The 215,134-nt window shown below is 40.0% G+C and overlaps 1 protein-coding gene across 1 annotated transcript; it reads right to left on the reverse strand.

Annotated features, from left to right (window-relative positions):
* Positions 1–114,355: 114,355 nt before the first annotated feature.
* Positions 114,356–211,800, reverse strand: JPH1 (junctophilin 1). The gene is made up of 6 exons (XM_090283748.1): positions 211,238–211,800; positions 204,712–205,471; positions 142,862–142,980; positions 123,193–123,839; positions 116,694–116,789; positions 114,356–116,090 (listed from the first exon to the last, which is right to left on the reverse strand). The coding sequence occupies exons 1-5, from the start codon at positions 211,614–211,616 to the stop codon at positions 116,709–116,711; spliced, it is 1,986 nt and encodes a 661-aa protein (XP_090139874.1). The 5' UTR covers positions 211,617–211,800; the 3' UTR covers positions 114,356–116,090; positions 116,694–116,708.
* Positions 211,801–215,134: the final 3,334 nt, after the last annotated feature.

A 215,134-nucleotide genomic window follows, 5' to 3' on the forward strand; every position in this document is an offset into this window, starting at 1 on the left:
AATATATGCAACATAACCCACAAACAAGTCTCTGTATCTGCAAGACTCTCTTTTTTTAAAAAGTTTTATCAATTATTCTTTTACAGTAGCCCCAATTTCTTTTCCCTCTGCTCCCCTCAACCCAATGACCCCCTCCTCCAGTTGTCCACCTCTCCACCTTAGTCCATGCCCATTGGTTATGCATAGAGTTCTTCTCAACATCTTCCTGTCTACTCCACTCCCTCCTCCTATGCTTCTTAATTCCTGCATCATCTCTCTCACTTTCCCCTCTTCCCCCTCCCTGCTGACCTCCCCCTATATGTTCCCTATACCTATAATTCTTTTTCCACTCTCATTGCCTACTTAGTTTGCCTTTGTTTCAATTCTCTAGCTTCTGTTGTTGGTTGTTGTGATACAGTTTTCATTTTAATGTTCATAGTTTTGATCCTCCTTCTTCTAAACAAGCCCCTTTAACATCTCATATAACGGTGGTTTGTATCTAATGAACTCCTTCAGTTTTACTTTGTCTTGGAAGCACTTTCTCTGACCTTCTATTCTGAACGACAACTTCACTGGATAGAGTAATCGTGGCTGTAGGGTTTTGCTTTTCAGTACTTTGAATATTTCTTGCCAGTCCCTTCTTGCCTGCAGGATCTCCTTTGAGAAATCAGCTGATAGTCTAATTGGGACCCCTTTGTACACAATTTTCTTCTTCTCTCTTGCTGCTTTTAAGATTCTCTCTTTACCTTTAATTTTTGAAATTTTGATTGTAATGTGTCTTGTTGTGGTTCTCCCTGGGTCCAGTTTATTTGGAACTCTCTGTGCTTCCTGGACCTGTAAGTCTATTTCTTTCCCCAAGTTAGGGAAGTTCTGCTTCATTATTTTTTCACAGGATTTTTCAATTTCTTGTGCTTTTTCTTCACCTTCTGGCAATCCTATAATTCGGATGTTCGCTCTCTTATAGTTGTCCCAGAGGTTTCTGAGTTTCTCCTCATTTTCTTCACTTTTTGTTTCCTCTTTCTTCATTGGTTGACTTTTTATTCCGTCCCTATGTTCCAATTTGTGATTTGATCCCTGATTTTCCTCCCCTCACCACTTGTTTCATATATGTTTTCATTTATTTCAGCAGGACTAGCCTTCATTCCTTCCTGTCTTGATTAAGTCCCACTGTTATTTCTGTAAGCTGTCTTATAACTATAGCTCTGAACTGAGACTCATAAAGGTTATCTATCTGTTCATCCATTTATTCATGTATTTGCTTTCTGGTCAGCTGTGTGATTGGAATCTCTGTCATTAACCCTGCCAATCTGGCAGTTTTTGCTTCCTGGGCAGGGCTGTCATACCTCCTATGTATTGGGGGTGGAGCCCCATGCAGTCATCACTACTGGGCAACCCTTCTCACCACACTGTAGTGCTTTGCGTGGGGGCGGGGGTCCAAGATAGAATCCTGTTGTTCTCTCTCTGATGAGAGACCGGGAGCCTCCTCCTCCATCCCCAAGCCCTCTGAGCCTCACAGTCCAAGTCAATGGGGGTTTGCCTTCCCTGGCATTGGAATCGCAAGCTGACAGGTTTAGTCTGCTTCTAGGGGTGCTCCCAGGCGCTTCTTGCCTCTCCTTAAATACAGGTGTCTGGCTTACTGCAGTTCTGCCGCCTGTCCCTGCAGCTGCTGCCACTGGCATTGCTTGACCTCTCCACCTCCTCTTCGCCCCTCCTACCTGTCCAGATGAGCAGCATTAGTTTATAACTTCATATGTTGGACTTCCATGTGCCTTTATTTTCTGGAACTTTGGTTATTTCTGGTTTCATGGTAGTTGTAATCCTTCTTAGTTGTAGAGGGAGATGGAGTGTGTCAGTCTAGGCCTCCATCTTGGCCAGAAGTCTGCAAGACTCTCTTATTGGAAAGACATCAGTTACAAGGCATTTAATATTCTTCTTGCCTGTAAATTAAGCATCTTTGATGATGTCACAATCCTAGTTTAACTTTCAAATGAAAACAAACTTTAAATGAAAAGAACCTTTAAAGACAGTGAGCTACAGTACTTTATAGTCTACCACTGAGCATTGTGGTTTTCCTTGAATTGCGATTTTTCTCCTTAAGATTACCCTCCTTGTCATTAAAGGGACCGCATCAAGTCCAGTTTTAATTTATCCTGTTTGTTTGCATAAACACAATAAGAGCAGCAAATGATCACATATAATCTTTACATCTGCCTTGCTGGAACTTACACAAGGAACCTTTAGGGTAACTTTCAGTCTGCCCTTCAGGGCACAGAAGCTGAGCCACATACCTGCCACTCAGCCTTGCCTGTAAACACCTGTCTTTTCCAAGTCCTTCAGGTTTTCCATTGTGCCTTAAGGTCTCTTCTAGCCATCTTTCAGGAAAGCAACCTTCATTCCATCCCTGGAAAGATTGCCATGGACCGCACATCCAACCTAGGTACCAGGCCTTTTTTGTCATGGGCTTTTTAAATTACCTTTTAAGGTCAACCTTAGTTCCTCAGGACTTTCTGGTGACAACCAGAGCCCAAGCATGTCTCCTTTAGGCATGACATTCCAGTCTAAATCTTGGTCAATAAAACCTCTATTAACAACTAGTCTTAGTTTTATACAAAGAACCTTATGTCATTGCTTACTTCTTCAGAATGCCAAATTCTGGAGGAATCAGGTAGGGAGAAAAATATACAATGTGAAGAAAAATCCTTGTCCTTCTAATATTTACTAAAATGCATTTCCATACTTTACATTTTCTTTTGTTCACAGTCCACCTGTGAGTTTTTTTTTTTTTTTTTTGCGGGGTGGAGTTTGCTGGCTGATTTATTTATTTATTGTGCTTTCATTTTTTTCCCCACACTAAAAATTTTTGTTTGTTTGTTTTCCTATTACAGTTGTCCAAACTTTCTCCCTATTGCTTCCCTTCTCCCACAGTCAGTCCCACCCAGTTGTCCATGTCAATGGGTCATTTATACATGTTCTTTGACTCAACCCTTCCCCTTCTTATCCACTTCTCTCCAACCCTCCTCCCACCTTGTCACTGTTAGTTTACTCCCTGTTTACATACCTCTGGTTCAATTTTACTTGTTTGTTTGTGTTGTTCATTAGTCTCCTGTAATAGGTGATAGCATATAGTATTTTTCTTTCATTGCCTGGCTTACTTTGCTAAGCATAATTCTCTCTAGTTCCATCCATGTTGTTGCAAATGGTAGATGATACCTCTTTCTTTCTGCTACATAGAACTCCACTGTGTAGATGTACCACAGTTTTTTGATCCACTCATCTACATATGGGCACTTATGTTGTTTCCAGCACTTGGTTATTGTAAACAGTGCTGCTATGAGCATAGGGGTGAAGAGGGTCTTTTGAATATGTGTTTCAGGATTCTTTGGCTGTAATCCTAGCAGTGGAATTGTGGTTCAAAAGGCAGTTCCATTTTTAGTTTTTTGAGTAAGTTCCATACTCTTTTTCATAGTGGCTGCACCAGTCTGCATTCCCACCAGCATTGTACCAGGGGTCCCTTTTCTACACATCCTGGCCAGCACATGTTGTTTGTTGATTTGTTGATGATGGCCATTCAGACTGGTGTGAGGTGGTATCTCATTGTGGTTTTTATTTGCATCTCTCTGATGGCTAGTGATGTTGAGCATTCTTTCATATGTCTATGGACCCTCTCTATGTCCTCTTTGGAGAACTGTTTGTTCAAGTTTTTTGCCCATTTTCGAATTGGGTTGTCTGTCTTCTTGGTGTTGTGTTGTATAAGTTCTTTGGATATTTTGGAGATCAATTCCTTGTCTGAGGTATCATTGGGAAATACATTTTCCCATATGACTGGTTCCCTTTTCATCTTACTGATGTTTTCTTTCTTTTTTTAAAAAATTTAATTTTATTTTATTTTTCTCTTTATTTTTTTTTAATTTTATTTTTTGGTTTTTCAATTACAGTTGTCCCATTTGTCCCCCATTGTTCCCCCCCTTGCGACAACATGGATGGAACTAGAGAGAATTATGCTTAGTGAAATAAGCCAGGCAAAGAAAGCAAAATACCATATGATATCACCTAATACAGGAAACTAAAGAGCAACACAAACAAACGAACTAAATAGGCAAAGACTAGAATAGTAGTCAGTAGGGGGGAAGGGAGAGGGAGAGAAGGGGGATAAGTAAGGGAAGGGTCTAGTCAAGGAACGTGCTTTGCTGAGCAGAAACTCTTTAGTTTGAGGTAGTCCCATTGTTTATTCTTTCCTTTATTTCCCTTGCCTTAGGAGATAATATCAGTGAAAATGTTGCTACGTGGGATATCTGAATTATTCCTTTCTATATTTTCCTCTGGAACTGTGCCATGGCTTACATTTAAGTCTTTGATCCATCTTGAGTTTATTCTGGTGTATGGTGTAAGTTGGTGGTCTAGTTTCATTTTTTTTGCATGTCCCTGTTCAGTTCTCCCAACACCATTTGTTTAAAATGCTCTTTTGACTCCATTTTATGTTCCTTCCCTCTTTGTCTAATATTAGTTGACCATATACCCTGGGGTTTACTTCTGGGCTCTCTATTCTGTTCCATTGATCTATATGTCTGTTCTTATGCCAGTACCAGACTTTTTTGATTACCGTGGCCTTGTAGTATAGTTTGGTATCAGGTATTGTGATACTTCCTGCTATGTTCTTCTGTCTCAAGATTACTGGGGCTATTCGGGGTCTCTTTTGGTTCCATATAAATTTTTGAAGTATTTGTTCTAGGTCTGTGAAATATGTCATTGGTATTTCAATAGGGATTGCATTGATCTATAAGTTGCTTTGGGTAGTATGGACATTTTAATGATGTTGATTCTTCCCATTCATGAATATGGTATATGGTTCCATTTATTTATATCTTCCTTAATTTCTTTCTTCAGCGTTATGTAGTTTTCTGAGTACAGGTCTTTTACCTTCTTGGTTAAGTTTATTTCTAGGTACTTTATTTTCCTTGTTGCTATAGTGAATGGAATTTTCCCCCTAGTTTCTAGCTCTGATATTTTATTGTTGGTGTACAGAAATGCCTTAGATTTCTGAATATTGACTTTGTACTCTGCAATTTTGTCAAATTCACTTATTAGGTCGAGTAGTTTTTGTGGAGTCTATATATAGGGTTTTCTATGTAAACTATCATGTCGTCTGCAGATAATGACAGTTTTACTTCCTCTTTTTCAAATTAGATGCCTTTGATTTCTATTTCTTGTCTGATTGCTATGCATAGAACTTCCAAGTCTGTGTTGAATAGGAATGGAGAGAGTGGACATCCTTGTCTTATTCCTGACCTCAGAGGGAATGCTTTCAGTTTTTGCCCATTGAGTATGATGTTGACTTCAGGTTTCTCGTATATGGCCTTTATTATGTTGAGGTATGCTCCCTCTATTCTGATTTTCTTGAGAGTTTTTATTATAAATGGGTGTTGAACTTTATAAAATGCTTTTTCTGCATCTATTGATATGATCATGTGGTTTTTATCTTTCATTTTGTTTATGTGGTGTATTATGTTTACAGTAGTCTCTCTCTGTATCTCAGTTCACTCATCGTGGCCTGACTGTATAGGAGAATTTTTTAAAATATTATATTTAATTATTTATCATGGATTTTTCACTATATCGTGGGATTTTGTGGTACTGTATATGTATGTTGTTAAAGTTATGTCTTGGTTTTATTGATCTTTTGAATTGTTTGTTTAGTCTGTATGTCATTTAATTCTGCACTGATCTTGGTGGTTTCCTTCCTTCTACTCACTCTGGGCTTTGTTTTTTTTTTGTTCCTCTAGTTCTTGTAGCTTTGGGGTTATATTTTTCATTAGAAATTCTTTTATCCTTTTTAGGTAGCCCTGTATTCCTATGAACTTCCCTCTCAGGGTTGCTTTTGCTGTATCCCATAGGTTTTGGGTTGTTGTGTGTTCATTACCATTTGTTTCCAAAAACTTTTTGATTTCTTCCTGATGTCATTGTTAACCCATCCATTGTTTAATAGCATGTTATCCATTCTCCATGAGTTTGAATGTTTTTGAGTTTTTTCCTTGAGGTTGATTTCCAGTTTTAAGCCATTGTGATCTGAGAAGATGCTTGATATAATTTCAATTTTGCTGAATTTGTTGAGTCTTGTTTTGTGTCCTACCATGTGGTCTATCTTTGAAAATGTCCCATGTGCACTTGAAAAGAATATATTTTGCTTCTTTGGGATGAAAAGTTCTATGTATATCAGTTAAGTCCATTACATCTAGAATGTTGTTCAATGCCTCAATATCTTTGGTGTTTTTTTGCTTCGAAGATCTGTCCATTGTTGCCAATGGAGTGTTAAAGTCCCCTACTATCAGTGTGTTGCTGTCTATATCCTTCCTGAAGTCTTTCAAAGTTTTTCATACATATTTGGGTGCTCCTATGTTGGTGCATAAATGTTTCAAGGGTTATATCTTCTTGATGGTTTTTACCCTTCTTTGTCTCTTTTTATGGCTTTTGCTGTGAAATCTGTTTTGTCTGATATTAGTATTGCTACCCCAGCTTTTTTTGATGTCCGTTTGCTTGGAATATTTTTCCCATCCCTTTACTTTCAGTCTGTGTAGATCTTTTGTTCTAAGGTGGAGCTCTTGTAGACAGCATGTATGTAGGTCATGCTTTCTAATCCATTCAGCTACCCTATGTCTTTTGATTGGTGCATTTAATCCATTTACATTTAAGGTTTTTATCGATAGGTTCTTATTCATTGTCATTTTTGCTCTTTGTACTTGTGTTCCTCTCTGTCCCTCTCTGTTTCTTTATCCTCTTAAAGCATTCCCTTTAGCATCTCTTGCAATGCTGGTTTGGTGGAGATGTATTCTTTTAGCCTCCTTTTGTCTTGGAAGCTCCTTATTTCACCTTCCATTTTGAATGAGAGCCTTGCTGGTTAGAGTATTCTTGGTTGTAGGTCTTTGTTTTTCATTGCTTGGAATATTTTTTGCCATTCCCTTCTGGCATGTAGTGTTTCTATAGAGAAGTCTGATGATAGCCTTATTGGAGCTCTCTTGTACATTATTAGCTGTTTCTCTCTTGCTGCTTTTCGGATTCTCTCTTTGTCTTTGAATGTTGCCATTTTAATTATGATGTGTCTTGAAGTGGGTCTGTTGGGGTTCATCTTCATTGGGACCCTCTGTTCTTCCTGGACTTGCGTGACTTTTTTTCTCTCATCAAGTTAGGGAAGTTTCCTGTCATTAGTTTTTCTAACAGGTTTTCTATCTCTTTCTCCTCTTATTCTCCTTCTGGTATTCTTATGATATGGGTATTATTATGATTCATTTTGTCCAGCAGCTCTCTTAAAACCTCTTCATTCTTCTTCAGTCTTTTTTCATTTTGTTGAATTGTCTGGGAATTTTTTTCTACATTGTCCTCCAGCTTGCTGATCCAATCTTCTGCTTCCTCTAGCCTGCTTTTGATTCTTTCTATTGTGTTCTTCAATTCAGAAATTGTATTCTTCATTTCCTCCTGGCTCTTATTGATAGCTTCTATATCCTTTTTAATTCTAGTGTAATTCTCAGTAAGTTCCTTGTAGTTTCCCTGGAGTTCTTTGTAGTTTTCTTTGAGCTTGCTGAGCTCATTTAGTTTCCCTATAATCCATGTTTTTAATTCCATGTCTGATAGTTTGCTTTTCTCTATTTCATTTAACACTCTCTCTGAGGATTCCTCCTTTTCTTTTGATGGGGGATTGTTTCTCTGTCTTCTCATTTTTGTGACTCCTCTTGTTTGTTTCTTCTTCTTAGATTGATGTGCACTTCCTGAATCTGCCCCTGGTGGTGTCAGGTTTTGTCCCAGTCTGGGCCTAGGCAGCCTGTTAGAGACTACCAGAGATCTACTGCCTTTGTCTGTCTGCTTTAGTTGTTAATCCATTGAATCTGTGGTCAGCCATCAGGCTTAAGTACCAAGGGTAGGGCAGATTAATTCTTGCAGGTGAGGCTATTTCTTCCCCTCAGGCTGACGCCACTGGAGGGGAGTGGTCTGTTTGCAGTATGGGGAATGTGTCAGCACTGGGACCTGGTCAGTTGCTCTCATTTCTCTCCTCAAAGCCACCACCCCAAACTCTCCTTAAGCGTTTCTAGTCCTCTCTGCCCTCCCTCTGGTTGGGGCCCAGGGTAACTGGGTACCAATATATTTTTGTATGTAATCCCTTTAAGAACTCTTTGTCTCTAGCTGTTTCTTTCAGGCCAGCAAAAAAACAAACAAACAAACAAACAAAAAAAAAACCCAAAACCAACCAACCAAACAAACAAAAAACCCAACTCTGATGCTTTTTACTTTTTAAAGCTGGATGCTATCTTACTTTCTGCTCTGTTGCTGTAGGCTGGGAAGTCCTACTGGGGGTTTAGACGCTATCCTTCTCAGAGTATACGTCCAGCTGCTGAGCTGTTTCTCAGTCCTTTCAGCTGCCACCTGCGGGAGCCCAGCCAGCCCTTTCACATCTCCACACTTCCTACTAGTCACGTGATGAAACAACCTTTTCTGTATGTCTGTGGTTATGAAGCTACTCTCTAGCTAGTGTTCAATTGGTTATTCCAGATCATTTCTCCACAATTAAGTGTAATTGCAGATTGGTCCTGGGATGAGGTTAGTGTAGTTTCCACTTATTCCTCTGCCATCTTGGATTTCCTAAGACACATTTAGATTGAAATTTTTAATCTCAGCTCCAAAATTAATTATCAAAGTATTCACGTGTTGAAGACTTTTGGACCTTGGGCTGATCTTTTTTTTATCATCAATGCTTTTAACAATCTATGGATTGTATGTTTTTGCAACCACTTTTGTCATCAGTGGATGTGACATACTGATGATCATTTCACAGGATATGAAAGAACATATTTCAACTGTTTGCAAGCTTTTTTTCTTAGGACTCTTTTACACTCTTGAAAATTGTTGAGGTCCCCGAGGAGCTTTTGCTTATATTCATATGCTTTACATCTATACATATTTACTATATTACTGATAAAAAATCTAAGAAAATTTAAACATTTATTTATTAATTCATTTAAAAATAAGACAAATAAACCTATTATGTATTAGTATATGCAACATAATTTTTATGAAAATACATGCTTTTTTCAAACCAAAAACAATTTAGTGAGAATAGTGGCATTGTTGCAGTTTTTGCACATCTTTTGGATGTCTGGCTTAATAGCAGTGACCTAGACTCTTATCCACTCTGCATCTAATCTGTTGCAATGTCACAAGTCATGTAGCCTTTGGGACACTTTGTTGTATGCTTGTGAGAGAATGAGAATAAAAAGGCAAATAATAGTTTACCATTCTTACAAAATAGTTTTAGTTTTTGACTCACAGGGACATCCAGGGGTCCCTGAAAAACAGTTTGAGAACCTTTCCTTTACCATATTCCAGCTTCACCACTCCACATTGGGTGGGTGAATCACTTAACATTTTTGTGCCTAAATTTCCTCATCTTTAAAATGGACTGAGAAATGGTACTTACTTTCCTCAGTTGATGTGAAGAGCAAGTAATAATTCATGTGCTGCACTTACAGTTGTGCCTGGTACAGCAAAAGCTCCATAGTCATTACTATAATTTTTAAATAGACACCAACTTCGATTATGACTGTTTCTGATCTGTGAGAGAGTATTGTTCACATACAGGGTTTAATTCTATATTAGTTACTTCCTTGGTCAGGAATGCATCCCCCCACTTACAATATTGTTATGGAAAATTCAGGCATAGGGTGAAAAGCATTTAAAACTCACACACAGGTGTTTTCTATTTTGAAGATGATTTTTATCCAACTATATTTTAACCTCAATTAACATTTAGTTTCCATATCGATAATTTCTTTGTGATCAGTACTGGGAAAAATTTGTTTTTCCACTCCCCAATATGAACCATGTCATCCAAGACAGTTCTCCAAACACAGATCTTATCTGCTATTTTCTCTCAGCATTGATCTGAATTCCTATGAAGTCCTTGAAGAAAACCGCCTTTGGCTACTGTAATAATACCTTAGGGGTCATTGACCTTCATGCTTCTTTCATTTATAACTATTTTGCATAATTATCACAAAAGTAGTGTGAATTAACACTGCCAAGCAAGAACATTATCATGGAATCATGAAATATTGACTTCTTTTTCATGTTCAAATAGTAATGATTCTTTCTTAATTCAGGATGCATTCCTATTTTGTTGTTGTACTCTACCCCATCAGTTAAGATGGAAAAGCTTTGCTTTATTTAAGCAACAGATGTGCTATGCATGCAAAGTTGGGCAGTCTTGAAATAATGATCTTACATGTAAAGGAACTTCAAATGACAATAATATTAGGTTAATCCAAGAAGCATTAACAGTCTTCTTCTCATGCACCCTGAAAAGGGAAACATTTATGTAACTAATTAATTTTCCATAGTAAATAATCCACTGACATTTGTAAGAAGCATTCCTATTGGAGTCTGGACTAAATATTATGTTGCATGTTAAACTATAAATAGGGTGAATCATGGTGCCAGAACCAGCTCTAAAATGCTATGGAAGATAAGTGAGCTCTGTCTGGGTGAAATGGATGTTACAGGCCCTCTATACACAAGTGTCCATTGCCAGGTTCAGGTTCCATAGTGTTGCCATGGAAACTTGATGATTCATCTCTCTTTCCAGCCTGACCCTACATGGTTGTTTAAAGAGGGAGTGCATGTTTCTCTTGAGAGAAAAAGCTATAGGAAACAAAAGAAAAAAAATTGTAACCAACTCAGAGAGGTGGATTCTATCTAGCTTTAAGTGAATAGAGTAAACAGGGTTTTCTACATAATTGAATTTTACAGCTACTTGAAGCCAGATGATTGGAAGAATCTAGATCAGGAAATCATATCATGCTCTAGATCATCTTAGCCTGGAAGGTCTGTGTGTTTAGTGATTTTCTTCAAAACTGTACATTAGATGTAGCCAGAATGAAGCCCAGAGTTGAAAAGTAAATGATGGAACAGTCTTTACATGGATGAGATTTCTTGAGACTACAGATTTGGGTGAAGCACATACCAGGGGCTCAATTTCAGGCCCAATTAAGAGGTGATGAGGAAAGGAATAGAAAGGAGGACCAATGTTTTTAGAGCTCACTCAGGCAAAGCCAAAGGAAGTAGCTGCCTTTCTGGGATATATGAGGGGCCCGTAGATTCTCACTTGTTCTATTCCTGAAATTGCTACCACTAGAGTCACACATTCAGATGAAGCTTGTCTCTGAAAGATCCCATTCTTTGTGTGACCACATATGCACACATTCAACTCACTAATTCAATGTTTCCTATAACCTATATTCTAGAAATGTAAAGATGCTATAAACAGAAAGAAAAAAGTTATATTCCCTGCCTCAGTTCATAGTCTAGTGGAGTAGTAGAAAAAGAGTTACGAGAACAAATAATGATCTTAGTCAGCCTGGGCTCTTAGGAAAAAGTACCATAGATTGACTGGCTTAAATAATAGACATTTATTTTTTAGTTTTGGAGGCTAGAAATCCCAAATTAGGTGCCAACAGATTTGATTCCCTGTGAGGTCTGTCTTCCTGGCTTCTTGCAGATGGCTGTCTTCTTACTATGTCCTCATGTGGGGTGGTTAGGGGGAAGAAGAGAGAGAGAGGGCACAGGAGCTCACTCCCTCTGGTGTCTCTTCCTCTTATAAGGACACTAATCCCATCATGGGTGTGAAAAAATATCGGACGTTCAGTTCAAGACATAACTAAGAGAGCAATGTTGATGTTTGCTAAAAGCCAGGGTGCTATAGTGGTGCATGTTCCCCCAAAATTCATATGTGAATTAGGTAGACTCTTCATGAATGGGGTTTGTGTTCCTATAAAAGAGGCTCTGGAGAGCTCCTTTTCCCTTCTGCCATGTGAGGAACAGCGAGCAGGTGATGATTATGAACCAGGAAGAAGGTCTTCACCAGAAGGTGACTATGCCATGATCTAGGACTTCCAGCCTCCAGAACTGTGAGAAATAAGTTTATATGTTTATAAGCTGCACAGTCTGTGGCATTTTGGTATAGCAGCTGGAACAGATTAAGACAGGTCACACCAGTTGCAATGGCCTCTTTTGCCCCTTGAGCCTGGTAGGTTCTCTGTGTGCCAAAGCTCTTCCCCATGAGCTGGCCCACAAAACACCCCAGATCTTTTGCAATCTGGCCTCTATTCCTCTCAAAGAGATGGGAGGGAGTTTGCATTTACTATTAATGACCTCCATCAAATAGGCTCACAAGAAAGCATATGAAATGTGACAACAAAATCATGATAAATGGTCTTCTCTCTCCTAGAAAAGTAGCTCCAAAACTTTGCTAGGGTTAATATGGCCCTGGGATGTGGCCACCTGGACTGTTGCTTTCCTCCTGTTGTCTCTTCCTATGATTTTAGGCTGGCTGAGTGTGGTCAGCTACAGGGCCCTGTTGCAGGCAGGATGCCCTTGTCATTCCTGTACTGGGGAGTATGTGTCATCTGCATGGCTATGATTAACTTCCTATGTTAGGGGGTGAAGGGGCAGGGCAGGGCTGGAATTCACACACACAGTGAACATTGGTCTCCAATCAGAAAATGAGTCATTACATCTCTGAAGCTGCTTTGGGATGTGGCATCTCTCTGAGATTGTTCAACATGCTGGCTATTTAAGAATTCCATTCATCTTGTCTAAGTACATCTGCTTGGGGAGGGAGGGACCCTGGGTGGTAGACACAGACTTTCAAGGAGGAAAATTCAGGGTACCAAGGGCCTCATCCTAGCAAGGCCAGGGCCCTAACAATAGAAGCAGTGGCTGGGAAGGCTACTTAGTGTCCTGTTCTGGGCTTGACCCTTGCCTAGCACTGTTCTTCTCATCACTGCCATGCTATCACTCCAGGCCCCTACCAGGCTGCTCCAACCAGCAAGGAGGTGGCAATGGAAGCAGCATTTTCTGGGGAGCCATGATCCACTAACCTCTTCCTTTGGGATGGATGTGATGGAAGTACCTCTTGCCTCTAGAGGATTCCATCTCTCTTAGAATAAAATCCAGATTTCTTGTCACAGCCTCTTGGGTCCTGCACATTGTAGTCCCTGCTGACTTTCCTTCCATTACTCCCTGCATTGCTTCATTCCTGCCATTCTTGCCGGCTTCTTTGCTAATCCTGAAATGGGACAGGTGAGATCCTGCCTATGGGTCATTTGCAAGCCTTGCTCCTTCAAATGTTCCATTCAAGTATCTGCTCAAATGTCTTATCATAGACTCCCTTACCTAACATTTCAGATATCTCATGTAACAATATTTTCAATGATATATCTCCTAGGGCAAGGAATATAAAGGAAAGAATAAACAAATGGGACTACATCAAATGAAAAAGCTTCTGCACAGCTGAAGAAAGCAGCAAAATAAAAAGGGAGCCAACAGTATGGGAAAACATTTTTCCAATGATACCTAGGACAAGGGTTTGATCTCCAAAATGTAAAAAGAACTCATATGACTCAACACCAAGAAGACAAACAAACCAATTTAAAAATGAGTAAAGGACCTGAACAGACACTTCTCCAAGGAGGACATGCAGAGGTCCCATAGACATATGAAAAGATGCTCAACATCACTAGCCATCAGAGAGATGCAAATAAAAACCACAATGAGATACCATCTCACACCATTTACAAATGGCCATCATTTACAAATCAACAAACAAGTGCTGGCAAGGATGTGGAGAAAAGGGAACCCTAGTGCTTTGCTGGTGAGAATGCAGACTGTGGAAAACAGTATGGAATTTCCTAAAAAAAACTGAGAATGGAACTGCCTTTTGATCCAGTGACCCCACTACTGGGATTATATCCTAAGAATCCCAAAACACCAATTCAAGAGAATCTTATGCACTCCAATGTTCATAGCAGCATTATTTATAATAGCCAAGTGCTGGAAACAGCTTAAGTGCCCATCAGTAAAGGAGTGGATCATGAAACTGTGGTACATTAATACAATGGAATACTATGCAGTAGAAAGAAAGAAGGAATTCCTACCCTTTGCAACAGCATGGATGGAACTGGAGAGTATCATGCTCAGTGAAATAAGCTAAGCAGCAAAAGACAAATACCACATGATCTCACCTATAACTGGAACTTAATGAATAAACCAAACAAATGAGCAAAATAGAACAAGAAACATGAAAATAAGAAACAAACTGACAGCGACCAGAAGGGAGAGGGTAAGGAGGATAATGGGGGAAAGAAGGGAAAGGGTGTAGTTAAGGAATAGGTATAAATGACTCATGGACATGGATATGGACAACAGGGTGGGGATTGACTATGGGAACAGGGGGTAAGCGAGGAAGGGGAGAGTAACAGGGGAAATTGGGACAATTATAATTGAACTACAATAAAATAAAATAATATGTATTAAAAAAAAAAGAATTGAAAAAAAACACCCCCTTCTCTCCTCACCTGTCACTCTACCTTCTCCCTGGCTTTATTTCTTTTCCTAACCCTTCCTACATCTGACATGTGTTGTATCTTTGAGATGCTAGTCTAAGTGTCTGTCTCCCATCACGCAAATGTAAAGCAGCGACTTTGTGTCACCAGAGCCTAGAACAGTGTGTGGCATATGATAGAGACAGCCAAAAATATTTTGGAGTGTTTGTTGGATAGAGAGAACAGTTTTTTCAAAATACTGTACCTTCACTGTCTGTCTCTGTGTTTACTCTCTATTCCCTAGGCAACTGACAGCAATGAAGTACCACCTGTGGCTGAATAATGACTTCTTATATTCATTCAGTTCTTTTCAGCCCTATTTGACTTTCTGAGGCAATTTATGCTACGAACAGAGTATTATGGACTTTGGAGCCAGTGAGGTTTGGCTATTACCCCAACTTCACCACTTAATAGCTATGTAATCCTGGGCCACATTTCCATTTGAGTTAAGTTAGGATACAAATGCCTTGCTCATGGGGATTTTCCAGGCACATGGAGTGAAGGAACATATGTGAGAATCCCGGTGCAGTGCCAGGCACACAATCAGAGCTCAGTAAATGTTAGTTCCATCACTTTCTTCCCTTCTACTTGGCACTTTTGTGACTCCCTTATTCTCATCTATTGTCACTTGTTTGTGTCCCTTGCACACTTGTCTTAATCTTTCTCCCCACCCCCAAACTACTGTTGTTTTCTGAGGCTGGTCTTAGTCTTATTCTCTTTTTCTGGTCCTCTGTGCTCCCTGGGTTGTCTTATCCACACCTCTGACCCCACTACCATCTATACATCCATGATCCTCAAATCCCCAGACCCCTCCCAGTCCTCTCCCTTGGGCTCCAAACTCTTATTTGCCACTGCCTACTGGCCTCTCCACCCAGATGTCCTGCTGGCATCTTCAACTCAGCTCAACTCATTAACTCCTCTACTCCTCCAACCTCCCTTCCTCCATCTAAGAGAATGGTACCTTCTTTTTAGCTGCTTACTGGAAATTTGTGTCAATTCGCATTTTTTCTTTTCTATCTCCTATATTATCAAGCCTAATAATTTCTAATTTCTAAATATCCTTTAAACACTTTCACTCTATCTGGTACTCCCTGAATTAAAACTCTAATCATTTCTCACCTCCTTTGGCTCCCATTGTTTTTAACAAGATTTCCTCTCCAGTGTACTCTCTTTTCTAAATAATCCTCTAGTGTGGACTTTCTGAAATGGAAATGTGATCACATCACTTTTGCTTAAAAATAAAATCATTAGCCCTAGCTGGTGTGGCTTAGCTGGTTGGAGTGTCATTCCATAACCAAAAGGTTGCAGGTGTGATGACCAGTCAGGGCACATACTTAGGTTGCGGGTTTGATCTCTGGTCTGGGCATGTATGGGAAGCAACAAATTGATGCTTTCCTCCTCCAGCAATGTTTCTCTATCTCCCTCCCTCTCTCTCTAAAAGAAAAGGAAAAATGTCCTTGGATGAAAAAAAGTTAAAACAATACAAAAAACAAAATCATTTCTTTAGCATGACAAGATTACTATTCATGAATTGGCCCCTCTCAGCTACACTTGCATCTGCCTCTACCTGCTGTGTTACTAACCACCCCGCCCTCCTGCCCCCTGCCTTTGCCCAAGCTCTTTCTTTTCCCCTCATCTATTTGCCCATTAATCTACTCTGCTCAGCATTGCCCAGTTTAAACATCACCGCTTAGAAGCTTTGTTGATCTTTCTAAACTGGGAAAATGCCTGTCTGTGGAGTCCCTCCGCACTTCACATACCCTGTTGTGAGACTTACCACACTCCACTGCACCCCACTGATTTTCCTATTTCTTATGCAATTCTTACAGACTGGAATGTCGCTGAGGCATTCACCGCTAGCTCCCCAGCATTTATCTGCACGCTTGACCCTAAGTAAACAATGGCTGGGTTAGCAGAGTACACTGGCTGTGGCCCAGCTCAGAATTTAGAGCATTGCAGCTGTTGATAAATCCAGCTCTGTCTTACTTCTTGATCGTTGTTTCCTTGTTACTAGTTGCATATGAACTATTCGTAGATGAGCTTTAGGTTTCAGTTTTTGTTATTGTTTTTTAGAATTAGCTCAGTTTGCTCCTGAGCCAGATTTGAAGGAATTCATTGGACTAGTATATCTGTAAGTTTCTCTCAAACTCTGATATGCCACAATTACTGTGGGAATAGGAACTAGGCAACCCAATGTCATGTCCCTGCCCTGTCACCAAGCAGCTGGCACATGTCACTTAGCCTCTTTGACTTTCAATTTTATCTTCTGTAGAATGGAAGATTATTCTTCTAAATATTTGTGAGGATTAACTTAAAGTACACAAAAGCATCAAATGCAAGGCAATATATTTAGGGTGTCATGCTAAGTATTTCTACACTTTATACCATCTTGAAATAAAGAGGTACAAATGTCACATGGCTACCTAGTCCTGCTATTTTGAATCACAGGGGGCCATATAAAAAATTATGGCTGAAGTTGTGAAGAAGTAATGCAGAGTTCTTAAATAATTCAGAGCATTTAGAACACAGCAGAAGACTTTGTCAGAGAAGTAGTCTAAGAATCCCTGTTTTGAAACCTGGGCAGGCCAAAATTGAATTTGCTGGGGTGGAGCTGTGAGAACTGGGATGTCTGTCTTTCTGAGTCTCTCTGAATGAGAATTCATTCAGTCAACACTGGATGAGTTCAAAACATTGCCCCAGAACATTCTGCTGAAGTCCTCTTATGAGGCCATTGACAATCACAGATGAAGATGTCACTATTGCAATTTAGAAATTTAGGAGGCCCCAGAGAATCAGCCCAACATAAAACCCTAGAGGCTGTCTCTTTCAACGGCAGCAGAAATGAACTGGGAGGCAGGAGACCAGAGCAGGGAGTGAGCCTGTCTGTGGACAGACCAGTTGGTTTGAAAAGACTTAATGAGCAACTAGAACATGTCAGGTCCACTGTCAAATTGAAAGAATGCAAAGATGAGTAACAAGTGGCTTGTGCTTGTAGTGGAAGAGGTTGGAGGTAATTGGCATCACCAGGATATGTAAAAAAGGACTGTTTTAAACAGATGTGATTGTGCCAAGGAGATTGTCCCAAAGCTGAACACCTTTCAGCACTACAGAGACAAGGGGCCCAGGCTGCCCTGGGATAGGGTATGTGAGGAAACCTGGCCTGGTCTGTACTGCATGCAGCCCCTTCCAGTAACTGTATGAGTGACAGGACACCTATTCTCTCATTTCTACATCATGGGGGCCTGACTTCCTTCTAGAGGTTTGAGCTTCAAGTAGCCTGAGAGTTATTCCTCATACACGCAGTTCCATTTCATAGGCACGAACGGCCCTCCCACTTCAGAATTACTCTCCCAGAAGCTTACGCTATGTGAACTCTCAGTATTACAGATTCATTCCTTCAGACAATCCATGAATGATTATTTGAAATGTGAACAGTTTTGCAAATCCTAATACTAGCTAAAACCTACTGATCTTTCCTCTATGAGACTCTGGTTTAAGTGCTTTACAACTATTAACTCATTTAATTCTCATGACAACCTGATAAGTTATTAATATCTCCATGAGGAAATGGAAGCACAGAGCTATTAAGTAACTTGTCCAAAGCAGGTCACAAAAGTAGACAGTGGTAGAGGCAAGATTTGAATCCAGGCAGACTGGCTCCAAATTCATGTTATTAATCACTATGCTATTATAGAAGGAACAGCATTGAGTTTTATTAGCAATTTGTTCCTTAATTTAAATTATAGTAGCTAATATTTAATGAGCATTTATGGTGATCCAGGTACCATACTGATTTTTATTATCTTATTTATCATTAATATAGCCCAATACTATCTACCATTATTAATACCATTTTACAAATGAGGCAAGTAAAGACTTAACTTGAGGTCAGATAAGCAGGAAATATCAAATAAGGACATGAAATTAGGCACTTAAATTTCAAAACCCATGTGTCTGGTAGTACATTAGACTATGATGTACAATTGGGTGACAGCAGACACCTATGGACTGAGTGGGCCCTGTGGGGAAGTTTTCTCAGAGAGACAGTGGGCCACGTGGCACATCTGGGGAAAAAGGGACATAGGAAAGGGTAGATATAACCCCTGCCACCACTCAGTTGTATTGGGGGCTGACTATGCCCTCTGTCTAGCTCAGAATTTGAATGAGTAGGTTTATCTACTAAAGCTTTACTTAATAGGTCAAACATTCTCTCATTGAACTGTAACATTGAAAAGGTTAAGAATCTTCTACCCCAACATTCACTGAATGCCATACATCAGTTTCATGTTAGATACCAACTATCTCTATTTGCTCATTCTCATTCACAGGCACTCCTGGCTTATCAAGATGACCATTCCTTTGCTAGAGTTCTCTCTTACTGCCAAATTATTGAGCTGCAATCTGTCCCCTATAACTTCTGTTTCTACTCCCTTGAAGCTACCAATTGGGCTCCTCGCTTCCTGTGTCCATCTCCTCACCTCATCTCACACCAAGTTCACCCCACTCTGAGGGCTCCTGACATACCTACCAACTTGCTTTTAGGCAACCAGGAAAGCCATGCTCTCTGCTGCCACAGGACCTTTGCTCATGCTGTTTCCTTTGCCTGGAAGGCTCTCTTTTCTTTTCTGATCCATTTTGTTAATTTTGACTTTCTTTCACTTCAACTCAGTCGTTTGCTCAGGAAGGTCTTCCCTATCCCTCTAGGTTAATTCCCAAGCATTTCCTGCAGGAGATGTCAGTGGGCAGTTCTTTCAAGAAGGTTGCAGATTGAGGCTTTAGGTAAAGACCAGCCACAGAAGCTGGGTATGAGCTCACCAACTAAACAAGGAAAAGGCATCTTAGAGGGTGAGGAACCAACAGTGGGTTCTACAATCAGAACTCCTGGTTCATAAAACTTGCCCAAGTAAAAGTTTAGTGTTTACATGTGTGGCTATTTGATTGAAATCTGCTTCTTCTATTGGTAATCTTTTCTCATTCTTAACAATTTCCATAGTGCCAAGCACAGGGTTTTTGGATAGTTGTTATTCAGTAGGTACTAGCTGAATAAATACATGGATTAACAAGGGAATGAATGAAGCCCAATTCCTGATTTCAGTGATAACTGTCCCTTCTACTTTCATATATCCTTGCCTACTTATAAGCTTTGGACACTTCCAGTTCCTTTCTGGCTCCTTGAATTACATTTTCCATCCTAAGACTCCTAAACCTTTGGTATTAACAAGCCAGTATGTATAGACACATTTTGCGAGTGCTCCTTCTAAAAGATGGGGTCAACCTGCCTTTATATTAATAACAACTCAAAATTGTCAAGAGTCTCAAGGACAGAGAAAAATTAGCAGATGTCATTTAGATCAAGGTTTCCTGTGTTTTATCAGTGTCCCATTCTTGGTCTCAGGGAAAAGAGTGGTGAATTACAATTTTTGATTCTCTAGGAAAGTTGCATGGCAAACTCCCATTGACTTTTTGCTTTTTCTCACTACCATACCCATACTATTTAGACTGCTGAGAATGTTTATTAAGTCTGGCTAATATATTGGTTAATTTAATTAGTCAGAACCCACCTTTTGCCTATATAGATCATTGAAAGGTCTTCACTCATTCGTCCCCCTTTCCTTTTTTTTTTTTTACTTTATAATACTCTTTATTTTTGTAAATTTGGTAGTAGTGTCCCTTTATCGTTTCTTTTTTTTAAAGTATATATATATTTTAATATGCTTTATTGATTATACTGTTACACTTGTCCCAATTTCTTTTCCCTTTGTTACCCTCTACCCAGTGACCCCCCTCCCTCCAGTTGTCCCCCACTTTAGTACATGCCCATTGGTTGTGCATAGAGTTCTTCTCAACATCTTCCTGTCTACTCCACTCCCTCCTACTGTGCTTCTTAATTCCTGTACCATGTCCCTCCCTTTCCCCCCTTCCCCCTTCACACTGACCTCCCCGCAAAATGTTCCCCATACATAAAATTCTTTTCCCATTCTCATTGTCTACTTAGTTTGCCTTTGTTTTTATTCCCTAGCTTTTGTTGTTGGATGTTGTGATACAGCTTTCATTTTTTTAAATATTCTTCTTCTTTTTTTAATAAATAAATGATTAATTATTTAATAATAAAAAATAACAATCCCTCCCTCTCAAATATTAAGACCCTTTATAATCTTATAAAGGACAATGGGCGAAGGTCTCAAGCTCCTCTAGCTCCTTCAAGCTGGACATGGTTGTCGTCTTACCTACCCTTGGGTCCAGAAATCCCTAATAGGAGTGGGGGTGTGGAGGGAAGGGTGGCCTTCCCACATAGGGAAGGATCGTGCAGACTCCAGGTCAGTTAGCTGTCCCTGGACAATGGCGTGCTTGGTTTAACAGGCTGGCATCCTTGTTGTATTCTGGGGGTAACAGATTTGGCAAAAGGGTTAAAAGACATCATTCAATCCATAACTACTAGATGACAAAAGGAAGGGATTAATTTTTCAATGTCCCACATTAGGGAAAGAAAAAGGGCTTCTTTGGAGGAAGGTGTCTCAGGCACATCTTACTTGTCCAAAATCCTTTTGCCCATTATACTTAGTTTGGGCTGAGGGAAATATTTTAGGTTTCCCCCCTCTAAGACCTCTTGGCCCTTTTGGTCCAAGCCATTAGGATAGAAAAGAGAAACCAGTTTTAAAGTGAAGCACACAGACCACCCCATTCTTCACCAACCCAGCCGCTTAGTTCAGCCAAACCGTTGAGTCTCAGGAGGCAGCACTGCAGAGAGGATTAAGTGAGGCCTATACATACAGACACTCACTCAGGTAATGAGATCATAGGCTTATGCCCTCTGAAAACAAAACACATGTTAATTTCTGTAACATAACCCACAAACAAGTCTCTAAATCTGCAAGACTGTCTTATTGGAAAGACATCCAGTTGCAAAGCATTTGACATTCTTCTTGCCTGTAAATTAAATATCTTTGATGATACCACAGACATGGTTTAACTTTCAAGTGAAAATATATTTTAAAAGAAAAGAAACTTTTAAGATGGTTAGCTGCACTACTTTATAGTCTACCACTGATCATTGTGATTTTCTTTGAATAATGATTTTTCTCCCTAAGATTACCCTCCTTGTAATTAAAGGGACTGCATTAAGTCCATTTTTAATTTATCCTGTTCATTTGCATAAACACAACAAGAACAGTAAAAGATCACTTATGATCTTTAGTTCTGTGTTGCTGGAACTTATGCAAGGAACATTTAGGGTGACCTTTAGTCTGCCCTGCAGGGCACAGAAGCCGAGCCACATACCTGGCATTCAGCCTTGCTTGTATACACCTGTTTTTTCCAAGTCCTTCTGGTTTTCCATTGTGCCTTAAGGTCCCATCTAGCCATCTTTCAGGAAAAAAACCTTCATTCCTTTCCTGGAAAGATTGCTGTGGACCACACAACCAACCACGGTACCAGGCTTTTTATCTCATTGGCTTTTATTACCTTCGAAAGTCAATCCCAGTTCCTCAGGGCTTTTTGGTAACAACCAGAGTTCAAGAATGTCTCCTTTAGGCATGACATTCCAGTCAAAACCTTGGTCAAAAAAAAAATACCCTCTATTAAGAACTGGTCTTATTAGTTTTATGCAAAGAAACTTAGGTCATTACTTACTTCTTTAGAATGCCAAACTCTCAAGAAATCAGATAGGGAGAAAAATATACAATGTGAAGGAAAATTCTTGTCCTTCTAATATTCACTGAACTGGCATTTCCATTCTTCAGTTTTTCATTTTTTCCCCCCACTAAAAAACTTTTTGTTTTTTTTTCCATTACAGTTGTCCCACTTTTTTCCCCCTCTTGCTTCCCTGCACCCTGTCCCTCCCTTCCCCCACATTCAATCCCCACTCAGTTGTCCACGTCCGAGGGTCATTTATACATGTTCTTTGACTAGACCCTTCCCCCTCTCACCCCCTTCTCTCCCTCCCCCCTCCCCCCTTGTTACTGTTAGTCTACTCCTTGTTTATATACCTCTGGTTCAATTTTTCTCATTTATTTGTGTTGTTCATTAGTTTCCTGTAATAGGTGACAGCATAAGGTATTTTTCTTTCGTTGCCTGGCTTATTTCGCTAAGCAAAATTCTCTCTAGTTCCATCCATGTTGTTGCAAATGGTAGAAGGTCCTTCTTTCTTCTGCTACATAGTACTCCATTGTGTAAATGTACCACAGTTTTTTGGTCCACTCATCTGCAGAGGGGCACTTAGGTTGTTTCCAGCACTTGGCTATTGTAAATAGTACTGCTATGAACATTGAGGTGCATAGGTTCTTTTGATTTGGTGTTTCAGGATTTTTCGGATACAATCCTAGCAATGGAATTGTTGGTTCAAAAGGCAGTTTGATTTTTAGTTTTTTGAGGAAATTCCAAACTGTTTTCCATAGTGGCTGCACCAGTCTGCGTTCCCACCAGCAATGTATCAGGGCTCCCATTTTCCCGCATCCTCTTTAGCACAAGTTGTTTGTTGATTTGTTGATGATGGCCATTCTGAATGGTGTGAGGTGGTATCTCATTGTGATTTTTATTTGCATCTCTCTGATGGCTAGTGATGTTGAGCAATGTTTCATATGTCTATGGACCCGCTGTATGTCCTTTTTGGAGAACTGTTTGTTCAGGTCCTTTGACCATTTTTTAATTGTGTTGTCTGTCTTCTTGGTGTTGAGTCATATGAGTTCTTTATATATTTTGGAGATCCATTCCTTGTCTGAGATATCATTGGCAAATATATTTTCTTATATGGTTGGTTCCCTTTTCACCTTGCTGATGTTTTCTTTAGCTGAGCAGAAACTTTTTAGTTTGATGTAGTCCCATTGTTTATTCTTTCCTTTATTTCCCTTGCCTTAGGAGATATATCAATGAAAATGTTGCTACGTGGGATATCTGAAATTACCCTGCCTATGTTTTCCTCTAGGACTTTTATGGTGTCACGGCTTACATTTAAGTCTTTGATCCATTTTGAGTTTATTCTGGTGTATGCTGTAAGTTGGTGGTCTAGTTTCATTTTTTTTGCATGTCCCTGTCCAGTTCTCCCAACACCATTTGTTGAAGAGGCTCTTTTCACTCCATTTGATGTTCCTTCCCCCTTTGTCAAATATTAGTTGACAATATAGATCTGGGTTTATTTCTAGGTTCTCTATTCTGTTCCATTGATCTATATGTCTGTTCTTATGCCAGTACCAGACTTTTTTGATTACCGTGGCCTTTTAGTATAGTTTGATATCAGGTATTGTGATTCCTCCTACTGTGTTCTTCTTCCTCAAGATTGCTGTGGCTATTCGAGCTCTTTTTTGGTTCCATATAAATTTTTGAAGTATTTGTTCTAGGTCTGTGAAAAAATGTCATTGGTATTTTAATAGGGATTGCACTGAATTTATAAATTGCTTTGGGTAGTATGGACATTTTAATGATGTTGATTCTTCCCATCTATGAGCATGGTATATGCTTCCATTTATTTATATTTTCCTTAATTTCTTTCTTCATCGTTATGTAGTTTTCTAAGTATAGGTCTTTAACTCCTTGGTTAAGTTTATTCCTAGTACTTTATTTTTCTTGTTGCTATGGTAAATGGGATTTTTCTTTCAGTTTCTATCTCTGAGATTTTATTGTTGGTGTACAGAAATGCGTTCAATTTCTGAATATTGACTTTGTACCCTGCAATTTTGCCAAATTCACTTATTAGTTCGAGTAGTTTTTTGTGGAGTCTATAGAGTTTTCTATGTACACTATCATGTCATCTGCAAATAATGAAAGTTTTACTTCCACTTTTCCAATTTGGATGCCTTTTATTTTTCTTTCTTGTCTGATGGCTGAGACTAGAACTTCCAAGACTATGTTGAGTAGGAGTGGAGAGAGTAGACATCCTTGTCTAGTTCCTGACCTCAGGGGGAATGCTCTCAGTTTTTGCCCAATGAGTATGATGTTGGCTTCAGGTTTCTCATATATGGCCTTTATTATGTTGAGGTATGCTCCCTCTATTCCCATTTTGTTGAGAGTTTTCATCATAAATGGCTGTTGTACTCTATCAAATGCTTTTTCTGCATTTATTGATATGATCATGTGGTTTTTGTCTTTCATTTTGTTTATGTGGTGTATTACATTTATTGATTTGCGAATATTAAACCATCCTTGCATCCCTGGGATGAATCCCACTTGATCGTGGTGTATGATCTTTCTAATGTGTTGCTGGACCCGGTTTGCCAATATTTTGTTGAGGATTTTAGCATCTATGCTCATCAGCAATATTGGCCTGCAGTTTACTTTCTTTGTTTTGTCTTGACCTGGTTTTTGAATTAGGGTAATACTGGCTTCATAGAACGAGTTTGGGAGTCTTCCCTCTTCTTGGATCTTTTGGAATAGTCTGAGGAGGGTAGGAGTTAGTTCTTTCCTAAATGTTTTGTAGAATTCACGTGTGAAGCTATGTGGTCCAGGGCTTTTGTATGCCGGGAGTTTTTTTTATTACTGCTTCAATTTAACTAGTTGTTATTGGTCTATTCTGGCTTTCTGCTTCTCCTTGATTCAGTTTTGGAAGACTATATGTTTCCAGGAATTTGTTCATTTCCTCTAGGTTGTCAGATTTCTTGCCATACAGTTGTTCATAATAATTTCTTACAATTCTTTGTATTTCTGTGGTATCAGTTGTGATTTCTCCTCTTTCGTTTTTGATTTTATTTATTTGGGTCCTCTCTCTTTTTTTCTTGATGAGGCTGGTTAAAGACTTGTCAATTTTGTTGATCTTTTCAAAGAACCAGCTCCTACTTATGTTGATCTTTTGAATTGTTAGTTTAGTCTCTATGTCATTTAATTGTGCTCTGATATTGATGATTGCCTTCCTTCTACTTGATCTGGGCTTTGCTTGTTGTTCTTCCTCTAGTTCTTGTAGCTGTAGGGTTAAATTTTTTATTGGAGATTCTTCTAGCTTTTTAAGATAGGCCTGTATTGCTATGAACTTTCCTCTCAAGGCTGCTTTTGCTGTATCCCATAGGTTTTGGGTTGTTGTGTGTTCATTATCATTTGTTTCCAGAAACTTCTTGATTTCTTCCTTGATGTCATTGTTAACCCATTAATTATTTAATAGCATGTTATTCATTCTCCATGAGTTTGAATGTTTTTGAGTTTTTTCCTTGAGGTTGATTTCCAGTTTTAAGCCATTGTGATCTGAGAAGATGCTTGATATAATTTCAATTTTCTTGAATTTGTTGAGGCTTGTTTTGTGTCCTACCATGTGGTCTATCTTTGAAAATGTTCCATGTGCACTTGAGAAGAATGTATATTTTGCTTCTTTGGGATGGAAAGTACTATATATATCGACTAAGTCCATTTGATCTAGAGTGTTGTTCAGTGCCTCAATATCTTTGGTGTTTCTTTGCTTCAAAGATCTGTCCATTGTTGACAATGGGGCGTGAAAGTCCTCTACTATGAGTGTGTGGCTTTCTATATCTTTCTTGGAGTCTTTCAAATTTTTCCTTACATATTTGGGTGCTCCTAAATTGGGTGCATATATATTTATAAGGGTTATATCTTCTTGATGGATTTTTCCCTTCAGTATTATGTAACGTCCTTCTTTGTCTCCTTCTATGGCCTTTGCTGTGAAATCTGTTTTGTCTGACATAAGTATTGCTACCCCAGCTTTTGTTTTCATGTCCATTTGTTTGAAATACTTTTTCCCATCCCTTCACTTTCAGTCTGTGTAGATCTTTTGTTCTAAGGTGGGTCTCTTGTAGACAGCATATATGTTGGTCATTCTTTCTAATCCATTCAGCTACCCTATGTCTTTTGATTGGAGCATTTAATCCATTTAAATTTAAGGTTATTACTGATAAGTACTTATTCATTGTCATTTTCCCCCTTTGTACTCGTGTTCCTCTCTGTCTCTCTCTGTTTCTTCATCTTCTTAAAGTAGATCCTTTAGCATCTCTTGCAATGCTGATTTGGTGGAGATGTATTCTTTTAGCCTTCTTTTGTCTTGGAATCTCCTTATTTCACCTTCCATTTTGAATGAGAGCCTTGCTGATTAGAGTATTCTTGGTTGTAGGTCTTTGTTTTCCATTGCTTGGAATATTTTTTTGCCATTCCCTTCTGGCTTGTAGTGTTTCTGCTAAGAAATCTGATGATAGCATTATTGGAGCTCCCTTGTGTTACTAGTTGTTTCTCTCTTGCTTCTTTTAGGATTTTCTCTTTGTCTTTGAATGTTGCCATTTTAATTATGATGTGTCTTGAAGTGGGCCTGTTGGGGTTCATATTCATTGGGACGCTCTATTCTTCCTGGACTTGCGTGACTCTTTCTCTCCTCATGTTAGGGAAGTTTTCTGTCATTAGTTTTTCAAAGAGGGTTTCTATCCCTTGCTCTTCTTATTCTCCTTCTGGAATTCCTATGATACGAATATTATTATGTTTCATGTTGTCCAGCTCTCTCTTAGATCCTCTTCATTCTTGTTCAGTCTTTTTTCATTTTGTTGCACTGTCTGGGAGTTTTTGTCTACATTGTCTTCCAGCTTGCTGATCTAATCTTCTGCTTCCTCTAGCCTGCTTTTAATTTTTTCTACTGTGTTCTTCAATTCAGAGATCGTATTCTGCATTTCCTCCTGGCTCTTATTGATAGCTTCTATGTCCTTTTTCATGCTAGTGCAATTCTCAGTAAGTTCCTTGTAGTTTTTCTGGAGTTCCTTGTAGTTTCCCTCGAGTTCTTTGTAGTTTCCACTGAGCTCATTCAACTTCTCGGTAATCCATGTTTTGAATTCCATATCTGATCGTTTGCTCCCCTCTATTTCATTTAGCACTCTTTCTGGGGATTCTACCTTTCCTTTCAGTCGGGGGTTGTTTCTCTGTCTCCCCATTTTTGTGACTCCTATTGTTTGTTGGTACTTCTTAGTGTGATCTGCACTTCCTGGATCTGCCCCTGGTGGTGTCAGATCGTGTACCAGTCTGGGCCTAGGCAGCCTGTTGCAGACTTCCAGGGATCTACTGCCTTTGTCTGTCTTTTTTAGTTGTTAATCTATTCAATATGTGATTAGCCATCAGGCTTAAGGACCGTGGGTGTGGCAGCCTAATTCCTGTAGGCTGGGCTTTGCTTCCCCTCTGGCTGATGCCAGTTGGGGGGGTGGATGTTCTGCCTGCAACACTGGGTATGAGTCAGCACTGGGACTCGGTTGGCTGCTCCCCCAGCTCTCCCCTCAAAGCCACCACACCAAACTCTCCCCAAGCATTTCCAGTCCTCTCTGCCTTCCCTCTGCTTGAGCGCAGTGTAAGTGGGGGCCAAAATATTTTTGTATGTGATCCACTTTAGAGCTCTTTTTCTTTTGCTGTTTCTCTCCAGCTAGCAAGAAACCCTGTGGCTTTTCACTTTTCACAGCTGGATACTATTTTACTTTCCATTCTGTTGCTGTAGGCTGGGAAGCCCAGCTGGGGGTTTAGACCCTGCCCTACTCAGGGGGAACCTCCAGCTGCTGAGCTGTTTCTCAGTCCCTTCAGCTGCCACCCATGGGAACCCAGTTAGCCCTTCCGCATCTTCGCACTTCATACCGGTCACGTTGTGATGTAGCGACCTTTTCTGTCTCTTCATGGTTATAAGACTTCTCTCCAGCTAGTGTTTGGTTGGTTATTCCAGATTATTTCTCCAAAATTAAGTTGTAAATCCAAACTGGTCCTGGGAGGAGGTTAGTGTAACTTCCACTTACTCGTCTGCCATCTTGGATCCCCCCATCTTTCATTTTAATGTTCATAGTTTTGATTCTTTCTCCTCAATATGTCCTTTTAACATCCCATATAACTGTGGTTTGGATCTGATGAATTCCTTGAGTTTTACTTTGTCCTGGAAGCACTTTCTCTGCCCTTCTAGTCTGAATGACAGCTTCACTGGATAGAGTAATCATGGCTGTAGGTTTTTGCTTTTCATTATCCTAACCCTTTGTACATAATTCTCTTCTTCTCTCTTGCTGCTTTTAAGATTCTCTCTTTAGCCTTAATTTTTGACATTTTTATTATAATGTGTCTTGGTGTGGTTCTCCGTGGGTCCAGCTTTTTTTGGACTCTGTGCTTCCTGGACCTGTAAGTCTATTTCCTTCCCCAAGTTAGGAAAGTTCTGCTTCATTATTTTTTCACATAATTTTTCAATTTTTAGTTCTTCTTCTTCACCTTCTGGCAACCCTATGATTCAGATGTTGGCCTGCTTATGGCTGTCCCATAGGTTTCTGAGCCTCTCCTCATTTTCCTCACTTTTCATTTCTTTTTTCTGCACTGGTTGACTGTTTGTTCCTTCCCTATGTTCCAATTTGTTGATTTGAGCCCTAGTTTTCTTTCCTTCACTACTAGTTTTGTATGTGTTTTTATTCATTTTAGCAGGACTAGCCTTCATTCCTTCCAAGTCTTCTTTAACATCAGCTGTTAGGTCTGTAAGCATTCATATAATCAAAGCTCTGAACTGTGCTTCAGAATTTTTTCTTATCTGCTGAGCTGTTAGATTAGATATTTGCTGGCTGGTTAGCTGCATCACTGGGATCTCTATCATGATCTGTGCCATCCTGACAGTTTTGTGTTTACCTTTGCTTCCTGGGCAGGGCTGTCACACCTCCTATGCTATAGAGGGTGGGTCCCCATGCACTCACCACTACTGGGCAACCCTTGTCACCACACTGTGGCGTTTTGTTTGGGGGCAGGGGTCCAAGATGGATTCCTGACATTTACTCTCTGTTGAGAGACTGGGACCTCCTCCTCCATCCCCACACCCTCTGGCCCTCACAATTCGAGGCAATACGGGTCTGCCTTTCCTGGTGTTGGAATTGCAAGCTGACTGGTCTGGTCTGTAGTGGGGGGTGCTCCCCAGGTGCTTCTCACCTCCCCTTAAATACGGGTGTCTGTGCTTACCACTGTCCCACCACAGTCCCCACAGCTGCCATCGCCAGAACAGCTTGACCTCTACGCCCTGGCTTCACCCCTCCTACTCGTCTGGACAAGCACCACTTCCTTATAACTTCATACGTTGGACTTCCATGTAGCTTTATTTTATGGAACTTCTGGTTATTTCTGGTTTTGTGGTAGTTGTATTCCTTTTTAGTTGTGGAGGGAGACGGAGCCTGTCAGTCTAGGCCTTCATCTTGGTATAAAGTCTTAAAGTATACCTTATTATGTTGTTACAGTAGTTCCAATTTTTTCCCCCTTTGCTACCCTCTTCTCAGTACCCTCTTACCTCCAGCAGTACCACCCCTCTTAGTTCATATTCATGGGTTGTGCATATAAGTTCTTTGGCTTCAACCTTTCTTATATTATTCTTAACTTCCCCTGTCTATTTTGTACCAACCAATTATGGTTCTTAATCCCTGCATCATTTCCCCATTTCTCCCCCTTCTCCCTCTCAGCTGATAACCCTCCAAATGATCCCCATATCTATGATTCTGTTCCTATTCTGGTTTGCTTAATTGGATTTGGATTTTGTTTTTTTAGATTCAGTTGTTGATAGTTGTGAGTTTGTTGTCATTTTAATGTTCATAGTTTTGATCTTGTTTTTCTTAAATAAGTCCCTTTGATATTTCATATAATAATGGCTGGTAACCTGGCTGCTGTGCTCAGTGGATTGTGCGTTGGCCTGCGAACCAAGTGTCTCTGGTTCAATTCCCAGTCAGGGCACATGACTAGGTTGCATGTCAGGTCCCCATTTGGGGGCATGAGTGAGAGGCAACCACACAGTGATGTTTCTCTCCCTCTCTTTCTCCTATCCCCTTTCTCTAAAAGTAAATGAGTAAACAAACAAACAAACAGACCAATTAAAAAATAATAATGACTTGGTCATGATGAACTCTTTTAGCTTTACCTTGTCTGGGAAGCAGTTTATCTACCCCTCCATTCTAAATGATAGCTTAGCTGGATAGAGTAAGCTTGGTTATAGGTCCTTGCTTTTCATCACATTGAATACTTCTTGCCAGTCCCTTCTTGCCTGCAAAGTTTCTTTTGAGAAATCAGGTGATGATCTTATAGGCACCCCTTTGTAGGCAACACTCTGCTTCTCTCTTGCTGCTTTTAGGATTTTCTCTTTATCTTTCACCTTTGGCATTTTAATCATGATGTGTCTTAGTGTGTTCCCCTCTGGGTCCAGCTCTCCCGGGACTCTCCATGCTTCCTGGACTTGTATGTTTATTTCCTTCACCAAATTTGGGGAGTTTTCCTCCATTATTTTTTCACATAAGTTTTCAATTTCTTGATCTTCCTCTTTTCCTTCTGGCACCCTATGATTTGGATGTTGGCACTTTTAAAGTTGTCCCAGAAAGCCATAGCTGCTGTGGCTCAGTGGATTCAGTGTCGGCCTGCGAGCTATGTCGCTGGTTCAATTCCCAGTCAAGACACACGACTAGGTTGCATGTCAGGTCCTCAGTTGGGGGCACAAGTAAGTGGCAACCACACAGTGATGTTTCTCTTCCTCTCTTTCTCCTTTCCCCTCTCTCTAAAAATAAATAAATACATAAACAAACAAATAAATAAATTATTAAGAAAAAATAAAGTTGTCCTAGAGGTTTCCAAGCCTCTCCCCATTTTTTTCAGTTCTTGTTTCCTTATTCTATACTGGTTGACTGCTTTTTTCTTCCTTATGTTCCAAATAATTGATTTGAACCCCGGTTTCCTTCCCTTCACCATTGGTTTTGTGTGGTTTTTCCTTCATTTCACTTAGCATAGCCTTCACTTCATCTTTTACGTGTTTTCTGTACTCCAGCATATCTGTCAAGCCTGTGAACATCTTTATCACCAGTGTTTTGAATTCTGCATCTGTTAGGTTGGCTATCTCCTTGTCACTTAGTTCTCCCACTGGAACTTTGGTCTGTTCCCTCTTTTGGGTCATACTTCTCTGTCTCCTCATCTTGACAGGCTCCTGTGTTTGTCTAACTCTGTGTCTTAGGTAGAGTGTCACTCCTGTTATGTTGCAAGGGGCAGAGCCTTAGGAATTCGCCAGTACAGGGTGACTTGTTTCACCATGTTGTGGTGCTATATGTGGGAGAGGGGTCTGAGAGGGAACAATGCAGCTTGCCCAGCACTCGCCCTTTTTCCAGGCACTTTTCCCACTTCTGTATGGGACTGGCACCTCTCTAGCTGTTGCCCTAGCTGTAATTCCCAGAGCGGATGAGGCTTTGCTTATTCTAGGACCATGGGGGCTCTTTAAACAAGCAGGCTCTGCTGAGAGACAGTCAGCTTCTTCCTCTGCCCCAACCCCCACTGGTTTGCACAGTGAGAAACAATGAAGCTTGATTTTCCCTGGTGCTGGGACCATCAGCTATGAGGTCTGGTACGACCTGGGAACACTCCCCAAGTGTCCCCTTTGACTTTTTAAAATGTGTAACTGCTTTCCACTGGCCTGCTGCTGCTGCCACCACCACATTGCATTCTCTCCGCCCAAGCTCTACCCCTCCTACCTGTCTGGATGAGTTTTTTTTTTTTTTTTTATATCTTTTTTTGTTGGACTTCCATGCAGTTCGAGTTTCTGGAACTTCTGGTTGCTTCTAGTTTTGAGGTACATAGTTGTATTTCTTCGTAGTTGTGGAGGGAGACTCAGCGTGTCTGTCTACGCCTCCATCTTGGCTGGAAATCTCCAGGAGTTCTTGTTCCCCTTTCTGTAAGCTGGAATGTTGACTTGATGGCTGGAGCTACAGCAGTCATCTTGGACTAAGTAACAGAAGCTGCATGCTGAGAATGCAGACCAACAAGATCAAAGGGGCCTGTGTTCCCAGCACTACAGGAACGGAATCATTAGTGATGGACTGCATACACATTGCCTGTTTTACAGGGAGAAGCAGATCCTATTTTGTTGAAGTCTCTGTTGTCTTGGTATTTGTTACAACAGCTATGTCCTAAATAATCCAGAGAGAAAGGATATTTTGTGCTCAGTAAGGATGGACACCTCCATTCATTACGGGAACCATTTGATGAGGTGTTTATAATTTAGTGGGATAACCTCAAACATTAATACTGGAAGACTGTTTTGCCATCATCGGATAATAATTATTGGGCAAGTTATAACCATTTCTGTGTCTCAGTTTCTCATCTGTACTATAACAATAATCACAGACATAATGGTACTAACTTCTAACGTTTTATTGAGCATGTACCTTGGTTCAGATATCACACATTGTTTGTATTAGGTGAAATAAGAGGATCTTGTTAATTATTTTCCGAGTACAGGTGTTAATTATTTTAAATTTTATTATACATATACAAGTGTTATTATTTGATTTTTCATATATTAATTTCTTATTTACTCAGCTGCTTATGAGCACTGATCATTCCTGAGGCTTTGCATCCCACAAAAGACCTACTTCAAAATTTAGCACATAATAGATATTCAATGAATGTATATTAAAGGCATAACTTATTTTAAGTGGTATACTTCTATTAACAGAACAACATTTTTATCTTGATTTTAAAAATTTAACGGTATTATATATATAACATAACATTTATCATTTTAACTATTTTTAATTGTATAATTTAGTGACATTAAGTACATCCACATTGTTGTGCAACCATAACCACTATTCATTTCCAGAATGTTTTTATCATCCCAAATAGAAATTCTATACCCACTAAACAAAAACTCCCATTTCTCCCTTTTTCTAGCCCCTGATAAGCTTAATTCTACGTTTTGTCTCTATGATTTTGCCTTTTCTAGGCATCCAACTAAGTGAAATCATACAGTTATTTGTCTTTTTGTATCTGGCTTATTTCACTTAGCATGTTTTCAAGGTTCATTTATTGTGTAGTATGTGTCAGAATTTCATTTCTTTTTAGAGTTGAATTATATTCTAGTGTATGGATATACCATATTTGGTTTATCCATTCATACATTGATAAACTCTTGAGTTGCTTCCATCTTTTGGCTATTGTGAATAATGCTGCAATGAACATGGGTGTACAAGTCCTTGATGTGTTTTTACAGCCATAACTTGACCTCACATCTGGGTGGACACCCAGTTTCTCAGGGGCGGCGCCATCCTGGGACCTGCCTGCAGTGTTTCTGTTGGAGGCATGCTTGGGATGTTACAAATGCCTTATTGGTGCCTAGGCACAACAGCTGGTCCCTGGCACAGCTGTGACAATGTTCACAGTGTGTTACCATCTTCTCCTGAAGGATATGAAGGGACAGAGAGGACACAGGGACAGTGACATTGGTGTGTAGGGGCACAACATGTGTTTGTGCAAATGAATTTCTCTGTCTATTCCTGGACATAACATGTCCAACCTGACCTTGGTTGAGTGGATAAGAAGGGGTGTTTGGAGCTGAGGCCAGGTGCCCTAGTGCTGTAAGTGCTGCATGTGTTTGGCTGATAATCCTTTGGTCTCTGTATTGGCTCCCTGTTGCAGAAGCAGAAGCGGATGACTTTGAAGCTGTGTTACAGCTGAAGAATGCCTGAGGAATGCAGCCATTACTCCAACTTCTGAGAAATGCAATCATGAGGATTCTCACTTAGATCATCTAGCTCCAAAGACATGGCTCCCTGGGCCTGCATATTTTACACTGGCTGCCAGTGAATTTTCAAGTCCGTGTCAACAGAGAAACCAGTGCATGGCCTTGGAGTGGGTCACGTTGATCCTGCAGTCTGTGAGATCGGATTCCAGGATGATGGGAGTGTGACTGTCTGTAAGGTTTAGACGAAGTCAGATGAGGACAGCACAGGCAGGTACTCTCTTATGTCCTTGGCTTTGGGATCTGTCCTTTTGTGTTTTAATCATTCAATAAAAATTCAGATCCTTTTATGTATTGTGGTTTTACACTTCCCAGTTTTACTGATTGCTATGCTCTAAAAGGCCTAATAAGATACCCTAAGAAAAATAAGAATGTTGGGTTGTGTTAGGAAAAATAGGACTTATATATCATTTTTTGGTTAATTGCAGAAATGAAAGAATTTATAGACTAGAATAGTTCCAAACCCACTGGCTGGGGTCCATTGTTCTCATTTATTTTTTTCACTGGTTTTCTAAAAAATTAACTATTTTCTCTCTCTTTTTTTTAATTGAGAAAGAAATATATGCACATTGCCTTAGCCTAGCAAATAGAAATTGAAGAAAATCTCAAATGCTGCTGGTTAATTTGGGTGGTACAGTGACAAGATGGCCAGCCTATGGAAATAGGAATTATAAGGTGGTATGTTCCTTCCTATAGACATAGAGAAGGTGTTTTACTTTCTGTAGACATAGATAAGGTGGTTGCTGCTTCACAAAAGGATCTGGCTAGTTTCTCAGCTCCATGGGGTGGCTCTGAACGAGAGGTGCAGAAACACCATACCATCAGTGGATGAATGGAGAAGAAATGTATTTGTTGACTCTCTCCCATCTCCTGTCTTTCCCTAAGGTGAAGTTTACTCCATGGAGTGTTGTTGCCCCTGAACTCACAGGCTGCATCACATCACCCCTCAGTAGCAGCTGAAGAAGTCAGACTCCATCTGAAGTGGTAGAAAGAGCCAGAGATCCAGGCCATTTACTTCACCCAGTGGAACCAGTGTGTCACAATAACAGCAATGGGGCAGGGCCAGCAACAGAGGTCTAGGGGAGAGCTGAAGCTAGAGACACTGAGGAAAGCCTCTAAGATGTATCAGTACAGACATGGAAAACTTTCAAGCAATACAAAAGAGCATCCAATAAATAAATGTGTCTTTCATTGCAGACCTTCAAGTTACTGGCTGTAGTTGGCCATAACATCCCATGTATACCAAATATTCATTTATGCTTATAAAATTGTCTCAAGATTTTGCTGCTTGTAGCAGAAACCCCAAATATGTGACTAAACAAAACAGATTTCTTGTTCTCTGTGCAGGAAGGCGATGAACTGCAGCTTCCTGGTTGTCATTCTGCTCCATCATATTTAGCATGGTGTCTATCTTCAAAGTTGCTTTATGTTCTCAAAGTAGTTACTGGAGCTCCCGCCATCATGTCCATGAATCAGGCTAAAACAAAAAAGAAAGGACAACGTGGTGTGCCCTCCTAGCTGAGTTTACCTCATTTAAGCAGAGGCCTCACCCAACAATTTCTACTTAGGTCTCATCAGCCATCCCTAGCAGAAAGGAAGGCTGGAAAACAAAGCCTTTTTGACAGGTACTTTGCAGCTCAATTTAAGTCAGGATTCATTTAGCAAGAATGGCGGGAGAAAAAAGAACAGCAGCTTCATTTTATACAAGTTCAATACCTTTAGTGTATCTTGGGTACTGCTTCAAAGTAATGCATGTAGACTGCATTGCTAAATACTAAAATCTGCTTAACATGTCATCTGCAGGTATATATTTAAATTATTTCTAATATTTTGACTATTAAGAATAGGACTGCAGTTAACAACCTTACACATATGCATTTACTCATTCAAGAGTAAATTTACAAATTTACAAATGAGAAATGACTGTGTCAAAGGGTAACTGTATTTTATTTACATTTTACTCTATGACATTGAGAAGCTTCCCAAAGTGTTGGCAGTAATTTACCTGCTATCCAACAATATCTGAGAGCATTTATTGCCTTCCAGATAAGACCTGGGAGAATAATACAGATAACACTGTGTATTATTAAACTGTCAAGTTGAAGTTCATTAATTGTCTCATTAACTTTTAAAATTATCATAGAAATTGTCAATTCCCCGAGCCAGTTTAGATCAATAGGTATTTATATTGCTGTTTCAAGGTTCAGAAGGAAAGATTCAAATTCTCAATTTGCAATCAATTCTAGTGGATTAAATTAAAAAACATTTAAAAAATAACATCTTTATTGACATATAATTCACATATCATAAAATTCACCCTTTTAAAGCAGACAATTTAGTGGTATTTAGTATATTTACAGATTTGTGCAGCCATCATTATTATTTAATTTCAGAATATTTTCTTTACCACACTCCCCTCTCCCTGCTGAAACACTGTGCCTATTAACAGTCACTTCTCATTCCCTCCCTCCCCACAGTCCTCAGCAATCACTAATCTGCTTTCTGTTTCTGTGGATTTGTCTGTCTATACTGGACATTTCATATCAATGGAATCATATAAAATACGATCTGTTATGACTGGCTTTTTTTACTTGGCATAGTATTTTAAAAATCCATTCATAGTATAGTATGTATCAATACTTTATTTTTTATTTTATTTTGGTAAAATATGTACAACATAACATTTTCCATTTAAGTCATTTGTAAGTATACAATTCAGTGGCATTAAATAGATTCAACACTGTCTGTACCAAAAACTTTTTCGTTATCCCCAATGTAAACTCCATACTGATTAAACAATAACTCTCCCTTCCTACATTCCCCCTGCCTCTGGTGACCTGTATTCTACTTCCTGTGTCTGTGAATTATTTATTGTAGGTAACCCATTGAAATGGAGTCATACAATACTCGTCCTCCTGTGTCTAGCTTATTCTATTAAGCATTATGTTTTTAAGGTTTGTCCCTTTTGTAACATAAATCAAAGTCCCATTCCTTTCTATGGCTGAAGAGTATATTCCATTGTATGGGTATACCACATTTGTTTATCTGTGAATTTCTTGATAGACATATAGATGTATTTCATCTTTTGGCTATTGTGAATAATATTGCTATGAACAATGATGTACAGTAAGCTGTTTGAGTTTCTGTTTTTAGTTTTTTTGGATATATACCTAGTGATGGAATTGCTGGGTCACAAGGTAGTTCTGTGTTTAACTGAGGAACCACCAAACTATTTTCCACAGTGGCTACACTATTTTACATTTGTGTCAGTATTCTGGTAGGTGTAGATGCGAAGTGAAGTATGCATTTTCCTAGTGACTAATGATGTTAAGTATCTTTTAATGTGCTTATTGGTCATTTGTATTTTTAAGTTAGGTTATTTTATTTTTAATGTTGAGTTTCAAGAGTTCTTTATATATTCTCGATAGAAATTACTTATAAGAAATATGAGTATGGTTTGTTAATATTCTCTCCCATTCCATGAATCGTTTTTAAAAAAATTTTCTTGATGATGTCCTTGAAGCACACATTTTTAATTTTGATTAAGTCTAAGTTATTCAGTTTATCTTCTGTTGCTTGTGCTTTTGGTGTTGTTTAATCCAAGTTCATTAAAATTTATTCCCATGTTTTCCTCTAAAAATGTTATTGTCTTAGCTCTTACATTTAGGTCTGTGATTCATTTTGAGTTAATTTTTTATGTATGATATGAGGTTGGAGTGAACCATTTTAAAAACCATTTTGTAAAATAAGTTTTTCATTACATCTAAGACATTACATTCTCTTATAGTTTAGCTCATTTTCCTTCAGTAGAAATTTGTTTATTCATTCATTCATCCATTCAACAAGTATTTATCAAGCAACTGCTTTGTGCTAGGCTCAAGCACAGAGTGCAAAGGGGAATAAGAAATAGTTTCTTGGCCCTGACTGGGTAGCTCAGTTGGTTAGATCATTATCCCAGTGCACCAAGGTTGTGAGTTCAATCCCTGTCAGGGCACATACAAGAATCAACCAATGAATGCATGAATTAGTGGAACAACAAATGGATGTTTTTCTCTCTCTCCCTTCCTCTCTCCTTCTTTCTCTCCTTCTCTCAAATCAATTTATATAAAAAAAGGAAATGGTCTCTATTTCCAATGAGCAAACAATTGAGAAAGAAAAAACGATGAGACAAAAACAATTCCTGGATGCCACAGCCATAAGAGGAGTGCTTGATTCATTCTGAGGTCAGGGGAATGCTTCTCTGGAGAGATAATGATTGACTAGAGCATGGAAACATGAGGGGAAGTTTGTTGGTGGACAAGTGTGATGGGAGAGGGTGAGCATTGCAGTAGGGTGAAAGCACGTGTAAAGAAAGTCATGAAACCCATGAGGAAGTATGCTGCATTTGCATATGTGAATATGAGGTTGTTATCATCTGAGGCTCTTACTGGGGATCTGCATTACAGTTCTGGTAGCCAAAAACAAAGCTGAGAAGACTTTGTTCCTGGAGGTCTTTGCTATAATACAGGTAAGGAGTGATGAGGGGCTCAACTAAGTTAGAGGCTGTGTAAATAGAGCAGGAGGTAGATTCAAAGGCTATTTCAAAATGTTAAATCTATGGGAGTTGGTGGTGAATTAGATTTGGTCAGTGAAAAGGAAGAGCGATCTAGAATTACAGCTTTGGGGGACTGGAGACAAGGGATGCAGTTCATTGAAATGATAAATTCAATTAGGGACATAAATATGGTTTGTAATAATCTACCACATTTTAAGTAAACTTGGAACGTTCAAACCTTTCAAATGGTTTCAAAGTAGATTTTAATCAGACCCTCTGCCCATTTTTTTAAAAAGTATATTTTATTGATTATGTTGTTACAGTAGTCCCGTTTTCTTTTCCCTTTGCCCCCTTCTGTCCAGGACTCCCCTTCCCTCCAGCAATACCACCCTCCTTAGTTCATGTCCATGGGTCATGCATATAAGTTCTTTGGCTTCACTCTTTCCTATATTATTCTTAACTTCCCCCTGTCTGTTTTGTACCAACCAATTATGGTTCTTAATCCCTGCATCATTTCCCCATTTCTCCCCCTTCCCCCTCCCAACTGATAACCCTCCAAATGATCCCCATATCTGTGATTCTGTTCCCATTCTAGTTTGCTTAGTTGGACTTTGTTTTTATTTTTTAGATTCAGTTGTTGATAGTTGTGTTTGTTGTCATTTTAATGTTCATAGTTTTGATCTTGTTTTTCTTAAATAAGTCCCTTTAACATTTCACATAATAATAGCTTGGTGATGATGAACTCTTTTAGCTTCACCTTGTCTGGGAAGCACTTTATCTGCCCTTCCATTCTAAATGATAGCTTTGATGGATAGAGTAATCTTGGTTGTAGATCCTTGCTTTTCATCACATTGAATACTTTTTACCAGTCCCTTCTTCCCTGCTAAGTTTCTTTTGAGAAATCAGCTGATGATCTTATAGGCACCCCTTTGTATGTAACTCTCTGCTTTTCTCTTGCTGCTTTTAAGATTCTCTCTTTATCTTTAACCTTTGGTATTTTAATAATGTGTCTCGGAATGGTCCTCCTTGGGTATAGTTTGTTTGGGACTCTGTGCTTTCCGGACTTGTATGTCTATTTTCTTCACCAAATTTGGGAAGTTTCCCTTCATTATTTTTTCACATAAGCTTTCGATTTCTTGCTCTTCCCCTTTTCCTTCTGGCACCCCTATGATTCAGATGTTGGCATGTTTAAAGTTGTCCCAGAGTCTCTCCGCATTTTTTTCAATTCTCATTTCCTCATTCTGTACTGGCTGACTGTTTTATTCTTCCTTATGTTCCAAATAATTGATTTGAACTCTGTTTTTTTTCCCCTTCACCATTGGTATGGATTGTCCTTTGTCTCATTTAGCATAGCCTTCACTTCTTTCCTTATGCGTTTGCTGTACTCAAGCATATCTGTCAAGCCTGTGAGCATCTTTATCACCAGTGTTTTGAACTCTATCTCTATTATGTTGGCTGTCTCCTCATATATTAGGTTGGCTTTCTCTTTATCACTTAGTTTTCCCACTGGAACATTGGTCTGTTCCCTCTTTTGGGTCATACTTCTCTGTCTCCTCATCTTGACAGGCTCCTGTGTTTGTTTGCCTCTGTGTCTTAGGTTAACTGTCACTCCTGTTACATTGTAAGGGGCAGAGCCTTAGGTATTCTTCAGTACAGGGCGACCCATTTCACTATGTTTTGGAGCTCTGTGTTGGGGAGGGTTCTGAGGGGAACAATGCCACCTGATCAGCACTCGCCCCTTCTCCAGGCACTTCTCTCACCTCCGTATGGGACTGGCACCTCTCTAGCTGTTGCCCTGGCCATTATTCCCAGAGTGGGTGGGTCTGCAGACATTCTAGGACTATGGGGGCCCTTTAAACAAGTGAACTCTACTGAGAGACTGGCAGTTTCTTCCTCCGCCCCCCCCTTCCCCCTAGTTTGCACAGTCAGAAGCAACGAGGCTTGATTTTCCCCGGCACTGGGACTGTGAGCTGTGTGGTCTGGTCTGGGGCTGGGAACGCTCCTCAGGTGTCTCTCCTGACTTTTTAAAATGTGGGACTGAGCTTTCCACCAGCCTGCCACTGCCACTGCTTCTGCTGCTGCATCTGCTGCTGCCACACCATTTCCTCTCTACCCCTCCTACCTGTCTGGATGTGTATTACTTCTTTATATATTTGTTGGACTTCCATGCAGCTCAATTTTCCGGAACATCTGTTTGTCTCTAGTTCTGAAGTAACTTGTATTCCTTCTTAGTTGTGGAGGGAGAGGCATCATGTCTGTCTATGCCTCCATCTTGGCTGGAAGTCCCTCTGCCCATTTTTAAATTGGATTGTTTTGTTGTTTTTGTTGTTGAGTTGTATGGATTCTTAATATATTTTAAATGGTGACAGGTGGTAACTAGACTTGTGGTGATCACTTTGTAGTGAATACAGACATTGAACTACAATGCTGTACACCTGAAACTGATATAATAAAAGATTATTTTTTAAAAAACAATGTTCTTATGCTGTAAAACTAGTAAGAGATTTATTTACTTTTATTTTTTTGTCCTTTATACATTTTCACTCTATGTGTATTTTATTTTATTTTTTAGGTATATTTTATTGATTATATTGTCATAATAGTTCAATTTTTTTCCCCTTTGCTCCCCTCTGCCCAGCAACCCCTTCCCATGGCAGTCCCCGCCCCCACTCCTCAGTCCATGCCCATGGGTCACGCATACAAGCTCTCCAGTTTCTTCCTTTCTTATATTATTATTATTTTAAGTAATTAATTAATTTTTTATAACAATAAAAAAATAATCTCCCCCTCGCAGACTTGAGACCTTTATAATCTTATAGGGTACAACGGGAAATGGTCTTGAGCTCCTCTAGCTGCTTCAAGCTGGACATGGTCATTGTCCTACCTACACTTGGGTCCAGAATTCCCTAATAAGAGTGGGGGTGTGGAGGGGAGGGCGGCCTTCCCACCTGGGGAAGGATCTTGCAGACTCCAGGTCGGTTGGCTGGCTGTCCCTGGATAATGACGTGTTTGGTTTAACAGGCTGGTATCCTTGTTATAATTCTGGGGGCAACAGATTTGGCAACAGGGTTAAAAGACATTGTTCAATACACAACCACTAGATGACAAAAGGCAGGTATTAATTTTTCAATGTTCCCCCTTAGAGAAAAAAGAAGGGCTTCTTGGAGAAAGGTGGGCCAGGCACATCATACCTGTCCAAAACCCTTTTGCCACTATACTTTGCTTGGGCTGAGGGAAATATTTTAGGTTTCCCCACTCTCTGGGTCCTTTTATGTCCAAGCCATCAGGATAGAAAAGAGAAACCCATTTTAAGGTGAAGCCCACAGACCACCCCATTCGTTACCAACCGAGCTACTTAGTTTAGCCAAACCATTGAGTCTCAGGAGGCAGCAATGCAGACAGGATTAAGTGAGGCCTATAGGTACAAACAATCACTCAGGTAATAAGATCCTAAGCTTATGCCTTTGAAAACAGAAAACATGTTATTTTATGCAACATAACCCACAAACCAGTCTCTAAATCTGCGAGATGATCTTATTGGAAAGACATCGAGTTGCAAGGCATTTGACATTCTTCTTGCCTGTAAATTAAGCATTTTTGATGATGCCACAGACCTAGTTTAACTTACAAATTTAAAAAAACTTTGAATGAAAAGAAACTTTAGAGACAGTTAGCTGCAGTACTTTATAGTCCACCACTGAGCATTGTGATTTTTTTTTTTTTTTTGAATCATGATTTTTCTCCCTAGGATTACCCTCCTTGTCATTAAAGAGACTGCGCTAGGTCCATTTTTAATTTATCCTGTTCATTTTCATAAACACAACAAGAGCAGCAAATGATCACATATGATCTTTAAGTCTCCTTTGCTGGAAGTGCTCCATTGTGCCTTAAGGTCACTTCTAGCCATCTTTCAGGAAAGCAACCTTCATTCCTTCCCTGAAAAGATTGCCATGGACCACACATCCAACCTAGGTACCAGGCCTTATTTCTCATGGGCTTTTTAAATTACCTTTTAAGGTTAACCTTAGTTCCTCAGGGCTTTTTGGTGACAACCAGAGCCCAAGCATGTCTCCATTAGGCATGACATTCCAGTCTAAATCTTGGTCAACAAAACCTCTATTAAAAACTGGTCTTACTAGTTTCATGCAAAGAACCTTATGTCATTACTTACTTATTTAGGATACCCAATTCTGGAGGAATCAGGTAGGGAGAAAAATATACAGTGTGAAGGAAAATCCTAGTTCTTCTAATATTCACTAAAATTGCATTTCCATTCTTTATATATATATTTTTCCCACTAAAAATTTGTTTGTTTTTTTGTTTGTTTTTCTATTATATCTGTCCCACTTTTCTTTCCTATTGCTTCCCCACAATCTGCTCTCCCTTTCTCCCACAGTCAGTCCCTATCCAGTTGTCAATGTCCATGGGTCATTTATACATGTTCTTTGACTAGATCCTTCCCCTTCTTTCCCCCTTCTATTCCTTCCCCCTTCCCTCTTGTCATTGTTAGTCTACACCTTGTTTACATACCTCTGGTTCTATTTTGCTCATTTGTTTGTGTTGTTCATTAGTCTCATTAGTCTCTTGTAATAGGTGATAGCATAAGTTATTTTTCTTTCATTGCCTGGCTTATTTCGCTCAGCATAATTCTCTCTAGTTCCATCCATGTTGTTGCAAACAGTAGAAGTTCATTCTTTCCTTTTATTTTTATTTTATTCGGTTTTTCATTTACAGTTGTCTCATTTTTCCCCCATTGCTCCCCCCTAACCAACCCATCCCTTCTCCTGCAATCATATCCCTCCCCGTTGTCCATGTCCATGAGTCACTTATACACGTTCCTTGACTAGACCCTTCCCTTACTTATCCCCACTTTCTCCCTCCCCCCTCCTCCCTATTGACTACTATTCTACTCTTTGCCCTATTTAGTTCGTTTGTTTGTGTTGTTCTTTAATTTCCTGTATTAGGTGATATCATACAGTATTTTTCTTTCTTTGCCTGGCTTATTTCACTAAGCATAATGCTCTCTACTTCCATCCATGTTGTCGCAAATGGCAGGAGTTCCTTCTTTCTTTCTGCTACATAGTATTCCATTATGTAAATGTACCACTGTTTTTTTGATCCACTCTTCTACAGATGGGCACTGAGGCTGTTTCCAGTACTTAGCTATTGTAAACAGGGCTGCTATAAACATAAGGGTGCATAAGTTTTTTTGAATTATGGTTTTAAGATTTTGGGGGTATAATTCTAGCAGTGGAATCGCTGGTTCAAAAGGCACTTCCATTTTTAGTTTTTTGAGGTAATTCCATACTGTTTTCCATACTGGCTGCACTAGTCTGCATTCCCACCAACAGTGCAATAGGGTTCCCATTTCACCACATCCTTGCCAGCATTTGTTGTTTGTTGATTTGTTGATGATGGCCATTCTGACAGGTGTAAAGTGGTATCTCATTGTGGTTTTTATTTGCATTTCCCTAATGGCTACTGATGTTTAGCATTTTTTCATGTGTCTATGGACCTTCTGTATGTCCTCTTTAGAGAAGTGTTTGTTCAGGTCCTTTGCCCATTTTTTAATTGGATTGTTTTTTTTCTTGATGTTGAGTTGTATAAGCTTTTTATATTTTTTGGAGATCAGTCCCCTCTCTGAGATATCATGGGCAAATATGTTTTCCCATATGGCTGGTTTCCTTTTCATTTTGCTGATGTTTTCTTTTCCTGAGCAGAAATTCTTTAGTTTGATGTAGTCTCATTTGTTTATTTTTTCCTTTATTTCTCTTGCTTAGGAGATGTACCCATGAAGATATTGTTACGTGGGATATCTGAAATTTTCCTGCCTATATTTTCCGCTAGGGCTTTTATGGTGTCAAGGCTTACATTTCAGTCTCTGATCCATCTTGAGTTTATTCTCATGTGTGGTGTAAGTTGGTGGTCTAGTTTCATTTTTTTCCACATCCCTGTCCAGTTCTCCCAGCAACATTTGTTAAAGAGGCTCTTCTCAGTCCATTTTATGTTCCTTCCCCCTTTATCAAATATTAGTTGACCATATAGTCCTGGGTTTATTTCTGGGCTCTCTATTTTGTTCCACTGATCTATATGTCTGTTCTTATGCCAGTATCAGACTGTTTTGATCACAGTGACTTTGTAGTATTGTTTGATGTCTGGTATCGTGATTCCTCCTGCTGTATTCTTCTGTTTCAAGATTGCTTTTGCTATTCGGGGTCTTTTTTGGTTCCATATGAATTTTTGGAGTATTTCTTCTAGGTCAGTAAAATATGTCATTGGTATTTTAATAGGGATTGCATTGAATCTGTAAATTGCTTTGGGTAGTATGGCCATTTTGATGATGTTGATTCTTCCCATCCAGGAACATGGTATGTGCTTCCATTTATTTGAAACTTCCTTAATTTCTTTCTTCAGTGTTACGTAATTTTCAGTGTACAGGACTTTTATCTCTTTGGTTAAGTTTTTTCCTAGGTACTTTATTTTTCTTGTTGCTATAGTAAATGGTATTTTCTTTTATGTCTCTGTCTCCGATATTTTATTGTTGGTGTACAGAAATGCCTTAGATTTCTGTATATTTATTTTGTACCCTGCTATTTTGCCAAATTCACTTATTATATCGAGTAGTTTTTAGTGGAGTTTCTAGGATTTTCTAGGTATACTATTATGTCATCTGCATATAGTGATAGTTTTATTTCTTCTTTCCCAATTTGGATGCCTTTTATTTCTTTTTCTTGTCCAATTCCTGTGGCTAAGATTTCCAACACTATGTTGAATAGGAGTGGAGAGAGTGGACAGCCTTGTATAGTTCCTGATTTCAGGGGGAATGCTTTCAGTTTTTGTCCATTGAGTATGATGTTGGCTTCAGGCTTCTCATATATAGCCTTAATTATGTTAAGGTATGCTCCCTCTATTCCAATTTTGCTGAGTGTTTTCATCATAAGTGGGTGTTGTACTTTATCAAATGCTTTTTCTGCATCTATTGATATGATCATGTGATTTTTGTCTTTCATTTTGTTTAGGTGATGTATTATATTTATTGATTTGCGTATATTAAGCCATCCTTGCATCCCTGGGATGAAACCCACTTGATCGTAGTGTATGACCTTTTTGACGTATTGCTGGATCCCGTTTGCCAATATTTTATTGAGGATTTTAGCATCTATGTTCATCAGTGATATTGGCCTGTAGTTTTCTTTCTTTGTTGTGTCTTGACCTGGTTTTGGGATTAGGGTAATACTGGCTTCATAGAAAGAGTTTGGGATTTTTCCCTCTTCTTGGATTTTTTGGAATAGTTTGAGGAGGGTAGGAGTTAGTTCTTCCCTAAATGTTTTGTAAAATTCTGATGTGAAGCCATCCGGTCCAGGGCTTTTGTGTGCAGGGAGATTTTTGATTACTGTTTCAATTTCCTTCTTTGTTATTGATCTGTTGAGACTTTCTCCTTCTTCCTGATTCAGTTTTGGAAGGTTATATGTTTCTAGAAATTTGTCCATTTCTTCGAGGTTGTCAAATTTTTTTCCGTACAGTTGTTTGTAGTAATTTCTTACTATCGTTTGTATTTCTGTGGTATCAGTAGTGATTTCTCCTCTTTCATTTCTGATTTTGTTTATTTGGGTCTTCTCTCTTTTTTTCTTAATGAGCCTGGCTAGAGGCCTGTTGATTTTGCTTTTATTTTTGGAGAACCAGCTTTAGTTTTGTTGATGTTTTGGATTGTTTGTTTAGTCTCTATGTCATTTAATTCTGCTCTGATCTTGATGATTTCCTTCCTTCTTCTTGCCCTAGGCTTTGTTTGTTGTTGTTGTTTTAGTTCTTGTAACTTTAGGGTTAGATTTTTAATTTGAGATTCTTCTATCCTTTTCAGATATGCCTGTATTGCTATGAACTTCCCTCTTAGGACTGCTTTTGCTGTGTCCCATAGGTTTTGGGCTGTTGTGTGTTCATTGTCATTAGTTTCTAGAAATTTCTTGATTTCTTCTTTGATGTCATTGTCAACCCATTCATTATTTAATAGCATGTTATTCATTCTCCATGAGTTTGTGTGTCCTTGATTTTTTTCTCTAAGGTTGATTTTTAGTTTCAAGGCATTGTGGTCTGAAAAGATGCTCGATATGATTTCAATTTTCTTGAATTTGTTGAGGTTTGTTTTGTGTCCTATTATGTGGTCTGTCTTTGAAAATGTCCCTTGTGCATTGTAAAGAATGTATATTTTGCTTCTTTGGGGTGAAAAGTTCTATATATATCAGTTAAGTCCATGTGGTTTAGTGTGTTGTTCAATGCCTGTATATCTTTGGTGTTTCTTTGCTTTGAAGATCTGTCTATTGTTGATAATGGTGTGTTGAAGTCCCCTACTATGAGTGTGTTGTTGTTAATATCCTACTGTGGTCTTCTAGTATTTGGTTTATGTATTTGGGTGCTCTTATGTTGGATATATATATGTTTATCAGTGATATATCTTCTTGATGGATTGTTCCTTTAAGTATTGTGAAATGTCCTTCTTTGTCTCTTTTTCTTGCCCTTGCTTTGAAATCTGTTTTGTCTGATATGAGGTATGCTACCCCAGCTTTTTTTTCAGGTCCGTTTGCTTGGAATATTTTTTTATATCCCTTTACTTTCAGTTTATGTAAATCTTTTGTTTTGAGGTGTGTTTCTTGTAGACAGCAAATATGTGGGTCCTGTTTTCTTAACCATTCTGTTACCCTATGTCTTTTAATTGTAGCATTTAATCCATTTACATTTAAGGTTATTATTGACAGGTATTTATTCATTTCCCTTTGTACCTCTGTTCCTCTACTCTTTTTTTTTTTTTTTTCTTAGAACATTCCCTTTAGCATCTCTTGCAATGCTGGTTTGGTGGAGATTATTCTTTTAGTCTTCCTTTGTCTGAGAAACTCCTTATTTTACCTTCCATTTTGAATGAGAGCCTTGCTGGGTACAGTATTCTTGGTTGTAGGCTTTTGTTTTTCATTGCTTGAAACATTTTTGACCATTCCCTTCTGGCTTGTAGTGTTTCTGTTGAGAAATCAGTCGATAACCTTATCAGAGCTCCTTTGTATGCTATTTGCTGTTTTTCTCTTGCTGCTTTCAGGATTCTCCCTTTGTCTTGGAATGTTGCCATTTTAATTATGATGTGCCTCGGAGTGGGTTTTTTTGAGTTCCTCTTTATTGGAACTCTCTGTGCTTCCTGAACTTGCATAACTTTTTCTCTCATCAGGTTGGGAAAATTTTCTGTCACTATTTCTCCTATCAGTTTATCTATTCCTCGTTCTTCTGATCCCTCTTTAATTCCAATGACTCTGATATTGTTCTTCCTTATGCTATCCTGTAATTCCCTTACCTGTTCTTCATACTTTTTCAATCTTTTTTCATTTTGCTGTATTGTCTGAGAATTTTTTTCTACATTATCTTCTAATTCACTAATCCGATCCTCTGCTTGGTTTAGTCTGCTTTTCACTGATTCTACTGTGTTTTTCAGTTCAGAGATTGCATTCTTCATTTTTTCCTGGTTCTTGTTGATTGTTTCTATGTCTTTTTTTATGCTGGTGTAGTTCTCTGCAAGTTCTTTGTAATTTTCTTGGAGCTGTTGGTAACTTCCTTGGAGGTTGTCATAGTTTTTTTAAGGTTGTTGAGTATATTGAGCTTCTTCACCACCATTGTTTTGAATTCTGTGTCTGACATTTGGGCTTTGTCTATTCCATCTACCTCTCTTTCTGGGGATTCCTCATTTCTCTTTATTGAGAGGTTGTTTCTGCATCTTACCATGTTGGATTCTTCTTGTTTGTTTTTGTTTTTTGGAGTTAGTCTGCTTTGACTTCCCACCTTTGTGGTATGAGATTCTTTATCGGAGATCTGGGTGTTTCAGTGGTGCAGTCTCTTTGATCTCATGAGCCTGTTGTTCTTGGGGTACCATTTATGTCATTTGTTTATGCTGTCCAGTTATATTTCAGGTGCTCTCTGTTATGATCTTTTTTCTGGCTAGTTGATTGTCACTCTCCAGTTTGTCTTGAGTTCTTTTGTAGATGTCAGTTCAGCCTTTGTGTGTCCTCTTCTTTTTCTGTGTCCACAGCTGGTCTAATGAGGCGGGTCAGAAGTTTCTGTTCCTTGCAGCAGTGGTGTGCCCCCGCACGGTGTGTTCCTTTGGTGCCTGTTGGAGCTAGCCAAGTTGCCCTTGCACTCACGCCTGTGAGAGTGCAAGGGGGCCTGAGAGATTGCCTCAGGCCTGCTGCTCCGCATTCCAGGAGTTGGTCTCTTGCCTGTTAGCGTGGGGCCCCAGACACTTGGGCACAGTGGAAATGAATGATTGGCACCTATTGAAGCTGGCGAGGTGCTTTTGCACTTGAGCACCTGTGCGCACCCAAGGTGGCCAGGGAGCTAGCCACAGGCCTGCTACTCCAGGCTCTGGGAGTTGGTCTCTCACCTCCCAGTACTGGGCCCTGGACACTTGTGATCAGTAGAATTGAGTGTCTGTGAGATACTGCTGCCCATTGTTCCCCCACCGCAGCCACCTGCCGTTCCTGCGCCTGCCTGGGCTGGCACGAGCAGAGCCTGAGAAAGTGCTCTGCGCTCTGTCCTGTTGCCCACTGAGCTGCGCACAGTCTTCTGTGTGTCCAGTGAGCCCTCCCTGTGCCTGCCTGTTGGGGCACTGATCTTATGTCTGTTGGAGTGTGTCCGAGGTGCACCTGGACGCATGGCCCTGTGCACCTCGGCCAGTGAATGAGGGTACTTCCTTATGCGCACCAGCACGACCCAAGGGGAGGGTTGGGGAGTGGGCGACTGCACTCCTGTGCCTGTGCTCCTCAAGAATGTCCTATCACACCCAAACCTCCCCCCTCTCTCCGCAGTTCACAAGAGAAAAATACAAAGGAAAAATTATGTTTTTACTTGCACAGCAGCATGCTGTCTCCCATCTTCCAGCGCCAATGCCACCTGGTCGAGTCCTGTCTCTGCCAGCGGGCAGAGATCCGCTTTTCTCCTGACTCCCCTCTGGGGAAGCCTGTGGTCATCAAAAAGTCTTTGTGTCCTTCCAGCCGCAGCTCAGGCAGCCGCCCCAGTTAGGAATCCTGTTTTGTCCCTTTTTCCTCTGCTATCCTCACTAAACAGGTTGTTCCCAGATGGTTTTTCTCTAATCCAGCAGTGCCAAGGTTTGACTCCTGCCAGTGTCCACCTGCTCACTGAGATGTTCTGTCTGCAATTAGTCTAAACTACAGACGGGTCTTGGGAGCCTGAGAGCGCAGCCTCCCCTCAGTCCTCCGCCATTTTCGATTCCTTCTTTCTTTCTGCTACGTAGTACTCCATTGTGTAAATGTACCACTGTTTTTTGATCCACTCATCTACAGATGGGCACTTAGGCTGTTTCCAGCACTTGGCTATTATAAATAGTGCTGCTATGAACATAGGGGTGCATAGGTTCTTTGAATTGTGGTTTCAGGATTTTTTGGATATAGTCCTAGCAATGGAATTGTTGGTTCAAAAGGCAGTTCCATTTTTAGTTTTTTGATGAAATTCCAAACTGTTTTTCATAGTGGCTGCAAGAGTCTGCATTTCCACCGGCTGTGCACCAGGGATCCCTTTTCTCTGCGTCCTCTCCAGCACAAGTTGTTTGTTGATTTGTTGCTGATGGCCATTCTGACTGGTGTGAGGTGGTATCTCATTGTGGTTTTTATTATCGTCTCTCTGATGGCTAGTGATATTGAGCATTTTTTCCATATGTCTGTGTGCCATCTGTATGTCCTCTTTGGAGAAGTGTTTGTTCAGGTCCTTTACCCATTTTTTAAATTATGTTGTCTGTCTTCTTGGTGTTGAGTCATATAAATTCTTTGTATACTTTGGACATTAATCCCTTGTCTGTGGTATCATTGGGAAATACATTTTCCCATATGGTTGGTTTCCTTTGCATCTTGCTGATGTTTTCTTTTGCTGAACAAAAACTCGTTAGTTTGATGTAGTCCTATTTGTTTATTCTTTCCTTTATTTCAGTTGCCTTAGGAGATATATCAGTGAAAATGTTGCTACGCAGAATATCTGAAATTTTCCTGCCTATGTTTTCCTCTAGAACTTTTATGGTGCCATGGCTTACATTTAAGTCTTTGATCCATCTTGAGTTTATTCTGGTATATGATGTAAGTTGGTGGTCTATTTTAATTTTTTTGCATGTCCCCATCCAGTTCTCCCAACACCATTTGTTGAAGAGGCTCTTTTCACTCCATTTTATGTTTTTTCTTCCTTTGTCAAGTATTAGTTGACCATATAAATCTGGGTTTATTTCTGGGCTCTATTCTGTTCCATTGGTCTATATGTCTGTTCTTATGCCAGTACCAGACTGTTTTGATTACTCTGGCCTTGTAGTATAGTTTGATATTAGATATTGTGATTCCTCCTACTGTGTTCTTCTTCCTCAAGATTGCTGTGGCTATTTGGCATCTTTTTTTGGTTCCATATAAATTTTTGAAGTATTTCTTCTAGGTCTGTGAAATATGTCATTGGTATTTTAATAGGGATTGCATTGACTCTATAAATTTCTTTGGTAGTATGGACATTTTAATGATGTTGATACTTCCCATCCATGAGCATGGTACATGCTTCCATTCATTTGTATCTTCCCTAATTTCTTTCTTCAGTGTTATGTAGTTTTCTGAGTACATGTCTTTTACCTCCTTGGTTATTTTAGTCCTAGGTACTTTATTTTTCTGTTGATATAGTAAATGGGATTTTTTTTAGTTTCTGTGTCTGAAATTTTATTGTTGGTGTACAGAAATGCCTTCGATTTCTGAATATTGACTTTGTACCCTGCTATTTGCCAAATTCACTTCTTAGGTCGAGTAGATTTTTCATGGAGTCTGTAGGGTTTTCTATGTACACTATCATGTCATCTGCAGATAATGACAGTTTTACTTCCTCTTTTCCAAATAGATGCCTTTGATTTCTCTTTCTTGTCTGATTGCGGTGGCTAGAACTTCCAAGACTATGTTGAATAGGAGTGGAGAGAGTGGACATTCTTTTTTTTTTCCTGACCTCAGAGAGAATGCTTTTAGTTTTTGTCCATTGAGTATGATGTTGGCTTCAGGTTTCTCATATATGGCCTTTATTATGTTGAGGTGTGCTTCCTCTAGTCCCATTTTGCTGAGTGTTTTCATCATAAATGGGTGTTGTACTTTATCAAATGCTTTTTCTGTGTCTATTGATAATATCTTCTGTTTTTTTTCTTTCATTTTGATTATGTGGTGTATTACGTTTATTGATTTGCAAATATTATACCATCCTTGCATCCCTGGAATGAATCCCACTTGATCATGGTGTATAATCTTTCTAATGTGTTGTTGGATCTGGTTTGCCAATATTTTGTTGAGGATTTTAGCGTTTATGTTCATCAGCGATATTGGCTGGTAGTTTTCTTTCTTTGTTGTGTCTTGACCTGGTTTTCGAATTAGGGTCATACTGTCTTCATAGAACGAGATTGGGAGTTTTCTCTCCTCTTGAATTTTTTGGAGTAGTCTGAGAAGAATAGGAGTTATTTCTTTCCTAAATGTTTTGTAAAATTCTCCTATGAAGCCATCTGGTCTGGGGCTTTTGTGTTGCGGGAGTTTTTGGTTATTGCTTCAATTTCACTGGTTGTTATTTGTCTGTTCAGGCTTTCTGCTTCTCCTTGATTCAGTTGTGGAAGATTATATGTTTCCAGAAATGTGTCCATATTATCTAGGTTGTCACATTTCTTGTGATACAGTTGTTCGTTATAATTTCTTACAATCCTTTGTATTTTTGTGGTATCAGTTGTGATTTTTCCTCTTTCATTTCTGTTTTTATTCTTTGGATCCTCTCTTTCTTCTTCTTGGTGAGCCTGGTTAAAGGCTTGTCAATTTTGATTATCTTTTCAAAGAACCACCTCCTACTTTTGCTGATCTTTTAAATTGTTTGTTTGATCTCTATGTCATTTAATTGTGCTCTGATCTCGATGATTTCCTTCCTTTTACTTGCTCTGGGCTTTGTTTGTTTTTCTTCCTCTAGTTCTTGTAACTGTAGTGTTAAATTTTTTATTAGAGGTTCTATCCTTTTTTAGGTAGGCCTGTATTGCTATGAACTTTCCTCTTAGGACTGCTTTCACTGTATCCCATAGGTTTTGGGTTGTTGTGTGTTCATTATCATTAGTTTCCAGAAACTTTCTGATTTCTACCTTGATGTCATTGTTTACTCATTCATTATTTAATAGCATGTTATTAATTTTTCATGAGTTTGAAATGTCTTTGAGTTTTTCCTTGAGGTTGATTTCTAGTTTCAAAGCATTGTGATCTGAGAAGATGCTTGATATGATTTCAATTTTCTTGAATTTGTTGAGGCTTGTTTTGTGTCCTATTATGTGGTCTATCTTTAAAAATGTTCCATGTGCATTTGAAAAGAATGTATATTTTGCTTCTTTGGGGTGAAAAGTTCTATATATATCCATGAAGTCCATTTCTTCTAGAGTGTTGTTCAGTGCCTCAATATCTTTGGTGTTTATTTGCTTCAAAGTTATGTCCATTGTTGCCAATGTAGTGTTAAGTTCGCCTACTATGAGTGTGTTGTTGTCTACATTCTTCCTGAAGTCTTTCAAGATTGTCCTTACATGTTTGGGTGCTGCTATGTTGGGTGCATACATGTTTATAAGGGTTATATCTCATTGATGGATTTTCCCATTAAGTATTATGTAATGACCTTCTTTGTCTCTTTTTATGGCATTTGATGTGAAATCTGTTTTGTCTGATATAAGTATTGCTACCCCAGATTTTTTTCATGTCCATTTGCTTGAAATACTTTTTTCCATCCCTTCACTTTCAATCTGTGTAAATCTTTTGTTTTGACGTGTGTCTCTTGTAGATAACATATATGTGGGACATGTTTTTGTATCCATTTTACTACCCTATGTCTTTTAATTGGAGCATTTCATCCATTTACATTTAAGGTTATTATTAACAGGTATTTATTCATTTTCCTTTGTACTTATTTTTCTCTCCTTCTCTCTTTTTTCTTTTTCTTAAAGCATTCCCTTTAGTATCTCTTGCAATGCTGGTTTGGTGGAGATGTATTCTTTTAGTCTTCCTTTATATGAGAAACTCCTTATTTCACCTACCATTTTGAATGAGAGCCTTGCTTTGTAGTGTATTCTTGGTTGTACGCCTTTGTTTTTCATTGCTTGAAATGTTTTTTTTTTTTTTTTTTTTGCTGTTCTCATCTGGATTGTAGTGTTTCTGTTGAGAAGTCAGTTGATAGCCTTATCTGAGCTCTGTTGTATGTTACTTGCTGTTTTTCTCTTGCTGCTTTTAGGATTCTCTTTTTGTCTCTGAATGTTGCCATTTTAATCATGGTATGCCTTAGAGTGGGCCTTTTTGCGTTCATTTTCATTGAGACTCTCTGTGCTTCCTGGATTTGCATGACTTTTTCTCTCACCAGGTTAGGAAAATTTTCTGTTGTTTCTTTTTCAATCAGGTTTTCTATCCCTTTTTCATCCTCTTCTCATTCTTGTATCCCTATGATTCTAATGTTGTTTAGTCTCATGTTTTCCTGCAGTTCTCTTAAACTCTCTTCATTCTTCTTAAGTATTTTTTTATTTTGTTTTATTGTCTGGGATTTTTTTTTCTACATTTTCCTCTAACTCACTGATCCAATCATCTGCTTTGTTTAGCCTGTTTTTGATTGATTCTACTATGTTCTTCAGTTCAGAAATTGTATTCTTCATTTCTTCCTGGTTCTTATTAATAGTTTCTATGTCCTTTTTTATGCTGGCGTAGTTCTCCATAAGTTCCTTGTAGCTTCTCTGCAATGCTTTGTAGTTTCCTTGGAGTTGTTGGTAATTTCCCTGGAGTTTGTTGTAGTTTTCTTTGAGGTTTTCAAGGTTATTGAGCTTCTTTATAACCATTTTTTTTGAATTCTGTGTCTGATAGTTGGCTTATGTCTATTCCATCTATCTCCCTTTCTGGGGATTCCTCTTTTCCTTTCATTGGGAGGTTGTTTCTGTGTCTTCTCATGTTGAATTCTTCTTGTTTGTTTTTGTTCATTAGATTTGTCTGCTTTGATTTCCTCTTTTGTGATATGAGTTTCTTTATAGGAGACCTGGGGGATTCAGTGGTGCAGTCTCTTTGATCTTCTGAGCCTAATGCTCTTGTGTTTCCCTTTATGCCATTTGTTTATGCTGTCTAGTTGTATTTCAGTTACTCTTTGGTGGATCCTTTCCTTAGGTTATTTGATTGAGAGTCACTCTGCCCACTTTGTCTTGAGTTCTTTTGTGGAGATGCTGTTAAAACATAAGCACACAACCCAGGCAAGAAACCCACACCCTGTAAAATATCCCCCAACTAGAATCCCACTATTGGCAGCAAGCGAGCCAGTAATAATATAAACACAGAGAGATTAAGGCTCTTATATTATAGGAGAAACAGATAGGAGTTGTTTTAAATGAAAGAAAGATGATTTTTGAGAGGGAAGGAGGTAGAATAATAATATTAGCAAATAGGGTCATGGCTATGCAAGACAGCAAGTAATATTTACGCTGTATGTTTAGAAAGGAAGGGAAGAATGCAGAATGAAGTGAGAAAGTGGAAGTGTATAGTATTAGGTTTATATAGCAGTTATATGCTATATGTTTAGTGTGAAAGGGAAGATAAACAGAACAGAGAAAGAAACAGACAGACAAAAATTATAACAGAAGTATCTGAGGGATAGAAGGTAGGAAACACATTAAAGAAAAAGTTAAAAGAATTATTAAAAAAAGAAAGAAAGATAGGAAGAGAGAAAAGAAAGAGAGAGAGAAATAAAATAAGGGGAAGGGAAGAAGAAAAAGAAAGAAAGGGGAAGGAAAAGAGAGGGGAGAAAAAAAGAGAAAAAATTAAAAAATAGAAAGGAAGGAAGAGAGAGAGAGAAAGAAAAGGGGAAGGGAAGGAAAAAAGGAAGGGGAAATAAAAGAGAGGGGAGAAAAGAAAAGGAAAAAAATAGAAATATAGAGAGAAAGAGGAAAAAGAAAGAGAGAGAGAGAGAAAAGAAGGGCAAGGAAGAAGAAAAAATAAAGGAAAGGGAAGGAAAAGAGAGGGGGTAAATTAAAATAAAAAACAGAAAAAAAAATGAGAGAGAGAAATAAAAGAAGGTGAATGGAGGAAAGGTATAGAAAAAGAAAAAAGAAAGGAGGGGGAAGGAAAAGAGAGAGAAGAAAAGAAAGAGTTTTTACTCAGTTCAACTTTTAGGCGCAGTCTCCTTTTTTTCTGGATCTACCTCTGGTCAAAATTCCATGTGTTTCAAATCTTTTCTGGTTGATTGGCTGGCTATGGGGAGATCCAGCTTGATTCTGGGGTTTCTAATGTCTTATGCATGGGCCTACCACCACTCTGCTGTGAGCTGTGTTTAGTTCTCCCCTCCTGTGGCACCCTCAGCCCTCCTCAGGCTTGTCTAGCAACGTTGTTCTGCTGCTGGGCCAGCATGTGCATGCCAGTAATCTCTGCTCTGCCTCCAGTACTGTCTCTATTCCCAAGCTACAGCATCCGCTCCCGTCCCTGCCTATACGCCTGTGCACGCCACCTGATGGCCTGGGGTCCCCATAGAATCTGCAGATCTGCCGAAGCTTTCCCGTATGGGTCACTTTCCTTGCCTCAGAACTGTCCCTTTGTTCAGTAAGGCCCTGGCGTGATCACTCAAAGCACCAGGGCATGTGCCACCTGCTGGCCTAGGGCCCCCCCCCCCCGCCCCCGAGACTGTAGTCCCATTGCAGCTTTCCCGCATGGGCCCCTCTCCTTGCCTCAAAATTTCCCCCTTCTTCAGTAGGGCCCTGGCACGAGTGCTGCATGCGCCCAGAGCACAGAGCTTTCAGTCCTGAGTTGCAGCCAAGGAGGTCCCCACCTAGACTCAATGCATACAGTTTCTCCCAGTCCTGGTTGTTCACTGTCCTCCCACTCCTCCGGCCTTTTCAGCCAAACCCTCTTGCTGACTCCCTGCGAGACTTCGCTGGTCAGTGCACCCCTGGCAGGGGGAAGCCTCCAAGCAGCTCCTGGCTAACGAGCCAGTCAGCAGCTGCCCTCCTCGGGTGCAGTACGGTAGACGTGCCAGTCTCAGAGGCCCAGCGATTCAGCCTGGTGTGCGCTGCCGAACTTTCCTCCCTCCTTCACGCTGCTCCCACACTCCCTTCCCTGTTCATGCTGTCTGAAATTCGCACTTACTCACTCCTCTCCGTGTTTGCACCCAAAGTCCTTCCGTGGTGGGAGCTAGCAGATAACACCGCTACCTACTGTGCCACGATCTTCCTCTCCTCTCCCGAGACTTATTTACTTTTGAAAAAGATTTACATACATCTCAAAGGGACAGAGAAAAGATTTACAATTATCAGTTTATTCAAGAAATTGCTCTAAGAAAAAAAAGGGAGGAAAGGTATTTCTCCCTTTTTGTACCAGGGAAAACAATTTTTTCCCCCTTTTTTAGTATTTGTATTTACCCTTACAGAAAAGTCTATGATAGTTAACAGAATTTCAATCATATCCACAATAAAAATTTCTGATGGGAAAAAAAAGAGATTCCTTAAGTATTCTACTCTTTTTCCAAGTCCAATTCAGTTTCTACCATTTGAGTTCTTAAATATAGCATTTCTTATACTACTGCTAACATGTCAGTGGATCAGGCTCTGTTCCTGTCCCTTCTTCCCTTTGTCCCTCTTCCCCTTTTCCCTTCCTTTGTCAATGTGCTTTTGCAAATTTGTGTTGAAGGCTGGGGAAGTCAGAACCCAGGACTTTCCAGTACCACCCCACTTCCACTGATTCCTTGTGTTGTGGTGTTTTGTCCTCTCTTGATTGGAAAACTATCTATCCTACTGGTTAGAAAGGAATTTGCTATCCTTTTCACTCTTTGGTAAGAGCACTGCCTGGAACTAGCAGATGCCTCACCAGGAGGAAAAGCTACCGTTGAACAGGAAATGAGGGTAATTGGCACGCTTCTCCCGTCTTTCAATGCAGCCTGAAATCCTGCCTCCACTGAATGCAGCTTTCCTTGTGCAGCTGTGGCTCCAAGCAAGCAGGCTGTCTTTGGGGAATTAGAAACCCGCTGATCTGGGCTGTAAAAGTTGGTGCCTCAAGACAGTACAATTGCATATTTCAAACGAGGGTTGGGCCCATGGGGCTAGGGTGGTGAGTGAGCCAGCTTTTGGCTTTGCTTTTGCTTTGCCGTGACTCAGCTTTCCATCAGAAAGATAGGTGGGCAAGTAAGTATCCCTCATCCTCAGGCCCAGGAGACCCAGGGGAGCTGTAGAGCCAGCCTGTCTGTGTCCTTTACTAGACTGCAAGCTGTTTGAGGACAGGGGAGTGGAATTTACTTCTGTATTTCCTGCAGCACCCAGCACAATATTCTCCCAGGAGGACAGGTGGCCTGGTTTAGGGAAGGCAGCAGAATGGCTGCACCCTTGATCTTTTCTTTCTCAGCTCATTCTCAGGGGAGCTCATGGGGCTTGGAGCAGGCAACCAGCCACCAATCTCCCAGGATCTCTGGAGAGAGAAGACCCAGGGTTTCCTCCTCCTTGGTGTCTGGGGAAGGCTGAAAAGGAGAGAGCTTGCTTTTCCTGGGGCCCTGAGACAAACACTGACGTTCCATAGTTGCCCAGGAGGTTGACCCTGGAGAACTGTTGCCTACATGACTTTAACTTGGTGATCCTGACCGGCTGGTGGAAGGCCCCATCCTGAGGCACTGATTTGCTGGCTGCTTGCTGAAGGCCCATGTTCAACCCTTTATTGGTTCTCTTATGTTACCAAGCCCCTCACTATTTGACTTGTCTGCATGCAACACAAAACTATGAACAGGCAAAAAAAGAACCAAAGCCACTGGATACAAAAGCTAAAGGGGGCTCTGCAAAGCAAAGCTCTTGCCACAAACAAGGTAAGAAAGAATTTTAACCATGAAAATTCTTAAGAAGATAAAGTAAGAGCTTGAAAAAGTATTTCTGGAACTAAAGAACTATGGTTTTTGAAGAAATTCAATTCAATAGATACATTTTGATACTTCTACTGAATTTTTTAAAAATTTATTATTGTTTATGCTATTGGGTTGGCCAAAAAGTCTGTATGGTTTTTTTTGTAAAATGAAAGACACATTTTTCATTTTCACCAATAACTTTATTGATTTGGCTATTTTGAATATGTTGGCTATCTCCTGCTCTTGGCTTCTAGTGGGTAGAGGCCAGGGGTGCTGCTAAATGTCTTCAAATGCATAAGACAGCCCCAAAGATGGCCAAAATGTCAATAGTACCAAGAAACTTCACAAACGACTTTTGACATGTTCGGTCAGTCACACCACCTTCTCCATACATGGCACAAATCTTTTTTTCTTTTGCGTTTCAGTTTCATTTCTACTTTTCTTGAAATAATAAAGCATAATTTATCAAAAATGTTGTGTATTTTCTTCCATCTTCAATATTAAAATGGCTGCACAAAAGTTCACCAATTTTGATAAGTTTTTTTAAATGCACGCCGATAACAGCTGTCATAATACAACCTAACAAAATTGTTTCAAATGAAGTTGAAGACCACTAAGCGCTACTAGAGCCATCATCCAGAGAAAACTAAACAAACTTTTTGGCCAAGCCAATATCACAGTTCTCCCAATTTTTATTATGTGGGGTGACATTAGATAATAAAATTATATAGGTTTCAGGTGTACAATTCTATAATACATCATCTGCATATTGTATTGTGTATTCACCAATTATTACTGAAAAAAAACCTTATCTGAGTACAGTGGTGACTGAGATGGTCTTGTCTTGAAGGAGTTCACAATCTACTGAAGAAAAGAGACTTAAGTAAGTAGATATGGTACAGAGGATGACTTAAGAGTTTATATGAAGTAGGAATGAAGTGTTTTGCACACAGAAGAAAATGTAAGAAGTTTCATGGAGAAAGTGCTACTTCAGCTGGGTCATGGATAGAAGGGCCTCAGCTGGGGAGGGGGCAGGAAAGGGCAGGCAGGATAGTGATGCTGGGCTGGGGGAGTGGACAAGTGAGGCTGGAGCATGTCATGGGAAATGAGGTGAGAAAATTGTTTGGAGTCAAATCACAGAGTTACTTGTTTGCCATGTTAAGAAATTTGGGGGCCATGGCAGTGCATGAACAAAGAGCACTGTTAGCCAGCCTGAGGTGAAACCCCATAAGTGTAGGAGCAGAATGAAGGACCCAGACCTTGGCCTTAGGCACGTGTAGGTTTGAAGGCCCATCAAGCCCTCACAGCTGTGTGACCTGGAACACAGTTCATGGTCTGCCCTACCATAATGGCACTGCGGAGGGAAAAATAAATGTTAGGCTGGAGTGACATATGTAAAGGGCATTTGGTACATCATTTCCTCTCACTGTAGTTCTTCTGCCTGAATAAACAAGCCAGAGAGAGGCTTAGGTATGTAATCTCCATTTTAAAGTCGAAATATCTGAGGCTAGAAGAGTTTAAATAGCTTGTCTAAGCTGCCCAACTGAGCAAGTGAAAATTCTAGTTTGGATATGAGCCTGAGCCCAGAGCTCATGTTCTCTCTGTTCAAATAAACTGCTTCCTGGGAGAAAGTCCCAACCAGGGAGGGGTTGTATAAACGGTGGTGTCACAGCCCTCAAGGAGTTTACCATATGGCCTCTTTAACATGGGAAGTTGGACTTTGAAGCTGGACTTCAAAGCAAAAGCTGCCACAGGGTTGTGGTGCTAGTGGGCTCAGAGGAGAAGCAGTTCCTGTGAGAGGCCAAAGTCACGGGGAGCTTTCTGGAGGAAGCTGAACTCCTGTGGACTCTGCTGAAGATGGAATTCCAGGGTGATGCATGCTGTGAGGGGCTGCCCAGCATCTCTTAGGAATGAGGGACTTACTGCCCCAACTGTTGGCCATGCTGCAGGGAAATGGCCCTCAGCTGTCAGCCCTCTGGGGAGTTCCTTAGCTGAAGAGAGCTGCTTCACTCAAGTCCCACCTCCTTCCAGAGGAAGTCCATGCCCAGTGAATGACCAAGGCCAGGTGACAGGCATGGTCTTCTCACCTAACTCTGAAGGATACCTCAGCCTTTAAGCTTTCCATGGGGTCAGCTGAAGTCCTTGGAGCTCCATCTCAACTCAGCCTCTTCCTCCCCACCCCTGTCCCTACCCTCCCACAGAGTCTTACCCAGGAACACTCCCTAATAGACATCTGCATGCTCATCCCTATCTCAGTCAGCTCCCTGGGAACCCCAACTGTGACATCCACACTCAGATGAATAATGCCTTGGAGCCTTGGACTGTGGCTGAGTGTGCAGGATTCTGACTGGTCCTGGGTGCTGTGTGGTGACAGGCAAGAGGTCAACGTAGAAGGCTGATGAAGATCCACAAGCCCACTAGTACATTTTCTTACAAGACCTGTGGCCTGTCCCCTTTACATTCTTGTCTGGGTAGGACACATACTTTATGCTTGGTGAGACATAGCTGAGAGAGAGACACACAGAGACAGACAGAGATAGGGCAGCGCATTCTGGTAGTGGTTAGAGGGTGAAAGGGGTGAGTGGAGGTACTCATCTTCTAAATGCCTTTGCAGCTGCTCTCTCAAATGAGAGAAACAGAGCATGGGATGGGATGGCGAAGTTGGGAGGGACTGCCTGAGAATGAGGTATAGCTTTGAAACAGGATCAGTGTCTGGGAAGATCACTTCAGTGCTCTCAGGCTTTTAACCTGTGCCCAACAGACAGCCCAATATCTGCAAATCCCCACCTGTAGAGTTCCACTGGGACTTATTTTCTATAGTTTGGATGATGAAAGAAACAAGTTATTTTTTCCATTTCATGGATATAAAATTCTAATTTGTAAAACTGAGATGCAATCCCCCACCCCTGACCTCAGGTGCTGTCTTTCAATGAGGTTGTGTCCAGGCAAACCTGGGAAATCTTGTTGACCCGGGCTGTGGGTCCCATTAGTGCTTAGCAGTTCCTGGAGCTCAGGACCCCAGGAACCTTGAGCATCCAGGAAGGCACATACCTGACAAAATCTCTCCTAGCCACCTGACTGGCTTGTGCAAGCTTGGCACTCAAGTTTCCAGTGAGTTTTCTGAGGGGCTCTCTGCCCCTTTTCTGGCTGAGTTCTCATGGCCAACTGCTGGCCAGCTGGAAGCCTAAGATCCAGCAGCGGACTGGTGCCCACAGGGATGTGGGGTTGGGTAGCCTCTGACCATTCATCTTATGATATGAAGGACCCCATACAGTCACACACCCCATAACAACTTTTGGACAGTGTCTGACTGCATATATGATGGTGGTCCCATGAGATTTTAATGGAACTAAAGAATTCCTATTGTCTAGTGATGTTGAAGCCATTGTAATCTCCTAGGCAGTACATAACCCATGTGTTTATGATGATGCTGGTGTAAACAAACCTACTGTGCTGCCAGTCATATACAATTATAGCACATACAATTATGTACAATACATAATACTTGATGATGATAATAATAATGGTACTGGTGTATGTATTAACTATATATATTTTCCATTGTTATTTTAGAGTGTATACTTTCTATTTATTAAAAAAGTTTTCTGTAAAGAGTATGTCATGTTTGGGTGGCAGTGGCCCATGTATCTCCTGTTTACTGAGTCTCTGATTGTATCATTTGTCATTGTGCTTGATTCAGTCTCATGTTGTTTTGTACAGTAACATGCATACAGGCTTGTAGCCTAGAGCAGTGGGCTAGACCATCTAGGTTTGTGTGAGTGTACTCTAGGATGTCCACACAATGATGAAATTGCCTGTGATGCATTTTTCAGAATGTGCCACCCAGGTGAGATGCTTGACTATAGGATTGGAATAAGTGGCTTGGTCCTGTGCATGCATGGGGAGCATGTTTCCCTGTTTCTTCTACTTTTTAGGGCAGTGAAGAAGCTGATGTGCCTTCTTTCCTGAGGGGGTCACAGGCTCAGACAGAGTTAAATTTTAGAAAGATATGTTTTGTAACTTTGGCAAGTTTTAGCTGCAGTGACATAAAGGGCAGACTGGTGGCAAGGAGACCTGGTGACAACCAGGAGCTGAATGGTGGCTTGGGACTGGGAAAGAGCAGGTCATTTGAGACACACTGCAGGCAGAAGTGTGGGAGGTAACAATAGCTCCAGCAGAGAGCTTTTCGATTTCTGCCCCGAGGGGAAGGTGGCTGATAGTGCCAGGAAAGAAACTGGAAGGCAGTTCTCGCAAACCCAATGAGACAGACTTCACAAATAGACCTGGTTTCAAATTCTAGCTCTGTTACTAGTAGCTGTGAAGGTGCCAGTAGGTATGGCACCTTGCAGAGTCTGATCTGCTGTTTTTCAATCTGTAAAATCTGGAATGACAATGACTGCTTCATAGAGTTATTATGAAGAACATATTACATGAGAAATAATCATGAAGCGTTTATGATAGGTTAGGTCCCAATGCATGGTAGAAACTGGGTAGTCTGATTAGTGTAGTTTATGAGGTTGAATTGGGGCAATGGGCCTGACTGGGTCTAGCTGAGCTGCTCAGAGAGGTCACATGAATGAGTCAAGAGTGTATGCTGGGGTTCTTGATATTTTAAAAATCCAACTTTCTCTCTTAAGCAAAGTAATGAACTGATTTATAAAATAGTCTTTTACTTTTCAGGGTAGATGTAAATGACAAGCACGAGTACTGTTTATAATCTTTTTCATAATTAGATAATATTGAAGTTATTTTCTTTCCTTTTTTCTCATTTTAATAACAGCTGAAATATTTTTAAAAGGATATTAAACTATTATGACATTTATTATTTGTTTAACAAGAAAAGTTCAACAGTGTTATTAAAGATGCTAGCTTCTTCCAACTTTCTGCTTCCCCATTTTTGTTGTCTCATGTTTGGAAGATGGTTACCACTGCATAAGGCATCACATCTAAATTCAAGGCAGAAAAAATAGAAAGTTACAGCACCATTGAGTTCTCTGCTGTTTATCGCTTTTATCAGGAAAGCAAAACGTTTTCCTGAAGACTCAGAAGAGTTTCATTGGCAGAATTGGTTCACATAGTCATCTCCAAGGGTTAAAAAAAGGAGAAGAAAACAAAAATCTGACAAAGAGGAGTGAGATGTCTAACAAAGGTTTCTTACCCTAAGGGAACATTTTTAAGAAGCTGATATCTTGGCATAAGATTTTGGCAACTGAGAATTCTGGTTTATCCAGTGACTTATCATTTAACTGCAAATCAGTGGAAATTTTCATGGATAAGTAGGTAGTCTGTTTCTTAGGGCGTAAGAGAACGGAAAGACCATTTTAGAAGGAGAGATGTTTTTGTCTTCTTCATTTCCTGGGGCAAAAGCTTTAATTCCCTTTCCTTTTCCCTAAAGTTTTAATTCCTTCTTTTATTTAAAAAAATGTCAATAAATAAATAATTATTATATTTTTAAAAAGTCAATAAATAAATAATGATTTCTCCAACTAGATAATGACCAAACAATACTGGTGGACTTCAAGATTAAACTTTGTTGCTCTTTAAATTTATGAGTTCGCTGTAGGCTTGATTGCACAGGAAACAGACAACAGGAAAGAGGACAAAGAGGGCCACTTCACCTCATGCAGGAAGGGGCCCTGCAGTCCTGCTTAGCAGCTGCCTCCTTCTACCCTCAGTCCTTCTGCAGGGCTGGCTCCTTCTTGTAAAGAAAAACTTCCTTGATTTGAAGACAGCTTAAGCATTCACAGATATTTATGGTAGCTTAATCATCAAATTCCTTGTTCTAAAATGAATTAGAAAAATTATATATTTGATGTGCTATTTATTCAGTGATTTCAAATAAGGGAGCTTATCTGAATTATTATAATTTTAAACACCTCTATGATAGTAAAAGAAAAACCTAATTAGTGAAATTAATTATAAAACTGTTATGCTTTTGAAAAGAGTCAATTTTAAAAATCTACTGAAAATGGATAGTGGTCATGATTGTACACCGATGAGAATGTACTTAATGCCACTGAACTGGACACTTAAAAATGGTTAGAATAGTAAATATATGTTATGGATATTTTAACACAATAAAAACATCTACTGAATGTAGTTCTTTTGAGAGACCTGTCCTAATAGGTAGAATAATTTGTAAGGATAAGAGCATATAACTGTAGGAACGGAGTCTCTCAGAAGGCCATCAAGACACAGCGAGCAGAAAAAAAGAAGTTTATTGAGAGAATCAGCAAGCAGGGAGGGAGCCGTGCAGTGGGTGGCTCTGACTCTGAACTCCTAGAGAAGGAGGGGGTTGCTTTACATGGGGAAGAAAAGAGGGACAATTGAATTTAGTTGCCATTTTTTATTATCTCGTAGCTGCAAGTACGATGGGCTGATCAAGGCCAAATGCAACTCGGCTTGATGCATTCTGCTATTTCCCAGGCCACTACAGGCAGGGAACTCCCGGCCCAAAATATTGTTTTCTCCCAAGCAGCTGCAGGCGGGTGGGGGGAGGGCATGCGAACTGAGGCTGTCATTCTAACCTTTTTGTTTTAATAAAAGGAGGTGAAGGGTGGGGTGTGTTTTTTGGGTGGCAGAGTGGTTTTGTGTGGCAGAGACCGGTTGGGAGAGGGGTCGTCAAGTCTCTCTTCTATAATGACTTCCTGCTGAGTTAGGGTGTTGGGAGGGGGTTGACTGCCAGCTCGGGGGTTGTCTCTTGCCATGGGTTGATATCTGAAAGATCTTAATAAGAGTATATTATGGACAGTAGAGGCTGTCATGGATTGAACCATTTTTTGAATAAAGCTAATTAGCAGTTTTCATGAAGCAAGGGCCAAGGGCAAGGAATAATAGGAGGAGATGCAGTGGGGTTGTGAGAGGCACTAGGATCGCTTTGAGGGAAAGGAGAAGTACGAGAGGAAGGTTTTGAACCAGGAGTTTCCGTATGCCTATTCCCTAGCTTGGGCTATAATGTCAATGTCTTTTTTAAGTACTTGTGAGTTTTCTTTTATTATGCCTGTATTGTTAATGTAAAAACAGCAAGTTTCACTTCGTATGGTGCAGGTTTCCCTGCTTCGGCTCTGAGGATGTCTAGGGCCCTCCTGTTTTGGAGAACTACATCTGCTAGGCTGTTTAGGGATTTTTGCTATTTTTCTAGAGCTTGGAGGGTGGCATTCCAAGTTTCTTAAAGGGTTAAAGAAAGATTTAGTACTGATTTCTTTAATTGGGGTATTTTTATGAACCAGAAGAAGCCACTATATATGGAGTGCCCTATTCCCAGTTGTTTAAGGATAGGGTTGTTGTACACATGTCCACCAAACTCAGACTACTGCCAATCTTGTTTGTGTTGGGGGTGGGGCAAGAGGGAGATCTCGAGGAAGAAGACAAGGTTGGGGATTGCCTCAGAAGTGGCCATTTGCCGGGGGCTTAGTATAGAGGCATCTAGTATTTAGAGTGACTATTGTGCAGGTGCTAGTCCAGTAAGGACGAATTATTAGGTATGCTTGCGTATCACATACAAAGTGATATCCTGTTCCTTGTAGGGAAATAGCAGTGCTATATTTTGCTTTGGTGATGGCAATGCAACTGGGGTGAGTTTTATTTTTTATTGACTGGCATTAAAAATTATGGAGGATTTTGTGAAGAAATGATTGGCTGTATTGGTTAAACAGAAAATTTGTGATCCATGTAGGGGTAGCAGGAAAATCTAAAGTGTTGGTATGACTGTGAATTTGGGCTAATATGTAAGGAGGAGTAGAAGTTTTTGGTCGGCTTTTATAGTGTATGAAGGCTAGGTCTAGGGTGTGGTTTCAGAGAAGGGAAGGGTTGAATGTGCCCAAGGAGCGAGGCTGAATGTGGGTGTCATTGACATATCTGAAGTGGATGCAGAGAATGGCAGGACCCATAATATGAGTGACGGTGGCTACTGGGCTGGGCCACTCCAGGGAGATCTGCCAAACCCGTGTAGTAGGGGGATGGAAGAAAGTGGGCAATAAGCTTATATAAGGTGGTGAGATTGGGTGGGAAGGTGATTACCTCAATGTCTGGGTGGTGGGAGGAGTGGGGTCAGATTCAGCAGTTGGTTTGGTTTTTTAAGCACTCTATTCACTGTATTGTGGGGGCTAGAGGATGTCGATATGAGGTGGCAAAGGTTAGAAGGGCGATGATTGTAATTGTGAGGGGAGTTAGCATGGTTATAGTGATTTGAGTAAATCAGCGAGGGATAGAACTAGGATGAAAGTGTAAAAGTAAATTTCATCAGGGGTGTAGTAGCTGAGAGTGCCCTGCTGTCAGGCATCTGAGACGTGTTCTAAAAACTGAGAGATAGTCTTGGGGGGAGGGTGAGGCTTTTCATATAATAAAAGTTCTTGTGAGATGAGATGAGTAAGGAGTAGGGCCCATGGAAGACTCATTTAGAGGAGGGTTGGGCTTGGGTGATTTTTACCATCAGATTTTCAGTGCGGGTGCAGGAATACGTGGGCAGTGTTGCTTGTGCCTCTTCCTGAATGGGGACGAGCTGGGTGATGGTGGGTTCAAGATTCAAAGTTAGAGGAGATTTAGGTACCTGAGGAGCAAGTTTGATATGGGAGAAATGTACCCAATATGAAATATATTTTTTAGCTGGGTCAGCATGTCACTGTTATGTATTCTTTGGGATAATAGGGCATGTAGTGGTCTTGTGCTTATGTGAAATTGGTTATGGAGTTTGGTGAGGATATGTTGAGTGTGATTATTGGGGAGAATTATTTTGTTAAGTAGATGAAACTATCTGTTTTGTTGGGTTGCTTTAAGCTTAACTAGGGTGTGTCTTTCTTCCTCTGCATAAGGGGGTGCCTTGGTAAGCATTGTAAGGAGGATTAAAGAGGTATGGGATTGTTTTTTTTTGCCTTAGTGTCTGCTTTGTGATTTCCCTGAGCTATGAGATCTGTCCTGGCTTGATGTCCCTTGCAGTGGATAATCACTGCTTTTGTTGGGAGCTGAGCTGCTTGAAGAAGTTTGAGAATGAGATGTTTGTTGATGATGGAAGAGTGTTTAGAGGTGAGATATTCCTTTTTTTTTTTTTTTCAAATCGTGATGTGTGAATGTATGATGTGATAGGTATATTTGGAGTCAGTGTGTATATATATATATATATATATATATATATATATATATATATATATATATATATATATTGACCTGACGATTTTTGTAAGGGCCAAGGCCCACATTAGGGCAATAAGTTTTGCCTGTTGGGAAGAAGTATGGGGGGGGTAAGTGTCCCGACTTAATGATGGAGGTGAGGGTAGTGATGGTGTATTCTGCTTCATTTGGGCTGGTGTTGTAGGAGCTTCCATCTATAAACAAGGATTCCACCTGGGGTAGAGGGGTGTCTTGTATATTGGGGAAGGGATGTAAAAAGGAGAAGATATGTTGAGTGTAGTTATGGGTATGGGTGTGGGAGTTTGGGGAGGGGAAGTAATGAGGCAGGGTTGGGTGGGGGAGCTGATTTACGTAGGGAGATTTGAGGATTTTGAAGCAGTTGGGCATGTAAGAACTGAATTTTGGGTGGGGAGGCTGCAGCGATGGCCTGGTGGGTTAGTAGGCCAGAAATAGCATAAGAGGAGTGGACTGTTACCTGGGCAAAGGGAGCTAACTTAAGGGTTTCTTGACTGAAAATTGTTTTCGCTGCTAAGGCACGGAGGCAGGTTGGCCACCCTAGGAAGGTGGAACTGAGTGGTTTGGAAAAATAGGCTATAACCCGTTGGTCTGGTCCATATTGCTGTGCTAACAGCCTGAGAGCAAAGCCATCTTTTGTGTCGGTGTATAGGAGGAAAGGTTTATTTGGGTTTAGAAGGGCTAAGGCTGGGATTTGGCTGAGTGGTGTTTTGAGTGTGGTGATGGGTTTAAGGAGGGCTCAAGAGTTTTCTAAGGGTTCAGACAAGTCTCCAACTGTTACCTGATATAAAGGTTTTTCCAGGGATAAAAATTAGGTATCTAAGTTCTGGAAAAATTGGCGAGGCCTAAAAACGATAGGAGTTTTTGTTTAGTATGGGGCAGGGGGAAGATAGTTATTGGGTCCTGTCTTTCTGGAGTTAAGAGTTTATGAGTGGGGGTGATGGAGAGTCCGAGATATGTGACCTGAGTTTGAGGGAACTGGCCTTTGTTTTGCAACACGCAGTATCCCTGACTGGCAAGAAAGTTTAGGAGTTGGGCAGGATGGAGATGAGAAAGGTTTTCAGATGAACTACAAAGGAGGAGATCATCCATGTACTGTAGGAGGATGCTTGGGAAGAGGTCAAGCTGCTGTAAGTTGGCTGCTAGGGCTTAACTGAAGAGGCGGGGACTATCTCAAAACCCTTGAGGCAGGACCGTCCACATCAGTTGCTGGGTTATTTTCGTGGTTGGGTCAGTCCAGGTGAAGGTAAAGAGGACTTGGGAGGCTGGGGAGAGTGGGATAGTGAAGAAGACATCTTTGAGGTCCAGGACGGCAAAGTGGGAAGTTTGAGGTGGGATGCGTGACAAGAGAGGATAAGGAAGGGTTAGGGATGATGGGGTGATAGACAGTGGCTTTATTGATTGTATGGAGATTTTGGACAAGATGGTGAGACCCGTTAGGTTTTTTTACTGCTGGGATGGGGGAATTGGCAGGAGAGGCAGCAGGTCGAATCAGGCCTGCTCCCAGCAGGTGGTCAATAATAGGTTTCAGACTGTTTAAGTTTGAGGGGGTTAATGGGTATTGAGGTTTGCTGGGCATATGGGAGGCACCTTTTAGGGTTATAGAGACTGGAGCCTGTTGGGAGGTGATGGAATGATTGTTTGTGTCCCAGACATCAGGATTGACTGCAGTTAGCCAGAATGGCACGGGAGTGTCTAGGATAGTTAGAAGGGACTGCCATAAAATTAGAAGAAGAATGAGAGGGGTGGGATTATCTGGTGAGGACATGGAGTCAAAACAACCAAGAGATATAGATATGTGCAGTTTGGTTAGAATATTGCATCCAAGAAGTGGGGTTGGGCAGTGGGGCAGTACTAGAAAGGAGTAGGTGAGTGCCTGATGCCCAATGAGAGACAGGTTAGGGGAGGGGTACTTAGGGGTTGGGTTGCCTTGCTGCCTATTCCTACAACCAATATGGTAGAGGGAGTTAGGAGCCCCCCAAATTTGGATAGGACAGAATACGTAGCTCCCATATCAAGGATAAAGGAGACAAGCTTACCTGCCATCAATATGTTTACCCTGGGTTTTGTAGCCATAATGGTGAGAAGTGGAGCTCCTGAACCTGGGCCCCGTCAGGTGGTGGAAATTCAAAGGTGGTTTGGGACTGAGAGGCCCATGTCCAGATCCACTGCCAGGGTAGGCAGTCTAGTCCCCCCGTTGGAGGCCATTGGACAGTCAACCTTCCAGTGACCTGTCTTTTGACAGAGAGGGCAGGGACCTGGAGGAGGTAAGTGGAGGTTGGGACAGAGCTTGCCCAATGTCCCTCCTGACCGCACCAGAAACAGGGGCCCGGAGACTGCCTGATAGTGGAGGCTTTGCCCTTAGGCTTATTTTGCCCCTTGGAGGAGTTCCCTAGGGCATTAGGCAGCAAAAGATCACACTTGTCTTTCCTTTTCTGTCACTCCTTTTTCCTCTCCCCCCTCTTTTTTTTTTTTTTTTTTTTTTGTTTCTTTTGCTGGTGGTTGTATATTTGGAAGGCGACTTGAATAAGTTCACTTTGGGGAGTCTCGGGGTCCGCTACTAACTTTTGGAGCTTTTTTCAAATGTCTGGGGCCAACTGACTAATGAAGTGGGTGTGTAAAAAGAGGCATCCCTCAGGTGAAGTGGGGTCTAGATTGGTGTATTTTTGGACAGATTTTGAGAGCCTTGTTAAGAAGGTGGCTGAATTTTTACTATGACTCTGGGTAATTTTGAGAGTTTTGTTATAGTTGACAGCTTTAAAGCCCAATTTGCACATCCCAGCAAGGAGACATGTAAGGAAATGGGACATGTATCCACATGACACCATCTCTACCAGTGACCTTGAGGAGGGGATAGACTAGAAGGGTGAGGCTGATTGGAAGGGGAGGAGGGAGCCAGAGAAGAGGAGGTAGGGATGGGCCTGCGGGATTGGGTATGGGGAGGAGAAGGTCCAGAGTCTTGGAGGGCTGGGGACTGTGAGGAGTCAGGTGACTGGGATTCTGAAGGGGGCGAGGGGGTGTCCAGTGCAGGGTCATAGGGAGGCGGGTGGTCAGCGGGATTGAAGGTGTCCAAGTGTAAGAGGCAAGGAAACTGGTGGCTCCCAAAGCAGTAGAAAATAATGAGCAGCAAAGGGCAAATTAATTTTAAAGGGTTTTTGAGCCAGAGTTAACAATATTAGCATCAGAAAAGGAGCATTCCTGCAGCTCAGCACAAATGCTTCTGAGAACAAAGGATATCCAAAATCTGAGGTGGGGGACATTTATTAACAAACCCTGGGAAATGGGAAAATGTAGCTAGATAGCCCAGCAAACAAGATAGGGAAATTTTAAAGAAGAGCTGGAGACAGACCTATAACCAGATTACCCTTAATTAATTTAGTTAATCGTGTTATATTATAACTCCGGAGTATTCATCATGGAAAAATGGAAAGGGAGAAGGAGGTAGAGGGAGGAAGGGGGGTTTACTCATGTTAGGATAAAAACAACAAGCTTTATCTTTTGGCACGCATCTTTGAATTGGTTTTCGGCTGTGCTCAAAGCTGCAGATCTGTGAATAAACAACTGCTTTGGTTACTGCTAAAATCCCATGTCCTGGTGTTTTATTGTGAGTATTTTTTATACAAGGAAGAAGGAGAAAGGTTATAGGGGGTGCAGAAGGTTGAGAGGAAGGTGGCTTTTTCTGGACAAGGAGAATTTGGTGGGTAGTGAGCTGTTTGCAGAGGGAGTGTTTGCTCCAAAGGGTCCAGAAAGCTTGAGCATAGGGAAGTTCTGACCACTTGCCTGACTGCCAGAGAAAGTTATTGAGGTCTGTGAGAACTCCGAAGTGAAGTGTGCTGTTTTCCGGCCACCGACTTTGGTTATTTAGAGGATATTGGGGCCACATGACAGTGGACAGAAAGACAAATCAATGGGCCTTAACTTCTCCATTTAGTTGGAGAGTTTTGATATTACAGACTGAACACCCAAGAGGGGTATCTTTGGGTGGGAGGGACTGGCCAATTCCCATGGCGACGGTTAGGGTTAATGTGAGTCCAAGGAGGAGGAGGAGGACGAATCCTAGCCAATGTTCCTGGCTCTGCAATTTGTCGAAATGAGCATCCCCATTTTGACCAGAGAGTGGAGGGCCTAAAGCTGAGAGGAGAGGCACTGAGTCATCCCAGGCATCCCTAGGAGTTGTCAGGCCCAGAGAGTGGGTCCAGATTGACCCGAGGAGAGGGTGACTCTGAGAGTGGTTCTGACTGAGCGCTCAGATTTAAGGTCGGACTGCCGGAATGGTCTCGGATAGACCAGAAAAAGAACCACCAGAAGAGGTGAAGGCGAGGACTCACCCATGAATCCGAGGGCCGGTGTTGATTGGGAATAAATGACAGTCGGGGAAGGGGTCGGAGGAAAAAGGAGGCAGATGGGGTCAGCAAGCCAGAGGGGAAGCTTGAGCCTCCAACTCATGGAGATATGAGTGACCCCATGCCCAAGGATTGGGGCCAGCTCGGGGCCTAAATCCAACTCGGGGGTCCCAGTCGAGCCAATGTCCCAATCCCAGGTTTTGGCACCAAGATGTAAGAACAGAGTTGCTCAGAAGGCCATCAAGATGCAGCGAGCAGGAAAAAAGAAGTTTATTGTGAGAATCAGCAAGCAGGAAGGCAGCCATGCCATGGGTGGCTCCGACTCCGAACTCCTAGGGAAGGAGGGGGTTGCTTTATAGGGGGAAGAAAAAAGGAACTATTGAATTTAGTCGCCATTTTTGATTATCTCATAGCTGCAAGTATGATGGGCTGATCCAGGCCAAACTCGGCTTGGCTTGACGCACCTGCTATCTTCTAGGCTGTTACGGGTGGGGAACTCCCGGCCCAAAATATTGTTATCTCCCAAGCAGCTGCAGGCAGGCAGGGGGAGAGCACGGGAACTGAGGCTGTCAATAACTGCATATAAGTGAGTAGTTTTTTCCCCACTCTCCTCTCAGTACATCTCTTGATCACGGAACATCTCCTTGAACCTTGGACCTGTGTACCCAGTGGCATTTTGTCCACTTGGCCATCTCACAAACACCTCAGATCACGATGTCTCACACTGAATTTGGTGTCTTCAGTTCACCTGTGCATGCCTCCTCCCCCTTCCCTATCTTAGTTAAGGGCCTCAAACCTGGCTGTCATTCTTGAATTCTACTTTCCCCCCACTCTCTACACCAAATCATCCACCACCTTGGGTTAATTGCGTCTCCTCGCTGTGGCTGTAATCTGCTCATTTCTCTTCACCTCTGAAGTTGCCACTCAAAGATAAGGAATAAGGAACTGATCTCCAGATTAGCTCCTAGCTTCATTTTGCCATATCCTAATCTTACATGCCTGAAAAAAATGTCAAGGTGCTAAGAAATAATTAAAAGAAAAATTATTTTATTGTGGTAAAACTACTTAACATGAGGTTTTCCTTCTTAGATTTTAAGTGCACATACAGTATTGTGATCTATAGACACAATGTTGTACAGAAGACCTCTAGAACTTACTCTTCTTGCTTCACTAAGTATTATACTTGTCAGTCAGAAATCCTTTTTTTAACCAAGATCAGTGAACTGCTGGCCTTTTTGGAAATGTTATCAAATTGCTTAGCAAACCATTTTTATAAAAGCACTCAGCCATGATTTTTGCCAAATGGAAACGAGTGATATATCAACAGGATTTCTACATATGCTTAAAACTTCTTCCTCTTCTATAAAGTTTTAACCCCCCTTCCCATTTCACATAGTAATATTAACACTGTAAGACAAAAGAATCAGGGTGTCATATCCTCAGGGAATGTTGTGGAGGATGATGTGTGAGCTGTCCAAGGGCAAGGTTATTTCAGTTTTATTAATGACTCCTCAGTCTTATTGCACATACATGTATGTTCCCAGGCACTACTGGGGTAGAGAGATGAGGCAAAGTCCACATTTGCAAGGAGAACATGGCCTAGGGTTGAAGACAGACTTGAAAACCATGATTTATGCAGTAAAATGAGAAGCAATGTGGTCTGGAGTCACTGAGGAGGGGCCTTATTGGCTTAAAAGTTCCATATCTGGAAAGTAAAGATAATCTGGATTTGAGGTCCTTCTGACTCTAAATCAAGCCCCTTTTCCATTTCAACCCAGAATGTAATCAGTGTGGCAAGCACAGGAGTTCGAAAACCTCATTTTAATTTGCACTTTCCTGGCCACCAATTGGGTTGAGCATCTTTTCATGTTTATTGACCATGTGCATTTTCTCTTATGTGTATTTGCCATTCATGGAAAATCTCAGTTGCTGAAAATAAACTCTATGATGCAAATATGGAGTTTGTCTCATGCTCTTTGAAGGACTGGTTTTCTAAATCCTACACATAGCTCCTGACAAAAATAAGGATTCGGTTGTTTTCCTAGAAGCCCCCTTGCTTCCTGCCACTCTACTGCCTCTCTCTGATAATCAGGCTTCCTTTTCTAGCCTAATAGTTACTGAGAAAGGTCAATGGGACATGATGGAATCTATGTGTGGATACTGTCATCATGGTTAACTGCTTCGTGTTTTTCTTTCATGTCAAAGCTAGGGGACAAAGTCTGCACAGATGGATGGAGGGAGTTATGTGTAGGCTTGTAAGTGTGAACACTGAGAAAATGAAAGTGAATGTGAAAATCTTAAAGAATGAGGTCCAATTTCATATCTGGTTTGATAAATTGCTCTGTGGCTGTGAGAATGACTTTCATTGATACCTGCCTTCAGCCTCAGATATCAATATCTTGTCTCAATTAACCCCGTGGACTCAGCCTTCATGTTGTATCGCCTAATGGCAGTCAGAAGGGCTCTCCAGCTGTGTGTTATGTGGCCACAGGACAGGCTCAGAGATGCTGAGATGTAGGGGAAGGAGCACCTAGGATTTGGAGCCACGGGTCCCAAGGTGGCAGTGTTGGTTCTGCTACCAATCAGTAGTGCTTAATAAAACAAATCCTTCCACCCCTCTGGGCTTTGATTTTCTCCTATGCAAAATGGGGAAAATGCTTCCTTGGGTTACTGTAAGGACCAAATAACAAGATTGCTAGACAGATGTTAGGTATGTGTATGTTCCTTTTCATGCTTCTTTATTCTCTTTGCTACAGCAGACATACAGCCTAAGCAAAGGGGTTGAATGCAGTTGGTACATGATACTTGTGTGTCGCTTGACTACACAAAGCAGTGGTTCTCAAAGTGGGGTTCCCTGGCCAACAGCAGCAACAGCACTTGGGAACATTTTAGAAATGAATCCCCAGACCTTCTCAATCAGCAGCTCTGCCCGTGGGGTTCAGATATTTTACCTGCAGGTAGTCCTAGTGCTGAACCTCAGAAAATCTCCTTCCTGTTGTGGCCCATATAGAATGAGGTTTGGTGAGGGGAAAAAAGCTGGCTAAAGTTCCAGGAGGTGATTTTCATCTCATGTTAGGTTTTCCTTAAAATGGTGAATGGATCATGTTTCAAGAAGAATTGTTTCCTATTATCCAAGTTCAGTTTTGTGCGGGATTTGAACTCAGCTATCTGGATGTCTTCACTGAACTGGGGCAGTTAACTTCTTTTCTGTTCTTTCTCTGTAAATATCAGTGACAGAATTTATAAACAAATGGATGCTCCACTGAATACTCAGCTCTGGAAGAGCTGACTTTATGATGTTTTGCTATTATTTCTGATTAAATATATTTTAATTTTATGTAAAGACAGAGGTCCCTGGCTGGTTTGGCTCAGTGGGTTGAGCACTGGCCTATGAACTGAAAGGTTGCAGGTTTGATTCCCTGGCAGGGCACATGCCTGGATTGTAGGCCAGGTCTCCCATCAGGGGCATGCAAAATACAACTGATCAATGTGTGAACACTGATGTTTCTTTCCTCTCTTCCTCCCTCCCTTCCCCTCTCTCCAAAAAAGTCTTTAAATGTATACTTAAAAAAAGAACAAAAACAGCCATTGACCCATGTTCATATCTATAGTGATTAAACATAATAGCTGGGCCCATTAACACATTTCTGCATACCAATGGAAATCTTGATTTAAAATATATATGTCAGGAAGTAAGTTCTTCCAACTGAGTATAGTCATTGTGGCAAGTCTTTGTCAGGCTCATTTCTCATATGCCTTAATTGAACCTTTTTCTCATGATTTGTGATTAATAGACATTAATAAATACCTGTATCTAGTGTACATAGTGTGTGTTCTATATTATTAAGTATTCCTGAGCCTTTTATGAGAATGCATTATTACTTGCTGGTACCTTCTGATGGCCAGTAGGAGCTTTGAATTTTAATGGTCTGTTTTTGGCTTTTGAGAATGAATCCATTCAATTATATAAAGTACAATGGATTCTATATGCATAACATATTTCTTAGGGCAAGACCTGAGGCTTAATGACCAAAAGCTGGTAGAATTTCATTTAAATGAATTTGAAGAAACATCAATTACTTGTAACATGCAATTTGATGATGGAATAAGTAAAAATTGCCAATAAAGGTGAGACTCTTAAGTGTAATAGTACCAACTACATTTTGAGAGTTTACCATATGGCAAGGAGTTGACTGGAGTTACCAGTTTGATTCTTATAAATCACTACAAGACATAGATATGGAGAAAGAACTGCTGATTGTCAGATGGGAGCAGTATTGGGAGACTGGTTGAAGAAGGTGAAGGGATTAAGATGTACAAATTGGCAGTTACAAAATAATGATGAGGTTATTAATTACAGTATAGGAAATATAGTCAATAATATTGCAATAACTATGTATGGTGCTTGATATACTGGGGGAATCGCTTTGTAAAGTATTGTCTAATCACTATGCTTTGCACCTGAAACTAATATAAAATAATATTGAATATCAACTGTAGTTGAAAAAAAAAAACCCACCGTAAGGCAGATATTATCGTTGCTATCTCACAGACATCAAAACTACCCTTAGAGTGTACCAACATGGACATGTCATGTTTGGACATGTGCTGCCACAGCCAATGACTATGGGGACAACCCAAAAGCAAGTTGCATAAAAATGGCATCTGTAGAAGTGGCATGCCTGAATTTGGGCTGCCTTATGCTTCTATAGTAGAATTAACCTCCTCAACTAAGCTGGGATGTTTGTCCAACTGCAATGGTGAATTGTGTGTGTTTAAGCGTGCTGCTAGACTGAGAAGACTGACAAGGAGCTGTGATCAGGTGTGATGAGGAGCTCAGGTGTGCAGGGCTTTAAGGCATTATGCAGTGCACTGAACACAATGTTGAAATTCCAGGATAGCAAATAGATTTCAAGTGCTTCCTTTATAATTTGCTCAGGTGGTCTTCAGAGTGTCGACACAAATACAGGTAAATTGTTAATAGTTTGAACCAATGGAAACACAAAAATAGTCTGTTAGAATCTTTAGGGTTGATTTTTACAGTGTGTTAGATCTTTTATTTTTTTATTGTTTTTATTTTTTGGGATTAGGCAATGGGCTTATTGAGGGGAAAAAGGAGGGAAGAGGGGAGGGGAGAGGCAGCTCTCGGATCAATTCAAGGGCCCGTAGGAGCAAGGGGAATGGGGAATGGGAAATGGGGACTCCCGGTCCTCTCCGTGGGCCCATAGGAGTCCCCGTGTTAGATTTTTTAGATTTTTCTTTTTGTGAAGAAAAAAGAGACATTTATTAGATTAAATAGAAAGATATTTCTATGGGCACAATTCTTTTTTTTAAGTATATTTTATTGATTATGTTGTTACAGTAGTTCCAATTTCCTTTACCTTAGCTTCCCTCTTCCCAGTATCCTTCTTCCCTCCATCAATCACACCCCCCTTAGTTCATGTCGATGGGTCATGCATGTAAATTCTTTGGCTTCACCCTTTCCTGTGTTATTCTTACTTCCCCCTGTCTATTTTGTACCTAGCAATTATGCTTCTTAATCCTTGCACCATTCCCCATTTCTCCCCCTTCCCCCTCCAGCTGATAACCCTCCAAATGATCCCCATACCGATGATTCTGTTCCTATTCTGGTTTGCTTAGTTGGATTTTGTTTTTATTTTTTAGATTCAGTTGTTGATAGTTGTGAGTTTGTTGTCATTTTAATGTTCATAGTTTTGATCTTCTTTTTCTTAAGTCCCTTTGATATTTTATATAATAATAGCTTGATGATGATGAGCTCCTTTAGCTTTCCCTTGTCTGGGAAGCGCTTTATCTGCCCTTCCATTCTAAATGATAGCTTTTCTGGGTACAGTAATCTTGGTTGTAGGTCCTTGCTTTTCATCACATTGAATACTTCTTGCCAGTCCCTTCCTGCCTGCAAAGTTTCATTTGAGGAATCATCTGATAGTCTTATAGGCACCCCTTTGTAAGTAACTCTTTGCTTTTCTCTTGCTGCTTTTAAGATTCTCTCTTTATCTTTCATCTTCGGCTTTTTAATGATGATGTATCTTGGTGTGGTCCTTTTTGGGTCTAGCTTGTTTGGGATTCTCTGTGCTTCCTGGACTTGTATGTCTATTTCCTTCACCAAATTTGGGAAGTTTTCCTTCATTATTTTTTCACATAGGCTTTTGATTTCTTGCTCTTCCTCTTCTCCTTCTGGGAACCCTATGATTCGGATGTTGGCACGTTTAAAGTTGTCCCAGAGATTCCTAAGCCTTTCCTCATTTTTTTCAATTCTTGTTTCCTCATTTTGTACTGGTTGACTGTTTTTTCTTCCTTATGTTCCAAATCATTGATTTGAATCCTGGTTTCCTTTCCTTTACCATTGGTTTTGTGTGGCTTTTCCTTTTTTTCATTTAGCATAGCCTTCATTCTTCCCTTATGTGTCTTCTGTATTTAAGCATATCTGTCAAGCCTGTGAGCATCTTTATCACCAGTGTTTTGAAGTTTTCATCTGTTAGGTTAGCTATCTCCTCATTTGTTAGGTTGTCTATCTCCTCGTTTGTTAGGTTGGCTATCTCCTCTTCGATTAGTTCTCCCACTGGAACCTTGATCCATTCCCCCTTTTGGGCCATACTTCTCAGTCTGCTCATCTTGACAGGCTCCTGTGTTTGTTTGCCTCTGTATCTTAGGTAGAGCTGTCACTCCTGTTACATTGTAAGGGGGGGGAGCCTTAGGTATTCGTCAGTACAGAGCAGCTTATTTCACGAGGTTGTGCTTCTGTGCATGTGGGAGGGGTCTGAGAGGGAACGATGCTGCTTCCTCAGCAGTCGCTCCTTTTCCAGGCACTTTTTCCATTTTGTATGGGACTGGCGCCTCTCTAGCTGTTGCCTTGGCTGTTGTTCCCAGAGTGGGTGGGTCTGGGTAAGTTTTAGGAACCTGGGGGCTCCTTAAACAAGCAGACTCTGCTGAGGGAGTGGCAGTTTCTTCCTCTACCCCAACCCCCACTGGTTAGCCCAGTCAAAAGCAATGAGACTTGATTTTCCCTGGTGCTGGGACCGTGAGCTGTGTGGTCTGGTCAGGAGCTGGGAGGGCTCCCCAGGTGTCCCTCCCAACTTTTTAAAATGTATGACTGCACTTTCCACCAGCTTGCTGCTGCCACTGCTGCTGCTACCACCACACCGCATCCTCTCTGCCCCGGCTTCATCCCTCCTACCTATCTGGATGAGTATTTTTTTTTCTATCTTTGTTAGTTGGATTTCCATTCTGCTTGATTTTCTGGAACTTCTGGTTGTCTCTAGTTTTGAGGCAGTTTATATCCCTTCTTCGTTGTGGAGGGTGATGTAGCATGTCTGTCTAGACACCCATTATGGCCAGAGGTCCATATATAGTCTTGAAAACATAGACCTTCATTGCTTTCACTAAACCAAATATCATCTTGAATCCCATTGAGTGTTGATATTGTTCTTCATATTTCACCGATGAGTTTGCTTGGGGTAAGTATGGGGACATGGAAAGATTTGTATGTAAACATTATAACAATTTCAGTGAATTTATCTCTGCCTCCATATCCTTTCTCCAAAATTCTTTTCAAAGATCGATATACTGTAATTTTAAAAAATGTTTCTTAATACACTTTCAGTTAAAGTTTATATACAATATTAATCAGTTTCAGGCATATGATATAGTGATTAGACATTTATAGAACTTATTAAACCTAAGTGGTCAATCTAGTACCCATCTGATACCATACATAGCTATTACAATATTACTGACTATATTCTCTATGCTGTTTCTTTCATCCCTGTGACTCTCTCTACTTTGTACATCTTAATCCTTTCCACGTTTTTTACCCAGTATTCCAACCTTTTCCATTGGCAATCATCAATTTGTTCTCTGTATATATCAGTCTTTTTTTTGTTTTTGTTTTGTTTTGTTTGTTTGCTTTTTTTTTTTTTTGAGAATTCACATAAGTGAAATCATATAGTATTTGTCTTTCTCTGTCTGACTTATTTCAAATAGCATTATGCTCTCTAGGCCCATCCATGCTGTTGCAAATGGCAAGATTTCATTCTTTTTTTATGGCTGAGTAATGTTTCATTGTACATATGTACCACCTCTTCTTTATCAATTCACCAATCAATAGACACTTAGGTTTCTTCCATACCTTGGGTATTAGAAATAATGCTGTAATGAATGCATGGGGTGCATGTATCTCTTCAAATTAGTGTTTTTGTTTTCTTCAGATATATACCCAAAAGTGGAATTGCTGGGTCATATTATAGTTCTATTTTATTTTATTTTTTGGTAGAAAGTTTATACTATTTTCTATAGTGGTTGCATCAATTTACAGTCCTGCCAACAGTGCACGAGGGTACCCTTTTCTCCACATCCTCAACAGTACTTGTTGTTTGTTAATTTATTTATGATAGCCATTCTGAGAGGTGTGAAGTGATATCGCATTGTGGTTTTAATTTGCACTTCTTTGAAGCTTAGTGATATTGAGCATTTTTTCATCTGTCTAATGGCCATCTGTATGTCCTCTTTGGAGGAATGTCTGTTCATGTCCTTTGCCCATTTTTAAATCAGATTTTTTTTTTTGCTATTAAATTGTATGAATTCTTTATCATTGGCAAATATCTTCTTCCATTCAGTACGCCTTTTTGTTTTGTTGATAGTCTCCTTTGCTGTGCAAAAACTTTAATTTGATGTAGTTACATTTGTTTATTTTCTTTTGTTTCTCTTGCTTGAGGAAGCATATCAAAAAATATTACTAAGAGTAATGTTAAAGAGTTTGTTGCTTATGTTTTCTTGTAGGAGTTATCTGGTTTCAGGTCTTACACTTAAGCCTTTAATCTATTTTGAGTTTATTCTTGTATATGGTAAAAGAAAGCAGTCCACGTTTATTCTTCTGCATTATCTGCCAGTTTCCCCCGCAATATTTATTGAAGAGGCTCTCTTTAATGCATTGTATATTCTCGCTCCCTTTGTCATAAATTAAACAGCAATATAGGCATGGGTTTATTTCTGGATTTTCTATTCTGTTCCATTGATCTATATGTCTCTTTTTAGGCCAGTATCATGCTGTTTTGATTATTATAGCCTTGTAGTACAGTTTGATATCAGGTAGCATGATACCTCTAACTTTGTTTGTTATCAAGATTGCTTTGGGTTGAGTCCCGAAGATGGCCGCGGAGTAGGGACAGTGTTCTCAGCTCGCTCCTGTTAAGGACAGAATCCAGGAACAAATGCGGAGAGGAAACACAACAAGGACACCAGCCTGTTAAACCAAGCACGCCGTTGACCGGAGTCAGCCAACTGACCTGGAGTCCGCACGATCCTTCCCCATGTGGGAAGGCCACCCTCCCCTCCACACCCCCACTCTTATTAGGGTTTTCTGGACCCAAGGGTAGGTAGGACGACGACCATGTCCAGCTTGAAGCAGCTAGAGGAGCTTGAGACCTTCGCCCATTGTCCTTTACAAGATTACAAAGGGTCCTAATATTTGAGAGGGGGGGGGATAGTTAATTTTTACGAACCAGGGTTATGGACTTGGGGAGGATTGCTGGGGGAGGGGGGTGCTGGGTGGAGGGGAGCAAGGGGGAGAAAATTGGAACTGTTGTAACAATATGATCAATAAAAAACATTAAAAAAAAGATTGCTTTGACGAATTTTGGGATTATTTGTTCTAATTCTCTGAAAAATGCCATTGGTATTTTAATAGGGATCGCATTAAATCTATAAATCACATTGGGTAGTATGGACATTTTAATGATGTTAATTTTTTCTATCCATGAGCATGGTATATCCTTCCATTTATTTATATCTACTTTCTTCCTTCGCCGTCTTACAGTTTTCCTAGTACAGGTCTTTTACCTCCTTGGTTAAATGCATTCTTAGATATTTTATTCTTTTTGATGCAGCTGTAAATGGGATTGTTTTCTTAAATTCTTTTTGATAGTTTGTTATTGATATATAAAAATGCAACCAGTTTCTGAATGTTAATATTGTATTCTGCTACTTTACTGAATTAATTTGTTAGTTGTAATAGATTTTTGGTGGATTCATTAGGGTTTTCTATATATGAGGTCTGTCCAGAAGGTATCCAGCCATATAATATGAAAAATAGAAGCATTTATTGAGGAATATACAAGGTACAAGAAACATTGTACATAGGACAATGACACCACAATCCCCTTCAAAGTAGGCACCTTGGGACCTCACACAGTTCTTCCAATTGCCATCAGCTGCTCTGTCATATTTTCCTGAATCTCATTAGTGGTCTGAAATATCTTCCCTCTAAAAGGTGATTTTAGTTATGATAAAAGCCAGAAGTTGCAGGTCACTAAATCTGGGCTGTAGAGGGGCTGAGTCACCTAGTTGATATAATGTTTCACCAAAAACCTCTGCATGAGATGTGATGCATGAATGAGTGCAGTGTTGTGATGAAGCTGTAATCACCAGTTGCCCATGGCTGTGGCCTTCTGAATCATCTGAATAGTTTCTATGGAGGAATCTTCAAACTTAATGAAAAATTTGATGCAGATTTGTTGCTCTACTTGCTCAGTCATTTTGAATGCAATGGCCACACAGTACACATGCTCACTCAATGGAATCTATTGTACCTACTGACTAGTACAGTAAAGTCATCATTTTTCATGCATGCGCATTCCAGTCCACTCCCCTTGGCTGCCAGGTTACATCGATGCCATGCAAACTGTTCTTGTTATATTAACAATGGCTGGACTTTTTCTGGACATACCTTGTATAATATCATGTCCTCTGCAAATAATGACAGTTTTACTGCTTTCTTTCCAATTTGGATGCCTTTTTATTTCTTCTTATCTGATTGCTCTGGCTAGGACTTCTAATACTATGTTGAATAAAAGTGGTGGACATGGATATCCTTGACTTGTTCCTGATCATAAGGAAAAGTTTTCAGCTTTTGACCCTTATGATGTTAGTTGTCGATTTGTCATATATGACCTTTTCTATATTGTGGTATGTTTCCTCTATCCCTACTTTGTTGATATTTTAAAAACCATAAATAGATACTGGATTTTTGTCAAATGTTTTTTCTGCATCTATTGATATGATCATATGATTTTTATCCTTTATTTATGTGGTGGATCATGTTAATTGATTTGCAGATATTATATCAACCTTGCATTTGGGGTTAAATCCCACTTGATTATGGTGTATGATCTTTTTTTTTTTTTTTTAAAGATTTTATTTATTTATTTTTAGGGAGAGGGGCAGGAGGAGAGAAAGGGAGAGAAACATGGATTTGCAAGAGTAACATAGATTAGTTGCCTCTTGCATGCCCCCAACAGGGAACCTGGCCCATAACCCAGGCATGTGCCCTGGCTGGGAATCAAACCGATGACTTCAGATCACAGGTCAGCACTCAATCCACTGAGCCACACCAGGTAAGGCAAAATTCAGAATTTAAATTACAAAACCACATAAAACAAATGAAGTCCTTTTCCCATATTGGAAGTATCAAATTCGTGAGGACATGTCTGAGATTCCCAATGTCTTATAATCTTCATGGTGAATAGCACCGATTCTTTTTATTTTTTTTTAAGAGTTTCCTACTGGTCTCTCATCTTCAGAAACCCCATGGGTTAAATGTTCAGAACCAAACATCACATAGTGTATGATCTTATTTTTTTAAAGTAATTTTATTGACTATGTTGTTACAGTAGTTCCAATTTTTTCCCTTTTGCTCCCCTCTGCCCAGTAACTTCATTCCCTCCAGCAATCCCACACCCCCTTACTTCATGTCCATGAGTTGTGCATGTAAGTTCTTTGGCTTCACCTTTTCCTATATTATTCTTAACATCGCTCTGTCTATTTTGTACTAACTGATTATGCTTCTTAGTCCCAGCACCATTTCCCCATTTCTCTCCCTCCCCTTTCCCAGCTGATAACCCTCCCAATGATCCCCATACCTATGATTCTGCTCCCATTCTGGTTTGCTTAGTTGGATTTTGTTTTCATTTTTTAGATTCAGTTGTTAGTTGTGAGTTTGTTGTCATTTTAGTGTTCATAGTTTTGATCTTCTTTTTCTTAAGTAAGTCCCTTTGAGATTTCATATAATAATGGCTTGGTGATGATGAACTCCTTTAGCTTCACCTTGTCTGGGAAGCACTTCATCTGCCCTTCCATTCCAAATGATAGTTTTGATGAATTCAGTAATCCTGGTGGCAGGTTGCCTTTCATCACATTGAATACTGCTTGCCAGTCCCTTCCTGGCTGCAAAGTGTCCTCTGAGAAATCAGCTGATAGTCCTATAAGCATCCCCCTGTAGGCAAATCCTTGCCTCTCTCTTGCTGCTGCCAGGACTCTATCTTTATCTTTCATCTTTGGCATCTCAGTCATGATGCGTTCTGCTGTTGTCCCCTCTGGGTTGAGCTCACCTGGGACCCTCTGTGCTTCCTGGACCTGTATGTCCATCTCCTTCACAAAATTTGGGAAGTTTTCCTCATTTTTTTCAATTCTTGCTTCCTTAATCTGCACTGGTTGACTGGTTTTTCTTCCTTATGTTCCAAATCATTGATTTGAAGCCCAGTTTCCTTCCCTTCACCATTGGTTTTGTGTGGATTTTCCTTCATTTCACTTAGCATAGTCTTCACTTCTTTTCTTATGCATTGGCCATACTCCAGCATATCTGTCAAGCCTGTGAGCATCTTTGTTACCAGTGTTTTGAATTCTTTGTCTGTTAGGTTGTCTATCTCCTCATCTGTGAGGTTGGCTATCTCCTCATCGCTTAGTTCTCCCACTGGTACCTTGATCCATTTCCCCTTTTGGGCCATACTTCTCTGTCTCCTCATTCTGACAGGATCCTGTGTTTGTTTGCCTCTGTGTCCCATGTAGAGCTGTTGCTCCTGTAACATTGGAAGGGGCGGAGCCTTAGGGATTCGTCAGTACAGGGCAACCTGTTTCACCACGTTGTGGCGCTGTTTGTGGGGGAGGGGTCTGAGAGGGAACAATGCCGCCTGCCCAGCACTCACCCCTTTTCCAGGCACTTCGCCCACTTCCGCACTGGACTGGCACCCCTCTAGCTGCTGCCCTGGCCATCATTCCCAGAGTGGGGGGGTCTGCAGACATTCTAGGACTGTGGGGTCCCTTTAAACATGCAGACTCTGCTGAGACCAGCAGTTTCTGCCTCCACCCTAGCTCCTACTGGTCTGCACAGTCAGAAGCAATGAGGCTTGATTTTCCCTGGTGCTGGGACTTTTGAACTGTGAGGTCTGGTGAGTAGCTGGGAATTCTCCCCAGGTGTCCCTCCTGATTTTTTAAAATGTGGGACTGCGCTTTCTGTCAGCCTGCAGCTGCTGCCCTGCCACTGCTGCCAGCACACCGTGTCCTCTCTGCCCTGGCTCCGCCCCGCCTACCTGTCTGGATGAGTATTTCTTCTTTATATCTTTGTTTTCTGGACTTCCATGTAGTTTGATTTTCTGGAACTTCTGGTTGTTTCTAGTTTTGAGATAGTTGTATTCCTTCTTAGCTGTGGAGGGAGACACAGCATGTCTGTCTACACCTCCATCTTGGCCGGAAGTCCCGATCTTTTTAATGTATTCCTAAGTTCGGTTTGCTAATATTTTGTTGAGAATATTTTATCTATGCTCATCAGGGATATTGGCCTATAACTTTTTATTTATTTATTTATTTATTTATTTATTTTTTTCAGATTTAATGTGTTTTATTGATTAAATTACTACATTTGTGCCAATTTCCCTTCCCTCTGCTCCCCTCCACCCGGTGGCCCCCCTCCCTCCAGTTGTCCCCCCCTTTTAGATTATGTCCATTAGTTGTGCATACAGTTCCTCCCAACCTCTCTCCGTCTATTCCATTCCCTCCTACCTTGATCCCCAATTCCTATATCATCTCCCTCCCTTTCCCCATTCCCCCTCCCTGTTGACCTCCCCCCAATATGCTTCCCCTACCCACAGTTCCTCTTCCACTCTCGTTGCCTATTTAGTTTGCCTTTGTTTCATCTCCCTAGCTTCTGTTTTTTTTTAAACCAGTCCCTTTAACATCTCATATAACAGTGGTTTGGATCTAATGAACTCTTTCAGTTTTATTTTGTCCTGGAAACACTTTCTCTGTCCTTCTATTCTGAATGACAGTTTCGCTGGATAGAGTATTCGTGGTTGTAGGTTTTGGATTTTCATTACTTTGAATATTTCTTGCCAGTCTCTTCTTGCCTGTAGGGTTTCCCTTGAGAAGTCAGCTGATAGTCTAATTGGGACCCCTTTGTACATAATTCTTTTCTTCTCTCTTGCTGCTTTTAAGATTCTCTCTTTATCTTTAATTTTTGACATTTTGATTATAATGTGTCTTGGAGTGGTTCTCCCTGGGTCCAGTCTCTTGGGAACTCTCCTTGCTTCCTGGACCTGCAGGTCTCTTCCCTTCCCCAAGTCTGGGAAGTTCTCCTTTATTATATTTTCACTCAATTTTTCAAGTTCTAGTTCATCTTCCTCATTCTCTGGCAAACCAATGATTCTTATGTTGGGCCTTTTATAGCTGTCCCAGAGGTTTCTGATCCTTTCATTGTTGCTTCCCATTTCCTCTTGCTGCATTGGTTGACTGCTTGTTCCTTCTCCATATTCCAGTTTGCTGAAATGAACTCTGGATTTTATTTCCTTTCCTTCTGTCTCGTATGCGGTTTTGTTCCTTTCGTTATGAAAGTTTTTCGCTTCTTTCATATCTTTTTCCTGCTCTTTTGTGAATTCTGTAAGCCACCTGATAACAATGGCCCAGAACTGAGCCTCTGACAGGTTTCTTATCTGTTCATCTGTCAGGTTCTCTATCTGCTGCCTGGTGAGTTGTTTTACCGGTATTTCTACAGTTGCCTGCCTCATTTTGACAGATGCGTTTTGTTTTCTTGGGCTGGCTGTCGGGGGCAGTGCCTGTGTACGCGTCACAAATTAGCGACCGGCGCCTGCCTGTCCGCGACCTATTTCGCAGCCCTGTGGTGCTTTCTTTGGGGGCGGGGGTCCAAGATGGATTCACACAGTTATTCAGCTAGGAGACCGGGATCCGTCCTCCCGCCCCCCTGGGCCTCACTGTTCAAGGCGATGCGGCGGCCGCTCTCCCCAGCTCCGGAGTCGCGCACCGCCAGGGGCTTGGCTGCCGGGATTCCTCGCCGGGGTCGCGCACCGCCAGGGGCTTGCGTAGCCGGGACTCCTCGCCGGGGTCGCACACCGCCAGGGGCTTGCGCAGCCAGGATTCCTCGCTGCTGGCGGGAGCGACCGCAAGCAGCACTGCCCTCTTTAACTCTTACCTGCCCAAATGGCACCGCTGGTTTATAACTTCATATGTTGGACTTCCGTGTAGTTTTATTTTCTGGAATTTCTAGTTATCCTTTGTTTTGAAGTAGTTGTATTCCTCTATAGTTGTAGAGGGAGACCTAGCGTGTCCGTCTAAGCCTCCATCTTGGCCGGAAGTCTATTTATTTTTTGTAGTCTGTTGGTTTGGTTTTGATATCATGGTAAATGCTGGCCTTGTAAAATGAGTTTGGGAACCTTCCCTTCTTTACAATTTTCTGTAATACTTTGAGAAAGATGTTTTAATTCTTTGAATGGTAAAAGTTGTGAAGTCATTGGTCCATAGCTTTTGTTTATTGGGAGGTTTTTGATTACTGATTAGATTTCATGAGCTGTTATTGGTCTTCTCACATTTTCTGCTTCTTCATGAATCAACCTTGGAAAATCATGTATTTCTTGGAATTTATCCATTTCTTCCAGATTGTCCAACTTGTTGGCATATAATTGTTCATAATATTTCCTTATAATCCTTTGTATTTCTGTTGTGTTGGTTGTCACTTCTCCTTTTTCATTTCTGATTTTATTCATTTGGGCCCTATCTCTCTCTCTCTCTCTCTTTTTTTTAAATGAGTCTGGCTAAGGGTCAATTTTGTATATTTTTCAGAAAATCAGCTCATGGTTTCATTGATCATTTCTATTTTTTTTAAAGACTCTATTTTGTTTATTTCCATTGTTATTTTATTTTATTTTTTGCCTTCCTTCTACTTACTTGGGCTTTGTTTTTCTTTTTCTAGTTCCTAGTGTAAGGTTAGATTGTTTGAGATTTTTCTTGTTTCTTGAAGTAGGCTTGTATTGCTATAAATTTTTTTCTTAGAATTGCCTAGGCTGTGTTTCACAGATTTGGGGTCATTGTGTATTCATTTTCATTAGTCTCAAGTTTATCTTTTGACTTGTTCTTTGATCTCATTGTTAACCCATTAATTGTTTAGTAGCATGTTATTTAGCCTCCATGAGTTTGTGTGTTTTTCAGTTTTTTTCTTGTAATTCATTTTTACTTTCTTACTATTGTGATCAGAGAAGATATTTGATACGATTAAAATACTCTTAAATTCATTGAGACTTTTTTTTGCCTAACATTGGGTCTGTCTTGGAAAATGTTCCATGTGCTCTTGAGAAAAATACATATTCTGCTGCTTTGGAGTGAAATGTCCTAAAAATGTCAATTATGTCTATCTGGTCTAACAGGTCATTTAAGGCCACGGTTTCCTTGTTGAATGTCCATCTGGCTGGATGACCTATCCATTGATATCCATGGGGCATTAAAGTCCCTACTATCACTGTATTACTTTTGAGCTCTCCCTTTATGTCCATCAATATTTGTTTTATATATTTACGTGTTCCTATGTTGCATACATAAATGTTTAAGAGAGTTATATCCTCTTGTTGGATTGATGCTTTTATCATTATGAAATGCCTTTCTTTGTTTCTTGTTACAGTCTTTGTTTTAAAGTTATTTTTTTCTGATATTATAGTGCTACCCCTGCTTTTTCCTTTGTTGCCATTTGTATAAAATATCTTTTTCCATCTCCTTTAGTCTGTGGGTGTTTTTTAAATCCATTAATCCACTTTATATCTTTTGTTGAGAGCATTTAGTCCATTTACATTTAAAGTAATTATTTTAAAAAAATAAAGTAATTATTGATAGAGACATAGTTTTGCTATTTTATAGTTCTCTGTGCCTTTATTATTTTCTTGCAGTCTTTTCTTGTATGTTGATGACTTTCTATAGTGTTTTTGGATTCCTCTTTATTTCTTGTGTATCTCATAGATTTTTGATTTGTGGTTTTCATGTACTTTATATATTTCAAGGTATATCTATAGCAGTCTATTGTAAGTTTGAATGAATTCTAAAATCACTACAGTTTTTACTCATTTCTTCTATGTTTGTTTTTGCCATATATTTTACTTATTGTGTGTATTCCCTAATTTATTGTTGTAATTACATATGATATTCCTTTTGTCTTTTAACCTTTGTACTAGCTTCATGGTTGGTTGATCCACTGATTTTACTGTTTGCCTATGTCAGTGAGAATTTTTTTCTTTCCTATATTTTCTTATTTGTATTTTTTTATCTTTCATTCTTAAAGAAGTACCTTTAACATTTTTTTGTAATACTGGTTTAGCATTGATAAATTCTTTTAGCATTCTTTTCTGAGAAATTCTTTAACTCTCCTTCAATCTTTGTGAGTGATTTTCAACCCTTTTCATCTCATGGCACACATAAACTAATTACTAAAATCCTGCAGCACACCAAAACATATATTTTTTGCAAATCTGACAAATATATGTGTAATTTTGATTCATTCACACTGGATGGGTATTGTTATGTTGGCTATTGTCATTTTTTGTATTTGAAAATCTAAAGGAAAACAGGTCCATGCATGTTTTAAAAATTCTTGCAGCATACTAGTTGAAAATCATTCATTTAAATGATAGCCTTGCTGGGTAGAGTAATCTTGGTAGTAGGTATTTGCTTTTCATCACTTTGAATATTTTGTGCCAATCATTTCTGGCCTGCAAAGTTTCTATTGAGACATCAGCTGGAAAGCCTTATGGCAGCTCCCTTGTATATAGCTAACAGCTTTTCTCTCACTACTTTTGAGACTCTGTCCTTAACCTTTGGCATTTTAATTCTGACATGTCTTGGTGTGGATTTCTGTAAATTCATCTTGTTTAGGATTCCCAGGGCTGTCTGGACTTGTATGTCTGTTTCCTTCACCAGTTTAAGGGAGGTTTTTGGTCATTATTTCTCCAAATATGTTTTTAATCTTTTGCTCTCACTTCTTATTCTGATATTCCTGTGATGTGAGTGTTGTTACATTTGCTGTTCCAGAGGTTGCTTAAACTGTCTTCTTTTTTTTTTAATTTTTATTTTTGGTGTTCTGTTTTGTTGTTTTTGTTACCTTGTCTTTTCTTCTTTTCTTTTTTTTTTTAGCATGTTGTGCCTTTTTTACTTTTTTTAAAAAATATATTTTATTGATTATGCTGTTACAGTTGTCCCACTTTCTTTTCCCTCTGCTTCCCTCCAGCCTGTGACCCCTCCTTCCTCTAGTTGTCCCCCCTTCTTAGTCTGTGCCCATTGGTTGTGCATATAGTTCTTCTCAAGATCTTTCTGTCTACTCCATTCCCTCCTACTATGCTTCTTAATTCCTGCATTATCTCTCTGCTGACCTCCCCACAATATGTTCCCCATACCTATAATTCTTCCCCCCCCTTCTTGTTGCCTACTTAGTTTGCCTTTGTTTTGATTCCCTAGCTTATGTTGTTGGTTGTTGTGGTACAGTTTTCATTTTAATGTTCATAGTTTTGATCCTCCTTCTTCTAAACAAGTCCCTTTAACATTTCATATAACAATTCTTTGGATCTATGAACTCCTTCAGTTTTACTTTATCCTGGAAGCACTTTCTCTGCCCTTCTATTCTGAATGACAGCTTCGCTGGATAGAGTAATTGTGGTTGTAGGTTTTTGCTTTTCATTACTTTGAATATTTCTTACCAGTCCCTTCTTGCCTGCAGAGTCTCCTTTGAGAAATAAGCTGATAGTCTAATTGGGACCCGTTTGTACATAATTCTTTTCTTTTCTCTTGCTGCTTTCAAGATTCTTTATCTTTAATTTTTGACATTTTGATTATAATGTGTCTTGGTATGGTTCTCCCTGGGTCCAATTTATCTGGAACTCTCTGTGCTTTTTGGACCTGAAAGTCTATTTCCTTTCCCAAGTTAGGAACATTCTGCTTCATTATTTTTTCACATAATTTTTCAATTTCTAGTTCTTCTTCTTCACCTTCTGGCAACCCTATAATTTGAATGTTCATTTGCTTATAGCTGTCCCATAGGTTTCTGAGCCTCTCCTCACTTTCTTTGCTTTCTGTTTCCTCTTTCTGCACTGGTTGACTGTTTGTCCCGTCCCTATGTTCTGATTTGTTGATTTGATCCCTGGTTTTCCTTCCCTCACCACTTGTCTTGTATGTGTTTTCATTCATTCAGCAGGACTAGCCTTCATTCCTTCCCTGTCTTGTTCAATATCTTTTGTTAATTCTATAAGCTGCCTTATGACTATAGCTCTGAACTGAGCCTCAGAAAGATTTTCTATTTGTTCATCGGTTAATTCACATATTTGCTTTTTGGTGAGCTGTGTAATTGGGATCTCAATCATGATTTCTGCTATCCTGACTGTTTTCATTTATCTTTCCTTCTTGGATGGGGCTGTCACCCCTCCTGCGCTATCAGGGACAGAGCCCTGTGCACTCGTCACTACAGGGCGACCCTTCTCAGCACACTGTGGCACTTCTTGTGGCGGTGGGGGTCCAAGATGGATTCCTGCTGTTCCCTCTCCGCTGAGAGACTGGGAGCCTCCTCCTCCATCCCCACGCCCTCTGGGCCTCACAGTCCGAGGCAATGGGGGTCTGCCTTCCCTGGCGTTGGAATTGCGAACTGATGGGTTTGGTCTGCAGCCAGGGTTGGTTCCCAGGTGCTTTCTCCTCCCCTTAAATATGGGTGTCTGTGCTTACCAGATCCTGTAGCTGCCATCTCCAGTACAGCTTGATATCTGCACCTGTTTTGCCCCTCCTACCCATCCGGATAAGCACCACTTGTTTATAATTTCATACGTTGGACTTCCATGTAGCTTTATTTTCTGGAACTTCTGGTTATTTCTGGTTTTTCAGTAGTTGTAGTCCTTCTTAGTTTTGGAGGGAGATGGAGTGTGTCAGTCTAGGCCTCCATCTTGGCCCGAAGTCTTTGTTGTTATCTTATCTTTTCAATTGCTTATTCTATCTTCTAGTTTATTTAATCTGATATTGATTTCATCTAATGTATTCTTCATTTCAGTTATTGTAGGCACTTCTGAGTGATTATTTTTTTTATCTTCTCTACCTTTGTAGAAGTTGTCACTTAGTTTAGCCTTATTCTAATTTTATCCTTATAACCAGTGTTTTGAACTCTGTATCTGGTAGATTGCTCATCTCCATTTAATATCTTTCTGGAATTTTGTCCTGTTGTTTTATTTGGCATGTTTCTTTTCCTCCTCATTTTGGCTTCCTCCCTGTATTTGCATATTAGGTATATTTGGTATGTCTTCCAGTCTTGGCAAGATGACTTTATGTAGGAAGTACCCTTTGGGGCCCAGTGTTGCACTCTGGCGACCTGAGCTGGGTGCTCCAGGTGTGTTCCTTGTATGGGTTGTGTGTGCCCTTCTGTTGTAGTTGAGTCTTAACTGCTTTTGGTACATTAATAGGTGGACTGACCCTTAGACTTACTGGCTTTGAGGGCTAGCCATAATTATAGCAGATGGGCTATTGTTGGGGGCTGCCCCCTTGGAGTGGGATTTGTTTTTGTGGGGCTCTGATGCCTGCTGAATTTTCCTTTGTGTGTGTCATTTGTGGATCTGGTTGGGAAGTACTCAGATGTAGTCTGAAGCTGACCTCAGGGTGTGTTTTTCTGGGGCCTCTTGAGAGAGGCTCTGGGTGCAGGCCGAGATTAGCTATCTATGCCTAGCCCAGGACAACCTGGTAGATGCTACAAAGTGAGTTGCTGTCACCTGTGCTGGGCTTGAAGGCATCTAGGAGAGGCTATGCTGGGAACCAATTTTGGCTGCCCCCAGTTGGGGCTGCTTAACAAGAGAAATGGGGCCAGCTGAGGCTAGCCACTGCTTGTTTGGTGTTTGTGAATCTTTGAGAGATTTTAGAAAAGTCTGTAGTGTGAGCCAAGGAAGGCCACTTGTGTGGAAAAGCAGCTAGAAGAGGTTCAAACCAGGTGTGTGAGTTGGGTGGGGTGGGGCCTCAGTGAATCACCACAGCAGGGTGAGTGATGTTAGCTAAGTTAATGAAGAGCTTGGATTTGGTACCCACCTCTCGCTGCAGGCTGAGTGCTGGGGTGGAGGCATAGAGAACTCAACAAAGGAATAATGGCATGTCCCAGCAGTTCCATGCTGAACCTTGCCCTCCAGCTCTTGCCCTGAAGCTAGTCGATTCAGTTCCTCCTCATATGGCCCTGATGCTTTTGTAGTTGCTGCTCCAGTGCTGGAGCCCAGTGCTCAGGTATTAGGACCTGTAGTTTCTAAATCTCCAGTACCCTCATTCTCACTCAGCCATAATCCCTGGTAGTTTTCACAGCCAGGTATTATGGGGACTCCTCTTCCTGGCCCTGGGCCTGTGGGAAGGGGAGCTCAGTGTGGGTCTGAGACCCCTCAATCCACAGGGGTGACTTCCACAGCCAAGATATCCCTCCTAATTCTTAATCACCACACAGTGTGTGTAGGACTAGCCTGTTCTGCATCTCTGTGCCCCTACCAGTCTAGATGTGGCTTCTTTATATCCTTAGTTATAGGAATTCTGTTCAGCTAGTCCTCAGGTGGTTCCCAACAATAGTTTTATAATTTAGTTGTAATTTTGATGTGGTCATTGCAGGAGGTGAGCAGTGTTTACCTACTCCACTGTCTTGACTGGAAGTTGATATATCATACTCTTTACTGTAGTAAATGAACAGCTTTATCAATCACTTGCTGAACAAACCTTGGGCCTTCACTTCTGTGTTAATTTTACTAATAGTTTGTCTACATCATATTTGGGATTCAAGAGAATTCCAAAGTGAGAATATCAAAATCAAAAGAACACCATGCTATTTGTCTAAATCTTTTAGGTCTTTTTGGTGGTGTGTGTGTTTTTCTGGGTTAACCCTAGATAACGAGTTCAAACACACACAACCAAATTCATTTATAATGTGCCTCTTACTCCAAAAATACCAAGATATCATTTAAATGTTAAACTTTTGTTAATACTGTTTAGTATTTTATAAGGTTAAAAATGAAATATCATAGATAAATAATTACTAGAAGTCACATAACAGTAGGATTGTAAATACATTATTCAGACCTTCTAACAGACTCTACTATAGTTACATCAACCGAGTGGCATTAAGGGACTTACAGAAATGGGCTTATAACCCATAATGTTACCTTCAATTTAATATTTTCTACCTTTTCATGGCTAATTATTGTGACAGTGTGGAATAATGCTGACCAATATATGAAATGAAAAAGCACAATATTGGGAGAGAAGATGGCGGAGGAATGAGGGGAGGCTGCACTTTCAGGCTCCCGAGACCCGTCTATAGTTTGGACTAATTGCAGACAGAATATCTCAGTGAGCATCTGGACACTGGCAGGAGTCAAGCCTTGGCAATGCTGGATTAGAGAAAAACCATCTGGGAACAACCTGTTTAGTGAGGATAGTGGAGGAAAAAGGGACGAGATGAGATTTCTGACTGGGGTGGCTACCCGAGCTGCAGCTGGAAGTACACAAAGGCATTTTGGCGACCAGAGGCTTCTCCAGAGAGGAATCGGGAGGAGAGCGGATCCCTGCCCACTGGCAGAGAAAGGACTCGACCAGGTGGCATTGACACTGAAAGATAAGAAACAGCATACTGCTGTGCAAGTGAGAACTTAATTTTCCTTTAAATTCTTCTCTTGTGAACTGCGGAGAGGGATGGAAAGTTTGGGGGTGATAGGACATTCCTCAGGAGCGCAGGCATAGAAGTGTGCTCGTCTACTCCCCAACCTTCCCCTTGGGTCGTGCAGGTGTGAATAGGGAAGTGCCCTCATTCACTGACCCACGTGCACAGGGCCACGTGTCCAGGTGCCCCTCGGACACACCCCAACAGACATAAGATCAGTGCCCCAATGGGCGCAGGGAGGGCCCACTGGACATGCAGAAGACTGTGCGAAGACACTCCTGGCCAGTTCCAGTGGGCACCAGCCCGGAGCGCAGACCACTTACTCAGGCTCTGCTCGTGCCCACCCAGGTGGGTGCAAGAATGGCGGGCTGCTGCGATGCGGAAACAGCGGTGGCAATGACTCATAGATGCTCACTTCCACTGTGCACAAGTGTCCAGTGCCCTGCACTAAGAGGCGAGAGACCAACTCCCAGAGCATGGCTCGGCAGGCCTGAGGCTAGTTCTCGGGCCTCCTTGCGCACTCACAGGCATGCGTGCAAGGGCACCTCAGCTAGCACCAACAGGCACCAAAGGAACACACCGTGAAGGGGCACACCACTGCTGCAAGGAATAGGAACCTCCGATCCGCCTCATTAGACCAGCTGTGGACACAGGAAAACAAGAGGACACACAAAGGCTGAACTGACATCTACAAAAGAACTCAAGACAAAGTGGATAGAGTGACTCTCAATCAACTAGCCAGAATGAAGACCCTAACAAAGAGCATCTGAAAAATAACCAGACAGCATAAACAAACGACATAAAGGGTACACCAAGAACATCAGGCTAAGGAGATCAAAGAGACTGCACCACTGAAAACCCCAGATCTCCCATAAAGAATCTCATACCACAAAGGTGGGAAGGCAAAGCAGACAAACGCAAAAAACAAAAACAAACAAGAAGAATCCAACATGGTAAGATGCAGAAACAACCTCTCAATGAAAAGAAAAGGGGAATCCCCAGAAAGAGAGGTAGATGGAATAGACATAACCCAAATGTCAGACATGGAATTCAAAACAATGGTGTTGAAGAAGCTCAATATACTTGACAACCTTAAAAACAACTATGACAACCTCCAAGGAAGTGACCAACAGCTCCAAAAAATTACAGGGAACTTGCAGAGAACTACACCAGCATAAAAAAAGACATAGAAGCTATTAACAAGAACCAGGAAGAAATGAAGAATTCAATCTCTGGACTGAAAAACACAGTAGAATCAGTCAAAAGCAGACTAAACGAAGCAGAGGATCGGATTAGTGAATTAGAAGATAATGTAGAAAAAAATTCTCAGATGATACAGCAAAATGAAAAAAGATTGAAAAAGTATGAAGGAGACGTAAGGGAATTACAGGATAGCATAAGGAAGAACAATATCAGAGTCATTGGAATTAAAGAGGGATCAGAAGAACAAGGAATAGATAAACTGATAGGAGAAATAGTGACAGAAAATTTTCCCAACCTGATGAGAGAAAATGTTATGCAAGTTCAGGAAGCACAGAGAGTTCCAATAAAGAGGAACCCAAAAAAACCCACTCCAAGGCACATCATAATTAAAATGGCAACATTCTAAGACAAAGAGAGAATCCTGAAAGCAGCAAGAGAAAAACAGCAAATTACATACAAGGGAGCTCTGATAAGGCTATCGACCGATTTCTCAACAGAAACACTACAAGCCAGAAGGGAATGGTCAAAAATGTTTCAAGCAATGAAAAACAAAGGCCTACAACCAAGAATACTGTACCCAGCAAGGCTCTCATTCAAAATGGAAGGTGAAATAAGGAGTTTCTCAGACAAAGGAAGACTAAAAGAATAGTCTCCACCAAACCAGCATTGCAAGAGATGCTAAAGGGAATGTTCTAAGAAAAAAGAAGAAAAAAAAGAGTAGAGGAACAGAGGTACAAAGGGAAATGAATAAATACCTGTCAATAATAACCTTAAATGTAAATGGATTAAATACTCCAATTAAAAGACATAGGGTAACGGAATGGATAAGAAAACAGGACCCACATATTTGCTGTCTACAAGAAACACACCTCAGTGGAGAGGGAAGATGGCTGCTGAGTAGGGAAAGTGTTCTCTGCTCTCTCCTGTTACGGAGAGACTTCAGGAGCAAATGCGGAGAGGAGTGACTGAGTGAGTGTGAATCTCTGATAGCGTGAACAGAGAGGGGAACGTAGGAGCAGGGTGGAGGGGTTTACCATGCACTACAGGCTGACACATTCCAGGACCCTACCATGCCCGAGGGCTCATTAGCAGAGAGCTGCTTGGAGGCTCCCCCTGCTAGGGGCAATCTGACAAGTGAAGTCTCGTAGGGAGTTAGGGAGAGGATTCGGCTGAAAAAGCCAAAGGTGTGGGAGAACAGTGAACAGCCAGGACTGGGAGAAACTGTGTGATCTGAGTCTAGAGGGAAACCTACTCAGCTGCAACCTATGATTAAAAGCTCAGCATTCCAGGCACGCGCAGCACTCGCGCTAGGGCCCTACAGAACAAAGGGACAGTTTTGGGACAAGGAGACCGGCCTACTCGAAAAAGCCGCTGCGGAACTCCGGACCAGGGGAGAGCTCCTGAGCAGGAGAGCAGTGCATGCACCCACGCTTTGAGTGACCACACTAGAATCCCACAAAACAAAGGGTTGGGTTTAGGGCAAGGAGAGAGGTAGGGTGCGCAGGGTATGTAAGCAGGGAAGCGAGCAGAGGCTGTGGCTCGGGAGTGGAAACGGTTTTGGGGCAGGGAGAAGGGCCCACAGGGAAAGGCCACTGCGAACCTCCAGACTTGTGGAGAGCTCCTGGGTAGGAGAGCGCCACGTTGACCGGTTGACCGACCACACTAGAGTCCTACAGAACAAAGGGATGGTGCTCGGGCTGGGAGGAAGGTAACATGCACAGGCCTATAAACAGGGAAGCGAGCAGAAGCTGTAGCTCGGAAGAGAGACAGTTTTGGGGCAAGCAGAAGAACCCACGCGGGAGAGCTGATGCAGAGCTCCAGACTAGGGGAGAGGCCCTGGGCAGGAGAGCGCCACTGGGCCCAGTGCTTTGACCAACTGTGCCAAAGTCCTACAGAACAAAGGGGCAGTCTTGGGACAGAGAGAGAGGTAACGTGCACAGGCATATAGATGGGGAAGCGAGCGGAAGCTGTAGCCCCGGAATAGAGACACAACTGGGGGCAGGGCAGGGATTGCTGGCAGGCACAGGCTGGTCCAACGGTGGGAAGGCATAGCTGGACAAGCCTGAGGAGGGCTGAGGGTGCCACAGGAGGGAACAACCAAACGCAGCTCACAGCAGAGCGGCAGTAGGCCCATGAATAAAAGACTAGCAACCTCATAATCAAGCAGGATCTTCCCACAGCCAGCCAACCAACCAGAAAAGATTTGAAACCCATGGAATTTTGAATAGGGGCGGACCCAGGAAGGAAGGAAGGAAAAACAAAAGACAAACAAACAAAAAAAACCCCCCAGAGACTGTGCCTAAAAGTTGAATTGAGTTAAAATCCTCTCATTCTTTTATTTCTTACTCTCTCCCTTACTGCCCCTCCTGTCCTTTCTTATTCTTTCTTCTCCCCTCCTCCTCCCTCCTTTCTCTCTCTTTAGCATGTCTCTCCTTCATACTATTCTTTGTTAATTTTTCAATTTTAAGTTCTTTCCCTTCCCTTCATATTCAGTTCATATTCCCTTCCCTCCCCCTTATTCTCATCCTCCCTCCGTTTCCTTTCTCTCTCTTTCCTTCTTCCATGCTAAGTACTTTCAATTTTATTAAATTTTTTTCTTTATTTCATCTTCTTTCCCTCTCCACTTTTTTTTCTTTCCTAAGCCTTATTTTCCTTTTCTCCCTATATATATTCTCTTTCTTTCTTTCTCCCTATTCCACTTTATTTCCTAATCTTTCAATTTTTAAATTATAATTTTAATCTATTCCCCTCCCTTTTCTCCCTCCCCCTCTTACCCCTTTTCTCTTTCCTCCCCATCCCTTCTCTCCTCTCTCTCTCGTACTTCTCTCCTTCATCCTATCCTTTGTCAACTCTTCAATTTCAATTTTTTCCCTCCCTAATCTCTCCTCCTCCTTTCTATTTCCTTCCCTCCCCTATTCTTTTCCTCTCTCATCTTTTTCTTTCTTCTCTTCTTTCTTTTTAAGTACTTTTAATTTTATTAATACTTTTCTTTATTTTGCCCCCTCTCCCTGTCCTTTCAATTATTTTTTTCTTCCCTTTCCCATCTCTTATTCTTCTCTCTCTATATTCTCTCTTTCTTTCTATCTCACTATTTTATATCATGTTTTAATCGTTTTTTTTTAAATTTTAATCTATTCACCCTTCTTCTCCCTCCCCTTTTCCTTTTTTCTCTTTTCTACCTTCCTTTTCTCTACTTCCTCTCTCTCTTTCCTCTCTTCCTTACTGTCTTGCTATTTTCTACTCTGTATTTTTATTCTTGAAAAATTCTTTTTATAATCTGTTTCCTACCTTCTAACCCCCTCAGCCCTCTGCTTCAATTTTTGGCTGTCTGCTTGGATGTCTGTTGAGTCTATCCTCCCTTTCACACTAAACATATAGCATATACCTATTATATAATCCTAATACTATAAACTTCCACTTTCTCACTTCATACTGCAACCCTCTCCTCCTTTTCAAACATACAGTGTAAATGTTAATTGCTGTCTTGCATAGCCTTGATCCCAATTGCTAATATTATTACTCTATGACCTTCCCTCTCAAAAATTACCCTTTCGTCATTTAAAACAACTCCTATCTGTTTCTCCTATGAAATAAGAGTCTCAATATCTCCACAAGTATATTAATACGAGCCAATTTCAACATATAGTGAGATTTTAGTTGGGGGAGATACTGGAGGGTGTGGATTTCTTGCCTGGGTTGTGTGATTACATTTTAACAGCACCTCCACAAAAGATCTCAAGACAAGGTGGGCAGAGTGACTCTCAATCAACTAACCAGAGGAAAAGACCCACCAAAGAGTAGCTGAAATACAACCAGACAGATTAAACAAACAACATAAAGGGCAACACAGATGGAGATCCAAGATGGCGGAGGAGTAAGTGGAAGCTACACTAACCTCCTCCCAGGACCAGTATGGATCTACAACTTAATTTTGGAGAAATAATCTGGGATAACCAAATGAACACTAGCTAGAAAGAAGTCTTATAGCCACAGAGAGAAAGAAAAGGCCGCTACATCACAACGTGACTGGTAGGGAGTGCAGAGACACGGAGGGGCTGGCTGGGCTCCCAAGGGTGGCAGCTGAAGGGATTGAGAAACAGCTCAGCAACCGGGGGTTATCCCTAAGAAGTGCAGGGTCTAAACCCCCAGCTGGGCTTCACAGCCTACAGCAACAGAGTAGAAAGTAAAATAGTATCCAGCTGTGAAAAGTGAAAAGCCACAGGGTTTCTTCTAGACCAAGAGAAACAGCAAAAGAAAAAGAGCTCTTAAGTGGATCACATACAAAAATATTTTGACCCCCACTTACCCTGGGCTCAATCAGAGGGAAGGCAGAGAAGAATGGAGACATTTGGGGAAAGTTTGGCGCAGTTGCTTTTAGGGGAGAACTGGGGGAGCAGCTGACCGGGTCCCAGTGCTAACTCATCCCCAGTACTGCAGGCAGGCCATTCCCCTCCAAGTGGTGACAGCCTGAGGGGAAACAAAAGCCCTGCCTACAGGAATTAAGCTGCCACATCCATGGTCCTTAAGCCTGATGACTACTCACAGATTGAATAGATTAACAACTAAAGAAGACAGACAAAGGCAGTAGATCCCTGGATGTCTCCAACAGGCTGCCTACGGCCAGACTGGTACATGATCTGATGCTACCAGAGGCAGATCCAGGAAGTGCAGATCATTCTAAGGAGCACCAACAAAAAATAGGAGTCACAAAAATGGGGAGAGAGAGAACCCCCCATCGAAAGGAAATGTAGGCTCCCCAGAAAGAGTGCTAAATGAAATAGAGGGCAGCAAACGATCAGATATGGAATTCAACACATGAATTACGGAGAAGCTGAATGAGCTCAGCGGAAACTACAAAGAACTTGAGGGAAACTACAAGGAACTCCAGAAAAACTACAAGGAACTTACTGAGAATTGCACTAGCATGAAAAAGGACATAGAAGCTATCAATAAGAGCCAGGAGGAAATGAAGAATACGATCTCTGAATTGAAGAACACAGTAGAAGGAACTAAAAGCAGGCTAGAGGAAGCAGAAGATCAGATCTGTGAGCTGGAAGACAATGTAGACAAAAAATCCCAGACAGTGTAACAAAATGAAAAAAGACTGAACAAGACTGAAGAGATTCTAAGAGAGCTACAGGACAACATGAAATGTAATAATATCCGTATCATAGGAATTCCAGAAGGAGAAGAAGAAGAGCAAGGGATAGAAACCCTCTTTGAAAAACTAATGACAGAAAAATTCCCTAACATGAAGAGAGAAAGAATCATGCAAGTCCAGGAAACACAGAGGGTCCGAATGAAGATGAACCCCAACAGGCCCACTTCAAGACACATCATAATTAAAATGGCAACATTCAAAGACAAAGAGAGAATATGAAAAGCAGCAAGAGAGAAACAACTAATAACATACAAGGGAGCTCCAATAATGCTATCATCAGATTTCTCAGCAGAAACACTACAAGTCAGAAGGGAATGGCAAAAAATATTCCAAGCAATGAAAAATAAAGACCTACAACCGAAAATACTCTACCCAGCAAGGTTCTCATTCAAAATAGAAGGTGAAATAAGGAGTTTGCAAGACAAAAGAAGGCTAAAAGAATACAGCTCCACCAAACCAGCATTGCAAGAGATGCTAAAGGGTCTGCTATAAGAAGATAAAGAAACAGAGAGAGACAGAGAGGAACACGAGTACAAAGGGGGAAAATGACAATGAATAAGTACTTATCGGTAATAAACTTAAATGTAAATGGAGTAAACGCTCCAATCAAAAGACATAGGGTAGCTGAACGGATTAGAAAGAATGACCCACATATATGCTGTCTACAAGAGACCGGCCTTAGAACAAAAGATCTACACAGACTGAAAGTGAAGGGATGGGAAAAAGTATTTCAAGCAAATGGACATGAAAACAAAAGCTGGGGTAGCAATACTTATATCAGACAAAACAGATTTCACAGCAAAGGCCATAAAAAAGACAAGGAAGGACATTTCATAACACTTAAGGGAAAATTCCATGAAGAAGATATAACCTTTATAAATATATATGCACCCAACTTAGGAGCACCCAAATATGTAAGGAAAATTTTGAAAGACTACAGGGAAGATATAGACAGCAACACACTCATAGTAGGGGACTTTAACACCCAGTTGTCAACAATAGACAGATCTCCAAAGCAAAGAAACACCAATTATTGAGGCACTGAACAACACTCTAGATCAAATGGACTTAGTCGATATATATAGAACTTTTCACCCCAAAGAAGCAAAATATACATTCTTCTCAAGTGCACATCGAACATTTTCAAAGATAGACCACATGGTAGGACACAAAACAAGCCTCAACAAATTCAAGAAAATTGAAATTATATCAAGCATCTTCTCAGATCACCATGGCTTAAAACTGGAAATCAACCTCAAGGAAAAAACTCAAAAACATTCAAAGTCATGGAGAATGAATAACATGCTATTAAACAATAAATGTGTTAACAATGACATCAAAGAAGAAATCAAAAAGTTTCTGGAAACTAATGATAATGAACACACAACAACCCAAAACCTATGGGTTCAGCGAAAGCAGTCCTGAGTAGAAAGTTCATAGCAATACAGGCCTACCTAAAAGAGCTAGAAGAATCTCTAATAAAATAAGAAATGAAAGAGGAGAAATCACAACCGATACCACAGAAATACAAAGAATTGTAAGAAATTATTACGAACAAATGTATGGCAACAAATTTGACAACCTAGAGGAAATGGACAAATTCCTGGAAACTTATAGTCTTCCCAAACTAAATCAAGAAGCAGAAAGCCAAAATAGACCAATAGCAACTAGCGAAATTGAGGCTGTAATCAAAAAACTTCCAGCACACAAACGCCCTGGACCACATGGCTTCACCCGTGAATTCTACAAAACATTTAGGAAAGAACTAACTCCTATCCTCCTAAGACTATTCCAAAAGACCCAAGAAGAGGGAAGAATCCCAAACTTGTTCTATGAAGCCAGTATTACCATAATCCCAAAACCAGGTCAAGATTCAACAAAGAAAGAAAACTACCAGCCAATATCGCTGATGAACATAGATGCTAAAATCCTCAACAGAATATTGGCAAAGTGGATCCAGCAACACATTAGAAAGATCATACACCACGATCAAGTGGGATTCATCCCAGGGATGCAAGGATGTTTTAATATTCACAAATCAGTAAATATAATACACCACATAAACAAAATGAAAGACAAAAACCACATGATCAAATCAATACATACAGGAACAAGACAAGGATGTCCACTCTGTCCACTCCTATTCAACATAGTCTTGGATGTCTTAGCCACAGCAATCAGACAAGAAAGGAAGAAAAGGAATCCAAATTGGAAAAGAGGAAGTAAAGCTGTCATTATTTGCAGATGACATGATAGTGTACATAGAAAACCCTATAGACTCCACAAAAAAACTACACAGCCTAATAAGTGAATTTGGCAAAATAGCAGGGTACAAAGTCAATATTCAGAAATTGAAGGCATTTCAGTACACCAACAATAAAATCTCAGAGATAGAAACTGAAAGAAAAATCCCATTTACCCTAGCAACAAGAAAAATAAAGTACCTAAGGAATAAACTTAACAAAGGAGGTAAAAGACCTCTACTCAGAAAACTACATAACACTGAAGAAAGAAATTAAATAAGATACAAATAAATGGAAGCATATACCATGCTCATGGATGGGTAGAATCAACATAATCAAAATGGCCAAACTACCCAAGGCAATTTACAGATTCAATGCAATCCCTATTAAAATACCAATGACATTCTTCACAGACCTAGAACAAATACTTCAAAAATTTATATGGAACCAAAAAAGAGCCCAAATAGCCACACCAATTTTGAGGAAGAAGAACACAGTAGGAGAAATCATAATACCTGATATCAAATTATACTACAAAGCGACGGTAATGAAAAAAGTCTGGTACTGGCATAAGAACAGACATATAGATCAATGGAACAGAATAGAGAGCCCAGAAATAAACCCAGGTCTATATGGTCAACTAATATTTGACAAAGGGGGAAGGAACATCAAATGGAGTGAAAAGAGCCTCTTCAACAAATGGTGTTGGGAGAACGTGGACAGGGACATGCAAAAAAATGAAACTAGACCATGAACTTACACCATACACCAGAATAAACTCAAAATGGATCAAAGAATTAAATGTAAGCCATGATACCATAAAAGTTCTAGAAAAAAAAATAGGCAGGAAAATTTCAGATATGCCATGTAGCAATATTTTCACTGATATATCTTCTAAGGCAAAGGAAATAAAGGAAAGAATAAACAAATGGGACTACATCAAACTAAAAAGTTTCTGCTCAGCTAAAGAAAACATCAGCAAGATGAAAAGGGAACCAACCATATGGGAAAATATATTTGCCAATGATACCTCAGACAAGAAGTTGATCTCCAAAATATATAAAGAACTCATATGACTCAACACCAAGAAGAGAGACAACACAATTAAAAAATGGTCAAAGGACCTGAACAAACACTTCTCCAAAGAGGACATACAGAGGGTCCTTAGACATATGAAAAAATGCTCAACATCACTAGCCATCAGAGAGATGCAAATAAAAACCACCATGAGATACCACCTCACACCAGTCAGAATGGCCATCGTCAACAAATCAACAAACAACTTGTTCTGGAGAGGATGCAGGGAAATGGGAACCCTGGTGCATTGCTTGTGGGAATGCAGACTGGTGCAGCCACTATGGAAAACAGTTTGGAATTTCCTCAAAAAACTAAAAATGAAACTGCCTTTTGAACCAGCAATTCCATTGCTAGGATTATATCCGAAAAATCCTCAAACACCTATCCAAAAAAACCTATGCACCCCTATGTTCATAGCAGCACTATTTACAATAGCCAAGTGCTGGAAACAACCTAAATGCCCATCTGTAGATGAGTGGATCCAAAAACTGTGGTACATTTACACAATGGAGTTCTATGTAGCAGAATGAAAGAAGGAACTTCTACCATTGGCAACATGGATGAAACTAGAGAGAATTATGCTTAGTGAAATAAGCCAGGCAACAAAATAAAAATACCTTATGCTGTCACCTATTATATGAAAGTAATGAACAACACAAACAAATGAACAAAATTGAACCAGAGGTATGTAAACAAGGAGTAGACTAACAGTAACAATGGTGGAGGCGGAATGTAGAGAAGCGGGTAAGAAGGGGAAGAGTCTAGTCAAATAACATGTATAAATGACCAAAGGACATGGACAGCTGAGTGGGGACTAAATTTTGGAGAAGGAGGAAAAAGGGTGCAGGGAAGCAAGAGGGGGAAAAAAAAAGTGAGACAACTGTAATGGAAAAACAAACAAAAAAATTCTTAGTGGGGGAAAAATGAAAATATGAATGGAAATGCCAGTTCAGTTAATATTAGGACAAGGATTTTCATTCACACTGTATATTTTTCTCCCTAACTGATCCCTCCAGAGTTTGGCATTCTAAAGAAGTAAGTAATGACATAAGTTTATTTGCATAAAACTAATAAGACCAGTTGTTAATAGGTTTTTTTTTTTTTTTTTGACCAAGACGTTGATCGGAATGTCATGCTTAAAGGAGACATGCTTGGGCTCTGGTTGTCACCAAAAAGTCCTGAGTAACTGGGAATGACTTTCGAAGGTAATAAAAGCCAACGAGATAAAAGGCCTGATACCGTGGTTGGTTGTGCGGTTCACAGCAATCTTTCCAGGGAAGGTATGAAAGTTGTTTTTCTGAAAGATGGCTAGATGGGACCTTAAGGCACAATGGAAAACCAGAAGGGCTTGGAAAAGACAGGTGTGTACCAACAAGGCTGAATGCCAGGTATGTGGCTCAGCTTTTGTGCCCTGAAGGGCAAACTGAAGGTAACCCTAAATGTTCCTTGCGTAAGTTTCAGCAAAGCACAACTAAAGATCATAAGTGGTCATTTGCTGCTCTTGTTGCGGTTATGCAAATGAACAGGATATATTAAAAATGGACTTAATGCAGTCCCTTTAATGACAAGGAGGGTAATCTTAGGGAGAAAAATCATTATTCAAGGAAAATCACAATGATCAGTGATAGACTGTAAAGTAGTGCAGCTAACCGTCTTTAAAGTTTCTTTTCATTTAAAATATATTTTCACTTGAAAGTTAAACTATGTCTGTGGTATCATCAAATATTTAAGTTACAGGCAAGAAGAATGTCAAATGCCTTGCAACCGGATGTCTTTTCAGTAAGACAGTCTTACAAATTTAGAGACTTGTTTGTGGGTTATGTTACAGAAATTAACATGTGTTTTCTGTTTTCAAAGGGAATAAGCCTATGATCTCATTACCTGAGTGATTGTATGTATGTATAGGCCTCACTTAATCCTGTCTGCAGTGCTGCCTCCTGAGACTCAATGGTTTGGCTGAACTAAGTGGCTGGGTTGGTGAAGAATGAGGAGAATACAACAAGGATGCCAGCCTGTTAAACCAAGCACGCTGTTGCCGGGGACAGCCAACTGACCTGGAGTGTGCACGATCCTTCCCTATGTGGGAAGGCAACCCTCCCCTCCACACGCCTACTCTTATTAGGGATGTCTGGACCTAAGGGTAGGTAGGATGACGACCATGTCCAGCTTGAAGCAGCTATAGGAGCTTGAGACCTTCGTCCATTGTACTTTATAAGATTATAAAGGGTCTTAATATCTGAGGAGGGATTATTTTTTATTGTTAAAATAGTTAATCATTTATTTATTAAAAAAGAAGAAGAAGAAGACTATATGAAAGGGTGAAGGGGAGAGTTTATATGTACAAACCATGGGCATGGACTTGGGGGGGGGATTGCTGGGGGAGGGGGTGCAGGATGGAGGGGAGTAAAGGGAAAAGATTGGAACTCTTGTAACAATATAATCAATAAAATATACTTGAAAAAAAAAGTACTACAAAAAAAAAAAAAAACAAACAAAAGAAACACACCTCAAAAGATTTACATAGACTGAAAGTAAAGGGATATAAAAAAATATTCCAAGCAAACGGACCTGAAAAAAAAGCTGGGGTAGCAGTCCTCATATCAGACAAAACGGATTTCAAAGCAATGGCAATAAAAAGAGACAAAGAAGGACACTTCATAATACTTAAAGTAACAATCCATCAAGAAGATATAGCACTGATAAACATATATGCACCCAACATAGGAGTACCCAAATACATAAAGCAAATACTAGAAGACCACAAGAAGGATATTAACAACAACACACTCATAGTAGGGGAATTCAACACTCCAGTATCAATGATAGACAGATCATCGAAGCAATGAACACCAAGGATATACAGGCACTGAACAACACACTAAATCACATGGACTTAACTGATATATATAGAACTTTTCACCCCAAAGAAGCAAAATATACATTCTTCTCAAGTGCACATCGAACATTTTCAAAGATAGACCACATGGTAGGACACAAAACAAGCCTCAACAAATTCAAGAAAATTGAAATTATATCAAGCATCTTCTCAGATCACCATGGCTTAAAACTGGAAATCAACCTCAAGGAAAAAACTCAAAAACATTCAAAGTCATGGAGAATGAATAACATGCTATTAAACAATAAATGTGTTAACAATGACATCAAAGAAGAAATCAAAAAGTTTCTGGAAACTAATGATAATGAACACACAACAGCCCAAAACCTATGGGACAGAGCAAAAGCAGTCCTAGGAGGGAAGTTCATAGCAATAAAGGCATATCTGAAAAGGATAGAAGAATCTCAAATAAAAATCTAACCCTAAAGCTACAAGAACTAAAACAACAACAACAACAAACAGAGCCTGGGGCAAGAAGAAGGAAGGAAATCATCAAGGTCAGAGCAGAATTAAATGACATAGAGACTAAACAAACAATCCAAAAAATTAACAAAACTAGGAGCTGGTCTTCGAAAAAATAAGCAAAATCGACAAGCCTCTAGCCAGGCTCATCAAGAAAAAAAGAGAGAAGACCCAAATAAACAAAATCAGAAATGAAAGAGGAGAAATCACTACTGATACCACAGAAATACAAACGATAGTAAGAAATTACTACAAACAACTGTATGGAAAGAAACTTGACAACCTAGAAGAAATGGACAAATTTCTAGAAACATATAACCTTCCAAAACTGAATCAAGAAGAAGGAGAAAGTCTCAACAGACCAATAACAAAGAAGGAAATTGAAACAGTAATCAAAAATCTCCCTGCACACTAAAGCCCTGGACCGGATGGCTTCACAGGTGAATTTTACAAAACATTTAGGGAAGAACTAACTCCTACCCTCCTCAAACTATTCCAAAAATCCAAGAAGAGGGAAAAATCCCAAACTCTTTCTATGAAGCCAGTATTACCATAATCCCAAAACCAGGTCAAGACACAACAAAGAAAGAAAACTACAGGCCAATATCACTGATGAACATAGGTGCTAAAATCCTCAATAAAATATTGGCAAACAGGGTTCAGCAATACGTCAAAAAGATCATACACCAGGATCAAGTGGGATTCATCCCAGGGATGCAAGGATGGTTTAATATTCGCAAATCAAGAAATATAATACATCACCTAAACAAAATGAAAGACAAAAATCACATGATCATATCAATAGATGCAGAAAAAGCATTTGATAAAGTACAACACCCATTTATGATGACAACTCTCAGCAAAATGGGAATGGAGGGTGCATACCTTAACATAATTAAGGCTATATACGAGAAACCTGAAGCCAACATCATACGCAATGGACAAAAACTGAAAGCATTCCCCCTGAGATCAGGAACTAGACAAGGCTGTCCACCCTCTTCACTCCTATTCAACATAATGTTGGAAGTCCTAGTCACAGGAATCAGACAAGAAAAAGAAATAAAATGTATCCAAATTTGGAAAGAAGAAAACTATCATTATATGCAGATGACATGATAGTATACCTAGAAAACCCTATAAACTCCGCTACAAGACTACTTGATATAATAAATGAATTTGGCAAAATAGCAGGGTAGAAATAAATATACAGAAATCTAAGCCATTTCCGAACACCAACAATAAAATATCAGAGACAGAGCAAAAGAAAATACCATTTCCTATAAGAACAAGAAAAATAAAGTACCTAGGAATAAACTTAACCAAAGAGATAGAAGACCTGTGCTCTGAAAATTACGTAACACTGAAGAAAGAAATTAAGGAAGATACAAATAAATGGAAGGAAATACCGTGTTCTTCAATGGAAAGAATCAACATCATCAAAATGGCCATACTACCCAAGGCAACTTACAGATTCAATGCAATCCCTATTAAAATACCAATGACATATTTTACTGACCTAGAACAAATACTCCAAAAATTTATATGGAACCAAAAAAGACCCTGTATAGGAAAAGCAATCTTGAGACAGAAGAACACAGCAGGAGGAATCACGATACCAGCCATCAAACAATACTACAAAGCCACTGTGATTAGAACAGTCTGGTACTGGGATAAGAACAGACATTTAGATCAATGGAAGAGAATAGAGAGTCCAGAAATCAATCCAGGACTATACAGTCAACTAATATTTGATAAAGGAGGAAGGAACATAAAATGGAGTGAAAAGAGCCTCTTTAACAAATGGTGCTGGGAGAACTGGATGGGGTCATGCAGAAAAAATGAAACTAGACCACCAACTTACACCACACACGAGAATAAACTCAAGATGGGTCAAAGACTGAAATGGAAGCTGTGACACCATAAAAGTCCTAGAGGATAACATAGGCAGGAAAATTTCAGATATCCCACATAAGAATATTTTCATGGATACATCTCCTAAGGCAAGAGAAATAAAGGAAAAAATAAACAAATGGGACTACATTAAACTAAAGAGTTTCTGCTCAGCAAAAGAAAACATCAGCAAGATAAAAATGAAACCAACCATATCGGAAAACATATTTGCCAATGACATCACAGACAGGGGACTGATTTCCAAAATATATAGAGCTAATACGACTCAACATCAAGAAAACAAACAACCCAATTAAAAAATGGGCAAAGGACCTGAACAAACACTTCTCTGAAGAGGATATACAGAAGGTCCATAGACACATGAAAAAATGCTCAACATCATTAGCCATCAGATAGATGCAAATAAAAACCATAATTAATACCATTTTACACCACTCAAAATGGCCATCATCAACAAATCAGCAAACAACAAGTGCTGGTGAGGATGTGGAGAAAAGGGAACCCTACTAAACTGTTGGTTGGAATGCAGACTGGTGCAGCCACTATGGAAAACAGTATGGAATTACCTCAAAAAACTAAAAATGGAACCGCCTTTTGAACCAGAGATTCCACTTCTAGGATTGTATCTGAAAAATCCTAAAACACTAATTCCAAAAACTTATGCACCCCTATGTTCTTAGCAGCACTGTTTACAATAGCTAAGTGCTGGAAACAACTTAAATGCCCATCTGTAGATGAGTGGATCAAAAAACTGTGGTACATTTACACAATGGAATACTCTGTAGCAGAAAGAAAGAAGGAACTCCTGCCATTTGCAACAACATGGATTGAACTAGAGAGAATTATGCTTAGTGAAATAAGCCAGCCAAAGAAAGAAAAATATTATATGATATCACGTAATGCAGGAAACTAAAGAACAACACAAACAAACAAACTAAGTAGGACAAAGAGCAGAATAGCAGTCAATAGCCGGGATGGGGGAGGGAGAGAAGGGGAATAAGGGAAGGGTTTAGTCAAGGAATGTATATAAATGACTCATGGACATGGGCAACAGGGAGGGATATGATTGTGGGAGAAGGGGTGGGCTGGGTGGGGAGAGTAATGGGGGAAAAATGTGACAACTGTAATTGAAAAACCAAAATATATATATATATATATATATATAAATATAAAGAAAAAGCACAGTATTTTTATTTTTAAATTTAATCTTTATTGTATTTTTTCTATTATCATTTAGTCCTCTTATACTCCCCTCCCCCCTAGCAGTAACCTCAGTGTTGTCCATGTCCATGAGTCCTTTTCTCTTTTTTGTTCAATCCTTCCACCCTCTAACCTCCTCCACAAACTAGCTGTCATCCTGCTCTCCATCTATGAGTCTTCCCCTGTTTTGTTAGTTCAGTTTATTAGATTCTACATTTGAGTGAAATCATATGGTATTTGTCTTTCTCTGACTGGTTTATTTCACTTAGCATAATTTTTTCCAAGTCCATCCATACTGCTGAAAGGGTCAAATTTTTTTCTTTTTTACAGCCAAGTAAATCTCCATTGTGTAAATATCCCATAGTTGTTTTATCCACTCATCTACTGATGGACACTTGAGTTGCTTCCATACCTTGGTGATTATAGATAATGCTGCAATGAACATAGGGGTGCTTATGTTCTTTTCAATTAGTGTTTTGTGTTCCTTTGGATATATTCCCAGAAGTGTGGTTGCTGGGTCATAAGGCAGATCCATTTTTAATTTTTTGAGGTATCTCCATACTGCTTTCCACAGTGGCTACACCTGTCTGCATTCCAAACAACAGTGCAAAAGGGTTCTCCATTCTCCACATTCTCACCAGTACTTGTTATTTGTTAATTTATTGATGGTAGCTATTTTGACAGGTGCGAAATTATACCTCATTGTGGTTTTAATTTGCATTTCTCTGATGATTAGTGATGCTGAGCATCTTTTCATATGTCTGTTGGCCATGTGTATGTCCTCTTTGGAGAAGTATCTATTCAGGTCCCTTGCCTATTTTTTTATTTGGATTGTTTGTCTTCCTGGTGTTGAGTTATATAAATTCTTTATATATTTTGGAAATCACTCCCTTGTTAACTGTATCACTGGTGAATATGTTCTGCTATACACTGGGTTCCCTTTGTATTTTGTTGATGGTTTCTTTAGCTGTGCAAAAGCTTTTAAATTAGATGTAGTCCCATTTATTTTTTCCTTTGTTTCCCTTGCCCTAGGAGATACATCCACAAAAATATTGCTACAAGCAATGCCCAAGATTTTGCTGCCTATGTTTTCTCCTAGGATTTTTAAGTGTTAGTTTTGGGTCTAACACTTAAAGTCTTTGATCCATTTTGAATTTTTCTTGCATGTAGTATATGAAAGTGATCTAGTTTCAGTTCTATACACATATCTGTCCAATTTTCCCTATACCATTTATTGAATAAACTATCTTTAGCCCAAAGTATGTGCTTGCTTCCTCTGTCAAATATTGACTATAAAGGTGTGGGTTTATTTCTGGGTTCTCTGTTCTGTTCCATTGATCTATGTATCTGTTTTTATGCCAGTACCATGCTGTTTTTATTATTATGGCTTTATAGTATAGTTTCATATTAGGTAGCATGACTCCTCCAACCTTGTTCTTTCTCAGTATTGCTGTTCCTATGTGGGATCTTTTGTGGTTCCATATAAATTTTTGAAATATTTAGTTTTATAAAATACATCATTGAAAAAGCATAATATTTAAAGTCAGATCAAAATTACAAATTTTTATAATTTTTGGCTATAGGACCCTGGGCAAGTCATTTAACTGCACAAAATCTTCCACAGGAATTTTATAAGAATTTCATGAGACATTGATGTGAAAGTGCTTTGTAAAGCAAACATCTCGTATTCTATACTGAAAAGCACACATGAATGTCAGGAAGGGAGTTTGTAAGTGTGACATTTGGGTTTTAGAGTGAGAAAGACTCAGTGATCACCACTGAAAAAAGAACATCACATGAACCTGTTGCATAATTAAACCTTATAAAGAGGCCTTTAGTAGGACCTCACTTTATTTTTTAATGTGTTTGAGGCACTTATAGGCATTTAACATTTTTTTCCTAGTTCCATCAACTAGTAAAAGCTAACACTTACAAAACAGTTACTATGTGCCAGGCACTGTACTAACCACTTAATGTAAATGAGCTCACTTCATTCTCACAACCAGCCTGTGAGGTCAGTGCTATGGTTATACCCATTTTAAAGAGAAAAAAAACAGGGGAATAGATTAGAGGAGTGACAGTCAATCAGAACCACAGCCAACAGTTTATCCATATTTATGGCATTCATCAGTATTCCTTATATTATTTTGTTGTTTTCTCCTACCCCCATTATTCTGACCCCTATAGAAGCTGTTAGAGAATACTGAAGTACTTTCCAGTACTTTAGGAGTAAGAATGAACTGTTGGACATATTTCACAAACCTGGGGATAATCAAACATAGCCTCGTGAACCATACCCATAGATGGGCAGACTGTGCTATGTCTAAAGCTACATATGAAGTTGGAAACATGGGGCTACACAATATCCCAGAGCATGAAAAGAGGGGGGCAAGTGGCATTAAGTGTGAACCTGGGGAGCCTACGCACCATGACTTTTGAAAAAGTGATTGCATTAAATGAGCATGCAGACTATTTTCCAGATTTTCCCCAAGCTAACAGTCTTCTCCAGAGCTTTGGCTGCAACCATTAGACATGTGGTTTGGATATGAATCTGGAATCAGTCGTCTTTCTAGCACCCTGTGCTTTTCCCGCCTGCTCCCAAACAGCCTGTTCTGTGTTGCATTCCTTTAGGATTTGCTGGGAGATTGTTTAAATTGGTAAATCTGTTAGTACCTACTGGGGATAACTTTGTGCATTATTTATATGGAGGTCTCCAATATATTAGCTCTCAACCAGAGGAACAGATCTGGGTATTTATCAGTGCCCTGGCAGTTCCCTGGGAAGCTGTTCTGGAGGAGGCCCTTTTATTATACCTCTGAGGCAGCTTGCCTACACCAGGACCAAGAATGGCTTCAAAGGGAGCCCAGTGGCTGCACACTGGCCTAAGCTTCCAGAAGTGTGCTTAAGCAGTGGGGACCATAACAATGTATTAATTTATTTGGGGCACAACGGTCAAAAAACTTTAATTAACTGAAAAGTACCCATGCAAGAGGGAATTTACTCCAAATTTGAGGTTTTTTTAAAAAACAGGAGGAGACCTGAAACCCTGGATAGTGTAATAATACAATTAATGAAGGCAAGAACAAGAGCTGGGAATCTTATTTTGCAAAATTATTTGGAAGGCCCAGGATGAAAGAAATATAGAAAGCAATAATGGTGTAGTAGAACAACATTCTGCCCTATGGCTTCTTGCAGCACCACCCCTCCCCACTTTTTTAAAAAAATAATTAATTGTTTATTTATTTTTAGAGAGAGGGGAAAGGAGAAAGAGAGGGAGAGAAACATCACTGTGTGGTTGCCTCTCACTCACGTCCCCAACTGGGGACCTGATGTGCAACCTAGTCATGTGCCCTGACTGGGAATCGAACCAGCGACACCTGGTTCACAGGCCGATGCTCAATCCACTGAGCCACAGCAGCCAAGGCTTCCCACTTTTCTATTGTTAATTTTTCAGCTGGTCTTTCTTTCAACACTACTATGACCACCACCCAAAATTTCACATAACTGCAGACAGTAATTTACTCACAAAAGAAACACACCTGCAACTTCTTAAATAACCAACTTTTTTTTATTAGAGCAGATACAGTTGTGAAAACTGTACATTATACATTTTGGTTTCAAGGATTATAAATAAAGGAACTCATAGGTGGGAGTTCATTTTCACAGCAAGAAACTTTAAATAAACAAGTCATATTTTATTAAGTACAATGGCAGACCTCATGTGCTGTCCAAAATGTAGAGTACAGTATAACAACCCATTAGAAAGAGCCTTTCTTGTAAAATACAGCTGTGCACATTTTAGAAAAATACCAACAATTTTGGCTTTGTTTTAAAAAAGCTTATAAATCATACATATATTTATAAATGGAACCAACATGCTCACTGTATAAACATAGCCTTTAGATATGTTACCCATTATTTCAAAGCATTACACGTTTTAAATAAACACTTAGTAAGATTAAATATTTTGTTTTTTATTTAAAAAAATCAGCTTTCCCAGTGAAAAGAGCTATGGGGTTAGGAAGAAGAAGTGAAGGTACTGAGACTGACATAGGAACTTAAATGTTTTTGGGGTAAAAATGTACTTCTTAAATTTAAAAGCTAAAGCAAAATGTAAAAAATAAATAAATATACAAGTGTAATTTTCATTTGCTCTCTTTATGCTTTCTTCTTTATTCCATATTGGTCACACCCAGGATTCTCAACATATTGTACTTCTGCAAAAAACACCACTGGGTTACTACCTTGCAGGTGACAGAGCATCCAGGCTACATCTGTGCTAACACATGAATTGTTTCTTATGCATTGAAAAGGTAACAAATAAGGCAAAAAGAACTGGATTAAACCATGCAGGTTGTGAAAATATTTAGGAATAGCTCCCTCTCCACAATGTAATGTTTCATAGATATTTAACAGAAACCTTTCCTCCCCTGATTTCTTTTTAAATAATTACTTTTAGAAAGACCATGTAGTTTCTCGAAGTAAGCATGCTTCTGAGTAATAAAGGATGAATTATACAACAGCAAAAAATCAGATTATGTCATAATAACATAGGACTGTGAAAGACAAATACTTAAACAAAAATGTCTAAGCCTTTAAGATGTGAAATAAAATTTAAAAAGGACTTTGAAAAACACAAAAGGCATAAAATTGAGAAGCAGTGATTTCACAAAGCTTTATGCTTTACCTGAATGTATTCAACAAAAATAATCAGTTGGAAAAAAAAAGGAAGAGAAGAGCAGTTATTAATAGCATCTTGCTTAACTTTCATGGGAATTAACATAGCCACTGACAAGATTTTATTTGGTTGTAAAGTACGTCAGCAATGAAACTGAATCTTTTAAACACCGATTACTGCAATCCATGCAACATTCTGACTTCTTAGAATTCTGTTGTCTTTCAGCTTTTAAAATTGAGCACCTTCTAAGGGCATAAATAATTCACTTCAGTAACATTAAACATATTTAAAATTAAATTATTAGGAAGGTATAATGCTTTCAAATTGCTAAATTTTAAAGATAAACAGCCTTTCATCAAAGGTTTAGGAAGACTAAATGACATAAAAAAAATGTATTGCTGTCAAAATCAACAAACACATTTTCTCTAGAATTTTATTGTTTATTTTCCTTGAGATGCAACATGTGTGTTTCATCTGGCCAGGACCGCACGTGGTAGGTGACCATACATCATATTTAAATAAACAGCAAAAATAGTCGTGCACTAGCAAACACAACGTTTTCTCCCAGAATGTTCCAGGAGAGGTTAAAGCAGCAGGTCATGGCATAAGACTGCTGAGTGATGCTGCTACCTCGTTCTTGTAATGAGACAGGAGTGAATGTTGGAAAGGTGGTGCAGCAACACAATCCTCCAGCCGCATTCCTTGGGCTCGTTTGTTTCCCCAGCTCCCTACTGAAAACGTCAGATGGTAAAATAGTAAGGCAGCTGTTGACTTCCATCAACAACAACAACAACAACAAAACAACGCAGCTCCATACATTTCCAGTTTAGTCACACTCTGCTAGGACAGATAGAGTAGCCAATGCCAAGAACTTTGCCAGATGGGGCTACTTCAGCAGATTTTTAAAAAGAATTATAATTAAGTTTTGTGCTCCAACATGGATGCTTGCTTCAGCTCCCAGAGGACCCCAAAGCAATAAAGCACTCGCAGGGGAACTGAATGGGTACTCTGGCTGCATTTTCCAAGTTTCATTTCTCTCGTGAGCCCATTCTAATTCCAAGCCTTCTGCCCTGTGCCTGAGTCTGACAGGGGTGTGCCATTTAAAGGGCCAATGACACCACTGTGGAGAACTGTGGGCCAATACTACTAGTTGTCATGACTTCACCGGAAGGGTGAAACAGTTGTATCATTGAATAACTATGTTGAATCACATTCAGGCACAGCCAAAATTAAAGTGAAGGACAATATGTAGTTGTTGAAAAGAATGTGAGTTTGAATATGGGAAAAAATGTTATATTTCATGATTTTTATATAGAAATTAAGGCTCTTCTTACCTTTCCTAATTCTAATCAAGTTAGAAAGTGAACAAAAAGAATGGCCAGTCCGATATTCAACAGCATGACAAGGACAATCATGACTGAATTAGGGCCCTGGAAATAGAACAAAACACAAGCATAACTTTAATATTTTAATATCAGTACATAAATTAACTCACAAAAGCAATTATTAAAAATATAAGAAAACCAACACAGGTGCAGTAAATAAGGCATGAATAATGATAGCAGTTACAAAAGGTATAAACTAAAAATAGCAATACCATATTTAGATGAAGCCATTTCTGAACTTTCACTTAAAAATGAATCCAGTTAGGATTAAGTCTAAAATATGACCTAAAAAAATAATCTGCTACATTCACCTCAAAACATTGGGCAACAGTCTGTGTGAGATACATTTCACCTAACAAGGTTAGGAACTAACGTGGAGTAGATGTGCATTTTTTGTTAAGGCACAATCTGTACGAGGAAGAATTATTTCCTTGTAAACGCAGTTAGAATGTGTGAGTGAAACCTTAGGCAGTGAGGTCTACCAGGAAAAATTTCGGGAAAATTCAAAATGAGGTTCTCTGACTTTTGCTTTCTCTGGTCATCTTTTTGGGCACTGTCCTCCTTCCTTAAAGTAAAAACTGCAAGTGGGAAGTTGAACACTTCCAGAAATTATTTTAGGTCTAATTTTTTTGTCTGCTTATAACCCTAACATTTCAGAAGTTGTTATACTTAAGAAATCGCAGAATCCTATTTTGATAAGTGCTGCTGTAATATATATCACATAGCCCAAGGTTCCCTAAATTTGTTGGCTTGTTTACCAAAACAAACCAGCCTTATATGACGCACCTTTTCAGATTTTCCCAAGCTCAGCCACCTTGGTATTTACTATTAAAATTGTGTCTGATTCTTTAATAGTATTAAGTGTTCTAAATGTGGCCTCATGACTTAGGTGGGGGGTGGGTAGCCTTGTCCTTAAAGATGAGAAAACTAACATTGAAACTGTTAGTCCTCAAATGCTGTACTGTCGTAATTTTGGAGGATGGGCTTAGTGAGTGAGACTGGAACTGCCACTGGTCCTGTGCTCTTGCAGGGTCTAGGGCTTGGGTCACACATCCTTCAAGGAGGTCTCCTCCCTGGTAGAGGTCTGAGTGCATGTGCCATTTTTCTCTATTCCAGTACTTCATGCTTTACTGTCATTTTTATTAATTGCTGCTGTTCCCCTGAGACTGAATTCCACAGCAACAGGACCCTGCCTTGTTCACCACTGTGCATCCACATGTAGGGGTTGCCCAATTAATTCAGGCAACCAATGTTAAATGAAAACCTGCTCTCTTCTGGCACTTTGTTCACCACACCCATGTCACCTGGAAAGACTAATTCACTGCAGTAAGAGAAGAACAGGGTGATTAGAAAATCGTGGTGAGGGAAAGGAGGAAGTAGAAATGGGTACCCTTGACATAGGGATTATTAGGAAGAGGAAAAACACTACCTAGTTCCTAAACCTGAAGTAAATGAAAGGGAAAAAACAAACAAATAAAAACATTTACTGTAGGTCTTTGAGTGCCAGGCACCAAGAACTAAGATTCCTGTGTAAATTATTTTTTAAATTTCTTCACAAGTGATTATTAGTTCCATTTTACAGAGCTGTGAGGGTGTGTTGCCCAAGGTTACCCAGCCAGTGTGAACAAATTAGAAGTAGAATGAAGCTTTAGTCTACTCACTACAGATTTTCTTTACATCCCTCTGAAAGCTACAAGCCTTAGTTTAAAAATAATAATTTCCTATCAACTTATTTAAAATGATATTTCATTTATATCCTATGATTCCATTGTATCAGAAAAACATCACATTTCTGTAGCTACTGGTGCTTCTTTTAGGATACTTCTGTTGTAAATTATTAGGAGAGTACTAACCCAGGCAACTTCTCAATTATGGTGAACTCAGAACATATAATATGGGAAACTCTCATAACTCAGGAAATAATTCAGATGATATTTAACATCACAATGGCATGGAGATTAAGGAAATTCCATGAATACTATAAACTTTGATTAGATTTTGCTCATGAATGTGTTAAAAATTTTGGGATCATTTCAGCTCTCTTGGGTCACTGGATTTAATTCCCAATTCTGAAGGACAGTGACATGAAAGAAGATGAGGAAATTTTTCTGTTGGACATATATTTATCTTGTATATATTCTAATATACACATCCATTTATCCTACCATTTATAAAGCTATCTTTAAAGATGACTCAGTAAAAATGAGGGTAAACCAGCAACAACGTGTTCAAACAGCAACCAGGAGAAAAGTAAATTGTGTGACGCTGTGTTTAATAAGGCAGATATCAAAATGTGACCTCTGTGATCTTCAGCTGCCTCGCCGGGCACAGGGTGGAAAACTTTAAGGTGAAGTTTCATAAATATGACTGGTGGCCAGTTGTTGCTTAAAATAGCAAAATGAAAAAAAAATCAGTCTTGCTTTTCAAGACTGACTGGGACAGGTGTCATGAAGGAAGCTGTTGCAGGGGAAAGTGCAAGTCTTGCTTGGAAGAAAATCTGAGGCAGTTAGAACATAAAGTGCAGGAAGTCAAAATATGGAAAGTCTTTCTAACTCAAAATTAATCTTTTTTTTCTTTAAGAAACTATCTGCTCATTTAAATGGTGAGGATTTTTCTGCTAAAAGGTGTAGTTTATGTTGAATGCAAAACTTCTCCAAAAACATAAAAGAACAAAGCTTACTTTAGTATTAATAACAAAATTTAATTATATGGAGTGACTATTCTTATTGTGTGTGTGTGGTGTGAACATGATCTGACAGGAATGCTTTAAGTTTTACAACAATTCAAAAGAAATAACAGGTAAATCTCAAAATAAACTTGGAAGCTGATTAGAGTAATGGCTAAGAAAAAGTACAGGCAGTTTTCAGAAGACTTCTCACCAGTCTATCTGATAAGGCTCTCAAGACGCCTCCCTCTGCCTCCTACCTGAGTTGCAAGGTGGAAAAATCCTCCAAAACTTGTGGTATCGCATGAGTATATATGCAACCCTGGACCACAGGAGTCACAAATCTCTTCAGGGTGGGGAGATTGTAGAGTAATCCCTGCCAGTGTTTCCCTTCTCCCCATTCTCATAGTCAAGTAATTAATTTGCTCTAAATGTTAGCTTGTTACCCAGAAGATTTTCTAGATTTCTAGATCAATTGCCAGGGTGATCGGGAGGATGGGTCAGAGTTTATTGGAATATAGCAGGTTATCGAATAAGGTTGTTTTGTACAACATGGTTTCATTTAAGATTGAGGAGGAAAAAAATTGATTCCTGGCCAGTGCCACTGTTTATGTGGAGTTTTCCTGTCCTCCCCGTGTCTGTGTGGGTTCTCTCCTACATCCTAGAGATGTGCATGTGAGAGGCATTGTCCCAATCTGAGTGTGGGTGAGTGCTCTCTGAGCTTCTGGGACAGGCTCTGGACACACATGACCCTGAACTGCAATAAGCAGGTTAGAAAAGAATTTTAGTACTTGTTTTTATTCATCTTTCTTAAATATGTATATAGTTCCATTTATTTTAGTGTTTAATATTAGAAGTATTTTGGATCTTTATTTAGAAGCTTTGTCATGATTTTGTGACCAGAAATATGCTGTAGAAACTTAACTCTTGTTTATATCAATTAGCCTGTGGTGAACTGGTTTCGTTAAATGTCATTTCACTTAAAGTTGTGGTTTCCAAGAATCTATTGATGACGTTAAGTGATGACTTAACTGTATTTATCAGCTATTTATGCCTCAACTAGTAAAGTGTTGAAGCAAATTTGATAACAGGCAATGATTTTTTGAGCATTTACTGTGTGCTAGGTACCATGCTAGGAACCTTGTAAGTATTAACAATTCTATGATAGAGGATGAAGAAACAGTCACAGAGCAGTTAGAAACCTTGCCCCAGGAAAACCACACAGCTGGGATTTGAACCTAGGAAGAGTGGGAACACGGTTCACAGCCTCAGCCACCAGCCTATAGTGTCTTAATAAGTTGGTTGAAATTCTAGTTTCAGTTTGGCGAGCCACCGTACAAATGGCAATTCTGATTCAAACGGGGTCTGTCAGCTGCTCACAAAGAACACTAGCTGATTCAGTGTGGTTTTCCCGCAAATGTCCACTTTAGTGTGAATGTTTCTATGAATTTTCAAGTTGTTATTTATAAACCTCTAACTTATACAGTGTCTTTTAATCTCAAAATTGTATGTAGTACTCCTTAGTTTTAAAGGTTGTTCCTTGACTACCTTGATGTTGATTTTGTCACTTCCTAACTCTCCATAAAGAAAATAGATATCAGGATGTGAAAAGCAGCTTTTAGTTATTACTAGGAAGAGAAGGTTAATTGTTAAAATCTTCCCCCAAAGATGCAATGTCAATCCTGACTTCTGGTTCCCATGGTGGCAGAGGTGGGAGCTATTCATCCTGCTCATCCCTTGGGGTGGGGAAGGGAACCCTAGGACCAACCTACTGAGCTGGGAGATACTTGGCTAACTTCAAGAATCACACAATTCTGCACATCAGTGAAACGGATACTTTTTATAAACAAGGAGACTGTGAAGTTCATAGAAAAACTATTATGGTTAAAAGCTAGGTAACTCACCTAATTATAGGACACTGGGGCATATTCTTCCCTGTGGGCAGTTCTGGAAGTCAACTGAACCCCACTACTGGGAACCCAAAGCTATAAATTATAGGGCCTTGGTATTGTTTGAATTTCCCCCTTGTAAATTAGGCAAACTAATATAAATGTGAGGCTTTATTAATCTGTGAATAAAAATGCTGAAAACAAAATGAGAAGTGAATTATTACATTTAACAACTTCAATAGTGATAATATAATATATATTATAGGTATAATATCAGGATACTGAAATATCAGTGTTAAAACTTAAAACAAAAAAGAGTGCTTACTAAACAGCCAGAGTCTCAAAGTTAATTTGTTTTGAAAACCATCTATCCCTACGGGGGTTTACTCAGAAAGTTAATCCAGTTAATATGATTAATGTATATTTAGATAATTAAGAAGATTAGAATTTGGAAAAAAGGGTGGGAACCAGTGTTTATACACATTAGCACAGTCAACAAACCTAAGAAATTTCAAACATAAGTTAATTAAAAAGATGAATTTCAATTGTTTAACCCTGTGAGAAAATTAAACAGACTATAAAAAGAAACTGATGATTGTATTATATTCTTGTTGACCAAGACACTAATGCACACCTTTATGTAAATGTGTCTCTGAAATTACTAGTAAATATTGGGTTGGCTGTGGCTTCTTCCCTAAGCTAGGATAAACATGCAACACCTCTATTCCAAAGGCATATGAATAGATTGTTCAATTCTTTAACCAAAATTACTCAGTTTCAGATTTTATAAATTCTACAGAACTTGATAAAATATGAATTCCATATATCACTAACAAATATCATTTGAGATTTATCAATAATTGAAAGCTTTCTGGTTGAATAACACAAACCTTAAATGCTCAAGACTGATACTAAAACCAGCATCTACCAGAAGTCTGAAATTTCAGGAGCACAAACACTGTGAGCAGTTAGAAGATCAATGTAAATTTTCAGTTTGCATATGAGAAAGAAAAATATTCTAGCTGCAAAGCCTGGCTTTATGTAAAATCCAAACTAAATATTTATGAGAATAATTCACAATAGTTAGAAAATGTTCTTTTGTCTAACAGTGCTGACTGTTTTGGGGAGTCAAAAGGTGGGCTAATAACTTAGTAAATGGTGGTGGATTCCTCTTCCTAGCTTGAGCTCTAAAAGCGGCTGTGATTTCTTTGCAGCCATCAGGCAGTTAGCTATTGCTATGGACTGCATGTCTCTGTGCCTCCAGAATTCATATGTTGAAACCCTAATCTCCAATGCTACACATTTGGAAATGGGGTCTTTACGAGGTAATTTTAGGTCATGAGGGTAAAGCTCTCCTAATGGGTTAGTGCCCTTACAAAGAAGAGGCAGAGAGCATGCTTTCTCTCTCTCTCAGCTGTGTGAGGACACAGATAAGATGGCCTGTGGTCTATGAACCATGAAGTGGTCCTCACTGGGCACCAAATTTCTGGTGCCCTGACCTTGGAACTTCCCAGTCTCCAGAATGGTGAGGAATAAATGTGTTGTTTCAGCCACTCAATCTATAGTACTTTTATTATAGAAGTCTGAACAAAGCTACCAGGAAGTGCTGGGAAAGGCTTGCTAAAACACAATGCCGTCCAAGCTGGTCGTGTGTTAACCTACCTGAATGATGTCTAAGTGGGTGGGTGGCTGGCTGAGTGAACATGGAGGCATTCCTGCCCAGAGAGCTCCTTCCTGTCTCCAGCTACAAATGTGCTCAGATCTGCTCTAAGCAGCCCTGTGTTGTCAGTACTTTTGCAAGCCTAGTTGTCATCAGTGTGCAAGTCACCCCATGCTGCTACCTGAAAGAACCAGAGTGAGGAAAGGAAGAGACAACACGTTTTAGACAACTTACCGAATTGGCTTCTTTTTCCAAAGAAGGGCATGAATTGCTGCTCGCTGGATTCTTTGGTATAGCAAGTTCAGACTTCTTCGCTTTTGGCTCAGCTTTGCTTTCTTTGGCAACTGGTTTTGTCACAGATTTAGGGGGATTCCACTTGTTGGGTGACGGCTTGTGTATCAGTGCTGAGGAAGAGTGGCCGGATCCTTCATCTTCCTGCATGTCTTCTGGAGGGTGCTTGGAGGCATTCAGTTTCACGTAATAGCCATGGTACTCAGAATGCAGCTCCCCATTACTGGGGTTGGGGACATGGTGGCGGCCAGAGTACTTAGACTGGGGCACAAGTGCTCCCATCTCCTTTGAGGGAGCCTTTGACATCAAGGGCTTGTTGATGATGGCTGTCACCTGCTCATCAGCCACACTCTGTTTGTCTCGGTTGAGTCTGGCCCCTGGGCTGGGGTTCTGCTTCCTTGCAGGCTGTGGGGACGGCTGAGGAGAGTGCCTTTGTTTGGGACTTGCCTCAGGAGACCTTGGGGGTGTTGTACCTTTGCGATAAAAATGAGGAGATTCCTTTGGTGTAGGTGGCTTTTCTGGTACCTTTTCTTCTGGATTTTCTTTAGCATCTACACCTTCCTGAAATCTCTGTTTGATATAATCTGGGCCTGGGGGAAAAGGTGACAACAGAAAGGAAGGTGATAAAATAATAAAGCATAAAGGATCGTTCCTCATGGTGTGTATGTAAAGCAGGCCCTCAAATAACGTTGTTTTTGTTCGATGTCATTTCATGGTAGTGCTGATGAGATGCCCTAGGAACTTAACTTTCACTTACATCAATTAGCCTGTGGTAAAATTGGTTTTGTTATAGTTGTTTCACTTAAAGTCACAGAACCTACCAACAATGTTAAGTGCTATAGAGTAAGTCAGCTTAACCTTTGTTCTTTTTCTTCTAAATATACTTATGAGGCTTTGACTAAATACAAGCACATTTCATTCCCCAGGAAAAAAGATTATTTCCTGGTGAAAAAGTGTTTTGATGTTAATATATATGGTTATTTATACTATTTTGATAGCCATAAAAGTGAAACTGTTGTGACTTCTCTAATAATTGCACTGGTCATGCCTGCCTGCAGAACACTGAGGCAGACTGGTGTTGATGGAGCCCTGCTGACCACACCGTGACTATCTGCATATTCAGATGAGGTGGCATAACTAAAACACAAATCATACACTCTTATCGATGACGCTGACTCATGTGTTTAATTTTTAATAAATTATTTACAGTGAGACAAAACTGCAGATAACATGTTTTTAATTATCTTCCTTCAAAGGATCATTTCAAGTTCCTAGTTAGGAAGGTCTGTGGTTTATGTCATATGTTACAAAATAACACACATGGAGTCCTTCCCAGCACGGATTTGCACTGCAGGCATCAAGACAGGGCTGTTGTCTTTGACTCTCAGGTCTCAGGATTGTTTTCTTTTTCTGAATCCTTCAGGATTGTTTATAACAATCCCATGTTATTTTTATCAATGGGAAAGCTTTCATTTAAAAAAGGGCCCCTGGCGCATTGTTATTTTATATGGGAGCTCACAGGTGGTGTGAAGAGTAAAGAAACAAAGTACCGCACAAGATGGTACTGGCTGTGAATGTTTAAGGATGTCAGTGGTCCAGGCAAGGGGATATTGCTGGGGCACATAGGGACAGTGCCCCATCCAGTGCCCTCCTGCTAGGTACTTTACCTCTTAGCCCTTCCCCTAGAACCAGGTCATGTACATTCTCTGGTCACCACTCCACTCATCAGCTACTTCTCATGTCATGAGGTGAAGTCCGGGTCACATAGTGCAGCTGGCCTTCTGCTCTGCACACAGGCATGAGCTGACAATGCCATCTCTCCCGTATACAAGGGAGAAATCACCCTACCAATTTGCTTACAGGACTTGACCAGCTCTTATCAACTCCACAGCATCCTAATGTTCACTTTCCTTCTGGACCTCCAGCCCCGAGGGGCTGAAAAACAGTTATCCTGAGTTGTTAAAAATACATACTGCCTATTTACACTTTTAATTGTCCTCCCCTTGGTGCTCTGAGTTATAATTTATCATTAGGAGACTGCTATTTGTTATACGAGGTGTTTTCCAAAATTCCAAGTCTCACCAAAATCTTAGGAAGCAGGGGTTATCCTGCCTTTACTGATGTGAAAATAGCTGTAACAGCTGAAAAACCAAATGTCACAGAGTTCCTATGTATCCTTAAGATAAAATAGAATGCAGTATACGATGTAATATTTTAAGCCCACAAATGAGAATTCCTAAGGACCCACAATTATGGGTTGTACTTAGGGCCAAAAACATAATAGCTTTATGCCTCTTTACATCCTCCAGAAGACAAATCCACCTCTGGGAGTTCAAATTTCCCAAAGAAGTCATGATCACATGTCAACAATGGAGATCCCTTTTAAGCTCAGTATAAGCACACTCTTTTAAAAAGTCAACCATTTTCTTTTAAATTCTCCATCCACAATGGCAGGATGAATAGTGGACAAAGAGAAATGCCACTCGCGTGAGTGAAGAAAAGGGGGAAACTGCAGTTATTCAAAAGGGGACGTCTTTTCTAAATTTGTTCTTGGTGCTGAGATGGGGACATAGCACCCTGGGTGCTGTGCTTCACTTGTAGGCTGGCCCTATTACTTAGAACTCATTTAGGTCACCTGCACTGGTCTTCCATGGAAAGGCCCCTCCTCATCCAATGGAAGAATTGTTCTTACAGAACTCCTCCTTTGTCAGAACAGATGCTAAGTGACAGCTGATAGCAAGGAGGAGACTGAGGAAACACAGCTACAAGGGACTAATGATTTGAAGGGGGAAATTCAGGTAATTCAGTAATTGTGGGTCCAAGGAAAATTTAATTATTTTTTAAGGTCAGCACTTAAAGGATTATGCTTTAGTTATCTGGAAAAAGAGCACAAAGCCATAATCCTTGAACACAAAGCACATTTTCAAATGCTTTTAAATTTACAGTCTCATTAATAGTCCAAGTGGGGAATATCTGGCCACTGGAGGAATATGTATTAACAGGTTTACTGTTAATACAGCTATACTTTGGACTCCATTGAATATATTCATAACGTTTATTGACTCCCAAATACTAGTCTAATCACTCTCTCAGATCTATAGAAATCTGATGTGTTGCTTCTTTGTACACAGTTTCTCTGTCCCAAATGCATTAGAAAAGACATTTCTTATGTGATTACTTGTGCCCCTCTCCTAAGATGCAATTTTCAGGCATACTCATTCATCTTTATCTATAGGGACTCTGATAAAATTCAAAATCTATTGAGAACAAAGGATGTATTAGAAAGTTTGAAGTACACTCTAGCACTGTCAGAGTAAAAAACCAAACCAAACCTGAGCTTTATCATGCATTAAAAATAGCTGGGTAAGGGAGTAAATGTACTCCACAATAGTGGCTTTATAGCTGCTGCTTGTCAGAGGCATCTGGGTATGATTCCCAAAGACTTTGATTTAATGAGGATGAAGAAAAGCCTAGAAATCTTGGTTTAATAAATGTTCCAGGAGATTCTAATGTATCTAGTTATAGGTGTTTGAAAACATGCAAAAAATGTTGACTCATGGTGGCCCTAATTCCAACCTTATATCTAGTTGGAAATGATTCTAACATGATGCAGTCATATGGGGACTGGGCAGATGATATACAGTTAAAATTTTCAGAATAAGATTTAATGCTTTTGAAACAAGACATTTCATATAAGACAAAGGACAGAGTTGTTCCTGGACTGTTTTCTTGGAAGGCACACGTTGTACCTGCTACCTATTTGACAGGAAATTATGTCACCATCACCAGGCTAGCAGTAGGCAGCTGAGGAGATACAGGAATTTATGAAAAAGACTAGTCAGAACATGCTAGGGAGGAAAAGGATCGCAAATGCTGTATAAAGCATTTTCATCTGTTTTACAGATAGTATCTATGACTCTTAAAGGGTTTATTCCCTAAGGATGCCTGTTGGAATATAGGTCATGTGCTCAACAACATCCCACACAATAGGAAACAACGTCCAGCAAATGTCATCCACCAACACCGAAAGGTCACTTGTTACAGTGGGCAGGAAGGCTCAGAACTGCTATGGCAGATGGTAACAAAAGGGCACCCAGCCATTTCCCACAGGTGAGCCTTGGTGGGCTGGATTGGGGCAGAAGGAGCGCCATGAAAATTTCCCCTGAAACAAATGCCCTGATAGCAAATGCTATAGCTACATCAGAAGTAATGAAATAGAAATGAGGTATCCTTTATGGAGACTGCCCTTCAGTAAAGTAGAACCACACTGAAAACATTTTAAAAGATTATGTGGCTGGCAGGATAATCACTTTTGTATGCAACATGGGGAGAAAACCACTTTCCTGCAGGACTTCAGTCCTGTCTCTGACAATACTGCAGTGTTTGAACACAGCCACAGCAGTCTAGTTTGCAGGATGTCCATTCCTGTCCCTTGCATTTGGCTAGCACTCAAGATACAGTTGTGAAACTGAATGAGGTAGTGGTAAAATAACCACCCAAATCATGAATTATTCATTTTATATCAACTGCTAGATTATTCCATTTCTCATTTTCTATGAAAAACTGGTTCAAATTTTGTCAAATAAGTTGAGAAGCTATCTATTCCAGAATGCTTTCTTTGTCTCAACCATAAAAATTACATATGATAGGTGTAGAAAATTATGAAATGAAAATGTGCTTTATCTCTAAAGATTTATTTAATTTAAAATTTTTATTGAGTTTATTGGGGTGATATTTGTTAATAAAAATTATAGGTTTCAGCTATACAATTAAATAATACATCTTATGTATATCATATTGCATGCCCACCACCTGAAATCAAATGTCTACTTCGGTTACCATTTATTCCCTCTTTATCCTCCTCTACCTACCCCCACCCCACTTTCCCTCTCGTCACCACCATACTGTTGTCTGTGTCTATGAAATTGTTTTGCTTAATCCCTTTACCTTTTTCACACAGCCCCAACCCCCTCCTCTCTGAATACTGTCAGTCTGTTCCATGAATCTATGCCTCTGTTTCTATTTTGTTAGTTAATTTTGTTCATTAAATTTCACATATAGGGACTTCTGGCCAAGATGGAGGCGTAGACAGACATGCTGCGTCTCCCTCCACAACTAAGAAGGAATACAACTACCTCAAAACTAGAAACAACCAGAAGTTCCAGAAAACCAAACTGCATGGAAGTCCAGCAAACAAAGATATAAAGAAGAAATACTCATCCAGACAGGTAGGAGGGGTGGAACCGGAGAAGAGAGGACGTGGTGTGGTAATGGCAGCAGTGGCGGCAGCAACAGGCCGGTGGAAAGTGCACTCACATGTTTTAAAAAGTCAGGAGGGACACCTGGGGAGCTTTCACAGCTCCTCACTGGACCTCGCAGCTCATGGTCCCAGCACCGGGGAAAATTAAGCCTCATTGGTTCTGATTGTGCAGACCAGTGGGGATTCGGGTGGAGGCAGAAACTGCCGATCTTGCAGCAAAGTCTGCTTGTTTAAAGGGCCCCCACAGTCTTAGAATGTCCACAGACCCACCTCCTCTGGTAACGACAGCCAGGACAGCAGCTAGACGGGCACCAGTCAGGTGTGGAAGTGGGAGAAGTTCCTGGAAAAGGGGTGAGTGCTGGGCAGGTGGCATTGTTCCCTCTCGGACCCCTCCCCCACAAACAGCGCCACAACATGGTGAAACAGGTCACCCTGTACTGATGAATCCCTAAGGCTCCGCCCCTTACAACATAACAGGAGCGACAGCTCTACCTGGGACGTGGAGGCAAACAAACACAGGATCCTGTCAGTATGAGGAGACAGAGAAGTATGGCCCAAAAGGGGAAAGGGATCAAGGTTCCAGTGGGAGAACTAAGTGATGGAGAGATAGCCAACCTAACAGATGAGGAGACAGACAACCTAAAAGATGCAGAATTCAAAACACTGGTGATAAAGATGCTCACAGGCTTGTCAGATATGCTTGAGTATGGCAAACGCATAAGAGAAGTGAAAGTTATGCTAAGTGAAATGAAGGAAAATCCACACAAAACCAATGGTGAAGGGAAGGAAACCGTGGTTCAATCAATGATTTGGAACATAAGGAAGAAAAAAACAGCCAACCAGTGCAGAATGAAGAAGCAAGAATTGAAAAAAAATGAGGAAAACTTCCCAAATTTTGTGAAGGAGATGGACATACAGGTCCGGGAAGTACAGAGGGTCCCGGGTGAGCTGGACCCAGAGGGGAACACACCAGAATGCATCATGATTAAGATGCCAAAGGTGAAAGATAAAGAGAGAGTCCTGGGGGCAGCAAGAGAGAGGCGGAGAGTTGCCTACAGGGGAGTGCCTGGCAAGCAGTATTCAATGTGATGAAAGGCACCTGCAACCAGGATTACTCTATCCAGCAAGGCTATCATTTAGAATGGAACGGCAGATGAAGTGCTTCCCAGACAAGGTAAAGCTAAATGAGTTCATCATATTCAAGCCATTATTATATGAAATGTCAAAGGGACTTAAGAAAAAGATCAAAACTATGAACACTAAAATGACAACAAACTCACAACTATCAACAACTGAATCTAAAAACAAAAACAAAATCCAACTAAGCAAACTAGAATAGGAACAGAATCATAGGTATAGGGATTATTTGGAGGGTTATCAGCTAGGAGGGGGGAAGGGGAAGAAATGGGGATATGGTGCAGGAATTAAGAAGCATAATCGGTTGGTACAAAATAGACAGTGGTAAGTTAAGAATAATATAGGAAAGGGTGAAGCCAAAGAACTTATATGCACAACCCATGGACATGAACTAAGGGGAGGTGGGATAGCTGGAGGGTAGAGGGGTACTGGGTGGAGGAGAACAATGGGGGAAAAGATTGGAACTACTGTGAAAACATAATCAATAAAATACACTAAAAAAATTTCACATATAATTAAGATAACATGGTACTTGATTTTCCCTCATTGACTTATTTCGCTTAGCATAATACTCTGTGGGTCTATCAATGCTGTGGCAAACAGTAAGATTTCCTTATTTTTTATGGTTGAGTAGCTTTCCATTGTGTAAATGTACTACAGCTTTTTTATCCCCCAGCTACTGGTGAAATTTGGGCTGCTTCCAAATTTTGGCTCTTGTGCTAATAAATAAAGCTGCATTGAACATAAGGATGCATATATTCTTTTGAATTAGAACATAAGGATGCATATATTCTTTTGAATTAGTGTTTCAGGTTTCTTTTGATAAATTCCTAGGAGTGAAATCACTGGGCCATAAAATAGTTCAATTTTTAACTTTGAGGTATCTTCATGCTGCTTTCCACAGTGGCTGCACCAATCTGCATTCCCAGCAATAATGCCTGAGTCTCTCTTTCCTCCACATCCTTGCCAACATTTGTTGTTTGTTGATTTATTGATGATGGCCATATTCACAGGTGTAAGGTGATATCCCATTGTGGTTTTAATTTTCATTTCTCTGATGATTAGTGATGTAGAGCATTTTCTTATGTGCCTATGGGGCATCTGTATGCCCTCCTTGGATAAGTGTCTATTCAGGTCCTTTGCCCATTTTTTAATTAGATTGTTTGTTTGTTGGTATTGAGTTTCATTAAGTTTTTCATAAATTTTGGATATTAATCCCTTATCAGATGTACAATTGGCAAATATGTTCTCCCATTCAGTGGGCTGTCTTTTTATTTTGTTGGTTTCCCTTGCTGTGCAAAACCTTTTTAGTTTGATGTAGTCCCATTTGTTTATGGGACTTGCCCAAGGAGATATATTAGAAGAAATATTGCTATGAGAAATCTCAGATTTTACTGCCCATGTTTTCTTTTACCCTAGGATATTTATGGTTTCATGACTTAACTTGAAGTCTTCAATCCATTTTGAGTTTATTCTTGTGTATGGTTACTCTGGCTGGTTTGGCTCAGTGGATTGAGCGTCGGCCTGCGAGCTAAGTGTCGCTGGTTCGATCTTCCAGTCAGGGCACATCAGAGAAGGAAAACTCTGACTCCAAAAAACCTCCGCTGCCTTGCGGCATACCTCTTCAGGGGAAAGGCTAAGGGAGTAAACCCCGACAGAAAATCCGGAGCCGGAGTCCCTAAGGCGGTTTGACGTTGTAGTCAACACCGGCAACTCCTGCGGCGCACCTGAAGCCAAGCTGTATTGACTCCGTCTTTCCCTTGGACCCTTTAGCTGCGAAGAGAGGGGGGGTCTGCTGCATGGGCAACAGCAGACCCTCCATATCACCCTGCCCAGGCTCTGTAGCTTCAGCTTCACTGGAGAGGACACTCCAGCGTCATCACAAGATGTCGATTCAACACGGGAGGAGACAGATACCGTGTCACTCCCGAGTTGGACTGCACAGCCATTCTCGGCGGTGCAGATAGACTCTTAAGAAGCTACACCAACGTCTCTCGAGACGGACGGCTGCCGCCGCCGACGATGGTGTAAGAAGGTGGTCTAGTTTCATGTTTTTGCACGTATTTGTACGATTGTCCTAACACCGTTTATTGAATAGGCTATCTTTACCCCATTGCATGTTTTTGCTTCCTTTGTCAAATAGTAATTGACTATAGAGGCATGGATTGATTTTTTTTAATTTTTAAAAATGTTTATTGATTTTAGAAAGGAGAAAGGGGAAAGAGGGAGAGGGAGAGGGAGATGGGGAGGGAGGGAGGGAGAGAGAGAGAGAGAGAGAGAGAGAGAGAAACACTGATTGGTTGCCTTACATAGGGGATTGAACCTGCAAGGTATGTGTCCTGACCAGGAATCAAACCCCCAACCTTTTGGTTTATGAGACAATGCTCCAACCAACTGAGCCACACTGGCCAGGGCTATATGTCTGTTGTGCCAGTACCATGCTGTTTTGATACTATGGCCTTGTAGTGTAATTTGATATGAGGTAGCATAATTCTTCCAACTTTGTTCTTTCTCAGATTGCTATTTGGGTAGTTCTGTAATTCCATATAAATGTTTGGGATACTTGTTTTATTTCTATGAACTATGCCATTGGTATCTTGATAAGAATTATGTTGAATCTGTAGATTGCTTTTGGTAGTATGGACACTTTAATGATGTTAAGTGTTCCTATACATTAACACAGAATAGGCTTCCACTTATTTGTATCTTCTTCAGTTTCTTATAATTTACACCCTTGGTTACATTTATTCATAGGTGTTTTTTTTTAATACAATTGTAAATGGGGTTGATTTCTTAGTTTCCATTTCTGGTAGTTCATTATTGGTGTGTATAAATAAATGCAACTTAGCCTGGCTGGTTTGGCTCAGTGGATTGAGCGTCGGCCTGCGAGCTAAGTGTCGCTGGTTCGATCTTCCAGTCAGGGCACATCAGAGAAGGAAAACTCTGACTCCAAAAAACCTCCGCTGCCTCGCGGCATACCTCTTTAGGGGAAAGGCTAAGGGAGTAAACCCCGACAGAAAATCCGGAGCCGGAGTCCCTAAGGAGGTTTGACGTTGTAGTCAACACCGGCAACTCCTGCGGCGCACCTGAAACCAAGCTGTATTGACTCCGTCTTTCCCTTGGATCCTTCAGCTGCGAAGAGAGGGGGGGTCTGCTGCATGGGCAACAGCAGACCCTCCATATCACCCTGCCCAGGCTCTGTAGCTTCAGCTTCACTGGAGAGGGCACTCCAGCGTCATTGCAAGATGTCGATTCAACATGGGAGGAGACAGATACCGTGTCACTCCCGAGTCGGACTGCACAACCATTCTCGGCGGTGCAGATAGACTCTTAAGAAGCTACACCATCGTCTCTCGAGACGGACGGCTGCCGACGACGAAATGCAACTGATTTCTGGATACTTATTTTGGGTCCTGCTGCTTTACTGAATTCAGTGATCAGTTCTAGTTGTATTTTTTGGAAGAAATCTTTAGGGTTTTCTATAAACAGTATCATACCACCTGCAAATAATGACAGTTTACTTCTTCCTTTTCCATTTCGATGCCTTTTATTTCTTCTTCTTGTATGATTGCTGTAGCTAGGATTTCCACTACAGTGTTGAATAAAAGTGATGAAAGTGGTCATCCCTATCTTGTTTCTGATCTTAAGGGAAACACTTTTAGTTTTTCCCATTGAGTGTGATATTGGCTATGGGTTTGTCATATATGGCTTTTTCTATGTTATGTACCCTCTATTCAATTTTGCTGAGAGCTTTTTATTATAAATGGGTGCTAGATTTTGTCAAATACCATTTCTGCATCTATTCATATAATCATGTGAGTTTTATCCTTTGTTTTGTGTATGCGTTGTGTCACATTTATTGATTTGAGAATATTTTATTAACCTTGCATCCCCAGAATAAATCCCACTTGATCAGGGTACATGATCTTTTGTATGTACATCTGGATCTGGTTTGCTAATATTTTGTTGAGGATTTAGCATCTATGTTCATCAGGGATACTGGGCTACAATTTTCTTTTTTGTAGTGTATTTATGTGCTTTTGGAATTAGGATAATGTTGGCCTTGTAAAATGAGCTTGGGAGTCTTCCCTCCTCTTAAATTTTTTGGAACAGTTTGAGGGTAGGTTCTGCTCTGGTCTTTATTACTTCTTTTTTTCTGGTCACTTTGGGCTTAGTTTATTGTCCTTTTTGTAGTTCCTTTAAGTGTAAATTTAGATTCTTTATTTGAGATTTTTCTTGTTTCCTGAGGTAGGGCTGTAATGCTATGACTTTCCTTCTTAGGACTGCTTTCGCTGTGTCCCATAAATTTTGGGTTGTTGTGTTCTCACTTTGATTTGTTCCAAAGTATCTTTTATTTTCTTCCTTTATCTCATTGTTAACCCATTTACTGTTTACTAACATGTTATTTAGCTTCCATGTCTCTCAGTTTTTTTCTTGTGATTGATATCTAGTTTCATACTGTTAGGGTCAGAGAAGATGCTTTTAATGATTTTACTCTTTTTAAATTCATTGAGACTTGCTTTGTGTCCTAACATGTGGTCTATCCTAGAAAATGTTACATGTGTGCTTTAAAAGAATGTATATTCTGCTACTTTGGTGTGAAATCCTTTGAAAATATCAATGAAACCCATCTGATCTAGTGTATAATTTAAGGCCACTGTTTCCTTATTGATTTTCTGTCTGGAAAGTCTATCCATTTTCTGTCAATGTGGTGTTAAAATCTCCTACTATGACTGTAGTACTGTCAATATTTTCCTTTATGTCCATCAAGATTTGCTTTACATATTTAGCTACTCCTATGTTGGGTGCATAAATGTTTACAAGGGTTATATCTTCTTGTTGGATTGATCTCTTTAACATTAAGTAGTGACCTTTTTTGTCTCTTATGATAGCCTCTGTTTTAAAGTCTATTTTCTCAGATAAAAGTATTGCTGCCACTGCTTCCTTTTTTCATTTCCATTTGCATGAAACATCTTTTTCCATTTCCTTTGTTTTAAAGTCTATTTTCTCAGACAAAAGTATTGCTGCCACTGCTTCCTTTTTTCATTTCCATTTGCATGAAACATCTTTTTCCATTTCCTTACTTTTAGTCAGTGTGCATCTTTCATTGTGAGGTGGGTCTCTTGTAGACAGCATATGCATGGTTCTTATTTTCTTATCCATTCAGCTACTCTATGTTTTTTGATTGGACCATTTAAGCCATTTACATTTCAAGTGATTATTGATAGGTATGTATTTATTGCTATTTTATTCTCTCTGTTTTTTTTCTTCTTTTTTGTCTTAAAGAAGACCCTTTAACACTTTTTGTAATACTCGTTGGTGGTAACAAATTTCTTTAGCCCTTTCTTGTCTAGGAAGTTCTTGATTTCTCCTTCAATTTTAAATGATAGCCTTGCTGGGTAAAGTAGCCTTGGTTGTAGGTCCTTGCTTTTCATCACTTTAAATATTCCATGCCAGTCCCTTTTGTTGGGATATCAGCTGACAGTTATGGGAGCTCCCTTGTAGGTAACTGTCTCTCCCTTGCTGCCTTTAAGATTCTCTTTGTCTTTAACCTTTGACATTTTAATTACCATGTGTCTTTGTGTGGGCCTCTTTGGGTTCATTTTGTTTGGGACTCTCTGTGATTCCTGAACTTGTATGTTTTTTCCTTTACCAGATTAGGGAAGTTTTCAGTCATTTCTTCAAATATTGTCTCCATCCCTTGCTTTCTCTTTCTCTTTGCCTTCTGGCACCCCTATGATGCAGATATTGTTTTATTTCATGTTGTCCCAAAGTTCTCTTAAACTATCTTTATTTTATATATATATATTTTCTTTTTGTTGCTCTGACAGGGTGTTTTATGCTATCTTGCTTTCTAAATCACTGATTTGATCCTCTGCTTCATCCAACCTACTTTTTTGAACACCATATCTGATAATTGCTTGCCTCCATTTCATTTAGTTTTTTTGTTTTTTTTGTTTTTTTTTCTGGAGGTTTCTCCTGTGCCTTCATTTTGAGCATATTTCTTTGTCTTCCCATTTTGTCTGCTTCTTTGTGTTTGTTTCTGTGTATTAGGTAGATATGTTATGACTCCCAGTCTTGGCAGGGTGGACTTATATAGGTGTCCTGTGGGACACAGTGGCTCAGTCTCCTTAATCACCTGAGCTGGGAGCTCCAGGAATGTCTCTTGTGTGGGTTATGTGAGTCCTCCTGTTGTAATTGAGTCTTTATTGCTACTGGCCTGTTGGTGCATGGAGTTAACCCTCAGGCTGGCTAACTGTGAGGATCAACGCTGACTACAGTGTATGAGGTGATATGCAGGTGCTGAACTCTTAAGATGGAATTTGCCTCAGCAGAGTCTGGAGCCTGCCAAGATTTCCCTTTGAATATGCTGCTTATGAGGCTAATTAGATACTGTTCTGATGCTGTCTGAAGCTGGCTATTGGGTGTGTTGGTTTTGAGGCCTATTGGTAGAGACTCTGATGCAATGCAATGTCAGACACTGTCTGTGACTGGCCCTGGACAACCTGGTTGGAGCTACAATGCAATTCACATTTTGTGGCTGCCTCTGCTGGGCCTGGGTGTCCTCAGGAAGAATCAAGCTGTGCACCAAGGCCAGCTTTATCAACACTGGCCTGAAGGCAGGTCAGCAAAATTTCAAGGACCCCAGTATATGCCTATGCCTGCTGGCTGCTTATTAGGCTCAGCTATTGAAAGAGACTCTGGGAGTACTCAAATTGCATGAGTTAGATTCTCAGTCAGCAGGTAGGGATGAGTATTGTTCATGAGACTGATACAGGTTCAAAGCTGGTAGCAATGCTGGGTCTGAGGACACTCAGCAAACATCCCAGGGTATACCCTGTCTTGCTGACCTTGACTGGGTGCTTACACACCTCTGTGGTTGGGCAATTCTCAGGGAGTCATCAGGGTGGGTCTAATGGAGTTTATCAGGCCCAAAGAGACCAAGGTTTGTGTGTGTGAAAGGAGGCCTCTGTGTTGGTCTGGCATGTGTGGAAAGAATGATCCCTGTCTTAGAGCCACACAATTCAGTCTGTCCCATGTTCTCCTAGGATCCTGACCTTAGCAGGGCAAGGCTGATGGGAGTTTGGAGTTATAGGGCTAGTGGATCTCCCATGAAGTGAAGATGCCAGTCAGGCTTGGCAAAAGGTAGGCTGGGGAGTGGCCCATGCCAACAGCCACACAATTCAATGTGTTCTGAATTCTGCCTATACCTTATCAAGGTGAATCCACCAGGAACAAGGATAGTGAGGCTAGTGAATTTCTCATGAGGGGGAGGCTCCAGTCATGTTCATAGGAAAGTGGGGGAATGGCCCAAGCCCCAAAGCCACACAACTCAGTCACTGACACCTTGGCCCAGGCAGCTGACTCATCAGCAAGGCATGAGCTCCATGGCAGGGGAGAGGGGTAGAGGATGGAGTACAGACAGGCAGTCCAGCGGGTGGAACTATTGTATTCCCTCAGGCTGATGATGTCTGTGATATGAGAGAGTGACTCAGTACAGTGATCATGGAGGGTCTCCCTTCAGCTGTCTCCTCAGAGCCACAAACTTCAGTCTCTCCTCACACAGCTCTAGTCCTCTCTGCTCTTCCTCTTCCAGAGCCTAGGGTGAGTGGCTATAAATGATATTTGTGTGTCAGCCCTTTAAGAGGGCACCTATGTCTATAGCAGACTTCCATCTGTCCCTGGTGGACAGAATTCCTGCTGATTTTCACAGCCAGATATTATATGTGTAGCTCTTCTTGACACTCTGGGCTGGTAAGCCTGGCTTGAAGCTGAGATCCCCGACTCCTCAGGGGAACAGCCCACTCCCTCCCTACACAGCTGAGATATCCCTCTGGACCTCAGCTGCTGTCCATGGAAGTGGGATTAGCCCATTTTCCTCTCTCTCCTTCCTACCAGTCTCAATGTGGCTTCTTCTGTAAATCCTTGGTTGTAAGACTTCTCTTCAGCTAGTCTTCAGTTGGTTATTCAGGTTGCCTGCTCTACATTTTAGTTGTAATTCCAGTTTGGTCCTGGGAAGAGATGTGTGTAACTTCCACCTACTCCACTGCCATTTTGGATCCCTTCTCTAAAGACTTCTAATTCATAACAGAAATGTGAACACAGGCCCATAATAACCTATGCCAAAGTCTTCGTATTTTTACTTAAAATAATAAATTTACTGTGTGTTTGCAAATACATACTGCTAGGATTGAGTGTGCTCTCCATATTCATAGGTTGAAGCCATAAGCCCGCATTGTGATGGTACTTGGGGGTGTGGAGATTGGGAGGTAAATAGGATTAGATTGTATCATGAGTGTGAAACCCTTATGATGGAATTGGTGTCCTTATAAAAAGACGAAGACAGTAGAGTTCTGTCACTCTCCTTACATGCACCCAGGAGAGATGAAGTAAAAACTCAGGGAGAAAAAGGCTTTTACTAGAACCTGACAAGGTAGGAAAGGTACCCAGCTCCCTTTTCTTCCCCTATCTCTTATCCTTCAGGGGAGGAGTACAGCAGTCTCCCAGCACTCACCTCCCTTTCCTTTTCTACCTTCTTCTCATCCTTGAAAAGAAGAGGGGAAAAATCTCCCTAGTATCACCTCACTTTCCTTTCCCCACCTACCTCTCATCCTTTGAAAGAAGTGAGGAGAATTCTGTGCACCACACACCTCCCTTTACTTTTTTCTACCAACCTTTCTTTCCTTTTTCTACCTACCTTTCGTCCTTTGAAAGAAGTGAGAAGATGTCTCCACAGCACCCATATCCCTTCCTTACCTAACTCTCATACTTGGAAAGAAGTGGGGAAAATTCTCCCCATCACCACCTCCATTTCCTTTCTTCTTTTCCTTGAGAAGTCTCTCCAGCACCATTTCATATCTACCTCTCATCCTTTGAAGAAAGTGAGATGTCGCCATAGCACCCATATCCCTTCCGTATCTACCTCTTGCCCTTGAGAACAAGTGAGGAAATGTCTCCCCACCTCCCTAGCTACTCTCATCCTTGGGAAGAACTGGGGAGGAGGTCAACCCTCTCCTTTCTGTTCCCTGCCTTTCTGTACTGGGCTTGCTATCTCTGAAGAGGGGCTCACTGTAATATGTTTGCCACATTCTACAGCAGTTTCTTAGTCCTTTTTAACCCATGCCCTGTCACTCCCCCAACTGATAAACATAAGAATTCTACACCTGCTCAATATCACTTAATGGTAAAAACAAGGTAAGTATTTTGACTAAAAAGAAATTGTATCAGTAAGACAAACAACCATACATACATAGTTTCTTGATCATACTGTTACCATGTCCCACTCCCCCTTTCTTAGTGACTACTTGAAGTCTCATCTTACCTATCCTGGCTTAGTAGCCTGATTTCCACTGCACTTGAAGCAAAGTGACCCTTGGGGCAGACTCCCATTGCCACCAAGGCTCACAAGACGAATGCAGAACACCAGAAGGCCAACTCATTATTTTACTACAACCAGTTTTTTTTTTTTTTTTTTTTTTTTTTGCTGCCACCCCTGACCCCAGCGCAGGAGGGGAGGCCAGGGGACAGAAGACCGCAGCGCAGAGAGGGGCCCCTTCGGTCTGGGCACCGGAGGGGCGCGGGGTAGCCATCCTCCAGCCTCCGGGCCCTCGCTCCAGTCTGCCCAATGGCAAGGGGGGGGGCCTGCGGGCAGGCCCTGGAAGCAGCAGGGTCCCAGATGGGTCTGGAAAAGCAAACCAGACACCCCACGTACACTACCGCCCCCCCCCCCCCCCCGCACAGTTGTCTGAGGAGTAAACTTAGAAGTTCCCGCGCAAGGTTCAGCAGGGGTTCCTGGCAAGCGGGCGCTCGCGGGGCCCCGTAGAGCTCAGCGTCACGCTTGATGGAACCAGGCAGTGGGGTTGCTGCCGTGGGCCTTCCCGAGGTCCCTCCCGGGACCCACGTGCGTCAGCTCCGACCAACGCTCCCGCACCGTCTCGCCTCCAGTGCTCTGCGCCCCCCAGCCGCAACACGGCCGCCGCAGAGGGGCTGGGGTTCGCCGCTCTTGAGTTCGCGCTGCGCGGGGCGGGGAGGGCCGGCGCGGCCCTGTTCCCATCCGTGCTGTCTGGGTTGGTGCCCCCCAGCCCCACACGCGCTGAGCGCCTGAAGTGAGGGACTGAGTGTTTAAGTTTTTAAAATTTTTAATTGACTTAAATGTATTAGTCACGTGTGGGTAGTGGGTGCCTCGTGCACAGCATAGGTACAGCATTCGGAGGAAGAACTGACCAGAGAGCACTGTGAGACACAGCTGAATGTGCTCAGCCGGCAAGGGGGAGCCACACCTTACAACCAGTTTTAATGTCACATAGGACAGGGGTCTTGTACTGATACCACCAGTGCATGCTCTCCCTGTGGTTGACCTGCACCAGAAGTGCAACCAAAATGAGAAGGTTGATGTTGAACATGGAATCAGGAAATGATGCATAAGATGAATCAAATTTCTGAAGGCCCGACACTCAGCTAGCCTGATGCAGCCAATTCCTCAGTGGGGTGATCTTGCCAATCAAGCCAGGCACCATTGGCGACAGTTCCCTGCATCCTTCTCCATAACAGAGATGTCCTTCCAATACAACTGCTACCTTCTATCTTACGTTTTGGCTAAGGCTCCTCTTTCCTCTGGACAGTCTTTGGATAGGTGCTGCCCAAACTTTCCTCTATGCGTCTTTTTTTCTATACTCTTTGGATAACTAATTCTTTCTTTAGATGTTTTAATACACTCAATCAGGTTTTAAGGAAATTTGCAACACTGAAGCCCAAGCAATCATTTATGAGCACTTTATATATCTCTGTGCATTTTAAAATTAAAAAGCTTAAGTGGGTTCATTTTAAAATTAAACTCTCATAGGGCAACCTTTCTCTAAATTCTTGGGGGATGACCTGCTGTGTCACTCAAAACTCATGGCAGCATATATTTCTGTGCATGTATACAGTCACTTACACACATTCACACCTGTTTGTATGTTTTTAAATTAGAATTTAACCCTTTACTCAAAGTCATCCAACAGGGCCAGATTATTTTTTCTTGGTTTCTAACTGAACTGCAGAATCATACAATTTTGAACTCAAAGCATAAGATTTAACAAAGATGGTAAACATGTGAAAATAATGCCTGCTCCTGAAGTAGTTAACTTACCATGGAAGTGAAAAAAATGCCAGCTCTGTTTGCATGACACATGCACTCCCAACAATGGAATCATTTATATCTGAGATATACAAATGAAATGAGCAGCCTGAGTTAGAAAAAGTACTTGAAAAACCTTTTAAACATGTCTGATTTGCTCACCCTGTAATGCAGAGGGGAAAGTATGGGTTATGCTCCCTTGAGAAGATCAATAACACTCAGCACAGAAAAGACTTTCCAGACAGTTGCTGAAGAAAGTGCTGGCTGTGGGTCAAAAAGGCTACAGGCACCCCTCTCCCCGTGGCTCTTGTCTCAAATAAAGCCGTTGTTGTCATGCTTTCCTATGGGGATATATTCATTACAGAATTACAACTAGCTTCCATGAAGCCATTCTCACTCAGAAAGGGTGGAATTACATTTTCCCACAATAATTTTTATCCCTCAAATGCTTTTACACCATAAAAGGCTTTTAAAACCATTTTTGTCTGGGAAACTGAGATGACCTTCCATATCGCTTACCTCTTGGTAACACCTAATAGAAATCTATAGGGACCCCATTCCCCAACAGAATTAACAACAGAATTCAGGAATTAGCATCTGCAGACAACAAGAGGAAGTCTGTCTTTTTTCAAATCAGCTTAGCTACTGCTGACTGTTGAAGCAGTATGGCTTCCTGACAATGCCAACCAAGTTGGGGAGGAATGTGACAGTCTCTCTTGGGTGGCTGAATCCCATTCCCAGCTCTCACACCTTACAACAGGTAGTTTGCCAATGTACTTAGATACCAGGGAAGAGTGTTCATGTCACACCAGAATACAGTTTCTTTGGACCTGAGGTTCCCATAAAAATTGGAAAGTTTCCCTTTCCTGATCAAATAGACATGCATATTAAATGATTTCAATCTTAGCCAGAGGGTTAAAATAATGCACACAAAGGAAAACACCCATTATCACTGGCAGCCTCCCTTGAACTGTTACAGAAGTCACTCACTCTGTGACAACTCCATCACTCAACAGGACTGGGTCTTACCCCAGCCTCTTTCATAAAAACTGAGTCTTCTTAACCTGGCTTTTTACTGTCTTCACTCCTTGCAGAAAAAAATTACCATTTTATTTCCTTCTCTTTTCTCCATCTTTTATTACAGCCAACTTTCTAGCTTTTATATGGATCTTGCTATTCTGTACACTTTGACTTACCTTGTTCATTTAATCACAGCAATGCCCTGTGGGTTCCAATATTCTATCACCTTCACTGAAACCAAATGTGTATTTAACATATATGTTGTGAAGGGTGCTAGTTATCCTGTCTGACTTAATAGAAAATGATGTGGAAAAATTCTTTACCAAGAAAATACAAATTTAGAACATTTTTGGTCTCTTCTCCTAGAAATCTATCAAACCCTCAATCACCAGAAAGACGTTCTTTATAAAACAATGGAGAAACACACATAAAAATGGCTATTGCCATTTTATTAACACCAGTATATTAGAACCACTAGGAAGCAACTTCAATATTTAAACCTACTGCAAACATTTGCTTATTGTGATTTTATAACACTCAAGAGGCAGAAAACCAGGATTGATTTTTATTTTCTGAGATTGTCACTCTCACTGCATCCATCATGACATACATTGTCATCTCTACCTGTGCAGTCACCTGTTTTTATGTGGCATGCTTCTATACCTCCTAACCACATTCCTGTGAGCTTTAGTTCAGGTATATTTTTAAAAATACAGTTAGTATCGGCTCTTCTCTTATTGCCTCTGATTTGGGATATTTGTTACAGCTTCTGCATTGATCACTAAACACTCATACACTTTCTTAGAATCAGGGAAGAGAGTTGGAGTCCCATCTCCTTTGCTGCTATCAGCTCAAAGTTTGTTGTTGGGAGTGGGGAGGCAAGAACGTACACTGGGGAATAAGCCAAACCTTCAGTGCTAACACTCAGACTACAGAAATTTCTAACTGCACTCCCACTTGTTTTCTAGCATTTCTGAGATTCATGAAACACAGACGTTTCAGTTAAATGGAAAATAATCAAAGGAAATCAGAGGCAATGCTCTTACCTCTTCCACCACAGGACATCACAGTCTTACCTGGTTGGTAAAAGTCAGGTGACAGCTCCCTGGCCACCATTCTTGCGATGTCACTCTCCTGGCGTGCAGCCAGTGCGGCCTGGTCTGCAGCATCAGCTTTGGCTCTGGCGTGTGCAGTTCTGCAGGGAGCACAAAGGACCAGTCATCAGGGTGGCACCTTGTTAACTGCATGCTGACAATCAAACTGGCTGCAACCGAAGAGAAATGCTAATTGTGATCTGGTACTGCACCAGCAAGTCTTCAGTCCTCTTGCTGTGACTTTTCAATGAAGACAACATACATGAAACTACCAATAAAATGCCTTAATCCTACTTTCGAGAGCCATGAAGGGTAAGCAAGTTCTGTACACGCTGATGAAAAACTCACCAGTTAAAATCTGTTGACTTTGGTGGCTGTTCCTTTCCTACACCATGGAGAGTAGAATTAGAGCATGTAAGTCAACATGGTGTTTGTAGATTTAATTCCTATGATGGCATTTGATTAAGAAGGGTCTGCTCAGTGTTATGCTGGTAAAGTAGTTCTCTGGTGGGGGGCACTGATTAGTCACACTGACCAATTTCTATGGTGTAAATACTGCGTGGCCAATTTCAGGCTACCAGCGTGATGCCAGAGTGTTTAGCTGGGAAAAGATGTACACAATCGGCTCTCACCAGCCTGCAGGAACAGACCTCTGGGCTTGCTTTAAGAATGTGCTCAGAGGGGTTCCAAGGAGTTCATTTAGTTGCTCTTTAAGCACGTTTGTTTCTTGCGTAAAACAAAAAGGAAACATGTAGAGAGGTGAGGAGGAAATGGACCTTTTCAGTCTTCTGCCCTTTCCTGGCCCATCCGCTCTCACTGAAACCTCTTATATTTCTGGAGGATGGCGGTGAGGGAGAAGGCAGTAAGGAGAACAACGGAACATCTTATAGCAACAACAGGGAACTGATTTCTGCCTGCTCGAGAAGATAGGATTTGGAGGGTGTGACCAGGAACTTCGGGTCACCCACTTTTGAAGGAAAAGACCTTGTCCAGTTAGTACTTAGATGATGATCACAAGCACCTATTATAACACTGTAAGCTTTCTATTCAATTTCATGAGCCCCAGGCAGGGATATAGATAACTACTAATAAAACTTAAGCCTAAAAGTGCTTAGATTTATTTTAGAGAAGAGCTGGGAAATGGCACTGTGCCCTACCTGGTTTTAGGAGATAAAACACAGATGGCAGCTGGAGGAGGCCAGCAGACAGAGTTCCAGGAAGAAGAAACAGGAGGGTGAGGTCTGACCTGAGACCATGAGCTAACTGGTAGGAGGCCCCACTCTCTAGTTACTTTCTCCAGCTGTGCCCTCATGGGGCTGTTTCACTCCTCCTTATGACCTGCCTGGAGGCTTTATGTACTAGACATAAGCTTAATGAAGACTGAGATTTTAAAGTTCTGGTCCTTAGCTATATACCCAATGTATAGAACACTGCCTGGCACATAGAAGTGAGGGCTCATTTCTTTTTATTGAGGGCTCACTTCATAAATAAAGAAATGAAATAGGTGAGTAGTTACTTACACATGAATGGATTGACAAAACAACAGAAACAGTAAAAAGATCAGTGGTTGCCAAGGGTTCAGGGTAAAAGTGGTTGGTGGATCATGGGCTTTTTTTAGGGCAGTGAAACTATTCTGTGTGACACTTGTAATGGGGGATACATGACATGTATTTGTCAAAGCCCACTGAACTATATAGAGTGAACCCTAGTGTAAACCATAGACTTGAGTCATACTAATGTATCAATATTTGTTCATCAATGTGCCAAATGTAGCCATTAATGCAAGATGTTAAAAACAGGAATGTGGGTGTGGGGAGAGGAGTTATATGGGAACTCTCTGTACTCTCTACTTAATTTTTCTGTATTCTTAATACTGCTCTAAAAAATAAAACCTATTAATTAAAAAGGAGTGGATCAACATCCAATCATCAAGGCTGTTATTTCTGAATCTTGAAGGATCTTTTCATATTATCTCTATCTACAGGATATCGTGAAATAGAGATAAAATCAAGAGAGTTAGAACATATTCCTAAATATCCAGCTTTGTCATCCCCGCAGGGCAGTCATCAAGTCATCACTGATGACAGTTAATACTTCAGTCCTATGTGTGGGGCCTGAGAACTTACGGGGGGCTTCTGTTTTGTTCTTTCAGTTTCCCAGAACCTCAAGTCCTTTTTCCCAGAATTATTTTTCATGTTATTTGTTATTCTTAGAGTCCAGGTATCATAATTAATGAATCCATAAGAGTAAAGTTATGCTGCCTTGAAATAAAACCTGCTAGCGCTTCAATGACAAGTTCACAACACTTAACTCTGGTACAATCACAACCTACCACCACAGAGTCAAATAAAATAGTGGTATTATTTCTACCACTTTTTACAATATGCAAAACTGGAACACAGATAAGTATAGCTTAACCCTTCTGCAAATATATTTTGGAAGCAGAGCATCAGTGAAGCCTTAACCCTTTCCTGCTTTAAGTGCTGTTTCCGTAAGGTCCAACAGGGAGGGGGTGGCCTTCCCATTTAGTGACCCTCCCTGTGTCAGTGCTCCTGCACTGCTGGCAACATGAGTCAAAACAACACTCGACCCAGACACCAGAGGTCTGTCTGAGAGTTTTTGGTAGCCCTGGATCTGATCACGAGAAGTAGCAGAGAATAGGAACCCACTCTGACATTGCTGTCACCACCAGCTCTGTGTGGCCAGACCACTGATACCTCTAGATTTTGCCTGGGGGAAAATCTTGGCTTAATCCTGGCTCATGTCAATGAATTCATGGGTTCGAATCCCATGCTTAGTTCCAGAGCAACACATGGCCCCCTTAATCAGCCAACTGGTAAGACATAGCATTGTTCATGGGTTGGGGATGGTGGTTCAGGCTGGTCAGTCTGGGAAGATGACCTCAAACAGCTCACAGTGGATGCCCTGCTGCTGTTTCTGGTCACATGGAAAACACACACACACACACACACACGCACGCACGCACCATGCAAGCCCAAGAACCTGTCATTCAATCAAAAGACTGCTGACACCCGTAAATCTTCAGATCCTCACCAGCCTCCAAATGCCATCATCACATATATGCTCTCCCATAAAAGAGTCAAAATAAGTGAAAAGCAATTTCTCTTAGGCATTTGCCACTGATTTTATTTTAGGGTCATATTTTTAGAAATAAACCAAAGTTTTAACTTGTAGAGAGTTACTATGTAGGAGTGTAGAGATCCAGATACCTGGGCAGCTGGTTAAGCGCACGCAGCAGCTAAGTGACTCCCTCCTGGACAGGAGCCCTGCAAAGGTCACCTGTGAATGGCCAAACAGTCAATGTGGAATTTCTGAATGTTAGGCATTACCTGTACTTAATAACTTAATCACAACTTATTTTTCCAAATAGTAATTTTATGAGAATCTAAGCTTTTATTTTTCCTTAATGACTGGAAATGTTTCTTGTTACCTTACTCAGAACAAAATAGCCCAACTTTCCCAATAGTTCTTAAACATAATACTTTTTACCCAAAAAAGCATATAAACAATACATTGAACATGCCCAGCTAAGGTAACATATGGGTCCCTTATGTGTGTGCCCCAACTTCTAACTTTCACTCTTTTATACATTTATTCATTGACATAGCTGTTAACAATTTCAATGTAGAAATGACAATGATTCTGCTCAAGGTAAAGCAATAAATAAATACAATATTTATATATTTTGCCACTTCCACTTTTTATAATTCTCTTCCTGACAATAAGATACTTCCAAAATATATGCTGACTTTGATGTATTTTTAAATTCGTTATATATTACGTCAAAGCCAATTTACTGATCTGACTCTTTGATGGCGAAGGTTATCATCTATGGTTCGGGGGCTGTACATGTGATTTCCTTTGATGTCCATATATTTTTTAAAAAGTATTAGCAAAATTTAAAAAGAAGAGCAATTACACACAAGAATCCAAATCTCAGCTTATGACAACACCAAACCCTTTGTGTCATCTGTGATGCCTCCCTTTCTCTAACATCACATCCATGGTTGGCAAACACAGTTGGCAGTTCCTTCAGAATATATCCCCAATCCAACCATTTCTCATTCTCGTCATTGCTCCTGCTCTGGTCACCTCACTGTCATGTTTCATACCAGGTCACTGCGAAGGCCAAACTGACCATCCTATTTCTCTCCTTGTCACCAGCCATTCCATTTCCCTTCTGGTTCTCTTGAAAATGCCTGACAATACCCAAAATTCTTTCCTGGGTTATGGCATTACAGTAAGGAAATGCAGACTATGTGACTTGTTGGTCTTCCTTTTAGGCCATAACAATATTCATTTACGGGAGACCTAGACTTGCTAAAACCAGTGGTCTTGTGCATATATTTATAGACCTTTTTAAGAAGAAATCAGTCTGTTAAACAAGGAACATTCTTTATATTAACAAGACCTAGGTGGTTCCACAGATCTCAGCCAAAAAGCAGAGCCCTGATTCTTAAGTCACTGCACCTTTAAGATACTGGTCTTTCAATCTGGATTTGGTTCTCTGATAAGACAGACCCAGCAAGGCTCAGGATATACTCCTTCTGTTAAGGTACATGGGGTCCCTTAGGTGTCTGTCCAGCTTCTAACTTTCGATCTGTTATACATCTCTTCACTGACACAGATGATAACAGTGCCAATCTAGAAAGGACAATGATTCTGCTGAAGCTCCATCCTCTGTATTTGGGTTGGGAAGACAACTTCTCATGAGGCAACCTTTACATTTATTTGTTCTTGAATGTTAATTTCTCCCAGAAATTAACTAAGACTTCAAGATAGAAGTCTTAGTTAAAAACATGTTACATCACCAGCAAACATTTGTCTTTCCTGCCAGGACAGGAGTTCATGTCTTACTTTCCTAAAAGCAACATCAAGTTATTTAGACATAAAATGTAAACAAAGGGGCTTCATATCCCCGTTGAAGTTTGGTAATTGATTTTTCAAGGGCGCAAATTTGCAGAAGTACATATGATAATACAGGCTTTGGGAGTACTAATACTCAGAGACAAGACTAAGGCCCGCCTGGGCCACAGATAATCCTTGTCCATGAGATTAAAAGTTAAACCATGTTACTTTATCATAAAAATGTCTTTGTAGAATCATAATTCATATCACACCCTTGGATTTTCATCAAGGGGAGAGAGGAGGAACCAGGATTCATATGAAAAACGTTTGTATGCCTTTGTAAAATGCGGTTCATTGTGTGTTCCAATGTCATGTTTATAAAGATCTAGGTGAGATATTCCTCTTCAAGTTTAGTGCCAGGAAAAAGTTTGTCTCTGATGATAAACCAGGATGCTTCCTTGCATCATACATAATTTTTATTTCTCTTTTTGTTAAGGCTACTGGCGAACTTGGAGCAAATTTACCCTTAATATATGCAGATGGTTAATCTTCCCTAACTACATGGCTTTAACATTTCCCAAAGTCAGGAATGTTACTATATGTGTGACTCATCATAATGTCCTTGAAACTCCTTTTTGGAAAATGGCAGGGTATTGAAAAAAAAAAAAAAACTGGCTCAATAAAGCTCTGTTTTATGAACTCTAGACCCTCACAGTGTGTTAATGCTCAGGGACACATGTAATAACTTGGGGATAACTGAACCTACCAGTCAACTTCCTGTATAGGACTTTTTTTTTTATATCTGGAATATTTTTAAGCTTAGAGATGAAGTCTTCATTCTTAAGTACTTTACAGACTTTATTCCCCAAAGCTTGATCAAACATAATAAGCTTAAAGGCTATATTTTCTGATTAGGATAGGTCTAAAGCACATTTCTAATCCTCAGTTGAAATATGCTAAATAATTGGCTTTTTCATTTTATTCTGAGTTTTATAGAATTTATCTAAAATTTAATTATACATGCAAGTTATGCACTGTGAAAATTTGGATGTAAAAATATGTAAATGTTTTATTCTTGAAATAATTTTTAGAGGAAAGTCCTTTTTAATTAGTCTTTTTGGAGTTCAAAAGCATTACCACTTGATGGCAAGAAGGAAGAGGGGGAAGGGGCTGGGTGGAGGTATGGAAAGGGAGGAAAATGACTGATCAAGGAGTAGAGCAACAAATCTGCATCAAATTTTGCGTTAAGCTTGAATATCCCTCCACAGAAACAATTTAGGTGATTCAGAAGGCTGCAGCTATGGACAACTGGTGATGGGAAGCTTCATCATGACAATGCATGCACTAGTGCATGTCTGGGGCAGGGTTCTTTGGCAAAACATCAAATCACCCAGGTGACTCAGCTCCCATACAGCCCAGATTTGGTGCCCTGCGACTTCTGGCTTTTCCCAAAACGAAAATCACCTTTGAAAGGGAAGAAATTTCAGACCATGGATGAGATTCAGGAAAATATGATGGGGCAGCTGATGGTGATTGGGAGAACTGTGTGAGGTCCCAAGGTGCCTGCTTTGAAGGGGACTGAGGTGTCATTGTCCTATGTACAGCATTTCTTGCATGTTGTATCTTTTTTAATAAACATCTCTATTTTTCATATTACATAACTGGATACTTTCTGGAAAGACCATCTGACAATGGGTTATTTAGTATCCAGAATATATAAAATATACTACAATTCAATATCAACAACAAAACAATTAAAAATGAGCAAAGGACTTGAATAGACAGTTCTGGAAAGGTGACATAGAAATGGCCAATAGACATGTTAAAAAATATCAACATCACTTATATTAAGGGAAATGTAAATAAAAATCACAATGAGATACTACCCTACATCCATTAGGATGGTTACTATAAAACAAACAAACAGAAAATAACAAGTGTTGGTGAGGATATAGAGAAAAGGGAGCCCTTGTGCAGTTGGTGCAAACAGAAAATGTTGTAGCTGTTGTAGAAAACAGTATGGTGGCTCCCCAAACATTAAAAATAGAATTACCACATGATCTGCCAATTCTATTCCTGGATATATACCAAAAAGAATTGAAGGCAGAGTCTCAAAGAGATATCTGTACACCCATGTTCAAGAAGCATTATTCAAAATAGTCAAGAGGTGAGAACAACCTGTGTCCATCAGTGAACAAGTGGATAAACAAAATATGGTGTACACAGTCACATGCTTTGTAATGACATTTTGGCAATGATGGACCACTTACTTATATGACGGTGATCCCATAAGATTATAATGCAGCTAAAAATTCCTATGGTCTAGTGACCTCAGCTGTTGTAATGTTGTAATGAAATGCATTACTCACATGTTTGTGGTGATGATGGTGTAAACAACCTACTGTGCTGCCTGATTTGTAAAGCATAGCACATACAATTACAGTAGTAAGCTCGACCATCTAGATTTGAGTAAGTACAATCTAACAATCTGTGATGTTCACATGATGACAAAATCACCTAATAACACATTTTTCAAAATGTATCCTGATGTTAAATGGCCCATGATTGTACATACACAGAATATTATTCAACCTTAAAAAGGACGGAAATTCTGACATCTGTTTCAACATGGATAAACCTTGAGAACATTATGCTTAATGAAATGGGCCAGTCACAAGATGACTAATATTGTATGGTTCCATTCATATAAGGTCTTTAGACTCAGAAAATAGAAGGGTGGTTGCCAGGGGATGGAGAGGGAGAATGAGGAGTTCTTATTTAATTGGTGTAGAGTTTTAGTTGTGCAAGATGAAAAAGTTCTGGAGATTGGTTGCACAACAATATGGATGCACTTAACACACACACACACACACACACACATATATATATATGTGAAAGAAAACATAGTTACTGATGTATGAGTATTTCTAGAGCATCCTATGTGTCCAGAGGATGTGAGGAGAAAAGACCAAAGGTTGGGCTTCCAGATGAGCTGCATGAATCCCAGGTAGGGCATATAGTGTCATGAGGGGTACAGCTGTAAGAAAAGGAATAACCAAAAGACATTGTAAGTCAGGAACTGTCAGAACTTTGAAACATGAGGGCAGCCTCCAGGTCTGCATTGCCAGCTCTTAACATAAAGTCTTGCACAGAGGCTGTCCTCAACAAATATTGGCCAAATGGACAAATGGATAAGAAGCAGAGTCCCAAGATTTGTAACTTCGTATGCAGATGAATGGCTTTGCTATAGATAGAAACTGTGCAGGTGGGAATGGGAGACAGTCTGAAGATGATGACAAGTTCAGTTTTGGATGAGTAGGATCTTACATGACACAGGCATTCATAGTTGGAAATACAAGGCTGTAATGCAAAGCGAAGGTCAAGGTTAGGAAACAGGAAGGTGGGCATCATCATAGGTGAGTGAAACCATCAAATGAGTGAGTCAAAAAAGTAAAGAACTGAAGGCAGAGACAAAAGTGCCCATGGGACTTGATGAAGAACTTAAGGACATATGAGAACTGAGAGGCAGCAAGGTACAGATGGAAGGTGGACTTCCAATAGAAGAGTTCAAAATTCTTGTTCTTGGTTAGATCCGAGCTCCTGTTAGGAAGTAAATGGGCCAGCTCAGAACTTGTCACTTCCCTGACATGTCACTGTGACATGTGTGGTGACCACCTGAGGAAGGGGTGGTTTGTCAATCCTTACATGTGCTGGAGAAAGCCAAGGGCTGCAGAGGTTAAGCAGCTTTGAGAAGGTAGTTCTAGCCCAAAGGTCACTGTAGGAGCCAGAGGGAAGGGAGTCAGTGAGGAAAGGGGCAAAGGAAGTAGAGGAAGCAGGTGTTAGCCACATACTGGAGACTTTTGACCCAGTAAGGAAGGAGGAAATTTGGACAGTAACGAGAAGGATTAACTGGGCCAAGGGAAAAGATGTTTTACTCGTAGCTTAAGAGAACAAGAGCCGATTTTGCTGGAACTTGGGAAGACAGATGTCCAGAGAACAGAAGAAAATGAATAAGGTTTGAAAAATTGACAATCGTTGGAGATGAAGACAAAGAAAGGAAATGGGGAAAAATTTTAAGAACAGTGATGGGTTGATCCAAATGTTTTAAGGTTATTTGAAAGATTGTAAACTTGAAAGAGACAGAGAGAGCTGTGGGATTTAGGACCAGACAGACCTGGGCTCAATCCCCAGTTTATCACATACTGAATACATTAGCCTTAATTTCCTTACTTGTCAGATGGGGATGATACTATCTTACAGAGTTTTCACTAGAACTGATTTATATGAAGTATTATACTTAGCACTAACTTAAGGTATTTCATCAATAAATGGCTATTATTAGTCTTCTGCGGAAACTTAGGGCTAGGAGAAAGAATCTGGGGGCTTAAAGAGATGAAGGTTTGGAATAAGCAGTGTACAAAGTTCTATGGAATGGCAGGAAGGAGTATTAGAATTGCTGGATGGGACCTGAAGACCTGACTTCAGATCTATATGATTCTGTCTTGTTCTCTAGCAGGGCTCTCATTCTGGGAGAAGCAAGAGAGGTAAAAGGTGGCTTTGATGCAGGGCAGATACTTAAGCGAGGATAATGGGGACATCCCCATCATATAACTTTGGGTAGGGAGTAAGGGCACATGGCCAACTGTGGACTCTGGGCCAGAGGAAGTAGAAAGGATTCAGTTAGGATCAAGTGAAAAATGGAGAGGCAATCTGATAACTGTAAAGTCATATTACAAATTTAGGTGCTTTTTAATTAATTGAAATAAAGCTTTGGCTTTCCTGTGGCAAATTCTATAAGAACTGCCTTATTCTGACTAAATTTGGCTTATTACTAAAGAGTATTTCTTTAGTTCAAATTACCAGCTAGTAGGCTTTTGGTAACAGAGGGGGAGTCAAATTATTTTAAAATGGATGCATATTTTATAAAACAAAACCAGACAGAATCATGACTACACTTTCTGCTGTAATGGAAACATCTGGATGTGCCTGATTAGAACTTTGCCACCTTGGGAACCTGAGAAGAACTTCTGGGTAATGAGGATGAGAATTATCATGTCAAGGCTGTTTTTATTTGAATACCATTGCTTCTTGTCCTTTATCAATGGTCCATTATGGGCTCAAATACAAGTATGACTAAGGATTAGAGCAATTTACAACTATCTAATGGTCAAAACCCATCATGGCAGTGAGTGGTGGTCAGCTGAGGTGGGCCTAATCACCACTTACTGCTGCAAATCCCCATTAAATGCACACTCTGTGGTGCTCAAACTCTCTATTGTATAAATCCTTATATATGTACATTTGAAAAAAAATTAAGCAAGCATCACTCACTCCTCAACAATAGAAATTCTTTAGAAATCTTTCAACTCACAGATTCTCTTAGGTAATAAAGTACCCATTTTCAATCTTCTATTACCTAAAATGTTTTTCTAATTCCTGTAACTATGTATGATGGCAGATGTTAACTAGACTTATTGTGATGATCATTTCACAAGACACAAAGATCAAATAATTATGTTGTATACATGAATATATTGTATATCAATTATACCTCAAGAATAAATTGCATAAATAATAAAAAATTAAGAATAAAATTAACATCAATATCATAAAAATGACTCTCTAAAAACCCTGAATTTAACAGCTTACCACTTCTCTTTGTCCTGTGTTGATATGCCTAAATGGTGACTAATAAAAGGATCTGTTCTTCTATCAGGCATTTGATGCTGAACTGTCTGAAAAAGAACTTGCTTGGAACTGGTTGTGCAAAACCATCCTGCATCTTAAGCTCCATCAAATTCAATGTACACATTTTGAAGTTGTTGAATTTATGAGAGGATAGCTTTGTGAGGAATGCCAAAATAGTAGGATATAGTTAATTTCAGCAAAGTAGTTTTAATCACTTTGTGTTTCCTTGTAGAAACTGTAATTCAGTTATAACCTCCATTTATTCCATGCCTGGCCTGTAACAGAAATCACTCAATAGTTCAAATTCAAAGTCCTTGACTAGGAGAAGATGGTGGCGGAATAGATAGCAGTGTTGTCTGCTTGCTCCCATCACAGAAGAACTTGGAGCACAAACATGGAGAGCAGTAAGTGTGGAATTCAGATAGCATGAACAGGGACAGGAGTGTGGGAGTGGTGTGAAAGAGGGCAGAAAGCTTGGCCTGCACTCTCCAAGCAGAGTCACTGGGCCTGCCAGTGTGGTGCCTCTGCCACACCACACCCTAAAGGGGCAGTTGCAGATCGCCTCATTAGCCAGGATCTGCTTAGAACCTGCCCCCTGCCATAGGCGCTTGGACCAGCAAAGTCCCGGAGGGAGTCAACAAGAAAGTTTCACTGAAACAGCCGGAGGCATGGGAAGACAGTGAACAGCCTGGACTATGAGAAACTGTATGAACTGAGTCTAGGTGGGGACTCTCTGGGCTGGGAACCCTGCACCCCAGGCACTCGCATCACGGCTCCACCAAACAAAAAAGCAGAACGTAGCCATGGAGAGGGGCCCATACAGGAAAGCTACGGTGGAAACGCAGACTTGGTAGGGACCCCAGGCAGGCAAGTGGTAAGCACAAGCAAACAACAATATGCTGCCAGGCAGGGATGCAGCCCAGTGCTGCAGCTTGGAGGCAACACAGAGACATTTTTGGAGGAGTGGAGAGAGGACCCGAGGCTGGGCAGGGACTACAGGCCTGCACACTGGCTTGCCAGCAGAACTGTGTTGCTAGACAAGCCTGAGAAGTGCCACAGGATAAGTGGGGAGATACTCAATTCATTGCAGCTCACAACAGGAAGCTGCGGCAGGCCCACGTGTGAGAGAATAGCAGCCAGAGAATCAAGCTAGATCTCCTCACAGCCAGCCAGCCAGAAAAGATTTGAAACACTTGGAATTTTGACCAGGGGTGGATCAAGTAAAAGAAGGACAGCGCCCAAAGGTTGTACTGGAGAAAAAAATCTTCCTTTAATCTGTTTCCTACCTTCTCTCCCTCCTATTCTTCTTTAATTTTTTTTGTCTGTTTTGTTTATCCTCCCTCTTGCACTAAATATATAGCATATAACTGTTATATAAATCTAATACTATACGCTTCCACTTTTTCACTTCATTCTGCATTCTTGCCTCCCTTTTTCAGCATACAATGTAAACACTACTTATTGTCCCAAACAGCCTTGACCCTACTTGCTACTACTACTATTTTACCATCTTCCATTTCAAAAATAATCTATCAGTTAAAAGAACTCTTACCAGTTTTTCATGTAGTACAATAGTCTTAACCTCTTTACATCTATATTAATACTGGCTCATTTGCTACTGATAGTGTGATTGTGGGTGGGGGATATTTTTGAGGGTGTGGGTTTCTTGCCTGGGTTGTGTGTTTATGTTTTAACAGCATCTCCACAAAAGAACTCAAGACAAGCTGGGAACAGTGACTCTCAATCAACTAGCCAGAGGAAAGTATTCACCAAAGAGTAACTGAAATACAACCAGACAACTTAAACAAACAACATAAAGGGCATCCCAAGAGCACCAAGCTCATAAGATCAAAGAGACTTCACCACTGAATCCCCAAGGTCTCCTATACGGAGCCTCATACCACAAAAGCGGGAAATCAAAGCTGACAAATCTAAGAAACAAAAACAAACAAGAACATACAACATGGGGAGCACAGAAACAATCTCCCAATGAAAGGAACAAAAGAATCCTGAGAGAGAGAGAGAGAAAGAGAGAGAGAGAGAGAGAGAGAGAGAGAGAGAGAGAGAGAGAGAGAGAGAGATGAAACAGAAGCAAGCAATCTATCAGACATGGAATTCAAAAGAATGGTTATAAGGAAGCTCAATGAACTTGACAAACTCAGAGAAAACTAAAACAAACTCCAGGGAAACCACAAAGAACTCCAGGAAAGCTACAAGGAATTTATGCAGAACTACACCAGCATAAAAAAGGACATAGAAACTATCAAAAAGAACCAGGAAGAAATGAAGAATACAATTTCGGAACTGAAGAACATAGTAGAATCAATCAAAAGCAGGCTAAATGAAGCAGAGGATCAGATCAGTGACTTAGAGAACAATGCAGAAAAAAATTCCCAGACAATACAACGAAATGAAAAAGGATTTAAAAAGAATGAAGAGTTTAAGAGAACTGCAGGACAACATGGAACAAAACAATATCCATATTACAGGGATACAAGAAGGAGAAGAGAAGCATGGGATAGAAAACCTCAAGAAAAAGTAAAAACAGAAAATTTTCCTAACTTGATGAGAGAAAAAGTCATGCAAGTTCAGGAAGCAAAGAGGGTCCTAATGAAGGTGAACCCAAAGTGGCCCACACCAAGGCACATCATAATAAAAATGGCAACATTTAAAAACAAAGAGAGAATCCTGAAAGCGCAAGAGAAAAACAGCAAATAACATACAAGGGAGCTCCGATAAGGCTATCAACTGGTTTCTCAACAGAAACACTACAAGCCAGAAGGGAATGGAAAAAATATTTCAAGCAATGAAAAACAAAGGCGTACAACCAAGACTACTCTACGCAGCAAGGCTCTCCTTCAAAATGGAAGGTGAAATAAGGAGTTTCTCACACAAAGGAAGACTAAAAGAATACATCTCCACCAAACCAGCATTGCAAGAGATGCTAAAGGGAATGCTTTAAGAAAAAGAAGAAAAAGACAGAGGGAGACAATCACAGGTACAAAGGGAAATGAATAAATACCTGTCAATAATCACCTTAAATGTAAATGGATAAAATGCACCAATCAAAATACATAGCATAGCAGAATGGATATGAAAACATGACCCACTTATATGCTGTCTACAAGAGACACACCTCAAAACAAAAGATTTACACAGACTGAAGGTAAAAGGATGGAAAAAAGTATTCCAGGAAAATGGACATGAAAAAAAAGCTGGGATAGCAATACTTACATCAGACAAAACAGATTTCACAGCAAAGGCCATAAAAAGAGACAAAGAAGGACATTTCATAATACTTAAAGGAACAATCCATCAAGAAGATATAAACCTGGTAAACATATATGCACACAACATAGGAGCACCCAAACATCTTAGGAAAATACTAGAATACTACAAGAAGGATATCAATAGCAACAAACCCATAGTAGGGGACTTTAACACTCCATTATCAACAATAGAGAGATCTTCAAAGCAAAGAGACACCAAAGATATTGAAGCATTGAACAACAAACTAGACCAAGTGTACTTAATTGACATATATAGAATGTTTCACCACAAAGAAGCAAAATATACATTCTTTCAAATGCACATGGGACATTTTCAAAGATGTTCCACATGGCAGGATACAAAACAAGCCTCAACAAATTCAAGAATTTTGAAATTATATCAAGCATCTTCTCAGATCACAATGCCTTGAACCTAGAAATCAACCTCAAGGAAAAAATTCAAAGATATTTCAAACTCATGGAAAATGAATAACATGCTATGAAATAATGAATTGGTTAACAATGACATTAAGGAAGAAATCAAGAAGTTTCTGGAAACTAATGATGATGAACACACAACAGCCCAAAACGTATGCGACACAGCAAAAGCAGTCCTGAGAGGAAAGTTCATAGCAATACAGGACTACCTGAAAAGGATAGAAGAATCTGAAATAAAAAAAAAAAACCTAACTCTACAGCTACAAGAACTAGAACAACAACAACAAATAAAGCCCAGAGTGAGTAGAAGGAAGGAAATCATCAAGATCAGAGTACAATTAAATGACATAGAGACTAAACAAACAATTCAAAAGATCAACAAAAGTAGGAACTGGTTCTTTGAAAAGATAAACAAAATCAACAAGCCTTTAGCCAGGCTCATCAAGAAAAAAGGAGAGACGACCCAAATAAACAAAATCAGAAATGAAAGAGGAGAAATTACGACCAATACCACAGAAATACAAAGGATTGTAAGAAATTACTATAAGCAACTGTACGGCAAAAAACGTGACAATGTAGATGAAATGGACAAATTTCTAGAAACATATTATCTTCCAAAACTGAATCAAGAGGAAGTAGAAAGTCTCAACAGACCGATAAGAGTGAAATTGAAACAGTAGAGAAAAAACTCTCAGCATACAAAAGTCCTGGACCGGATGGCTTCACAGGTGAATTTTACAAAACATTTAGGAAAGAACAAATGCTTACCATTCTCAAGCTATTCCAAAGAATCCAAGAAGAGAGAAAACTCCTGAACTCTTTCTATGAAGCCAGTATCACCCTAATTCCAAAACGAGGTCAGACACAACAAAGAAAGAAAACTATAGGACAATATCACTGATGAACATAGATGCTAAAATCCTCAACAAAATATTGGCAAACCGGACCCAGCAGCATATTAAAAAGACCATACATCACGATCAAGTGGGATTCATCCCAGGGATGCAAGGATGGTTTAATATTCACAAATCAATAAATGTAATACACCACATAAACAAACTGAAAGACAAAAACCAAATGATCATATCCATACATGCTGAAAAGGCCTTTGATAAAATACAACACCCATTTATGATGAAAACTCTCAGCAAAATGGGAAAAGAGGGAGCATACCTCAACATAATTAAGACTATATATGAGAAACCTGAAGCCAACATCATACTCAAAGGACAAACACTGAAAGCATTCCCCCTGAGACCAGAAACAAGACAAGGATGTCTATTCTCTCCACTCCTATTCAACATAGCGTTGGAGGTTCTATAGCTACAGCAGTAAGACAAGAAAAATAAAAGGCATCCAAATTGGAAAGGAGGAAGTAAAACTATCATCTGCAGATGACATGACAGTGTACATAGAAAACCCTATAGACTCCACTAATAAACTACTTGACATAATAAGTGAATTTGGCAAAATAGTAGGGTACAAAGTTAATATTCAGAATCAAAGGCATTTCTGTACAACAACAATAAAATCTCAGAGATAGAAATTTTTAAAAATCCCATTTACTACAGCAACAAGAAAAATAAAGTACCTAGGAATAAACTTAACCAAGGAGATAAAAGACCTGTACTCGGAAAACTACATATCTCTGAAAAAAGAAATTAAGGAAGATACAAATAAATGGAAGCAAATATCATGTTCATGGATGGTAAGAATCAAGATCATTAAAATGTACAGAGATTTCCGGCTAAGATGGAGGCCTAGACTGACACGCTCTATCTCCCTCCACAACTAAGAAGGACTACAACTACTGCAAAACCAGAAATAACCAGAAGTTTCAGAAAATAAAGCTACATGGAAGTCCAGCATATGAAGTTATAAACAAATGTTGCTCATCCTGATGGTAGGAAGGGCGAAGCAGGTGCGGAGAGGTCAAGCTATGCTGGTGGTGGTAGCTGCAGCTACGAGCTGCGGGACTGTGGTAGGCACAATTGCCTGTATTTACAAGGAGGTGAGAAGAGCCTGGGAGTACCCCTAGCTACAGACCAAACCCATTAGCTCGTGATTCCAACCCCAGGGAAGGCAGACCCTCATTGCCTTGGATTGTGAGACCCAGAGGGCATGGGGACAAAGGAGGAAGCTCCTGGTCTCTCAGGTGAGAGAGAACAGCAGGAATCCATCTTGGACCCCCGCCCCCACACAAAGCACCACAGTGTGGTGAGAAGGGTCACCTGGTAGTGATGAGTACATTGGGCTCTGCCCCCTATAGCACAGGAGGTGTGACAGCCCTACCCAGGAAGCAAAAAACTGCCAGAATGGCAGGGATAATGATAGAGATCCCAATCACACAGCTGATCAGAAAGCAAATACACAAATTAACAGACGAACAGATAGATAACCTTTCTGAGGCTCAGTTCAGTGCTATAGTTATAAGACAGCTTACAGAAATAACAGGGGGACTCAGTCAAGACGGGGAAGGAATGAAGACTAGTTCTGCTGAAATGAACGAAAACACACATGAAACAAGTGGTGAGGGAAAGAAAACCAGGGATCAAATAAACAAATCCGAACTTAGGGAAGGAACAGCCAACCAGTGCAGGAAGAGGAAACAAAAAGTGAGGAAAATGAGGAGAAGCTCAGAAACCCCTGGGACAACTATAAGAGAGCGAATATCCAAATTATAGGGTTGCCAGAAGGTGAAGAAGAAGAACTAGAAATTGAAAAATTATGTGAAAAAATAATGAAGCAGAACTTCCCTAACTTGGGGAAGGAAATAGACTTACAGGTCCAGGAAACACAGAGAGTTCCAGATAAATTGGACCCATGGAGAACTACACCAAGACACATTATAATCAAAATGTCAAAAATTAAAGATAAAGAGAGAATCTTAAAAGCAGCAAGAGAAAAGAAAAGAATTATTTACAAAGGGGTCCCAATTAGACTATCAGCTTATTTCTCAAAGGAGACTCTTCAGGCAAGTAATGACTGGCAAGAAATATCTAAAGTAATGAAAAGCAAAAACCTACAGCCACGATTACTCTATCCAGTGAAGCTGTCATTCAGAATAGAAGGGCAGAGAAAGTGCTTCCAGGATAAAGTAAAACTGAAGGAGTTCATAGATCCAAAGAATTGTTATATGAAATGTTAAAGGGACTTGTTTAGAAGAAGGAGGATCAAAACTATGAACATTAAAATGAAAACTGTATCACAACAACCAACAACAGAAGCTAGGAAATCGAAACAAAGGCAAAGTAAGTAGGCAACGAGAGTGGAAAAAGAATTATAGGTATGGGGAACATATAGGGGGGAGGTCAGCGGGGAGTGGGATGGGGGGAATGGGAGGGAGGCGATGCAGGAATTAAGAAGCATAGTAGGAGGGAGTGGAGTAGACAGGAAGATGTTGAGAAGAACTATATGCATAACCAATGGGCATGGACTAAGGTGGGGGGGAAAACTGGAGGTGGGGTTACAAGGTGGAGGGGAGCAGAGGGAAAAGAAATGGGGACAAGTGTAAGATCATGATCAATAAAACATATTTAAAAAAATGTCCATACTAGCCAAAGTAATTTACAGATTCAACGCAGTCCCTATTAAAATACCAGTGACATATTTCACAGACCTAGAAAAAATACTTCAAAAATTTATATGGAACTGAAAAAGACTCTAAAGAGCCAAAGCAATCTTGAGACAGAAGAACATAGTAGGAGAGATCACAATATCTGACATCAAATGATACTACAAAGCCACTATGATCAAGACAGTCTGGTACTGGCATAAGAAGAGACATACAGATCAATGGAACAGAATAGAGAGCCCAGAAATAAACCCAGGTCTATATGGTCAACTAATATTTGACAAAGGGGGAAGAAATATAAAATGGAGTGAGAAGAGCCTCTTCAACAAATTGTGCTGGGAGAATTGGATAGGGATGTGCAAAAAAATGAAACTAGACCACCAACTTACACCACACACCAGAATATATTCAAGATGGATCAAAGACTTAAATATAAGCCATGACATCATAAAAGTCCTAGAGGAAAACATAGGCAGGAAATTTTCAGATATCCCATGTAGTAATATTTTCTTAGAAGATACATCTTCTAAGGCAAGGGAAATTAATGAAAGAATAAACAAATGGGACTACATCAAACTAAAGAGTTTCTGCTCAGTAGAAGAAAACATTAGCAAGATGAAAAGGGAACCAACCATATGGAAAAATATACTTGCCAATGATACCTCAGACAAGGGATTGATCTCTGAAATATATAAAAACTTACACATTTCAACATCAAGAAGACAAACAATCTAATTAAAAATGGGCAAAGGACCTGAACAAACACTTCTCCAGGGAGGATACACAGAGGTTCCATAGACATATGAAAGAATGCTCAACATCACTAGCCATTAGAGAGATGATAATAAAAACCACAATGAGATACCACCTCACACCAGTCAGAATGGCCATCATCAACAAATCAACAAACAAGTGTTAGCAAGAATGTGGAGAAACGGAAATCCTAGTGCACTGTTGGTGGGAATGCAGGCTAGTGCAGCCACTATGGAAAGCATTATGGAATTACCTCAAAAAACTAAAAATGGAACTTCCTTTTGAACCAGTGATTCCACTGCTAGGACTATATCCAAAGAGTCCTGAAACCCCAATCCAAAAGAACCTATGCACCCCTATGTTCATAGCAGCGCTGTTTACAATAGCCAAGTGCTGGAAACAGCCTAAGTGCCCAGCTGTAGATGAGTGGATTAAAAAACTGTGGTACATTTTCATAATGGAGTACTATGCAGCAGAAAGAAAGAAGGAACTCCTACCATTTGTGACAACATGGACGGAACTAGAGAGAATTATGCTTAGTGAAATAAGCCAGGCAATGAAAGAAAAATACCATATGATATCACCTAATACAGGGGACTAATGACAACACAAACAAGTGAACAAAATTGAACAATGAACAGTTATGGGGGGCTGAGGTGAGAAGGGGTAAATAGGGAAAGGGTTTAGTAATGGGAGTAGTATAAATAACCCATGGACATGAGAACAGGGTGGGAAATGACTGTGGGAGAAGTGGTGGGCTGGTTGGGGGCGGGGAGAAATTGGGGATAAATGGGACAACTGTAATAGAAATTCTAACAATAAAATAAAATGAAATTAAAAAGTACTTGACTATTTTCTCTTTAAATCATCAGTGATTTGCTGCAATAGATAGTGGGACTGCAATCCAATGAGCAAAAATGGTTAGCTCCGATGTATGGCAACCTTCTGGTTTTGAGGAAGTGACTCTTGAAAGTTCTGCTTCACCAGACAGATTAAAAACCACAATTAGAATGGAAGGGCCTCTGAGAGTCCACATGTTTCCTCTCCTGTGGTCAATTACTTTTCTTTCTGTGGGGATTCAAGACTCAGAGAGGCTAAGGAACATATTCAAAGTCACAGCAATTCAGTGGGATGAATGGGCAGAACCCAGGTCTCCTAACCTTTAGGGCAAAGCTGGGTGACTATGCTGTGAAAAGATATTTCTGTACTAGCGTTCTAGATTTTGCTTTAACAAACACTCTAGTAAAATTTTTTTGCTATAAAAATTTATTCATAGCCATAGTTCTATCTTCTTATATTTAGACTCAAAGAGACTGTAGCTCTCTTTATTTCTCTATTCAATTCTTTAATTTTAATAGATTTGCGATTTCCATTGAAAAACGCAAATTTTGAGATTTTTTTCTCTACATGTTTTTTTAAACCAGTTTTGGCTGACTTTCAAGTGAAATAATACAGCTTATAAAATGTCTTACTGAAAACTACAGGGAAGATTTGGTTTCCATCAAGGTTATTTTTTAGCAGGAACATTTTTAGGTGGTGTTAAAAATACTGCAGATTCATCCAATTCATAGTTGTTTTCCCCAAATCACCAACTTAGTGATTAACACCTCCAAATTTAAAAGGAAATATCAAAGATCATCCAGTTTTTCCTTAATTCTTAAAAAGTTTTCTCCTTTTTTTCTCAAAATTTCTGCTGTGATTTTACCTGTTTTTAGCATTTTCTGTGTTAAACTGAGAACAGAAATTTTTATCCAAGTATTCTACAGGTGAAATAATAGTTTATCCAACGACACTGAGAAAAGTGGAGGCACCAACAAATATATAAACTACAGCGACTGTTTCTCTGTTTAGTGCTGTTAAAGAAAAGTAACACTTAGTACAGTTGGGGGGAGGGCAAAGGCAGGACTGAAGACTAATATGTGTACATCAAAGTAAAAATGTATATGCTCATCTCCTTCATTAAACGTAATGGTAGAAACGCAAGGCAGGATTCAACTGAAGTAAGTAAAAGAATCATGTTAAATTCTGGCTCAAACAATAAGAGTATTTTCCTTCTGGTCCTGATAGATTGCTAGTAATCTGCTTCAATACTACATCCTTATGGTGCTTATGATACTTGGAATTTTCTTGACCAGAAGCCTGCTCTTTGCCTGGGTATCTACTCTAGACACATTATGATGAACTTTTAACCTTTGTTTTTCTTCATAGTGTAATTAATTGACTCTGGGGCTTGGGATGTGTGCCTGTCACTAGGATGGACAGGTGCCTGCTGCAGCCACTGGGGAATGCTGTGTCTGCCTTCTGTGAGTCTATGTCTTAGTGACAGATGCATTAACAGGAATGGAACTAGTCCTCACCAATCTGAGATCCACACTGAGTCCAAAGAATCTGCAGAAGAATTCTAGGCAGAGAGGGAATGCTGCACTGCCCCCACCCCAAACAAGGGAGATGTGATTGACACTAAGGTAAGAATTTCTCATGAGGCCCAAGAATTCAAAATCTACTGACTGCTATCTTGTAAGTGGGGGAATGTCAAGCTAAACTCAGGAGGGACAGGGAGAGGGTTACCTGCCAAACCAAAGCCTGCCCTTCCCTGGCTGGGAGTTGTCCAGTGATGGACTCAAGCTCCAGCTGCTTCACTGGTTTCTCACAGCTGTCCTATAGGCCTCCAGTTCTATGTCTGAGCATCAAGCTACACTTTCCAAGTTGTTCCCTGAAGGTGCTACATTTTAGCCAGCGACATGAGTGCTGGAAACAGCTCTAGCTTCCTTTTCAATATAATCATAGCACCCACTGAAATGACAACAGATTTGGTGGCGAAAGGACATGCCCTCACCCTATGACTGCTCTGAGCCATCTGCAGTAGGAACATGAAAATACCCTTGCACTTAGAGCAGAGAACCTTGGAGCCATGAGAGGCTCTGTAGGATTCTGGTTGAAACCTGTAAAATGTATTTATATGTAATTTGAACCCAAATAATGCTGCAGTGGACATGATAGAGTACAATACTTCACATTCTTCATTTTGTTCTGGCATGAATGAAATGGGACACAGAAAACCCTTTTATATATTTATAAGGAGTAACTTTGGGTTGACCAGGTACCCTGAAAATGTGAGGAACCTTAATGAAAGGAGAGGCCTATAAGAGTCTATCATAATGTCCAGAACAGGCCCATCTTTCCTCTGTAAACTATTTTTTAAAAATGAAGAGGAAGGAACACTTCCAATCTCATTCATCAAAGCTAGCACTACCTTGATATCAAAAGCAGACACATTACAAAAAAGAAAATTAAAGACCAATATCTTTGATTAACATAGATGCAAACATTCTCAATAAAATATTAGCAAACTGGATTCAATGCCATGACCAAGTGGGATTTTTCCCAAGATGCAAGGATGGTTCAATATCTATAAATCAACGTCATACACCACATCAACAAAATGAAGGCTAAAAATCATATGTTCACCTCATAGATGCAGAGAAAGCATTTGACAAAATTCAACATCCTTTTACGATAAAAACTTCCAATAAAGTGGTAGAGAAGGAACACATTTCAACATAATAAAGGCTAAATATGACAAACTCACAGCTAAAACCATACTCTGATAAAAACCTTAGAGCTTTTCCCCTAATATAAGGAACAAGAGAATGATGCCCACTATCACCACTTCTCAACATATCAATAGTACTGTAAGTCCTAGCCACAGAAAAGAAAAAGAAATAAAAGCATCCAAATTGAAAAGGAAAAACTAAAACTCACTATTTGCAGATGCCATTATACTATGCAAAGAAAACCCTAAAAACCCCACCAAAAAACTCTTAGAACTAATAATGAATTCAGTAAAGTTGCAGGATACAAAATCAATACAGAAATCTGTTGCATTTTTATACACGAAAAACAATCAGAAGAGAAATTAAGAAATCAATCCTATTTACCACTGAATCAAAAAGCATAAAATACCTAGGAATAAATATAACCAAACAGGTGAAAGACCTGTACTCTGAAAACTATAGAATACTGAAGAAAAAAGCCGAAGAGGATACAAAAAAAAAAAAAAAAAAAGGAAGGATATACCATACTCATGGACTGGAAGGATTAATATTATTAAAATGTCCTACTACTTAAAGCAATGTAAGATTCAATGTAATCTTTATTAAGGTATTAGTGGCATACTTCTTAGAAGTAGAATAATTCTAAAATTTTTATGAAACCACAAAGAGCCTGAATATCCAAAGGAGACTTGAGAAAAAAACAAAGTAAAGATATCATGTGCCCGGATACAAACTCTACTATAAAGTTACAATAATTAAAACAGTGTGGTACTGGCATAACAACAGGTATATAGATCAATGAAATAGAGAGCCCAGAAATAAATCCTCATTTATATGGCCAATCAATCTATGATAAAGGAGGCAAGGCTATACAATGGGGTAAATACAATCTCACTGAAGAGAACTGGTGTTGGGAAAACTGGACAGATACATGCAAAAATAAAGTAAAATTGGACTACTTTCTTATACCATATATAAAAATAAACTCAAAATGGATTAAAGACTTAAAGGTAAGACCAGAAACCATAAAACTTTTAGAAGGAAATATAGGCAGTAAACTCTTTGACATAGGTCTTAGCAATATCTTTTTGTATCTGTCTTCTTAGGTAGCAACAAACAAAAAAATAAACAAATGGGACTATATCAAACTAAAAAGTTTTTTGCCCAGCAAAGGAAACCATCAACAAATAAAAAGGCACCTACTGAATAGAAGATATTTGGCAATGATACATTCAATAAGTGGTTAACATCTAAAATATGTAAGGCACTCATACAACTTAACACAAAAAAGACAAACAGTCTGATTAAAAAATGGGCAGAGCCTGAATAAATAGTTATCCATATAGATGGCCAAAAGACATAAAAAAATGCTCAATATCACTAATCATCAGGGAAATGCAAATGAAAACCACAGATATCACCTCATACCTGTCAGAATGGCTATCATCAATAAATGACATGTGTTGGTGAAGAGTTAGAAAAAAGGGAACCCTTGTGCATTGTTGGTGAGATTGTAAACTGGTGCAGCCACTATCGAAAACAGTATAGAGATTTCTCAAAACATTAAAACTAGAGCTGCATATGACCCATTAATTCAATTCTAGGTATTTATTTGAAGAAAACACAGCAGCATTAGCCATAGTAGCCAAGATATGGAAGCAACCTAGATGTCCATTGAGAGAAGAATGAATAAAGAAGTTGTGAGATACATATACATTATATTACAGATGTTATAATATATGTCATATATATATTATATATATTACTCAGCAACAAAAAGGAATAAAATCTTGCCACTTGCAACAACATGGATGGACCTATAGGGTATTATGCTAAGTGAAATAAGCCAGACAGAGAAAGACAAATACCATATAAATTTACCTGTATGTGAAATCTAAAAAACAAATGAATAAACAAATTAGAAACAGGACCACAGATAATAGAGAACTGATGGTTGCCAAAGGGTTGTGGGGGGATGGGTGCAATAAAATATATAAATAAAGCTCACTTTCATGTAAAAAAAAAGATCTCGGAGTCTCATTTTTCAAATACACTGGGGAAAGAAAAAAAAGAATAAGTCCATCTTGCAGAGGCTTCCCTTGATTAAGGAGTATGTGGAGACACCACTGCTCTGCAGACAGAGTTTGTTCCAGGAATGAACTGAAATGTCCTGGAAATGGCATTTACTCCAAAGAGTAAGGCCTCTTCCCATGCAAGACAAGGAGCAGGAGGCAGTGCCTAAAGCTTAAGGTTGGTGAGCAGCTGGCTGCTGCATACATGCTGTTAGGGGCTCTTACTAATGTTACGAACGTCCCACTGTCTGTCTTCCTATGGATACCTCTTCAGATTTCAGATCACTTTTGAATTTGGTTCTCTAAAATAACCACTGCTCGCCTGTCTCTCCTGACAGTTTTTCAATGTCGTTAAAATCCTCATTTCATGATAAACTATTAATGTTCTCTATCTCAAATTAAAAACTTCAACATACTTAATGATTCCCAAATGTCTAGAAATTCTTTAAAATTATTTGCTAATCTGACACACATAATTCTACTTAATTCTGAACATCTTGCTCATTTCTCTTCCAATGCTTATTATATTTCTACTGCACACTTCACCATCCTGCTTGGAGCCCTCTGCAATGCTGGTGGTGAAATGAAAGCTGCTTTTCCCCTGAATTTCTCTCTGGCAGATGATCACTGCTGACAACACTCAATTGTAAGTATGCAATTTCCCTGCCATGTTTTTTTGAGACATCACAGCAGTAGTAGCTCACAGAGAAATCTTGCATGGCAAAGAGAAATGAAAAAGGTTCAGGTGCTGGTTTGAGAGAGAGGCTTGTCACACCCTGGGCTCCGAGACACTGTAAAAAGTCACAAGTGACAGATTTTAATATGATAAATAACCTTGCAGTTTACTTGTTAAAATTTCTTTTCTCTAGTGTCAGCTTAATTTGAGAAAGTAGCTTATCTACTTTGGTTCTAAAAGACTGAAATTAAGTTTGGAAGCAAACCTTTCTCATTCTAAATGTAATGAAAAGGCCTAGGATTATTATTTTTTTAAAAATCTGCTTTGTCATCTTAAAAGTAACTATCAATTTAAATGCTATGAGAAGATCAATCTCTCATATCATTAAAATTTCTACAACAGTATAAAATGTTTGCTTGATAGGCTTAATCTGATAGTGAATTTTGGGGAAAGAATACATAAATAATATATATACATTTTAATGTGTGGATGACTGAAATACAGGGGTGGGCAGAAGTAGGTTAATAGTTGTGAATACACAAAACAAAGTTTAGTCTTGTATTATTTATTATTATAGTATTTATTATTATTAACCCATTTTTCCCACCCTTATATATATCTGAACCAACAAATATGAACCGTTATTATGTATGTCTGAACGTTTTTCTCTTTGTTCTTATTTGGGGCAAATAATTAATTGTACTTATTATTCTCTAATAATTTTGGGGGGGAATTTGGAGAGGAACATAACAGAGTTGAAATCAAGAAAACTAAAAACCAACCAAACAAAAATTTCAGGAATGAATATTTCAAGTGAAATATTAGCTAAAATGCTAGTATTAATTACTGCCACTGCCCTGGCAACTAGTTAAGTCAGGGTTTGTCATATTTTTTAATTATAATTTCATTATGTATGATACCAGGCTCCTTTGTCAAATGAAGCTTCATTATAGGGCTATTATGCAATTCAATTGATGGGTTAAAAAGGTCTCCTATGCCTGGAAAACCTAATTGCAATGGTATTGTCCTTGCCTTCTGATGAAAAATCATTAAGCTGGAATTCAGTAACCAGACTGTAATTAAAAAATAGTAATACAGCACATTTTCATCAGTTTTTTAAATAGCCGCAGAAGCTTCTGAGTGTTTTAACAAGTCTTTTCTTTTACACTCTGGATGTTTACATGGCCTGATAGGTAAGTGAAGACGTTGGACCACACGGGTGGCCTGTCTGCCGTGTCCTTCAGGCCTGTAAAATCCATCTCAATTGTCCATTTTCCTCATCCCTCAGCCCATTTCTTGGCAATGAGTCCTCCTCCCTGTTATTTGCCACTTGTTTTGGCTATTTTAATTCTGGATAAGTTGTAGAAGAGGCTATATTTAAATTGGCCTGCTTGGTGAAGAAATGTGGCAAATGCTAGCGGCACCTTTCTCCTTTCTGACAGAACCCAATTGTGCTCTGGCTTGGAGTCAAGCTGCATGAGATGTGGTACCATCCATACTGGATTGACTCCTCTGCATCCAGGTGTTCACTGCCCATTAGGTGGGTTGTGGTGTTTTTCTGGAAGGGAAGACCCATGACAGGGATCCTGGAGCAGTCACCAAAAATTAAAGAGTATGGAGAAATAGGAACCATAATGGAAGGAAAAGTAACGATACCTCTTGGTTCTGGTTGAGTGCTGCTGGAATATTTGCAGAGTAATTTTTCAAAGACCAATTTCCAGGATGAATTTTGTAAAATGTACTTCATCTATTGAGAGGGCCTTAAGAGAAACTGCCTACACATGACAAGACAGCTTTCTCAAGTTCCTGAGCTTTGAGAAGTGCACCTGGTAAGAATCATCACTTGGCTGTAGCCTGCCCCTTTCTGAACTGCCCTGCTCCACGGCCAGGAGTTTACTTCTGTGCTGGAGAGAAGGTGTAAATTGTCATCTAGATTTAAGCTGTTCCTTCAGAGAAGAAAAATACATTGAAAATGCCCCCCATCGTTAAAAGTTAAATACCAAATACAGTATAAAGAACACCTTTCTAGAGACCTGCAGCTGAGATCTTATAAATGTTCATAGCCCAAAGCTAGCCTAAAGCCAGAATCTATCATGAAGAATCAGAAGACAGTCAAGTTAAAAATTTTTTTTTTCAAATCCAAGACGTTAGCCTCGAGACCTTAATGTACAAATGCTAGTACTGACACGCTCATGTTGCTGGCGCTGGAATTACAATTCAGACTGGATTCAGGATCCTATACATCCAACTGAAGTACAGAAACCAGGCTTTCTGCCTAAACAGGCCTTCTGAAGTATTTACTTTGACTGCTCGGGCTATTAGAATTTACCTTGTCAGCCAAGATTCAACTTGATTTTTTTGCTGAATAAACTTTATATCCAAGCAAGTAGTAAATTAAGACCAGGCTTTTGTTTTCTGAGCTGAGAAAACCATCTTAGAAACGTAATGCCAGAAAGAGTATTCACTAGTCAATTCATATGAAACCACTTTTAAATGTCCCTAACAAAGCAGAAGCCATTAGCAGATTATTTGGTTACACTTAATCAGGGTTACAAGCTTTCAAATTTCTCTACATAGTAGCAAAACAGAGAGGAAGAGAATGAATGAATGGAAACAGAGGGGCCTAATTTTACCAGAAGGATCACAAGTGGTACGAGATATCATTATGCTCTGAGTATCAAGAAAACACATCTGAAATAAATTCCATAATATCCTAGTGATCTAAGCTTTCAAAGAGCTAATTCCAAATTTTAAGAAATAAAATTCCATCTTCTTTCTAGCTTTCCCTGACTCCCTGAGATTCTTGTAGCTAAGAAAATTACCTGAGGTCTTCCTAGTTTGTCTTCTCCTAAGGTATAGTCTGAGCTCATTCTTAAATGACAAAAACAAATGTGAGGGCCTCTTCTACCACAATCCTGCACATTTTGAATAAATTATGCATTTACAAGTATGGAACAAGAACCTGCCACAGAAATGCTGGCAATGGGAGGACAACTGTGCTACAGCAAAACCGATCATAGAAGCATGATATCCCTAAAGGAACATCAAATCCTTTCATTCGGGATATTCTTGTAAAACAAGGATGTGAGACAGGTTCTTCTGCACTTCTGCTCTGAGACCCAAGAGACTGAGGGTCATATGAGGTAGGAAAGAATCAAGGCACCAAAGAGACCAATTCTGGTTTTTAAAAAAATAATTTAAATGATGGCTAGCACTTTAAATACACATTTCTAATAATTTCTAAATTATTAGTTCAACTTTTATTATATTGTGTGCTTCTCTGTGATTATCAGCTAAAACACACACATACACAGATATCACACACTCTGAGATTACAGTAAACAAAGGGCTGATGTGTCATGACTTCTAGGAATGACAGGGTAAAGAAGTTAAGAGAAATTATATCACATTTCTTATGGAGACCTAGAGAGGAACATTAAACAGATAAAACCATAGGTGGTAGGAACTGAAAACAAAGGGGAACAGACCAAATTTCTGGGTCTGGGGATGTAAAGAGAGGTGACTGGATGGGACAGGTCCCAGGAGTTTACATCACCCACAGTCAGTGCTTCACGCAGCTTGACAGGTTAGCCCCAGGTTGTGAAGGTGTGAGCAGGGATGTGATCTGCATTTCTGATGCTGTGGCCTGGATGGCAGCCCCTACCTCTGGTCATTACATGGCACTTTCAGGGCCAGAAAGAAAGGCTACAACTCAATGACTTATAACCTACAAAGTACAGTAAGTACTCACTTATTGGCATGATAGGTTCTGTGACTTCATCCAAAATGTGTAAGGGAACCAACTTCACTACGGGCTAATTGATAAAAACAAGAGTTAAGTTCCTAGGGCATCTCCATCAATGTTCAAACTAAAAGACTGGATTTGAAGACCTGTAATATCACCACTGGAAAAACAGAAACACCTGGGATATATTTATTAAGTTAATCAAGCAAGTAAGTATTGATGATGATAATTACTGCTAACATTTACTGAGTGCTTTTTATATGCCAGGTTTAAGTTGCATTATCTATTCTAAGAACTTGATGTGTACTGTTTCCTATGATCTACCCTGGGTTCTGAGCTAGGGAGTGGTGGCAGCTAATTTGAAGTGAATGTCAGAATTGTGCATGCATGCTCCGCCCTCCCGCCGCCCCCCCCAAATCCTAGTCAAGCTACAGAGACTCTTCCTAGGGTGGTCTTTCTTTTCATTCTGGCCATAAATACTTGGTTTTCTTCATCTGAATTAGCAAAGATGAACATTTAAAAAAATTAAAATATACATTTCTCCTTTTTTGCATGAGTTGGTTCTTGTATATAATAATCTTTTAGGGACAAAAATTTTTAGCTTAATACAAGTATGATCAGTGCTATCAAGTAGTAAGTGATTATTAGCTGCATTAGCTTTTCAAATAATTTACTACAAGATAAGTGATTTTTTAAAAATCAGGTGTGACACCCCCCTCAGACCTTTGTGAGAGATTGATGTGCTGCTGCCTTTCACTGGAGTTTCAGTAGTGACACACACCAAGCCCACTAGAGCAGGCACTCCATGCCTGTGGTGGCAGCATGTGAAACCTTGTGCCTGCCAGGCCACCCTGAGGCCACCTTGCCATCCATCCTGGTCACTGCTGCCTCCTCCAGCTGGAGGCTCCGACTGTTCCCTCCCACCTACTGTGTTGGCATGTCCTTAGATGTCTCAACATTTGTAACATTTGGCACAGAAAACCTGATACCTCAACCTACGGCATATTGTTCCAGCCAGAGCATAAACGTAATCCTTGGATTAGATTATAATGGAAATTTCATGGTCTCCCTGGACTTGCACTATAGGCAGAGGCAAATTATTGAGGATTCACAGACTTCAAAAGTGCCAACCTGAAAATACCTCTTACATCATATTGGAACACACTCTAAGTTGAGTTTCTCACTATTTGTTTCATCTCTTCCTATAGTGGTTAGGAGCATGAGTTCCAGATTGCTTGGATGCCAATTAGCTCTTAACCTCACTACCCTGCAACCCAGGGAAGTTCCCCAGCCTTGCCATGCCTTCGTTTCAAGAATGGTGGTAGAACCCACCTTGTGGGGTTGTTTTGTTATGAGGATTACAGATGATACATGAAAAGCCCTGAGAACAAATGTTGCACATAAAGCTGGGCATAGAATACTCTACATCATTACAGAGAATATTTACCCATTTAATTAATTCAATAACTTAAAAATATATTAAGCTTCTGAATAAGTAATATATTCAATGGTTAAAAAAATAATAAAAAATAACAGAAAAAGTCTCCATTACCTTGTCCCAAATTCACCCTGGTCCAAACCCAGCCACAGCTAACCAGTGTTGCTGTTTTTAAAAAAGATTTTTCCATAATTTAAGTATGTATATACAAGAAAATAAAGTTCCCGTTTTCTCCTTTTCTACACAAAAGAAAACAAATATATACCCCATTTCTGTTCCTTTGTGAAATGCAACCCGAAAACAGTGACCAAATAGAGCATAGGCATTATATTGTGGGTAACCAATGGACTCCTTGACCTTTGTGAGAGATGGCAGTGAGTTCAAGCCAGGAAAGCAGGGAGTGGTGGGGTGCTAGTCAGAAGACCTCTGCTTGAGCCCTGGGCCTGTCATTTGCAAGCTGTGCAGCCTTGGACAGATTACCTAAAAGTGTTGGAGGTGCGCAGTTGGTTGTTATCATGTGTGCTGTGTGGATATGAGATTCGTGTGCAAGAGTTTTGTAAATTGGAAGACACACACACCAAGCATTATCCCCAGTTAGAAACACCAGTATGTGGGTGGAAAGAACACAACATCTATCTGTGATCTGGAATCTGGCTGGCCAGAGGATGTTCCTTGTCTAGGGTCACAAAGTTGATGTGGGGTGCATTCTGTGACTTAGATTTACCTGCCTCAACTTTTCCAACATGGGTCCAGTTTCTTTAAGAGCTGATCCCAACTTGTGTCAACACAATTTTTACCTGATGTGAGGCTTAAGGGTTAAAAATAAACAAGGGATAAACGAACCAGAGGAGATGACACAACAGTAGTGGTTTCACTTTTTCACAAGCAGCCCAACATGTTTGGTCCTTTAAAAGCCTGGTCGTGACTCCTGTGTTCTTACACTGGCTGCGTGGGCCTGTTACTCCGTCTGGGGTCTGAGCACTGCTTGAGGAGCAACTCTACCCAGAACTTAAGAGATTTAGGTTCTTCTGGTAATTCCTTACTATTTATGTCCAGAGCCCTCTCACCTCCCTGTGAAATATTAGCTTCCTCATCCATGAAATGATGGGGTTCAAATGAGAATTCAAATTCATTCTTATAACAAAATTTAACATCATTTCTCCCACCCAAGTCAGATAACACTGCATGCGCTGGCTTGCAGAGACCCATCTCCACCTACTTGGCTTTCTCTTGCTTCCTACAACAGCCCTTCCATAAAGCCTGAGAACTTCCCCCAAACTAGAAACAACAGTTTGAAGATTCCTGGAAAAGTCAAGTTCTAAAGTTCCCTTTAACTTGAATATTCAATAATTATGGCAGCTATACTCTTATTTCTAAAGAAGTTTGCTTATTATGTATAAGTAAAAATTAGACCTCTTCATTATCTTTGAAGGTGATAATAGTCTTCCTACTCATATAAATTATTTTACTTTAATAAAGAAAGTTAGATGTATCAGATTCAAGTAAGAAAGGTGATTATACCTTCTAGCTAAAACTTTTCCTGCAAATTGAATGGTAACAAAACCTAAAATAATAGCCTGTACATAGAAATAAAATCACCCATAGAAAGTAAAATATGAAGTTGTATATATTTTATAACAAAGCAGATCAAAATGTCTAGCTATAGATGTGTATCCATACATGTGCACCTAGAACTGAAATACTCTCAAGGACTCATGGCTGATTATTTTTATAAGTGGATCGCTAATGTTAGCTGGAGTCTGTAAACATCCAGCAATCCGCTAATTAAACCAGGAATCAATAATATTATATTGATCTGTTTTACAAAATCTGAAAACTGAGAAAGATGTCACTTATGTTGATCAGCTCTGGGCCAGATCAGTTAAGCTTATATCACACTCACCCACACTCATGTGCACACTGGAAATGTCTGAGTGACAAGACCCCAGCCTCACCAGTGTCAGCACCCATGGTGACAGAAAGATGGAAAGTGCAATAACAGAGCCATATGGGATGCAAGGTACTAATATCTATCACTTCGCCAGCCTGGAGGTGATGAAACATGGGGGACCTACATCCTCATGGGACTGTCAGAATGTGTCCTATACAGGGATGGCTTTAAATCTGACTGCCAAGAACTGGTCTACTCTTTAACAAAGCAGACAGGTGTTTTCTAATCATTTGTTTTCAACTAATTATACTATTGATGTGTTCACATTTCTTATTAGTGAGGAAAGGTATGGGAGGAAGGAGTGGAAGGAAGGAAGACCCAGAGAAAGGTGAGTGATGGAGTGAGGGACAGGGAAGATGGCGATGTATTGACTCCTGTGGGCTCCACACAGGCCAGGGGAACTGCCCAGCAAATATACTAGAGTTAAGTCTGACAGAGAAAAACTCTCTTAAGATCCTGAGAGAAACGTGAAAATTAAAATTTTAGTATTTATATACTACTATAATGTGTATGTAGATACACACAACATACTCTATAAAGATATATAAATATATAATACTTTCTGAGCATCTATATTCTAGGAACCTTGCTAAACTCTTTAAATTTTAATATTTATATACTACTATAATGTGTATGTAGATAAATACAACATACTCTAAAGATATATAAATATATAATACTTTGAGAATCTATATTCCAGGAACTTTGCTAAGCTCTTTAGGAACAAATTATTATACTGAACTCTCCCAACAATCCTTCAAGGTTATTATTCTCTTTTTTATAAGGAGATATAAGGAAATATGGAAATATGCTCTGATAGTGGTCTGTCCAGAGCATGCAGCAGAATAAGACTGACCCAAGTACTTTTAATGGTAAAGTCCACTCTCTTTCTTCCACACCATGCCAATATCAGCTGAAAGTAATTCACATGTTATGGGGGAAATCTGCCAACTTGTGATAACTGTTTGCTTATTATACTGTTTTCGTATTTAAGTCAAACATAATCCTGGTAAAATGAACTTTCAGTACAGTTGACCATTCAGGTAAAGGTTCTTAAAAATTCTGTGAGCCACAAATGAAACTAAGAATCAACTGGAAATTAAGTGGCATTGCTAAACCAACTCTGCTTACCAATGCCACCCCCCACCATCAGAATGCTACCAGTGGCCACTTGGGCATTTAAGTCTTGCCTTAATATAGAAGGAGCAAAACCCTACTGATCCCTCAGTGAGCTAATGTGATTAAGAGAGCCAAAAATACTAAGTGGACAGATGTGTGTACCCAAGTATTTCAGGCAAGCAGACCCAGCCCTAGTGTCCAACACACTGAAATAACCCCATTCTTCTTTGGAACCAAGTCTCTATGCACAAGTTTCGAACTGAGGTTTGATAAGGACATTCTGGGTTTGTGGGAGTTTGTAAGAGATCCTAAATGTTCTTCTGATGGCCAGAATCCATGTACCAAGCCCTGGCTCATGCAACACATCCAATTCTATTCTCATATTTCCTCTGTGATTAGTAGGAACTACCTGAACCCTGACTGAAACTCAGCCTACTATTATCCCCTCACATTCATACTTTGATGATCTTAGGTCATGGGATAAATCTTAAACATGGGTGAGTTTGCTCCTCCTACACTCTGCCCTTTCCTTATAACCCTTGATGCCACCAACTGCCAACCTCTCCCTTCCTAGGAAAGATAAGCAGCATTGACCTAAGGAACTGGAAGGTGGCGAGAGGCTATGCAGAAAGAACCAAGCTGGCTCTAAGGAACCCTAAGAAACTTGTTTGCGAAGTTCTCTATGCCAGCCCAAGATGAGGAGATGTTCCTGATGTTCCATAGTTACTCTTCATGGAATGGTCATTGGATGTCAGGCATTATACCCACCTCACACATGAACTTTTGGTGTTCCTATGAGGAGGATTCTATAACTATGCTAATTCTTTTGGTGAAGAAATCAAGGGTAAAAGAGGGTAAATGACTTGTCTAAGGTGGAATTAAGACTTTGCCTGACTTTATGACCTTAAATTACAGTGTGTGAATAAGATCAGTACCCCTTTAATAGTCTAGAACCTTCTTCCATGTTTCCCTACCAAAGACCTGAACTATTATTAGGGAAAATGTGTGAATATTTTATTCTAAAATAGAAGACCCAGAAGCTGTCTGCCCAACCACAGAATGCATTCCATGCCCTATCAGAAAGTTACACTTATTTTTTCCTGTGCCATTTGGACAGAGATGCCAAGAATATTTCATGCTATGGTGGGTACTAACAGGTATTCCAAAAAGTAGAAAAACATTTAAATTAAGAACTTTAGAATGTATAGATTTGAATTAAAGTAGATGCCACAAGGTTTTCCTAGAGGTACTTTAATGAACTGCATCTTTGTTTTTAAAAGCTGGCTGAACATAATGCTTATTAGAGCACTCCCTGTAAGAGGTGTTAAAGGCCACGTAAGTGTTCACCAGTAATGGGATGTCAGTCAGAGGGGGGCATGCAGAGTCTGCAATGCTATGCAGCTGTCAGAACCCACAGCCCAGGGGTACATAAGACAGCATGGATCAATCTTAAATCATAGTCTGGAGTGGCAAACCAACAAACAAAACAAAAAACATATGTAAAATGTTATTAATGCATTAAACATAAGTAAAAAAAAATGAGCTGTGTGACACAGTGCCATTCACAGAAACTAAAAATATACAGAAAACACTACATGTTTCCATTTACATAGAATAGACGAGCTGTAATAAACAATTTTTGCAGAGTGCTTACAAAGGGGAAGGGAATGGACCTGGGGAAATGGAGAAAAGGAAAAAGAGCAAAAGAGAGGGGCTTTGCATTGATGGCTGCATATAAAAGACCTGAGGTGTGTGTTTCTTCAACCTTCTACATTGATGGGTTAAGACAAGGAAGGATGGAAGGGGTGGGGAGGGAAAGTTGGGGAGGAGGGAAGATAGAGGAATTGATAAGGGATGGACACAGATTATGAATCCAGCTCAGAGCTGTCTCCACACATCCATCGTTATCTTTCATTCTAGTTTCGGGCATCGTCATATGCAGTGCTCAGCTTTGGGCATGCCTGTAACGTGCATGTGCACACATTCAGCCTGCAGCCTCAAGCCCCTCATGGTCATGCCTGGATTTTAGCCAAGTTTGTAGGCTTGAAGATTAACAGAAACTGAGAATGGTAGTTGGGGGTATTAGACTGGAACTTTTGAATTGATTCTGATTTTTAAAAATGCTCCATTTTCTTTTAATAGGTCCACAGACTGGCAATGTTTAGACATGCAGAAAACAGAGACTAAGGAAATGAAAGATGAGAGGCGAGCTAATGAAAAGATGTGACGGAAAACTCAACTTTTCCTCCCTCCTCCCTTCTACTCAGTGGATTTCAGGGTTGACCATGATCGCTTTCTCCTTCCTTGGAACCCAGGTGCAGGCTCAGGCCCCTGGGAAGGTTCTGGGCTGGTCGGGAGAAAGCTCTTGAGCCAAGGGTGGTGAATGAATTCCTAAACAAACTCTTCCCTGACACATCACTAAAAATAAGTCTGCTTACATGCACAACACATTTTTGGACTGGTAAACTGAACTCTGTTCTTTCCTTGCTAGAGACTGAATATATCAAAGTCAGCTTTACAGAGAAAATAAATGCAGTTGCCATCATGTCGAGTCTGGTCGGTAGTAACTTTTGATGTATGTGATGATGGCACACCTGGCAAGAGGTGAAGGACTCACAGAGCACACGGCCGGCCCGTGCATGTGTGGATGAGCCCAGCGTCCTCGGACAAATGCTGATAAGGCTCACTTGGGCATTGCCTTATTTAGTCAGGCTGCTCTGCCCCAATGCTGGGCACTGGGACAACTACGCATGCTGTGACCTGACTCTCTAGCCCCAGTCACTGGTGCTGACACACCAATTAAAAAAAAAGTCTCTCTGGGATTTAAACAGCCTCTCGCCTTTCCAAATAGCAACTTTTCTGCAAAGAATAATGATATTGCAAATAAATCTGAATATGTTTACTTGACAAAGAATTTTCATAAGGAATACTGAAAATTAAATTCTTAAGGCTTTCTTTCCTCCAACACTGAACAAGTATAGTGTTATATATAGTGATTCTACTGGTTTGGGTACACTGCATATTTTCTTCATATACTAGTATTATTACTACTTCTAACTGTACCATTTTTTTAAAAAATAGGCATTATAGTATTGGAGACAGCCTGATACATCAATAATTTGATCTACACCTGACTCTGCTCTCAACAGAACCAATATATGGATCTTATACATCTATACCTACATATATACATATATGCCACATATGTATATGTACATAAACCATTGTATGCCTATAAATTATTTTATACAAGAAGGCTAACATATGAGCCAGGTGTAATTGCTTATAAATGAGAAAGCTCTCTATGTACTGATATGGAATGAATACTAACATATTGGGTTGGCCAAAAAGTCCATTTAGTTTCACTGTAAAATAAAAGATAACATTTTTCATTTTTACCAATAATTTTATTGATTTAGATATTTTGAATATGTCAACTATCTCCCACTATTCACTTCTAGTGGGTAGAAGTCTTCAAATGCATAAGACAGCCCCACAGCAAAGAATTATTTGGCTAGAATGTCAATAGTACCAAGAAACTTTGCAAATCACTTTTGACACATTTGATCATTCACAGTACCTTCTCCATACACTTCACAAATCTTTTTTTTTTATGTTTCAGTTGTGTTTTTACCTTTTTTGAAATAATAAAGCATAATATGCCGAAAATGTTGCTTACTATAGTCCACCTTCAGTATTAAAATGGCTACACAAAAATTCACCAATTTAGATGTTTTTAAAATTGCATGCTCATGTGACAGCTGTCACAATACAATCTAACAAAATTGTTTTGAATGAAGTTGAAGGCAACTAAGCACTACTAGAGCCATCGTATGGAAAAAGATAAATGAACTTTTTGGCCTCCCAATATATTGCTAACTTAAAAAGACCCAACAGGGTACAGAACAGTGCATTCTGGGCTACAGCCCTTTATCCGTAATTCCAACACCTAGAAACTTTTAAAAAGCAAAATTTTCTTTTTTATAAGCTTAGTTCCAAATCTTATTTGATAATAACACCTGAAGATAACCGGAATGAGGCTATTTGTGGTTCTTATTTATTCTACTGTATGTAAATACTCTTTCCCTGGAGAAGTAATATGCTTAACTACTGGGTGCTTCACAGACCCCCTTGGGGTATTGTGCAATTTATGCTGTATGCACCATAGTTCTAAAATCCAGTCAATTCTGAATTCTAAAATGTATCTGCTTTCCAACAGTTTTGGAAAGCAATTATGGACTTGTGGAATGTAACCATCTGCATTAAAGGGAACAAAATGTATATTTGTATGTATAAACATTAGAAAAATTTTATAAAAATACTAATATCATTGCTTGTCTTTAGGAAAAGAAAATGATTAGCTGTAGTGAGAAGTGGGAGGAAGATTTATTCTTCAGTTTATACCATTTTGTAACTTAAAAATTTGCACCATGAACATGTATCATCTATTAAAAAAAAACAAAATTAAAGATTTAAAAACTTACCAAATCTAAGCACAGGATAAGAGCCTAATCTATTTAAAATACATTCTGTTAACAAGTCTTCAGTAAGCACCGTTTCACGCTCACTGTCAAGGGTCCCTTTGACTAGCCTTCTTTAGCAGCTGTGAATTTCACTTAACTCTCACTTTAAGCATGTCCAGGTCTTTCCAATGCTGCTTGCTGTCTTTTCCTTCAAAATACAAGAAGTCCTCACTTAACGTTGTTGATAGGTTCTGTGACTTTCAGGTATGTAATGTATAACAAAACCAATTTTACCACAGGCTCATTGATACAAACACGGTTAAGTTCCTATAGCATTTTGTCAATGTTATAATGAAACGATATTATTCAAGGTTCTCCTGTGCTATTTAAATAAATAGCATTTCTTAAATAAAGGTTTTGTCTCCCTAACCCACATGTGGCTAGTTCAGTTATGTCAGGAAGTCTATAAAACTCAGCAACTGACCAGATACATGCTTGCTTATTTGCCCTATCTTTTCAATATCATTGGAATTTCATGAAAGTACAGATTAGAATAATCTAACCGTAAATTTTATTCAACACAGTTTTTCTTACATTGATTGTTAATTATACTGGGTGTATATTTGGTCTTCCTAATGAGCCTCCAAGGCCTGCCCAAGTTGTCGGCAGCCGTCCGTCTCGAGAGACGATGGTGTAGCTTCTTAAGAGTCTATCTGCACTGCCAAGAATGGCTGTGCAGTCCGACTCGGGAGTGACACGGTATCTGTCTCCTCCCATGTTGAATCGAATCGACATCTTGCGATGACGCTGGAGTGTCCTCTCCAGTGAAGCTACAAAGCCTGGGCAGGGTGATATGGAGGGCCAGCTGTTGCCCATGCAGCAGACCCCCCCTCTCTTCGCAGCTGAAGGATCCAAGGGAAAGACGGAGTCAATACAGCTTGGCTTCAGGTGCGCCGCAGGAGTTGCCGGTGTTGACTACAACGTCAAACCGCCTTAGGGACTCCGGCTCCGGATTTTCTGTTGGGGTTTACTCCCTTAGCCTTTCCCCTGAAGAGGTATGCCGCAAGGCAGCGGAGGTTTTTTGGAGTCAGAGGTTTCCTTCTCTGATGTGCCCTGACTGGAAGATCGAACCAGCGACACTTAGCTCGCAGGCCGACGCTCAATCCACTGAGCCAAACCAGCCAGGGCTGTCCTGCCCAAGTAGTAAGTGATAAATATAAGCTAAATTGAGTTAAGCCTATAAAATACAAATCATTTCCCAGGAAAGCTTTAAATGAAAAGGAAAAAAAATCAAGGCAGGTGTGGGAAGACTCAAATGCCACCTGCAAGGGCAATGTGAATAGAGCCCTGGCCTACAGGACCCATTCTGAGTTTATGATGTCCAAGTGCTGATTTGTTCACTAATGGTGGAGAAAACCCAGTTATTTTCTGGTGCCCTTGCATCCACAAGAAGTGGTTTAAAAAGAATTACCATGAGTTAAAAATCACATTTGTTCCTGGTGATATTAAAGAAACAAGTTATTTACTAATTATAATGAGTCCTAAAGACCTAAATGAAGAGCCAAAATCTTTAAAAATCATGGCTTACTAAATTTAAAAATAATCCAATTCTTATCTTTCTTAGCATCCTTGAAATCACTTCAAGATGGGTTTTGAAAAGGTCACTCATATTCAATTTAACAATCAGTCCAGTTTCTCTTTTTTAAGACAGAAAGCAGAGACTTTTGAAGAAGAGTGAAATTCCATCCTGTGAAGTAAAATTTCCCTCTGACTATACATTTTATTCAATTTTACTGTTCTGGCATTGATAACAAACCTTTGCATTCAAATTATTTTTAAAAAGCCACCAAATACTAAAACTACATTTTCTCCCCTGTAGTTATTTATTTGTTTGTTTCACCCAAAGGGCTAGCACTGCCTTTGAAAACCCATTTCTCACACACATACAATGTTACACTAACACCCATTAAATGAACTGGATCTATAAATGACTTTGGGTAAATAAGCCAAGCAGAGCTAGACATTCAGGATAGTGGATGGTGAGTCTAGAAGCAGGAAAAGTAGAAAAGGGCATGAAGGGATGTGAGCATAAAGGCTAGAAGAAGCAAGAGGCAGAAGTCAAGAGACAGCTGAAGAGCACATGAGCTTTCAAGAATATGCCTTACAATGAAGATGAAGCAGAAATAAAGTTGAGCCCATGGATAATTTCTCAAGGACAGATGAGTGTGTGTGTCCTCCTTAGTCAATACTAAATAAACAGAAGTCATGAGATGGCGGACTTCCATAATTGTAATAATCATCTTAGGTGTTTTCAATAATCCTTGGTATATTCACATGTTTCTGATAAGAGCTAGTGCATATTTTAATTCTGCTGAGTTAACTTGGCCTTAGAAGTGTCTCTCAAACTTCTTTTGTGTATGGAGTGAGGATATTTCCGAAAAAGATTACTGCTTGGCCAACATGACTCAGTCATATGTGATAGGAACAGATGAGCCATCAGAAACTCTGAAGAGGTACCAACAAACCAGCCAAAGAAATACACCTCTACTAAACCACAGGAGTACGCTGGCTGGTGTGGCTCAGTGGATTGAGTGCCAGCCTGAGAACCAATGTGTTGCTAGTTCGATTCCCAGTCAGGGCACATCCCTGGGTTGTGGGCCAGGTCCCCAGTTGGGGGTGTGTGAGAGGCAACCACACATGGATGTTTCTCTCCCTCTTTTTCTCCCTCCCTTCCCCTCTCTCTAAAAATAAATAAAATATATATGAAAAAAAAAACCACAGGAGCCATTACATTTTCTATAGAAACCTTATTTGAGAAGATGGTGCAACAGTTGAGTTAGATCTGATGTTCATTTCTTTACAGGATTAAAATGAAGTATCTTACTACTGTGGTTTAACAACATCAATACAGCCATGGCAGTGAGTGTCTGTATCCATCACAAAGATGCCAAGCTATGGTATAGTCCTCCTTATATAAAGAAAACACATATCTGCTTAGCAAGAACAACAAGATGGTCTAACAGATTTGTAATGGTAGTTCACACTTTGACTTTAAAAAAGGAGAAAACCCCAAAGACATTTCATTGAAAAGCATATACCACATTCATGGACTGGAAGAATTAACGTCATTAAAATATCCATACTACCCTAAGCAATATAGGTTTAATGCAATTCCTATTAAAATACTAATAGCATATTTCAAAGATCTAGAACAAATACTCCAAAAATTTATATGGAACAAAGAAAGATCCTGAATAGCCTCAACAACCTTGACAAAGAAGAATAAAGGTGGAGGGATCATAATACCTGATATCAAACTATACTACAAGGCATTGTAATCAAACCAACATGGTACTGGCATAAGAACAGGTTTACACATCAGTGGAACAGAAGAGAGAGCCCAGAAATAAACCCATGCATTTATGGTCAATCAATATATTTTACAAAGGAGGCAAGAGCATACAATGGAGTAAAGAAAGTCTCTTCAATAAATAGTGCTGGGAAAATTGGACAGGTAGATGCAGAAAAAAAAAAAATGAAATTAGACCACTAACTTACACCATACACAAGGATAAACTCAAAATGAATAAAATACTTAAATACTTAAATCCTAGTAGAAAACAGGCAGTAAAATCTCAGACATCTCTTGTAGCAATATTTTTGCTGATATATCTCTGAGGGCAAGGGAAACAAAGGAAAAAAAATAAACAAATGGAACTACATCAAATTAAAAATCTTTTGCACAGCTAAAGAAACTATCAACAAAATAAAAAGGGAACCCAGTGTATAGGAGAACATATTTGCCAGTGATACAGCTAACAAGGGGTTGATTTCCAAAATATATAAAGAACTTATATAACTCAACACCAGGAAGACAAACAATCCAATTTAAAAATGGACAAAAGACCTGAATATCACTTCTCCAAAGAAGACAGATGGCCAACAGACATATGAAAAAATGCTCAACATCACTAATAATCAGAGAGATGCAAAGTAAAACCATAATTAGACACCACCTTACACCTGCCAGAATAGCTTCCATCAATGAATCAACAAAGAACAGTGTTCGTGAGGATGTGGAGAAAAGGGAACCCTAGTTCACTGTTGGTGGGAATGCAGACTGGTCCAGCCACTGTGGAAAAAAGTATAGTTTCCTCAAAAAATAAAAAAGTGAAACTCCCTGCTGACCCAGCAATCCCACTTCTAGGAGTATATCCTAAGAATCCCAAAACACCAATTCGAAGTAATATATGCACCCCTATGTTCACAGCAGCATTATTTACAATTGCCATGATATGAAAATAGCCCAAGTGTCCATCAGTAGACAAGTGACTACAAAAGTTGTAATACATTTACACAATGGAATACTACGCAGTCATAAAAAGGGATCTTTTACCTGGAGTGCCCTCAGGCACTTCAGACAGAGGCATTGCCTTGTTCACTGCAGGGGACTTTTCTTCCCTTTGTATGTAATGTATTAGGAGAAAATCATTCATCTTATTCCAGAATTTGGCTAAGAATTTCTACAACCCTTTCTCAGAGCCCTATGAATGCCAATGAACTTCAACCCAATAACTGAACATAGATATTACTTGAACTTCATAAAAGCCTCTCATAGTGCCTCACAGGCATGATCATACCCTCAGATAAGCCCAGTGAGGCAGCAGGGGAACAACTTCACCCCAAATCTCTGTGCCTGTAATAAGAGTCAGAGCTCACATCTGCATAGTGCTTACTGGTGCCAGGTACCACTCCAAACACTTAACATACGCCTACTCAGGGAAGTACTTATTCCAGCCTTGTGAGGAGGCACTATGAATTAGCACAGCCATTTCACAGATGAGGAAGCTAAAGCTAGGAGAGGTCAAGTTGTCAGCTAAAAAGTGATAGAGCCAAGACTCTTAACTATTATACTGTAGTACAAGAGATTTCCAAAGAATTCTCTAAACCTCTCTGGGAAAAAAATTAGGTTGTTGTGTTAAAGATTTATTTGAATTTTCTCCCTGAAATTCTCTGTGATGCAGCCAGCTCATGCTCACTTCTTTGATTTTCCTACAATGATACCAAATTATTTGACTTAGGACAAGACTAACGGAAGAGAAGAAATCACTTATCAGAGTTGAGGCTATGGGACACAGCAAGGCACACACCACTGTCTGTGAAATATTTTTGCTAGAAATAGGATAGTTTAGATACAACTGTAAGAAGACACTGGGGGCCAATGGACAGCCATCTCCATCTTGGCCTGGGAACCTGTGGCTGGGAGACACAGGGACTCAGTAGGACACAGGGCAGGAGCTGTGGGGCAGGGCTGCACTCACCTCTTTGCTTTCTCAGATGGGACTTCCATGACACAATCCAGGCCTCCCTCTGGTCTGGACTTGGGGAGCAATGGGGGTATCACTGCATGTCTGAGGGACCTCCCTTCACTACTGGAACCAAGAGCAATAGCATAGGCACAGCAAAGTGGCTAGGAGGAAAATTCCGTGAATAGGCCCCAAAGTGCAGGCCTGGAGACCTGTTACCTGACTTCTCTCCATTACTGTACATATATCTCTTTCTAACTGATAAAGAAACCTCTCTACTTCTCCAGCTTCAGTTCCAAGGGAAGCATGTAAACACCAGCCATGTAGATGAACAGGAGCCAAGACAAAGTTAGCCATGGGGAATGAAAGGGGGGGCAACAGCAGCCTGGATGGACCTGCCTTGACTCATACCTGATAGAGCCGAAGGACTTCATGAGCACTGACCCCTCTTCCCCATGGTTCCTCCTCATCTCTTTGTTGGTGATGCTCCCATGCACTGCCTCCACCTCCACATGGCTCATGTTCAATTTCCAGTGGCACTGCTACCTATTTACATACCCATCTCTGTCACTCAGTTATAAGCTTATACATTTCCTGGAGGACAGAGGCCATGTCTTTCTCATTTTGTTCTCTCCCAAGGCACCAACTCTACTTGCTTAACACAGAAGGCATTCGGGAAGTGGTTGAAATGACTGTAAAATTTACTCCAACATGAAACAGTTGGCATCCACTTTCCACTTCAAATTTATTAACTGGTGGAACCCCATGCTCATCCTGTGAGGAACCACTTTTGTTCTTTTTCCATATGGTGCAGGTGAAAGAGCATGAGAAGAGGATGGGTTAAGCCATTTGCCTGAATCACAGCACTGGCAGCATCAGGATCTGAACCCAGACTGGGGCTGCAGGGTACAGGGGTATCCCCGTTATCCATGAGGGAATTGAACCAAGACCTTCAGTGGATGCCTGAAACAGTGGATAGCACTAAGCCGTATATATAAATATTTATATTCCTACACATACATACTTTTCCACTTAAAGGAAGCACTTGATCACTTCTTGTTGGCATATCTGAATTGTCAGCATCACTACTCCTGTGCTTTCAGGCCATTAGTAAGTAAAATAAGGGTTATCTGAACACAAGCTCTGTGATAACCCAGATGGCTATTAAGTGACTAACAGGTGGGAGCATCTACAGCAGGAAGATGCTGGACAAAGGGATGATTCATGACCCAGGCAGGACAAAGCTGGACAGCATAAGATTTCATCATGCTACTCAGAATGGCATGTAATTTAAAACTCATGAATTGTTTATTTCTGAAATTTTCCATTTCATATTTTTGGACCACTATTGACTGCAGGTAACTGAAACTGTGGAAAGTGGAAAAGGCTGGGGGGTGGGGGCATTTATTGCATGCTCTTAACCAATAACTGCTAGGACTGCCTCTCTGTGCCCTGGGACTACATGAATATAAATGACAATAGCATTCAGCAGGGAAGAAACCAATGGGAGCTCTTAATTGTCCAGCTTTGCCCTGGCAGTTACCCCTGCTTGAGAGCCCTTCCGTCCTTTTCTATTCCTGGAAATACCTACTTGTGTTCTGAGGACTACTCAAGAGTCACCCCTTGAAGTCTCTCATGGTTCTTTCAGCTGTATAAGGACTCTCTGGGCTCTTATATATACATATATATTTTATACACACACACACACACTATCCTTTGCTAGGCCACATCATATAATACCTGCTGGTTTTCTCCTCAATCTCCTGCTCCAGCATATGGCAGTCTTTTCACAATACTCAACATGGAAGTATTCAACAATTGTTCTTGTCAGTTTACTTAGCAACTATTAAGTGCTACTTATTGTGTTAGGGACATTCACATATACTAATCTCATTTAATTCTCCCAATGTCCTGTAAACTGCCAGGTACCAAGTCACTCAATTTTGAGAATGAGAAATCTGAGATTTAAACAATATTTAATTAGATAATATTTGAATAACATTTCCCACCTCATCTCAGTCTAAAAGTCCCCTCAGTTTTTCTAGCATTTTCATCACCCATCACAGGGTGGGGACAGTACCATGAGGAAGAGCAGATGCCTTTCAGATCACCTGCAAATGGGTCTCCTCCTGGGCCCTGATCTGAGCCTGTTCAGGAAGGGGGTACAGTCTCTAGGTCATGAGTCACTGGATTTCTCAAACTGCAACTCATTCATCTACTCACCTCCTATCATTCAGGTTTCTTGGGTACATTTCAGCTGAGGGCTAGGAAATCAGTGTCACTAACTATAGAGGATGTTCCGAATAAGTGATCATTTCCATTAAACTGAATAACTCTTACACAGGTATCTCCATACAGAGATTTAAAAATACATGCCTATATAATATATGAAATACTGAACTGATATATAAATTCAGAAATCCGATTAGGTCTTAGCCTTGTACTGCAGATGTGAAATCTCTAAGAAGAATAGCAACTCAAATATTACAAATCAATGAAAACCAAATATTTAGAGCATCTACAATGTCTTGAAACCTGTGCTAAGTTTCATGCAAGGTATAAAAGTTAGAACAGGTTTTATTATCTATAAAGTACATACTAAGAAACATAAAGTAGGCCACTGAAATCTAAAAATGACCTATTCATAAGTATCATTTTCTTCCCAGATATCACATAATTAAATATTTTATTCTTACTAAAAATGATTCTAGCTAGCTTTAGATTTATACTTTGCTATCAAGAAAAACTTTCAGTAAGTCTGCATGGCTTTTAGCTTATTAGTTCAGTAGTTATAGCTTATTAGTTCAGTAGTTATTAATTCAGAGTTCTAAGAATTATTTAGGATTTAAGTAAGAAGAATTTCATACTAATCATAGATCCAATGGAAGGGGGAAAGAAAGAACAGAAAAAAAAAGAAAAGAAAAAATTCCTGCAAATGTCATGAGAAAATCCAGTTATGCACAGCCTATTTTAAGTTCCTAAAGGTCTTTATACCTATTTGGTACAAGGACTATAAGCATATCAATTTACCTAAAAATTTCACTTTTTCCCTACAAATTCCTTCTTAATTTCCAGGGCTTGAAAATTTAAGCTTTTACAACTCTGGCTGAATCAGAGTCCTCATACAGACATACATTATATAGCATGACTCAATGTAACTCATGATTTTGAAAGAGCAATTTATACCTGAGGAGCATATGATATAAACAATTCTTTATTTTGATTCATTTAAGGTGTTCATCATTTAGTAAAAGTATTTTTTCATAGTTTCCTGTTTTATGAGCAATAAGAAAACTGTTGATGGACTAAGAACAGAATATACATGTAACCAGATTCCTCCTAACAGAAAAATCTGACTGTTCAACAGAGACCCGTGGATCTCATCAAGCACCCCAGCCCTGCTTCCTTTCTAGCAGGACAGGTGACTTCTCAGACCCAGCACAGCAAGGGGGTCTTTTTAAGCAGGGCCTTGCCACTAGGGACTTGCAGAGAAGCTGCACTCTCAGCAGGACATGCCAGCTCTTGGAGGCTGGGTAGATTCTCTATTAGAGAGGCGATTCCCACAAAAGCAACAGGAACCAGGGAAACAAAGGATGTAGATGATATTTGTGGAATGTAATAAACACAAAGGAGACACCTGGCACCCCCTTGATTTTGATCATAAATCGAACCCTAGTGCTCTTTGCAAGCCTCCTAACCCACTGTTCTCCGTGCTACCGACTCTATGCAGGTTAAATGCCTACGAACGTCCTCCTGTAGGTGCAGTCCCAAATGATAAGGTTTGGAATTAGCCACTGCAAAGTTTTCACTCCTTATGTTTTACCACTAAGACAGGTATCGCCATGCAAGCATGTGCTCATTCTCTTGATCCATTTTGCACACACAGTAACTAATAAAAATGAAAGATGCCTCTTCAAAGGCAAAAAAAGTCAGAAATGTTCATTTCATTCTTTTATATGGACTTAGTCAAAAACAACAGGGAGCATGAGGATTTAATGAAAGCTATGAATACCACTTGGATGATCAGCTAGGTAATGAAATGGCTACTCTATTAATAAAGTAAATTATAAAGTATTTGCTAATTTGATTTTAAATCATGGAATTATGCAAACAGATACTAGCTATAACCACAACTAACCTGGTTGAGTACCTTGTCTTAGTTTACCTTTTCTTATAATAATTCCCTGCTTCTTTCCACACATAGATTACTATCCTGGATGATTCCGTATAAATTTCACTGCCCTAATCCTCTCTACTCACTTTCCTAAAACTCTTTCATTATGGATAACAATGTAATTCTTTGATTTTGATATTTTAATTTCCTTTGGAAGCTCTGACATGCACAAGCCTTCAGGGTTACCATTTTTCAGGCATCTCAGCTCTTATTGGTTTGTTCCTCCTTAAATGCCCATGAACGAAGATTCATTATCCTCCTCCCCCAAATAACCCCACTGTTATTCATGGTCTCCTTGTGCTCTTAGCTAATGATGCTCAGATCATTAGCATTTTAATTCTCTTGGACATAACAAGATAAGCTCTCCTTTATAAATTTCAAGTTCTTTATGTCTAGATAGATTTATTAATGTCCTTGATGGTTCTGTCCCAATGTCTGCTTGCAATCTACTCCCCGGGCATGGCAGTGAAAATCATTCTCCTCAGATGTTGTTTTGCTCATGTTACTAACGTCCTGGGAACTGAGGAGGCTTCCACTTAGTGTTGCATAACACCTGATGGTGCTTTTCAGATCCTTGAGCAGTCAGCACCTTTATCTAATTGTCCTCTTCTCCACCCATGACTCAGCAGAGCTCACACCACTGCAAAGCACAACACTGTGAGTCTTAGGTGACATGTAGCAGCAGGGGGTGCACTGTCCACAGGGGGCTGAGTACATTTTTGTACACATGTGTTTGTAAGACTTCTCAAATGAGGATGCAGCTCTCGAGTCTAAATTGGGTTATACTCAGTGTCTCTAGCCTTTTACTTTCCTGTTTTGTTCTTTTCTACATACTAACAGGATTAATTTTCAGGAATTTCAGAGTGGCACCACCACTGCTCTCCACAAATTTGCTAACTTTCTGGATCATCAATCCTGGTGGTGGGATGAGGTGTCTGCATTTGACAGACCCTTGTTTCCAGGTTCTTTTAGCAATGGGAGTCACTAGGGAGACAGAACACTAGGAGAGGAATAATAAGGCTATGTAGCTAAAAGTAAGAGCTCCTCCAGCAAGCCACAGGGACAATACAGCCCACTGATAATGAGCACTGTTGAGCTTTTTACTGCCTTTGAGAAATTTTCATTCTCTTCAGGCTGTGAGTCACCAATACACTATTCTCCCCACACCTGGAAAAATCTCCCTCTGCCCCTGTGACAAAATCATGCCTTCTCTTCCCTTCAAAATATTGCTCAAGGCTCCAATTAATCATGAAATCATGCCAGACCTGGACACACTAATTATACAAGGAACTCCTTAATATTCATCCTGTTTTTAATTTTTCTTTTTCTCATAACTCAGCATTTCATCCATATACATTCATATTCACATAGATTCATCTATACACGTTTACACAGACCTTGTTTATGGGGGATAGCTGTTCGAGACTTTATTTTATTTCCTTTGTTGTCTTACGCCTTCTATTTCCCTTGGAATATCTTTAAGATCTTACTGGTCACCAAAAAAAGTGGAGGCTCTGTAACTGTTATAACTGTTACAAATATAGCCTTGTAATTAAATAAAACTTTTCAATGGTAAAGTTTTGTTAACTTTAACACCAAAAAATTAATACATCACTGAAGATTCTAAAGGGGAACAAAAAGAAAATACCTAAATATGCTCTTCTTTCCCTTGTTTTTGTTTATGGAATTAAACACTAGTGACTGCTCACTCCTTAATCAGATTTTCATCATTCCAACAATAGGTTGAAAGTTACTCATTTACTGAAGAGTAAAAATAAGATAATTTCTAAAAATGCTTTTACTGTCAAGTTTGTACAGTAACATTAAAAAAAAAAAAAACCCTCAAATATTACTAGGCTAACTAGCCAGGTAAAAAGTCTTTGAAACTGATGTCCAAATAAGTCAATTTATTCCTTTTTAATTCCTGTAAGACTGACAATTTAGACAATTATGGAAACTGCTTGGAAACTGGCAATGGAATAAAGAAGAGTACTAAAAAGCGAAGAGCTGAACGTGAACTGCTCTGTGTTATTTAACTACTTCCTATGAATATAAATGAATTCCAACCAGTTCTAAGCTCTTCCTTCCTCCCCCTCCAGGCCCAGTGTAGATCCGGGTGTGTAGGTATTGAACAGTAACTCTGAGACGATCAGGGTGACTGCTTTGTGACTTGTGAGCCTTACGAGTCCTTCAGCATGGCGTGAATTTTGAGGGTATGTTCCTGATAGTTTACACAGTGGGAGATTGTCCCTTTCAGTCCACTGTCCTCTGATTGCAGACACACCAAGAGTTGGAAAAGGAAGTTGTCAGAGATGTTTCACTATGTTTACTAATAAAATGGTTTCTACTGGAAACATCGCTGGAATAAGAATGGGACATCAGATTCAAAACCAGGCAAATGGAGGGGAAGTCACACCGCAGCAGAGCCCGGACTTGTGCTGCCCACTTCCTCACCCCCCATTTTATTGACTAGAGTAAGAGACCCAGAAACATTACTTGTTTAATATGTTTGACAAAAATCCCCCATGTTTCAAAATGAATGAACCTTTTCGCTAACCTTACTGAAGGCCATTGGAATATCAGACACTAACATCTTAGATACACCTCTTTCTTACCCACCACTTCCAGTCCATCAATTCCTGTAAATTCTATTCTTTGCTTCTCTACCACCCTGTCCTTGATTGTGTTTCTATCCTCTCCCCCACAGACCAGGCCACAGGTCTTGGTCCCACTTAAGTCCATCTCAAATGCTGATAGCTTTCTTCAAATCCCTCCAAAGACCCACCCCCCTGAACTCCCAAGGCCCTTAGTAGAAAACTTAGCTCCAAAACTTTCATAATCTCATCCTGATCAAAAATAACCTAACACTTATTGACCTTCAGTGTGCCTGAGAATAATCTGAGAAGCTTCTAAAATGCACATTTCTGGGTCTTGCCCAAAGAAAGGTTAATTTAGGACTGGGTGTGGACCAAGAAGTTTTAAGCACCTCTGAGACCTGCTGCAGAAGGGTGGAATGGGCTGCACTGCAGTAGCCCTGTCTACCATCTGACTGCCTGGAGAAACTTACCACGCACTTCTACTCCACACTATCTTTCTTCCAGTCACATCTCAACTCACTCTCTACAACTCAGTTTACGTGTTCCTCTTTCTTTTGCATTTTCATAGTTTCTTCCTAAAATTTATCCTGCTAAACTGACATCTGTTTGTTTGTTGCGCCCACCAGGTTTGTGGCTGCTGAATGTCTGTTCAATGATACAGAGGTACAATGACATATATGACTATATAATCTGGTTCCCAGAGCATCCTTCATGAGCTGGAGGAGTCTATCTGGGTTAAAGAAGAAAATTCCTACCCAAATTCTCAAAATCAACTGGAGGGTAAAGGCTTCTGATGTTATGCTGCTTGGGAACCATGCTAGATGGATCTCCTACTTGTTTTGTGACATTTCTATGCCTCGTTGCTGTGAGGATTAGATGAAATGACAGATGTCAAGTTCACAGCACAGGTCCAGGCACTGGGTCACAACTCAAGACATGTTGACTCTGTTTGCACATGGCCAAAATGTATCATCCCCATTGTTATCCTCATACTAAAGGGGAGGAGCTGTGGCCTCATGCATAATGCACAAAGGGAAATATACAGCAGTGTCTACACTGCTTCCATATCCTGAAACAGAGTAAAAAATGTATTGCAAAATAGCTAATTTTGATGTTTCTGTATCCAAAGACTGCTAATGAGATCCCACTACCATCAAACATTGTATCTTATAGCCTTTATGCAGAAATAATTTTAAATTAAATTAAAATGTGACTTAAATTAAAATGATTTAAAAATGTAATTTTTTAAAAGAAAGCAGTAGCACAATGACATATGACTACATAACTACTGCTTTCAGAGTGAGCTTCCTTACTTTTGCATAAAATTTTTATCTACTTTATGAATATTCTGTTGATAGCATTCCTGTGGTCAGGGGTAAAATTACTTATTTGAAGAGATATTTTGTTAGATTTTCTTAGTTTAGTCCATGTCTGCTCTGGACTTTGAGCATAATCACAAAAGACTAAGAGGGGTTAGGCAAAGAAAAGGGACCTGGGGGTGAGGGCATTCCAGGCAGTGAGAGATGCTCATGCAAAGAGCTCCAGTGTCTGTGACAAGCTCACCCAGGCTGACTTAGGTGCTTCTGGGCAAGTCCTTCCAACCTGCAGTCCCACTGCACTCACAGCACTCACAGCACCTGTCCTGCTGCATAGGAACGTTACCAGCATGCCAGGGTATCGGCTCTTCACGACAGGTTTTGTTTCTTACTCTCTGTATTCCTAGGGCCTAGTGCCATGTTTGGACACAGCTGACATTAATGATGTTCTTGCCAAATGATGTTCTTGAGCATAATGGTTTGCAAGAGTGGTACTTGGTTCTACTATGTTGCCAAGAAAGAAACAGGCCAACAGTCTTGCTCACTGGGTAGGTCCCTTCAGCACAAATCTTCGAAAGCATAAATTTCACAAATTCAAGTGCAGACATTCTGATACCTTAATTGCATTATACAAAGGCAACAAATTCCCAGTCACTTAATGTGAGAACTACTTTACGTGTTTCTTAAAAAGAGCTGTTTCTATCATCACGTACATACAGTACCTTTCTTGTCATGTCTTATAAGTATCTTTGTTTCTCAGAGTTCTGGTCTCAGTTCCACATGTACAGTGCAAATCTTTTTGACTTCCAAGCCCGTGTTCCCTGCTATCTTTGGGCCAGTACCCCAAAATTCAAGAAGTCATAAATCAAATCCAAACTCATCTTTCTCTCTAAGCCTGTACCTTCCTCTCAGGTCCCTGTGTGAATAAACAGGACCACCATCCATCCAGCTGGCCATCCAGAATCACACAGACTCTTCCTTTTCTAGGTTTGCTGCACTTATTCAACCAACCATCAAGTCCTACAGAGCCTGTTTGGGATGCTCTTACCTTACATTCACTTTTTTTCTATCCCCTAGTTCAGCCCATGGACTTTTCCCTAGACCACTAGTTAGCATATTACCACTTAACTTTTCCCCAGTTCTATTGCTCCTTACTTTTCCCAAGCCCTACACCATCTGTAAACTGAGTGATCTTTCTAAATTTGATCAGGTAAGCCCTCTAAGACTATCAAAAGCTCTCCCCTGTCTTTGAGATAATGTCCAAACTCCCCCTTATAGGTCAGTGAGCTTGCTACTCCACCTCATCTGTCAAAATCCCTACCTAGCACTCTTTTCCAGCCATGCCAAGTATTTTACAGTACCCCAAATACATGTGGGCCATTGTCCTTTGCACCCTTCTCCATCTTCTGGAAAACATGCACACATCCTTTGGTTCTCATGCTGGAAACCACCTGCAGAATCATGCCTCTAGCCCCAGGCTATGATTAAGCTCCTCCTATGGGCTACCTCACCTCATAGCAAGATGTCAATCATCTGACAGGTAACTAATTGCTGTATTGGTCCCAACTAGACGATGATGGAAATGAGTGTGTCCCAATCATAATTTACTTACTATGTAATCAATTACTGGTATGTAATCAATGTTATAAAGAATAATTAAAATCAATATTTCACTGAAATAAGAACCAAATCTTATCCAATGGACTGGTATCTGAGCATCTTCTCTGAGAATCCAAACCAGAGTGGTAACTAATGTGTTAAATGATGACAGACAAAGGCTAAAAGTACCAATCTTCCCATGCATTTGCACCTTCACAGGGTAATCTATAAGTCCAGAGCTGAACTGGTGTTCTAATCACTGGGATGAGTAGACGGGGATGGGAACACATCATCTGGTGCTCCGCCCTTGCGCTCTTGAACCCTAAAGCTCTAGTTTCTATGGGATATATCAACATGTTTTGACTAACAGGTTCCCCACATGAAGCTCAAACCTGGCCCCTAATAGGTGAAAGTCAATGTATAACATTTTGACATACTAATTAAAAAAGCTCTGACACCATGTAAAAAGTTAAACAGACAGGGACTTTTCAACCAAGCAATTGAGATAAAAATTTGATTGAATTGCTACAGTAAATTTTGCAAAGTTTTAAAAAACTTTTCAATAAGGTAAAAATTATCACAATTGTTTGTTAATCTCTGGCATAAGTGATTGTTTTAAAGATGCTAGAAAGTGAATGTGTTTTCTTTGGCTTGAGTAAGTTTCTTTTGGCACACAGGAAAATCCTAAGAAGACTGGACTTCAAAGAGTTGCACTATTTTTGAGGGATTCTTGATTCCTTCCATATTAATTAAATTTCTGATAAAGAAGCTTATTTTGAATGGAGTATATTATCCAAATAAATGTGAAACACCAACTAAGATAGAAGGGCAACATTATTAAAAGCTTATTTGGTTAATTCTCAAGAGGCCGTTGTACTAAAGCCGAATGACTTACATAAATACCTTTGGCATTTGTTGGATCCTGTTCCTAAACACAATGTTCATATTTCATCTATAATAAGAAAAGCATCTCAAAGATTTGCAAGGCACTGGTCTTGTAAGCATCCAGTTTGGTGTCTTGAGTGAAGCGAGATTGGCAGTCAGCGTAATCCATAATGGAAAGTCTTGAGAAGGCTGTTTGGGCTGCCTGGTGGCTGCTTGGAGGAGGAGGTCACCAGGTCTGTCAGATGCACATGAAGCTTGCCGCTTGCACAAAAATAGAGTTTCTCTAGGTCAAAGCTCAGATTTATACGGAGCGCACAGGATGAACCACGAATGCCATCAGACCTTTGGCTTTCCGGAAAACATTACAGTGGGAGGGTTTTCATCACAAATGCAGCTATACTAAAAAGTAATTGTTGTTTTAATGCTTCATATTCACAGAATCAGGAAAGTGTCATATTTTAGAGCTAAATATGATGGTCTGCTGGAGTTTGTATTGTTGAAATGAACTCAGATTTCAATAGTTCAAACAAGGCCAACATATGCCCCAAAACTTAGCTTATCATCACTCTGGATTGTTTTTTCCTCCAATTTTCACAGCCAGTTTTCACCAAGTAGATTTCTACAGACCTGAACATTATCTCACATCCCATTCACACCACACACAGCATCTTCTCCTTGCCCTCTCTGTTTAATCAAAATAGAGTCATGCCTACATGATTCTGGGTTAAAAAAAAAAGTATGTTTTTCATGGCCCCAAAGTCTGGAAAACTGTGTGACCCTCTGTTATTTCATGCCCTATGACTAATTTTTACTCAATCTGTATTGATTGAACTGACCCATTAATCATTAAAACACATGCCCACTGCAATGTCGCACAGTTCCTGAAGAGGCCTGGACTTGGAAGGGCTGTATGAAAAGTTTTTCAAAGAAATATCTTTAGAAACAAGATAGCCTCAGGATATTTTATTATACAAAGTTCTCATAACACAGTATGTTTCCATTTACTGTGCAATGAATGACCTTTCAAATGGTGAGGTGATAGAGATCAGAGTTGAAGGACAGGGGCTGGTCCAGGAGTTTCTCCGTGTCCCCAGTAAAACTTCTGGGGACTATTACAACTCAGCTTTATCCCAGGTAATCTTTCAGCTGTTCCCTCTGCACATCCACACAGAGAATTCTCAGTGACTGCTCGGCCCATGGAGATGTCCTGGGCCCCTTGGTACAGAGGAATGTGACTTTCTTTTTTTTTTTTTTAAAGTGAGGAAATCAGAACAGGTGCCTCACTTTCTCCTATGGAAAATGGGTGTTCTTCGGTAAAGAGGAGAAATATGCATTTAAAATGTTCATGTGCAATACAAAATGGATAATACACAAAGCATGTTGGTGACCTACACTAACATGCCTAAACACTCTAAAGATAAAATCTTTATTACTGTATACTGTAGCTTGAAATAAATATATGCCATTTCTCTGCTCATTTTCTTTTGTCTTAAAAAGTATAATTGCCTGTTGACAGTCCATTGGGAGGAAGTGAGTCCTGATACACTGTCACCACTGCACATAGCAGTCAAGCTTGCTCCCTCTTTCCTTTCCTCTCACTTAACCTCTTTCTGCTTCCCAAGCCTGATTCCCCCCACGCCCACCCCATCTTTACCTCTATTTTAGTCTGCTTCTTGGTCTTCTATCAGCTTTCACTTGGGGGAATGGTACTTGCAGGGTCAATGTGCTTTTGGAAACATAACTTTATATAGTGATTTACAGTTTACAAAGCCCTGGGACACTCTCATTCAACTCTTACAACAACTCTCCCACCTCCTTGAAGAAAGAGGCAAATATCAGTCCTCATTCATGGTAACTTTTCTGCAACTCAGAGACTGAGTATTTTAACCAAGCCTCTAGAATTAGTTTGTAGAAGGGCTGGTAATAACAGGTGGGAAAGGGTGACTGGCAGAAAGGCAGATATGGAAGAACACAAGTGGCATAACTACAGAAAATAATTAATACTCTCCTTAGCTGTACATTACCACATTTTAGGTAATTCCATCCCAAAACTTCTTTACCCATTTAACAACCTCTTCATTAAAATGACTTGTAAGGCATTACAAGGACTTCACCTTCCTGAAAAAATTGCTTATGCTAAAAATAGAAAATTAACCAGCGTTCCAGTAGAAGAAACAGAGTTCATGGGAAAAGTAATCAAAAGTTGTTTCCAAAGATATGATATGAGCACAATACAGAAAAGAAATATAGAATATAAACTATAATTTTGATTTGTAAAAGAGAAAGAGAATCCTTTTGTCCAATAGAATTAAAGAACTTTAAATTCCTAGCCCTTCACAACAACTGGCATAGGTTAAGCTTTTTCCTAAAACTGGTGGGAGTAAGTTTAATTTGGATCCATAATGTATATTGACTCATGCTTGACTTTGGGTTTTAATTACTAATAAGTGAAGTAGGACTCAAGTCAAGTAATCTTTAGAGGGACTGTTTTACTGACTATCATTATTTGGAATTTAAAAAATAACCCTAAATTGGGAGACAAGAAAATCTTTCACCAGGAATATTAAGCCAGCTGAACATTCAGTGAACTTAAGATTTTAAAAAGGCAGTGAGCTCTTTATGTTCTGACTTCTCACATATGTTGGTGATGTCCAATATGTCAGATGAGCTACTGTTATTATAGTTCAGTATCTGCTTACAGGAAGTACTCGTACATATCATTGGACCAGCTCATACCTATGAGGAATGGTGGTAACAGTTTGGCTTAACCTGAAGCTCTTATTTCCTGGCCCTGCCTTAGTTCTGACACTTTAACGACATTGACTTAATTAAATAAAAAGGTACCTTCAACACATGCTTTCACATTTTCTGCACTTCCTTGACTACTGTTAGAACACAGTATAATGAATTATGAGAGCTATGTTTCTTTCTTTGAAATTGCAGTTTATAAATGTCCTGCAGGATGGAATTAAAAGCACTAGCCATGTTCATACCCCAAGCATAAGAATTTAATTCACTCATTCACCAAATATTTATTAGAGGTATTATGAAAATGCGCTGATCCAAGCATACAAAACTGAACAAAGCTGCCTGCAGGGTCTGGCTTTCCAATCTAGTTGGAGAAAAGAGTTGGTAAACAAATATGCTGAAATAAAATGACAATTTAGACTATAAGGGCATTTAGACCACGGGGTGGCGATGGGGTAAGAGGATGCGGGGTTAGGGAGACCCTTGGTGAAGAGGAGGCTTTATGCCTAAAACCTGAGGATGGAGCAGACTGAGGGAGGCCTAGAGGCTGGGCAAGGGTGCCAGGCAGAGTAAAGGCCTCAGCAAATGACCCTCAGAACTGAAGGGAAGCTGTTGTAGTCGACTTATTCTGGGCATGGAGGGAAGGGGGAGGGTGGTATAAAATACTAAGACGTCTTTCAAAAGAAAAGTATGGGAAATACATTTTTCCTGTGGGATTTTTTTCAAACTATGTAATTTTTATATTGAGGTTGAAAATTGGCAAACATGGAACCCAGTCTCTAGTTCCGGAAGCAGATGCGACACTCACCTGAGCTCCAGACACCTTGAGCTTGAGGCCCTCCACCATCTACCTGGCTGCTTCCATCCCCTGTGCAGCTGTAGCTATGACAAGCCCAGCAGATAAGGGTACAGCACTGGGCTCCCTAGGTGGGATTGTTACCATCTTCTGGGGCAATGAGGGTCCACATCACACTAACAGGCATAATGGGAGGAGCACCATCCCACCCTACGGGCTGATCTGTCCGATCCCTGACAACTCACTGTAGTTCTGGGAGCACCCAGCCATGTACCCCACTAACTCCAGTGAGGCGGGCCACTCTCTTTTCCCATCTTTTCTTTCGTCTCACCTGATAAAACAAAGGTAGTAGAAGCAAAGGCCTATGGCTGTCACTGCTTTAGGCTGGCTCTCTCCTGTCCTATCACCATCCCGCTTTTGTCTTCTAGCACAATAATTACATTTCCTCTGAGGCTCAGGCCTTACAACACTCTTATTTTGTCTATACCTCTTCCTGAATTATCTATTCATTTCCACAGAAGGGTGGTTCCCTAAGGGCCACTTACTTGCTATTTTAACCAAGCGAACTAAATTCTTAAAATCTTCCTTTTAAGTATTTTTCTCAAGCAATAGTAATCTGAACATCTCTCCTACGGTATGACTGGAGACAAGTTAATGGAGTAAAAAATGCCCAAATGAGAATTGCAACTGAAACCACAAGGACGGTGGGGTGACGCTGGGCAGGGCCTCAGCTTCTGTGTCTGGATGGGAGGGGCTTGACATGTCTGAGCTGCTCTGCTCCCTCTTGAACATTTCTTAAAAAACAAGGTTGAGACTCTTTCTCAATTCCAGGTTTCAATTTCTATCTTCAATACCAAGACAAGAGGGGAACAAAACATTTTGTTAAATCTTATAAACATAGTACTTCTGGGAATAGAACAGAAACCTAAAGAAAAGTTAGAAGGTCAGCAAATTGTGAATATCCCTTATAGTTTTAACTCTCTAAGTGCTAACCTGCTGGTACCTACCAGTGTCTGCTAATTCTGTATCTGCTGTGTTAGTTATTCCTCCTCTCTGCTGACTTATGTCATTTCACATTCCCTTATCTGTAAGAATTACACAGGGGGCATACGAAGCCTTCAGAAATAAGACTCCCATGTGTTTATTGGGAAGACATACCATATGATATTTGAAGGGAAAGTCATATACCTACCATGTTTTTCTGAATCTTTGGGCCTAGGATGGTGGTTCTGTGTCTCCTAATTTCCCTGAGGAGACATTACTGGAGGAAACATTACCAGTGCTAAACTGAGGCTTTGTTTCCAGATAAAATGAGGTAATGGTATGAAAGCCATTGACCTGAGACTTCAGAAACAAAAAGTTCTATTGCATAAGAAATGACAGCAATAGATCAGTGACTAGCACTATCTGGGTGGCAAACTGAAATTGTCAATAACTATTAATTGGTCATCTCCCTTCGTTGCCCATGGTGAACTATTCTTTTCAACTGTGGCAGCTGTCAGAATGGCACTTTCTAGTTTTTATTCTGCCATTACCAGGGTAGGGGGTGAGGGAGTGTGTCTATGTTCTTAAACTTTCAATAGTTTTAAAAATAACAACATTAATAACAACATCTACAAGAGGGGCCAGAAGGACTGAGCGGATACTTAGGCATTAGAAAGTGCCAAGTTTACAACAGTAAGACACCTGGAAGTCCTTCCCAGGCAGCAAGCTCCAAAAACTTAAAGAGAGAAAAATATTCTGCTTTTTATAAAAAGTTTTTAAACAGAATATAGAACCCTAAACTCAGAGCTAATATAGGGAGAATGCCAGTCCTTCAGCTACTTCCTACAAGAAAAAGTTGCAAAGCTCTATATCTGAAATAGTCATTAAAACAAGAACGGGGACTAAAACAGTTAAAGTAAGTAAAATAGAAAGGGTTAATTGAGTGGGGTTTTTTTCTGGTCTACTGTGTCATCCAAAGAGTATTTTTTTTTTTTTATTGTGGTAAGAATCCTTAACATGAGATCTACCCTCTTAACACAATTTTAAATGCAAAATAGCATATGTACAATAGACAACAATGCTGTACACAGCTCTCTAGATCTTGTTCCTCTTGCTAACCTGAACTATACTCATTGAACCCTACTTTCTCATGTCCCCCTCCATGCAGTTCCTGGAAACCCCCGTTTTACTCTCTGTTTCTATAAGTTTGACCACTTTTGATACTTTGCATAAGTAGAATCATGCAGTATTTGTCTTGTGACTGGCTTATGTCAGTTAGCATAATGAACTGAGCACTTTTTGAATAGCTAAATCAAGGTTTTAATGTAGTTAACTATTTAAAAGGATAACATCTTAAAGAATTCTTGATATAAACTACAATATAGTACATATTCCCAAACTACATAATAGTGCCCGCAAAAGACTTTCAGCAGTGAGAACATGGTTAGAACTTGTATAAGAGTTTTATGATACTAGTATAGTCAGAGACCAGCTTTGCATCAAAAGCCGTTCCCTTTCGTTATGTAGATTTCTCCAATACAAACTAATCATAAAGTCAGCAATTACAGCAAGCATAAGAAAGTCATTTGATGCTTGAGTGTACTACACAGGTTTACTTTCCACCTGTCAAGCTTGAACTACCTGTAGTATATCACCAGGTTGTAAAGTTAAAATAAAATGGGAGAATTCAGGAGTGTGTTTAAAATTAGAGGCCAGGGTTTAACAAAAGGTGTATGATGAGATTTAAAGTCAGTTGAGGGCCAGGGAAACCAGCAGGATTAGATGTGCCAAGTACCCTATATACAAAGCAAACAGAAGAGCAGGTAGATGTATCACTTGGTGATTAGACAAAACTAAGGTCTAAAATAAAAGATGCTTGGCAGAGAAGAGAGGAGAGACCCTTCATAGCAGTTCGTAGGAATTAACTAACTTTAAGAGAGAACTGGTTTGCCCTGACTGGTGTGGCTCAGTTGGCTGGGCATCAACCTGCAAAGCAAAAGGTCACCAGTTCGATTTCTGATCAGGGCACATGACTGGGTTGTGGTTTCGGTCCCTGATCAGGGATTATATACGAGAGGCAACCAATCAATGTTACTCTCTCACATCGACATTTCCTTCTCTCCCTCCCTTCACCTTTTTAAAAAATAAATTAAAAAAAAATTTTTTTAAAGATGATTGGTTTGATATACAATGGAAAGCTCTGAATACTTTTAATATAATACATACCTATAAATAATGCAAAATCTTCCATTTTCCAAAGCAGTGTTTCAGCTACTCAGAAGTAAATAGTAGCCATCAAATAGGGATATTAAAAAAAAAAACACCTTTAGAAGTCTGGAAGTATTAAGTTCAACCATATGAAATTGTCACTTCTTTGTACATCAAGAGTTCAAATATCACACATTTCATGTTTCAACCAAAAAAGTGGAGGGGTTCATTAATTCAATACTAAGAATAAAAACTTGAAGACATGCTAATTTTCTGGTTTCATAGGAAGTTTACCTCTATGGGAGAATATTACTGAAGCAGGAAGAGCATTTTTGATATTCTGTGCTAAATGTCTGCCTCAAGTCTCACAGAACTGTAGCCAGTCTGTACCCACTTAAATAAGCCTAAAAATAAAAATTTCCACTTATTACCATTCCTATTTCTCTTTTGTCTAACATGACATCCATTCCTATTAAATTCTATTCCCAACAGATTTCACCATCCCTCTTGTTGAATCCCTGAACCAAGCTATTAATGGCAAACTTCAAGTACATAGTCCTTCTGTGCCCACATACACCCTACTTCTCAATCTATTATTCACTCGCCTTCTGCTCCTCATTCCACACTCCAGCACCTCTCTACTGCTCTACTTTCTCCCAACCTTGGCACACTGACAGTCCCATCTGTCCATGTCAAGCACCCCCCCCCCCCGGCCACCCCTTCCTTTTAATACCCCAGTGATCTAATTTTTCCTGCAGAGAATGTGCAGCTTTAGTCCCTCTGCCTTTCCCATGTATATGACCTCTGTTGTTTTCAAGAATGCATACTAGATTTTGTAAGTAACTTCCCACTTCTGCCATATCTAGATCTCAGTGGCTTTTTCAAAACCAATTTCACCTAAAAGGCATCAGGAAACAGAATCTAAATTTTATAAATTAGGATAATTTTATAGAGGGAGTTGTATACACTTTGAAGTGAAATATTAGGATAAAGAGACTCATCTATACCAGGTATGTTTCCATGTGGATGCACCAGCCTCTCTGTGGCAGTATTTCAGGGGTACTTTGTAAATAAGTATAACTTTCTGGACTTGGAAAATGAACACAGGGCCTGTGTGAACTCCATCATGTTAAGGATTAGGGAAGTAATTTATAATAGGAAGGGGTCCTCAATGTACCTTCAACGTTTTTATTTTTTATTTATTTTTAAATATTTATTTACTTATTTTTAGAGAGAGGGGAAGGGAGGGAGAAAGAAAGGGAGAGAAACATCAGTTTGTGGTAGCCTCTTGCATGTCCCTGCAACACAGGCATATGTGTTGACTGGGAATTGGATCAGCGACCCTTTGGTTTGCAGGCCTGCAGGCTAGAGCTCAAATCCACTGAGCCACACCAGCCAGGGCCCTTCAACGTTTTTTGATGATGGAAAGTTTCAGAACAGTGCAGGTGCATTTCTGACTCCCATTCTATTGGGCTTAATCATTTGTCACCTTTGATTCTGGCAGTGGTAGGACCTATTTGGTGATGTCACCAAGAGACTGACAAACACAATATGACATGGCACTGTGTCTGGAACGACCCAGCAGAACCACTCACCCTGCATTTACATACCTTGAATTGGCTATTTCCACTTTGGTTCTCGCCATGGCAGCTGCCCTTTGCGCGCCTTCGATAGCTCTGTCCACCTTTTCCCTAGTTTTTGTATTTCTTATCGGTATAAGCTGCTTCTTTATTCCACGGACCAAAATATTATTTTTGTATTTCCCCTCTTCCTTGGAGCCATCGGGAAACACGGTGCAGCCATAGCCATGCCTCTTGTTATTGACCCACTCGCCCTCGTACTTCATGCCATTGGAGCGCTCACTGATGCCGAAACCATTGCGTTTGTCATTCTTCCACTCGCCCATGTAAGTTTCCGTGGTAGTAGCGTCCACGTGGTCTTCCACGGGGCAAAAATCGCAGTCGACATCGCCAAAGCTGATGGTGGAGTTGGCATCGCTGGAACTAATTCTGCTCATGGCTGCATCGCTGCGGACGGAGCTGCGCTTGCTGGATATGGAAGACTTGGACTCGGACTTGCGTATTTTCATGCTCCCGAGGAGAGAGCCCCTGCGGAAGAGACCGCCCTTCTTCTTGCCCGAGAGCTCGGCATCTGTGTGGAAGTTGAGCACGAAGCCGCCACGGGTGCCAGCCGGACTGTCGGTAGCGGCCGCTGCATCATGGAGCACGCTGCCGTTGCTCTGCTCGCTGCGTAGCGAGGCCAGCGAGGTGCGCAGGGGCGAGCGGATCACCGTGGCCATGCCGTAGGGAACGCTCTGGCGCACGCCGTAGCCATGCCGCATGCCGCCAGCCCACTGGCCCTGGTAGGTACCTTCGAGAGACCAAAGAACAGCATGAGTCCAGAAGGGGGATACACAATGCACAATGCTTGACAGGAGCTGCGGTGCACTTGGACAGCTGGGTGCACAAGGCTGACGCGCCCAAAGTCAAATCCCACAGCCTTCCCACTCAGCTCTATGGGATCCTTTTCATTTGTGAATCCCTGCCCTGTGACTTTGTGTCTGTATGACTTTTTGGAATTGTACACGATTTTCCAAGAGTCTGGTCACTTTGCTTTTCATCTAAAAATTTATACCAGTTTCAGATAAAACCACTACTTTCAAATACCAAGAGTGATAATTGGAAAACAACTTTTCGTCCCTGAAATCAGCACATCAGAAGTCCCTCTTAGTTATATAAATGTCTAATCTGCTTTGCTGTACACCTAACATTGAATGTTAACTGTAATTGAAAAAATTAAGAAAGGCAACGCCATAGTAGAAGATGAAATGATTTCTACTTGTGCATTTTATTCTAATTTTACTATTAATTACTCTAATTTAGCTGAAAAACTCTAAAAATGACTTTCAGGTCTGTCAATATAACATTCCAAAAAGATCAGGGACTTATTAAGGGATGGATCATCAAACAAATTGTCTTAATTCTTTCTATAATGTTCACACCATTGGGGAGTGGGAGAGGGTGGGGAAACCATAAATATTTAGGATTATTACTTATATATGGGTGGAACTTTGTGAGCTAAGAGTGATTTGACAAATACTATATTATATATCCTGAATATAGTGAACTATCATGAAAAAAATGGGCAATTTGTTTTAACATTGTGTACTTTCAGGTGAAAAGGTTAAGATTTGTCCCCTATTGGTAATGAATGTTAAATAGACTTATTGTGAAGATCATTTCACAAGATAAACATGTATGGAATCATTATGGTGTACACCTGAAACTAACATTTGTCAGTTATACCTAAAGAAAATATATCTTAAAAAAAAAGATTTGTCCCATATTACTTGCCAAATTTCTGTTTTCACCTACAATTTCCCTAGCCTCTGCCCCTGCACTGTGACTCACAGCAAGGACTAGAAGCACTCTCAGGGCAGGAATTACCCTAAGAGAACATAAAATTTCTAGACTCATGGTTTGTGTGTTCTGCAGTTTGTAGGTGTTTGATAACTTTATAGTAAACAGCTATGGTGGCTAAAAAGAATACACTATTTACCCTCAGAAAAACTGAAGTAAGGCCAGAGGAAACTTTTCACTCTTAAGATGGAATTCATCTCTGAGCATAGATGTTTGATAGTGTTTCTTAAAAGTTTATGATACCAGATCACTTTTTCAATAAATATTATGTCTTTTCAGGAATAGGATAACCTCTAATATAAAGTATTTATGTTCAGTAAGGTTTTCTATTAAACAAATTAGCAATGACATTTCAAAAATAACCTGGTAAAGTTTTTTAAATGATCTTTAAAAAAAAGAATGTTAAAATTAGGGAATTTAGAATTTTCTTTTCAAAATCAAGATAATTTCCTTTTATTAAAGGCAAAATTTAAATTACAGTACCTCCCCTAGGAATATTTGAGTGGGGAACACTTTATAAAGTATATGATTGTCTAACCACTAACTGTATATCTGAAACTAATAAAAATAATACCGAATGTAAACTGTAATTGAAAAAAATAATAATTTGAACCTCACATTATAGCTAATTTATACTAAGTTAAAAAAATTATAATACCTCCCAAAAAAGAGCTATGTGGAAATTTTAAGGTACAATTACTTCTGTATTTGTAACAAGTCACAGGATCATAGAAAACAAATCATTATTACAGTCTGTCTTGACCTCTTTATTTCTAATTTTATAGTTATACCTTAAAGTCACTTTTTTATTTCAAATTGCCACATATAGATGTCCATTGCGTGTCATGTACTCCATTTTAAAATTCTGAGCAAAATGCTAGTAGTTCTATGTCATTGTTAAGTTAAAATCACAATGGCCCCCAAATCAAAAGTTTTGACTACTTTCAAGACTATTTTCTCTTTCTGCTTGTTCTGTGATATATGTGTCATATAAACAGACAACAGCAGGGCAAAAATGAAATACTAAGTAGGTCTGGTACTATGAGGGTCATATGCTGAGTAGATGTGAGTCTTAACCAGACATCCATGAACTTCTGAGGAGGTCGGTGGGCCATAGCTTTCTCAAAAGGATAAACCCAAAAGGGCAGGACAGTCATATAGAAACTTTAGAGTAAGAAACTTCCTACTGAATACTAGCCAATTTCAAACATCACCACTTTATCAGGGAAGGAAACAGAATTATTAGGAAATGTCAACTTTGACTTTTCCTTTCCCTATATAAAATTTAAATTCTGACTTACACATACTAAAACAAACCACCTTATTTTAAATATTGTTTGTTTTAAATTAGTGTGGAACACTTATCTTAAATATTTTGTTTGTTTTAAATAAATGTGGAACACTAACATTCCTACATAATGACAAGTTAATTTTGTGAGAATTTCCAAAGGTGCTGTTTGAATCAATAAGTATTTATACTTCTAAATTGCAACGAAACTATTGTAGTAAATGTTTAGCACTGAGAGGACATTAACAGCTAGTTTCCTTAAATTGTTATCTCCAAAAGTAAGACTAATATTTGGAATTTCCAAAGTATTGCTTGAAAATCTAAGCAGTTTAAGACAACAATAATAGTTAGAAAGTTTAGGTCTTTGATTAATTATCAGGGAAGGCAAGACAAACAGCGTGGCCAAAATCCCATTCTATTCCTTTAAATCACAGTATATGGAAGAATTCCTCCATGGACTTTCCAGAAACGAATTCACAGTAACAGTGTTAGTAGCTCATCTGAAATTAAAAACAAACAAACAAAAAAAACTGTTCAGTTTCGTCAGTGAATATAGAAAAAAAAAGGCCTCTATTTCTATATGAAGCACGTGGGTTCCAATGTCTTTATTTGCTGCTCAGATAAAGCCCTAATTAGGTCCTCTCAACTCCTTAAAGATAGATGCAGATTTCATATGTGAAAAATTGTTTTTTATGGGTTTTGTTTTAAATTCTTCTATGATTTTTCATCTGGGAGCCGATTTTCTAGATAAAGTCATTCTGTAGTGGAAGGTGTCCAGTTCACGGTAGGTTCCAGTCCAATTAAGACTGGTGTGTATCAAACCTCTGTGCCTATGCTACAGATGGCTATGTGTAAGTATGTATACAGTTAACAACAATGGGACATTTTTAGTAGTTTTCTGACAGGTGGGGGGAAAAATGAAGTATAGAAGATCAGAATTTGCACCCAAAATGCTGGGCACCTCAACTTGGATTTCATGAATATGGAACCAATTTATTCTGATGTAATATTCAGGGGGTTTTTCTTCAGTAACACTTTACAAACCAGTAATAAATCACAGGATACCTCTCACATGGAATTATTACTTCCTTCCTCCTGTAACTTAATGTTACCACAAAATACATGGAATCAGATTTTCCCTAAGTCTGACAGAGGACAATATAAGGACATATAGTTGTGCAGAAGCAAAAAACAAATAACATCAACAACAAAACCCAAGCTAATTCAAGTAAGAAGATGGGAAGTGGCATTTTGTGTTTGGACTAAAACCTTCACATGAAATAAGTAATGGCCATACACTTCCACTTAGACCCCTCCTCTTATGATTAAACACTTTCTAATTAAACAGAGTGACAAATGAAAAAAGCAGGAAATCACCTAGCACAGAGTAAACACTCAATTGTGATGTTTAACAGTTTTTTTCCGTTCCTAATTGGTAGCATACTAGGTTTTTGTTTTTGTTTGTAGAAAAAGAAAACCATTGTACTATGGTGATGCCAAATTTTAAGATTTTTAATTAAAAAAAATTTTTTTTAAACATGAAGTAGATTTTACATAAAGCCAGCCTGGACACGTATTTGAGATTCCAAAACATACAGAAATGACTTTCACTGTGCTATATGTATTTTGACTACTAGGTATAATGAATACTCTAAACCAAGGGATTTTGTTTAATGAATTGTAACTTTAAAAGAAGACTAATTTATTTTAAACCTTCCCAAACTGAACTATCCACAGCCTTCCTAAAAAGTTATAAAATGTTGCACACATTTAAAAAATAAATATTAGGGACAACTGTAATTGAATAACAAAAAATAAAATTAAAAAAATAATAAAAAATATTACATTCCATATTTGAACATGGAATTTAGTTATATTGAAGAGCTGGGGCTTCCAGTAAAATCCAATCACAAGTTCTATATTGACAGAGCTGCCAAACAAGGCACCCTATGCCCATTCAGAATATTTAAGGCCCTGATTAACTACTGTGGAACTTGGGAACCAAGCAGCCCATGTAAAAGTATTTAAGAAAGTTTTTTTTCTTCCTTTTAATGCATGAGAATCATATCCTTTATTTATAATGTAGGATGAAAAGATATCCTTTTTAGAAAATCTTAATACTCTGCTGTTTTAGCATTTCAACACAGTCCATGTTTTGAATAAGTGGAGAGTACAAATTGTATAAGCTTTTTATATAAGCAATGGCCTAACTGGGGTTGCACGGGGCTGGAGGAACTTTTAATTGGATCCCTTTAATATCCTTCAACTCTGAGCTGCATAATTCCAAAAGGTGACATCGCCTCCTACAACCCTTTTCAATTAACTATGATGATGTTTATTATTAGAAAACATATTTTGCCAAAGCACAAGCCATTCATCCTTCTCAGTTTACTACACAAGGAAATTCATCAAGTTCTGATACCTGTTTCAATAATGTATACTTTACTTAACTGAAAAGAAAAAGTTTGCTCTACTATGTACATAATTTCTTTTGCAAATATTGTTAAATAATAAAATAAGGTGAATTTTGTTCACAGCCAGCATACTGTTTACATTATACACCTTCTTGCAAATCAGTTGTGGGCACTGTTATCCTCAGAGTAAAGCAGCTGCTAACTTAACTATCGGGACTATACCTCTCAATTGTGTATTTTTAATGTAGAGTTCCTTGTTCATTTCTAAAATGTTTTCCTAGTAATTTGTCCCTAGACTTCCAGGTCAACAAAGACTACTATTGTTTTGACCAAATACTTTAACGAACCTAATGAAAACTAGAGCAAAAACCCACATCCTGCAGACTGCACCTGCGTCAGGTGGCCTCTTCGCTTCCTATAACTAGGATGTTTCCAAATGCACCCCAAATAAGGTGCCATTCCCCCACATCCTAGTTATGGGGTTCTGGCTTCTATCTTTAGGCTACTAGAGGACCAGCAGCGAAATACGACTCCACGTGAAACCAATCCGGGAGCGGTCAGCTCCAACCGCCAGCCTCGAAAGCTCAGGGCACTTGCTCTAACTACAGCAGTGGCAATTTCAAACCCTACAGGGAGAAGGAGGGATCAGGAACGTAATGTGACGGGCTCAAGTGACAGCGTCCTCTCTCCAGCCCAACCTTTCCGGGCGGTGCTTCCTCTCGGTGGCAGTGCTGTGTTGGCGCCGGCCAGGTATATTCACGCCTGGCTGCCCCGGGTGTGGACACAGTGCCCGCTCTCAGAACCGGGTCAGGTCAACCCCCCCGCACACCAGTTGCATCCCAACGCACCTTCTGGGGGAGGGCTGGCGTGGGGTGGGGGTGGGAGGCTGCCTAGGTGTTTTGGCGGGTTTCCGGACACGTGCGCCTGGCGTCCCCCCAACCCCCGCCGCCGCCCCCCCGCTGCCAAGGCAAAGCCCACCGCGCCAGCCTGCCCAGCTGCTCGCGACGCCGCTCACCTCCGTCCCCGTAGGTCTCCACGCCGTACCCGTCCTGCAGCCCGTTACTCCAGGTACCCTCGTAGCGAGCGGGGGTGCACAGGCTCTGCCGGACCCCGTAGCGCCCCTTGAAACCATGTGACCACTCCCCCCGGTACATCCACTTGCCCTTCGTCTCCACCCCCAGCCCGTGCCGCTTGCCCTGAGCCCAGTAGCCCTGGTAGGTGTTGCCACTGGGCCAGGTGTAGCCTCCGACCACCTCGAAGCCGTGGGACCAGGAGCCCGAGTACTCGCCCTGGCCCTTGGGCCCCGTGCAGATGCCATGCCCGTGCGCCTTGCCCTCCTCCCAGCCGCCGCAGTAGGTGCCGCCATCGTCGAAGTCGAACCTTCCGCCCGTCATTCGGGGGGCAGCCCCGGCGCGCTCCCCGCGGGGGCACGGACGCGGGCAGAGCTGGGCACGGCAGGGTGTAGCTCGGGGGTGGGGGCCCGGCGGGCGAGCACACGACCGCGCCCCGGGCAGCTCGAGCCGCCGCTCGGCTCCAGTCCGACGTCGCCCCCGTCCTCCCCTGTGCTTTCGCCGCCGCCACCGCCGCCTTCCTTCTCCTCCTCTTCTTCCTCCTCCTCCTCCTTCTCCTCCTCCTCCTCCTCCTCCTTCTCCTCCTCCTCCTCCTTCTCCTCCTTCTCCTCCTCCTCCTCCTCTTCCACAGCCGCCGCCCTGGCCAGCGCCGCGCGCGAGAGGACAGCCGGCGCTCCGAGCGGACCTTCAGTTGCTCCCGCCTGCCCACGTGAGCCGGGCACCGCCCCGCGCCCGCCCCTGTCCCCTCCCCGGGAGCAGAGGCCCGGCCCCGCGACGCTCCCGCCCCACCAGGCTGGGCACCCAGCCCAGGGGCCAGCGCTTCTCTGCCGGGGTCGCGGAGTGCGCGTTTGCTTGCTCATGGGGGTGGGGGTGGGGGGTGGGGCGGTGGCAAGGCTACTGTCCCCAGAGACTCACGACAAAATCCCCACCTGGAGGTGAAGGCGTGGCTGCTTGCGTGGAGACAGCTTGAGAGCCTCCTGGGTTTGTGCTTGGGGTTCATCAAGGTGGTTAAGCACCTCTAAGTGCGGCCACGTGTGTGTTGAGGGAAACGTCCTGTGTGCGTGTTTGTCTGCATGGGGTTCGTAATTGCCTTTTTATTTTTATTTTTTTGGTCTTCCAACTTGTGTTTTGTTGCATTTGTCATGCTCAGCTGTCAGCGTGACTTAATATCCTCCAGATATATGTATGCCTCTGATATAAATCGGTGGCAGTCTAGATATAATTGTGCAGGGTGTTCTTTGACATCTACCTATTTCAAAGCACATGTGTTTGCATTTATTTAGTGAAGATGTAGGAGGAGAGTAGTGCAGTTTGAAAAAGCAATGTATCAATTGGTTAGTTTTTTTATTTGTAATAATGGAAAGGTTTCAAATCTGTCTTTGCAGGCATATAGGCTATTTCCTTGTACATCAGAGTCCATTCCCCTTAATGCCTCATTTGTTCTTCTAAAAACCTTAGAATTTCTTCAGCCTGGAGCTGTCTACCCAACAGGCAGATGGCTCAGTCTGTGTATATTGGGTGTCTGGAATGTACCCCTGGTACCTCTCCACTGGTATCCACAGGTTAAGAAAGTAAACAGAGGCTTTCAAGGAGCTATATGGTAAGTAAAACACTGCTTTAAAACTTACAGGGTCTGTGACCTACAAAACCAGGGACAGGTGTCAGCTCATCTTTCCAGCTACAACACTGCTTTGTTGAATTCACTTTTGACAACTCTTTTACACTTTTAAACCTTAATTTCACTATCTCCCATAAGGAGTGACAGGAGTTACTTTTCCCTTTTCATGCTAGATGACAGCTGAGTATACTGCGGGTGCAGTGCAAAGCCAGAAATTAGAAATTTGGTAACAGGCAAGTTGAATCAATAGTGTTGTCTGTGGTGAGAGCAGGCATGGGTCTCAACCTCACCCTCATGCCCATGAGACACTTCCTTGTGGTTCACAGCCAGGAGTCTTAGGTTGGCCTCCCAAGGATATGCTTTGCAGGGTATTCCTGGTATTCCTTAGGCTAAGATGCTTTTGGATGACCGAGTGAGCACCTGAGACTGCCAAAGGTTCTCTCTGTCATAGGTATTTGATAATCAGATAAAAATATAAGACAGGTGTCAGGGAAGGCAGGAGGGAAAAGTAGACTGAACTGCACAGAAAAGGAATTGAGATTGACCTTGATTGCCTCCATCTCAGGACTGGAGTGGAGCTTTCCTGCTTATCTGGCTGAAATGCTAAAAGAAAAAATTTCAGTTTACACAAAACTAAATCATCAAAGAGAATTAGAAACCCTCATCCATGGTGCTGCCTACAGAGTTGCCAGGAATAGAGCTTACCCTAGTGGCCTGAAATAATTCCGCATCTTGCTCAGCATCTTGTCCTGGGCTGGGGATTGATTTAGGCCACTGGGAAAACGAGGACCCAGGACTTTGCAACTGAATCATAATTGCATTTCCCTGTTATGGGATACACCAGGGTCAGCAGCTCGCATAGACACATTTCCATCTATTTGAGGGTTCTGTTTCATAGGAGAAACAGAGTGTTTACAAAGACAGCATTTTATTTTTCTCTTAAAACTGGCTTTCTTCACAGAGTAGCCTTTGTCCCTTGATTATATATTTTTGGACCTACCCATAGGTCTTGGATCCGTATAGGAATATTTAAGGGCTATGTTTTTGTTTGCAAGTATGGAGGGAACATTGAATGATTTTTACTTTTTGTAATTAGCTCTCACGTAAATGATGAATTTTCTGAGATATACAGCCCAGAGTGAGTTTCTGGCTTCTATAAAAGATGTCTAGTACATCTATGGTGGATAAATGCAGGATTATGGTACATACACATCTGGTAGAATATGGAAATTTGGGGACATGGTCTTTTATCTCTTAATCTTTTATTCATGCTATCCCTAATAATGTCTCCTTGGAAGGAGTCTTCATTAAAAGAGAGATTCCACTACCAGCTATCTGCTATTAAATTTCAAGTAATCTTAACACATTGTTGAACAGAAATTTTATACAAAAGCTAACCCATATCACCAGCTATTTTTATTTTATTTTTTTGTAATTGAATATAAAAATGAAACAACCTAAATAAACTTCAGTATACTTTATTTATACATAATGTATTGAAATGAAACTGTACATATCTTCTATATAACTTAACTTTTTTTGGTACTATAAACTATACAGCATTCACCTACATGCAATGGTACATAGCCATCGTTTTCTTTTCTAATAACATTTCAGCAGTAGGCCCACTGTTATAGTAATTATCCTGGTAAACATGGTGTCAAGAATAAAGATACGGCTGTAAGACAAAGAACATAGTTTCTTGTAGCTTTTTGCCTTCACCCGAATAGATTTTGAAATTGCAAATATAGCCAGTCTCACTTTCACAAAGCATTCTCACTAAAATTCCATAGTTCATTATCTTTGCCAGATTATATGTTCTGAAGCTGATATGCCCTCTATATGGTATCATTGCTTCATCTAGGGATAACTCATGTTTAGGTCTATACAAAGGCTGAAGTTTTGGAATAAAGTAATCTGAAAGAGACCTAATTTTGTAAAGTCTGTCTTCATTAGATGTAGTTGTGAATTATCACTAAGATGAAAAAAAATAAGGATTCGTTCAAACTTCATTCTGATCATAGTTTTAGGAAATATGGGCACTTCAAGCAAAGGGTCCATTGACCAGTAATCTCTCCAATGTGATTTTTTTTTTTTTTTTTTGGTTTGTCCCATAAATATCAATAAACCAAGAAACTTCTTCATATTACTAATGGTAACTTCCATCCATGGTAAAGTTTTAGAAGATGTTTTATGAAGTTTTTATTTTTCCATCTGGCAGTGG

This window comes from Furipterus horrens, unplaced genomic scaffold (genome assembly GCF_987537825.1).
Source record: "Furipterus horrens unplaced genomic scaffold, mFurHor1.1.pri manual_scaffold_7, whole genome shotgun sequence".
Taxonomy (NCBI): domain Eukaryota; kingdom Metazoa; phylum Chordata; class Mammalia; order Chiroptera; family Furipteridae; genus Furipterus; species Furipterus horrens.

What these genes read in the sequence shown, in the direction of transcription:
- JPH1 (XM_090283748.1), bottom strand. Translation starts at nt 211,616, where the DNA reads ATGACGGGCGGAAGGTTCGACTTCGACGATGGCGGCACCTACTGCGGC. An exon ending in GGAGACCTACGGGGACGGAG is followed by an intron (nt 205,472 to 211,237) that starts GTGAGCGGCGTC and finishes GGTCTCTCGAAG; the next exon opens with GTACCTACCAGGGCCAGTGG. An exon ending in ACCTGACTTTTACCAACCAG is followed by an intron (nt 123,840 to 142,861) that starts GTAAGACTGTGA and finishes CTTTTCCCCCAG; the next exon opens with GCCCAGATTATATCAAACAG.